General features: G+C 35.6%; 2 protein-coding genes and 1 long non-coding RNA gene across 7 annotated transcripts; 2 read left to right on the forward strand and 1 right to left on the reverse strand.

Annotated features, from left to right (window-relative positions):
* Positions 1 to 13,179: 13,179 nt before the first annotated feature.
* On the reverse strand, positions 13,180 to 45,235 carry LOC103104912 (uncharacterized). 4 transcript variants are annotated; one of them, XR_008912895.1, is made up of 6 exons: positions 44,947 to 45,235; positions 39,703 to 39,823; positions 38,739 to 38,789; positions 26,394 to 35,347; positions 25,986 to 26,197; positions 13,180 to 17,312 (listed from the first exon to the last, which is right to left on the reverse strand). It is a non-coding gene; the product is annotated as an uncharacterized LOC103104912 (long non-coding RNA). The 4 variants fall into 4 exon arrangements; XR_008912896.1 differs by having other exon boundaries at positions 26,394 to 34,380; positions 35,289 to 35,347; positions 38,739 to 39,823; XR_008912894.1 differs by having other exon boundaries at positions 26,394 to 26,525; positions 34,258 to 35,347; positions 38,739 to 39,823.
* A 1,753-nt stretch (positions 45,236 to 46,988) lies between these two features.
* LOC100009859 (protocadherin-10) lies at positions 46,989 to 135,792 on the forward strand. 2 transcript variants are annotated; one of them, XM_056802706.1, is made up of 5 exons: positions 46,989 to 47,309; positions 53,183 to 53,241; positions 53,814 to 53,920; positions 63,246 to 63,551; positions 101,331 to 101,958. In XM_056802706.1, exons 1-5 carry the CDS (start codon positions 47,217 to 47,219, stop codon positions 101,348 to 101,350), a joined length of 585 nt encoding a protein of 194 aa, XP_056658684.1. In that variant the 5' UTR covers positions 46,989 to 47,216; the 3' UTR covers positions 101,351 to 101,958. The 2 variants fall into 2 exon arrangements, with proteins under 2 accessions (XP_056658684.1, XP_056658683.1); XM_056802705.1 differs by lacking the exon at positions 101,331 to 101,958 and adding an exon at positions 130,053 to 135,792 and having other exon boundaries at positions 47,087 to 47,309.
* Positions 47,800 to 52,713, forward strand: PCDH10 (protocadherin 10). Its single transcript, XM_056802704.1, has one exon. It carries the CDS (start codon positions 48,819 to 48,821, stop codon positions 51,522 to 51,524), a length of 2,706 nt encoding a protein of 901 aa, XP_056658682.1. The 5' UTR covers positions 47,800 to 48,818; the 3' UTR covers positions 51,525 to 52,713.
* Positions 135,793 to 288,358: the final 152,566 nt, after the last annotated feature.

Genomic DNA, 288,358 nt, shown 5'->3' on the forward strand with positions numbered 1-288,358 from the left:
AAGGGTATAGTTTATTATGCTGCAAGAAATTTTTAAAAGCTGAGGACAATAATCAATCTCAGGCAAAGCAATAATAAACAGATGTGGTTAAAAAGCGAAAAGTAGCGAAATTATATTATTCTCAGTAGTAACAGATAATGAATCAATAGAAAATCTTAACATATATATATATATATATATGTAAACTGAAAGCATGATATTTAAACACTTAAAAGAAAAGTTAACCAACCATAGGAAGAAATATAAAAATAATTATGGTTCAATGTCCCCTTTGAAGGACTTTACTTTGAAAGGTAAGACAAGAGAAAAGTTAAAAGATTAAATCTAAACATTAGATATGATAAAAAAAAAAATCTCTTGTAGTTACTGGACAGAAATGGAAATGGAGTTTAATAGCTTAAAGTTTTTGGAACAATATAAAGACATACACATAGATATCTGTGTCTATGTGTAAACATGGATGCATATATATATATATATATACACCAATATGTGTGTATATATATATGTGTGTATGTAAATATATATGTGTGTGTTAATAAGATAATTTTACAAAAATTGACTCTACTAAGGTATCTCTTAAATAAATACAAAAAAGTGGAAGTATTAAGAATCCTTTACTTAGAAAAATAAAAAAAATGGAGTCAAATAAAGGTGTTTTTTAATGAGAAAACTTAATATTGGATTGTATTATTTATTATGTGGATTATGCATTTCTCAGATCCCAATTTTTGAATGCCAGGTAGTTTCTGAAGGGCATAACTCAGTAAGATAATGACTTATTCCTAACTCCCTAGACAACTGCTCCTAGACTAGCTTGGGTAAGTCACATTGCTTCTGTTTATCCCATACTCAGAAGGTGGTTTGAGCTAAAGCCTTGACCAGAAGATGTCTTTGCTTTTCCTAATTTATCTATCTCAGTTCCCAAAGGAATGAGCTGAGAACTCTTAGTCCAATTCCTCAGGAATACCAGGTTTGCCACAGGTGTTTCAAATGATGTTTTGGCAAGTTAATCAAAAGGAAGACAGACCCTGGTATAAAAGATGGTTGTCTGCCCATGTACTGGGTCTTCCAGCACAAACTGAGGCCATCCCTAAGATCCCTTTCTTAACAAGCCATATACCTCTGCTAATAAAAGATATATCACTCTGCCCTTGGTTAAGTTCCTGCTGCTATAAAAGAAAGGATCCACATTTAAATGGAGTCTAAATAATTTAATTCAAAAAATGTAGGTTAAGGACAAATATTAGCAACAATATCTAATTTCATTAAAGTAAATGGCAACAATTAAACAAAAACTGAAGCAGATCTTAGGAGAATATGTGTATCTTCATTAAAAGAAAAAAAACCAGATCATTGAATTGGTCACTAAGCAAACTAAAAAAGAAAATAAAAATAAAGTAAAATAAAATAAAAATGAACCAAGTATGAAAAGAGAGATTAAGTAATAAACAAAATTAGAAACAAACAGCTAAAAAAGTTAGTTGAACTGCTAATATGATTCTTAAAAAGAGAGTAGAAAACGAGATTGCCTAAATAAAAAAGAAGGAAAGAATTTTCAAGAAAGGAAATTTAAAAATTATTAAGGAATTATTTTGACCTAATTATATACCCAAACTGATGAAAATAAGTTAGATGAATAGTTATTAAAATGTAAAATATCCTTAGTAAGAGAACAACAAAATAATTTAAATAATCTAATCTCAGCAAAGATAATGAATGGAGGAGATAATAGATAAAGTCTTAACGGAATTCCCAAGGATAAAAACTTGAAGACCAGAAAGATTTATAAGTAATTTATATCAAATATTCAAAAGATAATTAACTATAAGATTATATAGATTGCAAAAATAGTAGAATAAAAATCTTACCATTGTTGGAGGGGTTATGGGAAGATGGGCACTCAAATGCATTTTTTTTGGTGGAGTTGCAAATCAGTCCATCAGTTCAGAAAGTGATTTGAAACTAATGTAAAGTCACTAAACTGTATGTATCCTATTTACCCAGTAATAGCAGCATTAGATATACATCCTCAAAGAGCTGTTATTATTGTTGTCTTTTTAAAGAAAGAATATACCTGAATGTATAAAAATCTATATTTTCTGCTTCTTCATTGAAGCAGATAAGTTGAAATAATGTTATTTCCCAACAGTTCACTAACAAATGAAAGAAGGATGATATTGAAGTTTCAGATTGAGAGAAACTGATTAAGATTTGAACAGACTGAAGCAGAATGAAGAGAAAAGAAAAAGGAGAACAATTTCTGCATTGATTATAGTATTGTAAATGTACAAAATACCAAAAACTTTGAAAGACTTAGGAACATTGATCAATGGGATTGCTATTCCAAAAGACAGCTGGTTTATTATACTTCCCACCTCTTGGCAAAGAGCAAATGGACTATATAAATGAGAATTGGTTCAATTTTTAACCCTTTATCTCTTAAGCATTTCATAAAATGCTTATTCCACATGCTTTTTTTGAAAAGTGATTTGAATTATCAAATGTTTATAAAATACTAATAGATTCCAATTTTCTTCCATATTATATGACTGTCGATTTCTGAAATTAGTCACTGATGCCAACATCCCTATGAAAAATACTGTTGGCTAATATATATGACTAATAATCATGGAGAAACAGCTGGATTATTTTTTTCAGGTGACAAATTCACCTCTTCGTATTGTACAATTAGTACTGAGACTCCTAGAAGATACTGCTTCTTCTGCCTTCTGTTTCTGTAACCTTTGGCAAGTTGCCTAAACTTTCAGGGCTTCAGGTTCCTCATCTGTAAAGTGAGTAATTAGGGCTGAAAGATTTCTAAGACTTCATTTAGCTTCAAATCAATTATCTTTTTTAAAAGCTTTATTTATTTAATTAATTAATTTAGAATATTTTTCCATAGTTATATGATTCATGTTCTTTCCCTCCTCTCCTCCCTCTCCCCTCCTGTAACCTATGAGCAATTCCATTGGGTTTTACATGTATCACTGATCAAAACCTATTTCCATATTATTAATGTTTGCAATAGAGTGATCATTTAGAGTCTACATCCCCATAATATTTCAAACAAACCATGTGACCAAGCAAATGTTTTTCTTTTGTGTTTCTATTCCCACATTTCTTTCTCTGAATGTGGATAGTGTTCCTTCTCATGAGTCATTCAGAATTGTCCTGGATCATTGCATTGTGGCTAGTAGAGAAGTCCATTACATTCAATTATACCACAGTGTATCAGTCTCTGTGTACAATGTTCTCCTGGTTCTGCTCCTTTCACTCTACATCAGTTCCTGGAGGTCGTTCCAGTTCACATGGGATTCCTCCAGTTCATCATTCCTTTCAGCACAATAGTATTCCATCACCAATATATACCACAATTTGTTCAGTCATTCCCCAATTGAAGGGCATACCCTCATTTCCTCAGAGGTTTTTGTTATAAAGATTATTTCACAATTTGTTGCTTCCCTTCTAATTTTGGTTGTGTTGGTTTTGTTTGTACAAAACATTTTTAATTTAATTTAATCAAAATTATTCATTTTACATTTTGTGATATTCTCTATCTCTTGCTTGGTCTTAAATTCTTTCCTTTCCCATAGATCTGACAGGTATAGTATTCCATGTTCACCTAATTTACTTATAGTTTCCTTCTTTATATTCAGGTCATTTACCCAATCTGAATTTATCTTTCTGTAGGGTGTGAAGTGTTGATCTAAACTTAATCTTTTCCATACCATTTTCCAATTCCCAGCAGTTTTTGTCTAATGGTGGGGTTTTTGTCCCCCAAACTGGGATCTCTGGGGTTATTGTACACTATCTTGCTGAGGGCATTTACCTCAAGTTTATTTCATCTGATCCTCCCTTCTGTCTCTTAGCCAGGACCATACTGTTTTGCTGATCACTGCTTTATAGTACAGTTTAAGATCTGGTACTGATTGAAATCAATTATCTTATGATCTTATGATAGCATCATTATCAAAAAAGGTAAAGAATTTAGTTAAATTGTGGTCATTCATTATTTCTAAGTTAAAGAAGTATATATGCTTTGTTTAAAAAAAAATCACCTTCATTACTGTGGCAAAAATTTATTAGCAGAGAGGCCAAAAAGTAAAACAAATTCGTCAGGTCAAAAAAGAAATAGGTTTATTGAGAGAGTGTTGGTCTTAAAATAAAGTCCAACCTCAAGGCTTTTGAGTGTTCTCCTTATACATCTAAAAACTTGTACAAAAGATACAATAATGTTTTTAGATATATTTATAGTTATGCAAGGATGAATCAAGTAAAATCCAAATAAAACCTAAGTAAAGGAGATGGGAAAAATCATATAACATGAGCATATTTGAACCACAACTTCACATAGTAGAACATAAGGGGGAGAAATGTCAGAAAACTTTATGCCTGTTGTATGATTCTTCTTAGAAATTATTCTTTCAGAATTAAGGAGTTACTATTTTTAGAAATATTTAATACTTACCATCAAATAGTTAGTTCCAACAGAACTGAACTATTAATTGAATACTGATTCAATTCCAAAAGAACTAAACTACTAAAACATTTTATATGATTAAGATTCAGAAAATAATTTGAAAAGAATTCTATCTAGATAATTTTCAGAAAAGTTTAAGATCTGTGATCACAAAATAACTAAATTAGGAAAAGTTGCTGATATTGATGTAATCATGAGAAGGGATAAGGAGTTTCACATTCACATTATCTCTGGGAAAAGAGGTGATTTTGAATTCTAAACACAGTTTAATAATTGCATGGAATCAGCATAGTGTGATAGCTCAGTGACTAAGTCATCATACTTGGGTTTACATTCTGATTGATGCTGTGAGTTCTTGGGCAAGTTATATTACAGTTCTGGACTTCAGTTCCTGATATATAAAATGAAGGGATTGGATTAGGTGTTCTCTGAGGTTCTTTTTAGCTCTAAATCTAACGCCTTATGATCTAGTAAGAAAACTTCCTGTTTCTTCTCAGAACACTCTTTCCATCATATAGCCCATGCAATGTGAGTTTGTTGAGGACAGGGATTTTTTTCCCAGTTTTGTCTCTATATCTTTGGTCCCTAAAACCAGAACCTTCCATGTAGGGAGCACTTAAAACTGTTGAAGTAAATCACTTCATTACTTTGGCCTGTACTGAATTGGTGAACTATAGAATATTTTAAAAGAAATACAACACTTTTGGTACTGGAAATAGGCACAAAAACTAGCCAGTTTAGAAGAAAGCTTGCTTTAATGAATAGATAAGTGATCTGTAATTAGCATATCAAAGCAATAGCATTGGCCATACTGGTCTCTACTTACTTTCTAATGACATGGTTTGTATGTAAATGATAACTTCTCAGTGCTAGAAAACAGTTTGCTGTCCCAAGGAAATAAACATTTCTTTTTCACTCTTGTTTAAACTATTCATTTGCTTAGAAAACCCTTTTGCCCCGTATGATGGGTAAGGTAAACTTCCAAATAGTAACGAATTCAGAATTCCTGAAGTTTTCATGAATGAAGGTTAGTCCTTCTCTCTAGATTTCAGGCATTTACACACCATAGAATCAAGCCTCAGCAGCAAGGAACTGAGCTGAGGAAAGGGAGTCAGGGAGGCACTGCAAAACTTAATCTTCTTTGTGTGTGTGACCGACCTCTTTGGCAGTCTGGTGAAAGTTATGAATATATTTTCAGAATAATGTTTTTAAATGCAAAAAGCATTATGAAGGAAATTATGTTAAAACACAACTATTAAAAAAAAAAGGAAAGACATCAGGTTTAAAACTACTGACTGTTCTAATAGGATTAAAAAAAAAAAAACTGCCCTGACAAAAAGCTGGGATAGGTTTCTAGTTTTCATTTGCTGATCAGGGAAATCATGAAGTCATTTCTATGGCTGTTTGCAGCAAAAATGTGCCTTTATTTGCTTTGGTCATAGTTCCCCTTTAGGGGATGTTAATTCATAGAGAAATTATTCTTCTCTTTCTTATCAGAGTGGAAGAAGGGTCAAAACATTATACCACCATTGGTCCAGAGCGAATAAATTTATAAAGGTGAAACATTAAAGTTAAGTAGAACCAGGCACAGGAAATCGAATTAGCTTAAGGGTTTAACTATGTACCCCTGGAAAGAAAGGTTATTCATTGTTGCAAATACAAAGCAGTCTCTGACTAGTCTAATTAATGAATAGAATTCTTGTCTCTTTTACAATAGACCTTTAAACTTTTTCAACTCAGTGGGCTAGAAATGGCTTCACTAGGGGGAGTCCAAGGCTTATGGTCCTGAAATGGCAGATGTTGTTTTCCTCAGTCTAGAGTCTGTGTAGGCACATTTGGCTCCACTATTGACACCTAGTTCTACTCTCTCTCTCTCTCTCTCTCTCTCTCTCTCTCTCTCTCTCTCTCTCTCTCTCTCTCTCTCTCTCTCTCTCTCTGTCTCTCTATCTCTGCACATTTGGCTCCACTATTGACACCTAGTTCTACTCTCTGTCTCTGTCTCTGTGTCTGTCTCTGTCTCTGTGTCTGTCTCTGTCTGTCTGTCTCTCTCTGTGTGTCTCTCTCTGTCTCTGTCTCTCTCTCTCTCTCTGTCTGTCTCTATCTCTGTCTCTCTCTGTCTCTCTCTCTCTCTTTCTCTCTCATAACTGATTTGATCTAAACTAAAAAGTTGGAGTAGAGTTTCTAAAAATAATAATAATAATAATAAATGAATATCATTTAGTCACTTACCTTTTCCCCTATTGTCTTTTCTATCCCCTATGCCTAGCTGAATGCCTGGCATATTGTCAGGTGTTTGACAAATGTTCACATAATTTAACCATTCATTCCTTTGTTTATTTTTATTTCAGGAAATTTTGGTTTATTTAGCAGATATGAATCATTTGTGATTAACACAGTAACTGTAGTCAGGACACAGGTTCACCATTGGATATGGGGGGGGGGTTGCTTAGAAAATAGTAAAACAAGATATAATATTGGCTTTTTATCATATTTTAGCAAATATTTGCTGTATACACATAATTATTATTCTAATTACAAATAAGCATTACCTACTCAAACACAAAGATGAAGGACTGGATTATCACATATAACTAATGGACAATAGAAATAACATTCTGTTATTAACCTGTTCACCATTTCCATCCATACTAATTGAACCAATTACAGAATGAACTTCAATGACAACTCTCTCCCTCCCCCATACTAGCTCTTACCTCATCACTTCACTCTAGATATCTAAATTCCATTGAGAACAAATATGGAATCTACTGGTTACATTTCCCCATTCAAAAAATCCTTCCTAGAACAGTTGTCCCAACAAATCTTATGCCTTCTTCTCCCTACCAAAGAGTTACATAGAATTTCTTTTTTGAAGGAAATTAAGGTGATTAAAAAAAGGTTTATCTATATTTAGAAAGCTATGCAATTATAAGAATAATGTGAATAGTCTGAGGATATCAATAAATCACTGGACCACATTGAACATTTGATCAGTCATACCAAAGAGACATCAGGTGATAGCCAGATTATTATCAAGACATGTCTGAGTCCTGACCCTACATATGACCCTCTTCAACAGCAGTCTACTACAATATTCCAGGATGAAAAAAAGTGACCCTTGAAGTTCATTGTAGTGTGATCAAACTTCCAATCAAATGATGTTCAAATGAGGGTGTTCACAAGATTCTTATGTCCTATGAGTTTGCCGATTGCTTAAAGAAAAGGGAGGTAGAGTAATAAAACTGATTCGTAGTTTAAGACAACCTGGGGCTAATTGTTGGTGCTACATTTAATATCTTGGTGATATTTTGCCAGTCTCTTAGTCTCTGTGAGCCACTATTCCCTCATCTGTGAAAAGAATAGAACAGGTTTGGATTAGATGACCTCTGGAGTACCTCCCATCTCTAAAGGGAAGATCTTGTTAAATGAGGGTCATCAGAACTCTTGATGAAATAAATGAACCAAGGAATATCATTTTCAGATACCCACTTGCTGGCTCTCCATGAAGCTTGCAGGGGACTATAAATACGCAGACTAAATGAACTAACAAGCAACCTCTTCCTTGAGAGGAATACTATTTCAGAACTCCAAAGTTCTATGATTTTTTTTATATTTTATTTGATCATTTCCAAGCATTATTCATTAAAGACATAGATCATTTTCTTTTCCTCCCCCCCACCCCCCCATAGCCGACTCGTAAATCCACTGGGCATTACATGTTTTCTTGATTTGAACTCATTGCCATGTTGATAATATTTGCATTAGAGTATTCATTTAGAGTCTCTCCTCGGACATGTCCCCTCAACCACTGTATTCAGGCAGTTGCTTTTCCTCGGTGTATCCACTCCCATACTTTATCCTTTGCTTATGAATAGTGTTTTTTTCTCCTGGATCCCTGCAAATTGTTCAGGGACATTACACCGCCACTAATGGAGAAGTCCATTACGTTCGATTATACCACAGTGTATTAGTCTCTGTGTAAGGTTCTATGATTTTTGTGGTGTAGATGCAGGTCACTATTCCCTCTGGAGGACAAAACTGAGAGTTTCACAGAATTGTGGAAAAACTTAGCCCTTCTAAAGCGAACTTAGGAATGACCTTCTCCTAGGACAGGTTGCTCCCCAAACTGATAAGAGTCCTTAATAAAGGCTATGAATATTCATGATTCTCAAATGTGTCTTTTCCAAAGTCTGTAAAGTCAAAATGTTACCTGTAGGAATGCATCTCTGCAAGTTATTTTGTTAGTTAATTGGAAAATATGAAAGTTAATTGGAAAATATGTGAAGCAAATTTTTGCTTCACATACAATCTTTCAGGGACATATCAATCAAGGTTCAGCTTTATTTAGATTTCAAAAGAATGAGGGTACAAGCAAACAATAAACTTCAGGAAGAATGCTTCCTTACTTTCCTGCTCTACCACTCAAGGAATCCCCAAATCATTGAAAACTTGTCCATGTTCAGATTTAGACTGTAGCTGAGGTCACTAATTCTAGCCACCCAGTCTTAAAAATGGAACTGGGCACTGGCCTCCAGAGTTAAGGTTTCTCTACTCAGTCACTTTCTTTTTTTAAAATATTTTATTTTTCCTTAAATCCATGTAAAAACAATTTTAAAATATTAATTTAAAAATTTTGCATTCTAAATTTTATCCCTCCTCTCTGAGATGATAAACAATCTAACATAGATTTTACATGTGCAATCATGTAAAACATTTTCTATATTAGTCATTTTGTGGAAGAGAATGGGATGGGGGTACAGGTTCCCAAGCTCTCCCACAAAAAAGTAGGAGAAGGAGGAGGGGAAGGATGAAGTGGCAAAGGAAGAGAAAGGGGAGGAGGGGGATAGAGGGAGATGCAGGAAAGATGAAGGGAGGGAAGGAAGGAAGGAAGGAAGGAAGGAAGGAAGGAAGGAAGGAAGGAAGGAAGGAAGGAAGGAAGGAAGGAAGGAAGAAAGGAAGGAAGGAAGGAAGGAAGAAAATATGGAAGAAAGGAAATACAGAAGGAAAGAAGGAAGGAAGAATGGAAGGAAGGAAGGAAGGAAATACGGAAGGAAGAAAAGAAGTAAGGAAGGAAATATGGAAGGAAGGAAGGAAAGAAGGAAGGAAGGAAAGAAAGAAGGAAGGAAGGAAGGGAGGGAGGGAGAGAGGGAAGGAAGGAAAGATCTCATCCTCTTCTTTCTCCTCTTTTTCCCATCTTGGTGGCACATGGCTTCTAATTCTGGGATGCTGGAGGGCAACACTCATTGGCCACCAGGTAGGGCTTTTTTTTTTTTAATTTTGATTTTTCCTCTTCTTCATTGGACATTGATTTTTTTTTCCCTTGGCAAAGTGGGTTTAGGAAGTCTCCATCTTAGATTTATTCACATAGCTTGATAGTTCATCCTCTTCACTACTGGAACTCTCTGAACCTAACTGCTGTCCTATGTGTCTGCTTTAGCCACTATAGATGCAATTTTCTTGCCTCACTTTGGGTTTAAGGATAGGGGCAGCCTTTGTCCCTGGCTTCCTATCTTCCTCACTAGAATTGCTTCTTACTTCACTAGAATAGTTATCAGATATTCTGGGCAAAGGCTTTTTTTTTGCCTAATGGCTGGCTTAGCTGAGGGTTTCTTAGTGCCAGTGACTGACCTGGACAAGCTTCAGTTGTTTTAATGTCTGAAGAATTCTCAGCAGTCTTTATAGTCACATCTGGCTTGGGAGTTGACTTACCAGTGATACCAGGTTTGGGGTGTGCCTTTTGTGAAGGTTTTTTCTCTTCTTCCTCCTCTGAACTGAAACCTGAGTCACCATCTTAACTGGATGCCTTTCCTGTGGCCTTGTTTGTTATAGTTTTGAATGCCAAGGCCTTGGTTGATGCAGCCAGTGATGTGGTAGCCTTGGCTTGTTGCCTTTTCATAACTGTTGTCCTAACTGTTATCAAAAGGGTAATTACTTAGGTCCTTCTTAGGGTGCTAGTCATCTGCCACTTTCTTCCTGGAGGGCTGGTCCCCTCTTATTTTCTTAGGAGGCTACTCTTTACCTGGGTACAAAAGGATAGGGCTTCAGTGCTATATGAACTCTGCTTGGCAGTTTTTTCCTCTGCTTCTTTTCCAAGCTTTCCACCACACTGGAGGACTTTTTATTGCTGTTAATCTCCTGGGATACTACTTGGACAAAACTGGCTTCATAGTATATATAGCCTTTTTGGTCAGCTACTGCTACTATTGCTGCTGCTGTTTTCACAGACATTCCCACAGGCTAATTTAGAGGCTAATTGGATAGTTTTGCCTATCTTAGTTGGTGTTTTAACTGGATACTTCACTGGAATCTTTGGTGTCTGTTTTTTGGTAGTTTCATCCTCTAATCTGGAGTCAGAATCAGAGTCAAAATCAGAATTGGTGTCAGAGCTGGAGCTTTCTTCTTTCCCAGATTGGGGGAAAGGGCTTGGGGAAGGGCTGACTGCCTTGCAGAGGGGCTTGGCTCCCTTCTGGATAAGACTTTCATTGTCTTCTTCCTCACTGGAATCCTCACTGCTAGTATTACTTTATTTTTTTTTCTTTTTACACTTTTAAAAATATATATTTATTTAATACTTAATTTAAAATATTTTCCCATAGTTACATGATTCATATTCTTTCTCTCCCTTCCTCCCTTCCCCCTCCAGGAGCTAATGAGCAATTCCACTGGGTTTTATAGGTATCATTGTTCAAAACCAATTTCCTTATTATTACTATTTGCAATAGAGTGATTATTTAAAATCAACATCCCCAATCATATCCCCATCGAACCATGTGATCAATTATATGTTTTTCTTCTGCATTTCTACTCCCTAGAGTAGTTCTTCTTCTAGTTCTCTCTCTGGATGTGGATAGTGTTCTTTCTCATAAGTCCCTCAAAATTGCCCTGGATCATTGCATTGCTGCTAGCTACTATTACTTTCTGCTGCTTTTGGCTGGAATGGTTTATTTCTCAGGGGACACACCAAATGATTTGGTGGCTAATTTCTTGGCTGGTGGCTGTAAGATCGCTCCTTTATGACTGCCCTCACTGAAGTACTTTATTTCTTTGCCACTGTGCCTACAACTTCCTCTTGGAAGACCTATTAAACCAGATGTTATAGATATCCGACAGGGAAGTAATACTGAGGTCCTGTTGGATGGTTTCTTTAACTTTAGCAAACTTGCTGGCTGCCTCCAGGTCACTGCTCATGGCACAAGACAGTGAACACAAGGGGAACAAGTCACTGGGCACTCTGTGCAGTACTTCCTGCTCCATTATCCTCTAGTCTAGGTCCAAACTTGTTACTGGCACAACTTAAAACTGGAGCTCTATTTTTTTTATCAATTGTTCTCTAGATACTTATAAGTCTGAACAAATTCAAGATTTCACCCTACAAGTTAGTGCATAGAGAAGAATGGAAGCTTCTTCAGGGCTGGAACTATTTTTTTTTCAGTTTTTCTTTGTTTTTTTTTTCACACACTTCACTCACTGAATTGTGATTTAATAATGTTTAGTGAATTACCACCTTTTGTTGAAGTCTCAAAGACCACATATTTCACTGTTCACTTTATAGAGAGAGAAACTGAAGAGCAAAGTGAAAGTGTAGAAATTAGAATTTGAATCCAGGTTCTCTAGCTACAGATTCTGCTCTTAGCACTGTACCAGGATTTTCTTAGTCTTTAAACTCTTCTTTGAAACACATGTTTCTCAAAAGAAGGAATCTATAAGATGATTTCTGGAGGCATATATAGAATCTATATCTTTCAGAGTCCTCCTACTCCATATAGGTTAGACTGTTGGTTCCAAAAGATACTTCCTAGTTGTCCCCAAGACCTGAGGGACTCAGGGTGATAAATTTCAAGCTATGTCTTTGTTGATGCAACGTCCCAATATCCTATGATCATATTGACTGGTAATTTAAGGGCATGGAAAGGCCTACCCAAGGGAGTTCAAGACCTTCAGACTTGTGGGATATCCCAAGGTTTACTTGCACAAGTAATCACACCCTTCGTCTTGTGGGAAAGGGTCTAGTTTACCTGAGATAATAGCTAAATAAACTTCCTTTTAATAACTATTGAATCAGTTGACAATGTATTATTTGGTTCCTACACCTAACCTAAACTGACAGGGGACCAATATGGGAGGTGAGAGTTGGTGAGGCCATATAATTAAGGAGAATCTGCTATTGTTAAAAGTCCATTATACTTTTAGTTTAGTTTCATTCAGTAGTAAAATTTTCCTTATGTTGCCCAGAAAATGTCACTAAGGAGGCCAATTTAGATGAGGAATAGTCTTCTACCTTCCCTTCTGGGAAGTGATTGGAAGTGATGTACTAGACTACATATGTTTCTAACCATTGGGACTGGCTCTTGAGGTTTCTCTATTCTCTCCTCTCTTACCTTAAACTATGGAAAAAACCCAAAGGTTGCTAGTATAGAGTGACCCACCTACTTAAAGACAATGAGGTTATTTTTTATGCTGTTGATATAGAACAAAGACCAAATTTTCACATGTTTTCTATTCTCTGCAAAATTAAGAATCTCAAAAATACAGATTAAAAATAAAAATTCACAAAATACTCTGAGTTCCTAGGCAATGTATTGATTGCACAGCCAGAATAGTAGTTTTTCAGCTGGCTGAAGCCAATATAGTCAATTATTCTTTGCTTTCATCTCATATATATATTTTTAAAAATAAAGCACTAATTCAATACGCAATTAAATGTTTCTTAGCTTTATTTGAGCAATAATTAAAATACAAACCATCAGTAAGCAAGCTGAAAAGATCAAAGATATACTTAGTCATAACCAATGCTGACCATATGTAAGTAGCAATAAAATTAAACAAAAGAGAAGCAGGGAGAGAAAACATTCAATATTAATCCAGCAACTTCTTTGAGTAGACATAGTCCTGGGTTTTCTTAATAAGCTGAGTTGGAAGTCAGGGAAAGGCTAATATTCCAGTCACTACAGGGTTTGAATTCAATCTCCTAGAAAGTATGTTCTATAAACTGTCACTTCCACTGATCTCTTTTCTTTCCAGTTCCTCCTATCCAACCCTTCATATCTCTTTCCACAGAAATGTAAAAACTGCTGTAGCAGCAAAAACTCAGGCCTCCAGTTCCAATCCCATCATACCTTTGTCTCTTCTTAAACAGGAAAGAAAATACAAGTCTCAGACTTTAGAGACATGACTCTCAGAAAGCACCCAGTCTAAACCCCACCTGAATAACTGTCATACTTATAACATGCATACAATTGTCAATAACTTAAACCAAACCTAAATATCTCTCTCCTTCCCCTTTTTTCTCTGTCTTCCTCCCTTTCTCCCCTCTTGTTTCTTTCCTTTTATTTCTCCCTCCATCACCCATTTTTGTCTTTCTTCCTCCCTTTTTTCTCACTTCTCTCAGTCTCTCTATCTCTCATTTTCTTTGTCTCTTTCTCTCCTCTTTGTCTCTATTTCATCTCTGCCTCTGCCTCTGTTTACTGAGTAAAGCCTAAGTTCCACAACCTGTCCTTCCAACATATGGGAAATAAAATATATTACTTGTAGAGTCACATGAACTACGTTCAAGTTCTGCCACTTTTCTTTTCTTTTCTTTCTTTTTTTTTTTTGAGTGACCTCTAGCAAGTCACTTAATTTCCAGGGCTTTCAGTTTCCTTGTCTGTAAAATAGTTGGACGAGATGGCCTCTAAGGACTCTTCCCTCTTCCAGCTCTATGTCTAGGAATGGTGTTTTTCCCATTGCTCCACCTTATATATCTACCTTAAACTCCAGTCAAACTAGACAATTCATTGTCCCCTGGATGCATCCCATGCTTGCCCTTCTCCATGCCTTTGTTTATTCTGTTTCCTCCCCCTACAGTACTCTCCTGCATTATCTTTATGTGTCAAAATCCACTCCATCTATCATGGTCTATCTTAAATGCTACATCTTTATTCATAGTAGGCACTCAATAAATGATCAATCAATTGTTGAGCTTAAGGGTTTGGAGGCCAAATAAGGTATTAATAAATGTTTAATATAAAAAATTATTTGGTATGCTCTTTTAAAATGCTGATTTTGATGGAGGGAAGGGGTGAGTTTAAGGCTGTGGCTAATTAAGAACCCAAGTAGATTAATAGGAAAATGTAAAATGTGCATTTAATGATAGCTTCTATCTGAATAGGACTACTGGAAAATTATTTTAGCAGGTGTATGATAAGAGAGATTTTACATGGATAAGAGATTATCTCTTGATGAGATCTGCTGAAAGAAGAGTGGGTGAAGGGAAAGAAAAAAAAAACCCTGAGTGTTCTAAGGAAGGAACAGAGGCTTGGAGATCCAACTGGCAACTCACTTCTGGCTTAGGGATCCCTGAAGCTAAGGAGAAACCTATTTCTTTGGAGATTTACTGTCCTTTCTGAACCCCTGAATACCTCCACTCAAACTCTCGTGACAGCAGTCTAAAGTTCTCAGTGGGATTGTGGATTGGGACTTTTGAAGGTAGCCATCCACAGATCTCTTCCAAGGATTTCTCTCTCTGTCTCTCTCTCCCTTACCTGTCCCTGAACTCCTATATTCAAGTTTTAGTTAAAGAGTAGGGACTAAAAGGCAGTTGTCAAAAAAAGAAAGATCAAGGCTGAGAAGCCTTGAACCCCTAGACTTTGGAGGGCCAATCTGCTAGAGGGGGTAATTGTAGGGCTTCCCTGTTTACCCACTTTCCTACTGATATCCTTGTCATCCCTTCCCAGCTTAAATCCCTATAAATCACCTGATATTTAAGATTTACATCTTGGCCAGTCTCTAAACAACACAATTAAGGGGATTGAAGATTTGGGGAGGGTCACACCTCTCCCCACGAGGGGGTTGACTTCTAGATCTCAGGGATTCAAGATTGCCTGACCCAAGGAACTGACATCTCTCCTTGGTAGTTGAATAGTCCCAAGATCCTGAAAGAGACTGATAATTGATGTCCCTGGAGGAAGCAGAGGCATAAGAAGCCATCTTGCCTCTCAAGGATAGATTGGACCTCAGGAGCCCTTGGCTCCTCTGAGGGGTCATCTCGTCATCTCACTAAGGCATTCCCTCTCTAATCTCCTGTCCTCCATCTTCCAGAAAACATTCTCTGGGGAGACATACTCCCCTTTCAAGGAGACAGGATTTGGCTATCTCCCACCAAAAGGAAGGAAGGAAAAGAAGGATCTCTTCACCCTTTCAACCCCATTCCTTCTTTCTCTCCAACATCACTATTCCTTCTCCAGATCCCTCCATTACACAAGGCCATCTCCCAGCAAGATTCCTCTTTGTCTCATAGGCACCAAGTTTATAAGTGGTGGAGGGATTAGCAGACCCACAAAAGAAGTCTCTACAAAACATTTTGTTGAGATAGTGTAAACTTATTTTTGCTGAATCACTGCATTTTCTTTACTCTCCTCTATCAATCCATTTTAATATTGTCAGCTGTGACTTGATCAGATTTTTCACTTTTAAAATGAAAAATATTCAATAAATCTGAACATTCAATGTTCATTTCGATGATATAGTCTTTGATTCCCCTTGGTAGATGAGAATACTCAGTCTCTTTTTTTTGGCACTAGTTCCTAGAATTAATTCCTCAGCATTCTGCTCCAATATAAGCAAAGGAAAAGTTGCAAAATGCAGATTCAATCCCTGCCATTTTAATCAGGCCTCATAGCAGGGTGGGGAAATAGGATGGAAATCCAATGAAGCAGTCATATCACAGATGTAAAAACAATAAGGTCTCAGCTTCAAGCTCTTGTATAACCAATTCAATTTTAGTTTAGCCTGTTATCTGGTAATGCTTATTTATGTAAAGAAAATAATTTACAATAAATTAAAGGATAGCTTTCTTCTTGTCATTAATTATACATGCCAGGAAGTTGTAAGAATAATTTTATTTTACAAGTTCACTGCCTTAACCAGTTAAATAGCCCCTCTCCATTTGGGTAATAAAAGGCTTCTTTCTTAAAAATTAATTCAGCTCAATTCAACAAACATTTATTAACCCCATGCTAAGTGCCAGCAGTGTTTGTTTGTTTTTTTTTATAAACATTAAGGACACAATGACAAAAACAAAGCAATCTCTATTGTCAAGGAACTTGTATTCTACCAATACCTTATCTGACTGACACAGTATAGAAGTAATAGAAATGGCTTTAGAGGCAGAGGACTTGGGTTCAAATCTTGTTCAAATCTTATGCAACATTATTCAGTCATTTTTCAATCATGCCTGACACTTTATAACCCCATTTGGGATTTTTTGGAAACATACTGGAGTGGTCTACCATTTTCTTCTCCAGCTCACTTTATAGAAGAGGGAAATAAAGTAAACAAGCTTAATTGACTTATCCATTCACACAACTACTAAGGGTCCGAGACCAGATTTAAACTCAGTAAGATAAGTCCTCCTGACTCCTGGCCCAGCTCTCTAGCTACTCTGGAGCACTGGTGTTCAGGGAACACTAATATATCTGGTGTGAGAGCTTCCATTCATTTTCAGGTATGCCTTCCTCCTTTGGTGGCCATCTGCCACCCAGCTCTCACCTGTATCTCCAAAAAGCTGTGAATGTGCATAGCCTGGTTAACTATATTGGCCTGTGGTCTCACACATTGAGGTTAACCAATAAACCTCAAACCAGTTGGTGAGTGAGGGGCTATCTATCCCAGACATGTGAAGACTTTTCCTTGTGAAAGGGGAGAATGAGAACAATCTGTTTCAATGGCAACAAAAGAGGAGAAATCCGATGCTGTGAATCACTTAGATCTTTGAAGAAGTCAAAGTCACCTCTGCATCCTGAGCTATGACCAATCGTCTTGACTTCTGTCTTGTCATTGGACTTCAATGTCTCTGGAAGAGAGAAGGAGGCTGATGACTTTGTGCAACTCTGCCTCACTCAAATCCAGTTGATACATGAGTCAAAATACATAATACTAATGATGTCATTTTGATCCTCATTTTTGGTCCTCATGTTTGGTCCTTAGAGTCTGGGGAAAAACAACTATGAACACTGGTTAAGCTAATTAATCTGGAAGGCTCTAAATTTTCTCATCTGTTAAATGAGCAGAATTAGATGGTGCAGTCTCTCAAGTCCCTTTTAGGTCTGACCATAAGACCTAGATTCTGTGACTTAATTCTTGTATGTGAATATAACCTGTCTTAAAGTCTTTTGGTATAGGATTTACTCCTTATAGATGGAAATCAGTGTTCCCAGTCTGTGTAAGAATTGAAGAAGGAATTGGAAAGAGAGAGAGAGCTCTTAATTTCTCTCTTAGTCAGTCTTCCAGTTGCTTTATGCCCTTCAATCACTTTAGTCACTTCTGGCTTACAGCTTAGAAAGGGGAGAAAGAAGATGCTGACCCTCATTTGAGCATGCTGAAGGATTAGACTTTGGAAAGACATGAGAAGACATGGCAATCTCCATCATTTTTACCTCTCCCTAGTTTACTCTTCTAGAGATTGAGGGGAACTTTTCATTCCATTTTGTATTGACAGCTAATTCAAGCCTTAATAGATACTAGATACCACCCCAGTCAGCCTTGTCTCCCTTCAGTTATGGTAACCAAGGGAGGTGAAAATCCTATTGTACTCAAACCTAGCCAGATCAACAGGTGAAGTTACAAAAAGACAGATATAAGGAAAAATTTCCCAACAAATACCTATATCTAAAAGTAGAATGGGCTCTCTCAGGAGAGTACATGGTTCTCCTCATCAAAGACCCTCAAGCAAAAACTAGAGTAATTTCCTCAACTGGTAGAAATTGGCTTAGGTGGCTTTTAAGGATATCAGTGACTATGAGATTCAGTAATATTACTTCATTCTAACTTTTAGGATGGATGCTAGGCATAGAATGTTCTTGTTCTGTAATTTAACAATATCCTTTGTTTCCTAAAGGGCCATGTCTTTTCTGCCCATTTGGAATATAAATTGAAATTGTGATTATTCTCCTTTACTTCACCCTAAAACTGCCATGGTTTTCACTAAAACTCACATGCATAATTTTTTGTTTAAAAAAAAAAACAACTCTTTCCTTCTGTCTTAGAATTGAAAAGATACTAAGCATAGGATCCAAGGCAGAGGAATAGTCAGGGCTAGCTAGGCATTTGAAGATGTAGTTAAGTGACTTACCCATGGTCATACAGCTAGGAAATGTCTAAGGTTAGATTTCAATGCAGGTTCTTCCATCTTCAGCCCTGGCTTTCTCTCCACTAATAACATCCAATAACTAATAATATGCTAATAATCCAATAACAGATAATCACAAAAAATAACTTAAAAATCTTCTGATTATTAGTGTCATCTAAGATAAGAAGCAGAAAACCAAGTTTAGCACAAATGCTTAAGGAAAGTTTATCATCATCCACTACTATGAATGATGAACATCTATAAAGATTCAAAAAGGAAGAAGGGTCTTCTATAGTTGGTGCTCCAGACATCCCTGATTGCAGATAGCATTGTGCTGATTGCATCAAGATATATGGCACTGTAGGGTTTTCTCAATTAACTCTAGAAAGACTCAAAAGAGATTAGGCTCACCATATGATGAAGAAAAATGCAAAGCCTAACTGATATCTATTGTCTTGAAAATGACATGCAGTTGGATGGACAAATCATTGAATTAGTGCACCATTAATATATAAATATATATATATGCATATATATATATATATATATATATATGACAAGTATTGTAGATAGGCAATGGTCCAGGATCTGAACTGAATAGGAAGATGAGAGTTTATTGCTCCTTTACAGGGAGTAGGAGAGGAACCTGTTTTAATAGCAATATTGTCTCAGTGAGACTACCAGGATTCAAATCATGCAATACAACAGGATTCAAAGAAGTAAAATTTTCAATGACCCAAAAATCAATTGAAAGGCTACCTAGTTTAAGGTCTTATTATTTCTCATCTAGACAATTACAATTTCTCAGTATTTGAACACCTGGCTTCTTGTTTTTTCCTTCTCCACTCCAACTTCCACATAGCTACCAGCAAAATTTCTAAAAGTATATTAGATCATCTTGCTAAAGACTCTCTTGCTAAAGAATTTTTGCTGGCTCCCACTTGCCTCCAGGGAAAAAAAATACAGACAACTCAGCTTTGCATTTAAAGGTCTTCTCAATCTTACTCTAGTCTGCTTTCCCAGACTTTATTGAACATTACTCCTTCCATGCCCTCTATATTTCAGCCAAATTGCCCTATTTGTTCCCTGAACTCTTTCCCTTACCTCAATTTTCTGTGCAATCTGTCCCTCAGACCTGGAATATTTTCTATCCTCTCCTGGCATTCTTTGAATCCCTAAGTCCCTTTAAGGCTCACCTCATGTACCATCTCCTAAAAGAGGGACTGATAAACTATTTTGTGTGACCTTTGAGCTAAGACTGGTGTTTGTATTTATTAAATGTTGTTAAGTTGTTTCAATCCTATCTGACTCTCCATGACTCCATTTCGGGTTTTTGTTGGCAAAGATGCTAGAATCCTTTATCATTTCCTCCTCCAGCTCATTTTTACAGATGCAGAATTGAGGCAGTGTTAAGTGGCACTTGCCTAGAATCACACAGCAAGTAAGTATCTGAGACCATGTTTGAACTGAACAAGATGAGTCTTCTTGACTTCAGGCCCAGCCACTCTATTCACTGTGTCACCTAGCTGCCCTATTTACTAAATAAGGTGAAATCAATATCTTTTGTTATATTTTAAAATGTAAATCTCTTACAGTTTTACAAAGAATAAAATTCTACTTTAAAATGGAAAAATAACATATTCTTAGCAATGAAAAAAGAGATAGATTTGACCCTCACATGCATCTCAAATTATCATGTGCATACATGTGTGTTTACATGGTTTATTTTCCCAAAAGAACATAAACTTACTGGAGGTAATGTAGTATGTGGTGAATAAAATGCTAGACTTGGAGTCAAGAAGACCAAGGCTCAGTTCTCAATTCATATCTTTTCTAGCTGTGCACTCCTGGACAAAAAAAAATAATTAATTTGAGTGATATTAATTTTATTAGGGGTACCTATGTGGTACAGTGGAAAGAGTGCCTGGAATGGAGGGCTCAGAGTCCTCTCTCTAGAGGAATCCTAGGTTAGAAAGACCATATGAGGAATTCCTTGAATCTGGACCCTAGGAGCACTGGTGCTGGAAGAAAGCTGACCCTAGTGCAAAGAAAGAGAGAAGTATATGAATACAGGATTCTCTGAGAGGTGGATTTCTTTATGTTTTTTAGATGCATTTCTCCCAGTTTTTGATGTGGGTTTTAGCAAGGATGTGTACCTTCTGTTTGCACCTCAAACATCACTAGATTCTCTGAGATATGCAGCTCACCTACCTTTATGTTCAGGATATCATAGATGATGTATACCTGTGTTTCTACACTAGACCCCAAGGTACATCACACTGGAATGTCACCTAATCCTCCTTGTTTGTCCCTCTCCCTACCTTCCTTTCTGGGTCACATAGTCTCTGTTCCTTTAAGGTACAAAAATCCTGGACCCCTTCTCCCCAGTTGAGGGCAGACTTCACCAGCACCTGCCCTGTGGTCATTCACTTAATAAATTCCTATATTTTTAAAGATTAAGGATTCATAGGAGATTGGTAATTCTGTAAGTGGGCACCCTCCCGAACTAGATAACATCAAGCTCTCCACATGTTCATCCAGGGGTCAGAAAGACTCATCTTACAGAGTTCAAATATAACCTCATTTCTCTTTATGCCTCAGTTTCTTCATCTGAAAGATTAAGAGATAGGACTTGAGGCCCTCTAAGATTGTTTCTCATGCTATATGTGTTATCCAAAGATAAGTCCTTTTTCTTCTTTCTTTTGTGGAGCAGTTTTAATAGTTCATTATTTCAGCCACAATTCAGGCCAGCAGTTTCCTTAAAATGTATCTAAATGCCCTCTTTTTCTTACCATTTCTCATTTTTAGTCTCATTTTACATGGCCAGTAGTTCAGTCGGAGTCAAGGTGTCTACTACTTCTCCTTTTCAATTGCAAGCAACAAATCTAAAGACCCTGACATCTGCAAGTCCAACCATTTATTGTTCTTTCTCCATGAATAGTTTCCACCAGGCTGCATGTCACACACAAACAGAGATAGTCATCAGTGGGTGGTGCCACTTTAATAAAAAACACATTCTAAGGGGTGTCAAGGTGGTTCAATGGCTAGTCAAGTCTAGAGACAAGGAAATCTGGCCTCCGACACTTCCTATCTGTGTGATCCTGGATAAATCATTTAACTCCAATTGTCTATCTTTACCACTCTTCTACCTTGGAACCAACACTTAGTATTGATTGTAAGATAGAAGATGAGAGAGAGAGAGAGAGAGAGAGAGAGAGAGAGAGAGAGAGAGAGAGAGAGAGAGAGAGAGAGAGAGAGAGAGAGAGAGGGAGAGAGAGAGGGAGAGAGAGAAAGAGAGAGAGAGAGAGAGGGAGGGAGGGAGAGAGAGTTGTGATCTGGGCTTTCTTCTTGTACTTTCATAGTAGTCAGATTAACATTTATGTCTGTAAACTTTTTTTTTTAAATAGCATATGCATTGTTCCAGGAATGTCTAATGAATAAAAAAAGTAATTAATTTGAGTGAGATTAACTCAATTTTGGGTAACTAGGTGATCAAGTGGATAGAGTGCCCAGCTGACACTCATAAAGACTCATCTTTCTGAGTTCAAATATGGCCTCAGATACTTACTAGCTATGTGACCCTAGAAGCTACTTAACCTTGGTTGCCTCAGTTTCCTCATCAGCAAAATGAGCTGGAGAAGAAGGAAGTGGGAAAACTCTACAACATCTTTTCAAGGAAAACCCCAAATGGAGTCCAAAAGAGTTGGACATGACTAAAACAAGTGAACAACAAGCTTAATTTTAATAATAATCTAAATTTTTATATCATTTTAAAATTTAGAGAGAAATTTATTCAGAATAACCCTTTGAGGTAGGTGAAATATTGTCCTCATTTATACATGAGCAATCTGAGGCTCCAAGAGTTAAAATGACCTGGCCAGGACCATATAACTAGTGAATAATAGAGCCAGAGTTTGAATTCAAGAATGTTGATTTCAGGTCTAGTGTTGTTCTTTTCATTTCCCATTCCTCTATTATATTTCTTAAAAGGAACTATAACTAGGGATTGAACTATGAGAGCCACTTGAGTGGCAAATAATGCTCTGTAAGTTGTTACTGTTGTTTCCATTTCAACATTTTAGGAAGCTCATTGATGAAATGGAAGTAATCTAGAGGAATATGACCAGCATGATCAGATTACTGGAAATCTTGTCAGATAAGGATCATCGGAAAGAACTTTAAACATTTTATTTAGAGAAGAGAAGTCTTCAAAGGAACTTGACACATGTCTGTGAAGGGTTGTCATTTGGAAGAGGGACTAAACTTGTTCTGATTGACCTTAGAGCAAGAAGTAATGGTTAAAGATAGAAAAGAAGTAATGTTCAGAGTTGATTTAAGAATAATCATCCTAATAATTAGAGTAATCCAAAAGTGTAATGGAATGTCTCGGGAGGCAGTGGTTTTTCCATTGTTGGAGGCATTCAAGTGGAGGCTCAGTGATCATTTCATATACTAATTTATTTAACAAATACTTATTAATAATCTAAAATGTTTAATCCACTATTCAAACTACCAGGAATTCAAAGATATTAGGCTTGAAGTAAGAGAATGGTTCCTAAAAATTAGCACTGTCCATATAAATACAATGGGGTCTTTGAGTAAAAACTGACTGAACCCTTGTTAGGTGTACTACAGTAGGAAATTTTGTTGAAGTATAGGTCTAAAGTAGATGACTTTTGAGGTCCCTGCACTCTGAAACTGTGCACTTCTATTAGAGAGAGAAATACAAAAAGACAGATAGACACAGACAGAGAGAGATAAAGGCAGGCAGAGAAGGGGAAAATGGTCCCTACCTTCAGATTTGTGCACTACTAGTTGGGGATGTTATTTGTGTAGAGAGAGGGTCTTTTCTTGAGGTCTCTTCAAGACTTGAGTCTGAGATCTTGGCAAACCACTTGCAGCTGCCCTATATACCAGCCAAAATTCCCAGTGGAAGGGTCATCTCAGAGCATCAATGTAGCTAGGACTGATTTGGTACAAGCAGCAGTGGTTGGAAAGGGGATTAGGAATATCTGAGATGTGGCTTCTAGTTAGAGGAAGTGTGCTATGGGGGCATCCCAAGAAACATAACCTGACGAAGAAGGAAATGCCTCAGGACAAGGTCATTATTGTTAGTGCCTAGGATTGTGGGCCAGTCAGGGGAGGAAGTACACCTCTGGACAGTGTTGTCATCATTCTCTATGTTTTCTGTAGGGGGGCAAAGCCACTCATCCCTTTTTAATAGTCCTGCATCTTTGTAATATATCTCTTTTGAAGGACTTCATTATCACTTGGGAGAGGGAGCAGTCATTCTGTGTATATAATAAGCCCTTCCGGTTCTATGCTTTCTTTCTTTCCTAGTCTGCTTTTTCATAAAGAATTAAGAGGTTTTTGTTTGTTTCTTTCTCTATTGGTTTTCCAAGATCCTAAAGTAGCAATGGATAGGCTAAAGGCCTCGAAGAATTCTGGACAGCTGGTTGTCCTTTAGGAATCTCCCCAAGCCATAAATTGAAGCTGTGTGTCTCCCCAGACACATTCTTAAATGCTGCTTGTTACCTCCGCCAAAAACCCCAAAAAGCCATCCTCTTTCTGATGAGTCTCACTCTCCATCCAACCACAACGAGGCTTTAAAAGCTTCCCTCTCCACAGTCTGCCTGAAGCCAGAGCCATTTTTGTGGTCCTCCAGTAAAACCAAACCCTTCTGCTGAACTGCCTACTAGGAAGACTTTCAATTTAGTGGTTAATGGGAAATCTGCTTTAAATGGTGCAGCAGGATTGCCCAGCTCAAAGCAAAAGAAAACCAAAAGAGCTGAGTTTTCTGTTTTCCTTTCCAACTGTGCAACACAACCACAACTTAACCCTTCTGAGAAAACACCCAGAGTCCGAGGCACACACAAAATTTGTTCAAGTCTAGCCGACCTCCCAGAACATCCCTCTACAGAAAATATGGAAGAAATAAGAAACAGCTGCTCATTCTCGTATCATCCCTGCCTGGAAGTCAGTTTTTGTCAACAGAAAGAGTTTGGAAAGCCTCAGGGTTTGTGGTGCGGCTGCCTACCAGTTATATCCTTGAGAGGAATTTGAGCATATGTAGTCAGAAAGTGCTTGTTTATTTGTATTCTGTGGAGCAGGGGGCAATAACCTCTGACATCAGCTACAAAGGTGAGACATGGGATAGTCTGCATCCTGCTAGGTCAATTAGCTCCACGCACACATTGAAGCCAGCTAGGAACTCTGGACAAGTGTTCTTTATGAGCTGTCTTCAGAGCCCAGCGGGGTGAGACCAACAGGCCAAATTCCTTTCACAGGGAAGAAGCCATACTGGGCAGAAAGGAGGGACTCAAAGAGGAGGAAGAGAGTTTTAGTTTCCAAAACTAAGAATTAGCTCTTCTAGGCTGTTACATCTTGGGATAGTTTCATTCTTCCCTCCCTGCATCTTAGAATGCAGGTTCTTGAAAGCTTCCACTTATTTCCAACTCTGCCTTCCATAACCCCTCTCCAAACTCACTCCACCACTCGCATTGCTAACCTACTTGATGCCTCAGATGCCATCTCTACATGGGAGGCTTTTCATTTTATTTTGGTGATCAAACACTGGCATATCTCCTGGGTATATTTTTTCTGTTATCCGTAAGAGATTATTGAGTCAAAATAACTTTTGGAAGGGGTGAGGAAGCATTACCTGGGCATGAACCTGAAGAGGAATTATGCTCCACTCTATAGTAGCTAACTAGGCACCACACTGGGGTAATAATTTAGGAATTCTTAGGATAATTCTGGATTGGGCAGAAGGAGACCCAGGCCAGGCTAGCAGCTCTGATATCTACAAGCTGTGCAAGTCACTTTAACTCTCTGAGATTTAGTTTCCTCATATGTAGAAAAAACATGTTGTTACCATCACTCCTCTTGCTGGATTGTTTTGAAAGTATATGGTAGGCTATAAAGTATCAGTGGAATTTTACATTTTTTTTTAGATTTTATAAAAAGAGAGGGAGCATCGCCCAGTATTTAGGGAATCAAGAAGACCGTGGGATATGTCCTGCTTCTGAAACATACTGAGCAAATCCAGTCACTGAATTTTTCAGTGTTCCAGGCAGCTTTCTAAATATGTAAGTTGCTGAGAAGGTACAGGCTAACATTAATAGAAGGAGTTTCCTCACTTAGGACTTCTGTATGTTGACAAAAGCACATGATCATAGCAAATCCCCAAGATTTAATAGCTTGAAAGTACCTTAAGACTTTTGGGAGATCTTGAACATAAATATGAGTTCTCATTATATATACATTAATACTCTGAGGCATCATGGTATATGGGAAAGAATAATGGCCTGGGAGGTGGGAGAAGAGGGTTCTAGATGATTGTACTACTAACCTTGATGAGTGACTTTGAGCAAGTTATTTCACCTCTTTGGGACTTACCTCTTAAATAAAGGTGTTGAACTAGATGACCATTCATTTACTGACAATTTTCTGTGTAATCCAGACTTTTCAGGGGCAGAAGCTTTCTTTATTTTCTGTTATCTTCTGTGAACAATGCTTGGTAGCCAGTAGGGTTAGTAAATGTTTGTTTAAATGAATCAAATAATTCTTCTCACTTACTTTTAGAAATAAAATATTTCCAAAGTGGTTGGCTAGAGGGAATGAAGAGAATTACATGGTGGATATACAAATCCAAATGGATACATATGATCAAACTACATGCATTTTATGCTCTACCATTATTATAGTTTTTCTATGTAACAGATTTTCATAGTATTTATATTTGAGACACGAGTTCTAGATTCGAGGAACTATCAATAAATGTCTGTTGAATTGAATTGCACTTACTTCCACTGTAGGACTGAGACTTCTATCATTTCAAGTCCCAGAGATACAATCTTCATTTATAGGTTTTCCTTTAATTTTGTGCCCCTTTGTCTCAAATTTTCTTTCTTTTGCATTTCCCTGCATTCTCCCAGCCTGAAAACACCAAAGTGGCAGAGAACCTGAGATTTATGCATCCAGGAATGTAATAAAGATTGTATATATAACGAGGCTCTCTGGAGGGAAAATGTAGTAGATAGATATACTTTTTTGTTTAATATGCATTATTCACATTTTGCCATCATCAACTTTGCTAGACAATCAACAAAATAATAAATCAAGTTCTGACTTATAATATTTGCTTATTTCTGAGGTGTAAATGCTCACAATGAAAATTTAACAATTGACTCTCCAAGCCTGTTCACTTACTCTAAAATCTCCTGTGTTGTAGCCCATAGGGTTAACATAAGTGAAGATGACAAAGAGGTCAGGTTATAAAAACAAAGGCAGGCAAGTGCCTCAATGCAAATACCCCAGAAGAGAACATGAGAACACTCAGGAAGCACATCTGAGTTGCAACACAAACAATCAGAGTGCAGTGTAGGATGAATGACTAGGGTGGAGGGTTCAGGGAAAGAACAGGAGTCATGTCCGAGTGGTCTCTGAAATCTTCCTTCTAGTGACCATTAGACTCGAGATATTGCCTAGGGATATTCCATGAAGCAAAAACTGATACTATCAGGAGCAAGATGATGATTGAACAGGGTAAAATGGTTGTTTCTCCCACCCTGTGACTAATACTGGAAGGATGCTTGCTAGCTCTCCTCTTCTAATGGCATCTGGCTGTTGCTGTTGAGTAGGAGAGAGAAATAGACAGAAATAAGACATTTTGATAAAATAATGAAATGCTTTGCCACTTGGTAATTTCAACCCTAGACTAAGTGAAATGACACAGCTGGGTGCTCTGCATAATCCAGGCTGATCTATTCTCACACTCTTAGCCAACACTTGATCCAGGAGCCTTGGTGCTCCTAGCACCACTCTGTGGCTTATGCAGAGACTGCATGCTGAGAAAGTTTTAGCTCCAAAGACCTTCTTTTCCACCTCTAGAATTCATTCAAAGGAGTTCGTTCCTGTGTAAGGAAGGATGTTTAAAGGGAATTCCTGTACCTCATACTATATTTGTGGAAGTTTGTATAGAAGAATCTACAAACTGAAAATTTCCTAATTTTTTACACTAGTCAAAAGCTGTGAAAATGAGTTGATATTTTGTGAACACTTTATGTTGGATCAGCGTATTCTCAGTCTTATCAAGGCGAGAACTCTCCACATTAACGATGAACATAGTCTCTTCCTGGCTTCTTAATCTGGTCACTCTTGTCTACATCTTCCAGTAAATCCTCCATAGAGAATTACTTAACCCATAGTCTGCCTCTGGTTTGAACATTTCTGTATAATACTCAGGCTATTTAGCTTTGTTTTTGACCCCTTATTCTCAATATATGAATAATGTCCACTTTTCCTGGTTATGCATACCCTCGTTGAGGCCTTTCCTCGACTTTTCTTATGGACAAATAAGCACTGGAAATAAGTTCTAGCCAACTTTCATCCACAATCTCTCTTTCTACCACACAAATCAAAAGCTGTTAAATAAGGGGAATTCATATTTTAATCTAGCCATTCAACATTTTGGGTTTTATTCAAAGATAACTTTGGAAGGTGTTAGTTAATTTTGATGATACTTGTATCATCACGTTACAACTAATGTGGAAGAGATATTGGAGAGGCATGCAGCAAGACAAGAAGCAGTGGCTGAGTGCTGACCTGACTGTCAATCAAAGGAAGATTCCATTTGGAAAGTTACCAGGAAAGGCAGTTTGGAGCCAAACTAAATGGGGGATTTCTGGGTTTGGCTGATGCTGGTTGCCTTTGAATCAGGGTCCTGACTGATTTCCTGGTTGCCTTTGAATCAGGGAAGGAAGAAGCTGGTTTTGTCTCTGGGATTTGGGATAATCAAGCTGGAGGTGGCCTGGTGACTTTGAAGACAGAAGAAGAAGAAGGACAATAGCCCATATATCTCTCTGACTTGCTCTGTTGGTGATAGTGATTGGAATACTAGACCTATCAACCATTTTTCTCAATATCCTCCAATCTAAGGCTAATTATAGAATTAGGGAAACCCCCAACCCTCTTACCTCCATCCTCCATCTTTTCCTGTCTTCCCCAAATAAACCCTTACTTAAGATAAAAGAAGATAGAAAGTATTTTCATTTGAAACATCATAGATCACCCTGAGGGATTTAGAGAAACCAAAAAGGAAGGAGGAGGGAAGCTGAAGAGGCTGAAGAAGAGGGAGGGAAAAGGAGGAAGGGAAGAATATAGGGAGGAGGGTAGGCAACACAAGAAAGCTGCCTGATCCATTAGTTATCAAGTACCAAATATACCCCCTCAATATTATCTATTACACTAACCACACATTATAATTTATACATAGCTTAGGTAGACACACAGCTACATAGGTGGATATATAGCTTAACTGGAAAAAAAAGGGCCATTAATAAGTTGCTGTTGTTTGTTTGGTTGGTTTTTTACAAAAAATAGAAAAAAAAAACCCTTACCTTCAGTCTTAGAATTGGATCCAGGTTGGAAGAACAGTGAGGGCTCAGTAACTGAGGGTAACTGACTTGCCCAGGGTCACATAGCTAGGTAATGTCTGAATCCAAATTTGAACTCGGGACCTCCGATCTGGAGGTCTGATTCTCTATCCGCTGAACCACCTAGCTGTCCCAACTAATACATTTTCAAGTTTCTCCTTTTCCTGTAATCATGCTGAGATAACTCAGCAAACTACAAGGCAATTTATCAATGGATATTTTTCAGATGCTTACAATTTGCAAAGAATTGTGCCAGATCCTGGGGTGGGGATGGAATAAAGGAGTATAAATCAGTAGTTATAACCTTTGAGTTTAGTTAAGGTATCTGAAAAGATATGATTCAAATAAATACATAACATAGACTATCTCAGATAAGGAAATATGGTATAGTAGGGGATCAAGTGCTACATTTGACATAAAAAGAAATGGTTCAAATCCTGTCATCAATGCTTATGAATTATGTGAGACCAGTTTATTTATTTAACTTCTATATGCCTCATCATGCTAACTGACACTTTGTCAATTATTTTATAGATGGTTTGTGATTTACAGTGGTGGGGGGAATAACCACATTAGAAGTTTTCCTACACTGATAAAATATCAGATCTTCCATGTGCTTTCATTACCTTGAGGCAGTGAAAAAAACCGATTTCAGTTGAAAAGCTGACCCTAAAATGGGTTTAGAAAATTTATCAATATATGCAAATGTACCTTCTTTATCAGAGCTATGAGTATAAGGTTCAGTTCAAAGCAGAGTCAGGCCCCCCAGAAATTAATAACAATCTCCTTTCCCTTCTTTTCTTGTCACTTCTAAGTCAATTTTCAGAATTAACACCCAGGAAAAGGCTAAAGCATAGCAATACAGAAAACAGAGGGAAACTTATCTCTTTTTGAAAATGGTAAACAATAGGATGCCATGCTCAGGACATGGCTGGAGGGAATTTAACAGTCATTCAGGAAAAAAAAATCCATTTAATCAACTTTTAATGCTAAATTTGAGTGTCTCAAGTGTGTGTATGTGTATGTGTGTGTGTGTGTGTGTGTGTGTGTGTGTGTGTGTGTGTGTGTGTGTGTGTACTTAGAGAGTGATTACCCTATTACCATTTGAAACACTTCAGCACAGGGTGACTTTCTGATTTGAGCTGGATTACCTTTAAAATTTAATTTCACTATAAGCAATCACTCATCAAGTCAGGGAATATAACAAAAAATATTTCTGTTTTAATTTCAATTGCAACCAGAAGTTTCATGGGATTCCAAAAGTGTAGATAAGTTTCAAAATGACTACAAGATGCCTGCAATTCCAACTAATTTAAACCAGAGCTTTGTATCCAAAGTGATTTGAGAATTTGGTGTCTATTATTAAAATTTATGGTTGGACTGAATATTTAATTTGTGGTCGCCAGGGATTTTAATTTCTAAATCCCAAAATGAATTACTCAGGTAAATGGAATTTATGCCAGTTTATTTTTACAATAGAGGGAATATATTAAGGAAGAGAGAAAAGGGGAGAGAAAGAGAGAGAACGCTCTGGCTTCCTCTGAACCAGTTAGAAAATTCTAAGGCATCAGTCAGGGGAAAGGAGTCTCAAGATGATGGGCCTTTCTCAGAGGTTCACACTTCCTCCAGAAAGGGCAAGGAAGGAAGTCAACCTTTACACTCACCACAGTGACCCTCTAAAAGGAAAGCAGTCTGAGGTCTCCTGCATGAGCTCCTTCAGGTGTCCAGTTCCACAGCCAACTGTCTTCACTCTGAGCCTGAGTGACTGTTCCTCCAGTCCTACTCTGAGTGACTGACTGCTCACTCCAACTCTGAGTGACTCATAGATTCCTGTGATCTCTGTTTCCACTATTCAAAGAACTTTTTCTCTTGTGTCACCTCCCCTAAATTTTATGTCTACCAATCACAGCAGATGTTCCTCATCCAGAGGATGCCCACTCTTTCACATGTTGGTCACAGACCTCCAACTCAATGTATGAAATGGTTGTGTTTAGTTCATACCTTTTTGTGGTTAAAATGGATAGATCTACTTTAAGTACTGGGTTTACACTTTAGAGATTAGAATCGAAAAATAGACAGGGGATTACATTTTCATCTTCACAATAAAGGAAGAGCTAAGTACCTTCAATGTTACAATCAGGGAAGAGCCAAATCCAATCCTGACACTATACACCCTAAAATTCTGATTTATAAAAGAAGGTAAAGTCCTAACCTCACTAAAGAAATGCTCATATATTGAGACAGGGAAGTATAAAGCTGTAAAACACCTCAGGTCAATACAATTTGATCTAATTTTCCTGTTAACTTCTTGCCCAGTGGATCCTTAGATACCCTTTTTCTAATCTTTTGAAATCTGTTCTCTCAAATTTGAAGAGGAATTTCAGAATGTGACAGTGTTTCTCTCTTTCTCAATCTCAAATTTTAGAATGGACCAGCCAGTTCTCCCCAAGGTTCTTATCATTTCTATTTCAGCAACCAGTACCTTCTTCTTGGTGAGAATCAGGTCTTAGAGAGGAGTTCCCTTGGCTTTCTCCATTTTACAAAGAGCAAAATTACCATAAAGGCAAGCCAAGAAATGATTAGTTACTCTATTTTTGGCAGAAACAGAGCTTCAGCAGATGTCCAGATAATTGAAGTCCCCTAAGACTATGCTACCATGCCTCTGTGTCAGGCTTGTGAACTGTTTCTTGAATTCTTTGTCTATTTCCTCTTTTGATTCAGGTGAATTTTCAAGTTTGGCCAGAATCAATATAACCATTATCAAGCTAATATGCCTGTCTGTCTTCAGATGAGAACATTTCTACATAGAAATAAAGACCTGGATTCTAGAAGGCAAAATTCATTACAAATTAGCTCATTTCTGCTTGCTTACCTAATGTATGCTATACTATAAAGAGCCACCTTTTTCTTAACCTTTTCTTCCTTCTTCAGGTATGTGTATATGCCATGCTTTGCTGATTTATGTTATCCATTAACCTTCTAGCACACTTCCGATGCCGCCCAAGGGCTCTGGTAATCCTGAAAAATCCAATTAGGAAGTATGCAGTGTTGTTTCTTTTTATGAATTTTTGGTTCCTATAATGTCTGCTGATATGCATAAGAATATGCCTTTCTCATCATTATATATAATCTTTAGGCATAATTCCCGTAAATGTAGTGCTTTCAAGTTGGATATTATGGCTTTAAAGAATGGTGATGTTACTTGTAAATTTCCGGGGAAATTAAAATGACATGCCATCTTTGGTTTAAAATCAGAAAATTTCATATATTGTACTATTTAGGAGTCATGGAATGTTTTAAAGAAGATTAATGCTTAAAATGAGAGAGAATGAGGATATGAAAGAGAAATTAGCATGAATCCAGGCCATTCCTAACAGTGTCACCATACTATGCTTCTTCACTCAGAACCTACCTCAACTAAAGTTCACAAGGATTTACCAAGTATAAACACAAAACAAATCTCATTCCTTAATTCCACTTCAAAAAGAACTCTTCTCATCATTAATGCACTCCTCCATTCATACATTCATTCAATATCCCTCTTTTTAAGGGATCCATATTTATGAATCTTAAATACAAATTTAACAGGTCAGAAAGGGAACTGAGTGGTGATGACAGAATCAAGTCCTTAAATTATTTCTTTCTACCTGCTAACTCATACCATATTTATAATTTCAGTTGGTAACTTGTTAAAATATATGTATATACATATGCATGTAACATATGCATATGTATATGCATATGCATGTAACATATGCATATGTATGTAGTATATATACACATATATACAAATTAAGAAAACATACTAGATAAGTATATGGATCAATTTCACAAATTCTAGCTTAACAAAATTAAAATTTCTCTGAGGAAATGAGATATGAGGACGTGAGATATGCTATTCTACACTACTGGTAACATATTTTTGCTATTCTTAATTTCTATGTTTTTTATTTTATTTTAACTAAGATTATGACACAATAAAGCTAGTTCTTCCTCTATGCCACAAAGAATCATGACATAATACATAGAATAATGGGGTGAGTTGGAAAAAGGAGGGTTCAAATTCTAGCTTTCTTTCTAACTGGTTGTGTGACCATGGAAATTTAACCTCTCTGCATCTCAATTTTTTTCTATGTGAAATAGGAATACTTTAAAAAATATCTATATTAAAAATTATGATGATAATAATCTTTTGTCACCTTAAAATGAGATTATGCATGAAAATAATTTTTCTATCTTTAAAAGCACCCTATAAATGTTGATTGTAATTGTCAATACTTTGCACCAAGAGGAATGGTTTAAAAAAAAAAAAAGCATGTACCCAGATAAAAAGAGTAACTACTTGGGGGATCAGGAAAGACTTCCTGTAGGAGGTAAAACATGAGCTTTGTTTGGAATTATGATAGGAATTCTATGAGTCAGAGAGAGGTGGGAATACCTTCTAGGAATGGAATGGTGAAAGTATACATGAGGAAAATTATTTATATTCCCATATATTTATAGGCTCACAGTCAGCCGTTTGATTTCACACATATTACTTAGTTGTTTTTTTTTTCAAATCAATTTAACTGATTAACTATCTTAAGCAAAAATTATTTTAGCTTTGTGTCCCTAGCACCTAGCCCAGAGCCTAGTACATAATTGATGTTTAATAAATGTTCCTAATATATTAATTAAAAATAAGGTACCAAAAGCATATTATAGATGTCTTTGAAAGTAAAGTTAATGGTCATGGAAAGATTTTTGAGCAGGGAAATACTATAATAAAATTACTGCAGTGGGAAAATTGGTTAGGCAAGTATATGAAGGATCAATTGGAAAAGAGAGAGACTAGAGGAAGGGAAAAGATGTAGGAGGCTTTAACAGAGAAAAGTATGCACAAAAATCCAAACAAACAGAAAGGACAGCAGAGACATTTGGAAAGTATAATCCACTGGGCTTGGGCCCTGATTAGTTATGAGGTTTAAGGAAAAGTTAAGAATGACTGAAGAATAGCTTGGGGGACTGAGAATATTTTTGCCATAACAATACTAGTAGACAAAGGATACTTTTAAGTTTGTAAAGTGTCTTATATACTTTGATCTCAGTTGAGCCTCACATTATTCCCATTTTACAGATGAGAACACAGAGGTTCCAAGAAGTGAAAGGATTACTCCAAGGTCATATAACTAATTATTAAGCTTCAGAGACAAGATCTAAATTGAGGCTTTACTAATTCTAGGTCTACTACCTACCTCTTCAATGTTGATGGGGAAGGTGGGAGGAGAGTAAGGTTTTGGCATAGCTACAGATTACACAGCTCCCTCTAGCTTGTAGATTTTTAATAGCATCAGCCACAAGGGGGACCAGGTAAAAATCTGTCAAAAGAGAAAACTGAAACACATGATCTAATATGGGTAAATTAGTAGAATCAATTTTGTATTTGAGGGACATTGTATTAGAGATAAATTGGAAAAGTGTTGAAATGTACTCCTGACTTAATTTTGTATTCCTTGAGAATGTGTATTTCCTGTGGAAAAAGTAATATGAATCAACTTAATCTCTACCTCATGATTTATTAGAGATTATCTGGTTTAAAATGTATAATAATTATTACAAGTTGAAGAACTGTTTTTTCTCTATATATAATATTACTTTTCTTTACTATGTGATATTTATGACTTTACATTTGCAAAATAAATTTTTAACCAATTCCTTAAACACCTGAAATATATGCCAATGGATCTGAATTCTCATTGGGAACACTCTCTTTAGTATATCAGTTTGTAGCCCATCTAAACCTGTCTCTCTTCTGGATATCAACATTTTGCTATAAGATTTCCATAGGGAGTCTCCTTCAGATGCTGGGTTTCCTTCCCATGTTCTATTTAAATCTCAAGGATACTGAAAGAACAGAAAAGCAGTTCATCTATTATCTCTCACTCTTAGTACTTGACTAGTACATCTTTCATCAATAATAGCTAACAAAATTATGTTACAATAAAAGTGACAAAACACAAAAAAATCCTAGAAAGACTCATACAAAATGATGCAAAGTGAAGTGAGAAGAACCAGGAGAATGTGGTACCCAGTAAGAACAATAATGATGAAAAAGGATATTCACCACCATAGAAGGAACAGATGGAGTTATGCAAATTGAAATATAGCATTCTTCACTTTATTTCCTCCAGAAATTTTTGTCTATTGTAAGCAATATGTATCTTGTTTTATAACATGACACAGGGAAATATATATGATAATATATGTACAACTTATATAATACTACCTGTATTCTGGGAAGGAGAGGAGTGGGAAGGGAGAGAACATGGATTATTGACATATAATCTGGAAAAAAGAAAAATAAAAAACATTGAAATCTTAAAAGAAATGAATTATTACCTATAAAAATGTTAAACAATAACAAGAAATAAAGAATTTAAAAAACCTAAATGCAGAAAGAGATAACTTGCTATGAGTTGCCTGTAGTAAAGAACATTTTATGTTAAAATAAATGTTCTATCTCTCATCTGGATAAAAGTCAAAGTTAGAAGATATTTATTATATTTATTTTCTATATTATTTCCCCAATATTTTCAGGATCAATATGTATATTTAAGTTCATCTTCAGAAGAAAAAAGTCAAGTACAAAACATGTTTTAGTACTTTAGGTAAATGCTCTATATTAATGAGTTCCTGATTTTCTAAACCAATTATTCCCCACTCAGATCCTTACAACAGAAACTGTCAGAGAAGCTACAGCACCTTAATTCGGTTAAGTATTTAGTGATTTTATTTATCTAGGGACATTTTCTGGTATTGTTCATTGAGAGTGACAGAATCACAAAAAATAAACACAGAGAATTATATCATAATTAAAGCAATAAATTTTGAATCAGGAGATCTGGGATAGAATTTGACTCAAACATTTATTAAATGTTTGATTATGGGCAAATTATTTATCCTTTTAAAGCCTTTTCACTTGTTTCCTTGCTTGTGAAATAATGATAATACCAAGTTTACAATACTAATAAGGAAAAAAAACACTATAGAAAATGCAAATCACTATACAGAATGTCCTCAAAGTTTTAGTGCAGTTTTAAACTATTAAACTTTGGAGACACCTTCTGTAAATGAATTATAGTAATATTATTGGGAGACATATTAAAGGGACCATCAAACTCATGGACTATCCAGAGAAGTCTAACCAAGGACAAACATATAGCACTATTGCTATAGTTAATAAAATATAAATGACACTAGAATTCTTGATAACCAAAAAAAAGGAGGCATACATTTATTTTGTAAAGTAGAATGGGAATTCGTATTTATCTTGGGTATAGTTGGACCTAATAACACAAGGTCATTTCATTTCCCACCTCAGAAAAGAAAAGTAGACCTCTGGTCACTCCTCTAGTTGCTCCTCTGCCTGCCAAAAGAATAATCTTCTATCTGCTCACAAAGAAGGTGAAAAGAATCCTCACAATTTTTCTATCCTCTGATATTTCATACACACAAAAAAATGGAAAGAGAGAAAGAGGGAGAGAATTCAGCTCTCCTGTGAGAAGTACAAGAAAATGATTGAGGGAGCAAATGTTTAGAAAATGTGTTTTTAATTTATTTTTTTTTAAGCTCCATCTATTATTTTGAATATAATTAGTTTGCCTGTAGCGACATTCCTTCTTTTTAGCACATAGGTCTTCTCAACTTTTCTTTTATGAAAACTGGAAGAAAACTTTCCTATCTACATTCTGAACTCTGTCATCTCTGAGCAACAGTTGTAGTGGCATCTCTTTTCCAAGAAAGGAATACATTGTAAGTCAAGTCTTATCCATAAATAGAGATTATGTCTCATCCATTGTTTTCCTGATCACATTAATCCCAAACACAGGGAACTACACTTTAGTGAGACTTACTGTATTATTTCCAAAGAAGAGGGGAGAGGTGGAGATAGTAAATGAGTATGCCATTCATTTCCAAGAAGCAAAAGGCATATTTGTATCATGTAACTACCCAGGCTATCAGAATGCTGAATAGGCAAGTTCCCAACAGATGATACTAGAGAATTTGTAGTAATGAAAAAGAAAACTGTAAAAAGAAGATATTCATAAACTTTTTTGAAATTTGTCTCAATGTTTATTGTAAAATATAGTTAAGTGGTATTTTGCAAAGGTTTAAACTTAATTTTATGGAAAATTTTCCAAAATAACTTCTGATTATGAATAAAACTTTAAACAAAAGATTCTATCTCATATATAAGATAGATTTACTTAAATTTCAGTAGGCCAACTTTATATAAAAACATCCAAATAAAAAGGGATGTTAGGTACTATTTAAATCGATGCTTTAACTTTCATTTTTTATACAAGCAAAACTAATATTACCAGTTTTCATTCATTAGAACTGAACAAAAAATCCTAGAAAAAATGTCCCAATCCTAGTCTGTAAAAGTTCTTAGTCAAATTGTAAAAATGGTAGCCAGGCTGATACCAGAGATTTCAGGAACCTTATCTGCCTCCTGGGTCATTGAAAGTGAAAGTTAGAATCCCATTATCTACAAAAAGCCTTTCCTTATTTTCCCTTAATGCTACTTATTTATTGCCTTCCTTCTGAAATTATCTCCAGTTTATCTTGTTGTTTATACATTGTTTGCATGGTGTCTACTCCACTAGATTGTGAGCTTCCTGATTGTCTCCCCCCAGTCCCCATAGACAGAGTTTAGCACAGTACTAGGCACATAAATTGCACTTAATAAAGGCTTGTTGACTTGATTTTACTTGAACTCTGGTAAGATTAACTTTTTCCTCTAATCTCTGTAGCAAGTTTCATAGTCCACTGTACATTATTGTTTCTTTTTGTGTCATACCCCTTATTTTACTCTTCCCTATCAAGCCATGTCCTTTATTAATTTATTTTTTTTAATGGAGCTACTGAAAAGTAAGATGGACAACCTCTACTACCAGAGTAGTGAAGGGAGACCTCCACTCACTGGAAGTCATTAGGCAAAGATTGGACGAATTGTTGGGTATACCATATAGGATATTCTTGGTCAGGTCTGGGTTTGTCTCTTAGGTGTCTTCTAACTCTTGAGATTCTTTTAAACTTCTTCAAACTTTTAAACAAAAATTATCTTTTCTATAATTGTTTTTAGTTTTGCTTTCTTCTCTTTCATAGGTAATTTGTTTTGCTTTTTCAACTAGGATTAAAGGTTCTTGATAGAAAGATATATTTTCTCTAACTTTCTGATCTACCCCAATCATTCCTAGGACAGGGCTTATCCCATAATAAATCCATTTTAGCTACCCAGATGTTGTCTCACTATTCAGCAAGGATTCACTGAAAGTCATAATTAGGAGAAGCCGATGACAGAGAAATTCATTTCAGAGAGAAATAAAGAATCTGGTTATATAGTAGAAGGAAAAGTTCTAGACTTTAAATGATAAACTTTGATTGTTATCATTGTTAATAGCTATGTATTAATTTCTATTTTCCTTTGAAAAATTTTTTTTCCTAATTTCTGCATAACTTTGAGAATCTTAAGACATTATTCAAACCTGAGTGAACCAAGGAACAAATGATAAAACTTAAAAATTATATCAGTTTTATTTATCTATAGAATGTAGAGATTGTTTAGCTTAAGTCTGAGCTGTAGAGAGAAAAAAGCAATATGATGAAATGTGAAAAGCATTGTAAAGAAGCCAGAAAACTCAGATTCAAATCAGCTTTGATACTGACTTACCTGTGAAACCCTGGACAATTCACTTCCCATTTTGGGGCCTGGCTTTGTCACCTGTAAAATTCTGAGGGATTTAGTTAGCTGATCTTTAAGTTTCTTATATAGCTCTAAATCTTTTAAAAGTAAAAAACAAATGAGCTCTACCTTGGCCATTCCTTTCCATAATTTTAAATAGTTAGAAATTTGCTGCTAAAATCATATTAAAATATTTTAGTATACTGTTGAAAAAATTAATAAAGATTGGTCATCCAATTAGAAGAAATATTACCTGAAAAAAAAACAGAGCATATTTTGATAAGCTATACTATCACAATAGAATCTTACCTTTGCAGAATGGAAAGTGAATTAGAATCTGATTAAGTGGGTATTATGTATTAATTTTATAGATATGTCTTGTTTTTCATTAGATATCATGCTTTTTTGCATGTAAAATATTCTAAGAGATTATAAGCTACACAACTTTTGGGGTTACATATCCATTGAAGAGATTCCATAACCATTGAAGTACTGAGGTAACTAGGACAGGGCTCCAGGCTTAAAAAAATATTATTGGTATATATGGATGGTTACTACTACAACAACAACAACAACAAAGCAAAACTTGGGGGGAAAAGAACTGTCTTAAGGAATTTAGGAAAGGTTCTTTCCTCTGTAACCTTTAAAAAGGAATATTAAACCACTAAAGAGATGAGAAATTCTCACTCTTTAGCTAGAAGCTGGTGAATCCCAGGGGTTGAGTATTTCATACACTAACAGCAGGGTCATTATATTGCTTGTTTTTATTTAAAATCATACATTGCTGCTTTCTTCTTTTCTTTTTTGCTACAAAGAAGAAAAGAATCCTATGATTATTAAGGTGCAAGGCATTATTCAGAAATGAAGGTGTTGAGAAGAAAGCATTAATAAAAGATTTTTCCCCAAGCAATGTTAACTTTCTCTTAAGTGTAACATAAAGAATCATACTCACACTCTACTACCACAAAACCATAATCAGCTTTCCATGTCCAATCATTGTTTTTGTTTTTCCACACCATTTTTCTTCTGATCTGTGTTAGCCTTCTTTTTTTTCCCCTGATGACATAAGTATCCTGCAAGTTTAATCATTCACATTTTTTTAGAATACAAGCCACCACACAAGCACTCAGTCTCTCATTGGCATTGGGAGGCTAAATGGAAGTGAAAACAATAAAGGATGTTATATGAAGAATGATAAAGTACTTCTTTTTTTTTCATTTTAAACTAAAGATCAATTCAGAAGCTTACATGAATAAAAACAAAAAAGTCTACTTTATTTAAAATGTTGTAAAATCAATTTACTTAATATTTTTAAACCCTTTTAATCACAGTTGAATGAATTGCCCAGGTTCAGTAGCCTCATCATCATGTCTACCCATCTTCAGTGAAGCAGAGATATTTTCTCTTTCTGTTGTGTTATTTCTATTCATTGTGATTTCCATTCATCAAAATCCAATTTCCTCAGGATAAGCTCCTATGAAGGGGAGGGACATCCATATATAATTTCACTTATGCAAAGAACTTATGAAACCTAGTGAAAATCCTCAACAATTTTCCCATGTCCCCTGATCCATCAACCAGTTGTCACTAGGGTAAGCTAGTGCTGCCTACTTGTTAGCATGGTATAAAATTAGCCTATAAAGAATAAACCTAAATTCTTTAATCATTAATTACATTTTATAATTCACCAAATCAAATTCAAGAGATTCTTTAATAAAATGAGACTAAGAAATCATTTTAGAAAATATCACTTTTAAGTCAACACTCTAAGAAAACACATTGAAAAGAATGATTCCCTCTGCAGAGAGTTAAGCCAACCAAGCAATACAATAGAGAGATCTAAATTCCTTATGAGGCAGCTGGGAAAAGCTGTCTTTGAATTCTTTAATGATGGGGAGTGGAGAGCCCTCCATCAAGCTGTTTCCAAACTATGAGTGATCATGTTTCCTAAAACTAAATGCTGCTGTTTATATAGTCAAAGCACTTTACATACATTTTCTCATTTGAGTCTCAGAAGCCTGTGAAAGTAGATTTTGCTATCTCCATTTTACAGATGAGGTTAAGAAAAGGTTAAGAAAGTTTACAAAAAGACTTATCATAGCCAATTCAATTCCATGGACATGTATTATCAAGCACTTAGCATATATAAGACAGAGAGGCAATGGAGTATAGTAGAGAAAGGACTGACCTGAATCAGAACATCACAGGTTCAAATTTAGCCTTTGATAATATACTGGTTGTATGACCTTAGGGAAGATACTTTAACCACTTAGTGTACCTACCACCTCTAAGAATACACACACACATACATACATACATACATACTATCTATCTATCTAGCTAGCTAGCTATGTAGCTGCTATCTAGCTATCTACAGTAAGTCTATACATTCAAAAACAGAAGGAAACACACACACACACACAGGGACTCAATGTTGGAATGTCTGTCCTTAAGGAACTTACTCATAACTAGTGAGAATTGGAGGCAGGATTATGAAACCAGGCCTTCCTGACTCCAAGTCCAGCACTCTGTACCTTATACCAGAAACCCCTAGAGTCCTCCCAGGGTTATAAGTGTTATCATTATTGGCTGGCAGTATTATTTGGAGGTTCTTCTGAGCACATCTCTCTAACTTCTGCTCTTAACCAGGACTTGCTAACTCTCCTTCGTTATTAGTCAAATCAAGGGGCAGCTCCTTAGAGAACCAAGCAATTTATGCTTTCCAACTAGACTAAACAAAAGGGCTGCCCTCATTTTCCATCACTGGCAAATAAGAAGAAAATCCATGGGGGAGGAGCAAAGAGACCTATCCAGGAAGCTTCCCTGGCACACAAATAAACTTCATCAGACCTTGCAATTAATTTCAGAGATTGTTCTGTATCGACCTGGATGTTTGAAGCTGGATTTTCTGCCTCAGCGCTCCATCTGTAAAACCCACACATATCCCTGTTAGTAAAGGAGTTGGCTATCTTTGTAAATGGTGATTCTTACAGTTCTTCTTTACAATCCTAATCACATCATTGATTTCAGTAATCTTTTAGTAACCATGCTTTTTAATGCTGCTAAAAACAGGACTGAGTTGAGAGTTCTTCTTATGTATATGAGAGTGTATGTTTGTAAACCTGGATAATTAGAAGTAAGCCAAGTAATGTGACTCTGGAGATCTCAGGATAAGAAGCTTCCAGATTAGGGTTTTCCTTACACTGCTGAAACTGTTACTCTATTTAAAATGGTAAAGACCAAGAAATAATCTCTTAAGCAAGTTTTCTGAAAGGGAAGTTCAAGGGACCTATTTCACCAAGGTATTCTGTATGAGAAAGGATAGGATCATATTTCTCTTGCATCAAAAGATCCTAGATCTAGAGCTGTAACAGACTTCAGAAGGCATATAGTTAGACACAGCCATATATAACAACTGGGGAAAATGAGGCCCAGCAAGTGGTTAAGTACCCAAGGTCACATAAGTGATAAACATCAGAGGCTGGATTTGAACCCAGGAATCTTGTTTCCAGAACCAATGTACTATAAAATCCAACTATTAAATTAAACTTTCTGTAATTGATACTCCTACCATTCATTTTAGAAACTGAAGGATCATTCATCATGTGAACCAAGTAAGGCTTCTAAACATTTCACTAGCTGAGGTGTGGGGATCTGCAACACTTTTAGGAATATATGTGAGTGAATAACAAGAATGTTTCCTAAAATAAAACAAGACCAAAGCATTAGATGGCTTCTGAGGTCCCTCCCAGTTCTAAATCTAAGACATTGTGAGAGCAACATTAAAATACAAGGAATTTTAGAGAAGTAAGGCTTTCTAATTTCTGCCAACATAAAGAGGACAAACTAGGTAAGGTAGGCAGGCTAACATGTTTTGCTGCTAAGAAAAGAGAAATCCTTAGAGCTGAGGTAGGGATGAGGGAAAAATACCACATTCTGAATTTCTGAATTTGTATTTCTGAAGGATAGCCTGAAGTAAAATGTATATATCTAAAGATTAGTCTTCTTTTGTAAAGTAACCCCTACCTGAAGATTAGCTGTATGGGCATAGGCTCATTTTTATAAGTAGCCTAGGAAAGGTGGGGAGAAAGGAAGAGGTAGAGAAGATAAAGACAAGGGACAAAAAAAAAATCCTCATCTAAAGTCAGCACCATAAACAAACAAGTAAAAAAAAAGACAAATTAGTAAACAAATATCCAATTTATAGATAGTCATGAACTTCATATTAATCAATACTTCCTATTGAAGAATACAGTATACAGCAACCCATCTGAAACAGTATTATTAGAAAATGATATAGTGAGCATTAGGATATATAATTCATGGTGCCTTCATTTGCTCAGACCATCGTGAAAAATCTATAAATCATTTTCTTGTGAATGTATCACCTAAGTGCAATTTGTCATTTTGCATTAGAGGGCTGCTCCAAGTCGTCAGTGCTTTTAATTCACTGTTTAGAGTTTAACAAAATGCTGGCCCTGTCTGATGACCAAACAGGCAGAAAGATGGGAAGCTCTACCCTGGCAAGCAATTTCTACAAAATGGAGATGTGGATTCCTTCTTGTAATGGTAACATAATAATGCAGTTATCCTACCCCACCCACCCCCACCCCTCCAAACAATATCACTTATCCAGCAGTCGAGGAATAATGACTAAACAGTTCTCAAGTGGTTTCAAAGCAACACAAAGCCACAATTAAAACAGCCATTTGAACCCAGTGAAATTACCCTGTTTTATTCTGATCCAAAAACTCCGATGAAAATTTGATGGTCCACCTTGAATACATAAGACCTCAATACTTTATCTGCGGCAGTGGTCCAGTGCTTCCCACCACTTAGTTTTGTTTCACTCCAAAGAATAAGCACATTTCATGCTCCCCCCCCCCCCCCCCCTTGGTATCCTGTCCTGATGAAATGCAATTTAAATATCCTTTTGGTGGGCTCTTCTCTCTGAGCCTGTCTTTCAAGGAAAATGCAAGGGATTACCTATGCCAGTGGCTGTGTGAGTTTGTCGCTTGAAGGACTGTTAATAGTCTCATCTAGTCTTCACATAAATATATACATATATGTATTCGAAATGTACACATATACACATATGAATGCATTAGAGTATATGTGTATATATCGTGTGTATATTCATTTGTCCAATTACACCACCTCCTTTAGAGCTCTGCACACAAGGCAATAATAAAAGGATTTAGAAGCAAATTGCTTTCAAGTCGCGTTAAATTACAACAAATACTCATTCATCTGTCCTCTAACAAGTTAACTAGTTCCTCCCTCCGCCCTCCCTCCCCAACCTCGACCCCTTTTCTCTCCAGATCAAAGGACAGAGAGTACAGAGATCCCATAATCTGGTAGAGAAGTTTGAGACAATATATCTCAAATAGACATTTGTTGCATTCTATTCCCCCACCCATCTGTCCTTTGTTACAGCCATTAGAAAGTCTAGAGGGGGTAAAAACAACAACAACAACAACAAAACCCTCTGCGGTGGTTGCCTTCCCTCAGTTTCACAAGGACTGCCTGGATGAAAAAATTAGATTTTGACAAATGCTGTATCCTTGTAATGGCAATAAACTCGCTGCCCAGCTCCAGGATTCCTAGTTCCCTTTAACTCCGGCAGTGGGCACTTTTACCATAGAGTCGTATGATAACTGAGCGCAAACACACTCCAGTCTCGAGGTCTCCAGTCCCTTCCCCGTCAACCCCTTCTATTTCTAACTCCGCGGTCATTAGAGCTTCCCTGGAAAAAGCATGGCTGTGTTAGTTCTGCAGCCACTTCAAAGCGCACGCCAGTCTATCCAGTTAGTGCAGTACCTTACTTCAATCCATGGAAGGGTTGTTTGGGAGAGTTCGAGGCTGGGGGCGGGAAGGGAATCCAAACAGCGCAGCAGGGAGACAATAAATAAGCCATTTACGTTTTACAAGGCACAGAAAAAAGACACCCCCAAATACAAAAAGCACCAGGTTTGGTTGGGGTCAGGGAAAGAGGAGTTCGGGGTAAGGTGGCAAGGGCAGGTTGCATCAAGCAGCAGAGCCCTTACATCTGGATGTTGGATCAGTACCAAGGACACCAGTCAAAGCAGAAAAGTGGTTGTACCTAGATGGGGAGGACGGAATGGGAAAGGGGGAGGAGGGAGGAGAAGTAGGGACCCCTAAAGTCCGCACTGCCGGCTCTCCCGAAAACACCCACCGTGCATTGGTTCAGCTCCGGCGGAGGGACATCCGTGGAGACTCGGTTCGTATTGTCAATTTTCTTTTGCAAATCGCTGTATGATCCTCTTCAGAGGTCTTGAAAAATCCGGAGAAAGAAGCAGAGTCCAGAAAGAAGCGTCTTACCTTTCAGAGCTAGGGTTCCATCGAGCCTGCTTGCATTGAGCTCCTGCGGCCGCTAGGAGACGCCTGTAACCCACATTTGCAAAGAAGGCTCCCATTCAGCTACATCTGGTTAAGGCTGGAGGGGGTGGGGGAGGGGGCGGGGAGCAGAAGAAGGCAGCTTAAGTGCATTCAGTGATTATTTACTGCCAGATCTGCCTATCTCGCCTTGAATTCATCTCCACCTCTGTATGCTTTGGGGGAGGACTCTGTCCATGGGAACCTTGTTTGCATTTTGGGATAAGAAAACCCTTACCCAGTCAACCTTCATTGCCATTCAGATGTTATCTTTCTTTCTCCCTCTTCCCCCCCACTTCTCTCTCCCTCCCCCCCACTCCACACCCCCCCCCTTTTTCTCTCTTTCTCCCTTTCCCTCTCCGTTTCCCTCCATCTCTATCTGTCGGTCTGTCTCTCTCTCACACACACTCATGCGCGCGCACACAGACATATCTACACACAAACACGCAAATCTGTCTTTACGTGGTTTTACACACATTAGGAAAGGACTGTCAGAAGGGGGAAAATAAGGCTACTGGAACTGACGACTCGTCTAGAGAATCTCAAAATATGTCTTTGCATTCATGGGAGGGGGGATAAAGGGGACTATCCGGTAACTGTATTAATATTCAGACACACCATAATCGCTTTTTCATCGATCCACAGGTCCTTTTATAAACTGTAGCTCTTTTCTCAGCCTCAAATGTTTCGCTGAAATCATTTCAGCTGTTGCGGTTGCCGTTGATTTCTGGTACCCTCTTAAAATTACTGCAGCTGGAAAAGGATTAGCCATTTTCCCCCTGGCATCCCATCCTTCTAAACTGTTCAAAGACGAGACCCATTCCCATGAAAAGAGGTGGGAAGAAAGACAGGAGGAAATACAGAATGCACACACACACACACACACACACACACACACACACACCAATGACGACGGGCAAGTGCATAATCTTTTAAAAAGAAAATGGAGAAATACAATATCCTTAGCCCTCTACTCGCAAATGCTTCTTAAATATCTATCCACAGACTTCACTCTATGTTGTGGTAATACTATTCCTGGATCTTGTTCTATAATGAAATCTTGAGAGTTCTTTCTTATCTTCTAGAAAATGAAAAGGTGCAGCATTTTTAAGCGCATAGGGAACCAAATAATAGTTATAAATGACTCTTTTCCTGTTAAGAACTCTGCGCAATCCCTTTTCTCTGAATAGCAGTTTCTCCAACTGTTTCTTTCAGGGATGAAGAGTTCAGGGACTTAGGATCACTATTTTAACTTTGCATCACCCAGATTCAGAATGCTACAATGGTACATAATGGACTAGAAGCCTGTATTCCGGGCTACCAACTGCACTTTCCAGTGTGGAAACCTCCACTTTGTGCTTCCCTCCACTTTGTGTTACCACCAAACCCTTTATTATGGACTCACACACACACACACACACACACACACACACACACACACACACACACACACACAGATATACTGATATCGCAAAAGTCCAATTGTATATACAAGTTATGTGGCTTGTGTGTATATTTCCATAACCAGAATCACTCTTTCCTGCTGCATTGCCTGTCCTCCTTTGCTATGTGTGAGGTGAACTCTTCAATGTAATGTTAGCTGCACAGTGCTGAAAGTCTCTGTGTCACAATTCACCCCAAGCTGGTTACTCTTCTTCTAAAGAGGAAGAAAATAACTAGCAGAATAACTAGCAGTTCTCTCTCTCCATCTCTCTCTCTCCCCCCCCCTCTCTCTCTCTCTTCCCTCCGCCTAACGAGTTGATGTACTACGCCGCGTGAGGCGTAGGGATATCTTAGGTGATGCACTAAGCCTTGATGTACTAGGCATAGAAAGCTAAAAAAAGAGCATTTCGCCGAAGGATGGAGAGGTGTAGAGTAGAGATACAGTAGTGAAACTACTCAGTCATTTATCAGAAGGCTTGCTTTCATTCCAGGTGCGGAGGAAAGTTGATCCATTCTGGCTGCAGCATTTTATGCAAGTAGAGATTGTCTTTGAAAGAGCAAAGAGAAAAGGGCTGTCAGCACAAATTTGTTTGGCGGGAGCCTCTGGGCTTTCCCGAACCCTCCCCAATGACTTGCTCCCCAAATCCTTCGATCCTCGCTACTGATCCCCGTTCGACCTCTTCAAACCCACTTGCTTCATCTGAGAGCAGACACATCCCGGTAGGGAAATTATTTGAGTTTTTATTATTTGTCTTTGCTTCCCTCAATCACAAAACTGTACTAATTAAACGAAGTCAGACAATCCACTGCAACTTAAGTTTTTTTTTTTTTTTAACCTTTTGCCTGGATCTGAAAACAACTATTTCTATGTCACGGAGGGAGATACAAAATGGGGGCTGGGGTGTAGTTAGCATCCTAGGAAACACCTCTCCAAGGAGAGAATACTGCTGTTTTTGTTATGATGCATTAGTGTTGCTGATGCAAATAGGGGAACCTCTATTCCCTATCCACACTCTGCAGCAGGGGAATATTAAGTTTCCGAAGCAGAGATTCCCCTAGCAAGCGCTTCGGGATCTGCAGGGTTATTCTCGCTCTCACACTCACACACAGATTCCCAGACCTGCTCTGGAACCAAACTCGCCTCCTCCTCCCCGTCTGGTTGCCTTGTGACGCGGACTGCTTGACGTCCGGTCTATCCAATCATTTCCCACCCTTGTGGGTGTTGCTGCTCCGCAATTGGTTGGCAGATGGAGGGCGCTGCGCAAAAACAGAGAAGCCGAGCGCTCCGAGCTCAGAAACTGCCAGCAGAGATCCCAGAAGCTGCATCTGAGACTGAAGGAGGCAAGCAAGGAGGAGACAGATAGGTTAAGAGAGAGGAAAAAGAGAGAGAGGGAAAGAGGTTAGGAAGAAACGGCAGGCAAGAAACTGCTCACTACATTTTTAAAGAGCAAGACTGAAGACACTAAGAGAAGAGACTGGAAATGCCCCTAAATGAAAACAAGGAGAGAGAAATTTCTAACAGACATTCAAACAGAAAACCGAAGGGAATGAAAGTTTGATTCTGCAAAACATTGGTGCTTTTTCTGCATAAAATTTTCTCGCTGGTTTCAAACATTTTTTCCCCTTTTTCCTAGTGGTTTATTTATTTATTTTTTTCATTAAAAGGCATGTTTAACGGCTCCAGCGGTATCTTTCCCTTCTTCTGTTCCTCCTCTTCTTCCTTCTCGTTCTGCTCTTCCTCCTCCTCCTTTTTCTCCTCCTCCTCCTCTTCCTCCTCCTTCTCCTCCTCCTCCTCCTCCCATCAGCAGGAAGACAAACCGAGGACAGTCTTGAAACATCGAAATTTCCTCCTTGGGATTTGCCTGCACTGCTCTGCGCCAAGACTATCGGAATAAATAAAAGAAGCCGAAATACTGTATTATCATTATCTTATTAATTGGCCAGTGGTAAGATTACAGATGAGGAGCGGGGACGTCTGCCTTCCTTCGTGTGCCAAGCGCGAAAAAGGAGAGGCTGGATGGTGGGGGGTAGAACCCTAAAATGAAGCAAAAGGAATACTAAATCTTTCCAAGACACCCCAGCCCCGGCAGTTCTGCCACGTAGTGCACTTTTATTCATATATATATATATATATATATATTTTTTTTTTTTGGAAGGATTTTGCTGGGGGTTGGGGTGCTTGGGGGGCTGTTGGCTGCAGAGCAACCTTTCCTTTTTTCCCTGTTGGAGATGATTGTGCTATTATTCTTTGCCTTGCTCTGGATGGTGGAGGGAGTCCTTGGCCAGCTGCACTACACGGTGCAGGAAGAGCAGGAGCATGGCACGTTCGTGGGCAATATCGCCGAGGATCTGGGCTTGGACATTACAAAACTTTCGGCTCGCCGTTTCCAGACAGTCCCCAATTCGAGGACCCCTTACTTGGACCTTAACCTGGAGACCGGGGTGCTGTATGTGAACGAGAAGATCGACCGTGAACAGATCTGCAAGCAAAGCCCTTCGTGCGTCCTGCACCTGGAGGTCTTCCTGGAGAACCCGCTGGAGCTGTTCCGGGTGGAGATCGAGGTGTTGGACATAAATGACAACCCACCAGCCTTCCCAGAGCCTGACCTGACTGTGGAGATCTCGGAGAGCGCTACACCAGGCACCCGATTCCCACTGGAGAGCGCCTTTGACCCAGACGTGGGCACCAACTCCCTGCGCGACTACGAGATCACCCCCAACAGCTACTTTTCTCTTGATGTCCAAACCCAGGGCGATGGCAATCGCTTCGCCGAGCTAGTACTGGAGAAACCGCTGGACCGGGAGCAGCAGGCGGTGCACCGATACGTGCTGACCGCCGTGGACGGGGGAGGTGGAGGAGAAGGAGGAGGGGCAGGAGGCGCCGGGGGAGGGGGATCACCCCCTCAGCAACAGCGCACGGGCACGGCCCTGCTCACGATCAGAGTGCTGGACTCCAACGACAATGTACCCTCCTTCGACCAACCCGTGTACACTGTATCCCTGCCGGAAAACTCGCCTCCAGGTACTCTGGTTATTCAACTGAATGCCACGGACCCAGATGAGGGCCCAAACGGTGAGGTGGTGTACTCATTTAGCAGTCACATCTCACCGAGGGCGCGGGAGCTCTTCGGTCTGTCTCCGCGTACTGGCCGGTTGGAGGTGAGTGGGGAGCTCGACTATGAGGAGAGTCCAGTTTACCAGGTGTATGTGCAAGCCAAGGACTTGGGGCCCAACGCTGTGCCCGCGCACTGCAAGGTACTTGTACGGGTGCTGGACGCCAATGACAACGCACCCGAGATCAGTTTCAGCACTGTCAAGGAAGCTGTGAGTGAGGGCGCGGCGCCGGGCACAGTAGTAGCCCTGTTCAGTGTGACTGACCGCGATTCAGAGGAGAACGGGCAGGTGCAGTGTGAGCTGCTGGGTGACGTGCCGTTCCGCCTCAAGTCATCCTTTAAGAATTACTACACTATCGTGACCGAGACCCCACTAGACCGCGAGGCAGGGGACTCATACACTCTGACCGTTGTGGCCCGGGATCGCGGGGAGCCAGCACTGGCCACCAGCAAGTCCATCCAGGTGCAGGTATCAGACGTGAACGACAATGCTCCGCGCTTCAGCCAGCCTGTCTACGACGTGTATGTGACCGAAAACAACGTCCCAGGAGCCTACATCTACGCTGTAAGCGCCACTGACCGGGACGAAGGGGCCAACGCCCAACTTGCCTATTCCATCCTGGACTGTCAGATCCAGGGCATGAGTGTCTTCACTTACGTGTCCATCAACTCAGAGAATGGTTACTTGTACGCGCTTCGCTCCTTTGACTATGAGCAGCTCAAGGACTTCAGCTTCCAGGTGGAAGCCCGGGACGCAGGCAGTCCCCTTGCCCTGGCCGGCAATGCCACGGTCAACATCCTCATCGTAGACCAGAACGACAACGCCCCCGCCATCGTGGCGCCCCTTCCTGGGCGCAACGGGACCCCAGCGCGTGAGGTGCTACCTCGCTCGGCAGAACCTGGCTACCTTCTCACGAGGGTGGCGGCGGTGGACGCAGACGACGGAGAGAATGCCCGCCTCACTTACAGTATCGTACGGGGCAATGAGATGAGTCTATTCCGCATGGATTGGCGCACGGGGGAGCTCCGCACCGCGCGCAGGGTGCCCGCCAAGCGCGACCCCCAGCGGCCTTACGAACTGGTGATTGAGGTGAGGGACCATGGGCAGCCTCCTCTGTCATCCACCGCAACGCTGCAGGTGCAACTGGTAGACGGGGCAGTAGAGCCTTTGGGCGGCGGCGGAGGCGGAGCAGGAGGGGGCCCTGGTGGAGAACACCAGCGTCCTAGCCGCTCCGGCGGCGGGGAGACCTCTCTAGACCTCACTCTCATTCTTATTATCGCTCTTGGCTCCGTGTCTTTTATCTTCCTACTGGCCATGATAGTGCTGGCAGTACGCTGCCAGAAGGAGAAAAAGCTTAACATATACACGTGCCTGGCGAGCGACTGCTGCCTTTGCTGCTGCTGTTGCTGTGGGGGCGCGGGCAGCGGGGGCTCCTCCTGCTGCAGCCGTCAAGCCAGGGCGCGCAAAAAGAAGCTCAGCAAGTCGGACATTATGTTGGTTCAGAGCTCCAATGTACCCAGCAATCCCGCACAGGTACCAGTGGAGGAGTCCGGAGGGTTTGGCTCCCATCACCACAACCAGAACTACTGCTATCAGGTCTGTCTGACTCCAGAGTCTGCCAAGACCGACCTGATGTTCCTCAAACCCTGCAGCCCTTCCCGGAGTACTGACACTGAGCACAACCCCTGCGGGGCCATCGTCACTGGCTACACCGATCAGCAACCCGATATCATCTCCAACGGCAGCATACTGTCCAACGAGGTAAGGCTCAAGCGAAAGGACCACCATCTATCATCTCCTCCATCAGAAAGCCTCCTCTAGCCCGGCACATCCATCCACTGGTGCACCGTACTCTCTCTCTCTCGCCTTGGCTGCCCCTGTGTATTTATTTATTTATTTATTTATTTATTTATTTATTTATTTATTTATATATTTATTTATTTTAGGATCTTAGCTTCCTCCTAACGTTAGGGAAGAAGGCTGGCACTTTCCTTCCTCCTTGTATAACTCGATGCTCCCAATCCTCTGTGCACTCTCCTTTCCACAATCATTTTGATTCCTCCTCTCCTATGCCTCCCCCCCACACACACACACTTTTACTTCCCCACTTCCCTCCCTTCATCCTTCTCTTTTAACTTCCTTTTTGTCCATTAAGTTCCCAGAAAGCCAGTCTGGGGAATAGGGAAAGGGGCGGGGGGAGAGGGGGAGTGAGCTCCAGCACACATTCAAACATCTTTCCTCTCTCTGCGTCCGTCTGTCCTAGTGTTTAATAAAGTGGATTCTCATTTGCTTTGTTTATCAATGCTTTCAATCGCCTGTAAACAGAAGCTAAAGTGTGTTTTAACTCTACACAGTTGTCCAAACTCAATATGTACCTTTGATCGAATGAATTATCAGCTCTATTTCTTCTGAACTCCCATTGCAAAACGAGCCAGCCAGCAGTTCTCTCTACTCTGGACAGCAACACAGACACTGTTGCAATCACATGCCCACCCCGTGTGAATTTGAATGAAGCTGGCCTGGCACTGCCCCTTGCTAGATTAGATTTACTGGAATGGTTTCACGGTCACCAGTCCAGCTATATTTCTCTTAGTTAATGACCACCCTCTTTCTTTTCTTGCCACTATTCTTTGATACTTTAGTGCTGTAAGCTTTCTTCTTAAAAAGCATTCGGCCAAACAATCCAGATTCAGTTAAAAAAAAAAGATGGAGAAAAGGCAAAGAGCAAAAATGGGGGAGGGTTGAAGTGGGGCATGGAGTAACAAGTAAGTTGGTTTATGTACAAGAATGTGTGTGCCTCTGAAAGTGTGTTTGGTGTGTGGGAAGGAGAGTGCAATGGTTGACTGAAAGGGAGAAGTACCTCTGGGGTTTTATGAACTCTTCTCTTGGCAGGTGCTTTACTCTCTTTGAGAATTAGAGTTTATTAATTGATTTTTCACACTATTTGTATTGCTCATTTGTATGGAAGCACATTTTGAAAATAAAGTGACAAAAAGAATTTTCATGAAAATATTCAAACTTTTCTTCTTAAAAGCGTGCTGTTTATTTTTATTACATTAACTAAGGATGCACTCCAACACATTTATTGGGCTAATGAAGAGAGATTATACATTTTTAAAGGTTAACATTAGCAGCTATGGGTAGGGTGGTATATGCCTCATTTAAAATTAAAATCACCTTTTAAATTCGAGGTCATATAAAAATATCCTTTTTCCCTGCAACATTGAATTTTATCTCCTCCCCTTTCATTTCCCAGATTCCTTACCTTTAATAGAACCCCCCAAAAAATCAGTTTCTAATGCTTGCAAGTTTTCTCCCTCCCTTTCACTTTTCCTCCAGGCATTAGTTTGAGGTCTCAAAACAGCCTTCTTAGTGTTCATATATGTAGCAATGGACACATGTCTGCCTTTGAGGCTATTGGTTTTTATTTTTATTTTTTAACATTTGGAGTTCAAATGCTTTTGATTTATTTTTTCTAGACTAAACATCAGCGAGCAGAGCTCAGTTATCTAGTTGACAGACCTCGTCGGGTAAACAGGTATGGAATCTTTGCTCCTAGAAGGGTTCATGGAGACTTTGTGATCTTCAAAATGATAATACAAAGTAGGAAGGACAAAAAGAAGAATATTTAAAGCATAAAGTTAAGTCAAGATGGAATCACAGATACATTAACGTGTCAGAATCAATATAATATAAAATTGTATGTCTTAGCTTCAGTTACATATAGATGAATACATTGGTCTAGTTTTCTATTAAATTCACACACTTCTGCACCTTCTAATATTAAATATTAACTGATCTGGGTGTGATTCCAGTAAGGGACACAAACAAATAATTATAAAATATAAGTATTATGGGTGGAAATAATGAAAGTGTCATTCAGTGAGATCAGCAAATGGACTATTATTAATTATTATTATTATGATTATTAGTGCTGATTGCTTTTCAAGCTTAATTAAGAGTAAGAAAATCAGCATCCTGCAAAACTACATGCTACTGAAAGGTCTATGTACATGCAGCACCATCTGTGGCCATGTGATGGCAGAAGAATATTTTCCGAGTTTCTTCTTTATGATGTTTATTCTAATACTAACATTTTTGCACTTCTAGTTCTGCATTCCAGGAAGCTGATATAGTAAGCTCTAAGGACAGTGGACATGGAGATAGTGAGCAAGGAGACAGCGACCACGATGCCACCAACCGGGGTCAGTCTTCTGGTGAGTGTGACCTTAGGTAACTCAAAATATTTGTATTTTAAGGAAAAAAAGGGGGAAGGGTGGAGAGTAGTATTAAATAGCATCATGAATGTTATCCCTATGTGTATGTGTGTGTGTTTACATAGATCATATAGAAATGCATATCTCAAGAAATAACATAGGGCTTGTTGGTAATCATTTACATAAGATTTATAGGTCTTGACATATTTTTTTTGGAAAGTTATAGACATTCCTTGTAGCTTTTGTAGGAGTAGATTTGGTCTAGATATTTTTTGAGGTAGTCAGAACTTAGACAAATCCTATATCTGGAAAGAAACTGAAGTGTTTATCTTGCTTTCAGGGTGAAAGGGCATTAATATTTCATTTAAAAAATCAAGCAGTGAAGCGTAGAGATGCCAAGGGACGTATCCAAGGTCAATACTGAGTTGGGGATAGAATCCACTCCTTTTACTTCTTGGAGGAATGAAGTATTGAATAGGACACAAAAAGTAGCTAATGAATGAATGTAAATTTAAAACATTTGTGTTTTTAGTACATTTTGGTAGTCAGTTTGGAGAAATGTGATATGATCATGTGTTTATGCTTAGCTTTTCCTCTACATATTGTATTAATGTTGTTTAACTCCTTGTTCTCTAACCAAGGATTGCTTATAGTTATATCTACTTTCACATGATAGGGGAGTCACTGAAAGTCCTGACTTTCCATCTCCCTTATGATTTTAAATCTGTAATTTTGTTTTCAGGCATATTTTATGTTTGGTAGAAACAGAAATGACAGACAATACCATTCTTGTGACTACTAATAATATATGTCACATCCTTGTTCACAAAGTTTCAGATGAGTTCTTTGTCCTGTTTCATTTAGGAACATAGAATTACGCAGTAATACTTGTCATTATGTAAACTGGTATTACCTGCCCCCCCCCCCCCATTCCCTGATACTATACTGTGTTCGGTATTGGGTCAGTGTAGCAAGGGGTATTATACTCCCCAGTTTTCTTGGCAGTGATGGTTGCCACAGGCCTCCTACTTGGCTAATATGTAGTGTGTCTGCTGCTGCCCTTTGCCTTGGGAAACCCAGGCTGGAGGAAGGGGAGAAAGGGGAGGGCTGCTCAAGGGTCCTTTATATTGCTGCAAGTCATTAATATGCAGACCTAATGAGACTTGAGAAGTGCCAAGAGTCCCTGGAGGTCCCTGCCCCTTGCGAGCCTTCACGCTAAGTGAACAGAGCATCTATTTAGTGTCTGGGAACCTGACAACAAACCAGATCTTGCCAGAAGTTTATATCTGAGGACAAAGTCCCTTTCATTTTGTGCCTATATGTGGCATATGATTTACTGTTTTCTTTTTTAAAAGCTATGCATTTCAATTATTTCCATTCCTTTTTTTAATTTTAGTTTCCTATTCTCATTATTATTTTAACTAAAAACAGTGTCTTCTTATGGCTATTTAGATGTATTTCATTTTTTGTGGTCATTTTACTATATAACTTGTGTAAGTGAATATTTCAATCAGTTTAGTCCACCAAACAAAATGGGCCATAATAACTTAACAGAAGAGGAAATAATAAACAGCTGCAAAAGGGTTGAATTTGAAATATGGATGGAAATATAATCTTATTTTATATTTTCCCAGCACCTATTTTGTTTTAGAGGCACCCAGGATTGTCACTGTAGTACTGTTTCTGGCAAATTGTCCCTGAGGCTTCAAAGCATTTAAAAAAAATTAAAATCCTCTAATATGAACTTCTAGAATACTTGGCAAACTGAAGCTTTTTTACTCAGTCCTCTTTCTTTTTTTCTTTCTTTTTGTTTTTCATGAAAAATTTAAAAATCAAATAATTTAAGTTTCAAAATCACTATTCTAAATAATATATTTACTTATTTTATGGGAATTCAGTGGGTATCCATAAAATACCTGATGCAACATTAAGTGAGACATTAGTAAAATACTTATATTATGCCACAAATATGTATTTTAATGAGGCATAATTCACCCAATTTATATTCAGGGATGGTTTTTACTTAAAAAAAAAGAAAAGCAGGAAACAGCTACCCCTATTATACTGAGGGGCATTGGAACTTAGAGATGGAAAGGTTGGACTATCCAGGCTTAAGTTCCTTAAGTTTCTGACACATAGTGGCTATGTGGTTGCTGGCAATCTCAATGCTCTGGGCAATTCATCAAGACTATTAGTATAAAAGAAGATTCAGGCTGCCTAAGTTGAGTGAGTTTTGGCGCCTGGAATTTCCCTATACCACAGAAGATCCACTCTATTTGTTGCATGTGAAAAATTAAAATTATTTTCTTTTCAAAGCTTATAATAAGCTATAATTGTAGAATATATTAGAAACCACCACAGTTATCAAACTCTTTCCCTAAAATAAAGTATCATATTGATAATTCCCTATAAAAATCTTGTCTTCTCCTTTTCAATTTTAAAGGTAAATATTAATGATGTTTCAGAAGTGTAACATTAGGAAATACATGGCATCTAGTGAATTCACATATTTTTCAGAGAAAGAAAAGCAAATATTTAATGGAATTTAGTCAGTTCCTTTCATTCACATTTGATGCACTTAACAGTAATCCAAAGAAATATTGGATGGATATATTTATGCTTTAGTACACACATAAATACCCACCATTCACTGCCTTTTATGGGATTGTCCTTCTGCCTTGACTTCTTTGCTTTTATTTGAGTTTTTCACTTGTGATATTTATCTATAAACTCAAAGGCCCGCTTTCTGTCTCTCTGTCTCTTTCTGTCTCTGTCTCTCTGCCTTTCTCTGTCTCTGTCTCTTGCTCTCTCTATATATATCTCACTCTCTTTCTCTGCCTCTCTGTCTCTCTCTCTGCCGTTGTCTCTGTCTGTGTCTCTGTCTCGCCCTATATCTCACTCTGTCTTTTCCTGTCTCTCTGTCTCTCTCTCTCCCTGTCTCTGTCTGTTTGTCCCTCTACCCCCCCAGTCTGTATGTCTGTCTGTTTCTCTTTCCCTGTCTGTCTGTCTGTCTATGTTCTTTGTTGAGCATTCCCTCCCTTTCTTTCCCTCCTCCTGAGGGAGGCCCTGCACAGCCACAGATTATCACCAATCTTTTGCACAGAGGAGCTTCACACATGCTGGCAGCTGCAGAGAGAATCACATGAGCTTTGTCAGTTTCCCTCTGCACCTGGACCCATGTGGGGAAACTCTTCTGCTTGATCACCGCTCTGTGGCACTTTCTGTCTATAGCCTTGTCAAGGTGCTTCCCGAGGTTTTCAGTGTGTTATTGATGTATTGCTTAGGTATGGCAAGGAGCCAGGGAAATGTGGTAGGCTCATACATAAGCAGCACTAGGGAAAATCCAAATTAACTGTCTTTAAAATCACTGAGATATTCAACGCATTTAAAAAATACTCTGAAATGAGAAATTTGGGAAAATGTGCAAAAGGACTTGAGTTTTTTTTTTTAATTTAAAAGCTAATAAAACAACCTGGGGTCATGAAGCCCCAAACATTCCCAATATTGTTGATTTATCCAAGACTGCATTCATGTAATTATACCCTAACTATGTACAGCATTGTGTTAGGTGATGACAAAAATCATATTTCTTAGGACCTTGTAGGAAAAAGGTTAAAATGACACCCCCTAGTAGGGATATATATTGGTGTAAGTAGTTTTTGGTGTCACTGTGTGGGTGCTGATGCATAAGGAACTGGGCTTAGACCAATTCATTATATGTGGGCTCCTAGCCAAAGATCACTTATTCGTGGCTTTTGCCCTTTGAATTTTAACTTTAGTTCTATTGGTTTGCTTCCTTCATTAACTTCAGAGCTGTCTTTCATGAAATTGGGAGAATATTGGTAGATATTCCCAAGAGTGTGTCTGTTATGTGACATAATGAAAGGATGCTGAATCCTGGTACTGCTACAGTAGTATAATGAAGCCTGCCCTTTGCATTGAAATCAATGTGAATGAAAATAATTCCTAAAATAAGTTTAGTTTTTTGTATTGATGTTTGCTCTTGTTTCAAATAAAACATTTAATTAAAAATCTCTATCCCATACACTGCAAATGAACAAATAAACATATTTTGTGCTTTATTTTTGTTTGAATATTGATGAAATTATATACATACACATAATACATACATATATATATATATATGGATTCAGGTTAAGATCCAGATACATTCTCCCTTTTCCCACTCCCATCAAAATCTGCATGCAGGCAAATCATCTTCCTTGTTGTTGTGGGGGAAAGACATGTTGCATCTTGTCCATAGTGTGGAAAGACTGCTTTCTGGTGAAGAGCTATGCTATGAATTGATGTGGAGAAGAGATCTATAAATGAAAAGAAAAAAAAAAAGAAGTGTTAGGAGAGAGAGGTCAGGGGAAAATTGTCTTTCTAGGTTTTGATATTTGTGATAAATCTAAAGGGAGAACAAGTTCATTTTTCTTAAAGAGTTTTAATTGTTTTAATATTGATGTCCATAAAAGTAGTGTGGGCAGAGATTTTTCATCTTTGACTTAAATTGTCTTATGTTTTTTAGTACATATTTCCTTTCCAATTAAAATCTGATTGTTTTAAAGAGTTAAAATGCCTAAAAGTAAGACTGAAGATTGCTAAGAAAAGTGGAAAATGTTGATACTCTTTCTATTTATTAAACAATCTGAAAATTGCATATTGTATGTGAGTGCATTTATGTGAAATCCCTTTGCATGATAAAAGTGATATGCAAAATTTTGTGAAATTAGAATCAATAGAAAAGAACCTAAATTGCAGGGAAATTGTCACATTTTAGAAATTACAATTTGTTTTCAGTTGTGATTTTCTCTTTTCCTTAACTACAAGGGGAGAGTTACTCTAGTAAAAAAAAATAGGTATTTTAAAATTTGTCTAAATTTATCTTTGCATAACAGGCAGTCTATCACATCAGCTGTCATGCATCTTAGTAGAAATTATTTCTGAAGAGTGAAAAAATAAATATCTAGGAGAACAGATTTAAAGCAAAGTATGTCCTGAAATCCTTTTCAAAATGACCAGAATTTTCAGAAATCAATCATGGCCTATATATTTCTGCAATGTAGCAGCACCTGATTTTGACATACTAAGTATATGGATAAGGATTAAATATCAAGCATCAAATTAAGCTTTTTTTCCCTCTGGTTTTTTCATTTGGGCTCAAATTAAACAAAACAATAGATTTGTAAATGTCAGAGTATCATGTGTCCATAAAGCACCATATGCTATACTAGTACTAGTATATATATGGATAATTAATGTGTATTCAGAATTACAAGGCAGAAGATAACATGATGATATGTATTTGTTAAGTATGATAGTAAATGTCTATGTCTGTGGATTGTAATTTCTGGTGAATTGATTAGATTTTTTAAAATGGGAGATGCTCCTGGTATGTCTAGATTGTTTTCTCTGGTCAGTTTTATTAGAAATTTAAAAATCAGGGCTTTTGCTTACACAGCCATTCTGATTGTTTGCTTTCCCTTGCTGTGCTTTAAAGGCTGTTACTTCCCCAAAGAAAAATAAACAGAGGGTTTTTCTCTGCTTATTGAAACATCCAATCACATCTATTTATAGTCACTTGAGTTAATTTTATAGCAGTATTTCAGAGTTTCAAAAAGCAAGGCTATTTTAGAAGGTCAAGGTAAATTTCTATTCTTAGATTAGGGTGGTTATAGAAGCATATCAAAGAATCTACAAAATTTAAGAAAAGAAACAAAGAAAGAAAAAGGTCTAGGAAGTTTTCTAGCTATTGCTTTCTCTGACCAAGTCTCACTTCATTGCAGAAGCAAAGATTTTGACTCTATAGAGTGGTATTACAGGCTTTACTCAGAAATTATAGGTCCATTCTATAGTATTATGAACATTCAATTTATATAACAACTGTGGATTCTTACATAAATTCACTTTAAAATGTAGTTTTAGAAAGTCTTTCAGAAAACACCAGTTTTCAACAGTAAGAAAAACAATGACAGTAATAGATAACATTCATACTTTGCCAAGAACTTTATATATATATATATATATACATATACATATATATAGTCTCATTTGATCTTTGCTGTAATCCTATGAACAAGGTTATTATATTATCATTTTACATATGAAGCACCTGAGTCAGAGCTTAAGTGATTTTTCCAAATTCAGGTGGCTATTGTCTAAGGTAGCAAGTATTCAAAGCTTCCTGTTTCCCAGTCTACCTCTCTTCTCATAAATAAACAAACCGACACATAATACATTTTTTATTCCTTAAGTATTTTTTTGGTGCACAGGCAACATTTTTTTCAACGAATACTGATAACTTTGTTAATCAAGAAATAGAATTATTAATGAGACTATCAGTTGCATATGAAAAGCAAGTGATGAAAAATGGTGCGACTGCAATAGAAAATATTAAATATAAGAATACAGATAGATAGCAAATCATGTGAAAGCAAAACTAGTACACAGAAAAAGAAAAGATGATCATTAAAAACCCATACAACTATCACTGAGAGTAGTATTTCCATTTTTGTTAGAAATACTATTTAATGTGCTAAAGGCTACATTCATTTTCCTTAATGTACCAAAGATATTGAAGCTCTTCATGGAAAAAGGCAGATCTGAGTAACTGATATCAAAGTAGTCCTTTAAAAATATCTAATTGTCATTGAGGGAAAAAAGTTCCATTGAGATTTAAAACATTGGTTTCAATTAATTTTTAATTATTTTGCTTTGGAAAAAAAACCAAAAAACTTGAAAACCCTATAGAGTTGTATGCTTATGTGTGTGTGTGCTTTTTTACACATGCATATCTTTAACAGTTCTGGAACTTGTACTGTTAAAGAGATGCCTGGGGTATCACAAGGTTAAGTACCTTGCCCTTGGTCACCCAGCTAATATGAGTCAGAGGCTGGACTTGAATTTAGGTCTTCCTGACTCCAAGCCTGGCCCTCTTGCCATTATGCCCCATGGTGGAATGTTTGCAATTTCCTCAATTTCACATGAAATTAGTCATACATAAATTATCTTTTTGTTAGAGTGCCACTTATAAATTATAATAATTTCCTTAGTAGAGATTGAAAATATAATTTATGTGACCTTGTGAATGAAAACTACCACTTTTATCTGTTTGCTTGCCTAAACTTTTTATCTTTTTTATAGTTCATATGTTAAAGTAACTATTTTTCAGTTGGCTTAGATAAATAAGAGTTATATTAGGAGGACTGGTATTTTCCAAAAAGTGACATAATCTTTTCTATAGTGAAAAGTATAAAGGTACACCATGGAGATTCAATTCTTCTTTTCTTAATTAATTAAACTTATTTCCTACTTTCATTTCCTTTCTTTTCCTTTCCTCTTGATGGAAATAGCATAAAAGACTGAACTTGTCAAGGACCTTCTATAACATTTTGAGTTTCTTTAAGCTATTTCGAGTTTCCTTCTATAATCCAAGCTTCAGTTCACATTTGCATTCCTCAACAGCTGACTGCTCACTAATTTATTTCCAGACTTCTGCATACCAATTATCAATGGAATGTTAGAATCAGAAGCAGACCTGGTATCTTACATAGCTTAATTTAAAATAAAAAAGCCATTATAAAATGAGATTAATATGTGATAAGGACCCTGCATTTTCTTCCTTTTAAAAAACCATTTACCTAAATAACTGCCTTATCTCTGGAATACTTGTGGATATTTCTGGGAGAAAAAAAAATGTTTTTCTATAGTGCAAGATGATAACTATTTCCCATATAAAAAACTTTGGATGCAAGATAGGCTAGAATTTTAAGTAATAATGCTGACTCAAGAGCTCAGGTTAGTCAAGGCCTGATTAATTAACTAAAGACAACTGTATTCATTTAAACTAAACCTATATTTTGCTTTCTTATAGTTTTCATTTAAAAATACATTATTTTCCCACTATTGCCTATTTGAGAATTACCAATATGCTAATAACTAAAATTGAGTTCCGGTTCTGAAACCTATTCTCTGAATGCTTGTCCATGCTTCACAGAAACATAAAATGGATTTTTCTTTGTCATTCTCATTTGGTAGATAAATGATAAAAAACTATTCTATGTTACCAGAGACACAAATATTATTTTTTTTTCCTGCAGAGGCAAGTACCACAAACCACAAACTATGCCTGGACACAGGACGTGAAAGTGTGTTCAAGTGGAAGTGGGGATAAGTAGGGATAGCTAGAGCAAAACCAGAGAAGAGCTTACCACACCTGTGGTTTTGGAAATGTCTACTTTTAACTAACTCCTATTGATGTACATGCCCTCCAAACTTGACCCTGGGCAAAACGTTTTTTTTCCCCCTTGCCCCTTCCAGCCACACCTGTGTGTTACTGAAGAAATAACCGTGTGAAATTTCCTGTGTATTTTTGACTTTCCAGTAGAAAATATTTCATGCTATGCCATTCAGAGGAAATCTGTGGAAATGGCATTTTCGTTTGAAACCTTAATAGCATTAGAGTATATGTAAATAAATGGCATTGAGTTGGCTGGAACAAATGTTTGCCAATATAGAACAAGTAATAACCTATTTGTCAATAGGCTCTACAGCCAGGTCACTCTGTGCTTTGACTACTGCAGGTCACTAATTACAGTAATTTGCTGTAGGATTCTTTCCAGGTAATCAGTTGTAATTAGTTGGTGATAATACGGACTCTACAGTGTCATTGAGAACAATCTCTTAAAAAGTTATTAGGAGAGATAAAAATGGATTTCACCTGTTAAGAAAATAAATTCCACTTAAACATTTCATTTTACCAAAGCATATTGATTTTCTTGATGTATCAATAAGGTTCCATGTCAGAATTTCAGAATATACTTAAAAAAACCCAAACCTATAGCACTCCTCTTAAAAAAATGCCCCCCTTCATTAAAAATAGCTTAGCAAATAACTTTCAATCATCATCTTTTAAAAGTTAGAAAAGGTCTTTCATCTGAATTATTTAGATGTGATTAATTGCACAGAAGATTGTGACAGTACCATTTTACCCCTACGGGTCCTCCCTAGACCCCATAACTCTGATATTTTCCCCATACCTACGCCAAACGATAGATATCAAATCCATTACTCCCCTAAAGGACCATGAGGAAATGAACCGCGCTTTCTCAGTGGTCTCCCTGCCATTTTCCCTCTTGTGTTGAGACTTTAGTGATGACCCACATAATTCTCTGATTAACACAGTGTTGCATTCATCTTAATCGAGGGTTCGTGATGACTCTCACAACCCCTCACTAGGCTTTCTGTCTTCTAGCACCTCTCTCAGGGTCACTGGGGATACTGAAGCTCTTATCACAGTTTGCATCTTTTTTTCTGCTTCTAGGCATGGATCTCTTCTCCAATTGTACTGAGGAGTGTAAAGCTTTGGGCCACTCGGATCGATGCTGGATGCCTTCTTTTGTCCCCTCAGATGGCCGCCAGGCGGCAGATTACCGCAGCAATCTTCACGTTCCCGGGATGGACTCGGTGCCAGACACTGAAGTGTTTGAAACACCGGAAGCCCAGCCTGGGGCAGAGAGATCTTTTTCCACCTTTGGTAAAGAGAAGGCCCTTCACAGCACTCTGGAGAGGAAGGAGCTGGACGGACTGCTGTCCAATACACGAGCGCCTTACAAACCACCATATTTGAGTAAGTACTATGCCAAAGGCTTTGTGAAAGTGTTCCCTTTCAGAAATAAAGTGTGACCTTTCCTTCTCCTCAGTAAACTGGGGTAGGTTTTTCAGAAACTATGGAGAAAAGGAATTCTTATATTCAAGGGCACTGGAGAGGGGTATGATCTGAAAGACTCGTCCCCCATAGGAGGATACACTATAATCATACATAATATCTGGAGAAGCAAACTTTGTTTTGTCAAAGAGGTTACTATAGTCACATTCTTTTTGGAAATTATTTTCATGCTAATTTTGTTTGTGCTTTTTAAGGAATAAATGACGGTAAAGAAGTGTTTTTATAAAAAATTTAATTGCTTCAGGGCTTTTTCTTATAGTTGAGATATTTTCATCCATAGTGGCGTTAGTCACCTTGGGCCATATTGGAGAGGTAGGGCCCGTGTACATTATTTTCTAGGTGCTAGCATCTTTGGCTGTTCTAAGACTATAGTTTTATTTATCTTGTCTCTCTCTATCTCCTTAGCTCTGGTGTGAATTCAAGTCTTTGATTGTAGATAGCACGGAAGAAATAGTGCAATTGAGAGTGAGTGGTTTTAGAAAAGTCATCCAGTTAGTCCTCTGGGTTCTTCTGTTTTTGAGATGTTTTTTAAAATCATAGTCAACCCTGTGGTTTTTAGGACTGTCCTCTAGATGTAGTATTTTCTTTCATAATTTTTATTTTTCATAGTAAAAATGCCTTAGACTTAAATGTCAGCTTTCATCTGAGGATTTCAAATGACTTTACACATAGAACCCATTTGTTCTCAAGAGCATTCATTGTCAGGTAGGAAGAAGACAGTTTATAGCATCACTCCTTTTGGTTAATGGATAAATGTCAGAGGAAAGTCAAGTGTCTTGGTCAAGTCAGGATGTAACAGTATTTGAGGAAGATAGAACCTTTAACTTATTTGATGAAATAGTAATGACTTTTTCCCTTATAGAGTAATTTTACTCCATGAGAGTATTCTTGCTTGGAAGAGTCAATGACTATCTTCCATTGGAATAAGGGCGAATTCCTTAAAGGAAAAAAATAAAGTTAGTTTAAGAATGCTTAAATGAGATGAACAGACAAAAATCTTAGAATATGGTGAAAGAAAAAGAAAACTATGACCTCTAAAAATATTATGAAATTAGACAATGAAAGGTCATTAGATTTAAATCTTCAAGGCTATTGCTGTCTCGCACAAATAACTTGCAAAGGATCTGATGGCTTTTTCACTTTAACATCCATATAAAACCTGGAAAACTATCTATAACTGTTAAGAAGGTGTCTCTTTCCCATTATTTTTTTCTAAAAACTAATAGCAGTCTTTATTAGATGATCAACTATTTAGCAGAGTCCCATTTAGCAAGTATAACTAAATCCATGGCATACTTTGACTAAATTATCTCTGCTAATTTGATCCAGGTTTAAATTTTGCCTTGTCTTATATAATAACATAGTAACTGCATTTCTATGAGTAATATGAAATTTGAATAATAGTATGTTGGAATGGAATAGTATGATGGAATCTACTATATGTAAATTTAATTAATTTATTTTTTGGGCTCCAGTACAATATTAAAAAATTCAGCAAGTAGTGCAAACTTGATTTGGTGGATAGTTGACCTTCATAGAGTTTTAAAGATCTCTGATTTCTATTGGTTGGATGACCTTTCACAAGTCATTTAACTTTGCTGAATATATAAAGGAAGTTTCCATATAATGAGTTCCAAAGACCAATAAAATCACAAGTCAAGTTAAAATATAAAAACAAATTTCAAATAGCATTTTTTTTACAATTTGTATTTGTATTAGCCCTTATGTTGGCTTATTTATAAAATATAATATTGGACCAGCAAGATCATGAGTCATTTTAATTATCATTTGTATATAAAACAGGTTTATGTGAATGGTGATAAAACTAATAAATATTTATTTGGGACACAAAGAAACTCATGGTATTAAGTAACATTTTTTTCATTCTATAATTTCATACTAGATTAAGAAAACACAGTAATTCTTTTTCTGATTATTATCGTGTCTGCTTAAATATAATTTAAACATAAGTGTTCTTTATTTATTGTTAGTTAGGAAAATACCTCCAATTTAAGCACAGACTTTCCTATTTTTGTTATGAGGAGTAATATAACAGAAGCACATAATTTCCTATTTTTACTCTTTCAGGAAATGAAATGCCACTTGTAAACTACAATAAGAATAGACCCGAAGTTCTTAACATTGTTTTTTTTTTGTCATGGACCCTTTAATCCATAGGGTGAATTCTATAAATCTCTTCTCAGCATAATGTTTTTACATAAAATTAAATACATAGTATTATAAAGAAAATAATTATTTTGAAATTTAGTTAAGAAATTATTTTAATAAACAATATTAAGTTAAAGAATAAAGCCATGGTAATTCAAACAATAATAAAGGAAATACTACAATATTAATTCTATTAAATATTCTAGTTTATGGTAGACAAAAATTCAATCTGACTGTTGTACTTTATTTGATGTGTGAAAAAATACCCTAAATTTCTAGACAGAATGAAATCATTTTTCCTGTGTGTTCCTGTGCTTACACTAAAGGTATGAATTAAAGGATTTGGTTAAATTTTTTAAATTGTCTTTTGAAGGGGAATTCATAGGACTTAAAATGGAAATTTTTAAAATGCATATCTGAGTAAGTACTCATAACTTGTAACCATCCTTTGAAATATTTTTGAGTAGTAAATTGTCCTTGCCAAGTGTTTCACTAGTAATCACAAAGGTACAAGTAACTTCTGGCCCTGCATAAGTTGTTCTTTTAATATTGAAAATGTAAAATTCCCAATGCAAATGATAATTTACCAATTTTTTTCTTAATCTTATGATAAATCTATATGTACTTTTTGGATGATAAAGGAGACTTTTAAAAATTTAGATATTACTTAAGTCATTTGACTTAATGCTAGTTTCTTTTTAATTGATATGCATTTGAGCCATTGATGACAATTTCCTTTTCAAAGCCTTAATTTTAGTAATTGTGAAAAGTGCTAAGGATTTTGAAAGCCAAAATGTATCAACCACTTTGCCAGGAATGAGTAAATTAAACATAGCAAGTTTCCTTTTGTCCACCACTAAAGAACATCAGGTTCATCTCTTAGTCAGACTCTGGCACATCAAAATCCCCATGCTTCACAGTATGGGTTGAAATAAGGATGCAACTGACAAGGAGAGACTGGCACCATTCATCTTCTCTGTTCCCACTTCCCATGATCTTCTCCTTTAACCTTAGTCACCTTTTTTACTAAAGTTCTTTCTGTCCTAATGCTAAATGCCTTCTTATAACTCAAATTTCCTCTAAAGTGCTGTCACTACTTAGATTTGATATGAAGAGTGAATATGAAAAATCATTTGACTTTTATCCAAAATAATTCTTGAGCACAATTATCCTTGAGGTTATATTTTTCACATAGTTATATTTCCTCTGGCACCTACTTGCTGTGTGACTGTGGTATGGCCCTTTAACCTCTCAGTACTCTCAAGCAACCCTCTAAGACCAAAAATTAATGGAGTAATATACCTTTACTGCACCAATGAAATCCCAGGTCCACATTTTAAAAAATGTATATAGTTTTGACAATTAGCAAGTGAAACATTGCCATTAAGACTATAATACAAGTGATTTTCATCAAGAATTTCTTAGGTATTCACTAGCCTTGTGTTAGCAACTAACACAATAATAAGCATCTATATCTCCATCTCAATTCCTATCTCTCCCTTTCTATTTCACAAGATCTCCTTCCTTCAAGAAACTGTGTATTTTGTGTGTGTGTGTGTGTGTGTGTGTGTGTGTGTGTGTGTGTGTGTGTGTGTGTGTGTGTGAGAGAGAGAGAGAGAGAGAGAAAGTAATAATTGTTAGATCAGGAAAATGTTAGGCAAGAGATAGGCATTGAACTGAGTATTTAATAGAGCAAAGAATTCCAAGAGATTGGTGTGAGGAGAAAGAGCAAAGACACACAGGTAGAAAATGGAAAGCAGTTTATGGGAAACTGCAAGATTGGCAGGAACATAGGGTGTGTTGTAGACCAATGTGAAATGAGTCTATTCTTCAAAGACAGCTTGGAGTGAGGTTGTGAATGTGTTTAAATATATAACAGAAAAATAAAATAATTATTGTAAAATAAGTTTAATACAAGTAGAATGTTTGTGCTTATTTAAAAAGGAACTTGAAAATGGACACTTGTGACTTACAGTTAAAATGAATAATAAAATTTTGAGTGTGATAATAATAATTTTTCTTGGATTAGAAAATTAAGTTTTAAAGTAGAAGATAACTTAAACATTGATAATTCAGTCCATTTTTTTGAAGCACTACTCACATCTGATAGTGAGGTCTTGTTTCCTTGTCTGTAAAATGAAGGGGTGAGCCTAGATGATGTCTAACACTAACTCTAACAATGTCTAACTCCAAATTATTTCTAAGATGGTGGCATTCATATGAATAATGCTTGTTCATTGAAACAGAATAATTTTCTACAGGGAAGTAATTTTTCTATGTACAACATTAAAATGTAAAGCCAAATTATCAGTTAAATTTGCTTGTACATAGAATTCTCCCTTATAAAAAAAGCTAGGTATTTAGGCACATGATTTTCTTCAGAAAGAATGATATTTAAAATGTTTGTTAGGGATCTTAAAATCATTTGGAATTTATATATTTTTAAAAACATACACTATAACTATTAAGGACTAGAGTATGTTCTATATTATGTTGTGAAATTATCTCTTTTGATCAATTAGTGGGTGGTTTTGAATTCATTAGTCATCATTTTTCAGCTACTCATAAGAAACTTATGGAAAGGTTTTTGCTCTAAACTCAATGTAATTTTTAATTGTCAAAAATTAATATTCAGGCACAGTGAAAATTGATCCACCTACATAGAAAAGTAGGCAAAAATATTTAGATAGTAGGCTTATAATCGAATTATCACTAGTCAGATCCACAGAAAAAGTTATAGTGATTGGTAGTTCCTTTCTCTCATGGATTTTATTTCTTACTGTTATAAAGTGAAGGGAAAAAATAAAAACACAATTTTACTTTTATTTCCTTAAAATCAATATTTAATTTCAATTTTAAAAACATGTGATATAAAATAGGACTATACCATATGGCAAGCCTAAAATATAAAGAACAGGATAAGAAAAATATGTTTCTAAAAATTAAATGAGTCTGTATTTCTCTTAGAAGAATTTGAAATGTATAGATAATATATGGATAGTACAGTTTAAAAAATTAAAAATCATTCAAAATGATGTGGTGGTGATTTGGGAGTTGAAAAGTTTTCACAATATAGCAGTATTAAAAACAATTTAAGGACAAGGATGCAATTATCAAAATCTGTAATTTGGAAAAAGCACATAGCACAAAAGTAACCCTTCATAAATGGGATTTCCTGTAGTCGTGTAGAATCGAGATTTCTGTTTTATAACCATGTAGTTTCTGAAGTGCAGCTTTATCTTTAAGAAGCAAGCAACCAGACATGATAGGATTTAGCATTGGAGTGGCCAGCCGATATAATTTAGTCCAATCTCCTTATTTTACAGATAGGATAACTGAAGATCAGAAAGATGAAGTGGCTTACCCCAAGTTTTTTTCAGATAATAAATAACAGAGGTGGGATTTAAATCTGAATTCTCATTCCAAAACCACTGCTTTTTTTCCCACTACACCACAGTGGTTAACTCATTTTCTATTGAGCCTCGATTTGAGAGAACTGAAGAAAGTAAAAATTATTGGGAATAGTGTTAATATGAACCTACCACCGAATATGAGAAGGGTGAGATGTCAAAGGTTTAGGAAATAACTGTAAGTGGTATTTTATTTTAGGTAATTTTAAAGAGAAACTGGAAAGGTAAACAGACTGGGAGTCAGGAAGCTTGAGTTCTAGTCCTAATTCTGCCATTGAGGTAATTATTCTTTTTTGTTTTTTAAAGGAGAATAGTTGAATATGGAAACTAGAGGAAAAGAGGGATCAATATTACATGTAAATTCTAAAAGATTGTAATGAGGGTGAAGATAATAAGAATGATTATAATAACTGAGATGCCTGCAGTGAGCCTATAAAAGATAAGCCCATATTTTAATTATTTTATTCAACTCGAAAGGCAGTGGTTTTCTCCACTTGTTTAATAGTCTACAAAATATCATATATAAAATAGTAGCAACTTTGTCCTTGTGCTATTTCTATATGAAGTCCATAGCAAAGATGAGACTTTTTTTAATGTTATAAACAACAGCAACAATGCTAGATGACCACATTGGGAAAGTTGTAGAGGAGATTTTGGTCTAATTATGGGTAGGGCTTCATATCTTCAGAAGTTTGTTTTAAATTTTGGGTTCTGAGATTCTGTAACAAGTCAATATTTAGTAGGGATATATGTTAAGTTCTACATTCCATTTTCTAAAAATCAATCAGTATTATAGGATAAAGGAAGCCCACTTTTCTTAAAATGTAAAGAGTTTGAGAGTTTTAGATCGCAAACATGTTACATATTAACAGTGAGGTGATGCTATTAAAAACAAAAACACATTAAAGCCAAAAGAGATGAACAAACTGTTGGAGAGGCTTCTACCCACCAAAACCCAGACAAATCCTAAGATAATCAGGGTTCAGGTACTGTGTCCAAAGCTCAAGAAGCAAGAATCATCCTGCTCTGATTTCACCAGAACCTGTCTCTGAAATGAAGAGAATTGAACTAGATCATAACTAAGGTTCCCTCTAGGTTTAAACAATTCATATATCTCTGAGCTGCAGGAACTTATTATGCAAGTCGCTTTATTGCTCTAAACTTTGGGGAAATTATATGTAAGTTGAGTGAGTCAAATTAGATTCAATCTTTGTCTCCATTCTCTCCAAAATTTTGCAATATGAAATTCCTGAATTTTGCAGATTTAATTTTAATATGCAAAACTTCCAAAGCAAAGCAAAAAGATTCTTTTCATAGGAATTTCAAGAATAAAATGTTGACCAGAGGTCTGACTAAAACAAATTAGTCAGAACAATTTTGTTTGTGTGTGTGTGTGTGTGTGTGTGTGTGTGTGTGTGTGTGTGTGTGTGTGTGTGAGAGAGAGAGAGAGAGAGAGAGAGAGAGAGAGAGAGAGAGAGAGAGAGAGATTTAAAATCTATTGGTTTCTTCAGAAACTCATAGCGCTACAAGGGATTTTCTTTAGGGGAACATGCTACCTCTCCTACATTTAGCAACAGATTGCAAAGATTTTAACTTGATGTACACATAATGAATAGAGATAAAATAGCTCTTCCCACACCCTATGTGCCCACTGCCTATCACCCTTCACTTACTCAAACACATAGCTTAGAACCAGCAAACATATTAGACTCTTTTCAAGGCTGATAACTATTAGTTATTTTAATGGATTTTATTTTCCAACCATTTATTCAAGGTCTGTGTATCTCTTCTGAGTCCTTTCTTTTGTATTCTTAGGTCTTAGAACATAATAAGATAGTGTCTGATATTGGTAGGATAATCAATATAAAAGGAGATTGCATAAAATAATATCATTTATTAATCTCACTGTGATGTTTGTTCTGTGACAGTCATCTTCTATCAAATCCAAAATACAATCCTGCAACTTGTGCTCATGTTCCTTTATCATATACTTCCCTATAAAACATTTAATTTTAATAGGGTTTTTGGATATTTCAATTAAACTAAATTTATAAAGTATTTCTTAAGTGCCTACTATGTGCCAGGCACCGTTCATTATTTTCTGGATACATGGCATGTTTCATTAGTGAACATCAATTTCTTCTCCTTAAAAAAATAATTCTGTAGAGCTTTCATCCTTTTTTTTTGCTTAATACTGTTTTCATTTTTAATATTTATTTCTGTTTCAAGAGGATATCCTAATTTCTAACAACAATCTTCCTCCTTGAAAAAAGTTTATTAGTCTAATTTCCATATTGTCTACAGTAAATTCTCTTAACCCAGAATTTAATACACAAAGAAGTCAGAGAATAAGAATTGTTCATGCATTCTGCCTTTTTAGACAAATACTATAAAATAATTAGTATAATTTCCATTTGATCTCCTCCACTTTCTCTTATCTTTAGAATTATGTGATTTTTGATGTTGCTAATAATTATCCTAGGGAAGGAATCATTCCAAAGTATCCTCTAAAGTTATCAAAGAAAAATGAAGTTATACTAAATAGTGTTATTTATATTAAAGTATTTTAATACACTTAGAATCTTTTGAAAATTGATAATCTACTTATGGTAAATATTATAGCCCTCAGCTCATCAGAGAAGGTCAAATAAATGATGTTCATACTTTCAAGTAAATGAATGAATGTTTCTCCTTTCCCTCTTCTGATTTTGGAAAGTGTTTTATTTCAGGAAATTTGAAATAATGAAGTAGCTCAGTCTCATGAGATATAAATATACAATATGACTGTCTTCTTTTTATTATCTATTCATTTCACAATTAATTCATAAATGATACAATAGATAAAATTCTTGAATAGGAGCCTAGAAAACCTGTATGCAAACCCTTCCTCTGACAATATGTATGTGACAATGGCGATTCAGTTGACTTCTCAACCTCAAAGCCACTAAAGATTCCAAGTGAGTTTTGATACTCAAAGGAACATCCTCTTATTCTTGATTTATAGGGAAAATAAATCTATCACTTCCCCCTGATTTAACTAATTCAAAATCATCTTTCCTTGTGTCCAAAGATAAAATTTCTAAATGAGCTATTTTTTTTAAACCTTTACTTTCAGTCTTGGAGTCAATACTGTGTATTGGCTCCAAGGCAGAAGAGTGGTAAGGGCTAGGCAATGGGGGTCAAGTGACTTGCTCAGGGTCACACAGCTGGGAAGTGCCTGAGGTCAGATTTGAACCTAGGACCTCCCGTCTCTAGTTCTGACTCTCAATCCACTGAGCCACCCAGCTGCCCCCAAAATGAGCTATTTAAATAATACAATTAATCTTCCATTTTATGAAGAAAAGCACCATTTTTTTCTTTTTGTGAAAGTTTATATCTTTATATTTTCTGAAACTATTTCAAACACTATTTTATATGACAATGATATTAACTTCTTTTTTTACTTATCAACTTATATGGCATACCTTAGAGGAGAGGTTCTTAATCATTTTTTTAAAAATTATAGACCAGGGATGATTCATTATGGATCTTTTCTCAGAAAAAAATGTTTTTAAATGCTTGAATTAATATGTATAGTATAAAGAAATCCACTTATGTTGAAATAGTTATTAACACAATAAACACACATGCAGAGATTTATAGAATCCGGATCCTTAGATCTTAAATTGTTTTATATGCAGTATGTACTATGTAGAAAGTGTGCTGGACTTGGTGTGATATAACTTGACTTCAAATCCTGTCTTGAACACACACTAACTTGATGCATTTAAGAAATAATGCTTAGTTTCTTTATATATAAAATGGTGATAATAACATTTACAGTATATAACTCCCTAGATTTTTGTAAAGAAAGGATCCCATACACCTTAAAGCATAGACATACACACACTCACACACTAACTTTGTTTTTTATTTCATTTTTATTTTAAACTTAAAAAACACCAGACAAAATGGATATTTTTATATATGTGTATATAGTAGGAGAAGGAAAAATGAATGTGTATAAAATAACAGATATCTGTTATGCACAGTTTATTTTTCAAATATACTTATTCAACCTATAGTTGTCCCACTTATATTTGCATTTTTTCCCTCTATTCTGTTATCTTCTTTCTATAAAAAATACCTCAATTATCTCCTTCCTTCCCTTTTTCCTTCCTTCCCTTTTTTCCTTCCTTTCATTAGTTCATTCTTTCCTTCCTTCCTTCCTTCCTTCCTTCCTTCCTTCCTTCCTTCCTTCCTTCCTTCCTTCCTTCCTTCCTTCCTTCCTTCTTTTCTTCCTTCTTATTCTATTCTTCATCCTCCCACCACTCAAGAAAAAAAATCAAGTCCTAATAAATTTGCATACTCTCACAAAATAAATTCCTACATTGAATGTGTCCCAAATATGCCTTGTTCTATATTTTTAATCTATCACTTTTCCTTCATTTCTTGTCCTCTAAAATCATGATTGATCATTGCATTGATTAGTGTTCATGAGTCATTCAAAGCTGTCTTTACAATGTTATTATTGTATAAATATCCTCCTTGTTCTGACTTCTCTCTTTATCAAATGATATCAATCTTTCCAGATTTCTCTGAAACCATCCATTGCATCATTTTATACAGCAAAATGCCAGTAATTTAATTGTTAACATTGCTACACCCTATTCTCACAGCAGTATGTAACTATCAACTTCATTCCTGCTCATTTATCTTGGATTCCTGAAAGGAGACTCATCACTCAGCTCATATTGCATGCTGATGAGATGGTACATTCATAACTGAATCTGTCCTTTTCCTCTCATTATATACAATCCATAACTGGTACAAATTTTCCTTCCTTAGCTGTTATTTGTCTGTTTCTGAATTCATTTTCTTATATCAAGATTTGCATTGCATAACTACAGAATGGGAAAGTAGTCTTCAAAAAGATTTAAATAAGTTTTAATCATAGTGCTTTAGTCCTATTGACTTTGTCACAACTTGGGTTTTGTTTTCTTTTCTATTCAATAAAATTCAGTTCAATAAACACATGCTTTCTTCAGGGACCTATTTCACATTCTGAAAAAAATGTTTTTTGCTCTTTATTCCTCAATTCTTTCAAAGTAATATCATATTTATCCTTCTTTTACTTCTTTCTTCCATGAGTTTAATGTTATAGTGCTCTATGTGACAGATGATCTAATTTTGAAAAATGGCTCTGATACTTAACTAGTTCTATCATCCTGTGCAAGCCAATTGACCTTTGGGTATCACATGGGACTCCTTAGGCTTGAACTTCTGAGTTATAGAAACATAATCTAATAGACAACTCGTATAATTGACAGGATCTATGTTGATTGATGAAATTTCCATACCAAAAGTTCCCCACTCTGATGAAATCACAGAAATCAAAGGTCTATCAAATGTCTGGTTACTATTTATTTGTTTTCAGATGTATTTTCCCCTAAATAATAAATTGATAATAGGTTTTGTCTCATTGTATGCATTCATTTTCTTTGTCTATTCCAAAGAGTAACTATGAGCAATCATTTCATTTCACATTTTTACTCAAACTTTAATCCACGGAGATAAAGATTTTAGTCAAATCCATGATGATCATGGTAGCACACAATCATAGACTAGGGAAGATTTAACTGTTGGACATTGTTTATATATTTGATCTTTTTTAAAAATTCTACTATATTATAGACACCTCTAGATTTGATACCAAGGCTATTATTTCTCATATCCTTCATTTTAATATACTAGAAACTATCACCCAATAATATTTGTATATTCCTCATTTTATGTTGCAGATCATTTCCATCCTCTTTCTTGTTTTGTATATTGGAAATAAACACACATTGATATTCTGACCCTCAAATGACTATTATCAAAGAAGATTCTCAGTTAAAGTGGGAATAAAAGGATAATTCAAAGGAAAAAGTAACACCAGGTGATTATGTCCTTGATACATCTTATCGAAGAATTCTGGGTTCACAGTTGGATTAATTTATGAAGATATTGTTTAGCAGGCTGGAATACTTTTGGATTTCAGAACAACTTCATTAAACGCTACCTAATTCATTTATGTGCCAGACTATTTTTGGGTGCGTGAAGTGCATGCATGGAAAAATTTTTTCTACATTTGTAGGGATTTGTGTGGCACCATCTTAGGTTATATATCCTGATAGGGAGAGGCAGCATGCCATTGTGGACAGAGTGAATTTATAATCAGGAAGACCTAGGTATATGCCACCTCTGGTATTTCTTAGGTTTGTGACTATACTGAAGTAATTTCAACTAGTTGTTACTCTGGTTCTGAGCCTTCATTTATTTAAAGATATATTGGGTTCTGCTTTAGTGGAAGGCGTTTTCACTGCCAAAGAAGGCATAGATCCTTCACATGTTGACATCTAGTATTATAAGAGATGCATGGACAGAGAAAAAAGAAGTGAATGAATTGGACAATGAATGGAATGGAAGGAAATACATGAAACAGTTTGCTGGGTCAATGCAATCTTTCTCAAAGTTTGTTCCTTTAGTCATTTTTGTGACCTCTGGGGATTTTCTTGGCAAAGATATTGGAGTGGTTTGCCATTTCCTTCTCTGGCTCATTTTTATAGATTAGGAAACTGAGGCAAATAGAGTTAAGTGAACCCAGGGTAACATAACTAGTAAGTGTGTGAGGATGTATTTGAACCCTGGAAGAAAAGTCTTCTTGATTCCACATCTGGCCTTCTATCTATTGGCCTACCCTTGCTGTCCCAAAGCAGAAGTCATGTTTGAACGTTTGTAGTTTATGTAGGAGGGATATTAAAAGACTTCTTCTGACAACTAAAGTTGATTCCCTGAAGTCTGTTGACAAGTTATAGGTATTAAAGATGAGAGTGAAGCACATACATATCTGGTAAAAGTGATGCATGTCATTTTGTTAGATGTGCAACATGACGAGGTAGGAAAAAAAACGAGAACAACCAGAAGTTGAATGATTTTGTCATGTTAGTTTTATTTTTTATTTTCTCACTAATTCTTGCTTTCTGCTAGGATTATTTTGTACTTCAAAAATGTGTAGATTAAAATGTAATGTGTAGATGCTTAGATTATAAAAGATAGATTAAAAAGATAAAATTCATATAAATCTTTAAAATTATATACAGAAAATCAAGGCAGGATTTGTAATTTGAATGAATAATCACTGTTAAAAAGTTTTGACTTCAATAAGGTGATTTCAGAGTTTTGTTATTTCATTAGTGATGCATATGTATTCTTGATATTTATGTGTAGATTTATGATATATGCATATATATTTGCATATGTATGCCAACATACCTATTTATTTAGTCACACACATATAGCTAGCTCCATATATATGAAAAGCAGCTAGCATCTTGAATTGGCTAACATCCATGAGAAAACATGTAGACTGTGTTAACATGTGTTCTTAACTTAATTTTTAATTTAATTAATGTATAGCTGTGCTTTAAATAGGAACTGATAACATATCAAAATGATATATAGTGAGCTTTGCCAAATCATGAATTAGGCTTCTGTTTAGCCTTTTGCTCCTAGAGTTAATTACTGTTGTTGTTTTACTTTTCCTTTTGGGATCATGATCATCGTCCTTAGGTAAATGAATTAATAGGTAATAATTACCAGGAAAATGCTAGTTTGACCTCAATGCTTGGGTGTACATCTGAGATTCCAACATTTGCCCTGGTTGCAGACATGTTAACATTAATAACAATTCATTAATTTCCTACTGTGTCATTGTTTTTGCTTTTTTTATTTTGATATAATGCAAGTTAGAATTTTCTATGTGGATCCCATTTTTTGTAGCAGTTAGTATTTGTGCACCACACTTCATAGGGGATAGGGACAGGATAATTTCAAGAACATAGGAAGCTCTTAGGTTCGAAAATTCCCATTATCTGCACAAATTGGCAGCTTCTTTATATCTTATGTTCTTAGAGAGTTGCCCAAGACACCAAATGGCTAAGTGATTTACTCAGTTACATAGCCAGTAGGTATCAAAACCCAGATTTGAATCCAATTCTTTTTGTCTGGCTTTTTATTCATTTTCTATGTACTACCTCCTAATATATTATATATTGTGGCAGCCATACTTATGTAAAAGTTGCATTTTCTTTATCATTAGATACTTTTAAAGGTTATACATGTTAGATCCAAAAGTTAAGATAATATTACTGCGCATGCACATGCTCAAGCATGCACACACACACACACACACACACACACACACACACACACACATATATATTTGACCCTGAATTGTGATTTCTTCAGTGCAGAAACTTTCTTGACCAATACTTATCAACATCTCCAGGAAAACTTTTAGTTATATAAAGTTTCTTGGGGCAATGAAAAATTAAGTGACTTGCCCAGGGCCATTGAGCCAAGATTTGTCAGAGGTAGGACCTGAATTTAGGTCTTCCTGACACAAGGGGTAGGCTGCTACTCATTGTACAATGCTACCCCTGGAGCTTTAAATCACAGTATTAAATAAAATGTTAGTGTTTTGTAAAACATTTCCACATGTTAGGACAGTTGATTGAATATTAATTAAAAATGTCACATGGAATATCTCCATTATTCCTCAATGCTTTATTTGTTCTGCACATACACATTGTAAATAAATCAAATCATCTTTCTGCTCTTCTTCCTTCATATTTGTCAGAAATCACCCTTAAATATGGTATAACATTTTTTATAAAGTGGTTATCAAGACCAAAATCTACATTACTGACAGATACTAGAAGGGCTTTAATGTAAATAAATAACATGATTTACTCCTCAGCATGTGGTTTTTGGGAATACAATTTGAATGTGAAATTTTTGAAAAGTAAGTTTATATGGAGTATAAGTTATGGGAAGGCAGATGCACTGTTGTTTGCAGGAACACACAGAGAAACATACATATAGAGTCTAAATGTAGTAGGCACTTAACACATGTTTGAACACAATCGATGTAGCTCTTTATATTAATGGGAGATAATTGGAAAGACTTGGACAAGAGTCACATTGGGTGAAATTATGTTTTTTAAACTACCAGCCTTGGAGAGGACCATATAGCCATAACTTCTAATGAGCTAAAATTCTGTTATTGCAGGGATGAGTCTCACAAGAGACTAACACCAGGTTGACATATAAAGGAAAAAATATCTTTTGCTCAATGGTTTCTCTCCAAAGGTTACATAATTAGTAGAATGAGGAAATTGTACTGCTTGTTTCCAATGTTCCTTCAAAATCTAAATTTCATGATATTTTTATTTATTTGTTCTCTGTCTCTCTCTCTCCACTTTCTTCCCTTTAACTCCTCTCTCTTCTCTCTCCCTTCTCTCAATCTCTCTGTCTCTGTCTCTGTCTTTGTCTCTCTCTCTCTCTCTCTCTGTGTTTCTCTGCCTCTGTCTCTGACTCTTACTCTGTATGTGTGTCTCCCTCTCCCTCTACATATTTCTCTTTGTCTCTTGATGGGACTTTTTATATTTATACCTTCTCAGTGATGACATGTATCCTTTCAGAAATGTCATAAGAAGGAGTATAAATTTAGAACTTAAAGAATCCTTAGAAGCTATCTGGTAAATCTCCCCATTTTACAGTTGAAGAAACTGAGTGCTAAGGAGATTAAGCAATTTATATATGATCCCACAGGGAGTAAGCTCTAGAGGAAAGATATGAACCAATGTCCTCTGATTCCATTTTGTGTTTTTTCAAATATACCATACTGCTTCTTAGTTTATGTTCTACCTTTATTGTCTACTTCCTGAAGAAGGGTATTTGTTTAGTAATCAATAGGGAGAAAATATGAGGTTTGCATATATTCATTTCCTGGGTAGTCGCAGTCAAAGAATTCATCACATCTTACTAATGGTGATTGACTTTCTCTGTACTTAGTTTAAGTTGGTGTTTGAACACTGTGACCCATTTTGTACTCATATATTAAACTCTGTGTAGACAACAAAAAGGAAATTGGAAGAATAGGACCTCTGAATAAAGATGAAAGGAAATGAAGAGAGGCAACATATGATAAATTCAAAATAGACATTATACATGAATCATTAAATAACAGTATGAAAAATAGCCTGAGTCTAGGTTGAGAGACAAATAGATTTGTTACCAAGTAAAATGGAAAGTTCTTCCCTCAAAAGCTTTTAGAGTAACCAGGAGACTCATGATGATTTGAGTAGAAATCCATTCTTTTTTGTGTGTGTGTGTGTGTGTGTGTGTGTGTGACTAGATAATCCCTTCTTGTCTTTCCTAGCACTGTGCTTCTACATTTTTATCTTCTGAGTGTACTTATTTTTTTAACTATTACTGTCTGAAGAGGGAAATGAAGGGGACCTATTTGATTTCCCTTTTAAAAAAAATCTGAGGGGGTGTGCAACAAAAGCAAGCCTTATGCCTTATCTTCCCTTGTTCTCTGTTTGTCCCTCTCTCCATTTAAAGTTTTTCTCTATGACTGTCTGTCTCATTGCCACTGTTTCTTACTGACCTTGAATCAGAAATAGTGTTTCTTAGGTTTAAATTCTACCACTGGCTTTTGTTGTATAAATTGCATAATTTTTCTGAGCCTCAATTTCTTCATCTGTGAAAATGGAGAAAATAACGCCTGTTAGTAATTTCACTTGTCTGTTGTGAGGTCAAGTAAGAGTTTAATATGTGTACACACACACACACACACACACATAATGAAGTATGTTGCAAACTCTGAAGTTATGTTTGTAAATATGCATGTGACTTGTTATAACAATTGTTATTTCGGTAGCACTCATGGTCTATAGGAAAAGCTACTGCTTTCTTGAATACTTTCTTATCTTTCTTTGAATTTTCATTAGAGTAGAATTGTCAGAGACAAAACCAAAAAATCATAAACTTTATGGGACTACTTGTAGTTGAGGCATGCTTTAGTGTCTATAGTAATAGCTGAAACTATGTTTCAGTCTAATTCAAATCAATTTAAGAAACATCTATTTCCTTGTTACTATTTGCAAGTATTATGTTTGGTATTGAAGATATATAGACAAGAATGAACCAATACCTGGTCTCATGGATCTTATATCTTCTTGATTGGAGACATAGAATATATTCCAAATAAGTACTACAAAAAGATAATTGATGAAAGGGAAATGAATACTAACAGTTGGGTGGATCAGGGAAATATGCTAGCCTCTGATCTGAGCCTTAGAAGTCATGTATCCTGAGATGTGGAGATGAAGAAGAAATGTACTCCAGAATTAGGGCACTGCTTATATGAATGTACAGGTAGCAAAAGGAAAGGTTAATCAAATCCACTGCCTTTTTGTAGAAAAATGTCATTTTAGGTTCTGTTTTTCAGATGAATACTCATACTCACAAGCATATGCACTGCTTTTTTAATATCAATGATAAATTATCGGTGTGAAGACCTAAAATATTTTCTGTATAGAATAGACTCACAATAAGAATAATAATGATGATTAATAATATATTATCATAGGTAAGCCAGATAATTACAGATTTAGTGCCTTGTATCACATTTCCCTTGAAGAGCCTTTTTGGCAGTGAGCAGAACTGTTTCTTTATGGAGAGATTTTTACTTCTGGGATCATAATGTTTTCTTCTATGTAACTTTTTAGAAACCTTGTTGGTGCCAGCTGTTAACAGAATGGCTGCTCAATTGACTAAAATGCAACAGAGCAACTATTAATGATTCAAGGTCAAGTTGGGAAGGGCATAGCAAGTACTGTTCTGAAACATATCTCATCCTTTCATACTCATTCTGGAAGATGTCGTGGAGAATATGATGATTGCATTTTGGGATAACAGATACTTTTGGTTACACTTAAAATATAGTCAGCCTTGATCATTTGGAGGCCTAGGTTAAGATTAGATTCAATAAAAATAAAATGATAAAGATGTATTTTATCTGGAAATATTAATTTAACACAAACAGAATTTGGAAGTATTAGACAAAAAATAATAATGGAAAGACCCATTCCCAAAATCCTAGGAAAGAACAGATGGAATGTAAATAATGTTATGCTTCCCAAAAGGTATATCTTATTAATAAATATCATGTGTAAAATAAGGGAAGAGAGATAGAAAGGATTCTTGTTGCTATTTAATCTCAGAGCACTTATTCATTGGTGTACTGTATTAATATTTGGATATGTGTTTTTTAACCAAAGGTGTAGATAGATTGTGGAGGGACAAAACATGAGTTTTGAAAGGGAACAAGGTAATAAGAACATACCCATTTTAGAAGAAGTAAGATGCCATTTTTATAAATTCTCATAACCTTGCTATCACAAAGAGTTGATCATCATAAGTTAATGAACACAAAATAGAACTGAAGAAACTCAAGATATATCAAAAAATAATGACATCATTAAAAATGGAATAAAATAGAAAATGATGGGCCTGTAGACAGCACAGGATCATAGAGAGAAACTTTAGATGTCATTTATTTCAAACCACTCATTGTGGAGATGAAGCAGCCTAGTTGAGTGATTTGTCCAGGGTCATACAGGTAGCAAGTGTCAGAACTAGGATTGAATCCAGGTCTTTAGACTCCAAATTCAGTACTCACTCCGCTGTGCTATAGAGCTACAGTAGTTGAAAAGGAACTTCCAAATCATCTAGGCCAACTTCCCTCTTTTTTTTTCTCATGAGAAAGGTGTAGTTTCAGTTATGATCTGTTACCGTGGATTCTAATCCCTTAAGAATAATCTATGAATAAAAATTGGGCCAGCTCTTCTTACAACATTACTCCATGGTATTAAGATTATTCCCCAGGCTGACAAAAATATTGAATTCTACTGCAATGGCTGGGGCAGATAATCATTTCAATGATTCCATTTTTGTGAAATTTATTTTAAGGAAAATATTTCACTTTGGCTGATTCCATTATAATTTCTTCCACTTTAAACATAAACCAGAAAACACATTAAACTTTAGCAACTGAATATTTGTCTTTTAACAATTAATGTGATATACATGAAATATTATTAAGAGATAGCTAACTGATACAGCTTGTTAAAATGCCAGTGGAAATAATAGAGTAAAGAACGCATTCTGCATTTCCAAAATAAAACAATATATTCAATAATCACTACTTTGTAAAATGGACAATATAATTTTAAATGCATAACCATTTGCTTTTTTAAGTGAGTCCAGATTCATTTCTAGTAACAAAAGGACCATAATATTCTTCTTTTTTAAAAAAAGTGTCTAAATGTCAGAATCTGTGTCTAATTCTTAACTTAAATTCAAGATAAATTCATATAAGAATTCCAAGGCAACCTCATATTTTTTTTTCTTTGACTATTACCTTAAACTTAGAAAGAGGAAAATCAGATTCAGTAATAGGTCAAGATCTACCAAAATTATTAGGATCATTTTATATGCCTTAGGTTAAGAAAATAGGATCATAGATTTTAATCTGGAGGAAATGAGAAAGGCCTATTAAAATGCAAGCTTCTTAAGGGCTTGGACTTCTTATTGTCTGCTTCCATAGCACCTGGAATAGTACCTAGTGTGTAATAGGAAGCAATGAAATAATATCATTGAATTATTGTGAGGCTGAAATGAAATAATGGATGCAATATGTTGGCAAAACTTTAAAGCACTATATGAATATGAACTATTGTTTATAAATATTTGTGGGAGAAGATTGCCTAAGGTCACATAGGTAGTAAGTGGTACCACTGACCCTATCTCTGATTCTTTCATTTTCTTCATCGGACTTCTGTTATTATTTCCCAGTTCTCTATTTTTGATATCTAGAAACTGCTATGCATAAATGTGCTGTTAGTTATCTTAAAAAACAAAAGATTTCTCTTGTACTTTACTTTTTATTTTGATTGACTGGTATGTTTTTCAAATTTTTGCCTCAACAGAGTTCCTTGTACAAGGAAAATATCAAATGTAATGAATCATTCAGACATTTGTATATGTATGTATTTATGAGTATATGACTTTTGAAACACTGTATATATGCACATATATACTATTATCTGCTAAGGCCCAGGAACCATTTACAAAATGAGGAAAGATTTAGAATTTTTTCCCTAGAATCAAGTAATAAACATATATTTAGCATTCTACAATTCCTGATTTCCATTCCTCTATTTTGTGAATTCCTCAATTTAAAAAAAAATCTAAAATAATGGAGCGAATTTCCAACAAATAGAGCAATCCATTCTTCTTATTAGTTAATGTTACCTGCAGACTATTAACTAAGTTTTTTACAGTCCAGGGAAGAGAACAGCAATGACTGAGTCAATTGAAGGAAAAATAATGTTCTTTGCTTTTTATATAAATAACTAGAACATAAATACCTCAAAGTCTCGGGTTAATTCCTAGGTCTCTGCTGTGGTTCAGAAATGTCTCTTTTATTATACTCAGCTGGGATTCTTGCCTCAATTTGAACAGAAAAATAAAAATTCAGGATTTAAGCAGACTCTAAAATAATGATGTGCTATCTGTATTCTTACTGTTTTAGATAAACAGTTAAGACATCTCCTTTTATATTTTGTTTTAGTGTTTACTATTTTTCTGTGGGAGGGAAAATCCCTTGAAAATTTCTACCCCAGGCTTTGCAGATTTTACCTAAGAATTCAGATTCATTGCATTCATCCCAATTCCTGCAAATGACCATGCCCATCAATTCTACTTAAATTCCCAGAAATTCTTTCAAAGAAGTCTTTTGGTAGATAAAATGGCCAGTGAGATTCTCTAAAATATTCCAGAGCATCACTACAATGAATGTTACAGAAGGATATTCATGTGGAGAAGGATCCTAAACAGGGAATCTTTTTTCTTCCTTTTATTTCCTTCCTAAAACCCCCTCCAATCCTATAAACCCAATTGATTCAGACATTAGATTTGCATTTTTATCTTTTCCCTTTCAGAAACTGACAGAAATTATAAATGTGTCCAATATCAACCCCCCTTTCCCCAAATAGCCTTAACTTAATTTTCTTCTAAATGTTTAATTTTTGGAATTGACATTTTCAAGTTTAGAGTTTTTCTGTGTGCTTTGTATATTCTCTGCTAAAGAGAATTGTAATCTATTTAGACAATTTAAAATATGCTTATCTGTTACTACACTCTCAGAATGTCTGATGGACCTAACAATTGCTTCTCATTGGCTCCACTCCACTTTTGAATAACCTGAAATCACAGCCTCTGGCTTCCTTCTTAAATTTCTGCTCATTTTTTTTCTTTTGAGATAACTGTCATTTTAAATGGAATTCCAAATTTTATTGCTTCCTATTTTCTATCCCCGCCCCTCACTAAGTGCAAACTTTTAAGTTTTGGAGACAGATTTGATGTTTTCCCCTCTCTAGGCTTAGGAAATTATCACATGTTTAAACTTCCTGTGGTTCCCTTTCAAAATATGTAGCTTTTTAATGAAAAAATATTGTGCTTGGTTCCTTAGTAATAGACAGCTACTTGAAAAAACTAGATAAAAGATTTAATTATCATCAATTCTTTTTCAATGCTAAACATATCTTACAGTTATAGTATGCAACAAAAGAATCAAAACATGATCAAAGCTATCACTATGGTGGGTTGATTGGGGCTTTTCTTTCTTTTTTTTTTAAGTTAAAAGTAACAAAAACATATTTTATTTATCTTGTTCCATTAGTTTGAAACAATTCATATGAAATGCTTAACAAGAGCGAAATTAAAGGCATTTGTTAATTTCTATGATTTTTAGATAAATTAACTATCACTGAAGGATGAGTGTATTCTTTCCATCATTTAGGATGAGAGAAGGAGGTCATACATGCTTCCTTCCCTTGTGGTGGACTTTATCCTCATACAATGTTATCTTTCACTGGCTTTGTGCTATTTAGTAATTCTGTAAGGAATTTGTCTCTTCTAATTGTAGGGCCAGACTAATAACTTCAAATGGACAAACAATTTGATATTGTCCAAGATTATGCAAAGGAGGTTTTCTGATAGAAGAGAAAGTCCAAAGACAAAGAAACAAAAACCTCAAAGATAACTTAAAGTGGATATGATATGGTGAACTGAAAAATTAAACTATCAGCAGAAAATTTTATTTAAGGTTTATTTATTTAAGGTCCCCAGAGAGTTGTGAAATATGTGACAATGGTGGAAATAAAGAGGAAGATACAAATAAGACAGTGAAAATCATTTTGAAAGAATAGTCTTTAGGATTTGGAAGCTGGAAAAGGGGTTGGAAAAGGCATAAGGAATGAAGAATTACTTTAAAATTTCAAGTTTAATAATTGAGAAAATAATGACAGTAATGGTAATCAGAATATGGCAATAACATTGACAAGTATAAATCAGAACATTGTGGTCCGTAGAGAGAGTTGGTAGAAAAACCTATATTGGGTTTGGGAGAATGAATGATAACCAGTGGATTTTATCATTAACCTTTTTTGAGAGGGATGTTTCATTTAGGTTGTAAAGACAAAAGCTATGTCTTAAAGGGTTAAACAGAGAGTCAGTTTTGATTTAGGGTATTTATGCTAATATGAATTTAAAACTTTTTGATTTTGGAAAGAGATAATATAGAGACCTGCATAAGGAGGAAAGCACCTTCACCAAAGCCTTTAAAAAATAATCAAAATTGGTATACATGTAGAGAAACAGAAAATATACTGAATGTAAAATAAGGAAATGAAACTGTAGGACTTCTTTGAGCTTCGGAGTCAGAGGACCCATCAACATTCAAAATCTGCCCTAATAACAGAAACTGAAATTGAGTTTAATTTATTCTCTTTTCTTTCTTTCTTCTCTTTCTTTCTTTCTTTCTTTCTTTCTTTCTTTCTTTCTTTCTTTCTTTCTTTCTTTCTTTCTTTCTTTCTTTCTTTCTTTCTTTCTTTCTTTCTTTCTTTCTTTCTTTCTTTCTTTCTTTCTTTCTTTCTTTCTTTCTTTCTTTCTTTCTTTCTTTCTTTCTTTCTTTCTTTCTTTCTGGAATTCTTGGGATCCCTATGACTTCATTTCTAAATAGGCAGACCGTGGCACCTTTAAAGAGAAATGTATGTAACATACAGGAGGAATAGGAAAGTAACTCATTCTTCTTCATTTCGGATAGAAAATAAACAAATATTTAAGTTGCCTCATTTTATTTGAGTATTAGTAGGAACAGCTTCCTATATTAATGAAATCTGAGAAAAGAAATAGTCACACAACCCTATTATGGGAATGATTATTAATTTTTAGTCATTGCCTTTTTCATTTTCTCCATGTTAAAATACACAAAGCATCTGTGACTACCTTAGCCTGGAAATCCTCTTGTGTGTTTTCTCTTTTTATTAATCAATTTAATTAATTAAATTTTATTAATTAATTTCAGATAGCAGGTCATCAGTGATTTATTAAATAAATCCTAGAGATTTACCTAAAGTCCATAATGGTTACAATTTGCTCTTGGTTACAAAGCTATGGGAGTGTCAAAAGCAGCATTTGAATCCAAATCTTTCTGGCTTATTTCTACTTATATATGTTAGCAATTTCAGGGGACTCCTCATCAAGCTTCTGTCCCTTTTTATACCACCTTAGGAAATACTTTGGTGTAAATTTCTATTATCTCCTTGCTCCTAGCACAGTGCTCTGTATGAAGTAGGTGCAAAATAAATGTTTGCTTACTTGATATGATCAAACACATACACTCAGCCTGTATTGGGGAAGATAAATAACCACTTTACACAGTCCTGAGAGTAGGAATTAGCTTGTCACTGCTGACCTTTGGACGAATAATTCCATCTGAGCTAAAGGATCAGAAGCCAGATGGCATGAAAGAGAAATTCAATTCTCAAGGTACCGGCTATACATTGGTAGTTAAATGACAAATGCACACATAGTGAAATTTCACTCTTGGTCAACTCATTTCCTAAGCTCAGGCCTTCCCAGCCAAGGTAATTTTAAAGCTTTACAATTGCACTTTTTCCCCTTTTACTAGATAACATCTCTCTAAGATTTTCGGTTGCTTGTAGAAGCAGGGGACCATTAGAGCCTCTTCCTACTTGGGAGAAGGAATAGCTTAGCTCCTTGTCCTATCCAACATCTCTGAACTTTCTCTTCTGTTTTTTCAGTTTCTTGCTGAACTCTATCTTGTTTTGTTGACTCTAACTAGGTCAGTCTCCCAGCTTTATTTGTTTGTTTTTTGGTTACCTAATTCATTCCTCTCTCTAACACATCCCTTTCAATTTTTCTTTTTACCTTCTGCCTCTCTGCCATCTCAAGCACATCACAAAAATAAATGACCCTTGATGACAAAATATCTCTATGTTTCAATCTGTTAAAGGAGTGAATTGGACTAAGTGGCCTTTAAGGTCCTTACCTTTGAATCTTATTTTGAACATACATGTGAAGAAGCTCTAGCTATAATAAATAATATATTTCTGATGGATTGGGAGCTATTTGTTAATTTCTGGATAATTATAATCCACTGAATGAAATTGTTCTTAAAAATTATATGATCTAGTAAGTATATATTTCACCTTGGTCTAGTCATTTACAGTTATAAGAGATAATATAGCATAGTGGATAATCTTTTGGAGGTTAGGAACACCTGGACTCACAGGTTACATCTGACAATAAAGAGCTGTATGACCAAGGGAAAGGCATTCACCCTCTCTCATCTTCAAGTAACTAAGACTTACCTAGCTAATCATGGTAGGATTGAGATCTATAAGTATGTCCCACACCAAGGACAAAACATGTCCTTGATGTATTGAATCATTACAGTTACAGATCATTTTGTGTATAACATATTGCATGTCTGAAGTTTGGGATTAAATGCTAGTATCACAACTTAGTACCTTTGTGATGTTGGGTAAGTCACTTCTCATATCTAAGCCTTACTTCTTACATCTGTAAAATAAAGGTGATTGGTCTCAGTTTTCTCTAAATGTCCTTTCTATTTTAAGTCCTATCATCTAATTATCACTTCATTTGACCCTTAGATTCCTGTGGTGTAAGTAGTACACATGTTATAATATTCCCATTTTATAGATAAGAAAACTGATATCTAGAAAATTAAATAACTTGCCCATACTCACATCTAAATGATTTATCTTGTTTTGGTTGCTTGTTTGTTTTGTTTTGTTTTCTGGGGGAGGATGCTGAGGGACAAATTGTGATCCAGGTTTATATGTAAATGTAAGGAAGTATGGCACAGTGGGAAAATGCTAGGTTTAAACTGAGAGGACCTGGGTTCAAATTCCTTCTCTGCAAATTACTACCTGTATGATGTTGAATAAAATCACTTAACTCATAGACTTTGCTCTCTTTGAATATAAAAAGAGTCATTTAGAGTGACTAAATTTTCTAATAAGATCTTGCAACTCTAAATCTATGATCCTACTGAAAAATAGATTGAAAACTAAATTTAAGCTTTAACACAAATGATATAAACTTTTTTGAAGGATTTTAGTGCTGCTCTGATTCAAGTAAACAATAAATCTGGGGTAATTTGTTTACCAGAATCACATTTCTAATTCCTTTGAGCAATTTAAACAAAATGGTTTGGGGGTTTCAAGGACAGGGCTCAGGAATAACAACTTATGAAAGGAATAGATCATTTGTCTTTGTGTGGGATATCTTAGGGAACTTTTTTTGGTCAGGGAGGAGTAATCTAGAAATCTAGACCCAATCGATGGAGTGATGCAATATATAATGACAATATTCAGAATTTTGGTCACAATAATATAGTGTAAAGGTAATGTGGTCAATGGAAAGACCATTGGTTTCAAGTCAGGGGATCTGGTTTCAGATCGTGGCTTAGCTTTTTAGCTGCATTCTGTACCTTGGCAAATTATTTCTCTCAGTTTCTTCCTATGTGACTGAGGGGAAGTATAGTCAATGATCTCTAAAGTAATTTCAAATTTCAAATTTTAGGATTAGGAAGTGACTATTCCATGTAAATGAATTTTTCCAACCAATCTTTCTCCTTTCATTGTTCAAATGTTGAAAATATTGTTGATGAGACATATGGTTTGAAATTGTGTCACCCACTTCAACAAATTATTCAATAGTTAAAGACAATTTAATCTTTTTCTGGTTACTTAGTTCATCATGGTGAAGATCAATTATTCACTTATCCATTCATTCTTTCATTCGATGAATCATTCAATCAACAAGAATCTGTTAAGCATTTATTATATGCTAGGTCAGGATACAAATCAGCAGAGTCTTTTTCTTAAAAGTACTTTCCTTCCACTAAGAAACATTTTTTAAGTGCCTAATATATGCAAGGAACTTTGTTAGGTGATGAGAGAGATACTAAAATAAATGAAACATAGATGTATATACGAAGGGGATTGTAATTTCTATGCCTCCCCTAGCTCAGTTTTCTAGCCTCAGGACTCAGTCACAGACATGAGATTTTAATGCAGCATCAAGGTGTGTTAAGCTAACTGTAAAATTGCATCCAAACCTATATGAATCAAGTGCATGCTCTTTGAATGAATCAGAAGGCACAGCCAGTGATTGGGTTGAACAAAAAACCCATGTTTAATGCTTCTGAATGCCATAAAAGGCTTTGTTACTAACTGCAAAAGTGGTTCTAAGCCAAGACCCAAAAGTGGAATAACTGAACTCCAGAGTGGAAACTGCACCTAGTGCAGAGGAGGTATTGTTTTCTCTCTTCCTCCCTTAATCCTAGCCAGATTGATTTGAAGTAGAGATGTTTAAGCAGTAGGAAACACAAGATGGGACAGAAATATATATCAGACAGATATATATAGAGAGAGCCAGCCACAGTCACCCAAGGTAGTAAGCAGCTCATGGACCATAATCCTTGAAAGCAAAGAAGAGAACCCACTATGAATTTTTGAGAAAGATAGTCATGGTAATCAAGGACTTGTTTGCAAAAAGTAATTCCAGAGGAGAGAAGTTACTTTCAGATTTTGTAGTACCAGAGTTGTGAGCTGTTTGACATGAGTGTTCCTTACCTGTCTGCCTCAAAACCTACATATAAAGTATGCGCCTCATCCCACTGCAGTGTTCATTTGTGGAAAGACTATTTGTAGTTACTTTTTTACTATGCCATTTTAACTAATGCCATTTACAAGATGAAATTGTGTCTATGGGTCAATTGTTAATGGGAAAGCACATTAATGAAGGGTCATTAGGTATAATTTTAGGAGTGGGAATTTGCAGAGTACCCCTTGAACTTGGGAGTAATAGTTGCCAGCTGGAGTATCCCACCTTTTTGGTAGAGTAGAATTCTACTCTTAGATGCTCCTGAGATGGATAGGGCTATTTGCTTTTATCTTTGGCCTTTTGCTATCTCCTGCATAAGTTGTCAACTCTCACTTCTCAGTGTATTACCTTCCAATTGCCATCTCCCTCTTCCTATCCTCCTAACCTATTTGATATGGTCTAAAAAGAAATGGATTTTCCAGAGCAGTAAAAATCTTGACTTTAGTCATAATTCTAAGTCAGTAGTCTTTGTCTTGAAGCCACAGTGGTCAAGAGATTGAATCATTTATCTAGGGTCACAAAGAACATGGTAGAGCCAGAATAAAAAATTGCTGCTGTCACTGCTACCACTACTATAGGAACTGGACCTGTGATTTAGTATAGAGAAAACCCTAATGATGAAAATCTCCACACCAATGCAAGTTATCACCTTCTTGGCCATCTATAGTCTTACAGAAGTTGCTGAAGGTACTGAGTCTCCATGTTTCTCTTGTAGTATAAATTGCATGACCTCCACTACTCCTTTCAGGTATGTTTGTGTGTTGACAATCTGATCTCTTGATTATTTTCAATTCAATTTATAATTGATTTGTACTTTAGGTAATATTGGGTGCTATTTTTATTATCACTTTGTGCATTTATATGCATATTATCTAATTTGAATCATCTGAAATCAACTTTGCAGGTATAATAATTGTTTATAAATGAGGAAATTTAAGTTTATGGAGGGTTAGTGACTTAGACCCTGGTCATACACCTAGTCTCAAAGGCAGAATTTGATCATTGTTTTCCTGTTCCCAAGTTTAGTACAGTTACCTACTAGACAATGCTGAGTTTCCTTGAGGTTTTCAGAAGACTGGCTATTCATACCTATCATGTGTCCCTCTTCAGAGGTTTTAATTATCCAGGGATTGTAGCATTCTATGTATCATAGCCATATTAGTACCAACAGAAGCCTGCTAAGGTTTTAAAAATGGGCTTTCATTTCATAGAGAAGCTTGGGATCCTTAAAACTAATGCAGAAGCTTACAAAAGGGATGCAACACATTTTCTTCCTCCTATTGAATTCTGGGCTTTACTTTTCTTACATGGTTAGGATTTCGTGTATCAGTGAACCAACTCTGTGGATTTTCAATCCAGCTACATTTCATAGACTGCTCAGTGAGGATTCTTCATCCAATTGTTTTCTCCCCCATCCCTACTCCTAGCACAGATAGTTATTTTGACCACTTTGGAGGGATTGGGGACATCATTTAGGAGTCTCTATTACATTCTAGGACTTGATTTAGTCCTAGAATATTCAGGTGAAATCTTTCACAAATGATATTATCTAAAGACTCTTACCATTTAAGGAACCCCCATTCCAAATGGACTCTATACTAGATTGCTAGATAAGTGAACTTTGATTTCAACATAGGTTAGATACATGTTTAAGAATCCAAGTACTAATTCCTTTATTTCTCTACCCCACCTTCATATGATCTTATTCTACATTTTTGTGACTGTCTTGATCTTTCTATAATTGGTTAAACAGACACAATAAAATTATGATAATACTCAAACTGACTCATGAAAGTAGGTATTCATTAGTGATTTAGATCAGAAGATTAGCCATCCTGAGTAACTCTTCTTCATATTCTCCTTTAATTTCACAACAGGAGGTCAAATCAATATGTCCACCATCAGTGGACTAACAACTTGCTGATAAAATGTTCAACCATGGCAACCTATGGAATTTAAAAAAATGATGTTATAGGAAATTTCTGTGCATAGCCCCAAAGGAATTCCTATATTTATTTTCTGGGAGAAATGATCTCCTGCCTGACTCTTTTTAAAAGTGTCAAGCGATTTGGTCTAATGGTAATTCTCTCTGGGAATGGTCTAGACTTTCATTGTTAATAAGCAAGTTCTTCTTAAATACTTCAGAATGCAAGACTGAAAAGATTTGCCTAAGCTACAATTGGCAAATCCTGAGCACCTCCTAATACAGCATAAGGATATATTTTCAGGCATTTACATCTTCACATCATGTAAGTTATTTTGCCTTTTGCAGACTTCAGCTTTTTCCAGACTTCTTTTATTAGGATTTGCATATGGCACAGTTTGGAAACAATTTTAACAACAGGAAACCTAGGCTGTTTCTGTCCTGACAATATAACAAATTTTAAACACTGTCCAAATGTAAACAACATAAGCAAATTTTAAAGATTGTCCAAAGTAGTTATGATCTATGTTTTTCAATGAGTATTTGGCAAAAATACCTGAGAACCATTCAGTAATATTTGGCAAATTAAAAAAAAATCCTTTCTGTAGAAAATACTCTCAATTCTAGAGGTTTTCCCCCCTCTTCAGAATATTTATGTTACTATACCAGTATAAAATCCAATAATTTATAAATCATTTTACATTCAATAAATGCTATGTCTAATTCTAGGATTCTACTAAGACAAATTATTTAGTTGGCGCTTTTATAATTGAAAATTAGCACTAGTGAATACAGTGTTAGATGTGGAGTCAAGAAGACCTATTTTTAGACATTTAATATAGGTATTAAGTAGTCTTTCTCACACCAAATTTCCTTATCTGTAAAATGGGATAATAATAACACCTAATCCACAGGGATATTATGAGTATCAAAGGAGATCATGCAAAAGTGCTTTGCAATATTTAAAGTAAAACATAAATGACAGATATTAATACTACTGTTAGAGATAGTTTGGAATAGTTTAAAAACAGATGGAGTCAGAGGCAGAAAGACCTAGATGCAAATCGTGCATCAGACACTTTCTGCCTGTCTGATTTTGGGGCTTATGATCTTAAAAACCTTCAGTGCTCTAAGACTATAAATTGCCAATAAGGTAGTGACTTGCATTGGTAGAGGTACTTTCATAATTAGGCCTTCCCTATTCTAAATCACAGGTCCAGATCAAGGACATAAGTAATACCCAATGAAATTGGAGGGGAGGGAGGGAAATAATGTGATTATTGTAACCAAGGAATAATGTTCTAAATTGACTAAATAAACTAATTCAAATGGAAAAAAAATTAAAAAAATAAATCACAGGTCCAGTCTTTATCCTGTTAACATTATTATTATAATGATTATTATTATTAGTAGTAGTTCTATGACTAGTATTTTTTTGTTCTGGTTCTTTCCTAGACAGTTTTACAGTTGTATAATACAAATTGTCTCAGTAATATTTTTAATTTATAAGATTTCATGATTGGAAAGGATTCAATCCATAGCTGAATTTGATTCCTCTCTATCTTGTGCCTGACAAGTAGGGGGAATATCTAGCTTCTGCTTAAAGACTTTAAGCTTCAATAATGTGATCTACTTTTGGGTAACTGATGCCTGGAAACCTTTTTTTTTTTACAGGAAGCCAAAGTTTGCCTCTTTATAATTTTCATCTCTTTTTACTAAGTTTGGCCCTATTGGGCAAGCAGAATAATCTTTCTTCCATCTGATGTCCCTGTATAGAATTAAAAACTGTGATCCTGTCCCCTCTGACATCTCCAGGAATAACACCATAGAATCCCTTAACATATTTTAGATTTCTAACATTTTACTGTGATGTTTATGGTCCCTCTGTTTTTGTGCATTATTAGGGGTGCTGAGTAATTGATTTTAACTTACTATCTTGCTTAAATCTGCTTCAAGAAAATACAGTTGATAGCGATTTTCATGTTAAAGAAGTAGGTAAAAATAAAATCTCTATTATACATCACAAAAGGCTGAGTTCAACTAAAATCTTAAAGAATGATCAAGAAGTTAGTCATGTCCACAGCTACATTTGTAGTTATTAAAGGTCTTTCCTATAGAATGTTAAAAAAAATAGGGTAGCATCGTTTTAACACATAGGAGAGATAGGAAAGTTGGACTTTCAGAGAAATAATTATTCTTAGCTTGTGGTCATTTCAGAGGGTCTGTGGGCAGCTGACCCTCCAGAAGGAGACCATCCCTGGCAACATTTTGGCAAGAGCTTCTCCATCCCCTTAGCCATCTCTACCTAATCTTGTCTGACAGTATTTGTGTGTAGTTTATACTCCCTTTATCTGTTTTGCATCCCTAGAGAACACAGACACTGCAATCTTTTAAAGCTGCTAATCCCACACTTTTGAATAGCAGAAAAGATGAACTGTATCTTCCCCATGCCCGGATCTCTCCCTGGTAGTAAATTAGGCGCTTAGTGTATTGAATTGCCTCCTTCAGACCCAAGAGTAAAATTTGTAAATTGGGATTCTTCCTTAATATGTAGCATACTTGGTGGAAGAATCAGGCCAAAATTGTTTTGACTCAAGGGCTGCAAATCACCAGTACATACTCTTTTAGCATTAATTAACTTCTTGGGTTCAATGATGCCTTGATACTGTTGTGACTGTTTGATTAAAAATTGAATGTTTTGGGGAGAATATTGCCGTGTATATTGGGTTTATTATCTCTTCCTAAAAGAGAAAATGTGCTTCATTCATTCCCATGCTCAATTGTACTTACCAGGCTAACATACGACTTCTTAATATGGCAGATGCTGGATTTATAGTCAAAGGATCTGACTTTTCTCTTTTCTGACTGCTGTGTGACCTTAGGCAAGTCACTTCCTCTGGATCTTAACATCTTCATCTAGAAGATGAGGATGCCAGGATTAGATGCCTATGATTTGTCTCTCTATATTCTAAAAATTTTGCTTTAAATCTATTCCCCCCCTCTCTCCCTGCCTCTCTCTCTCTCTCTCTCTCTCTCTCTCTCTCTCTCTCTCTCTCTCTCTCTCTCTCTCTCTCTCTCTCTCCTTCCTTCTCCCTCTTCAAAGGAATTCATGTGGTGTTTTTTTTTTTAGGGGGAGGAGGGGAAGGGAGATGGGGAAGTAAGATAAGGTATTTCATATGTTCTGCCTTCTGAATTTATCTTATTCTCACTATTTTCCAGAAGAAACACACTAATCCAATCATGAGTAAATAATTTAGAACTATACTTGAATATTGGAGTTTCAAATAAACATTTATAATACTAAGCAAATTATGATATTGCTCTCTCTAAAGGGAATATAGTAGTAGCAAGAAAATGTCTTCTCTTAGGAAAGCTGAGTTCAAGTTTCAGCCCTCTCAAACATTTTAGCTGTGTGAATGTGGGCAAATCATTTCAGCCTTTCTGAGTCTCAGTGACTCTATCTATAAAATAGATATTATAGTTCTACACAGTGTAAACCATAGAGTTACTTTGAACAGTGATTTGCAGACTTTAAGACACTTTTGAAACTAGTGATTCCATTACTGATCAGACCTTTCTCAAAAATGGTGCTTGGACAGTGCCTGTCTCTATAACTAAAGAATTCTCTGGAGGTGAATTCATAAAAGAGATACAAACATAATTAGAGGTTCCAAAAGTGAAAGGTTAAAAGAAATGGGAGTATTGAGCCTGAAGAACAGATATTCAGGAATGACTTAAAATCCATTTTTGAGTTTATTTAGAGTTACTGCAAGATGATGATGAGCAGCTGTTCTCCACCTCCACTGAGAACTAAAAGAAATGAGGAAATGGGCTTGGATTACTGCATGCTAGATTGAGTTTATATATAAGGAAGCTTCCGGACCATTAGGGTCATTAAACATGTGAATGGGTTCCTTGAGGAGGTTAGAAAATGCTCTTTTGGAAGCTTAAAAAATAGAGCAAGAGATGGTTGAAGAATAGGCATTTTTAGAGGCAAGGAAATGGCCATGGAACTTTTCAAGACAAACTTCAAAGATATATACTATGATTAAGCTTAAAGCTTTATTTGGCAGGTTGTTTGGTTGGGTAGCTAGAGTACTGTATTTGAAATTAAGAATCCTGAATCCTGCCTCTGAAATTTCTTTGCTTTTCGGTCATAGGCAAGCCATTTCAACCATATTGTGCCTCAGTTTCTTCATTTATTAAAAGGGAATAATATGTCTATATAAACCTGAAAAAGGTTATTATGTGGCTCAAGTGGGATAATGTATATATAGTTCTTTGCAAACATTAAAGTGCTTTCTAGCGTGCAAAGAATCTAATGGGAACAGTCAGACATCTAAAGTACTTTCCATTTTAGCTGAGTATTTAAACTTCATTTCCCTTAGGCACTTAATGTATGGTTGTGCTCCTCAGGATAATGTTATTTTGGCTAATTGTGTTACCAATATGCACAATCTAAAGTCATTTTTTCTCACATGGGTAATTAATCAGTATTTCTTTTCCATAAGCTAATTTCACAGTTTGAGGATTATCAAAGATGATTAAAAGATTTCACAATATGTGAAAAATTCAGTGTATATGATGGAACTCTTGTAAAGTTATCCATAAGGTGAATTAGGAAAAAAAACCTAGATATTAGTACTTCTCTTTCATTTTGTTTGATCTTTTAAACTATTTTCATTTGTCTGCCACTTACACTGATTATCTTAATATAGGAATAATAATAATGACTATTCCTTTGTCTACTACAATTTTTTAATTTCATAGAAATATATTATTCATGTGAATAATTTTATATAAATCAATAAGATATGTAACCAGCAATTATTTTATTTTTTACCTAAGGCAATATAAATTAGGTCTATGTGAATAATCATATTGTATATCCTCAAATTACCATGTTAAAGATGAGATGCTAGTCCCCTTTCCCTCCATTTTCCCTTTGTTGGAGACCCTGAGACTCTTAAGGCTAGTGTTGGGGAAGAGGTATGTGATTAGTCAGGGCTCATTTTGTAGCTTATTATTTTAAATTTTAACTTATATTTCATAGTTTAACTCGTTTTCCTTGAATTAGGTACTTACTGCTTAACTCTCTTGTTTTGAAGCTAATTAAGAGTAGCACCTGCCCCCTAAAATTCTGTGTTCTAGTATAAAGACTTGGTTGTCCAGCCCTAGTTGTGTTGCTGAAGATGTCTTATGGCTGGATAATGATGCATGAGAATGAAGCTACAGAGTTAGAAATTCATGCAAAGTCCTTTAATCAAATAACCAAGCACCCATTTTCCTTGGCCTTGAATTAGTTAATGTATAGCTGCACCTTTAATAATGGAAATTTATGAACTAATTTTGTATGTAAATGTATCTAAAATGCAATCACATTCATTGTCCATCTATAAGATAATATGTATGTCAGTCAGCATTAACCCTGGCAATCCAGAAAGACTGACTAGAAAGTTAAAATCATGGATCTTCAATTGGAAGGGACCTCAGATGCCATTTATTCTCTTCTCCCCATTTATAGATGAAGAAACTGAGGTTTGAGAAGGTTAAGGTCACAGAGATAAACATCAAAGGCAAGATTTAGAAGCATGCTTCTTACTGGAGTCAGTGGTTTTCCTTTCATGTTACACTGTTGTCCTTGACTATTTAAGGCTTCAAAAGCATCTTCCCCAAACTCTGAAGTACAAAAAGACCATGATTTATGTCATATCATATTCTCAATCAAGCTTCCTGAGTAGGGGTGTTGCAGCAGCTCTTCTGTTTTACATGAGCATAAAATCCTAGATTCAGAGATGTAAGGGACTTCAACTCCCTTATTTTGAGGAAGGGGAAATTGAGTCTCAACGTTTTTAAGTGCCTAGAACCCTCTTCAAAATCCTGCATCCCAATATTTTTTGCTTCGCCTTCAATCCCTGGCTCACATATCAAACGCTGTATTTACATATCTGGATTCACAATTAGAGGGCAATGAATGTTAAAGAAAAAAAGAACATATTAAAAATGTTAATATGTTTTAACATGTTACAAAAGAAAAGGAACTGTTATTTCCAGAAGGATCGAGATATGGACATAAGAACACAGTATATGGATCCCTGAAAATCCAATAAAGTATGCCTTTTGGGGGGCTTTAGTTTACATTTTGTATGTTTGTTATAATATGTGCTGAACTTCTGGGTTTTATAATTATGAAGCATTTGAGTACTACAATTAGGCAGTGCAGCCAGATGAAATTAAATGAACACATCATATCTATGCTAATAGCTTCTCCCAAAGGTAATCGTCTAACTTAATTGTGAATGATATTCTACTAATTTAAAACATGTGCTAGATTGACTAATCTTTGTATTTAGATTGCAATGTAGGCTTCCAAAATCTTTTTCTTCTTCTTCTTTATATATATATGTGTGTGTGTGTGTGTGTTTGTGTATATTATATATATATATATATATATATATACATACACATATATATGGGGGGAGAGAGAGAGAGAATGTGTAGTTCAAGTTATTAATTTCTGAGTTTCTTTCACATTTGACCTAGATAGACTTTTATTTCAACAAACCTAAAATATACATTTTATAAAAGATTTAGTGAAAAATTAAGAAGTATATCTTTAAGACAGATGTTCCTTTTGAAAAAAAATAACATTACTTTACTCTTATTTGCTTTTAAAATGTGTGTGTCCTTTAGTGCTGCCTAAGTGTGTAGACTATTTTTTTTGTTAATGTTTTCCTGATGCTATAAAAATATCATTCATTTCCAAATATCACCCACCCCAGCAGATCTCTTCGTGATATCAAATAGTCATAAATGGCATTTATCTAGCACTTTAAAGTTTTCAAAGTCCTTTATGTGTATTATTTCATTTGCGCCTTAAACAGTTCTATGAGGTTATAGGCTTTATTGCTATTATTCTTGCCATCCTCAAAATGAAGAGACTGAAACTCTGAGAGATTAAGTGATTTGCTTAAGGTCATGCAGCTAATGAAGGTCCAAAGCATAGCCATGCATATGTGCTCACACACATTATAATGCTCATTTCCATTGGTCCTCCCCTTCTTTTCAGGGAAATATGTGGTGCCACAATGGTAGGACAGAGTACCAATCTGCTGTTGAATGGCCACTATAACTTTCTAGGCAATCCTGAAGTCAGAGGCAGGATCTGAACCAGGTCTTCCTGAAGATACTCCATCTACTCCACTATGCTACCTTCCTGCATTACAAAGAAATGCCATTAAGCAAAATATACATATTAATCTAATATTATATGCATCTTTCCACACATATAGCCCACCTAACTCCTCAGAGGAGGTTGATATGTTTCATTATCAGTTCTATAGAGTCCAAATTGACTCCTTTGTCCTGCATTATCTAAGTTCTAATGCCATTTGTTCCCCCTCCCCCCTGGTATTTTTTTATATCATCAGGTAAATTGCTATCTTGTTTCTATTTACTTTTTTCCGCCTTACTTCATATACATATTTCTGTTTCTCTGAATGCTTGTGCCTTAGTATTCTTGCTTGCTAAAGTATTTTTATATCCATCACTATATCTGACTGTATTTTTCCAGAACACTGGAGTGAAGGGAAGTAGATTTTAGTCAGTTTGACTTTATATTCATTACAACAAAGAAGCGTTTCTAAGCAAATAGAATAATAAAACTTCCTAGAATGCATGTAATGCTTCTTGGGGAATATTTCCCATTTCTAGGTTCTCTAGTTCCCTATCCAATGTTTCTGCCACATTTCAAAAGCAAAGCAATAATTTTTTTATGTTTTTCTTTTTCTGCCAAACTGAAATATAGTATATGGGAGAAAACCTATATTACTGACGTTGAAATCATGCAACAAGCTAGATTAAATAAGATCAGTTAAGGAACAAAAGGAAACACTGAATTCAAAAGTATTTGTAAAGCTGTGTTATGATATGACATAGAGGCCTACTCCATTATGCATTAAATCAGAATGAAGATCTTTGCAGTACATTGATAAAACAGTCAAGAAAATATAGATTACTCAAAGAATTGCATTTATGGAATTTTAAGCCCACTTTTGTTCATAGCACCTTTTTTCTTGACCTGTTGTCTTAGAATGATGGGGAGATGACTGATAGAGCTGCTGTCAAAGCTACTTAATACTTTATCTTTGTTCAGCTCATGGCTCTGGTGTAGAAACATGGTTGGCAGAAATAGGATGGAATTATGGCTGTTGATGTTGCCAGAATATTCTTTGTGACTGTGTGGAGGTTTAGCACAAAGAGCTGAACCCAGAGTAATATTTCGTCTTCCTATATGGATGCAAAAGGGACCACTTATGAGATTTCAGTTTATGGAATCGATTTTCCTTTATTCCTGAATAATGTGAGAAAAACAGTGGATTCAGAGTCAGGAGATTGGAGTTTGAATCTTGGTACTGTTGTTAATAAGTATTGTAGCCTTGGGCAAGTCACTTAGTCTTGTTGCTCTCCTCAGTTTGTTTTTGGTCAGTCATTTTAGCCATGTCCCACTCTGCACATTCCTTTCCTGGCAGAGACACTGGAGTGGTTTACCATCTTCTTTTGTGGTTTAATTTATGGATGAGAAAACTGAAGCAAGAATGGTTAAACAATTTGGCCAGGCTCATAGCTAGTAAGAGTCTTTGGCTAAAAAATGAGTCTTCCTGACTCTTGACACAGGACTCTGTCTACTATGCCACCCAAATGTCCAGTTTCTTTCACTAAAATAAAGGGGATTGTAATTCTCTTGCTAAAACTGAGATTCTGCAACCCTTTTGAGCCCAAATTCCTCAACAAATCTCTTCCTAAATGTTACCAAATGTAAATAAAAAAATTACAGCATATGAGTGGATAAAAATATTTAAAAGTTAGTGCAATAAAGCATTTCAAAAACTTTAAAGCACTGAATAAATATGTAAGATCATATGTTATGACAAGCTACACAAGGATTCTGTTTATAGAAAATTACTTCAACTGACATGTCTAGAATTTCACAGTTTTCAACAGTGCTTTCAATGGCAATGACTCTGAGATTAATAAAACACAAGCATTATTTTTCCATCTCCATTCTTCTGATGAAGCAACAAAGGTTTGGAAAACAGTACCAAGGCATTTTCAGGATCTCAAAAGAGCCTTTTAGCTATCCAAGTTTTGTTTGCCCACTAAATAAACACAAGGCTAAAAAAAAGAAGGATGAAAGCCACTTTTTTTTTCTGAGTATTTTCTTTCTGTCTCTCTTTCCCACAGCACGGAAAAGGATATGCTAGTCAATTCTACAGGACTTACCTGACGCAGCATGATTTGCACAAAAAGTCAACCAACAAAAGCATCAACTTTTCAACTTCATTATCTTGGCCATCCAGTTCTGTGTAACTGAGAATTCGATTGCTGTTGGAGTCACCAGGGCCCACAATCAGACCGAATTGCTCTCAGCAGGCCTGAGAAATGAGTTGAAATGTGCAGAACTGTAGAACCTTCAGAGGCAACTGACCTTGCTTCTCTGATCAGTGTGTGCCTGTTTACAGCACTATATATCTTTCTCTCTCCAAAATGTCACTGAGCCCTCTAGATGTTTATATTCACCACAAGAAGCCAATCGTACAAGATAAAGGAAATTTGTGCATTATAAATGCAATATCACTGTTTTAAACTTGACTGTTTTATATTATTTTTGTGTGATCAAGTGTTTCCCCCAAACTATTCCAACTTTACAAGAGAGATTGTGATCATGTTCTTTTCACCTGTGGGCCATCAAAATGTTGTTCCTCTGAAGACCCACAAAATATCAAAGACATTCTCTGTAGTTTATACACCGTGTTGCAAAGTGTTTACTGTAATATTTCAAAGCTTCTAAATAAATATAAAATATATATATTATATTATATTATATATAATTTTCCTGAAAATGTGGTACAACTTAGTTGGTTTTTAAATGGATTCATAGAGTTCACAGCATACACTCAAGCAAAAAGGTAATTCAGGGTCCCAAAGCTAACCTTACTAAGACAAAAACCATCTTTAATAGCATTTCCCCAGTTTTCATAATCTTGATCAATCCTGTTTTTTCTTGTTTTTTTTTAAAACTCTAAGCGACAAAATTTTGTCTAAAACTTGTACTGAATTTTCAATGCCAAAGACACAGCTGTCAACGTTACCAGGCTGAACACTGACTATGTTGTCAAAGGATTGAACATTTACATTCTTTTGCTCCTATTTCTATGGTGTTTAATTTAGGATCACGTAGAATTTTGTATAAGGGAATCTATAAATTCACCTGTATATGTTGTTAAAAATCGAAAAGAAAACAAAAAAAACACAAAAAAACCATAAAATGAACAAAAAACAAACCATTGGATGTCTGTACATTTTGCGATGTAAAATATGTAGCTGAAAAATACTATTTTAAGAAATCTTCCCGAATCATATAAATCACACAGACCTTTATTTTACAAAGCTTTGTGGAAACCTAACTATATATAGAGAAAGTAAACTTTTTATAGATCTCTTTATGTGACATATAGAGAGATATATAAATATTATTTTGTTCTGATAAAAAAGAAAATAAGTTAGGAAGACACCCGTTAAAATTAATACATATGGAATTATGGACATGGTTCATTAAAAAATTCACTTATAGTTTAAATGTACTTGGAATGTTTTATTAATGAGATTAATGAGAAAAGTCTTCATGAAACCAAGCCTTGCAAAGTAAAGCTTGCCTTACTTTTTTGTCATCAGAGTTAATGATTAAATTTAGTGAGATTCATTTCCCTCTGTTTTACATATTTTATTGCTATTTTCCTATGGCTGTATATTATGTGTTGAAACACATTATAAAAGTGTCTGTATTATCATCAGATCTTTTTAGAAAAGCAATTAATGGAGAGAGAAATTAGTGTTATTAGTCTGTGAGATAATCTTCCAAGGAAAGATAGAAGCCTCATTCCTCACCTCTAGCCTTTAACTTCCTGTGCCCAAGCAGAATTTTAGAAATGCTTTGAAAATATTCCTCTTTAAATTTAACTGACCCTGTATCTTTTTGTTTTTTTGCTAATAGTCCTACTTAATTGGTGACATTTGATGGACAGTTAAAACAATGAACTAGCCTTTTCCCACATTTGATTTGTGCAATTTAAAGAGTAATATTTCTTGCCTATTGCTTTTGTAAATCATCAATATTTCCATAGGCTTTGTACATGTGCACATGATGTATATGTACATAGAGACAAAGATCATCCAGTTAGAGACAAACATCAATGAGGATCATCATGTATTTCAGGATAATTAGAATATCTTATAGAGTCATTTTGGGACCCACTTAAGGCTAACTTAAACCATGGGTAAAATGATTCTCCTGTCTTTGAAGTCAGAGAAAATGAGTGACCTATTTCAACAGTACCGTATTTATTTAGGCTTAAGAAACGTGATTCAAGTTGTGTATCTTCTTAGTTTCTTGAAGGATACACTTTTAATGAAGTTTGCAGTTCATTCCATTTCTAGGAAGCTGCCTATGTGCTGTCATTGCTTATAAGGAAAGAGTATAATTTTTCTTGTTGAAAAACCCTACTTTACTTTCAAACATTCTTTCTATACATTAGGACCATTTTACCTCCATGGGGGAAGAAAACCAATTTTTTTTTATTATAGGTTCATTAAATTAGATTTTATCTCTTTTTAATTTATCAACACACCTACTCCATGCAATCTGAAAGGAATCAAACCTTATTTTTAATTATTTGACTCTGCATTAGCAAATGTATTCTCTCCTGGACCTAAGTCTGTGTAATATCTATTTATATTTTATTTATTTATCTTAGTAGATGCCTTAGGGATTTAGTCTCTTAAGCTGGACCTTAGTAATTGAATTCTGCCATGAATCTTAAAAAAAAGACTTTCAACAAATTATAAAATATAATTTCATGATTATAGAGATAAAATGGCATAATTAGGCCCTTAATCAACTGTCTATTTAAAGAAAGCATGAACTATAAGTCATTACAGTTCATAGAAAGTGAGGAGTGAAATCAATTGGCTTCAAAGTTAGCAGTGAACAAAAGGGAAATTAAACTCAGCTGATGAAAATTGAAGGGTTTTTGGTTGCTGTTTGTATTTCCTGAATTAAGATATAGTGCATATGCATATATGTATACATATATGAACATATGTATATAGTACCTAAATGCAATTATATTTCTATCTGGCTATCCCATTAAACAAATTATCTTATTTCTAAATTTCCCCCTTATTCTCTAGCAAACAAATGAAAAAATATGCTCAGATGATTGAACAAAGTCTTCCATTAAATGAAATTTTCAGAAGAAAGATATAAAAACAAAATCCAATTTTTCATTTCATCCCCTCCTAGCTAATGTGTAGTCTTTAGAGCAGTAAGGAATCAACAGATTTTCCTGTGGAAATAATGTCTTAATGTTTCAAAAGTATGTCAAATGACAATTTTTAAAACATGTTTCACCCACTTGTAAACATTCTAATTTATAACAGGGAATCATATTGTGAAGACATTTTTAATTAAGCACTAAGAATTTGCAGTACAATTCTTTTACAGTATAATAATATCAAATAGACATATAAAATGTATCCTCTTTCCTGGGGCATAGTGAGACAGTACATAGATATTGTTTAGAGATGATATTAAATGCAAAGCCTTTATCAATACATGCTCCAAATGAAAAAAAGTGATATAGGATAGATCTTATAAATTGGAGCCTCCTGTTTCAAGTCTGAAGCTGATCTCTGGAAATTGTACAGGGTAAAAAAAATCCTGTTGCTCCAATTAGGGGTCTGGGGGGCAAAACACTAGATCTGGGTTTAAATCTGAGACTTGTTACCTTTTAACATATGTGAAGTTGGGCAAGGTCATTTCATCTTGCTGGGCCTCTGATTCTTTATTTTGAAAATGAGCAGATTAGACTCAATGACCCCAAGTTCCTTTCTTGTTCTTGATCAAAAGAGCAAAAGGCCCTTCTCTCATAGTCTTTCCCAGGAATTTCCTACATGGGTTTATTCTAGTTTTAACTTTGGAAAAACAAACAGATATTATTGACAGGAATGAGATTTTCATTTAAATTAACTAAGCACTGAAATATATTAAATGTTATTTCTAATTATGAGAAATTAGTCAGGTTCTTGACTGCTGATGACCATACAATAGTACATTTATTATCACTGTTCTTTATTCTATTAGATTCCCATATTTGTTCTAAAAAAAGTGAATGTCCCTCCCTGGGTGTCATTTTGGTTATATTAAATTATCATACATTTGTTGTTCTGCAGTTTCTTGGATTCTTGAAATTAACAAATGCATTTTTCATTGATGAAGGCTTTGTACTTAACATCCTTGTTTTGTTTTCATTTTCCTTTCTAATATTAGAAAACAACTTTTAAAAAAGACAATGTACCAAATTTGGACACCATGGAATAGAATATAAATTTTCATATATTTAGGCATCATCCCTCTGACAGAAAACAAAATTCTTACATAGTAGATGATGAAGCTGTTAAGATATTTTTTTTTTCCTTCCACAACTGGGCAAAGATTTAAAACACTAGCATTCTATGAAAATGCTGAAAGATGGGCGCCACTAGAGTATTGCAGGCAATAACATGACTAAAATCTTAATAATTTTAGTGTGCATGCATGACTTTCTAATCACTGTTCTTATTTTTTTTAAGTATTTGTAAATTTAGCAAAATGATTTTTATTTCTTAAGAGCGAGTCATATACTAAGTTTGAAGTTTTATCATCCAGATATTTTTGAGTGATGTGCAAATACTGCATTGACAATGCAAAAAAAAAATACCATTTCTTTCACAGAGGACTCAAAAATATCTGAATAAATAGAACTGAGACTTTCAACACATTAAAACAAAAATTCACCTTCGAGCTGAAAGTAAGCAGGGAAATTGTCAGCTCTAAACACATTTTTGAGACAGTTATCTGTGAGTGAAAACAGGGTATTCTAATGAAAGATGAGTTTTAATTCTAACTATAGTGTTTGTTACTGTGAATGCTATAATACATAAATAAAAATGAGTGTAAATGTAATATATTATTTTATACTGCTGTATATATATGTAATAAATAAAAGTAGGATACATATTCTGCCATTCTTCCATGCATGGGTTTTCCACTGCCACCTGCGGGGGCATTGAATAAAAACCAGTGGCAGGATATAGCCCAAACTTAAAATGAAAAAACAAACAAGAAGTAAATTTTTATTTAGTAATCTCAACTTCAGTTGTCATAACTCTAGGGTAATATTACCTTGCAAGGAACTACTTCTGGAGAAGCACAACACAGGTTCGTCAAAACAACTTTGCTTGCACGAATTTGAAGCCTGTGCTAAGAAATGTCTTCTTCACTCAAGCATTAGACCTCTTTCTCAATGAAATATAGTAGTTCTTTTTCATTCTATATCTTTGTTCTATATCAACATGAAAAGAGTACATGGATATTAATGCAAATATTTTATCCACATCCTATCTAGTTTCGAAATTCATGAATTAAACAAAAACAATCAACACTCTTAACCAGTTTTCTAGAAAGAAAAATTTTCAAATCGAATGTGAACTGAAGCTGTAGGATGAAGTTGGGAGAGGGAAAACAATTCAACCAGAAAATGTTCCTGCCAGAAACTTTGAAATTCTAGCCGCTGGAAACCTTTCTGAGGGAAGATGCAAAAAGACTGCAGAGGTCATAGAGAAACCTGATTTATTCTGAAGCAAAGGAATTGCCCCTCTCCTGTGCCCTGTATACTTCCACAAATTCCAAGTTAAGATCTGACACTTTGAATTCAGAAATAGATCTTTTTATTATTAAGTGATAATAATCCTAGATTGAAAATACCTGCTGGCAATAAATTTTAAAGAAAAATTAGACTGAAAAAACCTACAATAAAGACAGAGAAAAAATGCAATTCCCTTCACATTCCCATGTGATTTAATTTGCTGATTTTCTTGCGCTCCCACGTGTAGGTTCCATCTCCTATGTTATATTGGAGTCATCAGTAGTAGACCTTACTGTGATACACAAAATCCCCCAGCAATTTGAGCCTGCCACATAAGTTTTCCCTCCTCTCTTTAGTACTCAGTAAAAGTTTCCATTCACCGACTGTCTTGTTAGACAACTATGACAATAATACTGTTAAAATAATAAAAATAATAATAGTAACTGACATTTACTTTGGAAATTACATATATTCTCTCACACTTGGAAATTTCAAGATTTCATGAGGTTAGGGACATTAGTGCTTCCTTTATGAATGCCAGTCACCACACGTTTGTGCCTTAGTGAGGGATGCTCATGAGGTACATTGGCCAAAATAAAATATCAGCTGATATCAACCTTCTTTTGAAAAAAAATTTCCAATAATAACCAGACTGTTCTTCCTTCATTTCAAAAGAGTGGAAAGTCTTAATACATTGAAGACTACTGGCTATTGAATTAGAGGTCTTGGGTTCAAAATCAGCCTACTACTAAGTACATGTGTACTTGGCCAAGTCATTTAATTTTTCCAGCCTGTAAATTGAGGTGGTTGGATTTGATAACATCTAGATTTATGTGAGTTTGATTCTATGGGACGTTCCAGCTTGGTTGAACTTAACCAGAGTTTGTTCACTGACCCCATAGTCAACAGCAAGTTAGTAAGAGGCAGGAAACAGAGCCCTCAAATAGGATTTGGGATTATAACTCATCCCCTAACCCCCTGCCCAGAGGAGGCTTGGAGAGGGCATTTGTTGGTCTAAATGAATTGCTAATTGGCAAAGTTGCTTGTGCCGGATATATTTTGAGAATGGAACCTTCATTTGCTTTTTGTCTACTTATTTCTTCCCCATCTAATCAACAATGCCCCTTGCCCAACTCAGACATGACCTTCTAGGGAATATGAGATACAACCAATCTCTTTTCCTATCTGAAGAAATCTTGAGCCTTCTACCCCAAGGGGCTTAGTACAACAAAATCCCAAGTAAGGGAGATAAAATGAGTTGTTCCCACAAACTGTTAATATGTGCAGCCATTGTTTCAGAATGCATGAAGGTGGCTGTCCTGAACTTAGAATCTGCACAGTAATGAGAACCAAAAGACTAATTTTATTCTAACTTCAGCACCTTATTAGTGTTATGTCTACACATCATGAAACACTATTTTCTTTAAAGAATTGAAAATGAATATAATCCAGAGGTTAATGGAGAGGTGAGCCAAGGATATGTGCAGACTTCAATATTTCACAAAGAAGGGGATATGAAGGAGAAATATAATGTAAAGTGTAACCTCACAGCTTTTAAACTACTAAAACAACAGTGAATTTGAAATATATATGTATATATGTATATACATATATATATATATATATAACTGTGTGTGTGTATGGAGAGAGAGAGAGAGAGAGAGAGAGAGAGAGAGAGAGAGAGAGAGAGAGAAGAAAACAGAATCAAAGATGGAGAGAAATAGAAAGAGATAGTTCAACAAAATTAGTCACATATTACTAAGGAATACTCCAGAAGGATAAAATGCATAGGGAAATAATAAAATGGACAGGAAAAAATAAAAAAAAAGGATTGGTTAAATTAAAACAACTTGCATTAAAATGGCAATAAAACCAAACTTCCCTCCCCCAAGTAGTTAGTAGCTATTTAGATTACTTGAAAGCTGACTACCTGAGATCTCTACAGTAATGACAAGAAGGATGGAACACAACTAAGGAAAAATCCTGTCCTGGACTCTGAACAACCACATTGGCATTTCACAAAGCTCTTATGTAATGGCACTAGGTTTTGCCTCTTTTGGTGAGAAGGATAAGTTCCAGATGGAGCAGGGGACTATGAACTATGGGAATAGGGCTTTGGGAAGATTGTGGGTAGGGTTTGGAGTGAAGGAAGAGAAATGTGGCCTTACCCTTAAGTATAACTATTCTGATATATTCACAATTTATGTGAGAGAGTAATCAAGTGTAAGAGGAGGGTAATTAAACATCGACAGTTTATTAAAAATTACATTTACTACTGAAAAAGTTTTTTTCTGGACATGGATTCATCAAAAGTAATATTATATAAAAATTTGTTAATGTTCAGAGAGTTGATGCTACCAGTTGACTCAATGGTAGAGTTTTGTGTTTGGAATCAGGATTGAAATGAGATATTTTGAATTTCTTGTAAAACACTTTAACATGGTGTGTCAACTTAGTGGAACAGTGGTTTGTATAGAGTAATGAATCTGGAATCAAGTATACCTGACTTCAAATCCAGCCTCAGACACTTAGTAGCTTCCTAGCATTTCTCCCAGACTAGTCATTTAACTTCTGTTTTCCTGAATTCCCTGGAGAAGGAAATGGCAAAGAAACCCAGTGTTTTTGCTGTGAAAACCTGATGAACAACATTGACATGCTATGGTGCATAGAGTCACAAAAATAGGACATGACCAAATGAATGAATAGCAGCATTCAAAGAATTATGCTGGAATTCAATGTTTAGATATCAAATACTTTACCTGCTTTCACAGAGATTCAAGTCTAATAGGGAAATAAGACACTAAGATCTAAAATGGGTATCCTGTAATAAATGCATTAGAAGTGAATGGAAATAAAAGCATCAGAAAGTACTTTGGGTATCAATAATTATGGACTTCCTTGAAAGAAAATTTAAATTAAATTTTATAGTTTGCCCCCCCCCCAATACATATAGAACAAAATGCAATGCTTACAGAATACTTTGTGGAACAAAAAAAATTACCTTTTCATAGATTTCTTTTTTAGGAAACCAGCCATGAAGAATTCTAGCTAGTGCTACTTCTAATTTTATTTTTTTGGGAAAGAGGGAAATCTGTGGGTAAATATTTTTTCTTTAATGTTTTTAAAACCAATGAAAGAGAGTTCATTTCCCCATGCTGCATTAATTCTAATTCATATGCATGCACAGATATTTTGTAATAATATAAAGTAATCAATGTATGCATAGGCACACCCACAGACAGTTTCTGAATGCACCAATCTGTAGAGGTTAATAGCATCATAAGATATTTTCCTGTATATATTGCCCCAATCCATACCTCATAAATCAGTTGTTAAAATTCTTACAAAAATGTTGTTTTAAAATAAATTCTCTTTTTTATGAAGTTAGATCATATGATAAAAGGATTCATTTTCAATGTGAGAAATTTTGTACTTCATTCTGAAATTTCTTCTTTATGCTATCCTTATACATTCTGATAGAATTCAACATATATATCTAGTGCATAATATATAGTAAGAACTTAATAAATGTTTTTGAATTCAATTTTCTTAATTACAGCTAGCTTTATATAGCATTTTGAGTTTTACAAAGTGTTTTACAAGCATTATCTAATTTTACCCTCATAATGACCCCTGGGAAGCAGATGCTGTTATGATTTCCATTTTATAGATGAAGAAATGAGAGAAATAGAAATTAAGCAATCTGCCCAAGGTCATATTTCTGGTAAGTGACTGTGACTGGATTTAAACTCAGGTCTTCCATACTCCAGATTCATTACTTCCACTGTGTCAATAAGTTGACACCATATTGAAATGTACTATAAGAAAGCCAAAATATCTCATTTCTATCCCTGCTCTTTGTCAAATATTTCTTGTGTTTGCTTATTCTACATGCTGTACTCAGAACAGCTACCTACCTTGTCTATTTCCAGTCCTGACTCTGACATTCATTGGACATTTGTGTTTTGATCCCATCCCCCCAATTTATAGTCTATGTTTTAGATGTCTTATTTCAGTTCCCTCTTCTATTCTTGGTGAAATCAGTGCTGGTCATCGCCTTCTAGAAATTTTCTGATTGAACATAAAAGTAACTCACTGGGACAACATTTCATTTTCTGTTCCAATCTCTGATTTTGTTGGTTTATTTGTTATGGTTTATCCCTCAGTAATTCTTTAAAGATTTACAGTCTTAGAGAGTTGCCTGGATCACTGGGAAGTTAAATGAACATTGACTCTAAAGACAGCCTCCTATCTGCCATAGGTCATCTTTTCCCACCAGGCAGAGCATGAATCCAGACTTGGACCTCTAGATTTCATCCACAGAATTTTGATATTTTCCTCATGATAGAGCTGACTGAGTGGCAAGACAAGTAAATCAATCATCAACTCAGCCCTTTATATGAGTCCCATGCCATGTTCATCCCATGTACACGTTTACCATGTCACCAGGATCATCTGCCCATTTGCTGCATGGGAACTCCCTTCCCTCTTTTCCCCTTCTTACTTCCCTCAGGGAACAATAATTCAATCAATATCACCACTGTCAATAAAAAGGGCACACAATCTTTTATTACATCAGCTACTTTTTTTTTGGTTCCACCTTAAAATCTCTGTGACTGCTTAGGAAAGTTCTCTTCTCTGGCCATCATTTCTCTTAAAGCAGGGGTTCTGAACCAGAGGTTCTTGCATGGATTTCAGAGAGTTGATGAAATTATGGGTAAAAGGGGTGCACCTTTTATTTTCACTAACCTCTAACTAACATTTGCCATTTCTTTTCATCATTTAAAAACGGTATTCTGAGAAAGAGTTCATAGCCTTTTTCAGATTTCCAAAGGGTTCCAGCACAACAAAAAAAAAGAAAGGTGAAAAATCCCTCCCCTAAAGGAGAGAGTAAATATGGTACTAAACTTCTTGAGGCCTATGAGTGACTCACTTTTTTGTTTGTTTATTCTTAAATATGTATCCCTAGAATCTGTCCAGACACAGAGACTAGGGATTTGCTGATGAGGAAATTAGTTGGAGGCAGGCCAGCAACTTTTCTGTAATTTATAATATTTTCGAGTTGTTTGGAGCTCTGAGAGATTAAATGTGTGGCCCAGATTACACGAGCTGGTGTATGGGAGAGGTAGGTCTTGAACTTTCTGTTAACAAGTACACCCATGGTTATTATCTACAGTATGTAACATTGCCTTTCACCTTCCACACTGTAGGTGATTCAAAGATGCTCAACCTTGCTACAGTATACTGTACCTCCTCATTAGAAAGAGCGTGGTGGCGTGAGGGAGGTGATCAGGGAGACCAACGGTGTAGAGGAACTAGCTTGAACTGGCTCACAAGTGCGGACTGTTAGATTTTTAGCTTGACCACTTTCCCCTCGGACATCAGCAAATGCTACAAATCAGTGTTTGGTTTATTGTTCTCTTTATTGTCGAGGCTTAAAAAAGTGATAGAGAAAATATTTAAAATGTATAATCAACTTAAAAATATACTTAAAAGAATATTTTTTCCCAGTAGAGAGCTTATTGTTAGATGTTTATCCTTGATGGGCCTGTGTTCAAATCATACCTTTGCCATGACTATAGATAGGACCATGAGGAAATCATTTAATATTTCGAGTCTTGGGTTTTCTATATAAAATACAGTTAACTGTGGCTTTAAGACTACGATAGTAAGTCCAAATTGAGAAGCTATCTAGAAATCAATGGCTCTTCAAACATTTGTTAAACACTTACTACTGTACTACTACTACCAGCCACTGCTAGATACAGCACAGGAGGAAAAAAAAATCTTGATTGTAAGATTTCCTCTCTAAGCAGTTCACCAGATCAGTTAGGAAAGTTCTCCAGACAATGAAACTATAGTTTACATAGAAATTCAAAAGAATGGGAATTTATCTTTAGGGATTTTCCAGCTGAATATTACCAAGGATTCAAAGAGGTAGAGGAAGGGATGTATTCCAGGGCTAGGGGCAGGAGGTACAAAGTAGTGCTTTCATGTATTTCTTTCCTACTGTAGACAGTAAATGAAAAACAAATCCACATTATGTAGATGCTCAAAATTATTGCAATTCTTTAAAAAATTTAATTCCAAATTAATAGTATGATTGATAGGCAGTGAAGGCTTCAATCAGTTGTGTTGAATCACATCACATATATTCTCAAGCAGAAGAGAAGAGAGCTTCTTCCTTTCGTTGTCTTTTAGGTCATTAATATATAGAGGTATAGTTTGATGCTAACTGGAGCCTTTCTTCAATTCATTATACTGGGTGATTCACCAAATGATGCTAGTGTGATTAGTGCCTGAAACTCGTGTCCAAGTCGTCCCAGGCTGCTCCAGCTTCCGTGGCTGAGGTCAATTTAATTACATTGTGCAGGACAGAAACCAGGCCACGTGGGCATTGCCTTTGCCACCAGCAATTGACACCTGAGTGTTAATGAGCTGGTAATTAAGAGCTGGCACAGACAGACACATTTTCCTGTTTGGGACTAGGGTTACCATATGTTGCTGCATGGCTCTGTGTGAAATGCTTTTAGTTCACTCCGAGAATGTATTACCAGCATTGAAAAAAAAAAAGCCCTCGCAATTTTCATCAAAATATTTTTAAAAGCCTCACATGACTACTTTAATGACTGAAAGAAATGGTCTTCTTACAGTACAAGGGATGATTTATTTTTTCTTGAAATGCCAATGACATCTTAGTAGCATAACGTTCCTCCCCAAATTCTAGAGTTGTTCAGCATCACTGTGGATGATCCCAGTCCACAATACTTAGTGTCTTTGTTTGTAGAAGGCAAAAAAAAGATGTTTTCTGTCAATTGTTTTCATGAAAGCATGTCTGTGAGTGAGAAGCCTTGTGGCCAATTTTATAATAGTCAGTTGGGATGTGCTCATGTGGGCAGTTGTCTGGTATTGTGACAAGATTACTGCATCTGGAGTCAGGAATATTCTAGTCGAATCTCAGCTCTCCCACTGTAAACTTATGGGTTATTGGGCAAGCCATTTCACCTCTCTGGAGACTCATTTTTCTGAAGAATTATGTTTATATGTGTTTGTATGTAGTTATATACATATATGCAGGTACATACATGGATCTGGATTTAGAGACATTTACATGTGTACCCACATATCTACATGTGTGTATTATAGACACACATATGTTATAGATATTTACACATATATTCACATATCCATACATATGTACCATAGACACCCACACATATGCATGTGTTACAGACATTCACACATGTATTTACATATTTACATGTGTGTGTCATAGACACCCACACACATGCATGTGTGTTATATACATTTACACGTGTATTCACCTATGTACATATGTGTGTTATAGACATTTACACATGGATTCACACATCTGCATATGTGTGTATACATACACTGGATATAATTTCATCTGTAGGGAGTCCTTTTGATCGCTTTCCACTCGGTCTCGCCTCTCCTCATCCACAGCCACTTCCCCCCTTCCCCCGGAAAAAACTCCTGCCTCCGACTGACCTGTGACTTGGTTAATCTTTGGCTGCCTTTGCCAGCCCTTAGACTGTTCTCATCAGATGAAAAATGTATTAAGTTCCCCGAATCTTAGTTGTGGGATTTACTTCTCATTTCCTTCTTTGAAAGGCTCTGCTTTTTCTATGGAGCCCTCTGTAGGACATATAGCCTTTTATATGCAGATTGCTGTAATTATGCTTTGAAATAGCTTTAAATTCCCACTAGCTTAAACGGAGAACATGAAAGGGCAAATGTTATATTGAGCTGAAGGATATAAAAGTGGCACGTACATCAATCCAGAATGAGATATCGAAATGAACAGCTCTTTACACAGTGATGTCAGTTTTTGACAGTTATTGAAGGCCCTTTCCAACTGCAGCGGCTGCTTGGGGTAGTGTGAAAATTCTGCCTGGGGACAGCCTTATCAGTTTGTATTTTTTCCCCCCTTTTTAATACCAAAAGGTGAGTAGATGTTAAGTGAAACAAGAGAAATCCACTCTGACAAAAAAAGCTTTAACTCCCTTCCCCGAAGAGTGACACCTGGCCCCAAGTGGTAGAACAGGGCCGCAATCTGATGATGGAATCATCTCCTCCATCTGTCAAGCAACGCCTGGCAGCAGGGATGAGGAGACTACATCTGAGGGAGGAGATAGAAACCCCAGGCCGCAACCTTCACATCCACAGAGAGCTGCCTGACAGGCGTGGGGCTCCTTTGCACAGGAGGGGAGCTCATAGTTTGGCTGACAGATGTGGCAAGGCTTTGCTTAATGCATCCACATTCTCCCTTATCACAGGAAGGAAGATAAAAGGGAAACAGAGGAGATTCTTGTCTGTTCCAAACCATAAAGTCCAATGCTATTAAAACAGCCTGGAAATGCAACAACTTTACACTGAAAGAGCATCTCTTGTCATGCAATAAAAGAACACAGTTTTAAAAAGCATTTAAGATAATAAAGCAATAACATTGAAAGGTGGCTCTTGAACAGTTCTGTGACGATGCAGGTACAAAGTGAGGCTGGAGAGGGAAGTTCATTTGTTCACCTCAAAGAACTGAGAGGGAAAAGAGCGCTAGCCTGGATGTCTGGAAGCCTCCAGGTCGTGCTTTTGACTCTACTAACTTCCAGTCTGTCCTGGAGGCAAGAAACTTGGATCTCTGTACAGCACATTCCTCTATCTGGAAAATGCGGGCTTTGCCCTGGGGTAAGGCTTCTTAAGCTGAGATTTGGCAACTTGTGTTTGGTTTTAAATGAAAACTATATTTCACTCTAATCCATTTCGTTTATAATTCCATGTATCTTCTTTTATGTTAAAAAAACCCGATATTCTGAAGAATCTGTCACAACTACACGGACACCCATAAACCCCTTGATTGGAGGCTTCAGAAGTTCCTTCAAAGCCCTAATATTCTAGAAGTCTGCATTATATCAATGATCCGTGCCTTAGTTAGTATGAACTTTACTGAGTCAGAAGGGAACTCATTCATGATTAAGTTGATGGTTTGGGAGAAGGGGTTCTTAAGCTTTTTTCCCTGTGATTTCCAAACCAATAGATTACTTTTCTCACTATTGATAAGTGCATGAAACAAAGTATAGAGGATTACAAAGGAAAGCAATTATTTTAAAATACAGTTATCTATTCTCTCTGTCTCTGTCTCTGTCTCTGCCTATCTCTGTCTCTCTGACTCTGTCTCTCTCTGTCTCTCTCTCTCTCTCTCTCTCTTTTGTCTCTGTCTCTCTCTCTCTGTCTCTCTCTTCTCTGTCTCTCTCCATATGTATATACACATATATACATAAGTATGTGTGTATAAAGTTCATGGAGTTCAGTTTAAAGACTCCTGAGACTCAGAGAAAATAAAGGGCTTGTTCCAGCTTGTTCACACAGCTCATGTGTATTAGGACATGGGTAGGAAATGACAATTATTCTGAATTTCAGTAGTATAGGTTAATGATTTTTAAAAGGTGAATTTTTAGTCCTCTGTCTAGTTTACAATTTGTTAACTTCTACAAGGTTATGAGTCATATGACTATGCTCTAGGGGTAACTGGGGGAAAAGTAAATTTATTAATTAGCAGGCATATTTTTTTAAACTGACAGTATTGTGCAGTACAGCTTTAACAGACAGGAATGCAGCCTGAACTAGACTGAAATGTAATTGGGATATGTTTAAAAAATAGAGAGTAATGAAAAAAAAAAAAGATGATGTTGATATGTGTCTTTCTAAGTCAATATGTGGTCCACAAGGAACTTCACTGTAGGGTTTAGAAGAGCATTTTATTTGAATTTAGTGTCACTATTTTAGGTTATAGAGAGCTATCTTTGAAACTAGATAAGTTTTAGTTCAGTTCCCACCTTTCACACATACTGGCAGAGAATTCTTGAACAAGTCACTTAACTTCTCAGTACTTAGTAACTTTCAAAGATTATAAATTACAAAGAAAGTGTTGGTAGAGAGTTCATTTTCATCAAGAGTTCTCTATAGTAAAGAAATCATAGGTCTAGCCCCTATGTATGCTATAATTTTTGAGTAGCACAGCAAAAGATTCAAAATCACTGCATTTAAAAAAGATTTCAGTGAATTCCATTTATCATTATAAATCCTTCGTTTTTGCATCTTTTTAAATCTATGCATTTGCCTAGCACCTATCACCATAAAATTTATCACTCAAAAAATGGACCAGAATCTAAATGAAATATGTATACATACCAGCTGTATTATACAGCTAGAGATGGGTAATTTAGTTAGTTGGATTCCAAATCACTAAAAACAGAGCCTTCTGCTTCCCTTTTCCAATTTGTCAGAGATTCAGGATTCTTCAAAAAATTGAGTCAGACACTTCTGATGCGGGCACACACATTTTTTTTTCTTCTTCTGAAACTAGTCTAGTACAAGCATTGCCAAATGAGCACATATATATCATGGATATTCATGTGAAGTTCATTCATTCACTCAACGCACATTTATTAAATACCTAATATGTCCCAGTTCTCTTCCAATGACAATGGTCTGAAACAGCCTCATCATTACCTAGAGCTATGGATTCATCCTAATGCTAATTATTAGTAACCCTTATCTTTGAATCAGGACAATAACAAATCCATGAAGAGGTCATGATTGCTACTCTGTGGAAAATCTTAATTTCTCCCTCCCAACAAAAAGGAATGTGAGATTTTAGGAAGGAACTCAAATGAGTCCAACTTTAGGTGAGGTTAGCTAAGATAGACAGATGAACTGACTTTAACCAAGGTCCTCCAGTGGCAAAGTTTGGATTTGAACCTAGGCCTTTTTGATTCAGATAGGATTTTTTCCCTATTCTATTTTATATTCTTGAAGATATTTTCTCTAAAATCAAGCTCAAGATTCAAGATGAAGATGGAAGAATGGAATCAGATGAAGTTAATATGGAGAAATCCAATTAACCAATGAATATTTTTATGCACTTCCAGACAGAGTCTCAGACACTGGGAACACAATGTAATGAATGGAAATAATCCCTACATACAAAAGGTTTGCTTAACAACAACAACAAAGTTTTTCAAGGTCTTCCATTTTATAAAATCAAGGAAAAAGTTTGTTGTTTAATAGAAAACCACTGACTCAATACAGACAATTTAGGTAAATAAAGTCAAAAAGCCAAATTTCTCTAAGACAAGGGAGAAAGTTAAATTTTATTAGAAGAGGGCCAAGTCCTCCAATAAAAGCATTCCCTTGCATGTGTTTTTGGACCCCTGCAAGAGACCATGCCCAGAGGTAGAGACTGAGACAGTAACAAAATGGATATTCCCATACAAGGTTGATGATATATCACAAGACATAGTATCATATGAACCTTGTTTAGAAACATTTACTCAACTACAAAGCTGATTGGTTAATTCATTTGGAATGCCCATATTAGTCTAAAGGCCAAACCGCAAGGCTGTATCCTTATTTAGGCAGGTAGTGATGACTATTACCTCAGGCTCATCTGCTCTAGGGGAAAAGGATGGCTATTTCCAAATAGGGATGGTTGCATGATGTTTGTGCCATGTTGGGGCATGAAACTCCGAGGGCCAGCATCTTATGATAAAGGGAAATACAAATTTAGGGAGGAGTTAGAAATCTCCTTAGAAGCAGTTTTTCTACTTTAGTTAGAAATCCCTATAAAAATCATGAATTCTACTGATTGTATTAAGATTATAATTAAATTTATACTAATTACTTTAGAATCACAATATTGATGATCTTAAACTTATCATGATCACTAAAATAGAATCAAGGATAAGGGGGTAGGGGTCCATCTTTCCAACAGCAAAATCTAGATCTATAGAATGAAGTCATTCTATAGGAACAGTCATGGCCATCCTCCATCAACCCAAATGTTCTATACTACTTAGGGCTAAAGGAGGCTTAAGAAGAGTATCCTAGTCCATCATCCAGTGTTAAAGCATAATTCCACACAAGGGCTTTGGAAAGCTGAACAATGGGACCTCAACAAGGGAAATTTCAAATTGCACTGCAATTGCCAATTCCTTTTATTTTATTTGTTCACAGCTGGGTTAGGTCATAAGGAAATAGATCTCATGGTAGAATGATTACTGAAAGTATCATCCCATTTTCCATATGATATGGTCATTCCTTACTGAAAGAGACTGATACTACAAGAGAATCACACTACCATGTTCCTCCTATGGATAACTTCATTAGAAAGTTTTCTTTACTTCTGTCCTTTGAGAGGCAAGCAAAACAATTCTAATCCACTGTTTACAGGACAACCTTTGAAATATTCAAAGACAACACTCTATGTCCCTGCTAAGTTCTCTCTTCTCCAAGTGCGATATTCCTATTTCAATGAATCCTTACATGGCATGACCTTGAAGGCCCTTGTCCTTCCAGAAAGCTCTCCAATTTCTTATTGTCATTCATAAAATGCAGCAATGCTAAATTTTCTCTTCTCTAAGTTAACCATCCCATTACTTCAACTAATCCTTACATGAGATAGCCTTAAAGATCCCTACCCTTCTTAGATGCTTTCCAATTTATCATTGTCATTCTTAAAATGAAGCACTGAGAAAGAAACATATCCAAGAATACTTTTCTCAACCATTCAAACTCTGATGCCCTCTTTCTGAAGCTACCTTTTATTTAACTACTTTGTGTCTACTCTCTTCATATTTACATAAGTCTATGTACTTATATAAGTACTTAATTCCTTTCCCATTGTTTATGAGGGGTGGTTGTTTCATTTTTCCATTTGCATTCCCATAGAACAGTAGTTGGCTCATACTAGGCACTTAATAAATTCTTGTTGAAGGACTGATATTGTCTGATGAAGGCAAATTAGAGAAGGACTAGTCTTCTCTACTCCTGGACACTGTCTCTTTTAATGAAGACTTAGATTGCATTGGTTTTGTCTGTCATATTACACTGTTGACTCAAGATTGCAATATACTTTTTCAGTCAAACTGGTATCTTATTAGAGTCTGGCTCATTTTCTAGCCTGTCAAGATCTTTTTGGATCCTGACTCTGTCATTCAGCATGTTAGATATCCTTCCAAATGTTGGGAAACTTGAAAATTTGAAAAGAATACTATCTCTGCCTTTAACCAATTCATTGCAAAGTTGCTGCTAAATAAAGAAATTAAAACACTTATAAATACATGTACATGTTATTGTTTTAATTGTTGTGTTAGTTTGGTCACATTTGGGGTTTTCTTGACAGAGATACTGGAGTGGTTTGCCATTTCCTTCTTCAGCTCATTTTACAGGTGAAGAACTGAGGCAAACAGGGTTAAGTGACTTGCCTAAAATTATGCACCTAGTATGAGTCTAAGGCCAGATTTGAATTCATGAAGATGAGTCATCTTGATTCAAAGTCCAGTGCTCTATCCATAGTGCAACCTAACTGCCCCACTGTGTGACCTAGTTATAATTAGATTATCTGTCCATCTATCTTTAAAAGTAGATAGAGGCAAGCATAATTCACTATGGCACTCCACAAGATACCCCCATCCAAGTTGATATCAAACCATTATGACAACTTTTCTCAGTTCTATTCATTCATTCTTCCCATCAATATGGTTTTTGATTCATTTATGTGATGAAATTATTCTCTCTGAGGTCACCAAAGAATTCTGCTATTCATCCTCTTTGACCTTTATATAGCATTTGGCACAATTATCCTAAATGCTCTCTTCCTTTGGTTCTTGGGCTACTGTCTTTTCTGTTTGCTTCTCACTACTGACTATTCTTCCTTAATCTCCTTCAATGATACACAATCTTTCTCTTCCTCCTTAAGGCTGTGCACTCAATCCTCTTAGTTTCTCTCTTTTTGCTTTCTCCTTTAAAGATTTCATCTTTTTTTTAGGTCCTTTCTCTACCAATCATAATATTATCCTTAATTTCTTATTTGAGCTCCAGTCACACCTTCATCTAGCTGCTCATATACTCTAGCCCTTAATCTGATATCATATTATCTAACATTGAATTTATTGTCTTCCCCCTAAACATTGTCCTACTTGCATGTTTTCTATTGATGTCACTTTGCTCTGGTCAGTCAATTTTCTAAATCTTACTTTGATCTTTGACAATTCTCTTCCTCTCACCCCTGAGATCTGATAAGAAACCCATTCCTATCAATTCCAGTCCCACGATATCTCTTGCATCTATTCCTTCCTTCACATTCTTATGGCCACCAGTCTATTTCAGGTCAAAAACATCTTTTCCCTAAACTATAAGAGTAGCTTTTTCGCTGGTTTCTCTTTTAACAGCTATTCCTTTTATATTCTCCACTCTTCCTTCATTTATCAGCAAAAGTTACATTCCTAATACTCTGATTTAAGTCACTTCCCTATTCAACAACTTCCACTAGTCATCTATTACCTATAGCTGTGATGGCAAATCTATGGCACATGTGCCAAAGATTGCACACAGAGCACTCTATGGGCATAGATGCCACCCCCACCCCAGGAGTCCATTACTAAAAAGGCAGAGGGACTTGGGGAGAAATTGCTCCCTTCCCCTTCTCCATCATTTCTGATGCCTTCACATCATCAATTCCTCTGCCCAGCAGCTCAGTGGGAATGCACTCTTCCCCCTCTCCACCTGGGCTGAGGACATTCCTTACTCCACCTGCCCCTCTTTCCAGTAGCACAATGGGAACACATGGAGGGGGGGGTAAGGTGGTTGGCTCCCAGGAGGCAGAGCTGGAGGGGAGTGGAATGTTCAGGCCATTCCTATTCCCCTTTTTATCTGCCCTGAGAAAATTTTTTCACTTCACCCACCTCTCTGCTCAGCAACCCAATGAGGGCACTTTTCTCCTCCCTTGTATAGGCTAAAGGGAGGGGGCATACCTGGCACTCAGTGGGGTGACAGGGCACGGCACATGGTCTCTGTGGGGATGGAGCATAGCATGCAATCTCTAAAAGGTTCACCATGACTGGCCTATAGGATAAAATAAAGACTAATTTTGTATGATATATAAAGTCTGCCACAAAAAATCTCCATCTTATATTTCCAGCCTCATTTTATACTATTTTTCTTCATATTTTTACCTTCTAATCAAATTATACTATTCATTGATTTCCCCATTTCATAATACTATTTCTTGCCTCTGTCCATTTTTTCAGGTTGATCTTGATGCCTGGAATATATTTCATCTTCATCTTTTCCTATTAAAATCCTTCTCATCCTTCAAGTCTAGATTCAAGTGCTACCTTCTTCATGACAGAAGGTTCATTGATCACTTCAGGTGAAAGTGATTTCTTTCTCCTCAAAATTGCCTAAAGTTTTTCATTTGGATTTCTCCTTTGCCTTCAATCTATACATTCTGTTATGCTTCATTTTTATTCATGTTTCATTGGTTGCTCATGATAGATGCCTATTAGGCATGGGAGATTATAACATTACTTTTAAGGAATTATTTAGGACACTATGGATATTATCACAGAGATGCATTTACAAAAAAGAAGCTGGATGAACTAGTCATATAAGTGGAGTGCTCTACTGGTATACATGCAATGTCAAGAAATCTAGATGGAAGTCCTAAATATTGTGGGTGGACCCAATGGGGGAGTTCTATCAGAGGACATAGACAGGTCACACAGAGTGAGTAGGCATATAGATAGATTGTGATCTGCACCACTGAATAAAAGAGCCACACATGTGATTATAGATCTTTTAAAACATTTTTCCTTTGTTATATATAGACTGATATGTGTCTTGAATGCAAAAGACTACCATGTTTCATTTTTGCTCACCCAGAACATGGACTAATTGTGTCATATACCCTTGAAAGATTATCACCCCATTTTATTTTCACTTACATATTTATTCTATGACTATTTTTTTAACCTAATTCTCCTTCATTATTGTTTGTTTGAAAATATGTTGTCTCATAAACTTTGGAAGAATTGGTGGAATTGAAGAGGTAGATTAAATTTTAATTTAAAAATTTTGTGAAATCAGAAATTTTCTAAATAAAGAGAAGCAGATTTTGTTTCTTTTACTATATCTTGGCATGAGAATTTACATTTTTACCCAACTTGTAAACATTTTTAAGAACTATTTCTGACATGGTGTTTATGAAAGTACAATACTGGCCCATTAGAATGCATAATTCATTTTCATAAAGATAAGTAATGTATTTTTACATCAATATATTATAACTTTCTTAAATTCCACAAGGTATAAAATAACAAATATATTGGTAATTAGAAGGCTGATGAATAATTTTTCATGGGAAAGCTATTTTCATTCATTACACGTTTTACATAGTGGCAATATAGCAAATATTGTTATTTATCCTCTGCTAAGAGCTTGGGAGATATTCCTTATTTAAAACTATTAACAGCAATCTTTCTCTATATAACACAACTCAATGAGAAATTATTTCAGAAACTTGCAGATTATTTTGAAGTCTATGCTTGAAGCAAATGAGTTTGGATATATAGGCTAATGTTCAGTTCCCATGTAAAGGTTATCACAATTTCTCTGATATTTTCCCTTTCCCTTCATTTCCCTTTCCATTTATTCCCACTTCCAAAGACTCATTTTTATTGATCATATTAATTAGCTCTAACTATGAAGTATATTAATCCATGTGCCTTTGAAGATTAAATTAACTCTCTCTCTCCTACCCATTTTTAGATTTAATCACCAAAATCACCGTGACCCACTTGTGTGATAGTGGATGGTGAATCAAAATCGACTGACCACTCCCTGGGCAAGTCCTAAGCAAAAGCTTTAGCTGTAATTGGTACGCATAAAATGAAGGAAGTCACAGGAAGTGATAAAAAGACATTGTCTTTAAAAATGCCAAGAACTTCCTGTGAGGGTTGCTATCATTGGTCTTTGATTTGATTTTGGAGGAGCTTGGTCTTTGAGACCTCAGACTGCAACCCTTCATGGTCACCATCAATGTAAAAATTACAATTCATCTACAATAATATGGAGTATTATATTTTAAGGGATTTATTAATGATCATTAGAAATAAAAGAATAAAAGTATACAAAATAAAAACCATGTGCCCAAGGCAAATTAGCCTGTTCAAAACCCCACTCTTACCACCACCATGCTTGCTACAGGAAGTAAAGAACCTGAGACCCTCTACATCACTGCCCAATATCCCCTGTCTACAGGAAGTACATAATGACAGGAAGTCAGTAGGCTCCCAGGAAATTTAGTTCTTTTTTAGGGTAACAGATTTCTAATTACACATGCCTTGTCCTAACTCTCTAAAAATTTCATTCAAATATGAAATCTTAGGTAATTCAGTTAAAAATGGAATTTGATAATTCCTTGGAAAGGACCACTTGAATTTAAAAGATTCTATTCACAGAAGAATATTTTTAAATTTTTGTTTGGTTGTGTTTGTTTTGTAAGCCGCATTCTAATGTTATCATGTGGTAAAAGTAATATGTCAAAAAGATAAAATGAATAATTTTGATCACATCAAATTAAAAAGGTTTTATACAAACAAAACCAATGCAACCAAAATTAGAAGGGAAGCAACAAATTGGGAAAATCTTCATAACAAAAACCTCTGACAAAGGTCTAATTACTCAAATTTATAAAGAGCTAAATCAATTGTACAAAAAAATCAAGCCATACCTCAATTGATAAATGGGCAAGGGACATGCATAGGCAATTTTCAGTCAAAGAAATCAAAACTATTAATAAGCACATGAAAAAGTGTTCTAAATCTCTTATAATCAGAGAGATGCAAATCAAAACAACTCTGTAGTATCACCTCACACCTAGCAGATTGGCTAACATGACAGCAACCGAAAGTAATGAATGTTGTAGGGGATGTGGCAAAGTTGGGACATTAATTCCTTGCTGGTGGAGTTGTGAATTGATCCAACCATCCAACTGCCTGCCCTGTGATCCAGCCATAGCACTGCTGTGTTTGTACCCCAAAGAGATAATAAGGAAACAAATGTAAAAGAATATTCATAGCTGTGCTCTCTTTGTGGTGGCAAAAAAAATGGAAAATGAGGGGATGCCCTTCAATTGCGGAATGGCTGAACAAATTGTGGTATCTGATGGTGATGGAATACTATTGTGCTACAAGGAATAATAAAGTGGAGGAATTCCATGGGGACTGGAACAACCTCTAGGAATTGATGCAGAGTGAAAGGAGCAGAACCAGGAGAACATTGTACACAGAGACCGATACACTGTGTTACAATTGAATGTAATGGACTTCTCCATTAGTGGCAATGCAGTGATCTTGAACAACTCAGAGGGATCTACAAGAAAGAACATTATCCACATTCAGAAGAAAAACTGGAATTAGAAACACTGATTAAAAGCAACTGCTTGATTACATGCGTCGAGGGGATATTATTGAGGATGTCGACTCTAAATGAACATCCTAATGCAAACACCAACAACGTGGAAATAGGTTTTTTATCAAGGACACATGTAATACCCAGTAGAATTGCGCGCCAGCTACGGGAAGGGTGGGGGAAGGAAAGGTAGGGAAACAATATGCTTCTTGTACCCAAGGAATAATATTCTAAATTTACTAAATAAATAAATAAATAAATGAAAATCATCTAGGTTTTGCACAAACAAAAAAAATAATATGTCAAAATTTAGGCCCCATTATACTGATTATTGTATAAGTTAAAATTTATTTTGAGAGATTATCCAAACTAATATGCTTTTTAAGGAGATTTATGGAAATTAAAACTGAATCAATCTCTGGATTTTCTCCCACTTAGGTAGAGCAGACAGCAGTTGGAATATTAGAGTGAAGATTGATGGACAGTGATGGCAGTTAGAGGCGTGAGGGGTGACTTGGAGAGTGACAGTGTTCACTCTTTCCTGGGCCTTGGACTGGAAGGAGCTCTGTCTCTCAGTCTCTGGATAGAAGAACATTTATTCCTGGATTTTTTCCCAACTGTTGTTCTACCTAGATTCCTGTGAACTGTGTCATCTCCTCCCTCATTGCTAAAATCATCACTGCCATTTCATTGTCTTTTGCTTTTCCCCCACAAATTAGATTCACACCTTTTTTCAGGGCATAGTATAATTGGATTAAGAAGAATAATGCTCTAACATATGTGGGAACAAATGAAATCAGGTGATCTAAACTAATCTTCAGCCATTGAAAACTTTCATAGATGTTCAGCAAAAAACAAATATAATCTAGACTCATGACAAAAAATAAATTGTAAACCATATAAAAGAAATTTCTTATCAAGGCTAGATAACCCATGACAATCAATAATTTCTTTGCCATCTTGTATCTTGAAAAGCCTTTTGCAAAGGAAAAAATGTTTTTAAGTCTGACCCTTTAAGAGTTGCCTCCTCCCTTCAGAAAGAGTGGTTTTTTATTGGCTGTGGTGTTGCTAGACAGATTAGCTGTACTGACTGGAACACTGCTTTCAAATTGGCCACTTTCTACAGTCACACAGGCTTTTGAAATGTATGTAGGCCTAATCCCTCTGAAACTTCTCTGGCATCTCCAATTGCATTCTTCTTCCCCAATTTTTGGTAAAATAGCCTGGAAAAACCTAGCTGGCTTTGCTAAAACTGTAATAGTTAAAAGAATTGTAGAGGATTGAAGAGGTACAGGAAATAAGGAAGGTTTGTAATAGAGAATGGAGGAGTTGAAGGGATAGAGGGAATATGGATGCTGGTGAGGTAAAAGGAAAAAAATACCCCCTGCTGGGAGGCTGTCTTTTGAAAAATGGGGTTCCCCAGAAATGGGTCAACTATGATAGCTTGAGGGGATGTCTTATCTATTAACTGATGTTAAAGATACCCCAGGGAAGGTAAGCATGAACCCTTCTGAGGGACAAGGTTCTCCCCAGACCAAGGTTGACCTGCAGGGGTCTGATAATGACCTTTTATGGTTGAATGGCTGTCCTTACGTTCAGCTCTCTCTATGTCTTCCTGAAATGCTAGTTATCCTCTTATCTGACTGCAGGTTATTTAACTCAAGATGAATTTAATAACAAGTTTGGATTGGGAAGGTATCAGGGTAGAGGAAATGGAGATTTCCCTATACTTTACCGCAGAGTGGGTTTGCGTCTCTCAGATTTTGAGCTGAGGCTAGGCCTTGCAGGCTGGTGGAGGGTTTCTTTTGTTTTTTTCTTTCTTTTTATGCTATATTTGTGCTAGCTTTGTTAAGTTCAAAGTCATTAGCAGTAGACAGCAATAGGAAAAAGACAATCTGACCTTCAGAGCTGATTGGACCTATCTCTTCAGGCTAATACTCTAAAGATCCACCTTACAGTTCAAAACACTCCCCATCCCTTTGTTCGATGATACTATCACAGGAATAGAAGTAGAGTACTTCACAGTTGGGAAAAATCCAGGAATAAGGGTACTTCTATCCAGAGACAGGGAGAGAGTGCTTCTTCTAGTCAAAGGGCCAGGAAAGAGTGACCCTCAAGAGCAACTGTCACTCTCCAACTCTCCCCTCCCCCCACCAACTGTCATTGCTGGCCATCAGTCTTCACTCTAACATTCCAACTGCTGTTTGTTCCATCTCAGTGGCAGAAATGCCAAAGCTTGATTCAGTTTTCCTTTCCACAGTTAGATTATCTTTGTAAGGGTGAGGTGATCCTGAAGAGAGTAAGAGTTTTTTAGGGGAGAAGGTTCCCTGTAACCTCAAGTACTCTAAATCTTGAGGTGCCTTCCATGCCTCCTCCCCCTTTTCATCCCAGATATACTATCTGTCTTCAGAGTATTATATCACAAATTCTTAAATCTTTGCTAGATTGTGACCTTATCAGTGTGGATACCTGTATTTTCTTTGTTTTTAACATTTAGAAAGCTATATTTTCTCTTTTGAGGAGTACTTAATCTAGTTGGAAAAATAAAATATGCACACATGAATCAAAATGACAAAGGAATGCAAAAAATATAAATTAGTGAAAATTGTATAGCTAAGCTAGGAGAATGCAGTATTAAGTAGTTATTAAAATTACATAGATCATCAGGTACATCAGAGAGATCATGCATGTTGGTAATGAAGAGTGTGGGACTGGAGGTAGGAGAATATAAACTTCTAATTATCCATTGCTAAATTATTTGAGCTAAATCTAGTTAACATTTTGCCTTCATTAAAAATTGAAATGAGATATAATTATTCAAAAACCTCAAAGTACAATGAATAGGATGCTGGATTTTTTGTAAGAAGAATCTGTGTTCAAATCTCATCCTCATATACTGTATTTTCTAGCTGAGTGCCCTTGTGTAAATCATTTAAACTCTTTGCTCCTCAGTAAAATGGACATTTTAATAGTACAGTTCTTAAAGCATTGTTGGAAGGATCAAATGTATGAAGAGCACCTTAAATATCTTAAAAGATTATATAAATGCCTGCTATTCTTTTAACATCACTCTTTCATTTAGTTGCTTTGTTGTAATAGGGTTGTCATTCTTATGATTGAATCTTAAGCTACATCATCAGAGATTAAAAACAATTAGCCAAAAAGTGAAAATTCATGTTTGTCAACCATGGCCTCTACTTATTGGTCTCACCAAGTTTTCTACCCAACTTTACATTATAAAGTAGTGATCAGATTTACCTCTTTGCAGATGCAATTGCACTGATTGTATCAAGCCTCAGGAAAGGCATAGAATCTTCTAAATAGATCCATATTACTCTCTTTTCTTCCCATCTGAGATACAGTGTCAAGATTTTCCCAGAAGTATATATATTTAATTCCCCTAGGTTCACATGCAACCAGGATGGAAGGAGAAAGATGATGGAAGGGAGAAGAGTAATCCTAATAATTCCTCCCCACCAAAATCCATTAAGAGATACTCAAATAATTCTAACTAGATTGCCAAATAGGAAGATAAAAGAGAGGCAGAGAGCAGGGAACTCCCTTCTAAAGATCCACCAATTAAATGTCTCTTACAGCTCCATGGCCAATAAGGTGATTGGTTTATTATCCCAAACACAAACCCTTTAACTTTTAGTTACTTATGGCCCTGGAAGTTTCTAAAGGCACTAGTGCACATCCCCTGAGATAGACTAGTACTAGCAGTGTTCTATTGACTACCAAGGATCAACACCACCATTGTTATTATTGTTGTCACCATCAGGGCTTCAATAATGGTGGGGAGACTGAATACTGTGTAGAAATCATATTGAGCTAATTCAGAAAAGACTTTACTCATCTGTACCGATGCAATGGATTGTTTCTTTAAGGTCCTTTTAAAATGTGGAGTAGTTCAGATCTAAAAAGGAAAGGAAAAATGTATTAAAATATTTAAATCAACTGTCAAGGGATTAAGATATTACAGATATTATAGATGAACATCTTGGTGGCTGAAATAGGAAAAGGATTTTTGTTTAATTAAAAACTGTTAAGATGAATATGAAATATATGAATAATATGAAATATTAAATAATATGAAAAATAGCTTTCAGATGGAATTTGTATACTTTGGGAAAAATTAACTCTGGCATTAATATGAAGATTAAATCACTTTATGGAAGATATAGAATCATACCTGGCTTGTATATAAATGACTGGATGTTTAAAGGAATAAATAAAAATACCATTATTAAAACTGGAGAAATAGGAGTAAACAGAAATTCAGTTTAATCACCCAAATGGTTTGAAGGACTATGTTAGGAAATTTGAGCTTCAGGCCATTATGGTGCTTTAGCTCATTTACATATACCTGTTTAATTACTAACAAGGGTAAAGCCATTTTTTAAAAAAGTCATCATTGGGGCAGGTAGGTGGCTCAGTGGCTTGAGAACCAGGCTAGAGACAAGAGAACCTGGGTTCAAATATGATCTCAGGCACTTCCGAGCTGTGTGACTTTGGGCAAGTCACTTAACCCCCATTGTCTAGTCCTCACTGCTCTTTTGCCTTGGAACCAATACACAGTTTTGATTCTTAGATGATACATAAGGGTTTTTCAAAAAAAGTCATCACATAAACTTTTATGTAATGGTCAGTTACACAGAAAGCATGAAAGAAGGAATTTTCCGGTATGCATGTGATTGTGTGTGTGTGTGTTTTGTGTGTGTGTACCAAAGTCATGTAACTGATTAATAGAATTAGAACCCCTTCAAAACCTGGGGAAAAATCAGCCATGCAAATCATGTGTCACTTAGATTCCCTGTGTAAAGAATTAACAGACAGCACTTTTAAGAGAATGGGGACTTGGTAAGTAAAGAGCTGGAATAACTTCCCCCAGAGAAAGTTAATTGAGTATCCTTTGACTAATTGCCTTTCTCTTGTTCTATTTCTTTGTCAGGTTCAAGGGAGCATGTCTGTCCTCACCTCCCCTCAAGGCTCAGGATGAAGGTACTATTTAAAGGAAAGTTATACCCATGGGACACCTGAAAGGAGAAGCTCAAAAACAATAACTCCGCTCAGATGAATGCAGGAGCTACTCCAGAGGGAAGAATGAGCTTCCCTACTTAACCAAATTAACTCATCAATGATGTTGGGATCTTTCAATTACTCTCAAACTTGTTTAATCTACCTGCCAAGATGGTTTCCCAGGGTGTGGCCGCTTCTTAGAGCCCAGAGCCCCAGCGCAGAGCTGAGTGGCAGGTGAACACTAAAGGAGAAAAGCAAACATGAAAAGGGTTCATCAAGCCCTCACACCCAAGGTACCAGTCTTCCCTGAACATCCCATCTGCCCAAGGCATGTAAAGACTTCCCCTGGTGGAAGGGGAAGATCAGAACCATTTGTTCCCATGTCCATGAAGGCTATAGAAACATGTACCGTGTGGTGCTTAGAACTTGGTTAGACATCAAAGAAGCCAAGATCATCCGTTCTATGGAGCCATCACCAGCCATCTTGACTTCCGTTTTACCACGGACTTCAATAACTCTGGAAGAGAGAATGAGGCTAAGGACTCTGAAACACTGCCTCACTTTAATTTTTGCATGGGTTAAAAACATCACCAGTGATGCCATTTTGGTCCTCTTTGAGGACAAAGGACAACAACCAAACACTTGACGAAATAACTCCCGCGCCCAACCACTCTTTAATGTATTGGGAAAGACATAGGATAGGTGGGAGTAGAGTTGAACAGCAGGTGAACTTTGGAAATTGTCACCACTTTCAATGACCCTAAGCTTTGCTATTCACAAATGCAGATCAACATTTGTTTTCCAATTCAGAATTTTCAAAGAATTGCTGGGACTGTGAGAGATTAAGTGACTGTACACAGAGTCCCAAAGCCAGAATATGACAGGTGCAGGACTTGATATTTCTGGCTTGGGACTTGAATGTTTGAAAAACTTTTAATAAATATAATTGCATTTGATTCCTACAACAACCCTCCTATAAGGTAATAATAATAATAATAAATAACACCAATAACAATAGCTAGTATTTATAGAGTGTTTCCATAGTTTTACATGATCACAGTGCTTTATAAACATCATCTTATTTGAACCTTCACAACAATCCTATACATTTGATAATATTATCATCCTCATTTCATAGATAAGAAAAAAGTGTGAGAGAAGTTAAATGATTTCCCCAGGGCAACATAGCTAGAAAGTTTATGTGGCAGTATTCTGTTCAAGTTTTCTCCACTCAAAGTCTGGTGCTCTACCTACCACGTGACTTTGCTGCCTTTAATTCTGAAGAATAATTTAAGGTTCATCCAACAAGCAATGGAAAAGTGTGTTATGGGAGTGAGCACTGTGTAATACAATACATAAGGAATAATGCCTTGCAAAGTCCATCTGGAAAAAAAATCATGGCCAGAAAAAATACCTGCCAGTCATGTAACAAGAGTGAGAGATGATGAGAAGCTGCATTCTCTCTTGCTGGCTATGGGTTACCGGGAGCACAAGAAGTCCCTCTCTGCGCCCCAGCACATTGTGTAAAGATTCAGTAACTAATATGTAGGAATAAAGACAGGATTTGCACAAGATAAGCAGACATAGGTCTACCCTAGAATCATTGGAGGTAATAATAAGATTATAAATCTATTTTAATATTAGAATATTGGAATAGGTAAAGCCTCCATCAAAACTCGTAGTCAAATATAGTAGGAATCTGAAAGAAAAAATAGAATTTGGTTCCTTTTCCATGCCTAACTTTATTAATAGAAAGAAAGAATGTTTAATATGAAACCTCTTCAACCCTTTAAGAAAGATGTATTAGGTGAAGAGCAATGTTATAAAGAAAGAAGCTCTCTGTTCAGTTCTGCTCTAACTAAAGCTTTGTATCCATCTGCAAAAGATACCATATACCCTTAGCATGGAAGGCAAGAAGAAGAATGTTGATTTGGGGGCAATGTAGGAAATCTAGGAAGCTTTCCAAATTCTCCTAATTGGTTCTTCAGAATGAGCCTTCATTATTTTGTTTGAAGTGAATTTTTAAGGCCATCACATGAAGCCTATAGAGAACACTATACAATAATATCAATGTTTACAATTATTTTACCATATTATGAAGTTTGGGATTATGTTTTGATATTTAAAAGAAAAAAGGCAACTATATTTTCCTTCAAGTTATGGAACCTTCCTTCATTATTTCAGCCATGAGCTAATCTTTTATTCTTCTTTCCTTTCCAGAATTGTCTTGTTTCTGAATTTAAATATGTGAATATACTACTACTACTACTACTAATACCTACCACTGGCAAATTTATCACAGTACCACTTTAAGGCTTACAAAGTGTTTTTACTTTTATTATCACATTTGATCCTCACAACAACTTTTATGGATGGGTGCTATAAGGGGCAGCTAAGTGGTTCAGTGGATAGAAGACCAGGTCTGGAGATGAAAGGTCCTGGGTTCAAGTCTAGTGAAGCTAGACTTTTGCCTTGGAACTGATGATACTTAGCATCAAATCTCTGACAAAAGGTAAGGGTTTATAAAAAAAAAAGATAGATTCTATTGTTATCCCCCTTTTACCAATTGGGAAACTGAGGCTGAAGTAGATTATGAATTATCTAGGGTCACACAGTAAGTGCTTGGGGTGTTATTCAAACTCAGGGCTTCCCAAGTTTAACACTAACCACAGTACCACATAGCTGCCTTTAGAGAGGAATAGATTGAAAGCAGGAACTAGAGGTCTGATGGTATAACTTCCCTAACTCAAAAACCTGTGACCATTTAGAAACCCTAACAGAAATTTCAATCAAAATTCAAACTTAGAATGGCCTTTAAGATCCTCCCAAATATGACTGAAACTACCCTTCACAATTTATTTCACATTTTTCTCTTTGACTTAACTCTACATTCATTTCAGAAATAATTACCAAGTACTTTTGTATTACTTCAATTTATTAAATTAGATCATGGAGACAGCTGAATTGCACCATACTTCATCTAAGCATCTCAACATACAATTCTTACTGACCCTTCATACTAACCCATCTTTCTTTCCTCTTTTTTTCCATAAAAATTTCATATTTTAAATTAGATCCACTGAGAGAAAATAAGAGGTGAAGCTGAGATCATGCAAGCATTCTCATAATTTTTCAGTTAGAGCCTTTAAGGAGAATGAGGTTAAATACCTTGTCCAAAGTTAGAGACTCAATTGTCACTGGCATTTTCTTCTTGTTTCCCTTTATGTGGTTAAGGCAGGAAAATGAAATAATATCTTTTGTCTCAGTTACTCAGAAAATTTCATCAATTCTCTGTTCCCCTTTAACTGTTGAGTTCTGACCAGGGCATAAAAGTTTCACATCTGTGAAAAATTCCAGCTGCCTTTTCTATGTCATATTCACTGTGTAACATAGCTACTTATTTTTAAAAATAGGGCAGTGAAATTTGGGTAAATGACCTATTTAAACACAAAGTTACATAGAATATTTGATAAATTAGGGATCTATTAGGTGGTATGTAATTATTGTAATACCCAATGAAAAGAAATTATTTGACCCTATTATTTCTCCCGCAGTGTGCTGTATTGAGACCAATTCTACACCTCACATCAGGTGCAGTGACACATTTTTTTCTATGTAATTTTCCATTTGTGTGCTTTAAAATAATACAAGTTAAAAGTGTCAACATAAGGACGATATTTTAAGCAATTTTCTTTGAAGGACATAATAGGCAAGCCTTTTATTGGGTGATATTCCCCATGCAATAGTAGACTATATTCTCCCCACAATCTATCAGTGTTATAAAAGGTATTGTGACATTCAACATGATTGAGGGACTCATTATTTTGATTCAATTTCAACTCAATTAAACAAATAATAAAAACATCCTCTTTGTCAGGAACTTCATTAAATATTAGGAATATAAAGTGATTTAGTTCTCACCCTAGAAAAGATAACCTTCTACGAGGGAGATATACAACATATAGGCAAATATAAGGTATATTCCTCCAGAGACAGCTTGCTATTAGTTAGGGGAGATGAGGAAAGCCTTTGTGTAAGAAGTGGCTCATGATGTGAGTTTTGCAGGAAGTTAGGAGATAGGAAGCTAGACATGCCACAGGTTAGAGGTGAGGAGAGAATATTTTTCAGACATGGAAATACACTTGAATAGGGAAGCGGGATGGAATGTCAGATAGCACGGAATAAAGAAAGATGAGTGATGCTACGACTGCAAAAAGTAGGGACTGCCATTCACATATCGTTAAAAAAGAAGTAATACACTGTGCTTTTAAAAATTACCCATTGCTCCACTAAATTATTTAAAGTCACGGCCACTGAAGAGTTTTCATTTAATTTGTTTCAATTGTTTCATCTAAAAATGAAAAAAAATCTTAACCTACTTTATTGGACTTTTTGCATAATTAATGATATTTGCAAGGCACAGAGTTATTCCCCAGGTAAGAATCTAGCTTATAGATATCTAAAGTTCTGTCTTTTTCTCAGTTTAAGGATAGGGCTTCACAGTGTGGAAAATGTTTTTATTAGTGCTCCATGTTTCTAAAACTTAGTACTATCAAATTTCTTAATACTTAGAAAATTCAAATGACTCAACTGGGCTACGGTCATATATCCAGTGCTAATCTACCTTAAGCTAATAGAATTTGAATGGCTTATATTTCGTTCCTTTTATTTCACATCTGACCCTCTTATACTAGCATCTGGTTTGTTTCCAAAACAGTGATGAGGATGGTTGGTTTATTCTTCCACTAACACACATTTTCATTATGTTTTTTTAAAAACGTAATGAAAACATTTCTATTTTTATTAGGCTCGCTGACAACACCTTTTTCACATTATTTTATTTTTAGCTGGCTAAGTTTAGACATGACAATGTGCCTTTTAAAATTCAAAGCCAAATAATCAGACCTCTTTCTTCTCATTTTCGATTAGCTGGAGGTTTTGTTACTTTCAGTAGAGTAAAATAGAATCGATACTGGCTAAATTCAGACCTTCTCAGTCCTTCCTTGAAGAGCTACCTTTCCTCTCTGGCAGCATTGCAAATCCCCAGTGAATTTGACGAGAGAAGAGATACCCTTTTCCTCCAAGTATCTGTCACTCAGTTGACAGTCCATTTTCAGAAAAGGGAGACAGATACTAAAGCAGAAATTCTTCATTATGAATGGTAATTTTCATCGTTTTAGGATATCAGATTATTGGGCCACCTAGATTTTATATACATTGAAAATATACTATTTTGCTGCTGTGAGTATAAAAGGTCATTATCAGAGAACTAGAAAAAGTGGAAAAGCTAAGAGTCATTCTTTCTGGTTTGAATCTTGGCCCCAACACTTCCTATTTGTGTGACTACAAGCAAATATGGACCACCTCAGTTTGGCATCCCAATGGAAGATTCAAATGGTGGTGTGATTTTTGGCTGCTCAGTAGACATCCCTTGTCAGCTGCCTTGACCTTCTTAATGCCAAAGGGAGTTACATGAGGCATGTAATCACTTCTTTTCTATCATTATCCATAAAGTGAGAGTACCGAATGCTTATACAGCCTATCTCATGGGGTCATTGTAAAGGAAAGTGCTTGTTGAACATAATGTGCAAAAAATGGGAACTGTTGTTACTAATCTCTGGAAAATTAAGACCAAGAAAACTTTTATTTGCCTTATAAAATAATTTAGGGGAGCATGTGTTTAACTCAATTATTTAATAGTAACCTCAATCCTTCATTTTTTCCTAAATACAGGAATTAGAGTGGGTGCCCAATACATATTAGAAGTATAGATTATTCAAGTCTCACTACTCACACATGCTGGAGCACCTCTGAGCAAGTCACTTAAACTCAGTGATCCAGCCAACTTTCTAAGACATAAATGGCAGAGTATGGGTGGATGAACATTGCTAGTAGGAATTCCTTTGCCAGGAGTTCCCTATATCATTGATATTATAAGTCTTATCCTTCCACATCTCTTCCCTGAATTCATAATTTCTCTAATACAAATTTAACTTGTTTTAGTTGGGGAAAGCCTGTGTGATTTTAGGTATAGTCTTTTCTTGGGAATGTGCTATTTCACTTTTATGCATAATCTCCCTTCTCTTGAAATTTTCCAAACTCTTCCAAAAATCTTCCATGCTTAAAAACTTCTATCCCTTAGTGATTTAGTATCTCCCTGCCTATGGAATCCCAAGTGAGAAATCAATCAGATAACTCAGTGCAAGATCTCACCCCTTCTGATAGTTACTCTCTGTCCCTCTATACCTTCTCTGAGCAATTCAGATAAAGTGATGATAAGAAAACCATTGTTAGCTTCTCTCATGGCATTTCAAATTCTGGGAATAGTCTCTAATATAACCATCATAGATCCACTTCTAACTTTGGTACCCAAGGAATGCCTTCCTTAGTCCAGCATTTTCATTCTCCTGGATGTCAATAGTTAAAATTCTAAATAAAGGAACTGCTACTTAGTAATAATAAAAATTCTGGGCCTGGAGTCAGGAAGACACACATTCAAATCTAGCCTTTGACACTTATTAGCGGTGTAATCCTGGGCAAGTCATTAACTTTGTCTCAGTTTCCTCATCTTTAAAATGAGCTGGAAAAAGAAATGACAAATTACTCCATTATTTCTGTTAAGAAAACCTCAAAAAGGGGTCATGAAGAGTCAGCACAATTGAAATGACCACCGCCACCTTGTAATACTGGTTCATCTAATTCTTCAAATTTTACTTAAGTACCACAATAAATAACCTCATTTTCCTGTTTCACAAAACATTTTTTTCATATTGGATTTGACTCAGTCCAGTCCCCTGATAGATTATTTTCAGTACTGCAACAACATGACATACTTGTCGGTCACTCAACAGTTATACTTAGCAAAGCAGGAGTAGGAAATTCAACAAAACTACATTGAGAATATTTCAAGATGGGGGATTCAACTGAGTGACACATCTCAGCCTGAAATACTCATAGTTGTCCATCAGCCAAGCAGGAAAGAGCCCCTGGAGGTCCTCATGGCTACTTGGCACTCATTACTCACATTCCCTCTCTCAGATGAAGAATTTGCACCCATTCACAAGATAATGTAAAAATGTTATAGAATTTTGAATGAATATATATGATTTTTAATTATCCTTTTAATCTATGGCTAACATTTTTATGTTTGGAGTATGTTTTCAAAGAGATTTTAATAGAAGTTCAATAGCCATTTCTTATCATTAACTCTCCTATAAACCAAACTAACTGTAATGATTAGATTCAAACAGTGATGGGATACTACCTACCATTTCATTTAAAAAGTCTTATTGATATGTTCTGTCTTTACATTAAGATCCTTTCAACAACTCCTTCAGACTGAATCTTCCTATGTGAAAAGAAATGAAAACATTCATAATAGTCACTCTATCTGGAAATGAATGGCTTATTCTCCCCTAGTAGGTGACCTTTATAGCAGAGTGGTGAGAGAGGAGATTTTTATAAAAAAAAAAACACAAAAAACTTCTTTTTTCCGTTTTTTTTTTCAGAATTTGATTGTCCTCAATCAATTATGACATGCTTTTCTTTTCATTTATATATTATTTAGATATTTTCTAACTATCTTCATTGAATTTATTTCTTCAAAGGCTTCTTAATTTCATGTATCAAATTTATTTGTTTATTTTATGTTTTATATCCTGGCAGGTTAGCAATTAGCTACAGGTATGAAAAGTGTCTAGTTTTTTTTTTTTTTTCTCTTATATAAATTTTAATGGTAGGGTCTTTTATGTTTGAACTACATGTTTCTTTTGAGATTTTTGTGGTGTGTGTTGTAAGAAGTCAGTCAAAACAATTTCTTCTAAACTGTTTTTAAGTTTTCCCAACAGGATTTAAAATAAATTTTTAAAAAATTTGAAAAGATTACTTTTTTCCTCAGTACTTTATCTTCTTGGTTTATCAAATAGTGGGCTACTGATTTTGCTTGATTCTATTTCTTGTTCATTGAGTCTGTTCTACTAATAGACTTCTCTGTTTAATCAGAACTACATTTATTTGGTGACTACTGGCTTCTAATATATATATGTTGTGATTAATTACTATTTTTCATGATTTCCCCTAAGACTACACCTTTTATTCTTCTAAATGAATTGTATTGCTATTGTATCTAATTCTAAAAGAATCTCCTTAATTTGATTGTCATAACCCTAAGTTTATAAGCTAATACAATTAGTATTTTCATTTTTGTAATGTTTACAATGTAGTCTAAACATGAATATTAACTCCAATTTTTAAAATTTCCTTTACTTCTATAAAGTATTTTTGGATATTGTATAAATCTTAAGTATCTAGATAGGTTAATATTTTCTTATTTTTCTAATTTTATGATTTTTTAAAAGAAATTTATCTTTTTTATTTCTTCCTCATTTTTTGCATTTTCTTTACAAATATCAATGTGTTCTGTTCATATATTTTGTATTCTATTAACTTAACATTTAATTAATTATTGATATCAATAATCTAAATTAATTCTTTGAGTATTTTTGCTGATTCTTTGAGGTCTTCTAAATATATTTCCATGTCATAATCATTTAGGGGAAATTTTATCTCCTTTTAGCAACCATTTATAGCTTTAATTTTATTCTATTAATATAGATAATATTTCTAAACTAAATAAAATATAATGGCTGTATGTAAAGGTTTAATTGGTTGAAGGTTTAATTGGTTGAACCCTCGGTTTTGTTCGTAGGTTTATAGGTTCATTAGTCAGCCCCTTTTACACAAATAATAGGTGCAAGGGGCAATTGGGTGGTTCAGTGGATAGTCAGGCCTAAAGGTCCTGGGTTCAAATCTGACTTCAGATATGTCCTAGCTATATGATCCTGAGTAAGTCACTTAATTTCCATTGCCTAACACTTAACCATTCTGCTACCTTGGAACCAATACACAGTATTAATTCTAAGATGGAAAGTGAGGGTTTTAAAATGAAGGAAAAAAGATGCATTATTGGTTAATTCCTATTTATACTGAAAAAGATTCCCCCTTTTCTCTATTTTATAGAGTGCTTAGCTCTTGATTTTAAATATATTGTTTGGATCACTGTAGAGAATGGTTCTTCTATCCCTCTTAGGCCTTTTAATATATAGGAATGCTTTATTTTGTCAAAGACTTTATCTGCATCTGCTAAAATGATAGTTTTTTTTTGTCATTTTGGTTACTTATATTATTATTTAATTTCCTAGTTGTAAATACCATTGACATTCATGATATTTAACTCAGTTGGTCATCGTATACTATTTTCAATGTATATTTCTGTGCCTTGTGAGGATTTACTAAATATTTTAAAGCAATATTCATTATTGCAATTGGTTTGTAATACTTTTTCTGCATTGCATTTTCCAGTATTGTTTTTGAGATGACATTTGACCCATAAAACAACTTTGGTATAGTATTTTATACTTCTGTTTTTCAGAATGATTTGAGTTAATTTTGTTAATATATTCATGTATCTCTACCCTGAGGACTAATTTTTATTTTTATTTTTGCACCATTATCTTTAATATGATCATTTTGTCTTCTATAGTTTATTATTTACATAATTCAACACTTATGATGTAATTAAATAACTTTCACATAGTCTATATATAGTTTCTTTCTTTAGCACGAATTTCATTTTATTTATGTCCATATGGAAGATGCTTAATACATCTTTATTTTTGATTTGTTTCTTTAAATCCTAGCACATAGTTGATTTTTTGTAAAGGTACTGTAAAATGCTGAGAATTTTTATATTTTTGAATATTCCTATTATAGAATCTCCAAAGGTTCTGGACAGCTCTTGTCTTACTTCCCCCTTTCCTTATCAAGAAATACTAATCTCTAATATTCTTCCATTTATATTGCTGATTTGTAAAGAATAGGATCATTTCCTTTTTACCACGGGTAGTTACTTCTTTCATCTACTTTTCTTTCTCCCCCCACATCCATAACTTCTAGTTATTAGATTCTTAACCTCATTGGCACTCTTTATGCCATCACACAGTCATTCAAGTGATGTATAATTTTATTCACAAATATATAAAAGCAAGTGTAGCAGCAACAAGAGGCTTCTGCATCCCACATTCATATCTCTGAATATAGTCCTATGTGTAAGAAAACAAACATTTAATTTCTTAGCCTTTCTTTATTGCATAAAAGTACTTAACTTTTTGCTTTTTATTCTTTGTTGTTTGTCATTATTTCTGTTCTGATTATTCTTCCACTGTTGACCTCCTCATTCATTTGAAGATATGGTTCAAATTCTTTACTTTTAATCAACATGTAATTATTTTCTTGATATTTACAAGCAGTAGTGCAGAAAATGTTATTTTGGGGTGCTTTCTAATCCTTTTTAGAATACAATAATTATATTTACATGTGATTTCTAATAACAAAAGTAATCTTATGGTTACTTGTTCCCCTCTTATAATTGGTTCACCTTAGTATTTTAAGAGTTTTCTTCATTGCTTCTAGTAAATGTTTTTTCCCCTTATTTCATGCTTCTGAAACTTAGCTATATAATGCTTCTTTATGTTTTCAATTTATATTTTTTTACTATTAGTTGTGGGTTCTCTTGATCTGGGTTTTTGTACATGGTTTCAACATTTCTGAAAATTATTTCTATCTGATTCCAAGGAAGATAATATCTATTTATATTTTGTTATGTGGATCTAATTTTTTCTGATATTGTATTTTAAAATATTAGTCTATTATTCATTTTTTCTGCATTGTAGTTTTGTTTTTCTATTATTCCTTTCCTTTTTTCAGAGATGTAACTATTATAGCTAATGACTTTTTTTTTTGTTCTGAAGGCATGTGTCTCTAAGTCAACTTGCTGATTTCTTCCTAATTAGAGTTTTAACTTCTGTCCTGATTTCTTTTACATCTTTGCACATTTTTGATTACCTTTCTATGTGACTTAGAATATATTTGAGTTGCTTCTTTGTCATTTCAAAAGTTTTTTTGTGAGAACATAATTTTCAGAATATTGAGATTCATTTATTTATGTTTCAAATCATTATACCTACTCACTGAAATGTCTCTTTTATTTATTTCTCCTTGGTCAATTTTTATTTATATGAATCCCTTTACTATTATGCTTTTGTTGAAAAGGTGTTTCCTGAAAATTCCTTTTCAGAAGGTTTGACAAAGCTATTCAATGTCTGTCTTCAAACCCTTGTTGCTCCTTATTTGCTCTTTTATACAATCAGGGATAGGCAAAATTTCTGTCTCACAGAAAGCAAGGGATTGTTCTTGAAAAAGAGGGGGCTAAAACCTCGGCTCATCAGAAGCATACACTGAGAGCCAGCCCTCCTCATTCATATTTCTGACTGGAAAGGAGAGGAAAAACCATAGGGATGGCAAAAAATGCAGAGGTGCCAGAGCCTCCAAACACCAAGAAAAACAATAAGAAGGGAGGTGACTTTGGACACATTTTATGTAGCAAAAAGCAAAATACAGAGGAGATAGAAGAGGAAACACAATCAAATGCTCCAAAAGCTTCCATAAGAAATGGAAATTCTCCACAAGCTCTTGAAGAATTTAAATTTGAAATTATAAAAAAGATGGAAACCTTCTGGCAGGAAAAATGGGAAACAATGCAAAAGGAACTCAGCAATCTGAGGGACGAAAATATGCAAATGCAGAAACAGTTTGAAGCCTCAAAAAACAGGTCAAAACAAACTGAAAAGGAAAACCAGTCTTTAAAGGTCAGAATCAGGCAGCAGAAAGGCAATGGTCTTGCAAAAGAGCAAGAATTAATAAAGCAAAGACAAAAGACTAAAGAATTAGAAGATAACACAAAATATCTCACTGGCAAGGTGACAAACCTGGAAAACAGAGGAAGGAGGGACAATCTGAGAATCATTGGTCTACCAGAAAAGCCAGAAATAAACAGTAATCTTGATATTATACTACAAGATATCATCCAAGAAAACTGCCTGGATATTCTAGAACAAGGAGGCAATATAGACATTGAAAGAGTTCACAGAACAGCCTATAGACTAAATCCCCAAAAGACAACTCCCAGGAATGTGATTGGCAAATTCCAAAGCTTCCAAGCAAAAGAAAAAATCTTACAAGAAGCCAGAAAAAGACAATTTAGATATAAAGGAACACCAATCAGGGTCACACAGGACCTAGCAATTTCCACTCTGAATGACCATATGACATGGAACATGATATTCAGAGAAGCAAAAGAGCTGGGTCTTCAACAAAGAATCAGCTATCCATCAAAACTGACTATATACTTCCAGGGGAAAGTATGGACATTCAACAAAATACAAGATTTCCAAGTGTTTGTAAAGAAAAGACAAGAGCTCTGTGGAAAGTATGACATCCAAACACAAAGAGCAAGAGAAACATGAAAAAGTAAATATGAAGGAAAGGGAAAAGGAGAAAAATGTTATCTTTTTCTTTTATTAAAACTCTCTTCTATAAGGACTACATTTATCTTAAATTATGTATATTAATATGTGGGGAAAATGCAATGTGTAACTCTCAAATATTGTATGCATCATTAGAGTAGTAAAAAGAATCATGCATAGGGAAAGATTGGGGCATCAAGATGATATGGAGGAATGGGGGATAGAAAGAAATGGGGAGGGGGGGAATCATTGATGGTACTAAGATATACTCCAAGAATAGAAAAAAAACTAAATAGAATAATCATTCTCACACAAAGATACACATGAGAAGGGGAGGGGAAGAATTCTCTTATAAGAAGGAGAGGAAGAGAGTTTTTACTTAAACCTTACTCTCAGTGAAATCAACTCTGATATGGAAGAGCATCTAGATCCATTGGGATCTTGAATTTTATCTTATCCAACAGGGTAAGGGAGAAGGGAAAACCAAGGGGGGGGGAGGGAACACAAAAAGGGAGTGAAGGAGAGGGGGGAGACGAAGGGAACAAAAAGGGAGGAGCTAGAAAGGGAAACAAATGAAGGGAAGGACTAGGGGGACAGATTTAAAGTAAATCACTGGCTTAAAAGGTTATAGGTAAAGAAGAAAGGTCAGAATTAGGGAGGATAACAAAGTGCCAGGGAATCTACAAGTGACAATCATCCCTTTGAATGTGAATGGGATGAACTCACCCATAAAACATAGACAAATAGCAGAATGGATTAGAATCCAAAACCCTACCATATGTTGTCTTCAAGAAACACACATGACGTGGGTAGATACTCACAAGGTCAGAATTAAAGGATGGAGTAAGACCTTTTGGGCCTCAACTGATAGAAAGAAAGCAGGAGTAGCCATCATGATATCTGACAAAGCCAAAGCAAAAATAGACCTGATTAAAAGGGATAGTGAAGATAAATATATTTTGTTAAAAGGGAGGTTAGACAATGAGGAAATATCACTAATCAACATGTATGCACCAAATAATATAGCACCCAAATTTCTAATGGAGAAACTAGGAAAATTGAAGGAGAAAATAGACAGTAAAACCATATTAGTGGGAGAACTGAACCAACCACTATCAAATTTAGATAAATCAAACCAAAAAATAGATAAGAAAGAGGTAAAAGAGGTGAATGAAATCTTAGAAAAATTAGAGTTAATAGACATATGGAGAAAATTAAATAGGGACAAAAGGGAATATGCCTTCTTCTCAGCACCACATAGCACATTCACAAAGATTGACCATACACTAGGTCACAGAAACATGGCATACAAATGCAGAAAAGCAGAAATAATAAATGCAGCCTTTTCAGATCATAAGGCAATAAAAATAATGATCAGGAAGGGTACATGGAGAGCCAAATCAAAAAATAATTGGAAATTAAATAATATGATACTCCAAAATCAGTTAGAGAAGAAATCATAGAAACAATTAATAATTTCATCAAGGAAGATGACAATGGTGAGACATCCTTTCAAACCTTATGGGACGTGGCCAAAGCAGTACTCAGAGGAAAATTCATATCCCTGAGTGCATATATTAACAAATTAGGGAGGGCAGAGAGCAAAGAATTGGAAATGCAAATAAAAAAAACTTGAAAGTGAACAAATTAAACCCCCCCATAGGAAAACCAAACTAGGGATCCTAAAAACTAAGGGAGAAATTAATAAAATTGAAAGTGAGAGAACTATTGAACTAATAAATAAGACAAAAGCTGGTACATTGAGAAAACAAACAAAATAGAAAAGTACTGGTCAATCTAATTAAAAAAGGAAAGAATAAAAGCAAATTAACAGCAAATTAACAAAGATGAAAAGGAGGAACTCACCTCCAATGAAGAGGAAATTAAGGCAATCATTAAAAACTACTTTGCCCAATTATACGACAATAAATATACCAATCTAGGTGATATGGATGAATATTTACAAAAATATAAATTACCTAGACTAACAGAAGAAAAATAGAATTCTTAAATAATCCCATATCAGAAAAAGAAATCCAGCAGGCCATCAAAGAACTCCCTAGGAAAAAATCCCCAGTGCCTGATGGATTCACAAGTGAATTCTATCAAACATTCAAAGAACAGCTAATCCCAATACTATACAAACTATTTGACATAATAAGCAAAGAGGCAGTTCTACCAAATTACTTTTATGACACAAACATGGTACTGATTCCAAAGCCAGGCAGTTCAAAAACAGAGAAAGAAAATTATAGACCAATCTCCCTAATGAATATATATTCAAAAATCTTAAATAGGATATTAGCAAAAAGACTCCAGAAAGTGTTCAGTAGGGTCATTCACAATGATCAAGTAGGATTCATACCGGGAGTGCAAGGATGGTTCAATATTAGGAAAACCATCCACATAATTGATAATATCAACAAGCAAACCAACAAAAATCACATGATTATCTCAATAGATGCAGAAAAACCTTTGATAAAATACAACACCTATTCCTATTAAAAACACCAGAAAGTATAGTAATAGAAGGGTCTTTCCTAAAAATAATATACAGTATTTATCTAAAACCATCAGCAAATATCATCTGCAATGGGGATAAACTAGATGCATTCCCAATAAGTTCAGGAATGAAACAAGGATGCCCATTATCACTTCTATTATTTAACATTGTACTAGAAACACTATCAGTAGCAATTAGAGAAGAAAAAGAAATTGAAGGTATTAAAATAGGTAATGTGGTGACTAAGCCATCACTCTTTCCAGATGATATGATGGTCTACAAGAATCCTAGATTATCAACTAAAAAGCTAGTGGAAATAATCAACAGCTTTAGCAAAGTTGCAGGATACAAAATAAACCCACATAAGTCATCAGCATTCCTATATATTCCCAACACATCTCAGCAGGAAGAATTAGAAAGAAAAATCCCATTCAAAATCACCTTAGACAAAATAAAATACTTAGGAATCTATCTCTAATCTAACACAGGAACTATATGAACACAACTACAAAACACTCTCCACACAATTAAAACTAGACTTGAGCAATTGGAAAAACATTAACTGCTCATGGGTAGGACAAGCTAATATAATAAAAATGATCATCCTACCCAAACTGATCTATCTACTTAGTGCCATACCCATTGAACTTCCAAAATTTTTTTAATGAATTAGAAATAAACATAACAAAGTTCATTTGGAAGGACAAAGGATCCAGGATATCTAGGGAAATAATGAAAAAAATACAAAGGAAGAGGGCCTTGCTGTCCCAGATCTCAAACTATACTATAAAGCAGTGGGCATCAAAACAATTTGGTACTGGCTAAGAGACATAAAGGAGGATCAGTGGAATAGACTTGGGGTAAATGACCTCAGCAAGACAATCTATGACATACCCAAAGACCCCAGCTTTTGGTAGAAAAATCCACTATTTAACAAAAACTGCTGGGAAAACTGGAAGACAGTGTGGGAAAGATTAGGTCTGGATCAACACTTCACACCCTACACCAAGATAAACTCAGAATGGGTAAATAACGTGAATATAAAGAAGGAAACTATAATTAAATTAGGTGAACACAGAATAATATACATGTCAGATCTTTGGGAAGGAAAAGACTTTAAAACCAAGCAAGACATAAAAAGAGTCACAAAATATAAAATAAATAATTTTGATTAAATCAAATTAAAACGTTTCTGTACAAACAAAACAAATGTAACTAAATGAGAAGGGAAGCAACAAATTGGGAAACAATCTTCATAACAAAAACCTCTGACAAAGGTCTGATTACTCAAATTTATAAAGAGATAAATCAATTGTACAAAAAATCAAGCCATTCTCCAATTGATAAATGGGTAAAGGACCTGAACAGGCAGTTTTCAACCAAAGAAATCAAAACTATTAATAAGCACATGAAAAAGTGTTCTAAATCTCTGATAATCAGAGAGATGCAAATCAAAATAACTCTGAGGTATCACCTCACACCTGGCAGATTGGCTAACAGATGGCTAACATGACAGCAAAGGAAAGAAATGAATATTGGAGGGGATGTGGCAAAGTCCGGACATTAATTCATTGCTGGTGGAGTTGTGAATTGATTCAACCATTATGGAGGGAAATTTGGAACTATGCCCAAAGGGCGAAAAAAGACTGACTGCCCTTTGATCCAGTTATAGCACTGCTTGGTTTGTACCCCAAAGAGATAATAAGGAAAAAGACTTGTACAAGAACATTTATAGCTGATCTCTTTGTTGTGGCCAAAATTTAGAAAATGAGGGGATGCCCTTCAATTGGGGAATGGCTGAACAAATTGTGTTATATGTTGGTGATGGAATGCTATTGTGCTAAAAGGATTAATAAAGTAGAGGAATTCCACGGACACTGTAACAACCTCCAGGAAGTGATGCAGAGCAAAAGGAGCAGAACCAGGAAATCATTGTACACAGAGACTGATACCCTGTGGTTCAATTGAAGTTAATGGACTTCTCCATTAGTGTCAGTGCAATGTCCCTGAACAATCTGCAGGGATCATGGAGAAAAACACTATCCACAAGCAGAGGAAAAACTGTGGGAGTCAAAACACCGAGGAAAAGCAATTGCATGACTACAGGGTTTGAGGGGATTTGATTGAGGAGAGACTCTAGGAGAACACCCTAATGCAAATACCAACAACATGGAAATGGGTTCGAATCAAGGACATACGTGATACCCAGTGGAATAGGGAGTCAGCTATGGTAGGGGTGGTGGGAGTGGGGAAGGAAAAGAAAGTGATATTTTTTTCCCAATTAATAATGTTTGGAAATGACTAAATAAAATAATGTTTAAAAGGAAAAAAAATACATAATATGAATATTGTGAGTAGTCATGATGGTAGGGCCTATTCTTTACCTGTAACCCTCAGATACTTATAGGGTCTATTGTCTTCTCTCCAACTGATTTTAATAACTTTATTTAGTATCTAGGGGATCATAGATAGCAAAGATTCTAGGGACAATTCCCTAAATTATTGTGGGTAGGTGATACTCTGAGTAGCCTTTTTACTTTGATATTTTCTTTTTCACCATTCTTCAACTAGATGCTTTCTCTCCAATTCTGAATTATTCTGATTTATTTCCTTTAGTATTGAATTATTATAATAGTTTTCTCTTACATTCACTTTCTTACCTTCTCTCTCCACAGTCTCCCCTACTTTATTGTTTCTTCATATCTTGTGACTGATTTTTTTTTATTATTTGGCTTTAGTTTATTTAGCCTGACAATGGAGTTATCCTCAGTTAGCCTCAAAAATCAGTTGTCCCAGACATATATGCCATTCCATTAACATGGTAATTGTATAAGAAGAGAGGATTTTGAGCTGTGAGTACCAAGATAGAAAGGACATCTACTCACATCATGAAAGGAGATCTCTTGGGTAAATTAATAATGCTCTTAATCAGCCATAGCTATTTAATATGAGCCAAGCATTGTTTTTTTTTTTTGATAAAGAGAATGAAAAAAATAACATAACCTCTATTCATAAGGGGCTTACATTGTAATGTAAAAGACAAGAAAAAATATTTATATAAAAGCTCCATACAGTATAAATTAAAGGTAATTGTAGAAGATATGATTAGCAGGAGGGATCTGGGATAAATTCTATTGGAGAAGGTGGATTTTGAGATGAGTTTTGAATGAAGCAACCATAGCAATTACAGTGGAAAGTGTATAATTTTTATAAAATTCAAGATTTAATTTTTTTTTTGTTTGAGAGAAATTTCAGGAGAAGAAGCTCACTAACTCTCTGATTCAAGAAAGTGAACTTTTTGAAGAAGGCTCCATACAGAAGCCTACAGAAATCACACGCTGCATGAAAAGACCCAGAGTGATCTTTCAATGCAGTGAATCGAGCTGAAGGGGGTTGAACACATTTAATCTGAATTTAAGCTCTTATGTCAAAGAGGATTGACCTCTAATTGGCTTTTTGTTAATGTGCCTGCTAACCACTGATTTTCCTTTCTTTCTCTTTTATTTCCCTCTTATCCCCAAATTATCATAGTTTCTTCTTAGAAAGTACAATATTGTATGCATCTCTAGTAAGAGATCTTTAGAGATATAAGTTGGTTATGTGAAATGATTCATTGGGAAGGACTAGGTATGAAAATATGGGAAATTTCAACATATTCATCTCCCAAAAGAATCACAGGGAGGATTATGTAAAGGGAACCTCTTCCTCCCTCGGTCATGAACTTTCTGCTCATCTGAGCCACCCCATTAGCATGGCTGAAATGCTCTAAACAGAGACTTTGATTGGTTCCTGGCATATGATAGACCAGCTCACAGGGAAGAAGGGGTGTGGAGAAAGAGGATTATAAAAAATGAGACCATAGAGAAGAGGTTATTTTTCCTCTGGAGATTTTTGACTAAGGGTATTTCTATGATTTGGTGATGGTGTATCAGGTGGAAGACACTCTTGTGAGCTGGTAAGATAAGGGTAGTAGGCCAGGAAATATTTTTTTCTCTTTTCTTCACTCCTTATTTCTTTCTTAGACTATGTTTATATTAAAATTAAATTGTTAAAAAGTACTGTCATCCTTGTGACTTAAGGGTTAATTATTTTATAAACAGTAATCACAATGATCTTTTTTTAAACTAATATTATGTTTTCAAACCAATTCTAAATATTACAACAGATAAGTTATCCTACAGATCAGGGGAAGACTGGATACAGAAGCGCAGAAGAAGATATAGTATAGATATGAGGGGAACATAAATCTGATAAATTGGTTTTCAGTTTTGTTTTTTTTATAAAAATCTTATTGTGTGGGCAGCTAGGTGGCACAGTGAATAGAGTGTCTAGCCTGGATTCAGCAAAATGCATCTTTCTATGTTCAAATCCAGCTTCATACACTAGCTGTGTAACCCTTGGCAAATCATTTAAATGTGTTTGCTTCAGTTTCCTCTTCTGTAAAATGAGTTGTAGAGTAAAATGGCTAGTCACTCTGGAATCTTTGCCAAGAAAACTGCAAACAGATTAACCAAGAATTGTACATGACAGAAATGACTGAAGGACAACTACCCTACCTTGTGGATAACTTTATTTCAGTTTTTTTCTTCTTAGCTTTTTCATAATTCGGAGCTTATTGCATGTGCTATTTGCTATGTTAGGGGTGTAGAGTAGTGGAGATCTGCTTCCAAGATACCTCTCCTTTTACTATCTTTCTACATCATTTAAACATGTATTTTTTGTAGGCATCAAACTATTATTAAGAGAAATGCATGTCACTTTACGATGACAATACTGTACTTGTTATTAATTGCACATCTACTTGGAGAAGAGAACTTTACTAATTAGTTTAAAATTTTCCCAAAGTTAAAAAAGGACCAAATCTTGCTAGCAGCAGTCACTTAATTAGATTAGCTGAATCATCTTTCATACAGGCACTTAATCCCCTGAACTGAGATTTACCCTGAATATTTCCAATGAAAGAGAATAGGTTCAGAGTATATTCTCTAATTAGATTACTTATCTACCTGTATTTTATTTTTACTATTTATTTCAACTGATTTTTATCTTACTTATACTTTTATACATTGTATTTTCTTGAAATATGTAACCTTTCACATTAACTAAAATAAATTAAATATAAAAGGTAGCACAATAAAAAAAAATCTTCAGAGAACTAGAGAATAGTTCTATAGAATATTCAATTTGGAAGAGATCTTAGTCTAACCTTCCACCCAATTTCAGAAAACTATCTTTCTAATGTGGGTTGATGCCTATCAAACCTCTGCTGAGTACTTCTGCGATTTGAGAGTGCACTGTTAATGATTGAGATCATTCTGCTTTTTGATCATTTATAGAGTGAACTGAAATGTGCCTTCTCCCCTTTATAGTTTCCCTTTTTCATGCTTCATTATAATTTGGAGATGGCTCTGAGTTATTGATGACTCTTCTGGTGGAGTTGGCAGAAACATGTATGGAGAGATTTTGACTATGGATGCAGTGGTGACCTGTGCTTTTGGTGAGATCAGTTTAGCTATCTGGTGAGACTCATTGACTACAAGTTGATAATTTTGCAGCCAGAGCTCAAAATCTGGGAGAAGTGCAGGATCTTAATCTGTAGTAGAGGGAATATTGACATTGAAGATGAAAGCATGGCTTGTTAAAGTATTGAAATAGAAGATAACTTCTATCCATAAAAATATATGATCTCTGGAACAACACAGGAAATACAATTTATAAAAAGAGCACTTGTTACAACTTCCACATGCTATTCCTTCAGTTATCTGAAGAGAGCTACCGTATCTCTTTTAAGTCTTTCTTTTTTCTAAGTAAACATCCCTACTTCCTCTAATTACTCCACATATGATGTGGTTTATACTGTCCAAATTGCTGTTTTCTGGCTGTAGTTCCATTTGTCAATGTCTTTTATACTATGTTGCCAAGAGGTAAGTATCATACTGCAAATATGGAGTCTAAATACAGCACTGAACACATGTGCTAAGAACAAAGATTTTTACAATTAATAATGCAGTTGGAGTTTAATTGCAAACAAAAATTTATTACTCCACATATTTTCTCATGAATGACTGTGAATAAGTCAAATAACATAAGAAGAATACTATGGGCACTTCAGGAAGCAATAATTTTGAAATGCTATTACTTCCTGAAGGAGAGCACCCAAAATGTAACTTTTCTTAAAAGAGAATTCTGCCACAAGGTATATTATATTATATAACTAGTGATTAGGCATACCATCATCCAGAAGAGAATTACTCATTAAACCACAAATTAAATTATAAACTCCCCAAGACTGTATGTTCCTTTGAGGGAAGAAACTCTATCTTGTTCATATCCCTCAAAATAACTATCAGAATCCCTTGCACAAGAAAGGTACTTAGAGAATAAATGTAGAAAGATGGGAAGGAATGAAGGAAAGAAGGAAGACAGAAAAGAAGGAAGGAAGGCAAGAAGGAAGGAAAGGAGGGAGGGGGAAGTATAATCATAGCATAATAAATTTGGCTTGTAAGGAAATATTATTCTTCCTCTGGTTAGAAATTTTGGAATCTAAACATCACCTCTGTGGATCATAAAAGGGGAAATTATCCTATTTTCAGGTATTTATGGTTTTGTGTGTGTGTCTGTGTGTGTGTGTGTGTGTGTGTGTGTGTGTGTGTGTGTGTGTGAGTGGAGAAGTAGCCATAGAAAAAGGTTATATAATGTCTTTCATGAATATAGCATTGCCTGCACCATTTCAATAGTAATCAGGCTTCATTTGAGATTGTAGAAATATGAATCATTTCCATGTATTTTTTTCTTTCAAAGTTTGAATCTATGACTATTCCTAAATATAATTCATTATTATTGTCTTTTTTTGGCCAGAATGATAAACAGGTTCCAGAGAGATAATTTCTATTGACTTATTCTAGATCACATTTCATTTTCTAACTGTATTCTTTTTTTTTTTGCCTCTATTCAAGTTTGGCCATAAACCTGACAATTAGTGCCATTCTTTTTAGAAAATGATGATAATGATAATGTGCACTTACCTTTGGTTTGGCAGCCCTACCTAGTGGTTAGATCTGAAAGTGAAGTCTTATGTGTTCTATTCATGATTTCTGAAGGCGATTAGCATCTCATCTAAAATAAGCCCTTACATAATGAGACATTAATGAGTACCATTTAGTGCATTACTGTTCCAGGGCATAAAATAGTAACCTAGTCTCCTGGAAGAGGGAATTTGCCTTTCTGAGTCCCTGACTTGCTTCGAGGGAGTGATTTAAATCCTGGGGAGATTAGAGTACTTTACAGAATGAATTTCCATACATGTTCTAGATTGTTCCAAGGCATCACCATGTGAAGTCTGAAATTTCCTTGGCAGCAGCAAATTTCTGTTTATTCTGAACTATTTCAGTAAAGAAAGGACTTGATAGAGACTATTTCACTACAGAAATAAAGAAAATGAAATCTTCTTTTTCTGATAACATGTTAGGTAACCAGCTCCTTTTTGCTAGCGCGCGACTAGAATAAAAACCTTCACATTTTATTACTTGAGTTATTACTACTTTCAATCCAATTTTCAGTGATTGGCACTAATTACTAATAATTGTTATATAGCAAATTCATTGCTTTATTGTACCTTCCAATCCACTTACATGGAGGTACAGAGACATTTCAAATTTCTTTCATTTGCAAACTTTATATTTCCAACTTTTCTTAGACTTGATTAAATAAATGTTTCACTAAAAAAGGAAAGTTCCTTATCAATGAAATTCAGAAGTATTTGTTAAGGTCCTATATATTACTCAAAGAAGATATATCAGTAATGAAATGGCATGTGCCTTCAAGGAGCTAACAGGCTACTGTACGTTATATGTGTACACACAGTGGATAAAGGCATTGTAAGTGCAATTTGTTTTTGTTTGGGGACAAGAAGGGGTCAGCGTACTAACAAACAGAAGAATAAAGAGAGTTATTAGGTTAGAGGTAGTGTCTAATAGGAGTCTTGGATGCTAGTCTGTCTACTTTCTAATCCATCCTCCAAACAGGAACCCAAGAACCCAGATAATCAATTTAAAGCTCAAGCATGACCATTTACTTTTCTGGCCCAGAAACCTTCAATGCCTCATTATTATCTCTAGGAGAAAATATGGATTCCTCAACTTTCAGTTATTGCCTTTCATTATTTTGCTTCTATCTTCCTAGACTTATTAAGCATTCCTCCTATTTTCATAATATTCCTACTCAAATGGTAGAGATGTTAGTTCTTTGAACTTCATATTCAACCTGATTTGACCATTTTTCTTAGGCCTGCAACTTTATCTTTTCAACTCTACCTATTAGAAACCTTAGTTTCTGTAAAGGCTTGGCTCATGAGTCACTCTGTAAAAGAGATCTTTTTTGGACCCAAATTAGTCCTCACTCTCACCCTAAATGATTGCACCTATACATAGGAATTTATATGTTCCATTTCCCAGTTAGAAATAAACTCTTTTAGGAAAGAAGCTATTTTTCATTTTGCCATTGTATCTACAAGGCCTATCACATATTTAGAGCTTAATAAATGTTTGTTGGTTTAGTTCTGTTAGAATTCTTCTGCAGCACATCCTTGTTCTACTTTTATGGAACTAATGTCTTCTGGCAAGTAAAAATGCAGCTTGTTGCTTTTGGTGCCTAATTTGTGATCTTGAAATTAAGTCAAGATCTTCCCCAACCCCACTTGTTTCAGTTATAAAGTAGGACTACAACTATTCCACATTATAAGCCCATTGATTTAGAACTGGACAAAGGCTTAGAGGACTTATGAACAAACTTCTTATTTTATCAATGAGAAAACTGAAGCCTGTTGAGGATAAATGATTTCCTGAGATCCACACAAGTCTCAGGTGATAGAACTAGAATTTGAACCTAAGTCTTCAAAGTCCAAATCCAGTTAATTTTCTAAAAGACCATTCATTCTGTCCTTTTGTTTTCTTAACAGCAGAAACTGTCTATTTTCTGAGAGTTTTTGAAGTTGGTTTATAGTTGAGATTCTTAATATTATTGATCATAAGCTCAATAGAATGTTACATGCCTAAAGGGGGCCTTCAAGGTCATCTCTAATTCTCTCTTTTTTATATTCATTCATTCAATTAACATTTACTAAATATTTACTATATGTAGATATACTATAGTATACTAGGCATTGGAGAAACAAAGAATACACAAGAGTACTGTTTTTCAAGAATGTTATATTCTATTATGGAAAACAGCATGGAAACAGATAAATGCAAGCACAATATGCAGATAAATCAATATGAAATATTTTGGCAAATTGGGAAGAGAGGACTTGAGATCAGGAGAAACCAGGCATAGATTTCACTTGAGCTCCTATTTGAAGGAAGCTGGGGATTCTAGCTGCAGAGTTAAGGAAAGTGAGCATCTCCAACATGGTGGACAGTTTGTACAGAAACACTAAGATGGGAAATGGCACAGCCCCTATGGGGGATACTCAGTAGTTTTGTGTGGTTGGAACAAGGGGCTTGAGAGGGAACCAAAAATTTGATGAAATACCCAAAGTACTGAGACTCTGAGTTTGAGTGACTTCTTCAAAGGTATATAATTAGTAAAAAGAAGAGCTGGAATTAGAGACCTAGACTTCTAGAATTTTCATTCAGTGCTTTTTTTTTAATTAAAAATCTCATTATTTTAGTACTGAAATCCACTGTGATTTCCAAGTCTCTTTCAATATTTTATTTCATGTAAAGAGACTAATAGTGGTGACAGCAATAACAGATTATACACACACACACACATATATATATACAAACATACATAATATATAAATATGTATGTACTATATATATGCCTATATATGTATATGCATGTGTATATGCTAAGTATTAAATAAATAGGGTATATTTTCTTCTTTGATAAATAGACAAATAAATATGATTATTTCTAGGACTAGTATAAAATATGCCCTGAGAACCTAGGGGAGATTAATTTATTCAATTTTGGAACTCCTATCCTGGGCTAAGATATCTTGATTTATGAGTATCACTATATTTATTCAGGCCCTCATCAATAGTCTTGACCCTGATTCCTATTCTTTCCAACCATCATCTATCCTATCTATTTTGCCATACTGCCTGTCTTTGCAAAGGTACTCTGCTCCACTTCCCTCTCTCTCCCATCATATGAGGAATAAAAGCAAGACCATTGCATTGCCATTCTATAACTGGATGTGGAAAGTATATATTGATATCTTTGTGAATCACATCACTGTCCCTGTGATTCCCCAGATATTCCAATACATGATAATCTCTCCTATAGTTGTGGTTTCTGGATAAATATTTAACAACTGGATATCAAAAAAAAGGTACTCACAACACACATTTAAGATCAAGCATTTTTATTAACATTTTCTCTATAATCTTATTAATTTTAAAATATATGAAACAATAAACCATATCATGATTTGTTATGTTTGCTAATTTCTAAGGTGTAAATGCTTACACTGGAAATTTAATAATTGCCTCTTGTGAACCTGCTTGAACTGGTTCTAGTACATCCACATATGGTATATCTACTTATTAGAATGTGAATACTTTGAGAACAGGAACTGTATCATTTTTTTTAATATATTTTATTTGATCATTTCCAAGCATTATTCGTTAAAGACATAGATCATTTTCTTTTCCTCCCCCCCCCCACCCCCCATAGCCGACGCGTAAGTCCACTGGGCATTAGATGTTTTCTTGATTTGAACCCATTGCTTTGTTGATAGTATTTGCATTAGAGTGTTCATTTAGAGTCTATCCTCTGTCATGTCCCCTCAACCTCTGTATTCAGGCAGTTGCTTTTTCTCGGTGTTTCCACTCCCATAGTTTTTCCTTTGCTTATGAATGGTGTTTTTTTCTCCTGGGTCCCTGCAAGTTGTTCAGGGACATTACACCACCACCAATGGAGAAGACCATTACGTTCGATGATACCACAGTGTGTTTGTCTCTGTGTACAATGTTCTCCTGGTTCTGCTCCTCTCGCTCTGCATCACTTCCTGGAGGTTGTTCCAGTCTCCATGGAACTTCTCCACTTTATTATTCCTTTGAGCACAATAGTACTCCATCACCAACATATACCACAGTTTGTTCAGCCATTCCCCAATTGATGGGCATCCCCTCGTTTTCCAGTTTTGGGCCACCACAAAGAGCGTGGCTATGAATATTTTTGTACAAGTCTTTGTGTCCATTATCTCTTTGGGGTACAGACCCAGCAGTGCTATGGCTGGGTCAAAGGGTAGATATTCTTTTAGCACCCTTTGGGCATAGTTCCAAATTGCCCTCCAGAATGGTTGGATCAGTTCACAGCTCCACCAGCAATGAATTAATGTCCCTATTTTGCCACATCCCCTCCAGCATTCATTACTTTCCTTTGCTGTTATGTTAGCCAATCTGCTAGGTGTGAGGTGATACCTCAGAGTTGTTTTGATTTGCATCTCTCTGATTATAAGAGATGTAGAACACTTCTTCATGTGCTTGTTAATAGTTTTGATTTCTTTATCTGAGAACTGCCTATCCATTTCCCTTGCCCATTTATCAATTGGAGAATGGCTTGATTTTTTGTACAATTGATTTAGCTCTTTATAAATATGAGTAATTAAACCTTTGTCAGAGGTTTCTATGAAGATTTTTTCCCAATTTGTTGTTTCCCTTCTGATTTTAGTTATATTGGTTTTGTTTGTACAAAAGCTTTTTAGTTTGATGTAGTCAAAATTATTTATTTTACATTTTGTGATTCTTTCTATATCTTGCTTGGTTTTAAAGCCTTTCCCCTCCCAAAGGTCTGACATGTATACTATTCTGTGTTTACCCAATTTACTTATGGTTTCCTTCTTTATGTTTAAGTCACTCACCCATTTTGAATTTATCTTGGTGTAGGGTGTGAGGTGTTGATCTATTCCTAGTCTCTCCCACACTGTCTTCCAATTTTCCCAGCAGTTTTTATCGAATAGTGGATTTTTGTCCCAAAAGCTGGGATCTTTGGGTTTATCGTATACTGTCTTGCTGAGGTCGCTTTCCCCCAGTCTATTCCACTGATCTTCCTTTCTGTTTCTTAGCCAGTACCAAATTGTTTTGATGACTGCTGCTTTGTAATATAGTTTTAGGTCAGGGACTGCAAGGCCCCCATCATATGTGTTTTTTTTCATTATTTCCCTGGATATCCTTGATCTTTTGTTCTTCATTTTTTTTTTAATGTCTTTATTGAATGAATTTTTATTCACATATTCATAATATATTCATAAAACTGGAAGGTTAGTTAACCTTCACTTTATTAGAAAGCTACCTGGTTTTAACAATATTGCTTTGGTATATTAAAATAGAATTCAAGATCAAAGATCCTTAATATGAATCCTTATTTAGTAATAGAATTCAAAGTTCGCTTTAAAATATATCTATTCTTCTATAGTGTAGTGGACATTCTTTTTATGGAGTTAATTTTCCTTAAGAAGTATTATCGAGAAATAGTCACATATATGGTAACCCTATATAGTAGCCCTAGGTCGTTATATATAAAAATTGCCAAATAGTTATCATATTGATAATGAAATGAAACATTAAGAACAAACAAACAAAATCATAAAATTATTTCAGTTAAAGCCTGAGTCAAGACAGAGATCCAGTCAGATTGGGAGGAACTGGCAGGGAAAGAATTCAAATCTGTCTTCTGATTTAAAAAAAAAAAAGTGAATTTGAAAAATGATTTACTTATCTTTAAAAAAATTAGAGCAATATAGAGCAGCCTGTCCTCCAGAACTGTGATAAAATACATATTAAAAACATAAATTTACAAACAAAATCTAGGGATACAAAGTATGGCTATTAAAAGGCAAACCATAGATAAAAGAGCATTCAGTGTTTTTCTTGCCTGCAGTTACACAATTATCTACATACTGGTAATCTTTCAAGAAGTCAGAAGTCACACCTCTGCTGGGGAGGATGATAAGTTTTGAACTGAAGTTCAATCCCAGCAAGAATTAATGAGAAATGCATATTTCAACAAGTTAAAAATGTATACTATTCTTCCTTTGACCTTGTTATAAAATGTCTTTTGCATGTCCTCATTTTGCCTTCCAAATTCCTTTCCAAAGTGAGCAAATCATTAAGTAATTTGAGTTTAATAGTATGACAATGAATTTTGTTTTATGTGTGAAGTTTAGTTTAGTTTATAGTATTGCTCAGAAATGTGATTGTTGTTGTTTGTCTTTTGATTTAGAAGAAGATTAATGGTGTCACTATGAGTGCCATCTTGGCTTGCTAATGAATTGGATTTTAGGAAAGAAAGTAGAAGGAATGATAGGCCAAGTTTAAGGAGAACTGGTTTTAAACATTGGCCACACACACACTATTGATATATATTTTTTTCTGAGCCTCAGTTGTCTCATAAGCAAATGGACTTAAGAACAAGAATTCTTTCACTTTTTTATTTGCATTCCTAATCTCAACATTTTTGCCTGGAACTTAATTGATACTTGCTAAATGTTGATTGATTAGACATTCTGGTTTTCAGTTATCTCATGTGTAAATGGATATAAGATCAGGAACTTCCACTTTTCTATTTGTATTCTTCAGTCTTAGCACTTTGCCAAGACTACAGCAGATGCTTAAAAAATATTTGCTGATTGACTAATTTGTTTTGTCAGAAAACACTGAGTAAATCACAACATACAGAAGTAAAAACATGGAATAAAAATTAAAACATAGAATAATAAAAAGCATAAAAATACATAGAAATGTGAACTCTTAAGAACAGCTGTTGCCTTCAAGAGTTAAGATTTAGTCTGATTCTTTATCCTAGCATAGAGATAACTGAATTCTCAAAAGCAATCCATGTATATTACTAGCTAGATTATTGGCTCACACACTTCCTATTTGAATGTAAAGAATGTGAAAGGGTAAAGGATATATATATATATATATATATATATATATATATATATATATATATATATTTCAGGAATCAGGTATTGTCCATTCCCCAATTGATAAATGGACAAGGGATATTGAATTGGCAATTTTCAGATAAAGAAATCAAAACTATTAATAAGCACATGAAAAAGTATTCTAAACCTCTTATAATTAGAGAAATGCAAATCAAAACAACTCTGAGGTACCACCTCACACCTAGCAGATTGGTTAAAAGGACAACAAAGGAAGATCATAAATGTTGGAGGGAATATGGCAAAATAGGGACATTAATGCATTGTTGGTAGAGTTGTGAATTGATCCAACCATTCTGGAGGGCAATTTGGAACTATGCCCAAAGGGTGATAAAAGACTGTCTGCCCTTTGATCCAGCCATACCACTGCTAGGTTTATACCTCAAAGAGGTAATAAGGAAAAAGACGTTCAAAAATATTTATAACCACACTCTTTGTGGTAGCAAAAAATCAGAAAATGAGGGGACGACCGTCAATTGGGGAATGGCTGAACAAATTGTGGTATATGTTGGTGATGGAATACTATTGTGCTTGTGAGTTTCAAAATGTTGTGGCCTGCAGAAACTGCATCCCCCAGTGTGGCTCAGGGCCTCATCTCCTGCTGTGTTATTGGTCCTGAATTGACCAAAGATAACAGGTATTTCTTCTTTATTTCTTTTTTTTCTTTGTCTATGAAGTTGTTCTTTTTTATTTGTTTTTGATTTTTTTGTTTTATTTAAACATTTTTTGGCCTGTATGATGTATGTGAGAAACCTGTTTTCCAAGAATAAACTGGAATTTTATTTTACTGAGTTGTTCTAAAAAAAAAAAAAGAATTTCCAGGCATAGGATTGATCTATATAAGGACCAATCCAAGGCCAGAAGGCTCTCACTCTTTTATGAGGATGGTGAATGAATGGGGTTAGGAGGAGTAGTGAAAGTGGTGAGTTAATATCAATGGGGGAAACTCTAGTTGCCTTTTCTTTAATAAAACTTTAAAAAAGGATGAAAGAGTTTTTTTTGTTTTTGTTTTTGTTTTCTACACATGCTAAAAGGAATAATGAACTGGAGGAATTCCATGGGAGCTAGAATGACCTCCAGGCAGTAATGCAGAATGAAAGGAGCAGAACCAGAAGAACATTGTACACAGAGACTGATACACTGTGGTACAATAGAATGTAATGGACTCCTCTACTAGCAGCAATGCAATGATCCAGGACAAGTCTGAGGGACTTATGAGAAAGAACGCTATCCACATCCAGAGGAAGAACTGTGGGAGCAGAAACAGAGAAAAAAAAATAACTGCTTGTTCACAAGGGTCAATAAGAATATGATTGGGGATGTGGACTCTAAATGATCACCCTGGTTCAAATACCAATAATATGGAAATAGGTCTCATCACAAGTTGGTACACTGAGTGAAATTCTTTTAGCCACAATAACTGTCAAAGACTGTCTACTAGATCACTGAAGGGATGATATTTTTCCAGGAGCAATATCCTATTTGACCAAAAATGTGGGGGGTTTTGGCTATTAAAGCATGAGGTATAAAATGACAGATACCCCCCCCTTTTTACTTCTGAATGCAATTTCAAATAAAATATTTTTAAAATTTCAATTGAGTTTCCCTGTACTTCCTTACCCAAAGAACTATTAAACATATTTTTAGGGATAAAAATAGTCATTGAAGATAAACAACTAAAATTGAAATAAAAAATGAATAATCTGAAAGGAAGTGGATATATGAGGGAAAAAGTACACAAAGAAATATAAATTGAATATATAAAAACATATTCAAAGCTTGATGATTAGGTAGTGTGAAGATGGGATTAACTCTCCCCAGCCCATTTTTAGATTTAATCACCAGAAGCATATATATAACCCCCTTACATTTCAGTGGGGGAGATCTTTGACCCACGTGTGTGAAAGTGGGTGATGAATCAGAAACCATTGACTTCCCCCTGTGCAGTCCTAAGCAAAATTATACACTATAATTTGTTCAAGTAAAAGTAGAGGAAGGCAGAGGAAGTGACACAACGAAATTTCTTTAAAAGGAGTTATAACTTCCTGTGAGGACTTCTTTGGTTCTTTGGAGTTCTGAGTTCAAATTGGAGGCTGGTGAAGAATCTGCTTACTGTACCTGGGACCTTGGAATTGGAGAGACTGTTCTTAAATCTCTTCTTTTGAACTGTCATGTGAGTGAGTGGAAAAGGCTGACTCCTTTCCTGGATTTTCTAAAGGGATTAGCCTCAGGAGAGGCCTTCTTGAGAGAGGCTTTGTGATTGAAGCTCTTGCCTTATTCATCCCCAGGCTCTTGGGCTCTTGGCTCAAGGCTGAGGCCCCTCCTATTGAGGACTAATTAGCCCTATCTGGGTTGAGCCAGGGGCCAGAGCAAAATACTTAATCTGTTAGGACAGGTAATTTACCCTTGTAAACCTCAAAATTTCTTAGACTTATAAATGTTGGAAATTTCACCATTGGGAAACTTCATACTTGAAAAATTTCCTATTGATAGTGGGTCTTGACTATTGGAATGTGAACCCCATTGGCATGGGAGGTTCCTTCTCCTTCCTTCTTAAGATTACTTTAGGACAGAAACCTTTTGCTGAACAATGGAAAGGACTTTGACCTATGCTTAAGCATAGAACAGGAATTTCTTTGAGTCATGATTGATTTTAGAATTGATACAATGGAGATACTTGGAATCAATCTCCACCCTATTCAGTCCTAACAGGATTGAGTAAGGGCTACAGCCTAGATCAAAATTTAATTATTCCAATCTCTACCCTACTCAGGTTAACAGGATTTAGAAAGGGCTGTAGCAAAGGATCAAAGATTTAATTATTTGAAAATATGACCTACAACAGACATGTGCAAAGCCAGACCTCTGGGCGGTCCTGGGTTAAGCTAGAGCCTCCATTGGCACAGGGAAATTGATGGACACGTGATTGGTAGATGTGAGGACTGAGGGGAGGGAACTTAGATGGTTTCCTTAAGGATAGGGGGGTCTGGAGACTCGGGGTGGAGGGTTGAGGAGTTGGTCGGAGTGGTTGGTGTGTGCTCTGAGAAGCTTGCTCTGAAGGAAGCTGAAGGTGGGGGCCTCTGAGACTGTTTCTCCATTTTGGTCACGTGAGTAATAGGGACTGATCTCTTTTCTTTGCCCCAGCTATCTAAGGGCTTGGGCCTTTTGGCCCAGCCTAAACAGAAGGGGTATTTAAGCCCTATTCCCTTCTCTCCCTTTTCTCTCTCTCTATCTCTAATTCCTTTCTTCATCCTATTGTAATTAAACTCCATAAAAGATTGACTGCTGACTTGAGTTTTCATTTAGGAATTACATAGCTGAATTCCTTGGCGACCTTAAATTAATATATATCAGTCTTTTAAAGTGATTCCTTTTTAACACCCTATCCTCTGATTTTCTTACTTTCACTCTTTCGCCTTTTGTAAAATAAACTACCATAAAAATCATTTGGAATTGAGTAATAATTCCTGGTGACCATATTCTTAAATAATTTCGTCCAACTCTTTAATTTTAACTCCTTACATTCTGTCCCTTACAGTAGCTTGGGAGAGTGCTAGGTATTTGGGGGAGATTGGAAAAGATTTCTCACAGAAAATACCTTATCTCCATTTAGAAATTATCTTGTCTAATGTACTCATTTTTCAGTTAAATAAAATGAGTCCAAAGACATTTAAATAATTTGTCAAACATCTCACAGATTAAAAGCAGCAGAACCAAGACTTGAATCCAAGTCTGTTAATTATCCAACCTGTGACCTAGGGCAATTCTATGGTCTATTGGTTATTGTGCCAGACCTGGAGTTGGGATGACTCATCTTCTTGAATTCAAATCTAGGCTCAGATGCTAGCTGACTAAGTGATCCTGTACAAATCACCTAATCCTTTTTGCCTCAGTTTCCTCATCTGCAAAATGAGCTTAATAAGGAAATGGGAAACCACTACAATATCTTTGCTAAGAAAACTCCAAATTTAGGTGAGACGGAGCTGGATGTGGCTGAAAGGACTAAAGAAAAATACCAAATAAGTGATAATTTCTAGGGACTGAGAGCCTTAGCATAATTCTTTGTGAAGTATATTGACTTCAATATGAAAATCAAAGGAAAAAACAATTCCTTTTGCCAAAGTAGTAAAAAGCTGCCAATAATAGCTATGTTTACCAAATTTCTATAGTTATTTTTGCTTATAAATTTATATTTTAAAGGGAGTTTTTCTTGTTTCTGTGACTACTGGTCATTGCTAAACCTAACCTATTGGGCTGAAAGAGTCCTCTAAGGTCACAAAATCTCATAAACTATAGGTAAACCACTATAGTTCTTCAGGTGATGACAGGGTATCTCATTTCTCATTAGGCAAAAAATGCTGTCCCCAAAAGACTTAAAATATTTGAACTATATTAATTCACATACTCAAAAAATGAAATATGGATATAAGTAGGAATGTTTTCATGTGTTTGGGAAGAAGGTGGCATTTAAGAATTGATCTAATTCTGTTGGTGTTCTAGGACAAAGTCCTGTTTACCCCATGTTGGTTGCTACTATAAGAAAAAAATGGAAGAAAAGAAAGAAATGAGTTGAGGTTCCAAGTATGATTCCATGAATCAGTCTAATGACTAGGTTTTTTAAATTCCATTTTCAGACTTTGAACAAAAAGGTATTTATAACTTCCAGGCCAAATATATTATATATCTATAGTTATTTTCCCTATGTGTATGGCTTCCTTTTCTGTATCTATGGTCATGCAGCTGAGTTCTATTTTGATATATCTTATAAGCCAGTGACTGTATATATATAGTCTCTCTAAAAGCCTTTCTTTCTCTCCTTGCTTCCCATGAATCAAAATAACACCTACTGTCATTTGTTCAAAACCAGCATGAATATTATAATTAAAATTCAAAGAAAGCTGAGGCCCCAGGTAGGAGATGTGAGAGATGAGCAATTTATATTAAACAGAGAAGTTTAAGCATATTCTCTCTTACTCATTCCTTAAGATGAAACACTATAAAATCAGTCTGTCACTTAAATTTTCATGGAAAGTTCATTCTTAGGAATCCTAGGCAGAAGGATTCCTAGCCAGGAAATTGAAGTTCATGAACTCTCCTTTCAGGCTACTGGGCAAGCAGGAGTATCTCATGTTGTCCTTCTGCTTGGAATGATTTGTCTGCTTCTGGGAATAGAAGATTAGGGGAGGAATAAATCACATTCACCTTTGCCTTTCTCTTCTTTGCTATATTGTTTTCCTATAAAACCAAGGAAGGAAAGATGCAGACAAAAAAGAGACTGAATCATTTCATGGCTAGTTTTTATTAACTATGGGCAAAGGGAAGTACTTCAGATAAGAGTCTTTCTCCCCTTCCATACCTCTCTCCCATTTATAGTACATAACCATCTTGTATGAAGCCCAAGTCACTGGAGACCAATCAGGAATTGCCTGAGCCCTTTCAGTAATATTCTAGGGTCCCTAGTCCTGGCTCTCTATCCACTGAGTCACCTATCTGCCCCTTGCACACATATATTTCCATTGGAGGTTCCCTTCTGATAAAGGTCTATCAGAAACTGCTAACTACTGAATTGAATTATGTTGGAGACTAACAGTCCAGATCCTCAATTATGAATCATTCCCTGGAAATCAACAGAAGCTGAGGATGTTCTCAGTTGGGCAGTTTTTGATTGCCTCCCGAGGCCCAGGCAAGTAATGAAACAGGATTGCTTTTCAAAACTCAACAAATTCATGGGAAGTATGGGATGGATGCTGGTCACAATTCCAAGGCAGAAAAGAATGCTTGTAGGTTACTTATAGATGAGAGCATAGGCTGGAGAATATCAAATATGCCTCTCTTTAAATCATATCACCTTGAAATTATTAAAAACTTATACATCCCCAGAGCTAGCTCTAAAGGCAGCTGCAAAAGAAACCTAAAGCTTGAAAAAGTTTTCTCTTCACCACAGAAATAAAGCCCAATAGGAACAGTTTTTTTCTTTAAAAGAAAATAAAAAGTATAGTAAATGAGCAAACAGCAATAATGAAAAAAAAAAGCAACTAAGTGTAGAAAGTTATTTTGGTGACAAGGAAAACAAAATGAAAAAAACAAACAAACAAACTCAGAAGAAAGCAGTCAATACTCCTGCATTGAAAGTCTCCAAGAAAAATATGAATTGATATCAAGCCCCAAAGGAATGTATAGAAGAGGTCAAAAGAGATTTTAAAAATCAAATATGAGAGGTACAAGAAAAATGGGGAAAGAAACAAGAATGATACAGGAAAATTATGAAAAAAATATCAATATATTGGTAAAGGAGGAACGAAAAATTCAGAAGGAATTAATATTTTAAAATAGAACAGGACAATTTTTAAAAGAGGCATAAAAATCCAATGAAGATAAAACTTCTTGAAAAGATTTGGTCAAGTGGTAAAAGATATATAAAAATTCAATGAAGAGAAGAATTTCTTAAAAGGAAAAAATGGCCATGTGGAAGAAGAGGTACAAGAAATTATTGAGGAAAACATTTACAAATTAGGATTGGTCAAATAGAAAAGGAGGTACAAAATCTCACTAAAGAAAATCATATCTTAAAATTAGAATTGGGCAAGTGGAAGCTAATGACTCCATGAGACATCAAGAAATAATCAAAGTGAAAAGAAAGAAGAAGAAGAAGAAGAAGAAGAAGAAGAAGAAGAAGAAGAAGAAGAAGAAGAAGAAGAAGAAGAAGAAGAAGAAGAAGAAGAAGAAGAAGAAGAAGAAGAAGAAGAAGAAGAAGAAAGAAGAAGAAGAATAAAAAAGAGAGAACTTTCAAACATTCCTGATGAAAAGACCAGAGCTGAATGGAAAATTTGACTCAATTACAATACTCAAGAAAAAATATAAAAAGCCAAACAAGAAAGAGAAATCAAAAGGTATTCAATTAGATTCAACTTTTTACATTTCTGTATGGGAAGACAATTTTTGTAACTCCTAAGAACTTAATCATTATTAGGTCAGTTAGAAGGAGTATACATAGACAGTGGGAAAAGATGTAAGTTGAATATGATGGGATGATATAAAAAAATAAAATTAAGTACGAGAAAGAGGAATATATTGGGAGTATGGGAAAGGGAAAACTATAATGTAGTAAATTATCTCCCATAAAAGAGACATGAGGGGGCTCAGAAGATTGAAAGCCAGGCCTAGAGGTGGGAGGTGCTAGGTACAAATCTGGACTCAGATACTTCTTAGCTGTGTGATTCTGGACAAGTCACTAAATCTGCATTGCCTAGTTCTTAACATTCTTCTTCCTTGTTACCAAAAATACAGTGTTGATTCAAATATAGAAGATAAGGTTTTTTTTTTTTTTAAGAGAGACATGAAAGAGCTCTTACATGGAGGGGAAGATGGGAGAGATGAGGAAAAGAATATATGAGCTTTACTCTTATCAGCATTGACTCACTGATGTAAGAATATACCTAATCAATTGGGTATAGAAATTTATCTTTCCCTATAGGAAAATAGGGAGGTAGGGTGGATAGAAAAGAGATCAAATTGAGGAAAGGTGGTAGTCAGAAATTAAATGAGGGGACATAGGATGGAGAATAAAAAACAGTAATCATAATGGTGTATTTAAAAATATAATAAAGGACTCATTTCATAAATACATTGAGACATGAGTTGAATATATAAGAATACTAGTAATTTCTCAATTAATAAATGGTCAAAGGTTATGAACAGGCAGTTTTCAGACAAAGTAATGAAAGGTCTCCATGGTGATAAAAATGTTCTAAATCTCTACTCATTGGAGAAATGCAGATTTAAACAACTCTGATGTTCTATTCCATATGTATCAGATTGACTATTATGACAGAAAAAAATGACAAAATTTGGAAGAGATGTGAGTAAATTGAGTTACTAATGCAGTGTTGGAGGAGTTGTGAACTGTTTCAACCATTCTGGAGAGCAATTTGGACCTGTACCCAAAGGACTAGAAAGCAGTACATATCCTTTGACCCCATAATACCATTCCTAGGTTTGTATCTAAAATATTTTTTTAAAAGAGGAAAGGACATATATGTACAAAAATATTTAAAGCAGCTTTTTTTTTGGGGGGGGGCAAATAATTGGAAAGTGATGAGATGCCATCAATTGGGGAATGGCTGAGTAAATTATAATGTTGGTAATGAAATATTATTGGGCTACCTAGAAATGACAAGCAGGAGGAGCTCAGGAAAATCTGGAAAGATTCATTTGAATTGAAACAGTGAAATGAGCAGAACCAGGAGATTATTATATACAGTGATAGGAACACTGTACAATGAACAACTGTGAATGACAGTGATTCTCAGAAATTGAATGATCCAAAACAATTCCAAAGGATGTCTGATTCCAGAGAAGTAACTGATGGAGTCTGAATCCAGACCAAAACAAAAATTTTTAACTTTCTTTTTAAATTTGAGTTTCCTTCTACAAAAGTATTAATATAAAAGATAATTCCAGGATTGCACATGTGAAATCTATATGAGACTACTTACCATTTAGAGGGATGGGTAAAAGAAGTAGAAAATTTGAGACCCCAAATTTTCTTTTAAATGTTGGAAATTATTTTTTTACATGCAATTGGGAAAAATAAAATTAAACAAAAAAATTAAATGTTTTATGAGTTCCCTGATTTCCTTGGTGGACCTATTGCTTAGCAAAGTGCTTATTACAAAGTCAGTACTTAACTTTTTTGATTGTTTGATTAACTACAGATTACATTCAAATCCAAATAAATATTTATAAAAATTATAAGAAAACTTCACTTAATAAAATTTATATAAATTTCTTCTTACCTTGGTATTTGTAAGAGTCTGTCTCAACTCAAAACAATTAGTAAAGAACAATAAATAAAATGAAATTTCAACCAGAAATTTTTCTAGTGGATTCCTGAAATAGGACAATCCAAATAGAGGTCTACATAAGTTGATATTACCACTAAGATAAGGCAGTGGCATAACTAAAAACAAACAAAATTTAAAAGCTATAGAAGTCCTCCCAAAAGGTATCTTTTACTTGGGATTGATTAAAAATCAGACCCTCAAATCTTGGACAGGCTACAAAAAAATTACTCATGCCCCAGGATGTTCATTTGAGTTGTCTTACTCTCAAGGCTTAGCTGGCTATAAGTATCAGAAAGTCTTCCCAACCTAGAGGGGATACATTGCTTGCAATTTTTTATTGTCTGTTCCACTAATCTGTTTAAAATATACTGCCTTAGGTACTTCTAAATTGATCAAATACAAGAATAAATGTCCCATGCAGGCTAAAATATTGTGAATTTCAAAACTATTACACCTTAATCAGAACATTCTTTAGAAGATCTTATTTAGCTATTTCCTGATCAATAACAATAGAGATTCTTGTAATAACAGAATCAGGTCTTGGAAACTACATTTCTCCTCCCTTCTTAGTTTAACAAGATTAGGAAGGTCTGCATTAAACTCAAGATTTCATTATCTGAGGAGATGACCTTCAATAGACATGTGCAAAAAAAGGAGAGACCTCTGGGCAGTCCTAAGTCAAGCTTGAGCCACCATTAGCACATGTGAGATGCAGGAAGTGAGGTAGAGAACAGGCTCTGGAGTTCTCATGACTTCCTGTGGAGAGGGCTAGAGTTCAGTTTGATCCTGGAGCTTGATCTTGGAGGAGCTCCACAGACAGCTTTCCTTTAGACCGGTCACATGAGTGATAAGGACTGACCCCTTTCTTTGCCTTGGCTTTCCAAGGCCTGAACACCCTCTTTGGTTCAGCCTAAGCCAGAGTGGTTCTGAGTTAAACTACTTTCCTTCTCTCCCTCTTTCCTTCTCTCCCTCTCTCTCTCTCACTCTAATATTTTCTTCCTCCTGTTGTAATTAAATCACCATAAACATCTGGCAGCTGAATTGGGTATTTTATTATTTGGGATTCCCCTTGGAGACCATTTAAATTTAGATTTTTTCAGTATCAACTATAATATTTACCCTTTACAATATATATATATGTTTTATTAGCATAATTTTTATTAGTAGCACCACTATTTGTGGAAGAAAAAAGTAGAGGTAACACAGTGGTTTCCATTGATTGTAAAATACAATTCTATAATATGAAACAAATTTGAGTGTAGTAGAGTTTTGCTATTCTATCTGTAATGATTCTACATATGACTCTTATGGGGAGATTAACTTGGCATCAATCTCCATCCCCTGCCTCAAAGTCCACACAGCTCTTTCCATTACTGAGTTAAAAACTAACTAGGAGATATAAATGAGAATTATCTTAAAAAGTACTTGAATGTCAAAAATTTTCATTAATTAATTTATTTCATTAATTAATTAGCTCTGATTTTATCCCCAGGTTAAATTTTTTTAAAATGAAAAAATTCTTTTCCTATATATGCCCTCATCTCCTTCCCTTTCTTTCTTCACTCAGTCTCAAATCCCAGCTCGATAGGCTGAGACTAGCAGAAATGTTACCAGTCATGTAATTTATTAATAATGACAAATATTCCAAGAAATACATAAGTATTTCAGCTACATATTGGCTGAAAAAAGGTTGCAGCTAGCATTGCCTCTGTGCTCTTCTGAAATGAGGGAAAAGAAGTTTTTAATTAGAACTTTCACCAACTGCTACAGTTATTGACTGAATAAACACCGGAACCATAGTCCAATAATTTCTAGATGTTAGTATTTTAGTTTCCCTGAGGAATTCTCCATAGAAAGACTTCTGAGAGTGAGTTATATTTTTTGTTCTCTGAATATATCTCTCCACAATCATTCGAAGATGACAATTCTCTACACGTTTCTTTATCAAAGTTCTTTTAGTCCACTCTCACTACTGTACTTGCTTATCAAAAATTATAGTTTAAAGGTGAATCTTTAGGATTCTATTCCTTTTCTATAGAAGATTTCAGAACTAGAGTTAAAGTAATTTTGTGAGGGGCTATTTATTTAAGCTAAGTTTACATGAATGAGTCAAAGAAACATTGAAAATTTTAAAATACTGATTCAAAGTGAGCTAAATTGAAATAGGAGAATAACCTACATGGTAATGAAAATAACATACAGGATTACAAAAAACCTCAGTAAAACTACATCAAATATTATTTAATTATAATAACTACTTCTAGACAAGAAAAGGTAAAATGTACTACTCTCCCTCCACTTGAAGAAATGAGAAACTATGGATGTAGAATATAGTATTTACATACTGTCAGACACATTACCTATCCTGGTTAGTTTTGCTTGTTATTTTTTCCCTCTTTCTTGGAATGTAGGGCTCTTTATGACGATTTTAAGGAAGAGGAAAATATCTAAAATGACTGTAATGTAAAAGCAAACGTTTTCAAAAGAACTCCAAAATATCTTATTTAAATAAATAAATAAAATGCCTTGCACCATATAATTCATTATATTTTGATGGATATACAGATAGATACCAATTAATGCATATAATGAAGGCAATGAAGTAGTTTCATCATTCAAATTCACATTGTTTATTTCCATTAGGCTACAAGCAATGATTGTATTTATATAATCATAACTTTGAATAATAAGAATTTGAAATGATATGACCACATCATAGAATTCATTATTTTCCCTAGTTGGAACCTAACTTTATATTTCATTTTTCCAAGCGAATTGAAAACCCTATGAAGGTGGGATTTTGATCTTGTTATATATAGTTATTTTTGTTTTTTGTTGTTGTTTTTTTATAATTTGGAGCTCCAATGAGGAATGGGACTTAGTACTAGCATAAGTAACTGTAACATAGTTAATTCTTCATGAAACTCATGCTGATGTTAACTCATTTAATACTACTTTTTGGTCAAAAATGATGAGTTATTAACAACTTAGAATGGCACTTATAATTTTTTTTTTACCACTAACGTTTAAGGAAGAATAGTAACAAAATTGAGGTAACTTTTTATTTTCACTATTGTTTGTCTTGACCAAATCATCAGTCACTAGCATGAAGTACAGCTGCCTAGGTGGGGATTTGAGCTCCTGACTTATTTCCCTTCTTTAATCTCCTACAAATTTGACCTCTTGCTTACCACTACATTACCTTCTCCATTTGTAATCTGATGACTTGCTGTTGACCACTTCACCAAGTTGCATTATGTTGCCTATGTCCATTTAATGAGCCTTTAATATCTACATCTGTTGGGCAGACCAATATGTTAGATATTAGAGACAAAGAGGTAACCTTATATTCTCTTTGTTTTCCTGTGTGTTCATATAATAAATGCTTTTCATATTATGAAGGGAATAACCATTACTTGTGACCTTTTGGTTAATAATTGTTGAAGACAGAAAAAAAATCAAATGGAAAAAGAAAATCTTCATATTGAAGACTTTATGATGTTTAGGACATAATGATATCTTTACAGCTTCTCTTCTCTTCCTATACTTGGGCAGCTAGGTGGCACAGTGCAAGGAGTGATGAGCCTGGAGTCAGGAAGTTCTAAGTTCTAATCCAGCCTTAGACCTTTACTAGCTGTGTGGTCCTGGGCCAATCATTTAACCTTTTTGCCTCTTTTCTAAATTAAAAAATGGGAATATTATAGCACCTAACTTGAAGGGCTGCTTTATGGATCAAATATATAACACCTATGAGGCTCTTAGCACAGTGCCAACAACAAGAAGATCTTATGTAAATATTATTCTCTTTCCAATTCCTATGCTTTGAATAACAGAAGTAGAGTGACTAAGACTTGAGAATTCTGACTCTGAATATTTTATTTCTTTTCTCTTTTGGAATAATTTAGTCAGATGTCAACAAATGTCAAAAACTCCTTTCTAAGGCATTTGGGCTTCATACCCTATCCCCATCCCTATCTCTACCATCTTTATTAGGGGGTTAAAATTAACATGTTGTGAAATTTTAGAGGCATTTCCTCCACAAGAACTTTAATCTTAAAATCACAAAGGCCTGGAGTCTCAGAGAGATTTCCTTAATTTGTAGAATAGTTTATTTAATATTCTTAACTAGATGAAAAAGGCTAACAGTAAGGTAGTTTGCCCACATCTGATTTTCCAACTCTCTTCCCATATTGGAAATAATAATGTTTAAAGGGCACCTATTCTGTGTTATTTCCATTGAATATATGTGTGATTAAAGCATGTTTCTTCATCGATCCAAAATGAAAAGCCTACTTTACTGTTTACGACTTCTTTTATTCTCACTGATATACAATTTTTCTTTTCACAGGCAGTGTTGCCTAGTGGGTCGAATGATGGACAAAGAGAAAGATGATGTGGGTTTACATTATTGTGTCAGGAAGACCTGAGTTTAAAACTCGTCTATTACTCTGATGATCTAGTGATGTTGATCAAGTCACTCAAACTCTCAGTCTCAGTTTCCTCATCTATAAAATGGCAATAACAATAGTTCATCTCTTCTAGGGTTGTCATGAGTAACAAGTGAGACCATATACATGTAAAGCACTTTGCAAATCATAGACCACTATCTAACTTCTAGTCATGTTTTGGGTAAGTCACTTAACTTGAGTCTCAGTTTCCTCATCTGTAAAAAGTGGGGACAACAATAACAGCAAAATCTATTTCACAGAGTTCCTGTGAGACTTTAATATAATATAGTATTATAAAAGATTTGCAAATTTGAAAGTGTTATGAAATGCCAGTTTTGATTATAATAATAATAATTATATTTATGTATAATAATATAATTATAATAATAAACCAATCAGACTAATAACTTCCCATTAAATTTGATTCATCTCTATTTCATTGAAATACTTATATCAAAGAGATTTGGCACAATTTGAGCAAAAATAAGGTTCCTTTAGGTAAAATATGATTTTGGAAAAAAAGCTTCTAGGATATAGTTTAAACAAAGTAAGTCAGAATGATTTAAAATATAGTATCAATGATATTCCCTTCTGTATGCAAATTAAGGACTAATTAACTTTCACACATGATATATTGATTATAACCTTACAAATATAAAACCCCACCCTCTGTCTTTGACTATTGAATTCTCATCAATTCTTTAAAAATCAAGTACAAATGTCATCTTCTCCAGGAGACTTTCCAGCTGCTGGATAAAGAATGCCCGTTCTCCCTCAGAATTTATAAATCACTTAATTTATAGCTCCAGTGTATTTATCCTATAATAGTATGTATTACGTAGCTGTTTCTCTTGCTGTCTTTTACTCCCTATTGCCCTATAAGGTCCTGGAAGACAAGGGTTATGTCTTCTTGAAACTGTATATTCCTCATCAACTAGAGCTCTTATATGCTGGGCTTATAATTCTATTCATGTGAATTAATTCCTTAGCTGATGCAAAACTTAGTTATTCTGTAACTTAATAGTCTCAAGAAATTTCTGTGGTTACTGTTGCTCACACAGATACCCAGCTTCCCCCTACCTATTCCCCTCTCTCAACATTCAGCCTTTCAGTATCTCTCTTCTGACTGTTACTTGGCCTCATTGCTTCCATGTTCCTTCCTCACCAATCCATCCTCCACATATCATTTTTTTCCTTAAATTCTTACCTTCCATCTTGTATGAATTTTAGATTTACTCCACCCTGCTTAGTCTAACAAAACAGGAATGTCTACACCCCTACTTAAGGATTAAGTGTTGAGAAGGATGGCCTATGATAGACATGTGCTAGCAAATGACAAATCAGAAACAATTGACAGACTCACTTGGCTGTCCAAAGTCAGGCTTAAGCTACATGTGAGACACAGGAAGTAATGTAAAAAATAGTCTATATATTTCACATCACTTCCTCTCTCTGGGCTCTTTTCATCAGATGGTGGCTCAGGCTCTTGTGGAAGAGAGGTGGCTGGTGGCAGCATGCTAAGCATCTTGGCATCTAAAATGACCAGATATTCTTCCCATGCCTTTGTTTTACCTAGGTATGAGACAAAGAGCAGATTTATAGATATCAATTTATGAAATGCTCTTTGGACATGCAAAAACTTGTAAGACAGTCTATACATCTCTCTTAGGAGGAGACTATCAACTTGCTTCATACTGTTAGATTTAAAATAGTTTTGAGTCTTAAATAGTTGTAGATAAGAGAGTGGGAGCCATAAACTGTGATAATTAAAATGTTTGGGAGCAAGGGAAATATATAACAATTATGACCGCTGAAATATGTTTTCTACTGTGTTTTGGTTTTATATAAATATATGATGGTCACCAGGAAATATATTCCCAATTTATGAATATGCCCAAGCCAACTGGGTTTTATAGAGAAATTTAATTTATAATACACTGATTAATCAATAGAAGAAGAGAGAAAGTAAGAAAGGAATAAGAATGAATAAATCAGTTAGTTGGTTTTATCACTCACCCAAGATCTCTCTAGGTAAGGCTTCTCATGCCAATCTCAGGCTCCACCTTCAAGAGAGTCTCCTTTCAAGAAATGTTTCCAGAGAATTCTCCTCCTGACTCCTCCTGAGTTCTCCTTCCACAGCCTCCTTCAAGACCTCTCCAGGAGCTCTCCCTCCAGGACCTCTCTCCTCTCAGACTCCTTGCAAAACCTCCATCTTAGGAACTCTTCCTCCAGGACCTCTCCTTTCAGACCTCCTTCAGAGCAAAACCTCTCAGAGCAAAACCTCCTCCTTCTGTCCTCAGACTCCGCTATCTTTAAGGAAACCATCTAAGTTCCCTCCCCTCAGTTCTCACATCTACCAATCACTGTCCATGTCTCCCCTGTGCCAATGGTGGCTCTAGATTAACCCAGGACTGCCCAGAGGTCTGGCCTCTTTGCACATGTCTATTGAAGGTCATATTCTCAAATAATTAAATCTTGATCTTTGCTGCAGCCCTTCCTAAATCCTGTTACTCTGAGTAGGGTGGAGATTGTAGTTTCCAAGACCTGGTTCTGTCATTCCAAGTATCTCTATTGTATCAATTCTAAAATCAATCATGACTCAAAGAACTTCCTGTTCTATGCTTAAGCATAGGTCAAAGCCCTTTCCATTGTTTAGCAAATGGTTTCTGTCCTAAAGTAGTCTTAAGTAGGGAGGAGAAGGATCCTCCCATGCCAAGGAGTTTCATATTCCAATAGAGTTCTTACTATCAGTAGGAGATTTTTTCAAGTATGAAATTTCCCAATGGGGAAATTTCCAACATTCATAAGTCTAAGAAATTTTAAGGTTTACAATACTTAAGTGCTTTACAACAAAGATTTAAATAATTACATGATATGGTAGTATTAATCCAAGCTGGTCCATTGGATTATTCTCTCCATATTTTCAAACCAGGAGATATGGTATATGTACAATATTTTGCTAAAACATCAGCAACAAAAGAGAGTTGGCAGGTCCTTACACAATTGTTTTAGTTTCTCCATTTTCTGTAAAATTTTTGGGTAGAGATTCATGGTATCATTGTTCACATATAAAACTAGCAAATGGTGTTAATAATGAAAATGTAAAAATCATTGAAGAATAAATTGAAGTAGAATAAATTGTGGAAGTTGAGAATCATCTGGCAAATGGTGTCTGCAGTCAGAAATATCAGTAAGGAGAGGCCATTCCAATGGAAGAGGATATTTGGAAGAGGACAATGCAGATGAAGAAGAGGATTCAGGAAATTAATGGACATTGTTAAAAGACTGGAAGTACTTATAAATATTGAGATAATGACTTTGAAAGGAATTTATATGAAGAGGATCAAGTAATTAAAGTATTAATGGATTAAAAAATTAGGGTAATGTATTATAACACAAAACAACATAGCATATATTCACACAAAAATAGATATGTTTACTACCATGGAGTTCTAGAGGAAGAAATCTTAAATGAAGATAAGATGATAAGAGTAGGAAAGATCTGAAACATTGGTAAGTATATTACATGCAACAGTAACATAACACTAACATAAAAGTAACACTGACATAACACTAGCAAAACAACATAACAAAATAAGAAAACATAAACACAAATACATAAATATGGTTAGGTTACATTGATTCACTATTTGAATGAGTGAAACATTGTACAGCTAGGATGCTAACAATGTTATAATTAGTTTTTTATTAGTTACTAACAAAAAATAGTTAGAAACTTAGTTTAGTATAGAAATATAGATAGGAGAATTTTGAAGATAAGGATTTAGATAGGATTAAAGTAGATTAGATAAGGTAAGATACTGACATGTAAAAATTGAAAAACTATTTCTACCCATATGTATATATATATACACACACACATATATATAATAAAGTTTATTAGAAAGAGTAATTATCCCTCTAAGTAACCTGACCATGTGTTCTCTAGCCTGCAAGTCTCTTCCTCCTTCCCTTCACCTACCTGCTCTGTTCCCAACCTCTTCCTTCTTCATTTTCTTCTCATTTCTCTCTTTCTCAAGCCCAAAGGCTTGACTTTCATTGACATACAGCACATAGAGGGATGCAAAACTGGCACAACTGTGTTATTTATGTCAGGAATGTGTGAAGGACAGGTCAAGCTGCTCAGGAGGGGGGAGGGAATTAACTTCCTTGACACAATACCCCCGTGATCCTTTGGAAGACCAGTCTTCATAATGGATCATTTAAATATAACTATTTCATAATTCTAAATATCTTCTAGCTAAAAGTACATTACAATATTACATTTTCCCAAGCAGAAGTTATAATTGTAAGAGATGAGAGTAAAATACAAAAAGCTGATTGATAGACTCAATGACAAAATGCCAATTAGGGAGCAGTCCCCTTAGGCATAAGAGTTTACATTCAGAATAAGTATGTTCAACCCCCTTCAATTCAGTTCATTATATCCCAAAGTTCATTCTGAATCTTTTGATGTGATGTGTGGCTTCCTCAGTAATCTTTATACCACCTTCTTCAAAAAAAAGATTCACTTTCTTGATTCAGGAAGTTGGAAAGGTTCTTTTCTTGAAATTTCTCCAAAATTTTTTTTAATTTTGCATTTTAGGATAATTACACAATCCCCCCGAGGGAGGAAGGTGTTGACCAACACCAGAATCACACTGAGATACATGACTGAGTTATGAGGTATATGAAAAAATTGTCAAAAGAAAAGAAAACAAAAACAAACCACCCCCAAAAATTCTCAAATAAAAGAGTACAAAAATGAAATTCTGTGTAAAAATAAGAAATACAGAAGTGATAAAAAAATAAAATAAAAATCTTATGTGTATAAAATCCTGAGTAAAAAATAAACATGTAACAGATTCTAGAATCACAGCAAGGACCAATTAAAGTGATTTATGTCCCACAGACCTATAGGACAAGAGAAGAAATATAGCACTTTACCCAACTGCAGCCAGGACTACAGAAAATTGCCATACTATAAGAGAGAAAGGACTAAGTTTCAGCAGAAATTGGGAAAAGTCATTCTCTTGTCTAATTTTACTGTCATTGTTAGAGATAGGGGGAGCCAGAATGATAGCCAATCTGAGGTACTTGACTCAAAGTATTGCACATGGAGTGTGTTTCAAGGGAGTCCTGCATCTTAACATATGTCAAGAGCTGCAACTTCAATTCTCACACTAGGTTAAAGTCCTTTCATATTGGCATAGACATTCAATAATCCTCCTTGGATTGGTTTTGGTCTGTTTTGACCTCATGTTACTTGGCACTGTATAGTGGCTCTATTGTTCCCTTCTCCTGGAATCAGACATAATCATTTAACAAAGTCCCATAACATTTATCAATAAATGGTGGGTTTCCATAGTCAAAAGCTTTTGGTTATGCATAGTTACTAGGGCTAATAGATACTGTAAACTTCTACTGTAAACTATATCCTTCAAGTCAAAAAAATTAATAGTGATTTCATGTACTTCAAGTATCACCAAGGTTAGGAAAAAAGAAAGAAAAAAATCAAATATCCTATTACAAACATAAAGAGGAAAAATAATTAAAAAATCATAATTTCACAGTTCATATTCCATGTGACAATGTGTTAGCCAAGTAGAGGCACAACACAAAAGATGCTAACTCAAAAATGAGATTTATATCACTCTTAACTTGGCCAGGATCTACAGTGTAAGTGTACATAATTTTTTCAGCAGGTAAAAAGCCTCTTAAAAACAGTATTACAACAACTAATACAGATTCTAGAAAGTACTGAAATCTCCAAAATTATAAGCCCATTTAAGGACAATAGCAAACAAACCCACTATCATTTGGATTCACATGATTTGCTGTATGATATTAAAAAAAAGAACTTTGAATGCATAAATACTTGTCACAAGTTCTACAGATTTTGTCAATCTTTCATCTTTGGCAAAGATATTTTTAAAAAAGTCTATTATTACCATCATCCCAAAATTTGATAGGAGAGTAGCCCAGAAAAGCTCCTGTACTGGTGAAGAAAACATACAAATATAATAAATTCATTTCAAATCTACTATGTTTCACAGGAAAAATCACTCCCACCTCCCAGAAGAGATTATAACACATCACAGGTTAACTAAGTCACTTGGGCACCTCCCTCCCTCTTGGTATGAGACTGTAATAATGTAATAGAACTGTCTCCATTATGTCCCAACCATTTTCACATGGAGCCAAGAAATAAAAAGCAAAAATCACTTCATGTGTGTCATCTATTACATTTAGAATACATGCAGAGATAGGAAAATACAACAATACCACTGAACTCTACTTCAGCTACAAATGGACCTTTACCTCTTGTTACAAACAACTCAGAGGCAGGAAAATAAATGATCAGTCAGAGGTAGGGATGCTCCCATATATCTGAAAATCACTTCTGAAGATCCATTCAAATCAACTTAAATTATTACATAAATAAATTCCCAAAACATGTAACTAGGTTGAAACCAATGTGATGGAGTCCATCCATTATTTCTGTGTGACAATTAACAAAGGCAAAAAAAAAGAATAAAATGCTGTTCATGGGCTTCTTAAAAAAATATTCTTCAGTACAATCATACGGGAGGTACAAATAAAGACAATATAACAGAAATTTTCAATTTTGATAGCTTAGGAAGTGGTTAACAGTAAATTACATACATCTTGTATTTAGAATTGTGTTACAGAGACTTCTTCATTCTGGGGAGGGGAACAAATAGAAACAGTTAGCATCAATAAGGCAATGAGGTCTGAAAAGGTTTAAAATTCACCTCCAGACTCTTTAAGGTTCCTTCCTCTCCCAAGTACCATCATTCATCACAATTTCTTTGTCCACATCTCTGGGGTTCCCCATACTGAGGGGATTTCCCACACTGAGTACAGATGTTTGGGTGTGAGTTTTGATTTGCCTCATTCGAATAACTCCTCCTCCTATTATTATCATTATTCCTGAAACTTCTATTGCTATTTTCCTGATTTCACTTCTTACAGTCCATAAATACATGATGCACCTTTCCACAAAATTAACATATTAGTGATTCTTTTGTGGATTCTTGTAAGGGAGCTATGACCTCTCCTTGCTTTACATTTCCAACTATTTCAGTTAATTCTTTTATTTCCTTCATCAATGCCTCTACTAAAGTAAGATTCTCCTTATTCTTCTCATCCTGTTTAGCAGTCAATTCCTTTATTTCCTTCCTTAATTCTTCCACTAAATCAGTGTTTTCCTTCTCCTTATGTCCCTCAAAAGCATAAATTTCCACTCTTTTAAGTCTTCAAGGTTCATAGTAGACCAGTTTGGACAGCTAGTCATAAAATAATTCCTAACTACCTTACAACTGTTTTTCACAAATTGTATTCTGATTTGTCTAAGGTCCCATTCTCTATCCAGATCAAGCTCGATATACCTTTCTCCCAGCTCAATAAATCTATCCATGAACTGGGAGGGATTTCACTGTCGTATTGCTTAAGATTTTCAAATTTAATCCATGTATCTGGTCTATCAAAAGAGGCTGTAATAGCTTTTAGCAAAGCATTTCTCACTTGGCATCGTTGTAAGTAGTCTTTCTCTGAATTTGGGTCCCATTTGGGATCTTCAGTTGCCCAATGAGTTGTTCCCTCTCCATGGCCCTGATTAACAAGAGAAAAAAATCTTATTCCTTTCCCTGAAGCCTGAAGGCCTGAAGCAAATCTTCCACGTCAACACATGTGGGGTTATATGTATGAAAAATGCTCTCAACCCTATTTATTAACAAGATAGGCTCGGTTTCAAATGAAAGAAATTTTTCTTTGAATCTCTTGATGTCCCGTGGAGAAAAAGGTGTATGATGTCTAATGTTTACTAAATCTTCATGTCTCTTATGTGTAGGGACATCTCGTAGAGGGAAAAGACTTTTGTTTGAATCATCTTTTGTAAGTGCTGCTTGACCTGTATTCTGAAGCCCAATGGAGTGGGTTGTAGTGAGGCTAGTAGGGGAATGGGGTGGGGTGGTTGAATGGAGCTGGTCAGCAGGAGGGGAGGCAGAGTGAAAAGATCAGGGGTGGGGATGGGGGCAGAGTGGAGAGGAAGGGGGTTGGGACAGGGTACAGGGGGAGAGGAGTAGGATGGGTGTGGTCTAGAGGAGTCATAGTAAGGTAGGTGGGAAGGAGGGTACCTAAAAGGATTGAAGTAGGGATGATACAAGTGAGTTATAAGGAAGGTACAAGTGGTAGGATGTTAAGGGAGGGTAGAGAGGTACATTGGGGGGAAAGGGGATGGGAAGATTAGTGGATGAGCAAGGTCTGACAGGGAGAGGATCTGAAGGGTTCAAGTCCTGGTTTGGGTCAGTATGAGAAGAAATATCCTCACAGGTCAAGTGGGATGAAAGAGCATGTTTCTTACTAAATTTCACTGAAGGCATTAAGCTAGAATGATTTGGTTCCAAAGAAAGAATGGTTTCTTCACTGGAGGGGATGTTCAATTTATCAACATGATATGCCCACAAGAACCAATATTTATAATCTTTGGAATCTTTTTTTTTAACAGCTAACTTCAAATCTTTTAAGATCTTGATGTCAAAAGAATCACATTTTGGACAGGAAAAAGATATGTCCATTCATACCTTACAAAGCTTTCTATCTTCTTTCTTTGTCATGCATTTCTACTTATGTAGATTGGGACCAGCTCAAGATTTAAGAAATTTATGCAGGGGTGAATCAGGAGGAATATTTCCTGATTTTGCTTGTTTTGTTGCAGTATTGTCTACTCTGTATGTCTTCATCTGTCTATTTAAGCTAGTTTGAGTGTTGTTAAATGGTCAGCTTAAACAATGAAAAGTTCCCAAAACAAACAAAAAAAAATGGAGACACAAAGTTCTTCAATGTTATTGTACAAGGAAATAAGAGGAGGTTTAAAACAAAAAAAAACAATGTAAGGAAACAGTAATTGTTGCACAACAATAGTATCAATAATGAATGAATGAATGAATGAACACATTTAGTATAATAATTGCTATTAATAATGAATAACAATATGCATTTATTATAATTATTGATGATGTTATTAATAATATGCCTTTACTATAACCGTATATAATTTTATCAATACTTAATACTATCATTTATTATAATTATTATTAATAACCAATAACAATAAACAATAAGTATCAATAATCAATAATAACTATTAATAATTAGTAATAGGAGGTAGTGACTAATAATAGTTATTGAAAATTAATTATTTTTATTGATAGTATTTTTAATACTATTGTGCCCTAAAATTATTCCTTAATATTGCATGTAATTATTTTGAGCTAATGCTGGCTTTGTTCAATTTTAGAAATTTGGTTTCAATTTAAATTCAATAATGTTAATATTTAGCTATTAACAATCCTTTTATTTGAATGTTTTCAATTTAATAGCATTATTTTAGATTACTAGTAGCAGTAGCAAAAGAATTCTTTTTATTTTCCTGAAGTTTTAATTCTTGACAGTAGGTGGCTCTACAAATCAGTGGAGTGGAAGGCACTTGCAGGTAGGCCTTTATCTAAAAGCAGTCAGATAAAGGAAGAGAAGGGGAAAAAAATTGTGGCTTTCATTATGCTAAAGAAGTCAGGCAGTCTGCAAGGAAAGTTTGAGGGTGGGGGAGGGAGAGAGAAAATTCAAAGGAGAACTACCTTGGAAAAAAGCAGTTTCCAGTCCCACAGAGGTTAGTCAGCCGCCACGTTTTTTCAAAGTTGATGGTGGGGTATAGAGAGGTCCTAACTGTAGTTCATAGCCTGGAAGAATTCCCAGAATTAATTTAATGGGTGTCTCAGAGCAGGTCACTGCAGCAGGGGTCCAGTGTGTGTGGCAAGCAGGGAAAGTCAGGCAGATACTGGGCTGGGAAAGATCTGTTGGGTCCTAGTGCCCCTTGGTTTAAAAAAAAAACTCATTCCCATTTGGAATAGGGGGGTGGGGGCTCCCATGCACTGGGCTGTGCTGAGCTGAGGAAAGGCAGCAGGCATTGGCAGCCCAAGTCAGTTTTCCCTTTATCATGCCCTGGGGAGAATGCAGAGGCTCAGAAGAAACAGGAATCTGTGTTTTTTGCACCTGGGAAAGTCAGGCTGTCAGGGGACATGCAGGATCCTGCTCTGTCCTCGACCTCCCCACTCTTGTCCAAAATGATGGGGTGGGGAACCAAGTGGGGAGAGACCTTAATGATCAGGGAGAAAAAAAATCTGCTCCCCTGCCTGGATCCTAATGAAACTCAGTTCTGTTTGGGCAAAATGCTGGGATTTCTGCCTCTACTGTCTTAGGGAGCCTGTAACTCTAATCCACAGCCCAGAAAGGACCCCCAGGATTAGTTTAAGGGTGTCCCCTCACTCAGTTTAGCACCTGGATGAGCAAAGAGGCAGTAGGAGCTGGTGGTTTTGCACACCTGGGGAAGGCAGGGGCTGGGCTGGACAGGGTTCCTGTGCTCTGGTTGGGACTCTACTGACCCACCCTGGGCTAAGGTAAAAGAATGGGGAATTTTCTCACCAATCCATATGAAGAGCCACTTTAGAACAATTCTGCTTCTCTTTCTTTCTCAGCAAGTTTCATGTGTGCAGGCAGGTGCAACTGAGTTTCTATTAACCTATGCTGACCTGAGCACTTATTTAAAACTTCTCAGAAGAAAATTAAAGGTCCGATAAAAAGGTCCCTGACTAATGGTCACCAGCTGTAAGAAGTGAAATAATATTTCTACCCAGATATATATTTTATAAAGTTTATTAGAAAGGGTAGACATTTATCCCTCTACGTAACCAGACCACGTGATCCCTAGCCTGCAAGTCTCTTCCTCCTTCCCTTCACCTGCCTGCTCTGTTCCCAACCTCTTCCTTCTTCATTTTCTTCTTACTTATCTCTCTCTCAAGCCCAAAGAAATGACTTTTATTGATGTGTACATCAATAGTAGTAGTAGTAGTAGTCTCTCGGTAACCGAGGATGACGATTGTCTTTGTGCTTTTTCATCTATGATAGATGAATGTACACAAAAACACTTGTATGTGAAGGAGATTTAAGAGGAAAAGTCAATGCACAGAGACAGTCCCACTCTCTCGGCATTGGAAGCCTGGGTCCAGTGGTACGAAAAGTCGTTACACCTGGAGACTTCCTCAGCTGCATTGGGTGGCCGTGTTGTCTTTTATGCTCCAACACGCCCTGAGCACTCCACAGTGCTTTGCTGCGTCGCCCTCTCAGCCGTTGAACCTTCTTATTGGTTGCTTCCGTCTGTTCCGCCGAAGCAGTCTTCACAGGCTGGGTGAGCAAAGCCCTGGTTCACCAGGGGTCCATGACGACCCGATGGCTACTCTCACAAGGTTTAGCCAGCCTGTCGAAACCGTTGCCCATGGTGTGGCCTCTGCCGCATGCTAACAGCTACTGGGAGCCACAAGTGAGAGCTGGGTGTCAGGTGAGGGTCAGAGGCTGGAGAGCTGCCCTAGGAGGGCACGACAAGCCCTCCATACCAGAGATACTACCCCTCCCTGAACACCCCATACACCCGTGTATATCAATAATGTAGAATCAAACATGTAGAGGGACAAAAACCTGACGCAAGTGTGTTATGTCAGGAACTTTTGATGAACAGGTCTCAAGCTACTCAGGAGGGGGAGAGGATGAACTTCCTTGACACACTTACATTACAAAAATACATTACAACATACATTATGTAACACAAATGACATATAACATTACATATCAAACAAAATTATATATACATATGTAAATATATGTAAATAATGTATATAATAGTAAGAATTATAAAATTAATTGTATTATAGTGAATGTATATGCATATCTGTAACATATATGTATCAGGTGTATAAATGTAAAGTGTATATTTAGCATAATGTATATATAACATGTATATATGTAAAATTTTTATAAATAGATCACTTATATTTAATTTTAGCTATTGTTACATGTAGTTTGTATAAGTGAGTTTAAAGGTTTTGTTTAATTTTCTTTGTAAAACTTATGCAATATCATGTTTATTGTAATTTTCAAAAAGTTCCTCTAAGTTTGATGTTAATGCATTACAATAGTGGTAGAACATTTTGTATTTAGTTGACAAGAGTAGTAGTTAATGAGTTTAATGTTTTGCATGAAAGTTGTGTTTTCTTTTGCTTTTAATGGTTTTTGCTCATGATTTTGCATATGTTTGATCTGTGTTTGAAATTTGTACTTGTTCATTCTTTAATTCCCTTTTTTACTTTCCTTGATTAAATACCTAGAATAGGATAGTTTTAGATAGATTACAATAGTTTAGTGTAGGGTGTTTGTTATATTGGGTAGATATTTTAGTTTAAGCAATATATAAGCATGTTCGTGAATAAATGCCAAAATAGTGTTTTCAGCATAATTTGGGCTTTGTACCAAGGGAGGACTATATAACAAAGGAAGATAACACTAGAAAGAGTATAACTGACAGGCCTGGATTCCAAGAGCCCCTGGGTCAGGATTCTAAGCTGCTGAAAGGAGCAGGTTTCCAACTGTCAGTCTGGAGCTAAAAGTGAAGCCTGAAAGGTGAAGATCTGATCTTTCCTGGACTATCCTGGGCATCTTCCCCTTATCTTCCCTTCCCTTTCCCTTCTTTGTTAATAAATTCATTTTATTTATATGTGATTCTTCTCTTGTGTATAACCTTCCTTTCCCCTTTCCTAAAAACCATCATATAACTTTTGTTCTTAAAAAAATAGTATTGACTTAAGGGAAGCAAGAGTAAATTTAACAGAGAATCTGAGAAGTGTACCTTTGTTCATTAATTTTTTTTGGAAAAAATCACATTTTATCATATAAAATCAGAATTTTAATTAATAGAGAAAGCAATGTTTAAAAGTAAAAACAAAACATGAGATTAGTATTCAAAAGTATGAAGGATAATAATATTTCATTAAATTCAGGAAACATTTATTAAGTCACTACAACATGCCAGGTACCAACTAAATACTTGAAATAGAAATATAGGTGTAGAAACAAGATTAGGAAACAAAAACAAACAAACAGTCCCTCTTTCAAGGAGCTTAAATTCTCCTGGGGATTCCAGGATGTTCCCAAGCGTATATTGAAAACAAGACAGTGTGGTGAAAGGTTAAAAAAAAAAAGGCTCTGTATTTGAAATAAGAAACTTTCTGTGTGACCTTAGGTAAATCATTTAATATCTTTGTGCCTCAGTTTCCCTTTTTATTATTATTGTTATTATATAAAAGTTTTTGTTTACATGTAGATACATTTTAAATAATCATTTCCTGACATTTCACAATTCATATTCTCTCTCTCTGTTCTACCCCTCCCTGCTCCTTGAGATGGCATAGAGGTGATATATGTGCTACCAGGCAATATATATTTCCATGTCATGTTGTGAAATAAGTCACATATCGCTTATACTAGGGAAAAATCTCATGAGGAAAAGGAAGTGTAGAATGGTATACTTAAATTAGCATTCAGAGTCCATCAGTTCCTTCTATGGCAGTGCTAAGCTTCAGTTTTCTTAACTGTAAAATGAGTTATATAAATAGTGCCTAGCTTACAGAGTTGTTGTGAGGATTGAATGAATTAGCATAGGTAAAGTGCTTTGCAAACCGTTAAGTCTTAAATAAACATTAGATATTGTTATTTGTACACTAAGCATAAAATAATGTAAAAGCACATAATTACAATAATACTTTTCATTTCTGTGCTGCTTTAAAGTTTATAAAATGCTTTTCTCATGACTCTGTGAGTTAAGGGGGTATATAGTTTTTTCTTCTATTTTTTTTACTCAGCCTTTTGATGTTTTGGCTCTGTAATAGAATTCAGATATACTTTCTTCTTCCCAAGTAGAGTTCTTAATATCCCCAGGCAGTAAGGACCTTTCCTTTATTATCTTTGTATTACAATCTAATTGAATGTCTTTGTGACTTTATTATTATATATTATAATTATTTTTATAGTTCATATCTTCCACTCTACTGTAAGTTCTATGAATTTAGCAGCTATCCCATATCAAAACCTTATGTTCCCTACCAGTGTCTAGTTTTAAGCATAGTAAACATTTAATTATATTTGCTGCCAATTTGAACATCCTTTTAGCATGATTTCCTAATCACTATAACTAGATGCTCTATAATTTGGTAATCCCATTCTCTGGGGGGCCAGGTCTGTTACCTTTTATATACTCTGTCCCCCAGATATTCAGATTCTTTCAATGATTTTGGCCAAATAGTGATTTCTTATCCTCAAAACCTAGATCTATGCTTTTGTCAACGTTACCATGATCTTTCACTACTGTTTCTTATATACCTGTCCTTTTCCACTGATCTACCTTTCTGTTTCTTACCCAGGTCCAGATACTTTTGGTAATTATTACTTTAATACAATTTAAAATCTGGTTTTGCTAGATCCTTTTCCCTTACATTTTAGCTTTAATTCTTTTTTTTATCATCCCTGGTTTCTTTGTGTTACCTGAGGTATAGTATATTTGTCTCCAGGGTTTATCTTTACTCTATGTGTGTCTCTCCTTTTTAAGTGTGTTCCTAATGAATAACATATTGTCAGGTTTTGGTTTGTAACCCATTATGCTATTTTCTTTTCATGGGAGAATTCATACCATTCCCATTAAAAGTTATAAGTATTAGTTGTGTATTTTCCCTCATTCTGTTTTTCCTCCTTGTTTATCCCCTTCCTCTCTTTTTGTCAAATCTCTCCACAGAAATCCAATTTCTTCTGTCCACTACCTCTCCAATTGACCCACCTTTTTAAATGTCCCTTTTTTGTCCCTTCATCCTTAGTTCTTATTCTGTCTACATATATAAAAGTCTTTGCTTTATGTGCTCAATAGTGCACCTCTGTTCCTTAATCTGAGTTTGATTCTAAAAATCCCTCCTTTACCTTGTCCTGAGGGTCCCTCCCTAATCTCCTCACATCATCCCACTATTTTTGTTATGTACTCACTTCTCAGTATCCCTTTCTTTTTCCTTTGCCCTGTTTTTCTCCTCTTAATGTACCCTTCCTTTTCTTAGGCTCTTAGTTTCTTGAGGTGACTCTAAGTCTCTCCCTTATCTTATCCCCCTTCCTTCTGGTTTCTCTCTAGTTTAAGAAGACTTCTATCCTTCTAGTTGTATATATTGGTCTCTTTTTACTCCAGATCTAATGAGTATAGGGCTCTAGTACTACCAGTCTTCCATCTCTTCTCCCTTTCTCTGTGACAATTCTTCCATTACATGAGATAATTGTACCATTTTACCTCTTCCTGCTCTATTTCATTATTATTGTAGCTCATTCTATTATTTTGTACTCAAGCTCAAGCCTTCTAACTACATAAGTTCTTTCAAAAATGATGACATTCTTAAGGGCAATGGATGACATTTTCCTATATTGTATAAGAATTAGATAATTTGATCTTTTGGGTTACTTATACTTTAATCTTTCATATTTATCTTCTTATGTTTTTTATAGATGAAATTATCTAATGATTTCTGAACTTTTTTCTCAAGGCAGTTGAAACTCCTTTAGTTTGTTAATTATACATTTTTTCTTGATTAATTATATTTAGCTTTATTGTGTATGTTATTCTTTGCTGTAAACACAGTACCTTTGCTCTTCAAAATCTTGTGTTCCATGTCCTAAATTCTTTTAATGTTGAAACTGCTAAGTCATGTGTTATTCTGACTATAGCTCTATGGTATTTAAATTGTGTTTTTTTTCCCCTTGTTGCTTATAGTTTTTTTCTTCTTAACTTGGAATCTGCAGAATTAAGCAAAAATCTTCCTGGACATTTTCATCTTGGAGTCTCTTTGTAATGATGATTAATGGATTATTTCAATTTCTACTTACCTATGGCTCCACCATTTCTGGATAGTCTTCCTTGGTTATTACTTGAAGTATGATGAAGTATTTTTTAAATCATAACTTTCAGGAAGTCTGACAATTCTTATATTATCTCTCCTTGATCTGTTTTCCAATTTAGGGGTTTTTGTGAAATGTTTCATATTCTCTTCTATTATTTCATTTTGTTGATTTTTCTTTATTATTTCTCATTGTCTTAGGGAATGATTAGCTTCCCCTAATTTTCATTCTAGTTCTTAATGAATTGTTTTCTTCTATGTGTTTCTGGATCTCTTTTTCCCATTTGGGTGATCTTTCTTTCATGATTTCCTTGCACTGCTCTTATTTTTTTCCAACTTTTCCTCAAACTCTCTCATTTGGTTTTTGATGTCTTTTAAAATCTCTTATAAAAGCTATTTTGATCTCATAATCAGTTATTGTTTTCTTTGCTATTTTAAAAATAGGTGTTTTTATTTCACTCTCCTTTGAATTTGAACCCAGGTCTTTGTCCTCATATTAGCTATCAATAGTAGGGTTCTTTCTTCTTTTTTTTTTATTCTTACTCCCTCCTCTCCTTTTTATTTTAGAAGCCAGTTAAATAGGCTTAATTATTAGCTTTATATTTGAATCTTGGGCTTTCTATGTTTGGCAGAAATTATGCCTCAGTTTTCAGGATTTCTTGTCTTTTGTATTTCTTGGGCTCTATTTAGTTCTTCCAATTTAATAGTCCAGGATCAGATGCAAAGTTAGTCCCACACTTAAGCCTCAGTTTGTGATTGAGCTCAGGTGTTCTAACTAGAGACCTCTGGCATTTCTGCCACTGCAAGCAGACAGCTCACTTCCTCCCTGTGATAGCAGGCAGAGGTTCCACTCTCATGGAGGTGACCACATCTTGCAGGATTCCAGTTCCTCAGCAACCACACCCACTGGTGTATAATCCTCCTTCACTATTCCTTTCCTGATGGGACATCCTAGGATAAAGCAGATGTTTGGTCCACAGGTTTGGGCCCCCTGATTAGTAACTGATGCTTCAGCCCACATTGCCATTCCCAGGATTTACTGCCTATTAACACCACTGGTATCTGCTACTGGAATGTAAGCTCCAAAGACCTGCAGACCATCTAGATAGAAGGTCCTGCCCTCAAGGCATGGAGCCTGTCTACTTTGTGCTAATCACTCTGTGTACTCCCAGATGTGGAAGAATGGGGATCTCAGACCCTAAGGCTGCTGCTGGCAAAACTGCTCCCAGGCCTATCTGACTGAGTACTACAATTCCATTGGTATCTTCTACTGGAATGCAAGCATAGCATTCATCAGACAAGGTACTATTGCTGGTCCTCCGCCCCCAATCAGTTGCTGCTTGATGATTCTGATTTGCTTGCTAAGGGGTTTTTACCCTTATTTGAATGGATTGAGTCCAGTAAAGTCAGTTACCTTTCTCTCTAGTTGTTCCTGTCTGTTAAGCTCCATTCTTTAACTCTTATCTGTTTTTGATGCTTTTACCCCTGATTCAGTTGAGTTATTTTTTCAAAAGATTTTAAAAAATATTATTTTCCTAATTACGTATAATACAAATTTTCAATATATTCTCTAAAATTATAAGATTTAAATGATCTCCCTCCTTCTCTTCCCTCCCCCCTTGCAGATATGATAAGCAATTTGATCAGATTGTTATGTGGTTATTATACAAGGTTATCATGAAAACATATTTCCATATTGGTCATTGTAGTAAAAGAATGCTCATATAGGCGTGATTATGTGCCTAGATAACAAAACACATCATCCAGACTATCCATTCTAAAACCAAGTGGGAGTAATGTCACAGGCAAGATATAAAGCCAGGATAAGCAGGAATGGGTCTCTCTCTGACAGTTTTTGGGCTTGTGAAAGGAGCTATGGCTGGTAAACTGGTGCTTATCAATGCAAGCTATTTATGTTGGGGAATGTACTGGGCTGGGAATCTGCTGAGGACTTTGACTTAGGATGGTAACTTTTTTTCTTTCTCTATTTCTTTCTTTTTACTAATAAATAATTATAAATTTAGTATAAAGTCTCCACGATTAATTTTTATTTATAGCATAGGGTATAAGATATTGGTCTATACCTAGTTTATGCCATAGTGTTTCTCCAGAGTTCCCAGGAGTTATTGTCAAATAGTGAATCTTTATGCTGGAAGCTAGACTCTTTGGATTTATCAAATTCTAGGTTGCTAAGATCATTTTCCCCTGTATATTATGTTTATAATATATTCCATCAATTCACCGTCCCATTTCTTAGGCAGTAGTAGATTGCTTTTATAATTTTGACCTTTTGTTCTTCCAGATGAATTTTGTTATTTTTTTAGTCCTATAAAATAATTTTTGGTAGTTGGATGCTATTTTACTGAATAAGCAAATAAATTTGGGTAGAATTATAATTTTTATTGTATTGATCCATCCTACCCATGAGCAATTAATATTTTCTTCATTGTTTAGATCCAACATTGTATATTTGTGTACCTTGGACTACCTTACTCTAGAGCTTGGGACCTCACTACAGGTTTGTGCTAGGGCTTGGAACTTAAAGAGTGTGGTGTTAGGGTGCTCTTTAGTTGTATTAGGCAGGGTTTCAGAGTCTTGAAGCTAACTTGGGTGCAGATTCAGAACCTAGAGCAGTAGAGGTAGGGTGGAAGTCTTGCTGAAGTACTTGATGTGGCCTTACTCCTGGCTGTGCTCCCCTTTCACCTAGTGAACCAGTCCCTCTCTTATTAACTTCCTTTTTCTTCAGGAGTTTTCTTCAGGATAATGGCTTCAAACCATCCCCTTCATCATTTTGTCACTACATTATTAACTTTGAAGCTCTATTTGAAGGTTGCTTGGAAAGGATTCTCAGGGAGTTTCTGACTTTCTTTGCTTCTACTCCACCATTTTGGTTCTACTCTCTGGAGATTTTTTTCATTGTTTTGAGGGAGTTTGGGATGGGTCAAGAGAGTTTCATTCCCTACTCTGCCATCTTCCCACAATCTTCCAGAATATATTGTTAAGACAAGATTCATCTCTCTCACTCTTTAATAGATGAGAAAACACAGAGTCAGAAAAGAAAATTAACTTGCCTAGCATTAGGGAATATTAGAATGCTCTAGAGAAAGAAATGAAAAATAGCAATAAATAAGGCATAGTTTTATATATGTCTCTGTGTGTGTGTGTGTGTGTGTATTATCACATGGAAGAAAGAAAGAGAGGGGATTAACTATTTTAATGTAACAAAAATATATTTTTTATTTTAATTTTTAAAATTTTTAAAGTTTTAATTTTTTTCCTGTTTGAAAATGTTTATTTAGTCAATATAGAACATTATTCCTTGGTTACAATAATCACAGTATTTCCCTCCTTCCCCTCCACCTACTCTTCCCGCAACCAAAATGCAATTTCATTGGATATTACCTGTGTCCTTGATCAGAACCCATTTCCATGTTGTTGTTTACACTAGGATGTTCATTTAGAGTCTACATCTCCAGCCATGTCCCTTCAGCCCATGAATTCAAGCGGTTGTTTTTCTTTGTTATTTTTACTCCCACTATGTTTACTATGGATGTGGATAGTGGTTTTTCTCCTAGGTTCCTCCGAGTTGTTCAGGGTCATTTCATTGCCACTAATGGAGAAGCCCATTACATTCTATTGTACCACAGTGTATCAGTTTCTGTGTACAATGTTTTCCTGGTTCTGCTCCTCTCACTCTGCATCAGTTCCTGGAGGTTGTTCCAGTCCCCATGGAATTCCTCCACTTTATTATTCCTTTGAGTACAATAGTATTCCATCACCAACTCATACCACAATTTATTCAGTCATTCCCCAAATGAAGGGCATCCCCTCATTTTCCAATTTTTTGCTACCACAAAGAGCAGAGGTATGAATATTTTTGTACATGTTTTTTTCCTTATTACCTTTTTGGGGTAAAAACTCAGCAGTGCTATGGCTGGATCAAAGGGCAGACAGTCTTTTATCACCCTTTGGGCATAGTTCCAAATTGCCCTCCAGAATGGATGGATCAATTCACAACTCCACCAGCAATACATTAATGTCAGAACTTTGCTACATCTCCTACAACAGTCATTATTTTCCCTTGCTGTCATGTTACCCAAACTGCTACGTGTGAGGTGATACCTGAGTTGTTTTGATTTGCATTTCTCTAATTATAAGAGATTTAGAGCACTTTTTCATGTGCTTATTAATAGTTTTGATTTCTTTGGTTGAGAATTGCCTATTCATGTCCCTTGCCCATTTATCAATTGGAGAATGGCTTGATTTTTTTTGTACAACTGGTTTAGCTTTTTATAAATTTGAGTAATTAGACTTTGTCAGAAGTTTTTGTAATGAAGATTGTTTCCCAATTTGTTGCTTCCCTTCTTTCTAATTTTGGATGCATTAGTTTTATTTTACAAAAACTTTTTAATTTGATGTAATCAAAATTATTGATTTTACATTTTGTGATTTTTTCTAGTTCTTGCTTGATTTTAAAGTCTTTCCTTTCCCAATGATCTGATACATATACTATTCTGTGTTTGCCTAATTTGCTTATAGTTTCTTTCTTTATATTCAGGTCATTCACCCATTCTGAGTTTATCTTGGTATAGGGTGTGAGATGTTGATCCAAACCTAATCTCTCCCATACTGTCTTCCAATTTTCCCAACAGTTTTTTTTTTATCAAAAAGTGGGTTTTGGTCCCCAAAACTGGGATCTTTGGGTTTATCATAGACTGTCCTGCTGAAGTCATTTACCCCAAGTCTATTCCACTGATCCACCTTTCTGTCTCTTAGCCAATACCAAATTGTTTGGATAACCACCGCTTTATAGTATAGTTTGAGATCTGGGACTTTAAGTCCTCCTTCCTTTGCATTTTTTTTTTCATGATTTCCTTGGATATCCTTGACCTATTGCTCTTCCAAATGAACTTTGTTATGCTTTTTTTTTCTAATTCCATAAAGAAGTTTTTTGGTATTTCAGTGGGTATGGCACTAAATAAGTAAATTAATTTGGGTGGGATCATCATTTTTATTATATTAGCTTGTCCCTCCCATGAGCAATCAATGTTTTTTCCAATTGTTTAGATCTAGTTTTAATTATGTGGAGAGTGATCTGTAGTTGTGCTCATATAGTTCCTGTGTTTGTCTCAGCAGATAGATTCCTAAGTAATTTATATTGTCTAGGGTGATTTTTAATGGAATTTCTCTTTCTAATTCTTGCTGCTGAGATGGATTGGAGATATATAGAAATGCTGATGACTTATGTGGGTTTATTTTGTATCCTGCAGCTTTGCTAAAGTTGTTGATTATTTCGACTACCTTTTTGGTTGATTCTCCAGGACTCTTTAAGTATACCATCATATCATCCACAAAGAGTGATAGCTTGGTCTCCTCATTGCCAATTTGAATAACTTCAATTTCTTTTGCTTCTCTAATTGCTACTGCTAGTGTTTCTACTACAATGTTAAATAATAGGGGTGATAATGTGCATCCTTGTTTCACTCCTGATCTTATTGGGAAGGCTTCTAGTTTATTCCCATTGCTGATGATATTTGCTGATGGTTTCAGATATATACTGTTTATTATTTTTATGAAAGGCTATTCTATTCCTATGCTTTCTAGTGTTTTCAATAGGAATGGGTGTTATAGTTTATCAATAGTTTTTCTGCATGTATTGAGATAATCATGTGATTTTTGTCAGTTTCCTTGTGGGTGGGAGGGGGGATGGGTCCTGGGACCTTCTTTCTGTCTTCCCCTTAAACCTGAGTGTTCTTGGATTCCAGCTCTTCAGGGGTGGGGGGGGGCGTACATTGTGAATTAAGTCCAACAGGAGGGTTCCTTGGCTCTGTCTTGTTGTTAGGTTTGATTTTCAGTCCCCTAGTAGCATTCAGTTTGTGATTGGTAAGGAAGGGTATTCAGAGGTCTGAACTTCTGCTCCTTCTAGGCTGCCATCTTGACTCCACCTCAACAAGAATATTTTTAAAAATCACATTTAGAACACAGAATCATCAACTTTAAATCCAGTTTATTTCACTATACTCTCATTTGTCTCAGGAAGAACAAAATAGATATTTGTTGACTGACTGAATGAAAAGGTATTCCAGAATGGACACAGCACCTTTAATATTAAGATTGTAATATTAAATTGTATAATTGGATCACAACATTTAAAACATTAAAAAGCCTAAAATGGATGGATTAAAAAATGCTGATTATATCTTCTTATTTAAACCTTAAAGCAGACTGTAAGATGAATGGCTTTGTTATTCAGATTTTTCAGATAATTGAGCTTAGACTGTGAGGATTTAAATGGCTTGTCCAGTTACTTAGATAATAAGTATTTAAAGAAAGATTTGAATCCATGTCTTAAAGTCCACTATAATACCTAGTCTATGCTATACTGTTTCTTTAGGGGGAAACGCCTCCATGTTTTAGCTCATTAAACTGACAACTAAATAACATTGCCTTATTGTATTGAGCATTGACATTGCTATAGCTCAGTTGAAATTGGCTTCTAATATTACCAGTATGATTAAAATGTTTTACATCCTTTAAATCTTCACATATTCTTAGTAACTTTTAATGCTATTGTGTGAATAATAATATTAAATGAAACAAATATATCAGTTTAAGGTTTATAATGCACATTCCGTACATCATCTGATTAGAGTTCACATCAGTCTCATAAACTAGGTTCCTAATCATTAGGAATTAAGAATTGCTATTTTTTTTTAGTAGATGAGAAAACTGAGACTAAGAATTCTTAATAGTTGCTCAGTGTCAGAAGAAGGGTATGAACTCAAGTCATGCCAATTCCAAGTCCAGTACACTAAGCTTCCTCTTTGGAATGAAATGTCAAGACACTAGATTTCTATTTCCATTATATAAAAGTGGCTTGAGCTATCATAAAGTCTAGAATAGTGATGGCAAACCCAGACCAAATGCCAAGCCCTGACTCCCCTGCCACCTTACCCCAGATACAGGGGAGGAAGAAAAGGAAGGGAGTGGCCTGAACTCTCTTCTCAGAGGAGGAAATGCTTCCATTGGGCTGCTAGGCAGAGAGGCAGGGAGGTGTGGTGGGGCAGGGGAAGGGAGCACTTTCACCAGAGTCCCTATGCTTTTCTAGTAACTAATGGCAGGTGATGGCATGTCTATCCACAGAGAGGTGACTGTGTGCCATCTTTGGCACATGTACCATAGATTTGTCATCACAGATCCAGAAGACAATGTATCTATGTGGTCATTGTTTCCAAATTTTATGGTAAATTTTTTCAAAAGGAATGGATCCATAGATTTATTCCAAACTATGAAAAGATGAAAACACAAATAAGAAAGAGAAGACATAAAACAATCTAATAATTCCTTGCTTATTATGACCTAAACAAAATCTGTCAAGGATAGGAATTTAAGGGGTCTTTGCTCTGCACAAACTACAGTCTTCAGAAAATAAGGCATTAGAGTGCAGGATTTTATGTTATACTCCTGTTTTCCAACTCTGAAACCAATTTTCCCTTTGGTACTAATTATATATCCTTTTGGACACATATAAACCTTGGCTATATAACTTTAGGGTATGGAGAGGAAGAGAACTGGTCCAAGAATGTAAAGAAATGAATCTTTAGGGGAATCTGAGAAACACAATAAAATTCCTATCAAAATACAAACACTATACATTTTTATTGTCTATATCAGAAATCATTCAATTGATCTAACAAATTTTACTAAAATAATATGCTAAAAGGTCCAGGTAGAAAACTCCATGATTAAACTTCTCCCCCAGGTTTCAAGCTGCATATTCAGTTTTTATAGAATAAATGAAGAAAACTGTAAAGGCAACCATTACTTCTGTCTATTATCTCCCTGGGTACTCTCTCCTTAACTTGAATTAAATTACAGAAAATTATAAACAGGGTGCCTGGCACAGAACAGTCACTAACTGAAGGCTGAGTTCAGCTTTGACCTTTATCTTTTAAAGTGATAACTCTCCAAAACTGTGAAAAGGTTAACTAATCCTTTCAAAGGTCACCTGTCTTTAAACAAGCTACAGTATGTAAACTCTTTTTTTGGCCATTGTAGAATAATTCATCAATAACTCATTACAATAGCACTGTTTCTTCCTGGGGGCTTTTATTTAATTTTTTCAGATTAATTTCCTTTTATTTTCCTTACTATAAAAATGAACTAATTTTCAAATCAATGGAAAGATGATTCAAAAGTGTTAGGGGTGATAACAGGGACCCCTAATTTATTTGGTGAGTTCCCTCAATCAAATTGATAAGATTTCAAGATACTATCCTTTGCCAAAAGGTACCCTGAAGAAGGTAGGCATGTACTTACCCTGCAAGTAGGAACAGAAAATAGGGACTGGCAGTAGAAAGACATTGTGGGTTGCCTATATATGCTGTCGTGACATAAAGGAGGAACTAATGGATCTTTACCTCCTTGTTACCTTCTGTCTAGCTGTCTTCTATTTTGAGGTAAGAGACAAACATCTCTGAGAAGGAAGATTCCAAACCAATATAAGCATTCTCAATAGACAAGAGCTCTTTATTTTGAGTCAAACAACAACTTACTAAAAGGCAAAAATTCCTCAAAAGCTATTTTTTTTTTGAGAAGAAAGAATATCCTCAGGAGATTTTGCTGGAACAAAAGGACTAAAGTTATGCCATGAGGCAGGGGAGGAGGGCAAGGGGAGAATAAAGGAATGGACTTTACCCATCTTGCTGTTTCTGTGAAAATGTTCGGAAAGATCAGATCTAGCATTAAAGGAGAATATTTGTTCAGCAGTCCTCTATGGGGCTTTTACCTTCTGAAAGGAGTTTGGGCATAATGAACTGAAAGCTACCTGTTCCTGTATTCATTCTTATGAGTTCTTTGTAACATGTATTTTCTTTAGTGTATGAAGTATAGGTTACTGTTTCCCATATTCAATGCCCATATTATACTGTTTCAGTGCAGAAGCTGGGGACCCATTTTAGGGGGACTAGAAATGAACCATGCCTAAGCTTTATTTTAGAGACTTTTTTCTGAGAAAAAAATTGGTATTGGGGCATTGGGCAAAAAGAGAAAACTCATTCTTTGGACTCAGGACTAAACATTGGTCTGATTTGTGCAAGCAAAGCAGTACAAACAAAATAAAGAGATATGGTAGGAACATGATTGCTTTCTGGTGTCTTGACATGGCACCTGGTCCAGCTTTTCCTGAGACTTCATCCATGAAATTTGGGCCAATTTTTAAAAATTTATTAAGTATTTTTCCAAGGTTACATGATTCATGTTCTTTCCCTCCTCTCTTCCTTATCCCCTCCCAGATCTGACAATCAGCTTCACTGGGTTATACATGTATTATTACTCAATACCTATTTCCATATCATCCATTTTTATAATAGTCTTTTCAAACCAAAACCCCAAATCCTATGCCCACATAAACAAATGATGAAAAGCTTTTCTTCTGTGTTTCTACTCCCATAGTTCTTTCTCTGGATGTGGATAGCGTTCTTTCTTTTAAGTCCCTGTTGTCCTGGATCCAATTGTCCTGGATCATTGTATTGCTGTTAGTAGCAAAGGCTATTACATTTGATCATAATTACATAATGTTTTATTTGTTGTGCACAATGTTCTCCTGATTCTGCTCATTTCACTCTGCATCAGTTCATTGAGGTCTTCCCAGTTTTTATAGAAATCAAGCAGTTCATTATTCCTTATAATACAATAGTATTCCATTACCATCACATACCATAATTTGTTCAAGTATTCCTTCCCCAGTTGAGGAGCATCCCCTCATTTTCCAATTTTTTGCCACTACAAAGAGTGTAGTTATAAATATATTTGTACAAACAATTTTTAAAATTATTTCTTTGGGATATAAACTTATAGTAGTATTGCTGGATGAAAAGGCATGCGTTCTCTTTTTAATTTTTAAAATATTTTTCCATGTTTAAGTGATTCAATTTCTTTACCTCCCCTCTTCCTTCCCCACTCTTGGAGCCAGTAAGCCCTTCCTCTGGGTTATACGAATGTTATCATTTATACTTATTTTTATATTATTCATTTTTACAATAAAGCAATATTTAAAAACCCAAACCCCAAATCATGTACCCATACAAACAAATTATAAGTCATATGTTTTTCTTCTGTGTTTCTACTCCCAAAAGTTTTTTTTTTCTGTTGATGTGGCTAGCATTCTTTCCCATAAGTCCTTTGGGATTGTCTTGGCTATGAATATTTTTTTACAAATAGTTTTCATTATTAATCTCTTTAGGGTACAAACCTAATAGTGTTTTTGCTGTGTCAAAGGGTATGCATTCTTTTAAAGTCCTTTGGGCATATTTGCAATTTGCCTTCCAGAATGGTTGGATCAATTCACAACTCCACCGGCAATGCAATAGTGTCCCAGCTTTTGGACCAGTTTTTTTATTTTTTTTTGTAAGTTTCTGAGACTAAATTTGAACACAGGTTTTCCTGACAACAGTCCCATCACTCTATCCCCTGAGCCTGAAACAAATCACTTACTACAAAGGAATTCTATAAGGCATATTCAAAGGATAGTGAGCAAAACAGTTTTATATTCAAAGGTTAGACATAAGGAGGTGGTCTTAACTTTGTCTGAACTGAATTTAAGTGAGGCAGTTACACAAAACCATCAGTCTCATTTTTTTCTTCCAGAGTTATCTAAGACCTCTGGCAAAACAAAAGTCACTCTGGCTAGTGATGGTTCTGGATGTGGTGGATGACCTTGACTTCTTTGATGTCTCCCCAAGCTCTAAATGTTCCATAGCACCTGCTTTTATCACCTTCATGGCCATTCACAACAAATTGTTCTCATCTACTGTTTCCTCTGGGGGGAATCTTCATGTGCCCATGGTAGACACTCCCTAACTCAAGGACAGTTTTGAAACCTGTCAGGCAACATCAAATTGGTTTAGCCTGCCAATAGAGATAGTTTCCTGGAATATGAACACTGCACATGCTACACCTTCTTGGAGCCATGAGTGAGAGCTAGGTGGTAGATTGACATCAAAGGAAGATGGCAGCCCTGAAAAGAGCTCAGCAAGCCCTTGTACCAAAGGTGCTATTCTTCCTTGGATGCCTCATACACTCCAACTTGAATTATTAGTAATATTATTGTTGACATGAAAGTGAATGTGATCTATCAGTATGGGTTCACTAACATTTTTTATTGTCATTCAAATTATTTCATCTACTAGGATCAAAGACATGACTTCTTTCCTTATAATGTACATATTATGACCTATCTATGTTCTCCCTATGATCTTTACTGAACATTGCACATTGGTTTCTAGTACTGCCACAACTCCATTTCTTATTAAGGAGGAAATCTAATTGTCTATTGAAAGAGATCATTCCAACTTCATTTTTTTTTTGCAGACATCAAATAAAGTAGTACACTGACAAAATGAAATGTGTAATAGAATCAATTTAAAGCCTACATAGGAATTAGAAAAAGTGCTGAACAAATGAGCAAATGTTTTTAATATTTTGTCAGCTCTGTTCCAATTGCATACTAGTGATAACTTTTACAATTACTAAGCTTCTAGAATTTTTTACAAAGTAAAACATTGTGAAGACAAAGATGTTAAATAATCTTCTTAATAAGTCCTGCTATTTTAATTATAATTATTTTTAATGCATTTTTTTTCCCTTCCTCTGGAATTTACCTACTATAAGACACCAGGATTTGGACATGAGTGGGGAAAAAAAAAGAGTCTTTCCTTTACCTTTGTGGTACTTGTTCCTATTATTTGGGCCCTAAACAGATTAGCATATAGGTTATATTGAAGAAGATGAGTACCACCCTTGTCATTGATTCTTCCAATCTGACCTCAGACAAATAGCTTCTTAAGTCTCTAGGCTTCATATGAGGGTATTGAACTACAATTCTAGATGAGAAGGGAGGATAATAGGAGGAATATGCATTTATATAGTACCTACTATGTGCCAGGCACTGTGCTAAGAATTTTACAAACATCAATTCATTTGATCCTCACAACTTTTTGAGGTAAATACTACTAGTATCCTCATTTTACAGTTAAGGAAATTGAGACAAACAGAGGTTATATTATTTGTCTAGGGTGACACAGCTAGTAATTATCTGAATTTCAATTTGAATTCAGGTCTTCTTCATTCCAGGCCCAGGCTCTGTCAACACACCCTAGCTGCCTTAAGGCAATCTTCAAGGACTTTCCCAATTTATACATTCTGTAACTCTAGAAATTAAGCCACTTTGAAGAGATCACCTATAAGGCAAAATTTTACTTTACCTTTGTCAATCTCAAAAAACACGGAACCATTTAAGTAGTTAAGATGAATGCCTTAATCAGGAAAAGGGAGACAGAGTTCATAAAAGCCACCATGATGCTCACACACCATGCAGAGCCAAGATCTGGGACTTGTAATGGAGGAAGGTTTATAGGGCTAAAAGAAACAGGATCTAGGAGAGACAGCTGATGTTTATTGTTGGTTCAGAGAGAGGAGAGGGGGTTTGAAGATTTTCCCCCTTCATCCTTCCCTTCTTAGCTATGGCTGTTCTACCAGATTTGCTCTTGTCCCTCTTTTCCCTCCTCTACTACTAGAGTCTTAAATGTTTCTTCTCAAGAAGATGTCTCTCCTGCTTGAATCTGTTCACTCATACTTGATTCCAGATTTGGGGAAAGGATAACTACTTTAATGTCAATTAACTCAATAAGAGTAAAACAAAGGAATGGCTGACAGGAAAAGAATGGGAAAGGAAAATGGGGAAAGGGGGTCCCTTTCTCTAGCTAAATCCCTTTTCCCTTCCTCCTTGAGTTTGGGAGGAACTCGGGCTTTGGCAGCCTGAGCCCCATGAGAGACAGTTAGGTTGACTGACCCTGGGTTTGGCCCCTTGGCCACAGTTCAGACCTAGGGCAACAGGAGCTGAGGTAAAGTCTGACAGAGATTCAAAATGCCTTTTCTCAGGTTTCTCTTCAATAGTCTTTTCAATTGGAAATTTTTGGGGTAAGGATTTTTAGGCCCAATCAGAAAAAAAGGTGGATAATCCTCAGGAGAAAATCTTATTCAGCAATCTCTCTCACTCTAGGAACAATGTCTCCAGATGATGCACCCTGAGTGGGAATCTCTACCATGTGAGTCTCCCTCCTGGGAATTCCCAACAAACTGAAACACTGGGAATAAAGGAAAAGAAGGAAAACTGATTGACTTATGTGGAGACAAGTATGGAAGATTCTAGTCAGGGGATGGATTACCTGGGAGATGCTGAGATACAGGGGGAGGAAGTTCTAAGACAAAAGAGCACTCAAGGTTTGAGTATCTCTATCACTGCTATGCTTGGGACTTTTATGGGTGTTTGTTGGCTTATTATTCCAGGTTAAAGAGGGATCAATTTGGGAGTTCCTTGAAGACAAGTTCCCATGGGACAGAGGTAAATTTTGGGGTTTCATAAAATAACTTGTGACCTTTTATAAGGTAAAATTGTCATTAGGATATTTTCTTTGGTTCATAATGAGCTTCCTCCACTAACTCTTCATACCCTCCTCATTCTCTTGCTCTTCCCCCTTCTAAGTACTGGACAAGATTTGGTGATTTAAAAAAATAACTCTATATATTCCCCTTTTTGAGGACTTGTGATTTTATCCATATATATACTTACATATGTATGTATATATACATATACAAAACTTATGTTCAAATTCTCTCCATTGATCTTCATTTAGTAAACAAGTTGCAATGCACAATGTCATGAAATTGTCTGAGGGCACTGAATAATCATAATAAGGCAGACAAAGTGTTGGTTTTGGGGTCAGAGAGCCTCAATTCTAATCAAGGATTTATCATGACTTTGGCTAAGTGTGTTATAATGGATAAAGTGATGGATTTGGAATTAGAAAGACCTGGGTTTAAATCCCAACCAGACATTTATGAGTTATACCTTTCTGGGCAACCTCACTGTCTCAATTTCCCCAGTTATAAATGAGAAGTATAAAGTCAATGACCCTTTAAGTTCTACATTGATTATTCTATTTGAGGTCTTTCTGAACTTGTCTGTCCTATCTAATATACTTTACTGCCACTCACAAGAGTATATAACAAAAATATTCCATGTACTTAGCTATCTTTTGCTCAATTTTCTATGTTCTTGTGGATCTTTGGGACAGAAGACATTTAGTTGACCTGCTCATTTACAGAATGCTCCATAATGTGGCTTATTTGCTTGCCCAAATATTTTGGGCATGTTGTGATTGGCAAAATTTAAGTGCTTTATGCTTCTTGGAAAGAAGTTCAACATGAATTATTAAAATGATTTTTTTCAAAAAGAAAAGCAAACTCTATCACAGCAATCTGCACATGAAATTGGTCCAGAATTTAGTTTTATTAGATATATTCCCTTTAGCCAAAGGTAAAATGCCTAATGTAAAGTTTTGATGATTCATCTGTTTACTACCCACTTACTAAGAGAGGTCAATGTGCTTCCTCCATCAGTCCAGCTTCTTTTACCTGCCCCTCTCATTCTGGTAGGTTGGCAATAGGAAACATTAAGGATGGCCATCAAGGAGGCAGTGAAGTGATTGGGAGAGCAGGGAATGAAATGTTTATAGTAATTTCTTTGCTTGATACATTCAGCTTGCCAAACTATAATAATTGTGGAAAGTCTTCTAGGAGAAATAATTCCTCTTGTTTAAGAATCACAGGTCAAGTATAAAGAAGTTGGTTCCTAAAAGATGCTATCAAATAGTTTAACTAATGCACAGAAAAGAAAGAGCTTGGTTGGCCTTCTTTCAGTCACTTTACAATCATATTTTTGGAAACATCCTATAATAAAACCCTAGAAAGGTGAGTTTTTTTAGGCTGGCCTGTATTGTGGGCTTCTATAATTGTGGTCTATATTTGAGGGTAGCAACATAACAGAGTGGGGAAAAGGTTCACCTTGTCACAAGGGAAACATGGCTTTATATTCACACTCTGATCTACAAAAGCTATGTTACAATGGGCAAATAATTAAATCACTTGTCCTCTTCATGTTACAATCTAATACTTTAAGTTGTAAAGTAGTTGATAATCTGCATTGTTAGAGAGAGGTTTCATATCAGGAACTCCCTATACAAATGAAAGAAAGAGTTACAGAGAAAACCAAAACCAAACAAATATACATATACATATATATATATATATATATATATATTTCTTTATAGCTTCATTTTGTATACAGTCTGAGAAAAGTCGGCTCTTTATAACTAAGGTAAATACATCCTAGGATTGTCCCTCCCCCCAAGAAAACACAGATCCAGTTATATAAATCAATAGCATTTATTGAGCAACAGGAATACAAAGAAAAAAGCAAAGCAATCTTTGGCCTCAAAGAGCTTATTGACCTTCTTCATGGAGAATATACATATGAATATGAGAAATTAGAAAATAACCCAACTTTATTCTTTCATTAAAATAGGAATTTTTTTCAAACTTTTTTGATGGGTTGATTAGCGTTGCTGATTTTTATTCTTTCTTTCTTCTTTGAAAATGGTATATTTTTTTTAATTTTATAGTATTTTATTTGATCATTTTCATGCATTATTCATTAAAGACAAAGATCATTTTCTTTTCCTCCCCCCACCCCCCCGTAGCCGACGTGTGATTCCACTGGGTATCACATGTGTTCTAGATTTGAACCCATTGCCATGTTGTTAATATTTGCATTAGAATGTTCGTTTAGAGTCTCTCCTCTGTCATGTCCCCTCAACCGCTGTAGTCAGGCAGTTGCTTTTCCTCAGTGTTTCTACTCCCACAGTTTGTCCTCTGCTTATGGATAGTGTTTTTTCTCCTAGATCCCTGCAGATTGTTCAGGGACATTACACTGCCACTAATGGAGAAGTCCATTACGTTCGATTATACCACAGTGTGGTTGTCTCTGTGTACAATGTTCTCCTGGTTCTGCTCCTCTCGCTCTGGCTCTGCATCACTTCCTGGAGGTCGTTCCAGTCTCCATGGAATTCCTTCACTTTATTATTCCTTTTTGCACAATAATATTCCATCACCAACATATACCACAATTTTTTCAGCCATTCCTCAATTGATAGGCATCCCCTCATTTTCCAATTTTTGGCCACTACAAAGAGCGCAGCTATGAATATTTTTGTACAAGTCTTTTTGTCCATTATCTCTTTGGGGTACAGACCCAGCAGTGCTATGGATGGATCAAAGGGTAGACATTCTTTTGTCGCCCTTTGGGCATAGTTCCAAATTGCCCTCCAGAATGGTTGGATCAGTTCACAACTCCACCAGCAATGAATTAATGTCCCTACTTTGCCACATCCCCTCCAACATTCACTGCTTTCCTTTGCTGTCATGTTAGTCAATCTGCTAGGTGTGAGGTGATAACTGAGAGTTGTTTTAATTTGCATCTCTCTGATTATAAGAGATTTAGAACACTTCTTCATGTGCTTATTAATAGTTTTGATTTTTTTATCTGAGAACTGCCTATCCATGTCCCTTGCCCATTTATCAACTGGAGAATGGCTTGATTTTTTGTACAATTCATTTAGCTCTTTATAAATTTGAGTAATTAAACCTTTGTCAGAGGTTTCTATGACGATTTTTTCCCAACTTGTTGTTTCCCTTCTGATTTTAGTTACATTGGTTTTGTTTGTACAAAAGCTTTTTAATTTGATGTAGTCAAAATTATTTATTTTACATTTTGTGATTCTTTCTATGTCTTGCTTGGTTTTAAAGTCTTTCCCCTCCCAAAGCTCTGACATGTATACGATTCTGTGTTTACCCAATTTACTTATGGTTTCCTTCTTTATGTTTAAGTCATTCACCCATTTTGAATTTATCTTGGTGTAGGGTGTGAGGTGTTGATCAATTCCTAATCTCTCCCACACTGTCTTCCAATTTTCCCAACAGTTTTTATCGAATAGTGGATTTTTGTCCCAAAAGCTGGGATCTTTGGGTTTATCGTATACTGTCTTGCTGAGGTCTCTTGCCCCCAGTCTATTCCACTGATCCTCCTTTCTGTTTCTTAGCCAGTACCAAATTGTTTTGATGACTGCTGCTTTGTAATATTGTTTAAGGTCTGGGACTGCAAGGCCCCCCTCATTTGTTTTTTTTTTTCATTATTTCCCTGGATATCCTTGATCTTTTGTTATTCCAAATGAACTTTGTTATGGTTTTTTCTAAACCAGTAAAGAAATTTTTTGGGAGTTCCATGGGTATGGCACTAAATAGATAAATAAGTTCGGGTAGGATGGCCATTTTTATTATATTGGCTCGTCCTATCCATGAGCAGTTAATGTTTTTCCAATTGCTCAAGTCTAGTTTTAGTTGTGTGGCGAGTGTTTTGTAGTTATGTTCATATAGTTCCTGTGTTTGTCTCGGGAGATAGATTCCTAGGTATTTTATTTTGTCTAAGGTGATTTTTGAATGGGGTTTCTCTTTCTAGTTTTTGCTGCTGAGCTGTGTTGGAGATATATAGAAAAGCTGATGACTTATGTGGGTTTATTTTGTATCCTGCAACTTTGCTAAAGTTGTTGATTATTTCAATTAGCTTTTTGGTTGAATCTCTAGGATTCTTTAAGTAGACCATCATGTCATCTAGAGATGAAAATTGTATTTTAAAACAATGTTCTAAATCACTCTTGAATAGCGAAATTCAAGTGAGAACAATGTTGACGATCCATTTCACACCTATCAGATTGGCCAATATGGCAGTGAAGGAAAGCAGCAAATATTGGAGAAGGTGTGGCAAAATTGGGACACTAATGCATTGCTGGAATTATGTACTGATTCAACCATTCAGGAGGGCATTTTGGAACTATACACAGAGGGATATAAAACTGTGAATACACTTTCATCCAGTAATGCCACTACTAGGTCTGTATCTCAAAGAGATAATAAAAAAGGGTAAAGGACCTACTTCTACAAAAATAGCTGCTCTTTTTGTGGTAGCAAAGAATTGGAAATTGAGGAGATGTCCATCAGTTGGGGAATGGCTGAACAAATTGTGGTACGTGTTGTTTTCAAGACGATTTCAGAAAAAGTTGGAAGGATCTGCAGGAATGGAAGCAGAGCAAAGTAAGTAGAACTGGGATAACATTGTACACAGTAACAGCCAAATTGGATGATGATTATCTATGAAAACTTGGCTACTCTCAGCAGTGCACTGATCTGGGACAATCCTGAAAGACTTCTGATAGGGAATGCTGTCTACCTCCAGAGAAAGAAATGTTGGAGTTATCTTTCACATTGGTGTATTTTTTTGGGGGGGTATAGTTATTTATGACTTTTCTCTTCTAGCAGTGACCAATATGGAACTGTCTTTGCGTGGCAATAATAAAAGAAAAAAGAAAATAAAATGGTATTTATTTCATAGGATAGTTCTCTTGGAAGGAGGAGAAGTTATACTGGGAGAAATTCTAATGATGCAAAAAAAAAAAAAGAAAAAATAGTAAAAAATATTTTAAGAAGTCAATGAAAAATATTTGAATCCCTAACCCAGAGAATTTAATGCCCTAACAAAATCTTAGAGTTTTCGCAGGTCTAGATCTGCTTCCTCATCTTCAAAATTAGGGACTGCTCTAGAAGATCTCTTAAGTCCCTTTCAATTCTAAATCTATTCTACATGCAGCCTGTGCATATCCTTTAACTCTATTCAGTCATTTTTTGCTTGGTAAGGCAATGAATGAATGAAAAAGCATTTATTCAACTGAAAACATGGTCCTAATTTGCTTTTGGAAACTCCTAGCCTTCCTGCAAGGTCAGGGCAAAAGAGCAGAAAAGCTAATGAAGCCTATGTGCAACTTTCCTGATCCTCTTGGTTATTAAAGCTCTCTTCCTTCCCAAGGTATTCATTGACAGGTTGTATATTTGGCACTAGTCAAATTTTTCTCTTTGAGGGCAGGTATTGTTTGCTTCCCTGAATCCCAGGAATTACCTTGGTGCTTTGCATATAGTATGTATTTAATGAATATTTTACCATTAGGTGGTATTGCCGGCTACTCTACTGATATGATAATTCTTTATCTTTTCTCACCTAAGAGGTGAATGCAGATCCATCTTATTGTGGGGAAGTTTTAAGTAAATCTGAAAAGCTGATGTTTCTTGGTCAATGTACTTGTCTTCGTTGACTTCATCTCTCTCTGTGAAGTGGAATCATTCCTTAAGAAGGAATACATAAATTGAGAGATACATCCAATCCAAAGAGTTACCAAGACTTTTTCTATTGGCTAACCTTCACTTCTTAAATTTTCTTAAATATGAATATTGGTCTCATGATCCTAACAATGAAGCAGATTTTTCCAAGAAAAGACTACAAGTATAATAGGGTACTCAATGTAGTATTCAACTCTCAGCAGAAGAAAATAAAAATGCTAATTGGAACCCAGATATTCTTATCAATATATATTTTGAGTTTATTGGCTACCCAGTCGTTATGCAGGTCAATGGACAAAAAGAGTCTCCATTCAGCACCAGTCTTAAGTCTCTAGTGCAGGAATTCCATAAAAGAAGATCCAGAGAGAAGCTTTATACTAAGGATATGAAAGGCTAGTTGGGACATGGAACTCAGTTTTTGTTCCAAATCGGAAATCATGAAGGTTAGTTCAGATTTCTACTTTTTTTTCTAATGGCAGGAATCTCTGATGAATATTTTGCACATAGTTTTGTGTAAAAAAATGTGTTATTTGAGGACAGAACTGGTGTCTTATCTTTGTATCTGAATATAGTGTATGACTTTTTTAAAGAACTATGATTACATTATTGTGGGTAGCTCTTAATAAGGAATTTACTTTACCAAGGGTGATTAGTATTTGTTCAAATTATAGTAAGCAATTTGCAGGGCCCCTGAGGGTTTAAGTAGTTTTTTCCTGATTATTCTGGTTAGTCATATAACCAATATGTGTCAGAGACAATTTAAATCTACCTAGGCCCTCTAGCTAAGTAAGCTGTCTCTCAATCTTAGACATAATAGCTGCTTAATAAAGTTTACAGAAATGTCAGGGAGACTAATTATGAAGATGTTGAGGTGGTCTAGATATGAGGAAATTTAGACTTCAACTAGGGTGATGGACAAGGGAATGGGAAAGACAGAACAATTTTGAAACCTATCAGCAACAGTTCAAGAAATGAATATGGTTCATAGGATAATAGATCTAGAACAATGAATAACTTAGAAACATATATATTACATCTATCTATTTATCTATATATCCATCTAGAGAGAAAGAAAGAGATTAAGTATATATCTAATCCAAACTTTTCATTTTACAGATGAGGAGAAACTGAAATCAAGAGAGGCTAAGTGCTTATACAAGTCCCATAGTTCATAACAATCAGAGGTAGAATTTGAACCTGCGTCCTCTGACTTCATTATCAATGTTTCTTTTTCTTTCTCTAATTGCCTCAGTTTATTAGCTTATTTTCTATTGAACGCATTTGTCATAATGCTATTTTTCTTACTGCCTCTGGAAAAGGTTCCTAGTGTAGGTTAATCTCATCCATAATGTGAAATTCCATTTAGTCTCACAAAGGGCATCCCCTTTCATTATTAATTACTATCTTGCTTTCTGTCTACTTTGCCCATAATGTGACTGTTATATAATAAGTATGATTAAATGAGAAGATAAAATGTATGCAATATTTCCTACTTCAGTGGGTCTATAATTACAGAGATGGGGATTTCCTAACCAATCCAAGCTAGTTTTTTGGACCCACATAAACATCCTTATCCTTGTACTCCTATAAATACTTCAAAACGATGGGGTGTCTACATCATATTATGAGTCATCTTCTACATATCTTGAAACTGCATGGATATCCAAAGGATTCATGACAAAAAAGGATATCCATTGCTATAGAAGGAACTGATGGAGTCTGCATACAGATTGAAGTCTGCCATTCTTCAATTTATTTCTTCCAGGAATTTTTTTCTAGTGGAAGCAATTTGAGTCTCCTTTCACAATGCGATGAACATGGAAATATATGTGACATAATTACATATATACAACCAATGTCATATTATCTGCCATCTTGAGGAAAGAGAGGAATGTGAGGGAGGGAGAGAACACTAATCACAAAATGTCAGAAAGTGATTATTGAGAATTGTACCTGACTATTGTCTGGAAGAGAAAAAAAGAAAAAGAAATGAAGAAAAAAGGAGAGAGAGAGAGAGAGAGAGAGAGAGAGAGAGAGAGAGAGAGAGAGAGAGAGAGAGAGAGAGAGAGAGAGAAAGGAAGGAAGGAAGGAAGATTAACTGCATGCATATTAGTGAAGTATATAGGCTATTCAAGAATTATTGAATTATCTTTTGTTTATCATAAAAAACAAACAAACAAGGAAGCATTATGTTAGGAAGCTCTGATACAGGTAAAAGAGTGGAGGAGCTCTATCCTTAGCTGTGCCACTAATTGTGAGTTGAGTAAATTATTTTAATTCTCTGAGCCCCAGTCTCTTTACCAGTAAAATAAGCATAATAATACTTGTAAGTCCTGCCTCACAGAGTTGTTAGGAGGGGATTGTATGAATACATGAAGCCATTTGACCTTGGTTTCCTCATTTTTAAAATGAGAGATTTGGATTAAATGCTGGAAAATTAGGAATTTGGACAAGATGTCATAGGGGTCTCCATTTTATAAAAGGTCAAAGAGGGCCTTCTTTTCTCTCTAGTTTCTGGCTTCTAGATTTCAAAATTATTCCCAGATCAGGCCTTCATCACCATCCATTGTCCCTTCATTCCATTTCTCTGTGTGTGTGTTGTCTTCATACATTGGAATGTAAACTTCTTGAGGGTAATAAATCCTTCCTTCCTTCCTTCCTTCCTTCCTTCCTTCCTTCCTTCCTTCCTTCCTTCCTTCCTTCCTTCCTTCCTTCCTTCCTTCCTTCCATCATATATGGGTTCCAGCTCTAGAACTATTAATCTATGAGATAGACTATTTTTGTAACTGTTTTGAATGTAAATCTTTCATAATTGACCATTGAGTAAACAGAGGCTCAAGAGGTGGTGGTCTGACTTAGTCACAGTTACTAAAATAGGAAGTGGGAGAATCTGGATTCAAATGCAAGTCTTCTGACTCCTGATTCATTATTAGACCACATTCCCTCTCATGAAAGAGATAATATGAAATTTTTCAGGATGATAACATCCTGGAAATAATACTCAGCTTTGAGACTTTCATTCAATCTCATCTCTGGTTTTATAAGTTATTTAACTCATGGTGAATCCATAACTCTTCTGAGCAGCAATTTCCTCATTTGTAAAATGACAGAAATGAATGGAAGAAACCTTAGAAGCTTTCCATTCCAACTTCTTCATTTTATAAATGAGGAATCTGAAGTCTGATGTGAGGTGACTATGCCCGTTCTTAAGTCTGAACTGAGGTCTACTTAACAATAGCAGTTCTCTCATAGAGTTGTTGAACTGATCAAATGATATAAAAAAAATTCAACAACTATTTAAGGGACAGTTCTGGTCTTCAAGGAGCCTATGTTGTACTAAAGCTAATATATTCAGACACTTCACAAACCTTAAAGTGCTGTATTAATGTGAACTATGAATATCATAATTATTGAACACTGGAGAATATTAACATGTTTTGTACACTGAGAGCTCATGAAATGGCCATTTAAAGTCTCCTGATAATACACAAACATTTGTGCACAATTCATAGCCTCTATCCAGGAATCATGTATGGCGATTTAATGTACATAGTGGCTAGGGTTGTTTTGCATTTTGCATGATTGGAGTTTATAGTGCATTAGCCATGGAATGAACAGTCTCATTTGTGAATGACTATTGAACAGACATACACACTTTGATGAAAGTGAGAAACCCAAATAGGTGGAGCAGTTTCTTTGTTTGACCTTAACAAATGCATATTATATGAGATTTCTAATACTAGCTAAATCCATTGTCAGTTTGAAACTCCATCTCATGTTCATTGAAAATCACTCTAAATTACTTCCCCAGATCAAACAAACTCCCTGAGATCCAGATAAAAATAAGATTAAGCAAGCCCCAGTGAAAAGCCTAATTAGTGCTTTTCACCTTCACTGTAGAACAGGAGCAGAGATATGATCAAAAACATGTAATGGCCAGACTTGGGCAAGTTTATGGGCATTATCTTTCATCTAATAAATCGCTATTCTGTGTTACTTCCTAAGGTCTACTGGTCTGGATTGGAAGGAGTTTGCAAATCATAGGATTGAAAGAAGATTGACAAGTAATAAAGTTAAAACCTGATGCCTGACATAGAATTTTTATGATCCTAAGTACATGTCTATACATAAAAGAGCTTTTGAAATGAAAGGAAATAATTCCAGAAATTTAAATTGAAGGGGAAAAAAGGAAAATTCAATTTGTCATTTAAATTTTTATTATTAATTCTCATTACGCCAGAAAGGAGTTTTGGGTGCTCCAAATATAAGCCAGGGAATAGTGTGGCTAACAAAGCTGGAAAGACTTTGAATACAAGTGTATGAGGGATGATTTGCCTACCATTTTAGACCCCACCCAGCTCAGGTCAAAAAGGTTCCTCACTAGAGTGCTCTCAGGGTGATAGATTTTTTTAAGCACAACTACTCCTAAAAGTCAACTACTTAGAGGTTGCCATCTGTGTAATTGGAGAAATTACCCACTCTGGCCAAACAAAATCACAAATCCTTGTGGGTCTGAAGTATCATTTTAATAGCTAATATTAATAATACAGTACAATAATAATATATTTGTTAAAATAATACATTATTGAGGAAAGTAGGGTAAGTGTTGATCTTAGAGTCAGGAAGATATGAGTTTGAATTCTACCTGGGAAACCCATTTAACCTTTCAGACTAATGAGGATAATATAAGCAACCTATCTTAGAGAGTTGGTGTTAGGATCAAATCAGATGAAATATGAAATGAAATTTACAAACCTTAAGGACTATTTTAGCTATTATTATCTATAATAGATATGTAGTTTTTTAATGCTTTCCAAACTACTTTCTTGCACATTGTATCAATCTTTTGTTATTGTAGAAACTGTTTAACCTGAAATTCAGATCTGTTGTAGAAAAGAAGCAATATTTTAACTTGAAGGCAGCATGGTTTAAATAAATAAATGCTTCTTTTAGAAGCAGAACTGAGATCAAATCCTACCTCTAACACATACTGTCTCTCTGACCCTAGACAAGTTATTTGAATCCACTCAGGGATTCTCTAAGGAATTCTCTAAGGATGGTAAGTTACAAAATAGCTACAAATATGGGAGATCGCTATCAGAATGAAATTACAGTCTTGAAAATTATCTTCACCCCATGCTAACAACAAAATCATATTCACATATTTTAAAATTAAATTAGTAAAATTAAAATTGAATCTTCTTTTGAAATTCTCTGAACTGCTATACCATTTAATAAACTCAATTCTAGTTTGCTTTGCACAATTCCAGGAGTTCTCACATATAGTCCTGAGTGATAATCAATGATCTTCCTCCATATGATTGTTTGGAAGACTTGGTACTGATGGTTATTGCTTTGCTATTGTGCATTGGCCTTCCCATGGTTTGCACCCAGCAGGAACTATAAGCTATTTCTAGTGATGATGGCTTATATTGCAATACCCTAGTCTTGACCCTTTCATCAAAGATTTATAAATATTGCCTTGTGAGCAAGCAGCAGATTTGAATTTCAGGAAATCAGAGAGAGGGTGTTTTGGAGAGCAGGTCCTTGCCTCTGGAAATCTTTCACCTGACCTCTTTAGCAAAACCCATTGACCTTCAGGGCCTGGTGCAATACTAATCCTTTTGCTCTGACATTTCCTAGCAGGAGGTCAACAACATTTCTTTTTTGCTGAGAATTTTAACTGTAGAGATTAGCTAAAATGCTGAGTTTGTGTTTTGTATGTGTATTCAGGGACCATAGAGACTCGCACCTTTTTAAAAAATCTTAAAAATTAAATTCTTCAAATACTTAAAGATCTACCAAACAGAAGAAGTCTTCCTAAAAGAATGGAATAAAAGAATTGGCTACCTCATTGGGTAATGACTTCCCTGTCCCTGTTAACATTTGAGAAGAGGCTTTATTATGCACGGAGTACCCCATTGTGTTGAGGGGTTCCCTTGTAGGAAGTTTTACAGTAGAATGTAGACAAGAATGTTGAAGAAATGACGAAATAAGATGATCAGATAGAGATAGATTGTGATTTTTAGCACTGGAGGGAGTCCCCACATGAATGATTTTGATGAGAATATTGCATTGTCCACAATAAATACTCAGCAAAACCTATGAGTCCTTTCTACTGAGGATGATTTTAAATCCTAACTCTCATCTGATAACACTCCTTTATTAAGAACTCTTTAGTAGATGCCTATTAGTCTTTGAATAATATCCATACTTCTTTATCTGTCTTCAAGACCCTCTACAACCTTATGCTTTTCTTTTTTGATTGATTTCAGATTGCTAAATTTTATATACAGTGTGGTCAAATCAAATGTATTACTTCTCATTTCTTTACATGTTCTTTGATTAGCTCAAATGACATCTCTTTCATAAACCCTTGCCTGCTTTCCCAAGCAGAAATTATCTTCTTCTTAGGCATGTGCACTTGGTTTCTACCATTCCTTTGTAATTATCTAACATGTGCCATTTAGTATTATAGTTATTTGCATATCAATAAATCAAGAACATACATTAAGTGCTTACTTTGTACCAGATAGCATTGTACAGTGGATAAAGAGCTGTTCTTAGGACAAGGAAAATACAGATTCAAATCCTTTCTTTAACATATATGTTCTCTATGACCCTGGGCAAATAAATTCAACTTTCTGTGTCCTAGACAACTCTCTCAGACTATAAATTGCTTCGAAGGTGTTGACTTGTATTGGGATAGGGTTTTTCCTCATCCATGAGTTCATTATGCTAGTTCAGGTCATAGATCCTGTCCCTATCACTTTCTGTATGCATAGAGAATACTAAGATATAGCAGAAATATACTCTTTCTTCAAGGACCACATATTTTTCACACACACACACACACACACACACACACACACACACACACACACACACACACACATATATATGCCTTTCATTCCCTAGCACCTCTTTTGGTATAGAGTAGGTACTGAAATGCCTGTTGAATTCAAAGCTGAATAACCATTTGTTAAGGATTTCATTCAAGGATTCATTCTTTCAGTTGAATCAGATAGTTTTTAAGATTCCTTTCAGCCCTTGAATTCTAGCATTCTAATCCTGGTCTATATGTTAAAAGGGCAGGGTCAAATACTACAGATTAACATAACACAAGTGTACATTTTGAGTATATTTTAAAAAATTCCAAGAGATCTGTCCATTGTTGTAATAGGTTGTCTTTGTAAGATACTGAGCTCTCTGTCATTGATATTATTCAAGCAATGACTGAATGACCATCACTGCACTGAATGGAAACTTAGATTAGCTAGCATCTTAACATCTTTTCATCAAACCAATTCAAAAAATATTTTAAACTACCTTTTATTGGAAGATATTGTTTGAATCAATGGAGATAGAAAGAGGAAATTGTATATGATCTGCACTCTGTGAGTTTATACCTGAGCAAACCAGTACCTACCAATGGTAAGATTCCAACATTTGATGTTATCAGAGTATCCTACATTAAGCAGATAAGAAATAAATGTTTTTGGTTGAGAATGATGAAGGCCAGAAGACAAAAGGTTAGAAAGGGAAGGAATGGGGAACAAAATTTAATAAAACAAGAGAAAGTTCAAGTTCTCTTTCATTTGTTTCTTAAATCTTAATAACTTTCATGAGAACCATTAAATGTTTATAAGAATAAACAGGAAGAAAAAACTTGAGAAATAGGATTTGAAAAAAATATTCCTAGAAAAAAGTGAATAAAAAGGCAGTGTAATTCAGGAAAATAAGGGGAAATAGTATCTTCATGAAGGGAAAAATGCAGGCTTACAAATGATATGAGTGTAGAGCTGGATTTAAATCCTTTATACAGAGCTTTGAAGTTATCAGATACAAAAGAATACCTTCAACTTCTCCCTAAACATAATAGTAAGGGTCACTAACTTCCCAAATTATTCCCTGGGGAATACATAATTGTTCTCTGATTCAACAAGAGACACCATTGCAGTAAAAATCTTTCCATCTGTGCCAACTTTCTATCCTTTGCCTTTTACTCTTCACTGCTGAAATCAATTCAATTAAACAAGCACAAATTATATTCTAATTATAGACAAGATAGTGTTCTAGGTACTGGGGATGCAAAATCAACAAAGGAATAATCTCTGCCCTCAAAGAGTTTAGACACTCCTGGAGACTCATTTTACTTTGAAGCTTGAGATATTCTGTAACTTGAAGAGATGAACTTCCAATTACTTAATGTAAATGGATTATTTTAGGGTTTGTGGTAAAATTTAGTGTTATCTTTTGGAGTCAGCAAGATAATATTTTAAGGGGTCCAATATCAAAAATAAGAGTTAAAATCTAGGCTCTGACCATTCCCGCCTATATAATTTTGGAATTCAATCTTTTGGGCTTCAGTTTTTTCATTTGTTAAAATGTAGGGTTCAACTATATGACCCCTAAGGTTCCTTCTAAATCAAATTTTATGCTTTTATGCTACTTGGGGAATCTTAGAACTAAATTATTTTATGTTCCCAGTTCACAATTGGCCCTGTAAGGCTAATTAATGCTTAGCAGGGCACAGAAACATTTCAGGGCATAACTAGGGAAATAAGAAAGGAAATTAAAATTTGTGAACAATGCCAAGCTATGTAGGACTTGTTTTTGATGTTGTTGTTTTTGAATGAATTTAAATACATATTCAGCCAACTTTTATTCTTTGAATCCTCTTTCATATTTTCTTAGCTCTAGTTGAAATGCCAAGCATGACTCCTTTTTCATTCGACTGAGAAAATGGTATTTAAGAAAATATACCATAAGTTGAACTTGTTATAATTCAGAGAGGCCAGATAGTTTCATATATTTCTGTGTGTGCATATGCACACACACATATGTACACAGAGCCTTTCCCATATATAGTGCTTAGGTCTTTCCCTGTTACCTACAACCAACTCAAGTCTTTCCTTTCCTCAAAAATTTCTACCAGCTCTTACTAACCTACATAGTTCTTTCTGTCTTCTACTTTTCAACCAAACACTGAAAAAGCTGCCTATTTTCCTTGTTTCTCCTCATTCTCTTCCTACTCCCTTTTAATCTAGTTTCAGTCCTCTTCACTCAACTGAAATTATTCTCTCCAAATTTACCAATCTCATAATTCCTTAAATCTAAAGAACCCTAATCAATTATGCCCAAAGAGTTGAAAAACTGTATACATTTTGACCCAACAATAATGCTGGGTTTATTTCCCAAGGTGATCAGGGGAAAAGGAAAAAAATACCTTCTATGTTCTGAAATATTTTCAGTAGCTCTCTTTGTGGTACCCATCAAATGGGGAATGACTAAACAAGTTCTGCCATATGATTTGTTGGAATACTACTTACCATAAGAAATGATGAGCAGATTAATTAAAAAAAACATGGACCTACATAAAATTATGATCAGAATCAAGAGAATATTATATGCAGCAACAGAAATTTTGGTAGAAGAATCACTTATGTACATCCACTTCCAGAGAAAGAATTGATTCATAGAAACAAGCAAGACAATGTTATATATACAATATCTTTTTTTGTCAAATTATTTATTCCCTACTGTATAAAAAAGGGAGAAAGATACTTGGGAATTTTAATGTAACAAACAAATAAATAAAAAAAAATATTGATCATAAACCTCTCTGCTTCAATTGACATTATTGATCACCTTCTTTTGGATATTCTTTGCTGTCTGATACTCTCTCCTCTTTTGGTATATTGCTCTCTTCAAAATTTTCTTTTTTCTCTTTTTCCCTTCAACCTGTCTGACCATTCCTGTTTCCTTTGTTTTGCCCACTATTTCTGGTTATATCTTGAGGCTTTGTCACTATCCCCTTTTTCCTTTTCTTTCTATATTATTTTTTGATAGCAACATATGCTGCCATAGTCTTATCATAATCTACATTGTGATGATTCATAGATCTTTATATCCTGTCAGGGTGTATGGGGTGCTCAGGGAGGGGTAGTATCTCTGGCATAGAGGGCTTATCGTGCCCTCCTAGGGCAGCTCTCCAGCCTCTGACCCCCACATGACACCCAGCTCTCACTTATGGCTCCCAGTAGCCGCTAGCATTGTGGGTGATCCTCAGCAAGCTCGGTTGCCCAGCAAAATTCGTCAAACTGATCCAGCTCTTTCATGTTGACATAACAGGGGAAGTCCTATCTGGTAGAGAGACTTCTGATCGCTTCAACATCTCCAATGGCATGAAACAAGGCTGTGTCCTCGCTCCGGTACTATTCAACCTATTTTTCACCCAAGTATTACGACATGCTGTGATGGATCTAGACCTGGGCGTCTACATCAAATACCGACTGGATGGCTCACTATTTGATCTTCGCCGCCTGACTGCAAAAACAAAGACAACAGAGAGACTCATCCTGGAAGCTCTCTTTGCAGATGACTGTGCTCTCATGGCCCACCAAGAAAATCATCTCCAAACCATTGCGGACAGGTTCTCTACCGCAACAAAACTGTTTGGCCTGACTATCAGCCTCAGCAAAACAGAGGTGCTGTTCCAACCTGCACCAGGGAGGCCAACGAACCAGCCGTGCATTACAATCTACAGCACGCAGCTTTCTAACATCAACACTTTCAAGTACCTGGGCAGCACCATTGCCAACGACGGGTCCCTAGACCACGAGATCAATGCCAGGATCCAAAAGGCCAGCCAGGCACTCGGGTGGCTGTGCTGCAAAGTCCTCCAACACAGCGGTGTAAGCACTGTGACGAAGCTCAAAGTGTATAATGCAGTGGTCCTCAGCTCGCTCCTGTATGGTTGTGAGACATGGACACTGTACCGGAAGCACATGAAACAGCTGGAGCAATTCCACCAACGTTCCCTCCGGTCAATCATGAGGATCCAATGGCAGGACAGAATCACCAACCAGGAAGTCCTCGACAGAGCCAACTCCACCAGCATCGAAGTCCTGGTCCTCAGAACCCAGCTACGATGGTCTGGACACGTCATCCGCATGGACCCACAGCGAATACCAAGACAGGTATTCTATGGTGAACTGTCAGCTGGACTCAGGAAACAAGGCCGGCCAAAGAAAAGATTCAAGGATCAGCTAAAGTCCAACTTGAAGTGGGCTGGCATGACACCAAAGCAACTAGAACTTGCTGCCTCTGACAGAAGCAGCTGGCGAACCCACATTAACCATGCCGCCACCACCTTTGAAGATGAACAACGTCGACGTCTTGCCGCTGCGCGTGAACGCCGACACCAGGCCACACCGGCACCTCCCGTAACAACTGGAGTCCCAGGCCCCGTGTGCCACAAACTGTGCGCCTCAGCCTTTGGACTCCAAAGCCACATGAGGGTACATCAATAGATGATAATGCACAAAGACAATCGTCATTCCCAGTCATCGAGAGACTACCACTACTACTGTATTCTGTCTCAGTCTCTTGCCTGAGCCTCAATTTCTGCTGATCCATATGAACTAGCCAAACTGGTGTTTTCCCTATTTCTCCCTCCTGACATTCCATCTCCTATCTCAGTACCTTTGTGTAAAATATACTCCATTTTTTCCATCTTAAAGAGTTCTTATTTTAAGATGCAACTTAAGCAATATATTTTTCAAGAAGTTCCCTCCCTCTCCCAAAACCCTCAACAGATGTCTATAGTGATGGGTATGGAGTCAGGGGAGAATTGAGTTCAAAATTGACTCCTACTACCTATGTCACCCTGAGAAAGTCACTTAGCCTCTGTTTGCCTCAGTCGGCTAAGTTTAAATGGGAATAATATATCACCTACCTTTTAGGGTTGTTGTGAAGATCAAAACAGATATTTGTAAAGCATTCAAGACAGTGTTTAGCACACAGTGGGTGCTATATTAGTACTTATTCTCTTTCCTTATCTTTCTATCTATCTATCTAGAAATCTGCCTATATTTGTATATACTCATATTGGTTGATTAGTTGATTAGTTGATCACTGACATTGGGTATGTAGGCATCATTACCTCAACATGTTCAAAACAAGACATCCATCCGTTCAGCAGAATCTTCTTTTGCTTGATTCTCTTAATAGCAAGAATTTTAAGATCCACATAATTCAACTCCTCCACATATATTTGTGGACATATGTGCACACATATGTGTACACATACACACATATGTGCATACCCACACACATATGCCATGAAGAGGTTCCACCAAAATTATCTTTGGCCTGTTGCCGGCTTCCAACCTACTTCACATATTAAAATACCTCCCAAACTCTCCCAAAGCTGCAGTATAACATCCTTGCAAAACATGAATAAAATTCATGGAAATGTAAATAAATATGAGACCAAATAAAAGTAGTGTTTTTGTCCAGTTGAATAGCAATGGAATGGGATATTTTGCTCTAAATAAAATTCAGTGAAACCATCACTATTATTTTTCTCTCATCAGATTTTTATTTAATTTAGCAAACAATTTCTCTACTGGAAAAAAGTACTTGAAGTTATTGATTTGTATTGCCTCCTATTCCAATTCTATTACAACTAACACAAAAGGATTTTATTGTATCTTCATATTTCCTGCAAATATAAATAGGGTTTGCTATTAACCATCAGCATTTCAATCTTTTTATAATTTACTGAAGGGAAGTTTTGGAATAATTGCATTTTATTACAAATCCTAAAATAATTTAATGATATTTAAAATTCAGTCATAAAAGAAAAGAAAAACAGGTCACTGAAGCATCCCAAGAGTATCAAGTACAACTTCAATAAAATATTATTTAATAAAATAAGCATTTTTATTGCCATCTATCTATATTTATATAGTATATGTAATATATTATCTTATATCTGTACAAATAATTAAGCAATACCTACAGTGTTATATATCAGTGTATGTATGTCAATGCTGGGTTAGACATACAGCTGTATTCTATAACTACATTCCTCTTGGCCTTCCTTCTCATCCTACATCTGGTCTATGTTGGATTTGAGCTGAATAGTAGAGTCTTAGCTTGGCAGTCTTTTTCAGTCTTTTTTTTTCATTCTCCCTGTTTCTTCCTGGGCTTGCAAAAACTATATTGGCTCCTGTCTTGACAGGCCTTACTGGGCTTATAAGAGGTTGATGTTTAATATGAACTCATATACCCATATTCACATAGTGTAAATGTGCCTATGTTACCATGTCAACTTCATATTTTCCACAGGATTGTACTTATCTGAAAAAAAAACATTAAAAAAAAAGGAAAAATAGAGGTTATAACAAAAAACCCACAAGAGAGAAATTATTTTCAAGCTACAATGGGTGGCTCATAATAATAATGCTTTGTTGATTTCATTTCAATGGATTTGAGCAAATTTTACTGTTCTCATATCAATTATTAATTAATTGCATAAAACTACTGCCTTGAAATTTCAGGGGTTCAGCTATGACCACAAAACTAGTTAGTTAGTTACAAATATTGTATAAGAACTCAGGTGTCTTGCATTCCTAAAAGCAAAAAAACAAATTCTATTAGACTACATTGCTATGTGCAACTATATATGTTGTCATTTATATTATGATGATAATTCTTGAAAATGTGCAATATTTTTACTAAAAAAATAAATGTAATGTAGAACACCTTTTGAAATCCACTACTGAGGTTACTGTTATTTCTTTGGGTTGCAAATGGGGCTAAAAAATTTTACCATCCTTTGGTGGCTGACTTGAAATTCTCTGACCTTAGAAGCTGAATCTCTTGCAGGGCTTATACTTGAGCTCATTGTAGCTTTGTCATATTTTTTAAAAAGCCTGGATTTGGCATCAGAGGGCCTGAGTTTGAATTCTTGCCCAACTACTTCCTCTCTATAGGACTATAGGTGACCATGAGTAGGTCCCTTAATTTTTCTGTATCTCAGTTTCTTCATCTACTTATTGTCTAGATTTTAGAAACTATGAAGAAAATGTCAGTAATATAGATTAAACTTAAAAGTGTTCCATGTATTTTCAGAGAGAAGTTTGTTAAACATTTGCCACTATGCCTCTGAGGGGTAAGAGAGGGAGGGACAGAAGATATAGCTATAGAACATTGAATAAAGTAAGGACAAAAAAATGAAGAAAATAAACCCAAGTTGATAGAGAAATCAGTTTTAGAATGACATATCCGGAAGGGACTTTAGAGATCATTTTATTTCATCTCATTTTACTGAGAAAAAAATGAAGTTTAGTTAAATAACTCAGGAATCAATCAATAACTAACTTCATGGTCACAAATAGAGATGCAAAGATAACGATGGAAACTTTTGTAACATTAGTTTTGAATCTAGAGATTATGCTTTGTGTAGCACAAAGAAAGAAAAAGACAAAAAAAACTATCCAATTTATGTGGTGCTATTGTAGCATAAAATTATTTAGAGAAAGTTTTATCAATGCCTTTTGTTTCATATCAGTCATTTCCTGACATTTACACATATATTCATTTCAGAAAAGGGAACACACTCTACCTCATTAGATATTGAAAGTAGATCATCTCCTTCCTTTTTTGTGAACACAGATTCAGAGAATGACTATTTTTGACTAAAGTTGAACATAAACAACCCAATGCATTTTTTTCAAATTTCCAGTCAATAGGATTTCCTAAGCTTTGTTTAAGAAAGACATGATTATGTACATTATTTGGAAACACAATGCAGCATGCTACAAGAAGGGGGAAAAAAGTACAAACTGAGAATAGTATTTGTAGACCTTTTGGTGCCTTCTGCCAAATAGAGAACACTGAATAATTTGAGGTAGTAAGTGGTCTACTTTCTGATGCCCTGGTTATGGAGAGAGATCTACAGATAATTGGAGGTTATGCACATAAATTTCAGAAGGGCAGAATCTGGGCTAAGTTATTTTCTTTTCGAGATTTTGGCTTTCCCATATATTCTATTGTATAAAAGAGGAAGGGGAGCTCTTTTTTATAAATGATGCTTTAATTCATGCTAATTTCCATTGCAGATTTTAAAAGTAATATTTTTCATGACCTAGGACAAGAAAAACCTCAGCTCAGTGATGTATTTTCATATAATAGTTTATCTGGCAAATATTTTTAATGTTCTTAAAGGATAATTTACCTGTCAATGCTGTTCTACCCTGGCATACAAATTAGGGCCTGTAAAGAAAATATTTAAGTGCAGAAACAGCAGGGGCATTAAAGAGAAGATGGCAGACTCTAGAAATGGTGCCATTGTATAATTTCAGAAAAAGCAAGTATGTATTCTGGGTCCAAAGATGCTAGTCTTCCCCCAGCCCCCATTCTACTGAAACATTTACTAAACACTTGTTTATGCCCCATAGGAATAGATACCAGCTGCATGGTACACAATGCACTAGCAAATTAATAGAATACCTTCTAAAACAATAGCCTGTGACTAGGGAAATAGGAATATCTTTGTCATGGCTAAATGATTCATCTCACCCTCAATTGTGCCAGGGGCCCTTGCTTCAGGGTATACAGTGCTCCATTTCAGTTTATCCCATTGTATTATCATTTGGCCTAGGAACAGGCTAATCTCTATCTAAATTTGTCATCATACACCAATTCCAGCTTGATCTCAGCTTAGCTCCATAACAGTTTAGTGGCAGTCACACAAGTAGAAGGAAGCCTGAGATCATTAGAAGGTCATTGATTTCAGTCCAGATCAAGTCATCAAAAGTAATTCATTTTTCTTCAAGCCATAATTATGTATAACTCAGAAACATCTGGCAAAGTTTAAAATGAATTAGGTTAATTTAAGGGGAAAATTCTAATTTGAAAGTGTTCTTTTATTTCTTTTCCTGTCAAAGAGAAGCCAAATTTTGTCACCACATTTCAAATTCATGTTCCTACACAATTTAAAGTGATAAACCTGGTCTTCAATGTTCCTTGGCTTTCAGTTTTGTGCTGAATACAAATCTTGCCCCAGGAATGGAATGTTTTTGATCTTTAAAAAATCATGAATTAATCTAGTCAATAAACTTAAATACCTAGTTCTTATCTTCTTTATTTTTATCAATATATAACTACTGCAAATTGCTCAAATAAATTTACCCTTCTTAATTTCTCTGGACTTTACATTTCTCAGTTTCTATTCTTTTCACTAGTAATTCTTGAAATTATTTTATTCCTTTACAGATCCATTTATCCTCAGAGGATTATATTCAGTGTTGTAGTCAAAATTATTCTTCATTATGTCTATCCTCTTTGCATTATGGGTATTACATTCCAAGATCTCCTTTCATTTTTAGTTGAAATTTCTAGATCTTGTTTGATAATAACAGTAGTTCCTTGGTGCTTGAGTTGCTTTTTAGATAATTACTTTTTATTTTTCTTTGATATAAGAACTCTGGATTTTGCCTTTGATATATCTATGTCTTTTCAATTGGGGAAGCCTTTCGGGAAATGATTGTGTGTCCTTTCTTTCTTTACCTTGAACTCTTTTTAATAGAACTATTTAAAATTAATAATTTCTTGAAAATATTGCATAGACTATTATTTTAGGGAGCTGAATGATTATCTTTAAAATTATATCTTTATTTTATCCCAATAACAAATTTACACATAGATTTACAAAGTTATATTATTCATTTTGTCTCTCTTCTTTCTTCCCTCCCTGTTCCTGGAGTTGACAAGCAATTCCACTGGATTATACATGTATTAGAGCTGAATGATTCTTAAATTATCCCTCTTTGATCTGTTTTACAGGTCAATTGTTTCTAACATCAGGTAGTCTTTAATTAAAAAAAAATCTTTTGATGAAAAATATTTCTTGCTATTTCATGAATCTATTGATTTTCTTTAGTTTATTATGGTTTTAAGGGAATCTATTTCTTAAATTAGATTTTATTTTCTCTTAGCTACTCATTTTCATAACAAGTCTTTCCTTTATAGATTTGCTCTACTTTTTATCTATTGTTTCATTTCTTCCAGGTATTTCTTTGATCCTCATAGTAAAGTTCTTATCCTTTCACTTTTTATGCAGCCTTTCTTTCATTTTCTTTTGGAGGGGCTTTCTAAGTGTGCAATATTTAAAAATATTTAGTAGTTTTGCTTTTAATTACTCATTTTTAGCTTTGAATCCAAGTTAATGCTAGAGCAAGCTTTGTCTTTTGTAGTGTTTTTCAGTGATGTGGTTGGCCCTACTTGATCTCATCTTGAGTCTTCTAGATTCTTGCTTTTACTTCTACATCCTACACTCAGATGGATATTTGAGGTTCAGAGCATTAAATATTCATTTAATCCAATTCTTATTTCTCAGGAAGAAATTAAGGGATCTCAGAGATCCTGGACCTGAGTTACCCTAGTCAGCACTAAACTGATCACTACAATATTGGCTGATAGTCTTTTACAATTAGTTTTTTTTCCAGGGGCCCCAAGTTTAATCTTTGTTAACATCATAGGACTTTTTCAGGGAAGTCCTCAGTTCTTACAAGCTCCTGATACAGAATTTTGGGTAGAGGTTATCTATGTCTTTGATGTCTTACTATGCTGGCAGTGCTTTGATGGGCATCCTTTCCTATTGTTGTGCTTTTGGCTGACTTTTTGTACATGTTCGGGGTAGAAGAAACTACTGACTTTATCTGTAAATTGGATTTCTTGATCATTATTTTTCCTGGCACAAAATTCTGGGTTATTCTGGAGAAAATATTTGGAAAATGATTAAAGTTTTTAATGCTTAACATGAAACCCCCTACCTACTTGTGATGATGTTAAACGGTATTATAACATTGACTACAGTTAATATATGCTTTTAAAGTTTTTGAATGTTTTATATAGATAATTTCATTTACTTCTCTCTGATAGCCTGCAAAGGAAGTAACATAGGTTTAGTCTCTATTTAACTGATGAGAAAATTAAAGTTCATATATCCTAAATGAACTTAATTTAATTCAGGAAACATATATTTCACTTCTATTTGATGCAAGAAACAATAGGTAATGCATTGAAAGAGTGAATTAAAAAGTTGGTGACCTCAAAAATAAGTAGTTAAGGGGGAAACTGGGTGGCTCAGTGGATTGAGATCCAGGCCTAGATACAGAAGGTCCTGGATTCAAATCTGACCTTAGATACTTACTAGTTGTGTGAACCTGGCCAAGCCACTTAACCCCCATTGTCTAGCCCTTACCACTCTTCTGCCTTAGAATCAAATACACAGCATTGATTCTAAGACAGAAGGTAAGGGTGTTAAAAAAAAAGAGTAGTTAAAATATGAAGATAGTAAACTAAATAGTCTTTGCCTACTAGTTTGTTTTTTTTTTTTTTTGAGGTTGGGAATATAGGATGTACACAAATACTTAAATATTAAGTATATATAAATTAGTATAATTTATGCAAATGAGTACAAGGAGCTGGAAAAGGACAAATTATGATAATGTAAGATCCAAAAGGTCTGAAGAACTATTAGGTTCTGCAAATAGAATCAGCAGTGTAGTCTGCCAGTAGATTCAGGGACTAAATCTAGGGAGGACTCATGAGGAGTTATGTTTTTAAGGTAGTTCTATCAGTTGGTTGAACTAACAGCATAAATTACAAATTTTAATATGGAGATAAATCAGTTGAATAGGGTAGAGTGATGCGTCCATCACCAGTATCACACCAGGCAGTAAAGTTGGTAAGGAAAATAAAAATAGAGACTTCTTAGGTTAAGAGATTCAAGATGCACTTCAGCCTTATGTATTCTAGGACCTTTGTGTTCTTAGTTTGAACCCACTCTCCCCAGGGACTAAATTTATGCTAGAAGGAGAGAGTGTCTCCAGGTTGAGGAGAGTGGAATATTTTTATATTTTTCTCCTTGTTATATTTTCTCAGTAAATATCCCTTTACAAAAGCTAAAAGAGAGAGAGAGAGAGAGAGAGAGAGAGAGAGAGAGAGAGAGAGAGACAGAGAGAGAGAGAGAGAGAGAGAGAGAGAGAGAGAGAGAGAGAGAGAGAGACAGAGAGAGAGAGAGAGAGAGAGAGAGAGAGAGAGAGAGAGAGAGAGAGAGAGAGAGAGAGAGAGAGAGAGAGAGAGAGGAGGAGAAGGGTTAGGGTTGGGGAGAGGGAAAGAGAGATGCATTTCCATCTTAATATTTCTGATGAACTTCTTTCTTCCCATTGTACCATAGTGAGCTTTTCAGCAGTCTGAGCAGAAACTCATCCAGTTTACAGTCCTCAGCTTTCCTAGTATTTACTTGCAGCTGAAACAATTATCTAAGACCAGGGAGAGAAGTGACAATGGAGATAATCAGTCTCTCAAGGCCATAATGTGCTCTCTGTATGCATGGTTACAAGTCAGTGTAGCAGAGAAGAACACTGAGGCTAATGCACAGGGCACCTGCCATTACAAACCTATAAAAGAATGTTACAATGCTTCAACATGATTTACTAAATGGATAGTACAGTGAATTTCATCAAGTTTAAATCTAATTGCTCTAGCCTTTGTCACTCTAAAGGAGATTCTGTTCCTGTTACTGCTGATTTAGAAATAAGGGCTCCTCTGCTTTCATGTTGGCTCAGCTTCAAATTAAACTGAAATACCATCATAGGTGATGTGGATGCAGAGACTCCTCAGATAATGAAAATCAGAATCTTTCCCCTCCATTTTAACGCATTTCCAATACTAACCTTACATAGTATTGAATTCAGTCTCTTCAAAAATACAAAATCAAAAGGGGAACAAAGACTGCAGTGGAAATAAAATCTAGCTGAATGAAATATGAGCTTTGAATCAGAGGACCTTGGTTTGAATCTTGGTTCTTCTATTTACTGCCTGAGGGCAAATGCTATAGTCTGTCCTAACCCCAATTTCCTCATCTGTAAAATGAGAATCTTTTCAACTTTAAATATGTGATGCTATGATCATATACTTATATGCTCTGTGACTTAAGTCTATTGACAGATTTTCTTCTTGCTGGCTTCCCTTCTGATTCCAGACTATTCCTAAGGACCACCAACTCCAAAAGCTCAAATTTTCCTAATAACATATAAAAAATCCTGAAGTACAATAAGTTTCTTACTTTATGACCCTATTACTTAACAGCATTGCCTAATATGTCATAAATTCAATGCTTGTTGAATTGAAAACTATGATAGTTCTGTGATCTCATTAATTTGAACTTCTTCCATTGTTGTGGATTAAAGCATAGCTATGCTTGCTCAAACTGTGTGGCAACAAAAATGAGCATTTGATTTTTTTTTAACATTTTGACATTTGTAAAGGGCTTTAGATACATCCACAGCCAAATACTCTAAAAAATCCTCCACAGGTGGTCAAACTAACATGCTGGAATCCTGCCTCTATTTCTCTTGAACTCACCTAAATACCAACAGGGCATGATGACCTTTGGTTATCTCTTGAGAGATTCTAAGGAATAGGAAGGACACAACCTCTTTCCTTTGCCAAGATGAAAATCAGAACTCTTTCTTTTAAAGTCAAAAGAAAGGCAAACTGATCAGGAGGGAGGAGACTTACGATAATTCAGAATTTGATAACCTAAAAATGCCAAAAATAGAAATAAACATTTAATATGTAAAGTATTTGTAGAAATAGGTTTCGGTCATATTACAATACTTGAAACAAAATTGGGGCACATCATTTGTGGTATGGCTTAATAAATTTTGGCACATGAATGTAGAGGAATATCATTAGAGCTGGAATAATATATATGACAAATTTAAAGAATCATCAGAAGAATTTTATAAACTATTGTTAAAAGAAATGAGTAGAAAAAGAACAATATGTAAGATTAGAGCAATAATAATGTAAAACAATTTTCAAAGATCTTAGAACTTGATCAAAGTACTGGATGTTAATGATTTCACATGATTATGTAACACAAGATATAGCCCACTATATGGCAGAATGGCAATAAACAGGAGATATAAAATGAGATTGGCATTCTTAGACATAGAAATTGTATTGACTTGTTCTCTTAGATTTCATATATTTGCTACAAGGAAACACTTCTGTTGGAAGGTGGTAATTTGGTGAACAGTGATAGATATACATAAAAGGAGAATCAATAAAGAATTTTTAATATACAGATAAAAATAAAAGAAGTGCAGAAAGGGAAAGAAATAGATTCACTTTATTACTGCTTTGTTTGTGTGTATATACTTAAACATAAACTTTTCACAATATTTAATAATTTCTATTTTTTTCTTTGCACATTGAAATATTTATATTTGGTGATGATCATTAAGTATACAAAAAATAAAGAAAACAAAAACTCAAAGAAATTCCTTATTCAAATGTAGGGTTCTCTCTTTACAAAGTTTACATTTTTACTTCCAGCTTTAAACCTTCATCTCCCAAGTAATCTTTCCAGAAGAACCACTATCATGCTAGTGATGGATGGAAGGAAGGGGTCATGATATGTTTCTGATATCATGAATTTATTCATTGAATTAATTAACACAAACAATAACATTTTAATTGTGAGAATATGCTGTTTATATAGGCTTTGGTGACTAATTTGAATGTACTCAGATTTAAAAAATACTTTATTTAAGGAACATGATGAAACGTTTCATATTTTGAATTGTAAAAGTTGTAAGTACCATTTAGTGAGACTTAGAAATGAGAGAATATAGCATGGAAAATTTATGGGATAAATAAGTAGGAGAAGAAACAGAGAATGATGAACAAAAATGATTATCAAAATAGTAAAATAGATCCTGTGCCAAACCCGAAGTGAAGGGGGGGTTCCTTATAAATCAATAATTGTCAAAGGGTGAACTAAGGACTCTTTCAAAAAAATCTTTCAATGACTCTAAGAAGTCAATCTTATTTTCATAATCATACCAATGTTTTAGCTTCCAATATAATAAATATCAATAAATACAATACATAAAAAGAAAAACTCTTTGGAGAGTTCCTTAAAAATATTTTTTACAAATGTCAAGGGGGTAGTGGCAGAGGTAAGAGTAGGGATTAGAGGCAGCAACACAACTGAATTATCTCAAAATTCTCCAATAAATGACCAAAATAATACCTTAAATCTAATTTTGGAGCTGCAGAGCCAATGAAAGGTTAGAAAGAGACATTTATTTCTAATCTAAAACAAAATAAGAGGTTGGTAGAAGAGCTCTGTGATGCTGAGGTGGAGGTTATTCAGGAGTTACCACAGTGTTAGCAATTTCCCCAGGTTTAGAGGCAGCTAGAGCACCATCAGGAGCAGTTGTAAGAGCTCTCTGAACAAAGATGGTAAGGGGATAAAACCACTAGTCAGAAAAATTTTACAAGGGACCATGTTGGGGTCACTGGGTACAACTGGTGACAATTGGCAATTCTCTTGCCATATCTACTTCTGGGTTTAAAGTTCTAGGGAATAGAATGGTGCTTGTAGTTGGTCATAAGGGAGCTGCAATACTAATCTCTGTTTTAGATTATAGAAAAGCACTGGAGTTTGTGGGTTCAGGAGAAGAGAAGGTAAGGTCATAGTCTCAGGGCTGAGGAGAAGTAGGACTTGTGGATTCAGGGGAGTAGAGGCCCTTCCCTGGTAAGGAACAGAGCATAGGCAAGAAGAACAGTGACCATACCTCTCTCTGATTTATACTATTTTGGAAATACTGAAAACCTGCTGACTCCCAGAACTAGCTTTGAAAAACAGTGGTACAAAGTAGTCCAAAGCTTGGGTCAATAGCTTTCCATCTTTAGGGGAGCAAAGCCCAACTTCAAATTAAGTTCAAAGGCAAGAAATGGATTAGAATAATTGGCAAATAAAAACAATGAAGTAAGGCACAAAAATTGAAGAAAAAATGACTTAAAAAGTAGAAATGGCCAATTGGAAAAAGAGTTATAAAAGTTCACTGAGGAAAACAATTTCTTAAAAATTAACATCGAGAAAGTGACTTGCAATTGGATTTATAGCTCTTTGAGTTAGTACTTTACTACAAAGATCATAAACAATGTAGTTGAACAATGAATTATTCTAATTTAAATTAAATTTAAACTTGGTTATTGATTCTCCAGTATTCCATTTAAGGAAATTTTCAATCAATAAGCTTTAGTGACAGTGACTATGTATAACATTCTTCCAATTTCCCCCTCTCTTCTTTAATTTAAAGAAGGCAAAATGACATAATTGGCATTGGGAATTAAGCTATTCTTGAACTAAAGGCTGTTTGTATATGTAACTGATGGTAGAAAGGAAGGGTGCCTTACACTAATAGTATGAATGAAATGAATATTTGTCCAGTGAATAGATGGATGGATGGTGGACATTGTTATTATGACAAAAGTCATTGTGATTAATGACCAAAACTAATAGGAAGTCAGTGATTATTTCCTTCCTTTACTTTAAACTTAATAAGAATATAATATAGAAATGGATCAGCGAATATAGTAGCAACTACTGTTTATGATGCATCAAGGAATGTCATTTAATAATTTTTTTATCACCTACTACTATGTGACAGTCATGCTGGACACTCTGGATTTAGAAAAAATAATGAAATAGTCCCTACCCTCCAGAAGCTTGGATGCTTTGATGTGATACAGCATGTTCTCCTCATTTTAGACAATTGGCAGGTTTTTTTTCATTTTTTATCTTTTCATATATGTCCACTTTTCTCCATTCATATAGGCACTATCCAGGTTCAGGTCTCAACAATTTTACCTGGATTTTTACAATATCAACTTAACTAGTCTCCTTGTCATAAGTCTCTCACCACTCTATTACATCCACTACATAGCAGCTGAAGAGGTTCCTCTTAAGTACAAACCAATGACTTCAAATGCATAATGACTATCATTACTTGGCTTCTCAGGTGGTGAGTAAGGACTGAGAGGAAAGAGAATTTGGAACTGAAAATAAAATTAAAAAATAATAAATGCAGACAATTCCCCTCCCACCTCCACTTTCCCATCTTCTACTCCCCTAACTTCTGTTGCTATTACCTCTGTGATCAAAAGGAAACTTTGAGCTCTCCACAATATGGTCCCTTCATATCTTTCTAATCTTCTACATTATTCTCTTCTGGCTATGCTGGACCCTAGCCTTACTAGTCTACTTGATCCTTTCAGTTGATACTTCATCTACCGCCTTTCCCTTAGTATCCCCTATGCAGGCTTAGAACATATTCTGTTTCATCCTCCCTTCTGCCTGCCACATCCTTAAACATTCACCTCAAATGTCACCTTTTACATGAAGCCTTTCTTGTTTTTTCAAGTAAGACTTCCTCCTCTAATATGCCCTTTATGTGTATCATGTACTTAACCAGCTTTTGTGCTTTTTCCACCCATTAGAACCTAAACTTCTTGAGAGCAGAATCTGGCACATAGAAAGTGCTCAATAAAAACTCGGGTCTTGATGATAACTTAACTTCTCAAAATACTTTAAAGCTAGTAGAGCACTTTCTCTACAGCAAGCCCACAAACTAAGTAGTGGCAATAAGGCTGGGTCTAGTAGATGCTCACAAAGGATGTGGCCAGCATAGGGGGATGCAATCTAGTAGCTAATTTTTATAACAATCTTGTTAATGATATGATAACCTCTTTGCTAATGACAAATTTTGTTAACAATTCCTAAATGTAGGTGTCCTGAAGTAAAGTCACAGTTTCCCTATCCTTGTTACAATTCTGTCTTGGCTTTAAATTTCCTCTTTTTTCAGAAGGACATTGCCAATTACTGGTACTTCCAATGAATATCTTCTAATCTCTGAGAGAATTTCCCAAAGGATACTTGTGTTGTGCTCACTTTTAGCCTTTGAAGTATTAAGGTATTAATGATTACATTAGCATCTTAGCCAGAATGTGTAAAGCATAGCAGATGAGCAAATATTACATTCATCCTGATGCCAACCTGAAAAAAAATTCTGTAGCACAAAAACTACTGCCCCCCCCACATACAACCTTTCTTGGGGAACACAAATCTATGGTCAGCTAACAATTTTCATATAAATTTTCTAACCTGTTTGGAAAGCACTGGATTAGGTTCTCAAAATAACAGCTTTACAGAAAGAAGACTATAGAAATTCTCGAGGATGTATTTGTGGTTGGCTTCCCAAATACACTCCCCCACCCCCCTTAACCTTTGTTCTGACTTTAATAAATAAACAAGAGGGGATGGCTTTGGCAAGGCTTTTAAGAAAATCTCACTGCTTGCTATGAATAAAACACCAAGCCTCCCTTTCACTTGCTGCCAAGGATGTTTTCATTTGGTACACATATCCCATGGCTACCTTCAACTGGAGGCAGAGTTATTTAAGGATTCATCGTTATCTTCCCTGGGAATGGCATTATTTCTTTAAATGTAAACCCTGCTATTAGTGTCGGCGATTACATCTTTGGATTTATAGAGTGATCTGAAGTGCAGTGCTTTTGAACTGATTTGGAATTGTATGATTCTCTCTTACTTCTTGAGTTTGTTACTCTAATGCAATAGATAAAATCTTAAAAACGTGGTCAAGAATAAACCCTTCTACTTGCAGCCAAATAGTCCATTACTTTAATATCCCACCATCTTAACACATTCAAGAATGGCAATATTTTCTGGTCCAGGTGATTGTGTGTTTCTGTGGACCATTACAGAAACACCCAACATTCCTTTGTATTCCAGAACTTGGTGGGAACATGAGTAAAATGCAACAGTGACTGAATTGTTATCACCTTGTGCAATGGCCCTCAGTCTAGGAATTAAGGGAATAAATAGCTCAGTTACTCTTCTTCATAAAGCATTATTTGGATGCATGCAGGTTCTGCTTATTGTTTTCTGTCTGTCTCTGCAGGGTGTATTGCTAAGGGTGTAAAGGATCAGTCTCCATTCCAACCAAGTTTATTGCCCAGCACAGAACCATTGATCAGGAGCTGCTACCCTTATCTCTGTTCAATATCTCCAAATCATTGTTTAGGTTCTAAATGATGCTCGATGAAATGACATACTTAATGGAGAGATATAGATGAAAGCTCTGATCCCTAAACAGTGTTCTGTATCTATGGATAGTACATTTCAATATTTTATGAAAAAGGAACAACATGATATGAATTTTTCTAGCCTCAGGAAGATTACATTCTACCCTCTTTTAAAAAACTTTTTTCAGAGCATATGCATATGTTCTGTGCATATGCTCTGTGCATATGCAGAAATTTGGTATTTGATTTATAAATTAAATAATTGGGTGATTTAAATATGGAGGCTTCAATTGATAAATATTAAGTCTCTACTATATTTCAGGCTACTGGCATTAAGTGTTTATTAGGCAGTAAAGATTCAAAGAAAAAAGTGAATCAGTTTCTGTCTTCAAGGAACCAACATTTTATTGTGAAAATACAATATGTACATATGTAAATAAATACAAAATGCATAACAATATAAATTTGTCATGGACACTAATAGCCACTGTAGTCAGGATAAGCTTTAGGTGGAATAGAATATTTGTGCTGAGTTTCAAAGGAGGCTAAAGATTCTAAGCAGTTGAAGTTCTTTTTTTTTTAATTTTATAGTATTTTATCTGATCATTTCCATGCATTATTCATTAAAGACAAAGATCATTTTCTTTTCCTCCCACCCCCCCGTAGCCGGCGCGTGATTCCGCTGGGTATCACATGTGTTCTTGATTCAAACCCATTGCCATGTTGTTAATATTTGCATTAGAATGTTCGTTTAGAGTCTCTCCTCTGTCAGGTCCCCTCAGCCACTGTACAGTAGAAGTTCTAAGGGAAAAAAATGGTATGAGTCACAGACAGTTTATGCAAAGTCACAATGATGGGAATTGGAGGGGGCAGCTGGGTAGCTCAGTGGATTGAGAGCCAGACCTAGAGACGGGAGGTCCTAGGTTCAAATCTGGCCTCAGACACTTCCCAGCGTTGTGACCCTGGGCAAGTCACTTGACTCCCATTGCCTAGCCCTTACCACTCTTCTGCCTTGGAACCAATAGTGATTCCAAGACAGAAGGTAAGGGTTTTAAATTAAAAAAAGAAAAAAAATGTTCAGAGATGGAATGTTATGAGTAAAAGATAGCAAACAGGCCATTCTAGCTGTCATATATAACATATTTACAATGGAGAAATATGTGTTGGGCCTTGAAAGGCAATCTGGAGACACTTCTAAAAGCAAATGACAGAGGGAGGCAGGAACTTCCTTTTGAATAAATTTGAAATAATTCTTTGAAACTAATTTTGGAGCAGTGAAGCTTTTTTTTTTTTTTATCCCAAGACACTATGTAAGGTTAGCAGGAAAGGAATGTCTCATTGAGATAGGAGAGGAATGTACAGTTGGGCAGAATTAGGATCAAAATAAATCTCAACACACCAGCAATGAAGGGTCAATTCTAGTACAAGCCAGCAACTAGGAGCCACCCCCCAGTGCAAGCCAGCAGCTAGGCCCCCAGATTAAGAGGAAGCCAATAGCAAGGCCTTAAGCCCAGCACAAGAAGCTTGGGTCAGTGCTCCCCCCAATCCAGTAATATAACGCAAATTTATTGTAACATGAAAAGTAATGAAATAGACTGCAAAAATGAGCAAAAATAACTGAAATAAAAACATAACCATATAAAATTACTATGTTGATGGAGAGGATAAAGGCAAAACTTAAGAGGATGACAATGTAAAAGCAGGTATCTGTGAAGCCTCAAAGAAAAAAAAAATTAATTGCTGTCAGTATGTCAGCTGAAAAGATAAAAAAATTTAATCAAATGAGAGCTGAAAAGTTGGGTTAAGAAATAAGAGTAATTCAAGATAATCTTGAAAAAATGAATATTTAAGTAAAAGAAACACAAAAGTGGGTAGAGTAGATTTGTAAAATTTCACTGGAGAAAATAACTCCTTTAAAAATAGAACTGGCCAAATGGAAAAGGAGGTACAAAAGCTCATTGAAGAAAATAACTTCTTAACATCAGAAATGGACAAGTAGAACCTAATGACTCCATGACAAATCAAGAAACAATGAAATAAATTCAAAAAAAATTAAAAGTAGAATAAAAAGTGTTAGCACTGATTGGCTATTCTATTGCTTATATGTAGTTCTGGGTCACAGTTTCAGGGTAGAGAGGAGTGTTATGGTCATTATGGTCATATGGTCACAAGGAATCAGGGACCTTGGCCACAGTTCCGAGGCAGAGAGGAACACTAGAGCTTATAGCTGTCTATTAATGAAAGACAAATTATAAAATGTAATATTAATTAAAATTATTGTGTTTGCCATTATAAAATTAACTTTCAAGTCAGGAGTCTGTTGGTGGCTTTTAACAATGTAATTTTAATAAAAAATGGAGATATAGGGGAAAAAGGAAATGTAGGAAGGGGACAGAAAATATCATCGATCACAAAAGAAATACCCTAAGTTGAATCAGGAAACTGAAATCTGCTAAGCAGTTTAAGCCTGCAAAAGTTCTCAAGTGCAGAGAGAGAGAGAGAGAGAGAGAGAGAGAGAGACAGAGACAGAGACAGAGACAGAGACAGAGACAGAGACAGAGAGACAGAGACTCTGAGACTCTGGTCCCACACCTTTTATCCTCCGTGCCCATATTTCCTGCAATGTACATATCCAAAATGGGATGTGAGGTAGGAAAAGCTGAGTTGGAAGAGCCTGGGAATGGATTATAGAATTCATTCCCACATTCTACACAGCTGCATAAAAGCAAGGAACTTAGTTTCAATTATAATTCCATCAGGAGGCAGTAACTATAGCTCTCCTTGGATCATACTACCTCTTAGGCACTGAAAACTTTCAGACCTTCAGAAGTAGCTTTGAAAATAGCAATAATAAAAAAGCCTGAAATTTGTGATAATGCCCCACCATCACCCACAAGTGAGCAAAGCCCAACTTTAACTTTAAATTTAAGAACAAGAAATAGACTTGAAATATGAACAAATAATGAAAAAAGAACTTCATCACAAAAATGCTAATAATGCAGGAAAGACAAATATACAAATTCACACAAAAAACAGCAATGTAAAAATACTTAGAAACAAAGCCTTAAGAAAGTTAATTAGATACAAGGTGAACAAAAATACTTGAAAGAAGTAATAGTGGTAGAGGAAAAATGGGAAGAGCGATGAGAAAGTTCAAGCAAATGATTGAAATATATTGACATCTTTGTAAAAGAAACATAAAATAACACCTAAAAATGCTGTTTTTTTTAAAGAGAACAACTGGCTTAATGGTAAAGACACATAAAAAATTACTACAGAAAAAAACCTTCTTAAAAGAACAATTGAACAAATGGGGAAAAAGTACAAAAGATCACTGAGGAAAATAGTTTCTAAAATATTAGATTTGGAAAAATGGAAGTTAGTGACTCCATGAGATGTAAAGAAATAATAAAATAAAGTAAAAATAATGAAAAATGGACAAAAATGTGAAATATCTAATCAGAAAAAAATCCCAACTTACATGAAAAATAGATCAAGGAAAGATAATTTAAGAATTATTTGGACTACCTATAAACAGTGATAAAAAAATAGCTCAGACATGATGTTTTAAAAGGAAAGCCCCCCAATATGTTAGATCCAGAGGGTAAAATTAAAATAATCTACTGATTACATTCTGAAAGATATTCCCAAGTGAAAACTCCCAGGAATATTATGGTCTAATTCCAGAGCTCCCAGGAAAATCAAAAAACTTTTTGCAATAATCCAGAAATAGACAATTAAAATATTAGGGAGCCACAAGCAGGATGACACAAGATTTAGCATTTACCCCATGAAAGGAACAGAGAGCTTGGAATACAATATTTCCAACAGTAAAGGATCCAGTATTAGAAGCAAGAGTAATGTACACTGCAAAACTGGTATAATTCTCTAAGGACAACCTGCATATTTAATGTGGGGCAGAAAGAAAGATGGGATAAGGCAGTGATTAGAAACAAAACTGATTTTTATGAAATTAATGGGTAAAAAGGGGGAATAAACAGAAGAAAATGGGATGAAGGGAAATTCATAGTAATCATAATTCTGAATGTGAATGGGGTGAGCTCACCTACAAAATAGATAACAAAATGGATTAGAAACTAGAATGCAACAATGTTGCTTTATTATTTAAATTATTTCTATTTCTTTGAGACACAATTAGCAACATTTTGGCAAAGAAAGTGGGGCTTGATGGTCATTTCCTCCTCCAATTCATTTTTACAGTTAATATTGACTTGGGCAAACCAGTGACTTACCTAGGGTCACACAGATAATAAGTGTCTGACACCAGAATTGAACTTTCTTCCCTTTTACTGCAGGCAAGATGCTCTGTATACTGCACCATCTAGCTTCCCTAGAAATTAATAATATGTTGTCTGAAAAAGTTACAAGAGAAAGACATACATGAAGAGTTAAAGGCTTTAAACAGAATATATTATGTTTCAGCTGAAGAAAAAAAAAGAAAGATAGCAATCATGATATCAGGCAAAGAAAAAGCAAAAATAAACCAATTACAGAGATTATCAGGAAAACTACTTTCTTTTAAAATGTAGCACAGACAATGAAGTAATATTAAAATTTTTTGTATGTTTTTCTCATCTCTAAAATGTTTAGGGAACTTAGTCAAATTATTAAAAATAAGAACCATTCTCCAGTTGGTAAATGGACCAAAAATACGAATAGGCAGTTTTCAGAAGAAAAAAATCAAAGGTATCTATAGTCATGAAAAAATGCTTTAAATCCCTAATGATTAGGGAAAAACAAATTAAAATAACTAAGTTCCCACTTTTCACCTATGAAAAATGACAACCACTAGAGGGGGTGAGGAAAAATAGGTACACTATTGAGCTGTTTAAAGAATTGTGAATTGATCTTGTAAATCTGGAGAATAATTTTCTATCATGTCCAAAAGACTACAAAACTTTGCTTACCCTTTGACTTGGCAATACTGCTGGTAGGTCTATATCCCAAAGTGATCAAAGGAAAAGGAAAAAGAATTCTGTGTACAAAAATATTTATAGTTACTCCTTTTGTTGCAGCAAAGAAATGGAAATTAATAAATGGCTAAACAAACTGGTATGTGATTGTGATTGAATACTATTGTGCTATAAGAAATAACAAGGGAATGGTTTCAGGAAAAACAAAACATGGAAGGACCTATTTGAACTGATGCAAATTGAAGTGAACAAAAACAGGAGATAATTGTATACAGCAATAGCAAAACTGCTATTATATTCAATTGTGAAAGACATTTATTTTTTAGCAAAGCAAGGGTCTATGAAAAGTCCAAGGGATTCTTGATGAAAAAAAATGTTATAGCCTTATTTTTCTTGCTTTTATTTTTACCATGTGATTAAAAAAGAATTACTTTCCCATGCTTTAAATCTATTCACTAGGAGATTGCTTGCCTTTTCAGAATCATGGAGAGATGGGGCAGAGGTAAAAGAGTTTAGAACTCAAAATAGTAAAAGAAAGTTAAAAATAAATATATTTTTTAAAAAGCAACTCTGATTGCTCCTCTTGATGACTACTTCTCTTTCAATGTATTTGAGAAAACTCTGGGGCATCTAGGTCAGTGATGGTGCACATTTTAGAGATGGAGTGCAGGACCCCACCCCCACACTGCTCCCCAAACCAAGTACCTGTACTTGCCCACCCCGAAATCATGTGCCATGCTCCTTCTCCCACCACATGCTGGATACATCCCCCAGACCCGACATAAGGAAGGAGAAGGTGTTCCCATTGGGCTGCTGGATAGAGTTGATTGAAATGAGGTATGTCCTTAGCAAGTGTAGAGAGGGGGAGGGAAGTGGCCTGAGCTACAGCTCTATTGCCTGTGAACTGCCTGCTTTTTTCCTGTCCCCACTTCCCCCCATCTGTTACACTTCCATTGGGCTGCTGGGAAGAGAGGTAGGGATGTTAAAAAAATCTTCAGGCATGGTGGAGAGGGGGAGGAGAGTAGCTCCTCCCAAGTCCCTCTGCCTTTCTAGTAACAACTCTGGTGGTGGAGAGTGGGGAGGGAGAATAGCCGAGTACCCATAGAGAGTGCTCTGCATGCCATCTTTGGCACCCATGCCCTGGATTCACCATCACTGATCTAGATTGATCTGCTTACTGGACTTCAGGAGAGAAGCGAACTGATATTGAATACTTGGATATTCAGTCTTTAAAATGACTTATATAGAAGTGATAATTGAACACATTTTGATGAGATGACCAAGAGAGAAGAAAAAGAATCTAGTACAAAGCTTTTTGACTTAGCTATAGGATATGAATGGTGATCCAGAAAAAGAGACTGAGAAGACCTACGGTCAGTTTATTAATAGAAAGTGGTCAGATTATTAATAGGAAGAAAGCCAAGAAAGAGCAGTTCCAGAACAAACAAGGAAGGAGAGAATTGGCAAAAGAAAGGAATGGTTGAAAATTTAGAAAGCACCAGTGAGATAAAGGATGAGGAATGAGATAAGAACAAAATATTTAAAGAATAACATTTGTATAAGAATGATGCAGACTGATGTAAGCTGAACAGATGAACAGTTTTTAGTATATTAATATTGTAAATATGAACTAAATGGAAAGATTTTGAGCCACACAATGAGGAAGTATGATCATTATTCCAGAGGAATGTTGATGGTAGAGAGAAGAAGAAGAAGAAGAAGAAGAAGAAGAAGAAGAAGAAGAAGAAGAACAACAACAACAACAACAACAACAACAACAACAACAACAACAACAAGAACAAGAAGAAGAAGGAGAAGAAGGAGAAGGAGACGAAGAAGAAGGAGAAGAAGGAGAAGAAGGAGAAGAAGAAGGAGAAGAAGGAGAAGAAGGAGAAGAAGGAGAAGAAGAAGAAGAAGGAGAAGGAGAAGGAGGAGAAGGAGGAGAAGGAGGAGAGAGAGAGAGAGAGAGAGAGAGAGAGAGAGAGAGAGAGAGAGAGAGAGAGAGAGAGAGAGAGAGAGAGAGAGAGAGAGAATTTGAAGGGAAAAGTTATTATTTTTCAAATAAGGCTCCCTCCACATGGAGCTGGTAGAATTAGCTACCAACTATGCACCTATGTAGTTGAATGAATTAACCTATTTAATGAGGTTATGATATCCTATCTGTTTAAATACTGGAAAAGTGATTTCAGTTTTAGTATCTTTAATACTAAGATGCTTTTTCAGACAATAATTAACCAAGGAATTCAGTTGATTTGTAAGTATACTTCAGTTCAGGAATAATGAACCCATATCATTATCATAGAGGAGAATGCTTATTTTCTTGCTTTACCATATAATTCACTGAACCATTGTGCCAAGTTGTTTAAACATAAGTTTTAAAAAAAAGGTGAGCTAACTCTGCTTAATATATTTTTGAATATGAGTTTTACTAGCTATGACTATTCCTGCCCAGTATGATTACAGTAGTAATTACAAGAAATCCTGATATAATAGCTAGAGTTTTCCTTAAAGCTAGAAAGATGGGTTCAAATCCTATTTCTGGTGAGAGACAATGTGTGACTCTGGCAGTGGTACCCTAGAAAAAATGACCTAACATCTCAGAGATATAGGCAACTTTATAAAGATTTGAATTTTAGAGAAAATGATGGTCTGAATTTTGGTGGGAATTTTTTTTTATCTTGGAGTTCCATTAACATTGAAATCACAGGTCCAATCTTTATACCAGACCCTAACACAAGTAGAATCAGGCCTAAGAAAAGGTGCTATTAAGAAGCTTAACCTATGATCTTTATAGCTCTTTAATGCATGAAGTAGGGCACTGATGAGACATTGACAAATATGCTGAGTTGTTTTACTCAACTCATACCATGATAAGATAAAACAGAGCCTATTATAGGTCATTGAAGCAATGATTATATGTAAACTCTGCCTGCTCATCATAGAAGAGATTAGATTGTGAAATATAATCCTTTAGTTTATTGATGAGAAATCTGGCAGAGAGTTTTGAAAGGATTTCTTTTTTTAATGAAAAATGTTATATTAGTTCCTATATACTAGTTACTGTTCTAAGTATTGGGAATACAAGTAGAAATGTGAAATAATCCCTGATTTTGTCAATTTCCTATTCTAAAGAGGGTAAAGCAAGATAGATTTGGGCTCAGGCATCCCATATAGGTAACTATTTATGATTTCCTCTTTACTTCATCAATGGAGAGTTGGGAAAAGTCCCTATTATGAAGATCATTCTAATTATTCTATTAAATACCCAGTCTCTTGAGGGATCTTCTAAAAACTTTAAGGGATCCTTCCTAATATTTAATTAAAACTTCTCTTTCTGTGATATCCATCTCTAAATCATAAATATGTCTTGAATTGATTTATAAAACATAACTACTTATAACTTCAATATGGCAGTTTTTACAATATTTGAGAAAACACCATATGCCTCCAAATATTTTACATATCAAGCTCAATATCTCCAAGTCTTCAATCTGAACTTCACCTTTCTCAATTTTTATGCCCTTTTACTCACTTGGTCATCCTTCTCTGGATCTACTCCACTTAGCAAATATCTAATATCCTATCATATTGTGCCTAGAATTGAACCCAATAAACCAGGAGAAATTTGACCAGTATAATGAAGGGTAATATTTATTCCTCCCTTGCTCAGGATATTCTTTTATGGCTATAATATAACATGACATAAGTTTTCAATATGCATATAGATCTGTGATTTCACTGATTTGGAAGTTCCTTCCAAGATGTAGATTATACCCTTGATTACCAGTGCTATTTGACCTTTGTCCACGCCCACCCAAAAAGTAGTATCAATAAAATTAGGGAGGAAAACTCCTAGCATGTTGGTTGGGCCTCATGTGAAGGATTTGCTGAAGGATTTGGACAAATGTCTCTGCTAAATTACGGAGAGGACTCATATTATTGACTACCTAAATCCATTAAACCATTATGTAGAAGGTAGGATGTCCCTTTAAAAATATTGGACTTAAGAGTCAAAATCTTTGTATAACTAAATTTTCTGATGCTTACAAACTCCTAAAAATAGACAAGTCTCTTAAATTTGATAACCCTAAATTTCTGCTTCTGTAAAGTTGGTGTAATAAATATATAAAAGAGTTGTGAGGCTTAACTGGAATAATGTTTGTGTATAGATTAATTCTTGGAAAAAAATTCAAAAGCTCTATTAATGTTATTGATTGCTGGGAGTGCTGATGATGTCAAGAGAGGTCTCTAAAAACATTATAAATATCCCTATTTGATTAACATTGGTGTTTCAGTACTAGCCTCCTTGGAAGATCCTTAACTGTAACTCTCGTATGGGTCTAGTGTATATCCTTAAGTTTCTGATGATTTTTGTAGTGGTTCTTTAGGTAATAGTGATCCCTATGATACTCACCATGTAGTAAGAGAAAGCACTAAGCCCCCAAATGGTCTCTTGTATTATGATACAATCTGGGGTGTGAAGTGAACTTGAATCTTGTAATTGCTACTTCTGTTATGATTGAAGCACTTGGCCTCGTGTGTGATGAAGCACTTAAAGGGCCTCTGTATTCCAGAAGAGCTGACACAGGGGCATATTTCCCTCCTTAACTTTCTATGGAGACAGTATAAATTCAATCTATATGCTGTATAAATAATTATAAATAATGGATGCATCAGTTTGATTATTTTCCTTTACTCAGATTAAGAATGATACATTTTAATGGTACTTATATTTTTCCTCACCTTGAGTAATAGAAAAATACCAATTGAGAACAAATTTGTTTTGATTTATCCTTACAGTTATCATATTAAGCTTTCAAAGAGTTATCATAAGTTCTTTTCTGTTCATTGAAATGCTTTCATTTACATTTTTAGATGAAAATAACTTTTAGTTATTGGCTCCACTTCCATTTAGGAAGAATGTATAAACTATACTTAGGAAATTGATTTTAAAATAATTTATTACAGTTGGTCCAATAAAATACATCTAGTCATCTTATGGGAAATAGAAAGTATTATGCTTAGTTTTTAAAAATGTATTCTGAAAAGAAGAAATTAATTCCAAATTAGAATATAGGGGTGAAATGCAAGTGTAATCTTTATCAATTAAAAAATGTGATACCAAAGTTCATCAAGTAAGATCTTAGAGATTTCCCCCCTAGGTATTACTTGATTTAGGGCAGTAGATAATCAAGCTGTGCTCCATTTCTATCATAATTGAGGACTATAGACAAAAAAGTAGACAGACATATACAAATACCCTATATTCATTCATAATGTGTAATCCTCTGGAGAGAAATGACTAAGTTTCCTAAAATAGAGATTAATAAGAGCTGAAATGAATTGAGTTGCTTTCTCCCACTGGGGGAGTGATCCAGAACAGAGGTATTTTGGAGTCCTGGTCTAGGTGACCGAGATTATGAGATTATTATTAGTCTGATGAAAGCTGATTTTGTTCTTCCATAAAAAGGGTTAAAGAAAAATTAGCAGTCTTATATGATTCTTTGGAGAGACTATTAACTTGATTTCGTTTCTCTACTCTCATCTATCAATTCATGTTATTTACGACTTTGTGTAATCTGACACCAAAAGCAAAGTCGGTGAAAAGATGTGCTAGATCAAAGACCAGAGTTCTTCTATTTACAATTTATGTGATCTGGGGCAAAGCCCTTAAACTTTCTAAAACTTGGTTTTCTCTTATATAAAATGAGCAGGTTGAATTAAAGGATTTTAAGGTTCTTTCTAGCTAGCCTTACTCAGCCTTATATTATTCTGATTTTCTTCAAATACTCTAGACTCTAACTAAACTAAAGTTCTTTGGGGGCTTTAAGTGGGAAGACTGGGGATCTAGGATTTGGTTAGCATTGAAACTCTTTCCAGCAATGGATATCAGCAATTACACAATATGTTTTAAAACTAGAGTAAGAACACAACATGAAATTTGTGAACTTGATGGGGGCTGGGATGCCAAAGTCAGGTACCACTTTACCCAAAGGGAGAGATAATTGGGGCTGTGACCCCAAAGTCAGGGGTCTGCCATGGTCTAGGCACCTGCATATATTGGGGGACAGAGGAGTTTATCAGGATAGCCATCAGGGAATATCCATTAATTTACACCTGTGTAGTGTCAGAGAGGAATCAGATCCAGTGGTGCAAGGAGCAACTCATTTTGGGGAGGTGTAAGAAGAGAAAAAACAACAACAACAAAAAACAAGATTCCAGTGAGAGAACAGAATCTGAGAGAACTCAAAATTTCCACCTCCTTAACTCCTTCAGTCGGAAGCCAGAGGAAGGAGAAAGATTTCCCAAGCTGGGAAGAAGCTTAGATCTCTCTCTGGGGATGAACAGCTTTCCTGTGAACCCCTGAACATCTCTTGCTCAGCTCTTAACAACAACACAGAGCTATCAGGGGATATTGTAGATGGGACTTTGGAAGGAAGCCATCTACAGAGAAACCCCTTTCAAGATCTCATTCTCCCTAACTCCTATGTCAAGCTAGTTAGCTAGCTATGGACTTCTATGTCAAGCTAGTTAGCTAGGAGTAGGGACCACAGATTTGCTGGCAGAAAGAGGGGTTGAGGCTTTCCCCAGCCTTGGACCCCAAGGCCTTTGTGGGCAGAGTTGCCAGAGGGGACAAGTGTTAGGGTGTCCTGTTCACCCTCCTACCTAATTGATACCTTTCCCACTTCTCCCTTGTAAATTTATCAGTTAATCTAGAGCTAGGTCTGGGTCAGTTACTAGTAGCAGTAAAGGGGACTGAAAGTTTGGGGAGGTCATACCTCTCTCAAAAAAGAGGGTTAACCTCTGGATTCCAGTGATCTAAACTGCCTAATGCAAGGAACAACCTCTTTCCTTGGTGGGGGTATAAACCCAAGGTTTGAAGACAACTGGCATTTGGTGTTCCTGAGGAGATCAGAGGGAGAAGATTTCATCTAGTCTCTTAAGAAGAAATTGGGTTACCAGAGTTGGGGGACAATAGGTCATCCTACTAAAGCTTTCCTTTCAACTTCTTGACCTCTACCTCAAAAACCATTCTCTGAGTAGACATACTCCATCTGTAAAGGGGACAAGACTTGGCTACTGTTCATCTCTTACATTACCTCCCTCCTAGAGAAAGAGAGGTGAAGAAGAATCTCTTCACTCTCTCCCCATTTCCCTCTCTCTCCTACCATTCTCCCTGTCCCCATCCAATCCTTACATTACAATAGCACTACCCAGGGGTATTTCTCCATCTCCCTAAGTCCAGCCTCAGGGAGGAGGCAGAGGAACTTTGACTTTCTCTCTATAAAATCCTATCCTCAACTACTCCCAAATACTGAAAGGCAGCTGAAGTTCCACTCTCAAACAAAAGTGTCTCTGCTTCCAGCATCCAGGTCACATCTCCATGCTCATTCCAATGAGCCTTTGCCTGAGATGAAAAGAGCTTGAGTAACAAATACTTTTGAAGTGACACAGAACCCTAAATAAAATAAAATGAAATGTTTTAAATAAGTAGTTCATTTTTAACAAAAATGAGTATAATTTATATGTATTTTATTTAATGCTCTTAGAAACATTATTCAAAGAAGAGGTCCATACATTTTTACAAACTACCAAAAGAATCCATGACATTTTACTTCTAGTGCCAGTATGGTTGAGTAGGGAAGGAACTTTCTGATCTCTACAAAATTCCCCTCCAAACCACTGTAAAGCAAAGTCTTCCCCAGCTGCAGTGATGTTCAGCAGAGAGGTCTCCATTGGACCTTAGCATACAGTGGAACACTACCTCCAGAAAAGACCACTAGCAAGTCCTCCTACTGTATACAAGCAAACAGTGAGGGCCCCCAATGTACAAGCCAGAAACAAGGACCCTAACTGGTGTGAGGCAGCAGTAGGACTCACCACTATGCAAGCTAACAGTAAGGCTCTCCCACTATGCAAGTAAACAACAAGCTCTTTCACTGTGCAAACCTGTAATAAGGTCTCCAAAAGTATAAGACATCAGTTAGGCCCCTGAGGCTCATGTAAGCTAGAAGCAATGGTCTAAGCCCCACAAGAAGAGGCATGGAGCAGAGACTCCTTCAACCCAGGAACAGAATCTAATTTGAATATACGGTGAAAAGTTACACAATAAACTGGAAAATTAGCAAATATCCAAAAAGGAGCTTAATTAGAGGAACTTATTATAGTGACAGAGAGGATATTGGCACAAACCTAGACAAAAAAAATTCAAAATGACAATGAGTGAAGCCTCAAAATAAAAATGTTAATTGAACTCAAGCCCAAAAGGATCTTCTGGAAGATATTAAAAAATTAAAAATAGAATAAGAGAAATATTTGGGAAAATAAATGAGTAATGCAAGTCAATTATGATATAAGAGTCAATTGCTTGCTAAAGAAAACACAGAAAATTGAAAAAATACATAAAAATTCAACAAAGAAAACAATTCATTAAAAAGAGAATTGGCTAAATGGAAAAGAGGTAAGAAGTCACTAAAGAGAACAACTCCTTATAAAGTTAAACTGGTCAAAGGAAAAGGAGGTACAGAAAATCATTGAGAATAATAATTACTTAAAATTAGTATTGGGCAAATGCAAGCTAATTACTCCAAGAGACATCAAGAAAAAATCAAACAAAATTAAAGAATGAAAAAATAGAAAAAAATGTGAAATTTATTTTTGGAAAAAGTAGATTCAGAAGAGATAATGTAAGAATTACTGGACTACCTGAAAGTCATGATAAAAAGAGCTTTGATATTACATTAAAAGAAAGTATAAAGAAAAACTGCATTAACATCCTAGAATCTAGAGGGTGAAATAGAAACTGAAAGTATCCATTGATCACCTACAGAAAGAGATCCCCAAAATGTAAAAGTATCTGGAAAATTATTGCCAAATTTCAGAATTCTCAGGGCAAGGAAAAATACTACATGGAGCCAGAAAGAAACAATTCAAATGTCATGGAACCACACTAGGAAAATACAGAATTTAGCCACTTCTATCTTAAATGATCAGAGGGACTGATATAGAGGACGACAAAGAAGATAGGATTAAAACCAAGAATTACATGCTCAAGGAAAAGGAGTTTAATTCTTCAGGGGGAAATAATGGATATTTGTTGAAATTGAAAATTTCCAAACATTCATAATGAAAAGACCAGAAATGCATAAAAAATTGACATGCAAACAGATAACTCAAGAGAAGAATAAGCAGGTAATTGGGAAAGAGAAATTGTTAGGGATTCCATAATTTTGAATTGTTTATATTTTTATACAGTAAGACAATATTTATAACTCTTAGGAGCTTTATAAATATTACACAATTAGAAGGAATACACACACACACACACACACACACACACACACACATATATATATATATATATATATATATATATATATATAGAGAGAGAGAGAGAGAGAGAGAGAGAGAGGTGTGAATTAACCATAATGAGGTATTATCCCCAAAAAATAAGAAATGAGAAAGAGAACTTCACTGAGAAAAGAAGAAAGGGAGAAACTGAGTGGGATGAATGATCTTAAATGAAAGAGGCATGAAAGAACTATTACACTGGAGGGGAATATTAAGGGGGTAGACAACACTTGAACTTTACTCCCATCATCTTTGACTCAAAGTCAGAATTACATACATATTACATAGGATATAGAAATCCATCTCACTCTATAGGGAAGATAAAAGGGAGAGGAATATGATAAGGGAGGCAGAGTGACTAATAGACAGGAAGGTGATATTGGGGGATACAGTGCTCACAAGTAAACCACTTATTAGAAGGAAAGAGAAAAAAATAGTCAAAGTAAGATGGATGGAAATACACATTTGATTATTATAACTATAAATGTCAATGAGATGAATTTAACCATTAAACAGAAGTGACTAAGAAGAATGGATTAAAAACCAGAATTCTACATGTATTGTCTACAAAAAACACATTTGAAGCAAGGAGACACACACAGAGTAAAGATAAGGGGCTACAGCAGAATCTATTGTACTTCAACTGAAGTAAAATAAAAAAAGGGTAGCAATCATAATCTCAGAATGAGATAAAACAAAAATTCCAAGCCTGGAATCAGGAAGACCTGTATTCAAATCTGGCCTTAGACACTTAGCTGTGTGACCCACAGTAAGCCACTTATCCCCATTTGTCATAGTTTCCTCATCTATAAAATGAATTAGAAACGAAATGAAAAATTATTATAATACCTTTTCTAAGAAACCCCAAAATAGGGTCATGAAGATTTTGGCATGAACAAAAAAAAATGTATATTGAAACCATCACATTCAGAAATCTCCAACATCAGTTTCCTTATCCTTATGGGTAGAGTTCTATGTCATTGTATAACTCATTCACTACTAAACATATTTTATTTGAACCTGAAGTTTCCTTGAAAATTAAATTCCTTTAAAATCAAATATCTTCTTTAGCAATACCTAGGAGGATTTGGGCATTTACTCTTGGAAAATAATTGTTATTGAAATTATTCACAGTAGATGGCATTTCTAGGAAAATAACCATTTTTATAAACAAACCACTTGGTGAAAAAAAGCACTCATATTAAATCATGACAGCAACACACACAGATCTCACCTTCTTAACTAGCTGTATAATGAGAGGAAAGGAGAAAAGGAAAAAAAAAGACAGAGACAGGGAAAGACAGAGATAGACACAGAGTCAGAGAAAGCTAAAGAGTAAAAGACTAACAAATAGATACCGAGGCAAAGAGAAATTGGAACAAAGAGAAAGTGGAGCAGGGAGAGACAGACAGAAAGACAGAGACCAAGAAATGAAATGCAGCTGCCATGATACAGAACTCAAGTACCTATTTCAGGAGAAGAGTGGGCCTTCTTCATTAACCAGCATCCTCATGGCATTTCCTTGCTCTTTTCTTCTAATCTAGGCTGCTGTTCAGTGGGGGTAAATTTAGAAAGCTAATGCCTTAGTCCTGTGCAGAAGTGTGATTTTAGGTTGAGTACAAACCTTTCTAATTATCACCTCATTTATGTGCATTTCTGATTTTTCTTGCAAGAAAGTAGTCTTACCTGAGCTCTCAATAAACACTAACATGAGGTCATGATCATCATCTTAAAGCTCTAAAGGGAATTTTGTGGCCATCTAGAGGCCAACCTCCTCCTCTACAAAAAGAGGGGCAAAGCAGTTAAATGACTCGCCCAGCATCCCAAAGCTAGCACAGGAATGAGGTAAAATTTGAAACCAGACTTCCCTGACTCCAAATACAATACCCTATACAATGCACCTATATGATGGATCACTGCATTCTGAGCTTATTTATATAATTAGGAACTAGTAAATATTGATGAAAAGAAATTAACTTCTTCAATGTACATTCTATATAGGAAGTTTTTCTTAGATTTATGCCAAGAAAAGACTCTTGAGACTTCTACACCAAAATATCATAGGCATAAAACACACACACACACACACACACACACACACACACACATACAGACCCATATACATACAGAGATACATAGAAACACAGAGATATGCATCCATATCAATTTATTTACCAATCTATTTCTTTATTTCTGAAAGTTCCCAGAAAGTGTTTCTGGACAGTCACATCCTGGTGGACCAAATTAAAAAAAAATCCTGCCTGAGCATCTGTCAAAAATGAGTCCAATATTCAGGATTTTTCTTGCCATTGGCTCTGATTAAAAAGGCAAAATGCATCAAAAATGTCTAATGAATAACTCAGTAATTCTCACGCAAGTGGAAAAGACCCTTTTAGAAAATTATATACTCCACTTCCATATTATTTTCAAAAGCAAACATTTTCGCCCCAGTCATCTCAATTACTGCCCCAAGTCTCCACTTCACATATTGGGAAAATTAGATCTGTGTATCTTATATAATAACACAAGATTCAGAATGGGAAGAAATGTTACAAAAATAATTCTACAATGTTAATTCTATAGATGAGAAAGTTGATCTGCAGAGTGGTCAGTATGAGAACTAGAAGGGAGCTTCATGTTGGTCAAAACTTTTCATATGAGGAAACTGAGATTACTGAACAAAGGTTACCTACATGCTAAGTTGTACTGATAGTATGTGAACTCATCTTCTGGAGCCAAATTCAGTACTCTTTTGATTAATACCACATAGTTCCTGCCAAATTCAGTAATGTCAAATACACAATATAATTGAATTTTAGAATCTGAAGGAAATTTACTGGCATTTTGATCCAGTCTATGCCTAAAAATGGTATAGATATAAAATAAGCAATTAGTGGTTATCAAAGCTTTGATTAAAGATCTCCATTGAAGGATGAATACTTTAGCTCCTCAATCAGCCCTTTCCACTTTGTGATAAGTATAATTACTTGAACTTTTCCCCATTGCCTCAAGTCTAAATTTTCATTCATTGCTCCTATTTCTATCATCTGAATTGAAATTTAGTTATTCTTTCTCATAAAATACTTTGAAGACATCAATGTGTTTCTCCTGAGTCTTCCTTTATCTTGTCTAAACATTACAATTCTTTCAAACTAGATTCACATAGCATGAACTTGAAGCCCTTTACCATCATGGAGCCACCTCCTCAATATTCTTTAGCTTATGAGTGTTGTTTCTAAAACTGCCACCTAGAATTAAACACAATTCCTTATGTATTCTGCCTAGTGCAGAGAATAATTGCATGTTCACTCCTTATTTCTAGAACTTATATCTTTCTTAAGGTAACCTAGAAATGTATTTCTTCTATTATGTTTTTTACACATTTACTACAATTTTTTTTCTTCCTAGTATGAGATATTAAATACATACAGTTCACTAAACATCTTTTTCGAGGAAGAGAACCAAAACATTTGTTGCAGCTTTTATTGAAGAATATTTCTTTGGGCCATTCACCAACTGTATAGAATTCAATGACAAACTTCATTCTTTTTATTTCTTTTGAAAGTGGTAGACTGAATATAGGATTTCATGAGTTCAGAGTTTAGTCTAGGGAATGAAGTAAGTGTTCCTTAGATGCATTTCTCATTTCTAACACTGCCCCAAGTCTCCTAAGTGATGTATGATCAGGTGTATGAATTCTTGAAAGTAAACTTCAAAGGAGAACACAGACATCTGGGTACAGCTATCCTGAACAAATATCTTCATGATTATTGATGATGCTTGTCAATGGAATTGAAAGTTTTCCAAATCCAAACATCTGCTCTACCACTAGCTTCTATGTCCCCTTAAAATTATAACATCTATGATGCCACTACTTTCACATTATTAGAAATTGAAATAGTTTAGGTAAAGTCATATATACGTTTACCTGTTTGAGAGTAGCCTTGAAATAATTCAGAGAGGATCAAACATTTCTCAGTTCTTTAAAAATACCAGTCTGTTAATGGTCTTTAATACTTCTATGAATTTTTCTTTTCTAATAATATTGCTTTGTGCAATATATTTTATCTAATAATAATTATTAATTACAAATGCTGAGTTTAATATATCACTTCAAGCTTTGAAAAATACTCTTCAGATATCTTGTTTTACTTTCACAGTAATCCTGGATGGTGGGTGCTATTATTGTGCCCATTTTACAGTCAAGGAAGCTGAAGCAGGCAGAGAGTTTTAAGTGACCTTTCTAGAATCATACAGTAAATATATGAGGCTGTAGTTTTAACTCAAGTCTTCTTGACTCAGGATCCAATGCTCTATCCATGGCGCTACTTTTCTACCTTGTCATCAAGAGAGAAATAGTGAAACAGTAGGGTCAAACCGTTAGTCATTGTTTGAGATAGGTTTCATACTTTAGTGTTCCTGATTTTGAAGCCAGTTTTAATCCTTTATACTACACTAACTTTGTTCATATCCTTTTAATTTGGAATCAGAAATCCTCAGTTCATTCCTGTGTTCATGACAGAAGATCTCTTGATGTTTATATATATATATATATATATATATATATATATATATAGGTAAATCAATTAATCTCTCTGGTTTTCCTCAGTTTTCCACACCTCTCCTCATTAGAAAAGGTATCATTTGACAAAAAGATAAATGTATTTATAAAGCATCTTTTCATCATGCTTATTTCTGTTTATCAGTTCTTTCTCTGTAAATGGACATATACAGGTCATTTTTCAAACAATATTCCTGTTGCTAGATATAATGATCTCTTGATTCCATTTGTTTCACTCTTCAAAACTTCATGTAAGTCTTTCTATTTTTTTAAATAACCAATTCATCATTTATTATTTCTAAAACAAGTTTTGACTTGATTTTAGCACATTTTTATTCAAAGATATTTTCTTTTCCCGACTACCTGTAATAAGAATTTTTAGCATACATTTTCAGAAATTATGAGATCCAAATTGCCTCCTTCTCTTCCCTCTACCATATTGAAGATGTTGAACAATTTATTCTGTATTATACATGTATTGCCATGCAGAAATATACTTCAATATTGGTTATGGAATACTCAGATAAAACCCAGACTCCAAAATAAAATCACAAATAATCTAATGTGATGATCTGATATGCATCTGACTCCAATAATTCTCTCTCTGCAAGTAGATTAAATACTTTATCATAAGTCTTTTAGAATTGTGCTAGATTATTGTGCAGCTGAGAGGAGCCAAGTCTTTCACAATTAATCATGGTAAAATATTGTTCTTACTGTGTTTTCATGGTTTTATTTATTTTGCTTTGTGTCATTTCATGTAACTTTTCAGCTTTTTTGGAAATCATCTTGCTTATCATTTCTCAGAATATAATAGTGTTTTATCACCAATATATGCAACAATTTGTTTATCCACTCCTCATTTGATACAGTCCATTTTCCAGTTCTTTGCCACCACAAAAAGAGCTGCTATAAATATTTCATATTAAATAAATATAAATATTAAAAAGTCCATTCCCCTTTTTCATGATCTCTTTGGTATATGAACCCAGTAGTGGTATTATAGCATCAAAGAATATGAACAGTTTTATTTTCTTTGGGCATAGTTCCAAATTGCCCTCCAAAAAGGTGGGATTAATTCACAACTCCATCAACAATGCATTAGTAGCCCAATTTTGTCACATCCTCTCCAATATATATCACTTTCCTTTATTCTCACATTGACAAATCTGATGGGTGTGAGATGGGTTTGAAACCTCAGAGTTGTTTTAATTTGAATTTCTCTAATCAAGACTTATTTTGAACACTTTTTTCACATGATTGATAGTTTTGATTTCATATGAAAATTGGTCCTAGCCTTTGACCATTTGTCAATCATGGAGTGATTTTTATTGTTATAAATTTGTCTTAGTTCTCTATAATTTTGAGAAATTAGATTTTTATAAAGAAAATATGTTATAAAATTTTTCCTAGTTTGCTGTTTCCCTTCTAATCTTGGTTACATTAGTTTTGTTTATACAAGACCTTTTAAATTTTATATAATTAAAATTACTCATTTTATATCTTATAATGTTCACTATCTCTTATTTTGCCATAAATTCTTCCCTTCTCCATGGATTTGCCAAGTAAATTATTCTATGTTCTCAAATGTACTTATGGTGTCACTTTATAGCTAAATCTTATACCCATTTTGATCTTATTTTGGTATTGTGACAGAGGCTGGCACATAAGAAAAGTGCCAGGCTGAATCTTTCTCCTTTTTGGGAGAGGGGCCCCCAGAGGTTGGAATCTTGAGAAGCCAGAAGGTTCCTTCTGAAGAACAGTTGGTCTCTCAGTTTTGAGAAGCTGAAGAGAGATGGCTGGTTAAGAATTTCTCCTGAGGGTTACCCACCATTTTCCTGCTAGTGACTATAAATCCTTCCCCCCAACATTTCCCAGTTGAAAAGACTACTGAAGAGAAACCTGAGAAAAAGACATTTTGAGTCTCTGTCAGACTTTACCTCAGCTCCTGTTGTCCTGGGTCTGAACTGTGGCCAAGGGGCCAAACCCAGGATCAGTTAATCTGACTATCTCTTAAGGGTCTCAGGCTGCTAAGGTCTGAGTTCCCCCCAAATTAGAGGAGGGAGGGAAAATGGGTTAGTTAGAGAGAGGGACCCCCTTTTCCCCACTTTCCTTTCCCATTCTTTTCCCTGGCAGGCATTCATTTGTATTACCCTAATTGAATTAATTTACTTTAAAGTGGTTATCCTTTCCCAAATTTGAATCAAGTGTGAGTGGAACAGCTTAAAGAGGGAGGGAAACATTTTGGCTCTAGTAGTGGGGGAGGGAGGATAAGAGGGACAATAGCCAAGCTGTGAGAGCAGCCTAAGCTTAGAAGGGAAGGCTGAAGGGGGAAACTAGTCAGACCACCTTCTTCTCTCTCTGAGACAACCTAAACATCAACTGTCTCTCCTAGATCCTGTTTTTCTTACCACCTACAAACCTTCTCCATTACAGTATAGAGTGTGAGATATTAGTCTATACTTAGATTCTGCCATACTGTTTTTCAGTTTTCCCTGCAGGTTTTGTTAAAGAGTGAGTTCTTATGTCTAAAGCTGGAGTCTTTGGATTTATCAAACACTAGATTGCTAAAGTCATTTACTTTTGTATTTTGGGTATATAATATTTTCCATTGATCTATGATTTTATTTCTTAGACAACACCAGAATGTTTTGATAATTGCTGTTTTTTTCTAGTTCTATAAAACAATTATTTGGTAGTTTGATTTGTATGACAAAGAAAAAGTAAATTCTTACTTGATTTTGACAGTAACTAAAACAAGAGAAAAGTCTTGATGATTGCTGGAAGCTATCTACTCACTGTTCCTCTAGATGTGGATAGTGGGGCAATTTTGACATCATGGTGTTTTTGAATCCTCCTTATGTAACAGGTCAAGAATAACAACATGTTCTTTTGCCTCTGGCTATGGTATTAATTTCTAGCTCAGGAATTATGGTTTCACTTCTCAATCGGGGTAAGACCTCGACTATTTCCTACCAATTCACCATTTCCTCCATTAAGCGTCTTAAGCCTAGAATTAGCCAGGCTAACAAGCTGAGTAATAGCATGACCCATGCTCTAGTAGAGTGTTAAGGGAGATTTTGGAAGAAGTAATGAAACAAAGTATATGCACAGAGTTGATGGAACAGGGAACTTTTCACCGGGGATACAGCAAATATAGGAGAATTCTGTGATAGAATCCTGTTAAAATAACTGCCATTGGGGAGTTGGGAGAAGAACCTGAAGGAAGAAACATTTCTAGGTCCCAGATTTGACCTCCTGTGAAACTCTTTCTATATTCCTGTGTATAACCCAGTTGATCCTGAAGATCCTTTCACTCATTCAAACTGCTACTACTCTGAAGAAGGAATCTCTAACAAGATTGATCTGAACTGCTTAGTTTACCTTCAGTTGGGCGGGGGGGGGGGTGTTCTTTGGCCTCACCTGGATAGAATTAAGGTAGAGAGGGTAGAGAGCATAGTCTCAGCTTGGCTGAGGACCAAAGAGACTCTGTAAAGAGTAAGATGGTGGGATATAGATAACTTTATTAGTGGTTAGGGAAAATCCTCAGCCCACATACCTTTTTCCATTCTCAACAGTCCCACCTACAATAAACCTATTACCTCGAGAAGTGGAGTCAGAGTGATTGCCTACTGGCCTGAGTCAGAGAGAGAACAGCCATTTTCACTCTCTGGCCCTGAGAAGATCATCTTAACTGATTGGGTTGAGTAACACCTGAGTCACCCAATTAAATCATCTTTACAAGAGTATTATAATTTTAATATAACCATCATGCTATTTATAACCCTAGATGGTTAAAGAAAAAAATATAGCGAAATATTTTTTGATAGTATGACCCTCCCCAAACTCTAATTCCTATAGAACCCCTTGATATAAAATGTGCACCATTTATTGGGAAATAATTAAACAAACTGTGGTATATAAGAATAAAGAAGTATTATTTCACTATAAAAATGCTGACAAAAAACTTTTTTCTTGGCAAATATAATTTTTAAAAATTAAAAAAAAATTTATTTAATTAGAAAATTTAGAACATTTTTCCTTGCTTACATGAATCATGTTCTTTCCCTCCCCCTTTCCCACCCCTTCCCATAGCCCATTACTCTATATTAAGGAATGTAGAGTGTTTTTGTTTCTTGTGTTGTTTCCTTTTTGGGCCACTGATATGCTTCTTTTTTCATCTAAAGAGAAGATAACCCAGTAAGCTGTCAATTTATTCTAGAGTTAAGTTTATACTCTAAAAAGAAAGGCAAAACAGAAATAGTAGGTATAAAGTGAGGATAAGTGAGAACAGATAAAAGAAGGATACCTGTGAAGGTAGCCTGACTGGAGATGAAACAGATACAAAAATCAGCTGGAAGAACTTGGGGTGGTGCTTGCTCAGAACCTTGGATGACATCTCTAATTTGGACTCTACTTCATTTGAGTACTTCAGAGACATTTTGAGCATTCACACTTGATGAAATGTTATTCTCAAAACCCAAGATTCCCCTTTTTCCCTATGGCTAGGCTGCAATAGACTATGTGAAGGGATGGTTTCATAGAAAACTTTCTGTATTTTCATGTTGATGAATGTATGGATATTCCTTTCCCAGCTATTGTGGTATTAACACTTTGGACCTGGTGTGGCAACTTAACTCTCCAAACATGCCATATTTTTGGCTTTGTCTATTATTCACTGTCAGCAACTTTTGAATGGCACCATACTTCTTTAGTCCTCCCCCTCACTTCTTTCAGCAGTGTAATGACATATACATTAGATTGCAAACTCCTTGAAGGAAGATATGGTCTTTTTGCTTCTTTTGTATTTCCGGCATTTAGTCCAGTGCCTGAGACATAGTAGGTACTTTATAATTTTTTGTTATTAATTGGTTGATTGATTACAACACAGAACTAGGCAAGAGGAGATCATAATGAGAAAAATGCTGAAAGCATGATGACTTCTATAGATGAAGGAAAGGGTGTACTAAAATGTGATCATAAGCAGGGAGAACAGAAGAAATAGTTTAGAGATCCCTGAATCATATATAGGCTTTATCAGAGTGGTAAGCCTTTGGGTATCAGGATGGGCAAAGCAATGGAAAGGCTGGTTTAAAATGCAAAAGGGTTCTTTCTTTTCAATCAAATGCTTTTAGTTAGAAGTCAAAAATCAAACACATAATCAACACATATTTCAAAGATATGATATGATTACTAGATCTCTAATCACCTAGGTGGCTCAAGGTTGCTGTTTCAACTACATTTAAACTACTGTTACCCACAGACATCATCATTTATGGTCAGATAGCATCACTTTGAAAATGATTTAAAAATTATGATGATAACTCGTTTTTTATGTAGAATCATAGAATTGGGACTGAAAGGGATCTGAGAGGTCATATAACTCATTTGGTCTCCTTACATGGTCTTGATGCTCTCGGTTTCACAGTACCTTTAGGATTAGATCTAAACCTTTGCATTTGCCATTTAAGCCCTTCACATCCTTTCCTCAACCTAGCTTTCCAGACACTATTCCCCTTTATGAAACAGAAAGTAAATCCAAGGGGACAGTTATGTGGCTCAGTGGATTGAGAATCAGGCATAGAGATGGGAGGCCCTGGCCTTAGACACTTTCTGTATGAAGCTGGGCTAGTCATTTAACCCCTGTTACCTAGCCCTTCCCACTTTTTTGCCTTGGAACCAATGCACAGTATTGATTCTAACTTGGAAGATCAGGGTATAAAAAAAAAGAAAGTCCATCCAAACTCTCTTTCTTACTATTTTTCATATATTGCACTTGATTTCCTGACACTTTGCACTGATTGCTCCCCATTCTTAGTATGGACTCCCTTTTTCTACCTTCTAGCTTTCTGGCTTCCTTTTAAATTCCATTCAAATCCTACCTTTTGTCAAAATCCTTTCCCTCTCCTCATTGTCCACTATCCAGTGCCTTTCCTCTGAATCTGCCTTCCATTTTCAGTATATCTTGTATTGGCTTACTTATTTGCATACTGTACCCATACTTAGAGCAGTGACTAGCATATAATAAACATTCTATACATATTTGCTGACCAAATGATCAACCATTGTTATGGTAATTATTATTAGTCCATACCTCTGATTTCTTCTAGATAGGGAACATTCAATAGGGGAAATTGCTAACATAAAGATTGGCAAATTGCATGTTTGTGAGAAATATTTTTGAAAACTTGTTAAGGGTCAACAAGTGGTTATAATTTGATCCACAATTACATGGCTAGTATATCAGAGACTGGAACTGAACCCATGTCTTTTAAGTGTTGGTATATCAGGGTTGGGGAATTACTTTCTAACAATTAGAACTATCTATAAGAAGGGTCTACCTTTGCAACTAATGTATTTTCCTCATTATAAAACTTCAAATGGAGGCCAACTAACCACTTTGGTGTGTTAAAATGGGGATTCATTTGATTTGTGGATTAGACTAGATGGCTGCTGTGGTCTAACCTCTTTCACAATTTCTGAATCTGTTTAATGAAATTACTAACAAGTAGAATGATGATTTTTTTCAATATGGTTGCATCATTATTTTGAAATCAAAGTATGTTTCTTCTCCCTGTTTACATTTTGCAAGGACAAGAAACCTCAACTGGAAAATTGGTCCATAATCACAGCCTATTAAGTTTTTACTGATATTGCAATAGGAGTAATGGGTTTTTAATGAGCTTACCCATTTGAACATTTATATAATTTATTAACTTTTTCCCTTCCTTTCTAGGTTTTATGTATTAACTAATATCTTTGGTTTAATCATTTTTCTTTATTGAATCATTGAATACTTGGAGAGCAACAACAGATACAGTAGTCTCATGCTAATTATTTAACATTTTTATTAAGTATCCACAACACTCAGTGTCATTATTTGCATTTGGTTTCCCATAGCCATGAAACTGTAGGTCTGACCTCCAGTCAAGTAAACCTCTTGTCAAAAGCATGAAGTTGCCACCTTTGGAGTTACACTACCATTAGAAGTAAATTTAAGGCCATTTTCTCTTGGACACATCAGCTGAAATACATGCTACCTAGGAGTGCATCTTTAACACATTTATCCAATTAGCTTTTTAAGATTTGTAACTACTGAGACCCCTAATCTCAGAAAGTGTTTTCTGGTGGCAAAGAGTCAGGATAAAATGTTTCATCTGATAGGTTTTAGTGCCCACATAATGAGTATTTCTGTGTATGTGTGTGTGTGTGTAGTGGAAGCAACATGGTGTAGTGGAAAGTCAACTGATTTAAACATCCAAAGACCTGGGTTCAATAGGCTTAGACACTTCTTACTTCACTGATCTTTGATTTCAGACAAGTCACTTTATCTGGATGTTAGTTTCTTCCTCTGTTAAGTAAAAAAAAGGTAATATACAAGATTTTCTCCTCCTACAAAATCTTAGGATCCATATGTACACATATACACATAAGCATGTATACATGTATAAATTTATATGTGTATACACACATATATTTGCATATTTATCCTATGTATTTAGATAGGAACTCAATGTTTTTCATGGAAGATTACTTTAAAAAATTATACATATATAGCATATGTATATGTATACACACATGCACATATAATCATAGACAAAACTATTTGCTACCTTAAATGTTAAAAAAGTTTTGTGATGCTCGATATATTAACTAACTTGGGTATGTCTCTGGGAATGATATTTAAAACCACTTTTAGATAAGGTGTCAAGATGGTGGCCTAGAAGGAGCAGAAGTTCAGACCTCTGAATACCCCTAATAACTGATCACAAAATGAATTCTCCTAGGGGATTGAAAATCAAACTTAACAACAAGACAGAGCCAAGGAACCCTCCTGCTGGACTTAATTCAAAAGGTACATCCCCCAAAAAGCCAGAATCAGAGAACACTTGGGTTTAAGGGGAAGACAGAAGGAAGGTCCCAGGACCCATCCCTCCTCCAACCCAGAGCACTGAGACTCCAGCGGGCGCAGAGTCTGGGCAGGCAAAGGTGCTGGTCTGAAGAGTGTACCTTGCAGCCAGGGCTGTGACAAGTTCAGAGCATCCAACGCAGATGGTGGGGAAGGAGATAGAGAGGGAGCATAGACCTGGCAGCCTGGCCAGAGCTGTGGAGATCCTCTATATTTGCTCCAGCCTTCCAGGAGGTTTTGGACTCAGAGCACACTCAGCCCAACTAAGCTGAACTTAATCCCATCAAAAGTCTCCAGAACTCAGGGAAGCCAAGGCTCCACACTCATCCTCATTGACTGCTGGACTTTAATCCAATCAAAAGCCTCCAGAGGACAGGGAAGATCAAACCCCCAACAACCCTCCCCCAGAGACTACACCTAGAGATCTTCTGTTAAAACTCCAAGAGGAGAGACTGACAGAAGTCCCCAAAACCAAAAAAAATGAGAGGAGCAAGAGCACAGACAAATACAGGGAGTAAGAAGGGGTAAATATGAGCAAACAACAGAAAAAGAAGAAAGAAATTACAATAGACAGCTTCTACTCAGCAAACAGAACAGAGGGGGAGAGATCAGCAAATGATAAATCAGAAATCCCAGCGAATTGGATATAGGATGTGGAAGAACTCAAAACACAATTAAGAGAGGCTGAAGACAATTGGGAAAAGAACTTAAAAATTAAGATAAGTCATCTGGAAACTGAAGCACTTGAACTAAAACGAGAAAACAGTGTCTTGAAAGGCAAAACCAACCAGCTGGAAAATGAGGCAGAGGAAATGAAAGACAAGGTAAAGAGGATGCAAGATGACCTTCAAAGAAAATCAGACCAGAAGGAAAAGGATGACGAAAAAGCCAAGGATGAAATTCAATCTTTAAGAACCAGAATACAAAAACTGGAATTAAGTGACTTCACAAGGCAGCAGGACACTATAAAACAAAACCAAAAGAATGACAAAAATGAGGAAAATGTGAAGCATCTCATTCACAAAACAAACGATTTAGAAAATCTTTTGAGAAGAGACAATTTAAGAATTATTAGTCTACCAGAAGACCATGACAAAAGAAAAATCCTGGACATAGTACTACAGGAAATTATTCAGGAAAACTGTCTTGATATCCTCGAACAAGAGGGGAAAGTGGATATTGAAAGAATGCACAGATCAACTCCTGTATTTAATCCCCAGTTGACAACACCCAGGAATGTTATATCCAAATTAAAAAACTAACAGACGAAAGAAAAGATATTACAAGCTGCCAAGAAGAAGTCATTCAGATACCATGGAACCACAGTGAGGATAATGCAGGATCTGGCTGCATCTGTACTGAAGGACTGAAAGGCATGGGATATGATATTCCAGAAAGCAAGGGAACTAGTTCTACAGCCAAGAATCAACTACCCAGCAAAACTGACTATCTTCTTACAAAAGAAAGTATGGTCATTCAACACAATAGAAGAATTCCAAGCATTCATAAAGAAAAGACCAGATCTAAACAGAAAATTTGATGTCCAAGCACAGTACTCAAGAGAATCATCAAAAGGTAATTAAAAAAGAGGGGGGAAAGAAAAACAACAACAACAAAAAAAAACAAAATTTTTTAAAGAGACTCAATAAATTAAAATGATATGTATCCCTATAAGAAAAGAGGTCATTGGTAACTTGTAAAAACTGTCACTATCACCTGGGCAGCTAGAAGAATTACACTTAGAGGGAACAGGGACAAACTGTATAGGATGAAAGGACAAGACATAAATAGGAATATAGATATTGTGAGATTTAAAATGGTTGAGGTCTTAAACTGTAGTGGTTAAATAGTGGAAGATATAAATTGTGATAGATATAAGAGAGGGTGAGTAAGTTTGACTGCAGAAATATGTTTCACTATAGTGTCTTGGGTTTAAAATCAAATATAAGGTGATCGCCAGGGAAATATTCCCAATTATTCAAATACCCAAGTCAATTGGGTTTTATAGAGATTTTAATGAACAATGCAATGAGTAATCAAAGAAAGAGAGAGAGAGAGTAAGAAAGGAATAAGTATGAAGGGCCTCAAGCCAATATGGCCTAGACCTGAGTCTTAAAAGAGAAATCAGTCAGTTCTTTAACACTCACCACAAGGTCTGACCAAACAAGGATACCAGGCCAGCATCCTTCCTCAAAGAGTCTTCCATCCAGAGATTGTTTCAAAGGGCCTCTCTCAAGAGCCTCCAGAGCTCCTACCCCAGAGGGACAGATCCCCTCAGAGGAGCTCCTCAAGGAGCTCTCCTTCAGAACGAGAGTCAGAAATCGAGATTCTTTTTCCCCTTGCTCTTCTCTGAGCTCTTATTTTTAAGGGTAAAATTTCCTCTGTTACCTCCCCTAAGTCCTTACATCTACCAACCATTGTAGATGTTTCTAAAGGACCACCCATTCTTAGTCCACACCTAAGAAGGTGTGGATTTTTGAGTAATTCACACCAGGAAAGCTCTGAGTAAGTTTTCCAGTTCTTTATTCCCTGTAAATTCACAAGTTGCTTGACCTTTATAGGTACTTAGCTTAAGAAAAGTATGGGTTTAAGTACTTTTCATTGTTCAGAAAAGAGTTTACAACTTTATCTTCCCCTAGGGCAGACCCAAGTAGGTAAAGTAGAATTCTCACATTCCTCATTTAAGTAGAGTTCACTGCCCAAGTGGGGAATGGTCTTAATCCAATCTTATAAAGTAGAGTCTGAGAAATTTTAAGGTTTACAATATATGCAGCATAAATACATATACGTGTGTGTGTTTGTGTATATATACACAACTAGAGCTAAAAAAAGAGGTTAATACTAAAAGAAATGGGAAAAGAAACAAATGAGGATAAATTTATATGTCACAAAGAAGCTCATGACGGAAGGGAGGAGAACATCAATACACCAGAAGGGTAAAGAGGATGGAGATAGGAAATACTCAACTCTTATGTGCTTTGAAACTGACCCAAAGAGGGAAGAACAATCCAATCCATTGGGGCAGAGAATATATTTGTGCCCTATAGGGGAGTAGAAGGGTAACAAAAGGATTGGTGGGGAGGCAAACAGTACATGGGAGGGAGAGGATGGGGGGGCATTTTAAAAGGGCTACAGGAAAAATAAGGGGGGATAAGAAGGGAGGGAGGTAGAAAGGGAAGTAAAATAAGGGTGGGAACTAAGGGGGCTGATTATAAACAAACATTGGTGTAGAAGGAAATATTGAAAGAAGAAAAGGCAGGAACAGGAGTAGAAATCAAAATGCTGGGAAATACATAGCTAGTAAACATAATGCTGGATGTTGTAAACCTTAAAATTTCTTAGACTTATGATTGTTGGAAATTTCCCCATTGGGAAATTTCATACTTGAAAAAATCTCCTACTGATAGTAAAAACTCTATTGGAATGTGAAACTCCTTGGCATGGGAGGATACTTCTCCTCCCTACTTAAGACTACTTTAGGACAGAAACCTTTTGCTAAACAATGGAAAGGGCTTTGCTTAAGCATAGAACAGGAAGTTCTTTGAGTCATGATTGATTTTAGAATTGATACAATAGAGATACTTGGAATGACAGAACCAGGTCCTGGAAACTATAATCTCTACCCTACTCAGAGTAACAGGATTTAGGAAGGGCTGCAGCAAAGATCAAGATTTAATTATTTGAGAATATGACCTTCAACAGACATGTGCAAAGGGGACAGGCCTCTGGGCGGTCCTGGGTTAAGCTAGAGCCACCATTGGTACAGGGGAGACATCGACAGTGATTGGTAGATGTGAGAACTGAGGAGAGGGAACTTAGAAGATTTTGCTTAAAAGATAGCGGGGGACTGAGGGGAGAGGTTTTGCTCTGAGGGGAGTTTTTGCTCTGAAGGAGGTCTGAGAGGAGAGGTCCTGGAGGGAGAGCTCCTGGAGAGGTCTGGAAGGAGGCTATGGAAGGTAAACTCAGGAGAAGTCAGGAGGAGAATTCTCTGGAAACATTTCTTGAAAGGAGGCTCTCTTGAAGGTGGAACCTGAGATTGGCATGAGAAACCTTACCTAGAGAGATCTTGGGTAAAACCAACTGACTGATTTATCTCTTAGGACTGAGGTCTAGGCCTTATTGGCTTGAGGCCCTTTATTCTTATTCCTTTCTTACTATCTCTCTTTTTCTATTGATTAATCAGTGTATTATAAATTAAATTTCTCTATAAAACCCAGTTGGCTTGGGCATATTCATAAATTGGGAATATATTCCCTGGCGACCATCTTATATTTACATAAAACCAAGACACAGTAGAAAACATATTTCAGCTCTCATAATTGTTATATATATTTCCCTTGCTCCCAAACATTTTAAAATCTCACAATGTGAATGGAATGAACTCATCCATAAAAAGCAAGCAAATAGAAGAGTAATTACAATCCAAAAACCCATCATATGCTGTTTACAAGAAACACACATGAGGAAGATAGATACGCATTGGTGCAATAAATAAAATTTTTGGGGAAACTGAGGAAGGTAGAAATTAGTTTCTCTCTGCAAGGAGTATTATATTTTTAGAGTTTAATTAAACGTTGAGTATACACAAGTAAGAGAAGCACGTGCTAGGTGGGCCAAGAGTCCCATGTTAACTTCACCTACATCATGAAAGAGGCCTCTGCTTGCAAGTGGAAATAGGAAAAAAACCCTCAGTGGGCAGAGAGCTCCTTTACATAATAATTTATGATCTCACCCAGGTGAGAATTCAGTGTGATTACAAAGCATTCTGGGAAATGAGAAAAGACTTCTGGGTACTGGAGTCAAGGGTTCATGTCTCCATTTTTTACATATCTCCATGTGATCATTTTGGGAAAGATTTTCCCCAAAAGGATCATGAAAACATACTCAACTTAAAGATTAAAATAATTTGAGTATAAGAGAGAAAAAAACCCCAATAATTGTGGACGCATTGACAAAAGCCAGTTAGAGGGCAGTCCCCTTTGGCATAAGAGTGTACATTCAAAATAAATGTTCAATCAACTACACACAAAGTTCATTCTTGATCTTCTTGTGCAGCTTGTGGTCTGGAGGCTTCTTCATGATGTCTTCTCCAATAGTTCAGTTTCTGGATTCAGAGAGGTATCATCTTTCTTTAACTAAAATTCTTCTTTAAAGGGAATTTAAACTTTGCAATTTAAATAATGTTATTTTTTACATTTCCCCATGTTGTGGGTGATTGAATTGAGCAATAGTACAAATATGTGGTATCAATATCCCCAAAATTCTCAATAGCCCAATTAAGTACAATAGAAAACAAGCACACTATCATATTTCACAGAAGTTGCTGTATGACATTTTTTAAAAGCCTATGAATTGATGGATATTTGTCACACATTTTTACAAACCTAGAAAACCTTTCAACCTTGGTATTTTAAAAAAGTAAAACTTATTTTGGGTTAAGAACATCAAGAAATCTAGATATCATTCTGGAGGAAGTAAAGTAGTGAGCTGAAGAGTATAAATGAGAGATGCTCCTTTTTGGAGGCTTTTTAGGGGTGTACAAATACCCTGAGATTAACTGCCCAATTTCCATTCACACTTTTAGAAATGTGGGAAGGTTGGGGGTTATGATTGTATTTCACTTCAGCTACTAGTATGGGCCTTACACCTTGTGGTAGGGGCCGGGCAAAATGACCAGAGATTTTTTTAAAAAAAATTCTAAAAATCATGCCTAGAAAAACCTTAAAATCAATTGAGATATTTAGCACATTAAATTTTCCAAAGGTTGTTATACAAATTGTAACCAGTTGTATGAAATCCATCAATCCTCTATGTGACAATTTACAACGTCAAAAATAGAAAGGCTGTTTTTTTTCATATATGGGATTAATTACTATGATATTTGTCCAATATGGTTATAGGGGAAAGGTGACAGATTTTTTACATTTGGTTAAAACTCAGTACACTAAAATTAACCAGTGTAACAGAATAATATTGAATGAAGTAATATATGAACTTAAAATCACAAAGTTACATCTTAAACAAAACAAACAGTAAAATGCAATAGAATACAGAGATTTGTATAAATCATCAGAGGCCGAAATGCCTTAAAAATATAACCTCCAGTCTCTTTAATGTTCCTTGGATTTTTATCCATTTAGATGCCTATTGTCAGAAGGCAGGAGAATGGTTAAGCAATGGGGTTTAAGGGACCCATCCAGGACCACACAGCTCAGAAGTATCTGAGGCCAGATTTCAACTGAGGACCTCCTGTCTCTAGGCCTCGCTCTCAGTTCATTGAGACACCCAGCTGCCTCCCCAAAGTTAGCTAAAGGGTTGTAAGGAGCTGAATTTTTTTCCTGACACACAGGTGAAGTCAATAAAAGGATCAATGAAAATAAAAGATATCCTTGTAAAATAGCCATGCTTTTAAGTTCATGTTCAGAAAGACCACTTTCTTCTTTACCTCTATTTTCTCCCCTCCTACGATACTTCCACCCATGTAGAGGCCAATACCCCTGTTTTTTACCAGCCAGTTTTTGATCCTGAAGAAACTGGGTCTGCTACCAGCAGCCTCAGTCCTGGAGCTGGTTGTGGGGCAATAAGCAGTCTGGGTCTGAGGCCAGTTTTTGCTGGACTGGAGTCAGCTGGGCCAGATGAGTGAGAGACTGCTGAGGTGGGCAAGGCCAGGACAGGAATGCAGGAAAGCAGGGCCGGGAGCTGGAGCAGGGCCGAAATGAGTCAAAAGGCTTGATAAAAAGGTTTGGAGAAACACGGCTTAGAAATCATTATCTAGGCTATCCTTCTTAAAAAAAATTGAGAGTCTTTTATCTCTTCATGGTCACCATAACTGTAATAATTAAAATTTTGGGGGAAACTGAGGCAGGTAGAAATTAGTTTCTCTTTGCAAGGACTATTATATTTTTAGAGTTTTATTAAAGGATGAGAATTTGAGAATATACAAGTAAGAGAAGCATGTGCTAGGTGGGCCGAGAAGCCCATTTTAACCACACCTACATCATGAACGAGCTCTCTGCTTGCAAGTAGAAACAGGCAAAAACCCTCAGTAGACAGAGAACTCCTTTAAATAATAATTTGTGATCTCACCCAGGTGAGAATTCAGTGCGATTATAAAGCATTTGGGAAGTGAGCAAGTACTTCTGGGGATTGGAGTCCTGGGTAAAAGTCTCCATTATTTACATAGGGTGAAAGTAAGAGGATGGAGCCAAATCTACTGGGCATCAACTGATAAAAAGAAGACAGGAGTCACAATCATGATATCTGACAAAATCAAAGTAAAAAATAAATCTAGTTAAAGAGATAGGGAAGGTAATTACATCCTGATAAAAGGCAGTATAGAAAATGAGGAAATATCAGTACTCAATATGTAAGCACCAAATGGCATAGCATCCAAATTTCTAAAAAACTAAGGGAGCTCAAGGATGAAATAGACAGAAAAACTATAATAGTGGGAGACCTGAAACTTCCTCTATCATAACCAGATAAATCAAACCAAAAAATAAATAAGAAAGAGGTAAGAGAAGGGAATGAAAGCTTACAAAAATTTGAGTTAGTAGACATGTGGAGAAAAATAAATAGGGACAAAAAGGAATATACCTTCTTTTTAGCAGCACATGGTACATTCACAAAAATTGACCATGCATTAGGGCATAAAAACATTGAAAATGAGTTCAAAAGGGCAGAAACAATAAATGCAAACTTCTCAGATCATAATGAAATGAAAATAATAATTAGTAAGGGAACATGGAGAGGTAAATCAAAAATTAATTGGAAATTAACCAATACAATTCTCCAAAAGGGTTATTTAAAAAACAAATCTTAGAAACAATTAATAACTTCATTGAAGAAAATGACAATGATAAGACATCCTTTCAAAACCTTTGGGATGCAGCCAAAGCATTACTCAGGGGCAAATTTATATCCTTGAGTTCATATATTAACAAATTAAGAAGGGCAGAGGTCAATGAATTGGGCATGCAAATTAAAAAAAAAAACTAGAAGGCGAACAAATTAAAAATCACCAGATGAAGACTAAATTAGAGATCCTAAAAATCAAAGGAGAAATTAATAAAATTGAAAGTCAAAGAACTATTGATTTAATAAATAATACCAGAAGCTGGTACTTTGAAAAAAATAGTGTACTAGTCAGTCTAATTAAAAAAAGGAAAGAGGATAACCAAATTGACAGTATCCAAGATGAAAAGGGAGACCTCACCTCTAATGAAGAGGAAATTAAGGCAATCATTAAAAACTACTATTTCCAATTATATGGCAACAAATATGGCAACCTAGGTGAAATTGATAAATACTTACAAAAATATAAATTGCCTAGACTAACAGAGGAAGAAATAAATTACCTAAACAACCCCATATCAGAAAAAGAAATCCAGCAGGCCATCAAAGAACTTCCTAGGAAAAATTCCCCAGGTCCAGATGGATTCACAGATGAGGTCTATCAAACATTTAAAGAACAATTAATCTCAGTATTATACAAACTATTTGACAGAATAAGCCAAGAAGGAATTCTACCAAATTCTTTTTACGACAAAAACATGGTACTGATACCAAAGCCAGGCAAGTCAAAAACAGAGAAAGAAAACTATAGACCAATTGCCCCAATGAATATAGATGCAAAAATCTTAAATAGAATACTAGCAAAAAGACTCCAGCAAGTCATCACAGGGGTTATACACTATGACCAGGTAGGATTAATACCAGGAATGCAAGGATGGTTCAACATTAGGAAAAATATCCATATAATTGACCATATTAACAAGCAAACTGACAAAAATCACATGATTATCTCAATAGATGTAGAAAAAGCCTTTGATAAAATACGACACCCATTCCTATTGAAAACAGTAGAAAGTATAGGAATAGAATGACCTTTCCTAAAAATAATAAATAGTATATATCTGAAACCATCAGCAAATATCATCAGCAATGGGGATAAACTAGAAGCCTTCCCAATAAGATCAGGAGTGAAACAAGGATGCCTGTTATTACCCCTATTATTTAACATTGTACTAGAAACACTAGCAGTAGCAATTAGAGAAGCAAAAGAAATTGAAGGTAGTAAAATTGGCAATGAGGAGATCAAGCAATCACTCTTTGTGGATGATATGATGGTATACTTAAAGAGTCCTAGAGAATCAACCAAAAAGGTAGTCGAAAATAATCAACGACTTTAGCAAAGTTGCAGGATACAAAATAAACCCGAATAAATCATCAGCATTTCTATATATCTCTAACACATCTCAGCAGCAAGAATTAGAAAGAGAAATTCCATTAAAAATCACCCTAAACAATATAAATTACTTAGGAATCTATCTGCTGAGACAAACACAGGAACTATATGAGAACAACTACAGATCACTCTCCACACAATTAAAACTAGATCTAAACAATTTGAAAAACATTGATTGCTCATGGGTGGGATGAGCTAACATAATAAAAATGACAATCCTACCCAAATTAATTTACCTATTTAGTGCCATACCTATTGAACTAAAAAACCAAAAAACTTCTTTACAGAACTAGAAAAAAAAAACATAACAAAGTTCAGTTGGAAGAACAAAAGATCAAGGATATCCAGGAAAATCATGAAAAAAAAAAAAAAACAGAAAGGAAGGAGGACTTGTAGTCCCAGATCTCAAATTATAATATAAAGAAGTGGTTATCTAAACAATTTGGTACTGGCTAAAAGACAGAAAGGAGGATTAGTGGAATAGAGTTCTGGTAAATGACCTCAGCCGAACAGTCTATGATAAACCCAACGATCCCAGTTTTGGGGACCAAAACCCACTTTTTGATAAAAACTGCATGGAAAACTGGAAGCCAGTGTGGGAGAGATTAGGTCTGGATCAACATCTCACACCCTACACCAAGATAAACTCAGAATGGGTGAATGACCTGAATATAAAGAAGGAAACTATAAGCAAATTAGGCAAACACAGAATAGTATACGTGTCAGATCTTTGGGAAAGGAAAGACTTTAAAATCAAGCAAGAGCTAGAAAAAAATCACAAAATGTAAAATTTATAATTTTGATTACATCAAATTAAAAAGTTTTTTGTAAAATAAAACTAATGGATCCAAAATTAGAAGGGAAGCAACAAATTGGGAAACGATCTTCATTACAAAAACTTCTGACAAAGGTCTAAATGCTCAAATTTATAAAGAGCTAAACCAGTTGTACAAAAAATCAAGCCATTTTCCAAATTATAAATGGGCAAGGGACATGAATAGGCAATTTTCAGTTAAAGAAATCCAAACTATTAATAAGCACTTGAAAAAGTGTTCTAAATCTCTTATAATCAGAGAAATGCAAATCAGAACAACTCTGAGGTATCACCTCACACCTAGCAGATTGGCTAACATGACAGCAAAGGAAAATAATGAATGTTGTAGGGGATGTGGCAAAGTTGGGACAGTAATACATTGCTGGTGGAGTTGTGAATTGATCTAATCATTCTGGAGGGCAATTTGGAACTATGCCCAAAGGGTGATAAAAGACTGTCTGCCCTTTGATCCAGCCATAGCACTGCTGGGTTTGTACCCCAAAGAGATAATAAGGAATAAGATGTGTACAAAAAATTTCATAACTGCGCTCTTTGTGGTGGCCAAAAATTGGAAAATGAGGGGATGCGCTTCAATTGGGGAATGGCTGAACAAATTGTGGTATATGTTGGTGATGGAATGCTATTGTGCTCAAAGGAATAATAAAGAGGAGGAATTCCATGGGGACTGGAACAACCTCCAGGAATTGATGCAGAGTGAGAGGAGCAGAACCAGGAAAACATTGTACACAGAGACTGATACACTATGGTACAATAGAATGTAATGGACTTCTCCATTAGTGGCAATGCAATGACCCTGAACAACTCGGAGGAACTTATGAGAAAAACCACTATCCACATTCAGAGGAAATACTGTGGGAATAAAAATACCAAAGAAATGCAACTGCTTAAATACATGGGTTGAAGGCATATTGTTGGGGATGTAGAGCTAAATGAACATCCTAGTGTAAACAACAACATGGAAATAGGTTCTGATCAAGAACACAAGTAATACCCAATGAAATTCCTTTAGTCTGGAATCCAAGCAACACACTGAGGAAGATTTTAAAGAAATAAAATACCAGTTTTGTTTTATAATTGCCTTTCTCAACAACAACAAGAAAAACTTTAAACATTTTATCCCAATGTGTTTAGTAAGTAGGAGATATTATTATTATTATTTATATTTTACATTTTGAGAAATGGTTTTTCCATGTCTAACCTCAGATCCCCAAATGTATCAGTGGTCATACAGTAAGAAATGGAATTCTGGAAAACATTTTTGACTGTCTCTTTTAGAAACAAAAATGTTTATCATGTGTGATAATGGAAATAAATTTTGCAAAAAAACTTCCAGGATACTGTTGTTGTTGTTGCTGAAATTATTGTAAACTGTTAATGGCTGAAAGTTGTCTTTTTTTAAAAACACTTATTAAAAGTGTTTCCTTCTAAAAAATTATCACTGAAAATATTTTAAAACATCTCAGTTGCTCTTAAACTTACATTCAAAGAAGGCATTACTTCAACCCTGAATCCAGATGTTCAGCCTCATTCAGATTTGGATTGTACATTGATCATAATGATGATGACATTTATGTAGGACTGTAACATTTACAAACACTTTACATACATTACCTAATTTAAGCTTTACAGCAGTCTTATGAGTTAGGTACTACAGGAAATATGCTCACATTTTTACAGATGAGGAAACTGAAGCTTAGATAGCTATTTGGTGACTTGCTCATGGTTACATGATTATGAACTATCAGAAATATAATTCGAGCCTAGGTGTTCTTCATTCAAAATATAACATATTACCTACTGTAATATTGTCAATTTTTATATTCTGCAATGTGAAATAGGGTACTTGTTGCAAGACAAAGAATTCTTGGTTAGTTCCAGCAAGGGTAAATGTGATCCAATTTCCTGGGATGACTAATTCTACAGGCAGTTTCATGGGCCAGGTGTTGGATTTCCCGAGAGCAGCCTAATAAATCTTTGTAGCCCTTCTATTCATTCAGCTGTTTGCACCCTTTCAAGGCCACAGTATGAGTCATTGGCCCCATCTTAAACTGTGTGAAGAGAATGCTCAGGTTTTGCCCTATGCAGACTCTTTTCAGATCTGGGTAATCAGATTTTCTCTAGTGTGATTTCACAGCTTTGGGCAGAAGCACTGACAGTGACTCTCTCAGCACCGTTGTTAGATTTAACTAAGCCCAGGAGAAAGGCAAAAGCCACTAATTGTGAGCTGTAAGTCACATCTTCAAACTACAATCTCCTTGTAGATCTTCATTTAGTGGCTGTTTCTAAGAATATTTGAATTTGTGGAGTACTCAAGGCCAAGGAAATAAGAAGTCTGGTGATATGGCAACTTCTGGTAATGTTAACAGGTCCTTGCTAAAAATAGCAATTCATATATTTATACACATAGATTTGAAGAGTTATCAAAGAACTTTCTATATAGATGCCAATTTTGGATAGAGATACTAAATAGTCATGAATTTAGAACCTTCAATAATACCTTCATTTTAGAAGGAAGCTGAGATACAGAGAGGTCCATTTATTTGTCATAGGTCTATTTATTGGCAGTGCTTGGAATCAAACCAGCTTCAAATCAAATGATTTTTCCATTGTGCCGTGCTTGAGCTTCACAAGAAGAGTAGTCACATTTATTTAGGACCTACTATGTGCCAGACACTGTGCTAAGTACGTCATTCTTTTATTTGATCCTACCAACAACCCTGGGATATATGTGTTATTATTATCTCCATTTTACAGATGAGGAAACTGAGGCAAAATATTTAGTAACTTATTCAAGGTCATAAACTAAACTCTTCCTAACTGCAGGCCCAGCACTCCATGTACGATGAGACCTACATGCCCCATAAACAACTCTGTAAGGTAAAGTACTCTTTATATCCCTATTTTTCAGCTGAGGAAATTATCTCAGAAAGCCAAACTAATTTGCACATTTATCATAGCTAATGATTTTTCAAGAAGAACTGATACTTCTGGTGTGAGAGCATGCTGAGCCCTTTTCAGGGTTGTTCATTCTCTTTGTGTGTCCACCTGCCACCTAGCTCTCATTTGTGGCTCCAAGTTGCTGTAGGATGTGCAGCATCTACATCCAAGTACCTATCTGAACAGGTGGCCTAAAGCATGCTGAGGGTAGCCAATGGGCCCAAAACCCATCAATAAGATAGGGGAGGATCTACTCCAGGCCTGTGAAAACTTGCTCTGGACAGTTGGCAATTTGTTCCAACAGTCATAAAGACAGCCAAAACATGCCTGGGGATCTCTTAGAGCTTGGCTAGATACTGAAGAGGCCAAAGCCATTCACTGCATCATTAGAAATCACAAGTGGCCTTGAATTTTGTCTTGCAGCTTTGCTAGGTGAAAGCAAAGCTAGGCCTGGAGTTCTCATGTATGGGTACAGAAAAGAAGGCTGAGCACAAGTCTACTACCGTAAAGTATATAGCTATGCTAGGAATAGAAGAAATAATAGTATTGATGTTGGAAACTACAGAATATCTTTTTATAACATGATTGTTCACAGCTCTCAAATCCTGTATGAATCTATAGAAGTGCTTGCCATCAGGCCCCCTTTTTGTTTTTTTAATGGACAGGATGGGCGTGCTGTATTCAGATTTACAATGGATTATTATTCCCTGGTCAATTAATGAGTTAACTACTGGGGTAATTCTCTCAATTGCTTCTTTTGAGAGGGGATACTGAGGAATGGAAGGAGGTGGGTTAGATTTCATTTTTATCTGCACAGGAATAGCTAACTTAAGTAAGCCTACATTGGAAGATGTGGCCCAAAGAGACTCTGGTATATCTTCAGGTATTGCAAAGATGGGATGCTTTTTTCCCTCCTGACTCTCTGAGAGAATTACAGGGAGTAAATTAAAAGGTTCCTCAGGTACTTTCAATGATAAAGAACCATCTGGGGAGCAAGTTATTGTGGCTCTGAGTTTGCATAGAAGGTCTCTCCCCAGCAAATTGAAAGGGGAGTCAGGCATCAAAAGGAGGGAATATTGTAACTCTAGGTGTCCTACAAACACCATTCTAGGGGAGAGTTTTTTTTTAAGTCTTTGGGGTATTCCTGATAATCCCATTACATTTTCTGAGCCAACAGAATAACAATTTAAATCAGGTGTACCCTTTATTACAGATCTGGAAACTCCAGTGTCTAAAAGATAATCATAATAGGTGTTACCTTTAAGCTAACATGGGGTTCATTAGTATAGGGGGGCAGTGGATAAGGACAATGGGTAGTAGTACATCAGGGTCCAGAAAATCAAAGGTTGTATCCTCTGATTCCTGTGCCCTAGCCCTCCCCAGACACCTTCATTATATTCAGAAAGTTCCTTAGACACCCACCTGAGGGGATTAGCACCTTGAGTATTTTTTAGATGAGCACCAAGTTATATTGTTATATAAGTTATATTGTTGTGGAGTCTTTTGGTTTGTGTTATCATTTTCCCAATATCTATTCCTATAGTTATCATTCCTAAAGTTGTGGTTTCCATTATCGTTATTATAGTTATTTCTATCAGTTCTAAAATTGTGATTTCTATGATCATTATCATAGTCACTTCTATAGTTATTATTCAAAGCTATTATTATTCCTTTTTCCCATAGCCAGCTCCTACAGACCATTACATGGCCTCTCTTCCCACAGAAAAGGCATGTAATGGATTGATAATTAGATTCCTGGAGAGGGACAAGTGTCATTGGTTGATTATCATGCCCACTTTCCATTTAAGCCATCTTATCTTTTAAACATCACAATTCTTTCTTTATTTCCTCTATGACATAATTATTTTCCTTCTCCTTTTCTTTGTTTCCCTTTGAAACCTATATAGCTGTTTTCCATAATTCATCAAGGTCCATCTCTGGCCATCTTGGATAATGTGTTCTAAAATAATTCCTAATCACTTTGCAAGACTTATTGACAAAGAGTCATCTACCTTGTCTTACACTATATTCTTTCTTTTTTTTTTTAACTTTCAAACATTATTTTATTTGTTCATTTTCATACATTATTCCTTGGAAACAAGATCATTTTCTTTTCCTCCCCACCTCCCACCACCACAGCCATAGCCGACACGTGATTCCACTGGGTATCAAATGTGTCCTTGATTGGAACCCATTTCCATGTTTTCGGTATTTGCATTAGGGTGTTCATTTAGCATCTCTCCTCAGTCATGTCCCCTCAAACCCTGTAGTCCAACAGTTGCTTTTCCTTGGTGTTTTTACTCCCACAATTTGTCCTTTGCTTGTGGATAGTGTTTTTTCTCCTAGATCTTTGCAGATTGTTCAGGGACATTGCATTCACACTAATGGAGAAGTCCATTACGTTCGATTATACCACAGTGTATCAGTCCCTGTGTACAATGTTTTCCTGGTTCTGCTCCTTTCACTCTGCCTGACTTGCTGGAGGTTTTTCCAGTCTCCATGGAATTCCTCCACTTTATTATTCCTTTTAGCACAATAGTATTCCATCACCAACATATAACACAATTTGTTCAGCCATTCCCCAATTGAAGGGCATCCCTTCATTTTCCAATTATTGGCCACCACAAGGAGCATAGCTATGAATATTCTTGTACAAGTCTTTTTCCTTATTATCTCATTGGGGTACAAACCCAGCAGGGCTATGGCTGGATCAAAGGGCAGACAGTCTTTTAGCGCCCTTTGGGCATAGTTCCAAATTGCCCTCCAGAATGGTTGGATCAATTCACAACTCTACCAGCAATGAATTAATAACCCAACTTTGCCACATCCCCTCCAACATTCATTACTTTCCATAGCTGTTATGTTAGCCAATCTGCTGGGTGTGAGGTGATAGCTCAAAGTTGTTTTGATTTGCATCTCTCTGATTATAAGAGATTTACAGCACTTTTTCATGTGCTTATTGATAGTTTTGATTTCTTTGGCTGAAAACTGCCTGTTCATGACCCTTGTCCATTTATCAATTGGAGAATGGCTTGATTTTTGTATAATTGATTTAGCTCTTTATAAATTTGAGTAATTAGACCTTTGTAAGAGATTTTTGTTATGAAGATTGTTTCCCAATCTGTTGAATCCTTTCTTATTTTGGTTACATCGGTTTTGTTTGTACAAAAACTTTTTAATTTGATGTAATCAAAACTGTTTATTTTACATTTTATGACTCTTTCTATGTCTTGCTTGATTTTAAAAACTTTCTGTTCCCTGACATGTATACTAGTCTGTGTTAACATAATTTACTTATAGTTTCCTTCTTTATGTTCAAGTCATTCACCCATCCTGAGTTTATCTTCGTGTAGGTTTGAGGTGTTGATCCAAACCTAATCTCTCCCACACTGTCTTCCAGTTTCCCAGCAGTTTTTGTCAAATAGTGGGTTTTTGTCCAAGAAGCTGGGGTCTTTGGTTTTGCCATATACTGTCTGGCTGAGGTCACTTACCCCAATTCTATTCCACTGATCCTCCTTTCTGTCTCTTAGTACCAAATTGTTTTGATGACCACTGCTTTATAATAGAGTTTGAGATCTGGGACTACAAGGATACCTTCCTTTGTATTTTTTTTCATGATTTCCCTGGATATCCTTGATCCTTTGTTCTTCCAAATGAACTTTGTTATGTTTTTTTCTAATTCAGTAAAAAAAAATTGGAAGTTCAATGGGTATAGCACTAAATAGATAAATGAGTTTGGGTAGGATGGTCATTTTTATTATATTGGCTCATCCTATCCATGAGCAATTAATGTTTTTCCAATTGCTCAAGTCTAGTTTTAGTTGTTTTGGAGACTGTTTTGTAGTTGTGTTCATAGAGTTCCTGTATTTGTTTCAGAAGATAGATTACTAAGTATTTTATTTTGTCTAAGGTGATTTTGAATGGGATTTCTCTTTCTAATTCTTGCTGCTGAGCTGATGGAAATATATAGAAATGCTGATGACTTATGCGTGTTTATTTTGTATCCTGCAACTTTGCTAAAGTTGTTGATTATTTTGACTAGCTTTTTGGTTGATTCTCTAGGATTCTTTAAGTAGACCATCATATCATCTGCAAAGAGTGATAACTTGGTCTCCTCATTGCCAATTTTAATGCCTTCTATTTCTTTTGCTTCTCTAATTGCTACTGCTAGTGTTTCTAATAAAAAATGTTAAATAGTAGAGATGATAATGGGCATCCTTGTTTCACTCCTGATCTTATTGGGAATGCATATAGTTAATCCCCATTGCAGATGATGTTAGCTGATGGTTTTAGATACAAACTGTTTATTATTTTTAGGAACGACACTTCTATTCCTATGTTTTCTAGTGTTTTTAATAGGAATGGGTGTTGTATTTTATCAAAGAGTTTTTCTGCATCTATTGAGATAATCATATGATTTTTGTTGGTTTGCTTGTTGATATGGTCAATTATGTAAATAGTTTTCCTAATATTGAACCAGCTCTGCATTCCTGGTATAAATCCTACTTGATCATAGTGAATGAATGACCCTCCTGATCAGTTGCTGGATTCTTTTTCCTAGTATTCAATTTAAGATTTTTGCATCTATATTCACTAGGGCTATAGTTTTTTCTTTCTCTGTTTTTGACCTACCTCGCTTTGAGATCAGTACCATGTTTGTGTCATAAAAGGAATTTGATAGAACTCACTCTTTGCTTATTATGTCAAATAGTTTGTATAGTATTGGGATTAGCTGTTCTTTGAATGTTTGATAGAATTCACTTGTGAATCCATCAGGCACTGGGGATTTTTTCCTAGGGAGTTCTTTGATGGCCTGCTGGATTTCTTTTTCTGATATGGGATTATTTAAGAATTCTATTTCTTCTACTATTAGTCTAGGCAATTTATATTTTTGGAAATATTCATCCATATCTCCTAGGTTGGTATATTTATTGCCATATATTTGGGCAAAGTAGTTTTTAATGATTGCTTTAATTTCCTCTTCATTGGAGGTAAGGTCCCCCTTTTCATCCTTGATGCTATTAATTTGCCTTTCTTCTTTCCTTTTTTTAAATTAGATTGATCAGTACTTTGTCTATTTTGTTTCTTTTTTCAAAGTACCAGCTTCTAGTCTAATTTATTAGTTCAATAGTTCTATCACTTTTGATTTTATTAATTTCTCCCTTAGTTTTATGATCTCTAGTTTGGTTTTCATCATGGGGTTTTTAATTTGTTTGCTTTCAAGTTTTTTTTAATTTGTATTTCCAATTCATTGATCTATGCCCTCCCTAATTTGTTAATATATGCACTCAGGAATATGAATTTTCCTCCAAGTGCTTCTTTGGCTGCATCCCATAGGGTATGAAAGGATGTCTCATCATTGTCATTTTCCTCAATTAAATTATTAATTGTTTCTATGATTTGTTCTCTAACTAACTGATTTTGGAGTATCATGTTATTTAATTTCCAATTAATTTTTGCTTTGGCTCTCCATGTACCCTTTCTGATCATTATTTTTATTGCCTTATGAGATGAAAAGTTTGCATTTATTATTTCTGCTTTTCTGCATTTGTATGCCATGTTTCTGTGACCTAGTGTATGATCAATATTTGTGAATGTGGCATGTGGTGCTGAGAAGAAGGTATATTCCTTTTTGTCCTTATTTATTTTTCTTCATATGTCTATTAACTCTAATTTTTCTAAGATTTCATTCACCTCTTTTACCTTTCTCATTTATTTTTTGATTTTATTTATCTAAATTTGATAGTGATTGTTTTAGGTCTCCCACTAATATGGTTTTACTGTCTATTTCCTCCTTCAATTCTCCTAGTTTCTCCATTAGAAATTTGGGTGCTATAGCATTTGGTGAGTACATATTTATTAGTGATATTTCGTCATTGTCTATACTCCCTTTTAACAAAATATATTTACCTTCCCTATCCCTTTTGATCAGGTTTCTTTTTGCTTTGGCTTTGTCAGATATCATGATTGCAACTCCTGCCTTCTTTCTGTCAGTTGAGGCCCAGAAGGTCTTATTCCATCACTTAATTCTGACCTTGTTGGTGTCTACCCGCCTCATGTGTGTTTCTTGAAGTCAACATATGGTAGGGTTTTGGATTCTAATCCATTCTTCTATTCATCTACGTTTTATGGGTGAGTTCATCCCATTCATGTTCAAAGTTATGACTGTCACTCGTGGACTCCCTGGCATTTTCATCTCCTCCCCTAATTCTGACCTTTCTTCTTTAGCTATAATCTTTTAAACCAGTCATTTACTTTAGATCAGTCCCCCTAGTCCCCTCCCTTGATATGCTTCCCTTTCTAGCCCCTCCTTTTTGTTCCCTTCCCCTTCTCCCCTCTCATTCTTTCCCTTTTTATACTCCCTTCCTCCTACCCCTCCTTAATTTCATCTTCTCTCTTACCCTGTTGGATAAGATAAAATTCAAGATCCCAATGGATCTAGATGTTCTTCCCTCTCAGAGTTGATTTCACTGAGAGTAAGTTTTAAGTAATACCAATTCACACTCTCTTCCTCTCCTTCTTATAGAATTCTTCCCCTCCCCTTCCCATGTATATCTTTGTGTGATAAAGATTATTCTATTTAGTTTTTTTTCTATTTCTTGAAGTATATCTTTGTACCATCATTGATAACCCCCTCCCTTTTTCTTTCTCCCCTTCTTTCTCCATATTGTCTTGATGCCCCAATCTTTCCCTATGAGTGATTCTTTTAACTACTCTAATGATGCATTCAATTTTTGAGAGTTACACATTACATTTTCCCCACATAATAATATATATATACATAATTTGATATAAATGTAGTCCTTATAGAAGAGAGCTTGGATGAAAGAAAAAGATAACATTTTTCTCCTTTTCCCTTTCCTTCATATTTACCTTTTCATGTTTCTCTTGCTCTTTGTGTTTGTATGTCAAAAATTCCACATAGCTCTGGTCTTTTCTTCATAAATACTTGGAAATCTTTTATTTTGTTGAATTCCCATACTTTTCCCTGGAAGTATATAGTCAGTTTTGATGGATAGCTGATTCTTGGTTGAAGACCCAGCTTGCTTGCTTTTCTAAATATCATGTTCCATGCCTTATGTATTTTCAGTGTGACCCTGATTGGCATTTCTTTATATCTAAATTGTCTTTTTTTGGCTTCTTGTAAGATTTTTTCTTTTGCTTGAAAGCTTTGGAATTTGGCAATTATATTCCTGGGAGCTGTCTTTTGGGGATTTAGTGTAGAGGGTATTCTGTGAACTCTTTCAATGTCTATATTGCCCCCTTGTTCTAGAATATCCAGGCAATTTTCTTGGATGATATCTTGTATTATGATATCAAGATTCCTGTGTATTTTTGACTTTTCTGGTAGAACAATGATTCTCAGATTGTCTCTCCTTCCTCGCTTTTCCAGCTCTGTCACCTTGTAATTGAGATATTTTTTGTTTTCTTATAATTCATTAATTCTTTGACCTAGCTTTATTGATTCTTGCTGTTTTGCAAGATCATTGGTTTCTGATTGCAAAATTTTGGTCCTTAAGGCTTAATGTTCTGCTTTGATCTTTTGTCATTCAGCTGTAATGTTTTGGTTCTCTAATATAGTTCGTTGGTTTTCTTTTTGAACCAATTCCCACTTCTCTTTCCAGAGGGCTTCCATCTTTCTGATGATAAGCTTCTTTTGAGACTCTTCCAGGGCTTGTGGACAATTTTCATTTTTTTTTTTGGTTTTGCCTTTGTTTGACTTTCATCCAGTATTTCCTCCGTAGCTTGTGTTTTTCCTCCATAAAATTTTCAAGGATGACAGTCTACTTTTTTGATTTCTTGCTGGGATTTTGAGGATCCTGTGAACAGTTAGCCATTTTTTTCTGGATGTTTTCAGTTCCCTCTTTAGTCAGAAATCAGAGTCTGCTGAGCAGGTTTTTTTTTGTGTGTGTATGTGTGTGTGTATGGAGTTAATGAGCACGCTCTCAGTTTTCCTCAGTCTTTTGCAGCATTTCTCAGTGCCTTCCTTCAGGGGGCACTCAGTGTCTGCTCTCTCTTTCCCACCTGGTTTTCCAGTTTAGTTATTTTTGGGAGTGTGTCCCCAGCAGACCTGGTTAATTCCTAAGGACCACCCCCAAAATGCTCCCTGTTCGTTCCAGAGGGACTCCTGTCTCACTCCCTGGCTCTGGTGGGAACACTGATTCTGGGCACCTGAAGTCTGCTCTATCTCACGTCTTGAGTTTTTCTGCCTAGCTTCCTTTGGGAAGGGGGTCCCCCTGCTGTCCTAGTCAACTCACAAGGGACCAGAAGTGCCCTCTCCTTGCTTCATAGGGCAGGTTGGATTTGCTCGAGTTTTCATTTGGGTGGAAGCCCTTTCCCCCTCTTATAGGCTGGTAAAGACTCAATCCCACACACCTTCACTGCTGGTCCCCGCTCTACAGCTCCTCTGATCCTCTGATATAGATTCTTAAGGTCTTTTGGGGTGATCCTTACCAGTGTATGTCAGTGTGTGTTGGGGAGAGTGAGTCAGCCACGTTTAGCTGGCCGCTATGCTTACCTGGAAGTTCCTGCTATTTTCTTTAGAAAGGTCAAAATCCAGGTATCTACCCTGCGAATTTTAAAATTACTCCACCCTAATTAGACATACTTTAAGGGAAGATAAAGTTGTAAACTCCTGATTGAACAAAGAAGGTACTTAACTCATACCTTATAGTGAAGATATAACTTTAAGCTAAGTCTATTTTCAGATCTAATACAAAAAGGTGTTAAGTATCTATAAAGATTAAATTAATCACAAAAAGGCCAAGTAACTCACAAAAGGTAAGCTTAACAAAGAAGTGTGAAGTACTCAGAAGATTTAATCTAATCAGAGAAGGTGAAAACTAAAGTGTGGATACTTCTGGAGAAAATGTAATAAAAGTGGGTAAGAACTAAAGAATGGGCAGTCCTAGAGAAAAGTGTCTACTGTGATTGGTAGATGTGAAAATTTAGGGGAGGTGACATAAGAGAAAATTTCTTTAAATGGAGTCTAGAAAGGTCAGTTGAGTCAATTCAGTTTGGACTTGGAATTCAGTTCAGGACTGAAACTCAGTCTGGAGGATCTCCCTCAGAGAGCTTCCTGGAGATGGTCTTCTGGTGAGTAATAAGACTGACTCCCTTTCCCTTGGGCTCAGGGAGGCCACTTTGGCCAAGGCCTTTAACTACTGACTGGTTCAGCCTGAGCTGGAGCAGTTTAAATTAACTCCTTTCTCCCTCTCTTTTCCTTAATTCCTTCTCTCTATATTAATTAAATCACCATAATTTCCAGCTCACTTGGGTATTTTATTATTTGGGAATTTTCCCTAGCAAGTAAATTAAATAGATTTTAAGTCACAAAGCTGAAATTATCGTTTACAACCCCCAAACTCCATTATTCTGTCCATGAATCTGGAGGGTGTCTCTTCCTCATTTTGCTTAATTTTTCAAATTCCGTGCACTTATCTGTACTGTTTGCACATTCCCTCATTGCATTTAAGATGGCCTCTCTACAATGGTATAGTTGTAAAAGATCCTCAGAGTCATTATAGTCCCATTCAGGATCCTGAGATGGCCAATGTGCTGCATTGCACCCCTGGGTTTTGTTGACATGAGTAATTAATTTGTTTTTCTCACATTCAGTTAAAAAGCCTGTAGCAAGTTTTCAATGTCCTTGTAAGATGGTTTATACTGAAAAAAATATGTATGTCACCTTTTTTTGTTACTAGAAAGGGATCTTATTCATATGTGGGGATATTTTATGTAAATTCATTTTTATCTTGGGGAGTAAATGGTATATTGTGCCTTAAAGTCACCACATCCCCTTTCCATCCTATTTCAGGTAGAGAAAACAGGGCTCTAGTTGAATTTTGTACCTGTGGGTCAGTTTGACTAGGACGAGTTTCTCTAGGAGGATGAGATCTCCTTTGGGTTAGAATTTGGTTTTGTGCAGGAGAAGGGACATGAGAAACTGGGATTGCAGGGGAAAGGTCTCGGGCTTAAATTCAGCCAAGATATGCTGACCATGAGAGAGCCACTCTTTTAGCTGAGCTATAGGGAAGGTGTTTTCCCTCTCTATTTCGGGGAAGGAAATTTCCTCATTCAAAGGTTCAGAAACAGGTTTGTTTCTGGTAGGGTGGATGTTTCCCAATTGATCCTGTAAGAAACATTTTAAATTGTGTAATTGGGCTTGCATATTCTCTTGCATGATTTTTATGTTCTCCTGCATTTTATCCTCAATTTTTTTTAATTTTAGCATCTCTAAACACAGTACTGAGGAGTACAAAAATGACATTACCAAATAATATAAAAAATTGGAGGTATGCTCTATTCCTCAATGTCCCTAATTCTTCAACCACCATATAAATGTTGAAGAATGTAGTATTCAGTTATATATATATATATATATATATATATATATATATATATAAATTATTTTCCTAGCTGACTTCACAAAACACATGGGGAGCAGGACAAAGCCAAACCTTTCTACAGGTTTTCCCCACTCCTGATCTAGGCAGTTGTTCCCTAAGGGAAAGGAGATTTAGAAGCACCTCTCCCATCCAGGACCTTAGGGCCCTGTTGCTAAGATTTAAAACAGATGTTTTCTATCTAATTTAAGTAGAGAGGGAGAAGAAATAAATCTAAATTTACTTACCTTTTCAGATGATCAAAATAAACTATTAAATGGGATAGTCACAGTGGAGAAAAAATGTTTAGGAAAGTTAAGAAGATTGAGGGTATTTCGTCACCACCAACATGTTCAGCCAAAACTGTAAAGGTTAAAATTATGGTTGAGACTGAATGTAATAATTATATTTGGTCTCCAAGGATTTTATTTATAAAATCCTAATGAAACACCCAAACTCAACTGGAAATTTTATGGCTATCTAATTGATATAGTGGAGGAAATTAAGAAGAAGGAAGAAGGAAGGGTCTAGTACCGGACAGGAATATTAGGAGATCTAGAAAGTAAGGTTTTAAGTGTGAAGGAGGAAAGAATTAGCCTGACCTCCAAAGGGGCTCAGCTAAGATGCCCAAACCTGAATTAGCTCAAGGGAAAAACTCACCACCAACACTCCAAGATGTCGAAATGCCTAGCACACTCTCAGCCTCTCCAGGGAAAGAGGAAGAGAGAGGAAGTGATATGCCTTATATGGATGGTTTTACATCACTTTCCTGCATCTCATCTGTACCAATGATTGCTTAGCTTGACTTAGGACAGCCCAGGGCGTTTGTCTGTTTTTCTGCACAAGTCTGTTGAAGGCCATTTCCTCAGATAATTAAATCTTGAGTTTGATGCAGACCTTCCTAATCTTGTTAAACTAAGAAGGGTGGAAAAATGTAGAGTTTCCAAGACCTGATTCTGTTATTCCAAGTATCTCCATTGATACTGATCAGGAAATAGCTAAATCAGATCTTATAAAGTACAGTCTGATTAGGGTGGAATAGTTTTAAAATCCACACACTGGACTTGGTTGACTCTAGAAGAGAGAATGAGACTGATGATCTTTCTCTATCTCTATTTCTATCTGTATAAATTATCAGATTATATGATTTCCAGATTACATTTAGATACAATTTTAATCATCTTTTAAAAGACATTTTGTGATCTTTGTTCTCTCCCTCCCTTCCAACTTTCTCAGGATGGGAAGTAATATTATATAGGTTGTATATGTGCTATCATGTGTGAACCTTAAAAATTCCCAGACCCTACTTCATAAGATTGGATTAAGACCATTCCCCATTTGGGCAGTGAACTCTACTTAGATCAGGAATGTGAGAACTCTACTTCACCTACTTAAGTCTGCCCTAGGGGAAGATAAAGTTGTAAACTCTTTTCTGAACAATGAAAAGTACTTAAACCCATACTTATAATAAGGCAAAAATTTCTTAAGCTAAGTACCTAAAAAGGTCAGGCAACTTGTGAATTTACAAGGAAACTTTGTTCTTTGTAGGAGCTGAGAAACTTACTCAGAGCTTTCCTGGTGTGAATTATTCAAAAATTTACACCTTCTTAGGTGAGGACTAAGAATGGTCTGTCTTTTGAAAAACGTCTACTGTGATTGGTAGATGGAAGAACTTAGGGGAGGTGACATAGGAGAAAATTCCCTATATAAGGAGATGACAGGCTCTTAAAGAGAATACAGTCTCTAAGGAGGCTGTTGAAAAAACAGTCTCTAAGGAGGCTGTTGGGAGAGAGCTCTGGAAACAGGCTCTTGGGACAGTCTCTGGCTGGAACTCCCTTTGAGGAGGACTCTGGCTGGAACTCCCTCTAAGGAGACACTGTCTCTCCTGGGTCTCTCTTGGGACAGTCAGCTGGGAAGTCTGAATTGCACCTGGTGCCTCTCTGATCACTAGAATCCTTGCTTGGACAGATCTTGTGGTGAGTGATTAAAGACTGACTGATCTCTCTCTTAAGACTCAGGTCTAGGCCATGTTGGCTAAGGCCCTTCATACTTATTCCTCTTTTATTCTCTCTCTACTTATTTAATTCCTCATTGTATTAATTAATTAAAATCTATAAAACCCAGTTGACTTGGGTATATTTCATAATTGGGAATATTTCCCTGGTGACCACTTTATTTTTAATATAAAAAACATATTTCTGTGGTCACAATTTACTCATCCACTCTTTATCTACTACAATTTAAGTCTTCCACTATTAAATTATTACAGTTTATGGCCTCAACCATTTTAACTCTTACAGTTTATGACAACCAACTATTTAATTATTAAACATGCAAACATATTTATCATGTTATGAAAGAATATGCATACATTAGAGAAAAAATTCCTGAAGGAATTAAAGTGAAGAATAATATGCTTTAGGGTATTCAGATTCCATCAGTTTCTGATATAATAGTGTATAAATATTTTTGCCATGAGTCCCTTGAAGTTGTCTTGTATTCTTGAATTCCTGATAATAGTTAAAGTAATCCACAGTTGATCATAGCACATTATTGCTGTTACTGTGTATAGTGCTCTCCTGGCACTGCTCACTTTGCTTTTTTTTGTGGAGTTACTGTAAGTATTTTTGTTCAAATATACCATTTCTCCTTATCTTGGATATCTTTGGGATACAGACCTAGTATTGGTATTGCTTGGTTTAAGAGAGAAGCTGACAACTTTGCAGAACTCTGACTCATTTTAAACCCAATTTATGTGTGAGCCAAAGTCATAGCTCTAATGATATAATTTCTACCCCCTTTGAGTATGAAGGACAACATAAACAGTGAATGTGGAGGCAGAGTTCAAATCCAGGTCTTCCTGAGTTCATTCTATCCCCTATACCATAATATCACTCTAATAAAATCTGGTCAAAGACAAGAAGTAGGTATTTTCCTTAGTAATTTAAAGATATATCTGATTTTAGAGTTCTTTTTATGTCATAGGAGAAACTTGATTCCATCTTCTTAATAAATCTATCAATACATGCCATTTTAAGCTGTAGTTTCAACTATCTTATTGCTTCATTCATATTATATTTCAAGTGTGCTTGAAGTACTCAGTAAAAGATTGTGTGTTTGGGACAAATTATGGAACCTTTCTGTGTTTCAGTTTCCTCACATAAAAATATAATGCAATTGTAATAGGTAGCCAAAGGTCTCTTTGAGTCCAATATTTCTATGTATTCTCTTAAAGGTGAAGAACACATGATAGATTTGTAGTCAGAATCAGGGTATGATTCCTGGATTTGCCATTTACTAGCTGTTGACCTTGGGCACTTTCCAGAAGCAATGGAGCAAGTGTAATCATTGATTCAATTACTATGCTAAGCCAAGAGTTAGAGAGGGACCACACAGATTGCAAGATATCATGGGTGGATGGCTAGATGGGATTAATTTTAAGCATGGTCTGGACTAGTTCAATATAGAAAGCTAGGGAGATGTATACTTACTTAAGTTCATTGGGCACAGTGCAGGAATTATAAAGATAAGTGGATTAACATCTCTGGAAACTGTGGACATGGACTCAGGAGGCCCAATGGGAACTGTGCTAGTCCAACTGAAGAGAAATTTATGGGGAGTAAATAGTCTGGGACCATGGCCAGAGGGTATATATGAAGGATAAGGAAAAAATAGTCTAAGTGAAGAGGACACATGCCAAATTGTATGGAATTGTAATCGAAGTATGAGTGGATTGGAAATGACTCAATTAGAAAGAGGTAAAGTATGATCTTTGTTGGGTAAGTGGAAAACCAGGGTGAGGGAAGTATGCTGAAATCATACATTATCATTGTGGGAAAGGAGATGTTGAACAAACAGTATTTTGCCATTAGAAGACTAAAAAGCTATTCTCAGGTTCTTCCTCTTCTATGAAACATTTATAGATTTCTCTAACTGAGATTTTGACATCTTAGAGACTATTATAGGACCTTTATATTTTGGTCAGTTAACTTTGCTAATTTTCCATTGTTATTACTCCTATAATAATAATACTATAGTGACTCAGCAACTTAACTGCCAGCTCATATTCTTTTAACGAGTTGTTTTTTTTTATCACCAAAACATATGTGCACATGTTATATAATCATTTTATAGGTTGAAAAATGGAGGTTCATAAAGGTCACATATTAACAGAGCCAGTAATTAGACCCAGGTGTTCCAACATCAAGGCTAGTCATCTTTCCAGGAAGCCACACATATGTGTTTTTTCTCCCACTAAACTGACAACTTTCTGGGAACAGAGGCAGTCTCTTTTGTGTATCTAAAGTTTCTAACCCCATGCCTTGCAAACAGGTGCTCAATGCTTTTGCATTGTTGATGACAGCATAAGAGGAGCAAATGTTCTCCAAGGTCCCTTCATATCCAAAATTTGATGGTTTCCCTATGTTGTCAGTGTCATGTGTGTCTTATTACTTATTACTTTATATGACATGAATATTCGGCATGATAATTATATGGTTTTATTCTTCAAGGCAATCCTGCCAAACTACCCACACACTTTCGTTGAAAAGAGATGATGAAATAAAAATGGCTCATCAAGATAATTTATTCAGCTACACTAACCACCCATTTATGTGTATAAATCCAATAACAGTGCCAGGAATTGCTTGACTTTGAATTATGTATAGGAATGATGGGGCTGAATTAAAAAAGCAGTTGTTGATAGATCCTACAAAGTGATCAGATTTCACTTTTAGATTCATGTGTTTTCTTTTTTGGTTCTAATTCTTTCTTAACTAGTGGAACACACACAATACACATACACACACTTTGCCACTTGTTATGCCTTAAGAATTCACTTTTAACAGTCAAAAATTTGAAATAATTAATGATCTTTTTATGTTCTTATATGAATTTCTGTGGGACAGGGTCATGAATGGTGGACAATTCCATTTCATACAAATTGAATTACAATTTGATCAGTTGTTTAAATTTTATTAAAATATAGTCACTTTAGAATCTTTGTAATACAGATATTTTACTTTTCACTTCTTTTTTAATCAGGAAATTGGTGATAGAAAAATATGAGCCTTATCAAATTCCCTATTATTCTTTATAAATATTACTTCTGATACATAGTGTCTTTGTGACCTTCAGGAAATCAGTTAAACTTTCAGTGCTCTTGGAAATCCTGTGAGTATATTTTGTAGAGAAAGTACCAATTTATATGGGTAAAGGGGCATTCCTAATTTGAAAGTTCCCTAAATGCATAAA

The sequence above is a fragment of the Monodelphis domestica genome, chromosome 6 (genome assembly GCF_027887165.1).
Source record: "Monodelphis domestica isolate mMonDom1 chromosome 6, mMonDom1.pri, whole genome shotgun sequence".
NCBI classification, from domain to species: domain Eukaryota; kingdom Metazoa; phylum Chordata; class Mammalia; order Didelphimorphia; family Didelphidae; genus Monodelphis; species Monodelphis domestica.

What these genes read in the sequence shown, in the direction of transcription:
- LOC100009859 (XM_056802705.1), top strand. Translation starts at nt 47,217, where the DNA reads ATGACTTGCTCCCCAAATCCTTCGATCCTCGCTACTGATCCCCGTTCG. An exon ending in CTGAGAGCAGACACATCCCG is followed by an intron (nt 47,310 to 53,182) that starts GTAGGGAAATTA and finishes TATTTTTTCTAG; the next exon opens with ACTAAACATCAGCGAGCAGA. An exon ending in CAACCGGGGTCAGTCTTCTG is followed by an intron (nt 53,921 to 63,245) that starts GTGAGTGTGACC and finishes TTCTGCTTCTAG; the next exon opens with GCATGGATCTCTTCTCCAAT.
- PCDH10 (XM_056802704.1), top strand. Translation starts at nt 48,819, where the DNA reads ATGATTGTGCTATTATTCTTTGCCTTGCTCTGGATGGTGGAGGGAGTC.